We start from the raw sequence: 267004 nt of genomic DNA, 5'->3' as shown, positions 1-267004 counted from the left end.
TTCAAAGTATTTCCAGGGGTAGCGTGGGAAGGGTGGGGCTATGGGGGCTGCAGTTGTGTGGGGAATAGACACCCGAAAACTGTAATAAAAATCACCCAAAACCGATTAAAAACCGTAAAACTTCGGCGGCCTTTGGCCGTGCACTTTTTTTTTTAAATGCATGCCCAAAGGGCGTACAGTTCCAGCAAGACTTTTAAGCCACTTTCACCCCTTTGTGGCTCGCAGACTTTCGGACTATGCTGTGTCATTTTGATTTGAATCGTGGTGTATAAAGTGCTAGCTTACTAAAATATTTTTGTTTTGTATTTTACAAATCGAGAAAGGAGTCCTAAAACCTAGACGTAAGTCAGTTGTCTCAAAAGGCAATGGAATTTTCAGTTCAACACCTGAAATGAAGTCTGACTTTAACATTTTTTCAGATAGAACAAGATATTTTGATATTTTGTTTAATAAAATACAGTAAACCACACTCAAGAATGTTGAAACTACTCTTGTGCTTCAAAAGGTAGTCGCTTATGCAGTGGTTGCCTGCACCTAGCAATGTGTAGCTGGCTAACAGCCAGCAACTTAAGATGTGCACTGGCAACTGATGCTAACGCCTGTAGGACTGAGCTCTTTTGCTGCCGCGCCTGCCTCACGTACCGATGGCGCAGTCTTCTGGTCCAGTGGCGGGCGATGCTAACACAATGCAGGTTACGCCAACAAGTGTCTAAAAGAGACGTCATCACCGAACAGAAGAAGCATAAAACTACTTGTTGGGATGTTGACTTCAAGCCTCTGTAGAGGGGCTGTGCGTTTGTAAAGATTATTTTAATGAACAAAACATGTAAGTCTCATAAACTTTCATTACCATTCATTGCTTATTTACATTTTGATTTTAGCTAAAGGCATAACATGTAGTGCTTGGCTTTAGTATTATAAAACCATTGGTCAAATATAAGCCCAGGGGACAATTTAGGGAAGACATAATACACACAGACAGGAACACACGCTCACTATCTCACAAACACACACGCACATCGGGGACAAGGATAGAATCTTTTTTTTGACATGAATCAATGTTGACATATTCTTATTTCCAGAGCTGAAGGTTTTTTTTTTTCCCCAAACTGAGATGAACAGAATAGAAATTCTACGGCATCGGCTTCTGTGGGAGGCACAGCTGCCTTGGTCAATAGGCCAGAGCTGCTCACGGACTCCTCAGCACAACACAGGAGCAGACGGCAGAGCCAGATCAAACAGCTTGATCTGTAAAGACCCTGACGCTAGACGCAAATTGACTGGGGGAGTAGGAGAGAGCATCTCTTCCCCAGTCAGATAACTTTCACAGTTCATAGACGCAGAGAGGGACACATTTTTGGAACTGTGCCACAGTCATTAAATCTTGACTATTTCTGAATTCTGCACACGCATCTGCTGAAGATCTGTCGCTGTGGTTCTGATAACATGGGAGGTGGGATCACCTTTGCCTCCATCTCCCTCCCATGTTGGTGATGGAGGGACTTATGCGATGAGACACCACGGGAACGGATTTCACTCTTGTTACACTCTCGACTACTGATTGAACACCCCCACCACTATCTGTTACTATGAGAGCGGTCTGCTGCCAGAGGTGGTTCTTGTACTGGTAGATTATTTACTTCCACTCGGATGGATGTACTTTACATAATATTAAACAGAGGCAATAAGGAATCTGCCTGGTTGAAACCACCCCCTCCCTGTTATTTTTGAAGAGTGTGTGGGGGCTTTCATGTCCAACTAATCTTATAAATCTGATATCTTACAATCAGTATGATGTGAAATAAATGGTCACGTGCACTTAAGAGAACAAAGACAATGTTGTTTACAAGTGTACATTTAATTGAGGATCATGTAATTTGAAATGTAAATTGGACCCACTTCTAGTTTAGCATGTTGAAGCACGCATCAGGAAAGCAGGCACTCTGGGCCACAAAGTGTTTTCTAATATCTTGAGAGAGTAAATAAAGAGCCTAATGTGTTCTAGTGCACACATCCAAATAAAGCCTGTCAAGAGAACCTAATCTTTTCTTCACATGATGCCTTGGCTTTGTTTGTTTTGCATTGAACAGGCTGCTTTGAAAGATAGCCATATTGTCTTGTCAAATGTAATGACTCCTCATTTGGACATCTTAAAGTTTAGAGCACAAGGACGGCAGATAAGCATCAGGCTTGGGCATGGCGCCAGTCACTGGAGAGACCTACTGTACGGTATGTGTATATGTTCACATCACAAAATCAAACAAATAGACTGAAGCTGCAACATTGTGACATCTAAACTGATATATGATGTCAGTCTAATCATTAGAGATGAGTCAACCGTGTCTCCAAGATTGGCAAGATTTTGTAAAAATGAATACATTTTCTACAAGCTGATAAGTGAAGACATCGATCAATAAATGGTAACCAAAAGTTTTGCCGTTTGACTGACATCAGAAGAACATTAAATTGGTGGCTTACACCTAAAAAAAGAGGTGTGTCCTATTTATCCTGTCTATTCTGCAGTCATTTCGAGTCCCAAGGTCAAGGTCAAGGAAATGGATGCCACTGAAAAAAGATGCTAAGATACTTATCTATCTATCTATCTATCTATCTATCTATCTATCTATCTATCTATCTATCTATCTATCTATATCTATATCTATATCTATATCTATAGATATAGATATAGATAGATAGATATATGAATTTGGTTTGGGGCTGCACGGTGGTGCAGTGGTTAGCACTGTGGCCTCACAGCAAGAAGGTGCCGGGTTCGAGTCCCGGCTCGGGCACGGGATCTTTCTGTGTGGAGTCTCCATGTTCTCCCCGTGTCTGCGTGGGTTCTCTCCGGGTACTCCAGCTTTCTCCCACAGTCCAAAAACATGCAATTGGGGACTAGGTTGATTGGATTCTCTAAATTGACCGTAGGTGTGAGTGTGAATGGTTGTTCGTCTCTCTATGTTGGCCCTGCGATGGACTGGCGACCTGTCCAGGGTGAACCCCGCCTCTCGCCCGTTGACGCTGGGATAGGCTCCAGCCCCCCCGCGACCCTTAATGTGTAGGAATAAGTGGAAGATGACGATGGACGATGGAATTTGGTTTGAAAAAATTATAAAATATATGAGGGAATGGAAAGAAATTAAGAGTTTTTGAAAAATCATTGAATTTTGCAGTACATGAAGAAAAACAATGAAACAGTGAGAGTTTGTCATTTTAGATGAGACGTTCAAGGATTTTTTTAAAGTTTTGGATTGATTTGTTCATCTTTTTTGCATATATTCAAAGTGACAGTGGCCAGTAAGTTGTAACCCCCCCCCCCCCCCCCAAAAAAAAACAGTATATTCAGCGAGTTACAACAATTACATCTTCATTGGTCCCATTCTTCCCCAAATTGTCTGGGTATGTCAATGAGATGGCCAGGTTTGTCACAGCTACTGCGCATGAAAGGAGAAAATTCATTAAGTTAAATGGTGAGGCAATTATGAAATATGTATGTGGAGCACATTGCATCAGCGGGATGAAAGTCTGTTATTGTCCTGACTGCTGGTTTTAGCATTGACATTTTAATTGGTGATTTTCAGCTCATTCTGCAGCAAAATTACACAGACCGAAGAGAAAGTTTCTAGGACATCTCTGAGAGAATGTTCACTTCTAAGCTGCTCACATACACAACCACGCACACACACTCTTACACTCACAATCACAGACACAGGCACGTTTCCATCACTTCAGAGGACATTAAAATGACTTATATTCATGTCCCGGATGAGTAACCAAACTATAACTGTAATACATGCCAAACCTAAAACCTTAAAATAAGCTTACACCTGAAACTAATGTGATTTACTTTACGATGACTTGCTTTTTGTAACCAAAATGGAGGAGAATATTTACAATACAAGTGTGCAAACAGATTTATGTCCCCATAATGCGAGGAATACCTGGCGCACACACACTCACTGGAGTCATTGAAATGGAGTAGTCTGACTGAGCCTTGTGTGGGCTCAGCGACAGCGTTGATTAAACATTAAGGAAGAGATATAATGCCGTTTTACCACTGTGAGTTATCCAACCCCTTTGTACTATATCATTTCATCTTTGCCCTTGAACTCAAACACATTGCAGACTGACAGGATGGAGAGAGTAATGATACTGAATTATGCATAAATGAGAACTTGAAATCATCTTTATCCAACTTTGGAAAGTTGTACGTTGGAAGACTCCTGTGTGTTACTTGTCATGTAGCTGACAGGAAACACTGCGGTCGGTACTTGTAGAAACGGGCTGAGTGCCTATGATGAGCTGAAGCAGTTAAGCATAGTGTTGTGAACCCCGATCCTCCTCGTCTTTGGTGGGTAATAAAGCTTTTTAACAGATGAAAACAGACACTTTGTCCACTTTTATACTTTGTGTAAAACAGCTGGTTTGGTTCAATCCTGGAGATTTTTTTTTTTCACTCACTGTAAAAAATAATAATAATAATAATAATAATAATAATAAAAAAGGGACAAAACACTTAAAATGAAGCACAGGGACCTCACTCAAACCTTAGACAATGTTAGAAAAAGGTTGTTTCCTGTTGCTCACATGTCTGCCAGTCTGTCAGCAACATTATGCTAAAACTATACATTTGATCTTCGCCAAGCTTGGTGAAGGGGTTTATTACAGGACAAGGCAGAACCAATTTAAATCTTTAAAGCAGATTAATCATAGCACCGCTATAAAAATTGTCTTTTTGTTGTTGTTTTCTTTCCGTTTTAATGTACTCTTTCTAACGGGTTGACCGGGTCCTTCTAAGATGTGGTCAGAAATATCCTAAGCACTCGGCACTAGGTTACTGTGAAGACTTTGTGAGATGTCATAAGATGGTGTTTTACTGTAATGAGGCAGCCAATTTGGCCGTAGAACAGGAAAGTCGACATGGTCGGCTCGTTTCTAAACTTCATGCATTTGATGAGAATCTCAGCCTGAGGACATCTACAAAATGAAATTAAGTCATAATTATGGCGACACCTACCAGTCTAATCCCAAATTACATTGGCTCTTCACTGGCCCATGGTACACCCCTACACCGATTTCCAGAAAATCTGCCTCAAAGTTGTTTTGTTTTTTTTAAATAATCCTGTTGAAAGGCAAGTTGAAAAATGAATACTCAAACCTTTTGAACGCTTTTTACAACAACATGTCTGTAGCGAGCAATCTGATCCTCCGGGTTGCAGCTGAAGATGGATTTTCATTTCTGCACAACAGTAAAGAGACCACACAGCTTATGATACCGGATAAAGTGTTTACTATGACACAGAGGACAAGCAGACATTCAGAGGAGGACCAGCTTTGCTCACTTAAACGCTATAATGCTGCTGTCTTACACAGTGGTCATACATGTCGTTCTCTCGTCTATATCAATGAAGTCTAAAGCAGCAGCTTAGGCTCCAATTGAACAATCAGAAAAATAACACACCCTAAAACATTAAAATATTCATAGCTTTATTTCCATTTAGTTTACACACGTATCCATTTCATTTTGGCCAAGATATTGCCGTTGGGAATATGTGTAATTTTCTCCCCAAGGCTTTGAATTTCCTGGATATCTTATCACGAGCCAGTGCCCTTTGATATTATGAACTTTACAGCGTGATATGAAAGGTGGTTTGGTGTGCTTCCCGTTGATGTGAAGCACACAAACACACATAATTTATAATGTTTTCTGTTGGTTTTCAGGGAATATGCAGACTACAAATTGTTTCTACAGAATGTTTGCATAACTTTTTATGTTTGGTCACTGCTGGTGAGTGTGTACGGACTAGGAGTTGATTGACTCTGACTAATTCGGATCTTTCACACAGATCCTTCAACTAACCCAGGATTGGCGAGTCTGTCGTCTGCATTCACCCGGATCCCTTTCGTCCCACACCTGCTGGCGCTACTAGGCTACGTTAACAAATAGCATCAGTAACTTTCCTCATAACCTGTATATTGGAGGATCAACCATCTGTCTACCTTTTAGCAAGTAGCCTAACTGCCATTACTTGCAAGTGTGGAAACATAGCTGCCACTCACAGATCTAGACTCATCCTGCATGTAGTACTTCCATGATAGCAGACTCAGACTCACAAACCTGAGTGGAACAGTGGCACTTCCACTGATCCGAGTGATTCCATTGCACTTCCATGGTAGCAGACCTGGACTCATTAACCCAAATGGGTTAGAAGAACTTCCTAAATATCATACTCAGATAGGCAAACCTAAATGGATCAGTATTTCCTTAATAGCAAGAAACAGCAGATTTCACTGAGCTTCGGAGCTTTCAGTAGCACAAAACATCGCTCAGTTCCGTCGATAATGGGAAAGTGGGTTAGACCTGGAGCGAAATTTTTAGAATTCCGACTGTCGCTACAAATTAAGCAGCTTTTTCACCTCCGAATTAACACAGGAAAACTGTGTGTTCACGTTAGTTTGCGATGTCATTGAACGCGTGTGGACATGTTTCACAACATGACAGACTTTTTCTTTGAATCAATCCAAAAATAAAACATAGAAGTAAATCCCTTCATTTCTGCCGAAATTTTGTTCCTGTCCTGCGACGCACTCATCGACGAGTCCCCTTGTTCCTGGGGGCAGGTGACATCAGCGGGCGTTCGGGCTGTGTGTCATCTTGGATTATGGTCTTGGTGATACTGACTCAAGTGACTCAAAAGACTCAGTGAGTAAACATGACATCATATTTAAGAACTGATATATATATATTTTTTTTAATATTAGAACTGTGCTGGTGATGTTTGATCATGTTTGATTGACAGCACCTAGGACAACAGGGCAAACTGTTTCATCCAAGAATTGCTGAATCCTTATTGTTTTAAATAATGTGAGTTCCCACCCACTTCCAAACATGGATGTTTCAATACTTCACTCAAGAACAAGCCGTAATACTTCATAAATATGAAATTGAAATGTCTCATTAAGGTTTTATGCCTCCCAAAATCCAAAATTTAAATCCATAATACAGTCAGAAAAATGACACCCATGAACAATGAGGTCACTTGATTAGTCAGTAATAGGTGCTCTATTATACTCTTAGCTTATTCCAGAGCAAGTTAAATTTCTACCATATGTTGCCATGGTGATGTCGAACAGACAAGAGATGATATTGAAGATCCTGGATTGAATTTGAAGTAAGCTGCTCTCACACTAATCCTACTATATGATATACAGGCCCCAAACAAACATATTAATCACAAAGAAAAATTAAATACAAATTAAAGACTAAAACTGTGTTCCTGTAGGAGCTCAGAAACTGACTGATAAAAGAGATTTCCATTGCCTTTAATAGATATTACACATCCACTTATAGCTGGTGAGTAGAGGAAATAAAAAAGCTGACTAATCCAACAAAACAAACAGAAGTTTGCTGAAAAGGCAGCAAAACTTATTCCTGCTGACACTGAATAAACTTCCACTGTTGACCTTCACAACATAAAACTGTGCTATTATGTATTACCCCTCCACCTGACCAGGGGGGTAGCCCGGCCCACGGCACCGCTTGGGAAATAACTGAGCCAAACAGTTGGTGAATATATAGGAGAAGTATTTAAGAGTAATTATTAGTGCAAGCATAAGTATACATTTTTTAAACATGACAGAGGGCTTCAGTATCACATATATACTTGACAAAATTATACTTAGCTCACACTGAAAAGTATATTACATCTTTTGGCCAAGATATACTTAAGGAAACTGTTATTCTTGCCTTTTACAGAAGTTTTTGTATAATGTACTTTAAGTCTTCTTGACAGGATTGAGAGGTGAAAGTGAGGTCCAAAGATTTGTTTACTGCCATTATAAAGTACATTTTCTGAATTTAAAAAGTTCATAGGATTTTTTTCTCGATAAAATTAACCGTGGATGTAAGTTTAATTACTGTTACTTATGTTTACCACACTTTCCCTGAAAGAAAACTTAAATGATACTTTTATGGCCTCTTAGACCAATACTACACAACTTTTAACCAGATATTTTGACTCATCACCGTACACGCAAGTTTATGAGTTCAGGGTGTAGTTTCAGTTCAAAACCGCACAAGATTTATGAGTTTAAAAGTCAAGTAATACTTTGGTGGACTAGAAGTACGACAATATGTATGACCTATGACTTGTAAGTGTACCCATTAGATAATTTGTTGTATAGTTAATAGCATAGCTTCAGTATACTAGGAAACATATACTGCATACCTGAAACCCAAGTGACCCAGATGCACAGGACACGAGTATAAACGTCCCCCACAGCGAGCAAGTCCAGGTTTGATTCCTGGAGGACATGCAGCTTGCAAATCTTTCCTCTACTCAGCATTTTTCTCAACTGGCTCTCAAATAAAATGTCACAAAAAAGCTTGTTCTTTAGCGTAGCTCACTACTGTAGAACTAGATTTAGTCAGAGTAGCGTAGACTCGCTGTATATCTGTATGGGTACTGCGTTATACCAATGAACATGAACCAGAAAGGTGATGAATAGTATTAACGGCATACTTCTTAAGTCGGGTGTGGTAAAGCTGCTGTACAAAATTAAATGAAATTGTAAAATATTGCTTCTTTGCAATTAAAGGTTTAATTTGTCTCAGCCCGCGACTTCATATTTCACACACCAAGGCAATAGGGAGCAGCTTTGGACAGGAACATTGGGGCTGTCTGGTTCTATTGTAAGAAAGAAGGAAATTATTTAGCATAAACTTCCCGAGAATGACATCACTGAATTTCCCCTCCGTTCCCAGGTGAAGAGCTTGGCGAGATCAAAGTGGAATCGCGGATCTTTACTGCTTCAGCGTTGCCTCTTGAGGAACAAAGTGGCATTACAAGTGCAGAATGTTCCTCTTTCCAAAGGGTACAATTATTACCCCCTCATAAATAATACTTTTAAAGTATGCTTAGAATGAACTTAACAGGGTACAAGTATAATAGATTCCATTTATTTTTGGGAAATTATACTTGAACTTTACTTCCATAAAGAAATGAACTTGAAGTGTTCTTGATTGTAAAGGCAGTACATGACAGGGGTGTTTGCGGAGCTGTTTCGGTTTTAGCTTGTGCATACAGGGGAGGGCCTCTGGAGCCAGACCGCGCTTGATGAAGGTGCTATCATCCTCAAGGAGAGGAATAATCATCACAACAATACATACATAAGTCTTCTATTGGATTAAAGCCTAGTTTAATAGACTCCCAGCAAGAGTGGGAGTGGTGGCTTAATGTAATTGGTTACAAGGCGACATGCAGAGGAACACGGAAAATGAAGCAGATTTATACGACCTACTCTATCTCAGCTTTCCCTTTTTCTTCATCCCCTGCTGAAACGTTATTTGACCATTCTAATCGCCCCTGTCGTGTGATCTTACAAGTGTGTCATATAAATGGCTGGCACATTCTGTTTATTTTTTTCCATCCATAATACATAGGGTATCTAAATCCTGCTGGCGTGAGCAGGAAACAGAGTAGCAGAGAGAGACACAGAGAGAGGGAACGAGGGGGAGAGAGAGAGAGAGAGAGAGAGAGAGAGAGAGAGAGAGAGAGAGAGAGAGGTGACTTGTTAATGGTGTGAGGAATAAAGGCTCAGAACTAAGCAGACACACGCACGCACACACATACGAATCAAGGAGAGCAGAGAAGGCTGTGCACTGTGGGCTGCTGGTTGAGAAGTGGTGATTTGAGAGTTTGAAGCTTAGGGAGGCTTAGGGCAGAGTTTGATCTGCCCCTGCTCGACAGTATTTAGAATCAGCTGCCTAAGTATTGCTTCATGCTCACCTGACTGCAAGGTCACCCAGAAACACACTTTCATTTGGTCGAACGGTACGCTCTCCTGTCCTGCAGAATTAAGTTCACGGGAATAATAAGTCCACAAGTACAGGTGATTTCCACTGTCGGAAAAAAAAGGATAAAAACATGTCAACTTTTCTTATTCGTTTTTTGTACTTACACCTGAAAAGTATAAATGAGGTATTTTCAGCAAAATTTGGGGACATTTGCAGTCACAGTTTTGGTGATGAATTTGTGTGTTTTTAGAACGACATTTGTGGATTAGAAGCTGTTGCACAAAGCTTAAGGACATTTGTAGGAGTTACTATGGTGACAAAACCGCTCGGTCTCAGCAAGATTTTCGGACTTATGGAGCAGTTCTCCCACTGACGATATCATGGGTTTTTAAAGGAAAGTACTTGTGACTGGGGCGGCACGTGGTGCAGTGGTTAGCGCTATAGTTTTGCAGCAAGAAGGGTCCGGGTTCGAGCCCCGGCGTCTTTCTGTGTGAGTCTCCGTGTTCTCCCTGTTCCTGTGTGGGTTCTCTCTGGTACTCCAGCTTCCTCCCACAGTTCAAAGACATCAAGAGGGGACGAGGCTGATTGATACTCTAAATTGACTGTAGGTGTGGCTGTGAGTGTGAATGGTTGTCTGTCTCTATGTGTTGGCCCTGCGATGGACTGGTGACCTGTCCAGCCCCCCTGCGACCCTTAACATGGTAAGCAGTAGAAAATGGATGGACGGTTTGTAACTGTGGTTTTTGTGATGAATGTGGATGTTCGGAAATTCCAAGGTGTTATTTTGGTGACATTGCTAGGTGTATTCAGCAAGATTTCAAGACACAGACTGTACTGTATAGCTGTTGCTCTTGGTGACAAAATTGGACGTTTTGACAATTTATGACAAGAAAACCTTTTTTTTTTCCTACCGAGACTGAATGGAATTTCCAGGATTTTGTTCACACTGAAGGGGTTTGCGCTAGAACCCCAAACGCTCGTGGTACTGTGCAGGAACGGCCTTCACACGTGTCGGTGAAAACATGGAAACTTGTGCACAACTTTCACGAGACATAAGAAACTCTCTTGACAATATGACAAAATATGCCACAAGACCAATTCAACAAACCCAATGAATGCATGTGACTAATTCTCGTACATTATCATTGCCTTACATTTGTACTACTGGCTGCCACATTAACCGTCTGATCCAAATAATTAGTAATTTTGAATTTTATTTATTTATTTTTACACGAATGAAACCAAATCCCTTTAGCTCTGAGCCCGCCTGCCGGACGACTCAATGGCTGACTATGACTCCCTCATCTGCACGCATATATGCATACTTAGCCTGATATCACACAGAATTGTCAACGTGTTGCATTTCGGCTTGACAGGCTTAAAATATTCATTTTAAGCCTTTTTACCCATAGCCAGACAATATCAGCGGAACATGAACCTCATCTGTTTCAGAGAGATTATCAAAGGAAATAATAATTAGCACTGTACCCTCAGAATAACTAACAGCAAACATATACAAAACCTGTTCTATAGTTTATATCATTGGGTGTGTGTGTGTGTGTGTGTGTGTGCGTGTGTCTTTGAGGGAGAGGTATTCCGAGTTTTACTTGCAGCAGTTTTATGCATAAGCTGCTCCTCAGAAGTCACATCTCCTCCTGGTCTCTTGCTGGTATTCCACAGCAAAGCCAGGATAAACAGGTGCCCGTTTTGAGATTATTCCATGTAAATGAAACATTTGTTATTGAACTGCAAATTCATCTGCCTTTCTGCTGAGTTGACAGGACAAAAAAAAAGAGGTGTTTTTAAACCTCCATATCACCTTTAAATACTGTACAATAGAATAAAGAAACAAGGGCGCACGCATGTTTTGTTCTGCTTTTCTTGTCTCCTGATCCTAGATTTGTCCAAAAGACTTTAGCTCTGATTTTGATAAAGCTCTCAAAAATCACATGAAAGGATGTTTCAAGATCAAAGGGTGTCTTTTTTTTTCCCTAAAACTTGTCAGTAAGTAGCGCAAGGAGTTCTGTTTCCTGATATTTTATGAAGTTTTCACAGAGCTAAGTAATTGGACCTGCCAAGCGTTATTCATAATAGCTGCTTTCTACTTTTCTAGCCTCCGTAAACCCAATCTAGGTTGCCAGAATGACAGAATAGCAAAAAAAAAAAAAGAAAAAATGGAAGGGGGGGGGGGGGGAATGAGAGTGACTGAACTGGAATAGAAGTGTCGTGGAGAGAAGATGGATTCCTGCGCTCTCAGTGGAGAGCTGTCATAGCCGTCCTCAGCAGCTGTTCTGGGAGCAGCTAGGAGTCGCTGGAAATATGTCAGACATACCTTCACTCCTCAGTGCAGGCCCAAGCAGGAGTCCAACCTAACTGTGTCACATTTCCATCTCATTGTTGTGAAAGCCATCCAGCAGAGATGGAGAGGAGCTCAGAGGAGCCGGGGCACAGGGGGGGAGAGCCTTTAATTTAGTCTCAAAAGGAAAAGATTTAAGCCTCTGTCTTACCCGGGGAGGGGAGAGTACGGCGTGAAACACCTTACGGTGGCCCCTCACATCGTTCACCTGCATCGCATCACCTCCATCAAACCTACTTTGATGAGAAGTGACTGTGTAATAGATCTGAAGATATTCACTTTCCGCTAGTATCCTTGCTCTGTAGTCATTGTGCAGCTTAACTGGTGAGTGAAAAAAAGAGTAAAGCATTAACAACAGTGAGTAGTTGGGGGATCCAGAGAGTAAAAGTCATGTCATCCCTGATAAGACTCAGCCTCTGGCTCGACAGGAGGCAGTTTAAACTGTGGAAATTATGAATGCCCACAAGACTTTTTCCATGTTTGTACCCCCAGCTTCCGCAGCTCCTTACTAAGAATCCTTTTTGCTTCAGTAACTTGCGATGACAATGTTGGCACTTTGCTAAAACACCAAATTAAATGTGATCCTTCATTTATTCATGACTTTTTTTTCCCCTCTCCCTCTATTTTCTTTTCTTTTTTTCTTTTTTTTTATAAATCTCTCACTGTTTGAGGGCGGGTTTCAAATTCCACCAAGCACATTAAAAGCATTGATCCTAACAGGTCTCTAATGAAGTCGTCTTGGATGCCACGGGCAAATGAACTGAAGATGAAAAAGTGTTTTAGATATGATTGTTTCACACATGTACAGGAACTAATGAGGGCCTCCAATCACTTAATAATTTAAAGGCACACAACACAATGTAACAAAACTTCACCAGCGAGTATCCATTAGTGTCGCCTGTTCGAACTTGATTTCAATCAACGGACTGTTTAATGCAATTAAACAGACAGCTAAATATATGATTAGTGTTTTCCTTCATCCGAAGAGGTTGTTAAGCAATCTCCAGGAACATTTGTTTTATTTGTTGACAATTCTTCACAAGTTATTAAAAAAAAAAAAAAAAAAAAGAACCTACAAAGTGGCAGAGAGTTCTTAAATCCTCGACCCTGCATTAATGGATTTTTCTGTGGCCACTTGACAGAAAAGGCTGTAAACGCAGCAACAACAAATTATCACCAAGTCTCAACACAAACAGATTTATTTATTCAGATGTCTTGTAGACAGGGAGCGATAGATCTGTTTGTCTGGCACTAAAACTGATTGACAATAAGTGTATTTCCCTATAAAATTAGTGTTACGTCAAAATGCAGTAAATGAGAGTGGGGGTACTGACTCAAAACTGTAATCTTGCAGATCGCAAATCCATAATAGAGATTTAAAGGAAGCACCACTGTGGAGGTGGATTGCAGAGAAGACGACAGGCTTTGGTAATTTAAGATATTGCAGATGGTTTTAAGCACAGTATAACTTTCTGTTGCAGTTTTACACACTTCAAGGCCATTTTGTAACTCTGAATGAGTTTAGTAGTTGGGTATTGCTACTGTTTTTGTTATGTTTTTTCTTTTTTGACTTTTTTATAGCGTATATTCCCTGTTTCTTGTTTTATTTTGAAACCGCTTCCTTTCGTGTCGTTGCTTCCTTTCGTGTCGTTGCTTCCTTTACTTCCTGCTGCATGTTTTTTTTCCCACACCTGAGGCTCGTTGGTTCATCAGTCCGGCCTGTTTCCTGTCGTCTGTCAGCCGATCAGCTCTGTCGGCCCTCACGTTTTATCACCTGTTGCTCTGGTCTAATCAGTCCTTTATGTTTCAGCCCTGTTGTTTGTCAGATCCTTGCTCAGTTTCCTGGTGTTTCTAGTTCGTTGAGTAAGTCTGCTCTGCCTCTCTGCGTTTTTTTAATTCTTAGTTTTGTTAGTTTGGTCATTTCCTGGATTATCTTGTATTTATACATTTAGTTTATTCTAATAAATGCAATGCCAGTTGTTTTTTTTTAATTCCTACTGATTTCTACTACTGATTTTTGCCACATGAAGCTTCTTCGCAAGCCCTTCACAAAACAGATTGACTTTGTTTTTCGTTTTCAAAATAAATATTCAATGAATATGCTGCACCCACCATAATTGGAATTTTCATCCGATTTTTGGGTGAGGATTTGTCATCAAGCAAAGCCAGCGATGGCGCAGGTATTGAGCCAGACTAGACTGATGTAATTATTGCTGTAGGATGTAACTGTTGACATGTCACTACTTTAATATATTTTCAGGTGTCAACTTGTCTGAATGTGAAGCTTCACAATTTTCCTAAACAGCGTTGCTTCTGGGGCTGCTGAGAGGAGGAGGAGGAGGAGAGGGTTCCATCTTATCTCTTTATAAACATATTATTTTGATCTATGGATGCTTCATATCCGGGTCATTTCACACAGGAACGAATATAAACGGCAAACTTTGGGCTTCCACGATAATGTCAGTGCACACAGGAGACTAGAAGGTAGAACAGCCAGACATTGTACTATAAGTGCCGTAAGAGCAAATAATATAACGCATACAAACACCGTAAATGTGAAAGTCTATCTTGATACAAGGATAGTCAGTATTCCACATCTACTGATCGTGCTCCACTTCCTTGAGGCGGACTTTCCTGTTATATACTTCATTTATGAAGCTTGATAACCATTTGGGTTTTATTATAGCTTCATTACAGACTGAATGACATAATTTACATCATCTTTCTGTCAATGAGTTTTTGGAGTTGACATTATTAGGTCAGGCTGCAAGTACGCCTCAGAAAGTTGCAATCGCGCAATAAAAGCATACAGTATATGCTGGGGTAGTAAGGTGTTACTTCATTTAGGGATTTTTCGACATATTTTTGAGGTTATGTTTGAGCATTCTTTATTTTATGCTGTGAATGCATACATGTAAATGATAGATCCATTTAGTCTTAATATTGGAATGTTATATAATGGGAATGTTATCTATACATCCCTCGGTATCATGTCCTCCTCCCAGTTCTCACATCCCTCTCTTATTTCATTCGTCTCCATATTCTGCCCTAAATTGACCCCGGTTTTATAATTAACTGTCTGCTCTTGTCCGCTCTCTCCTAGGATCCTGAACACTTTAACTTTGAGAATTGCTGTGAGAACGGAGAAACTTTATTAGCCTTCATCCTTCTCACTGTCTTTATCTGCACACTTTTACTGTGAGATTTATAGCCGAGCCTGTAAATGTGGCAGCTTGGTATTCTAAATGAAAAGTAAGAAATTCTCAAGTGTGACTATTAAGTGTGTCTCAAGGCGAGCAATTCATCGCCATCAGTCTACTTACCCCTCAGCGTGATTGTGGAAGCTGGTGGGACCACACTGGATAGCGTAATAATGAGGTTAGCTACAACAAGTAAAGTGGCGGCAAGATGAACACTGACACCTTAAATTAGTATTGATTGAGGCAAAACAATTGTTTCTTTTTTAATTTTCCCATCGATTTCTTTATGGTGCATTATTTTTATTTGAAAGTGTTATCTAACGTTCCCATCCTGATTCTAGAGGCTGCAGTAATTCAGATGAGTTATAGCTGTTAATTCGAACATATTTCTGTTTCGTTGTGTGCCTGTTGGTTAAAGAGTGTGTGTACACAGCGCTAATAGCTTTTAGCAAATTAAATTACCAGAGCAATGCCGCCATCTAACAGGGATCAGCTTATTGAGAGCAGTGTGTGTGCAGTATTTGGTTCTGTATGATGATGTGTTCTGTAAAAAGACGACATGAGGGGCCTGTCACCGATATTGATGGATGTTTAGAGTAGGCCGGGGTGGGTTATTAAAGTGAGGGGCTTCTAGGGATTAAACATGAGCACTGCCCCCCCCCCCCCACACACACACACACACCTGAAATACAGCTTTACATATACAGCATCAGAAGGCAAACCTTGAAGCTAATTTCTTGTACCTGCTCACCTGCATCCTCTGTCACACAAATGTATCCTTAACAACCAGCACACAGCAAGGATGACCTGATGTAAGGGAAATGTGTGTTTGTATATATGTGTAAAGCTTGTTCACACTAAACTTTATACTAATTTGTTACTCAAATTCCTGTAATTTCGGCACACGTACAAAATGCATTGCTGTGAAACTGTTTTTTTTTTTTCTTTTCGCACACTACCAGCGCTAAAGGCTAAGCTAATGTTAGTTGACACATCACATAGCAATTGAGCTTTTGTTTCATTTAATTCCTTATAGGTTCTTTTCCACACCAGCGATTGTGACAGGTAAACACAGGAGTAATTATTGTCTGTGACACACTAAACAGAACACAAGTAATTACCGTCATGAATTACACCTGTGTATACCCTATGACAAATTAAGGATGGGGCAGGGGCTTTGATCATGTGTGTGTGTATGTGATGTCTGTGCAGCAGCCAGTAAACGATGATTGAAGCACCCATATGGAATTAAAGTTGGAGGTCCGGTGTGTAGAATTTGGATGGACTCATTTTTCAAAAATGTTAATTACCTCAAATTAAAAACCAATACGTACATCTGAGAGCTTACAATGAGCCCTTTAGATCAACATGCTAGCGGGTCCTCTTCCTCTTGACCAAGACTGATGGAAAGAAGCAGATTTAAACCTTTCTGTATGTCCTCTTATAGTACTCTGGGCAACGTTAGACCACTGGATGATGGATGAGATGGTGAGGAATCTCAGGGACTTGAGCGTTATGAGTTTCACAGGGGAGCTATAGGAAGATACTTAGTCAGTGTTGACGAGTCATGTGATGCTTTTCATGTAGTCAGCTTTTGCACCGCATCCTCAGACGGTTCTTGCTGCTCCCATGGGAGCTGGGTGGGATTGTTTCAACTGTTTATCCACAAATAAGGCAACGTATTTGGTGCTAAACTGCCTTAGTTTTACAATCCAGGAGGAACTGAACATATATGATGCCTCTGACTGGTTTGTACTTGGCACCTTAAATATAAAACACTCACTTATTTTTTACAGAGGATTTTGACAGTATACTACAGATACTTGTAACTGTGCATACCACTGGCGGTTAATGTATCCTAGTTTGGGAATCCATCCATCCATTTTCTACAACTTACCCTTAAGGTTGTGGGGGGGGGGGGGGGGGGGGGTGGAGTCTCTCCCAGCAGCCTTTGGGCAAGAGGCAGGGTTCACCCTGGACGGGTCACCAGTCCATCACAGGTCCAACACATTGAGACAGACAACCATTCACACTCACAGCCACACCTACAGTCAATTTAGAGTATCAATCAGCCTCGTCCCCTCTTGATGTCTTTGGACTGTGGGAGGAAGCTGGAGTACCAGAGAGAACCCACACAGGAACAGGGAGAACATGGAGACTCCACATAGAAAGATCCCAATGCCCGAGCAGGGACTCAAACCCAGAACCTTCTTGCTAACATTGCTAACCACTGCACCACCAGTTTGGGAATCATGGGTAAAAGAATCTGGAGTTCAAGGGCATATACGACAGAGCTGAGCTGAATTACAAAACAAGAAATATTGACCCATGATTTGTGCTGTTGAGGAAATACTGATATTATCCTTTTTAAACTTAACTGAAACTATTTGTGGACTACTTATGTTTGCTGCCCTCTGCTGCCAGCAAAAAAAGACAGTGGCAAACAGCAATGGATGATCCTGCCAGGATTTATGTTGAAACCAATATCATGTTTTGAAAGATGCTATCATTGCATAAAATTTAACTCTGTAAATGTTTCTATCCCACTGCGAATGAATGGTCAATAACATTGACACACCTTGTAGGGGGTTTGCAGAAACATATTAGACCTCCACCAGTGAAGATACAGTCGCCAGAGTGTGAAATATCCGTGGTGGCGCATTTGTTCATTTTCATTTGTCCATTGTTGCATATCCGTCCAGGTGTGTGTTCTGTTTTCTGTGTTCAAATTCCACCCAGAGAGTAACAGTGTGCTGCTCTACCATACATCCTCGTATAGATCTGTGTATCTAACACACAGCTGTCCTGACATATTGAAACAAAAATCATTACTCACATCACGACATTCTGGGTGGTGCAGATTTTTGATTAACAGCTGTAATTGAACTTGAGCCCCCGCCCTCCCACTCCCCCCTCCCCTTTCTGAACCATATCCCTTCGGCTGTCCAAAAGAGAACCATGTTGAAGTTTGAGCTGTCTCTCGACTTCAAAAGGGGGCGAGATGGGAAAGTAGAGAGAGAGTGCAAGTGGAGACACACTGGCAGAGGGAGGATGGGATCGGGTAAAGGGGGTGGGAGTGGACTTGAAAGGAAGATAGAGAGGGAGACAAAAGCTGTGTGTGTGTGTGTGTGTGTGTGTGTGTGTGTGTGTGTGTGTGTGTGTGTGTGTGTGTGAGTGAGTGTGTGGGCAGACATGGGTTATTGGTGGTAAGCAATAGCCTGCCAATAGTTCTAAAAAAGTCGGGGCAGAGAGAACACATAACCTTTGGCCAAGTTCTGAAGTCCTCATTTTAAAAATCTCAGAAAAGTTGCGGAGGGTTTTTAAGCAGTATTGACTTTCCTTTCAGCGTGTGAGGAAAGCTTAAAGAAAACCCAGTGAAAGTCCGAGGCTGCATGATGAGGGACAAAATCTATAATGGGGAAGACATTTCTTTCCTCTGGCTTCTCTCTTGTCAGCATAAAATATAACAGGACAGTAAACTGATACAACCATTACTTGTTTATGGTGTTGGGGAGAGGAGGGATGCTCACCAGTTCTCATTCTAAACACGTACTGGTGCCTTTTAATTTGCTATGTTACACCGTAATAAATCTGCCCGACATCATGCTAAAGCAAACGAGGAGTGAAAAGATTCGGATCACTTTTCTAATCTAATCTTCTCCTGTTGTTGTTTGCCATCTAATCTTAAAAAACAAAAAAAAATCTTAATAGTGGTACTTTTTTTTTAACCACTATGCATGTACGCAGTATATTAACTCCCACTATAGAATATTTGTGAGCATTTATGCCTTAAAGCTATAAACCAGAGATGATTGTAACCATATGTTTCACTGATAGACGGCTAATAGCAAAAAACAACAACAACAACAACAAAAACCGGAGGTGACATTGTCGATTTAGGGGATGTTTGTCATGAAAACATGAGTTATACATTATATTCTTTAAGTGCAGAGAGCTGCACGGGCTCTGTGTTTCCTCAATTCCCCAGAAAAGTCATCTTTATAGTTGAAGTGCTGCCACCTAATTACCATAGTTACTTTGTTTCTCCTCACCAATTTCCTCTTAATTCCTCTCTTCAATATACTGTAATGCAATTATGCATAAGTATGGCTGCACGCTCTCTGGATGGTTACATTATACATAAGTACGGCTTCTCAGAATTGAACTGATTTCGTCTTCCTTTGTCTGCCTAACAATGACAGACATTAAATATAAGCTCCATTCAGCGGCTGTCTCCCTCGAGGAGAAAAAAAAAAAAAAAAAGGTTACTCCAGCCACAGTTAGTGGCATTATAATAACAAATTGGATAAAGTTAAAGAGAGATGAAATGTTCATTTATACGAGTCAAACTGCCCTTCAACGGAAAATTGCTGGTATTCCCCTTTAAGAGCCAGATGGTTTTCAAAGTGGGTCACAGAATTTCTGTTTGATAACAAATGGTGTTTGTTCTCCTGTGGCGGTAACAATCATACTCATTAGATATTAAGAGAACAGCTTTATATATTACCCTTCGTTTTGCAGGTGGGTTTTTTTTTGTTGTTGTTGTTTTTTTGTCATCGTCCTCATCTCGCTTTGATGCAGTCGAGTTGTTGTTGTCGAAAAGGTTTTCAGTCTTCGTAAAGAAACTATCATCCATGTCAGTCCTGGTTTTATTCAATGAAAATTGAACTTCTTTTATTTATGGTGAAGCGTATTGTGTCCCTGCAGCTGATTTGGGTTTGGGTTTTTGGGTTTGACAAAAATGCCTCTCAGAGTTACATGGTGATTGCTCACATCAGGCTAGTTTTACCCAATAAATCGGGTCGGTCCGATGCTTGCGACTGGAATGGCGGTCACCGAGGTCATTCATTATTCGTCCCGCTCAATGAAGGTCCTCAGTGTTTGTCGATGTATCTCTGATTTTCTGCGGCGGGTCTGTTTTCTGTCCTCATTGTATGACGATAGGGTGACAAACGTAAAAACTGTGAAAGTCAATTGATTGTCAATGTAAATACTATATCTGAATCAAAATTTCAAATCTAAATGTCAAATGTAAATCTGTACCTAAATATCCATCCATCGTCATCTTCCACTTATTCCTTACTAGTAAGGGGATTCTACCATTCACTATTAAGATTGGGAGCCTATCCCAGCATCTTCAGGCGAGAGGCGGGGTTCACCGGTCGCAGGGCCAACATACAGAACCACGAACCACCATTCACACTCACATTCATACCTACGGTCAATTTAGAGTATCAATCAGCCTCGTCCCCAATTGCATGTCTTTGGACGGTGGGAGGAAGCTGGAGTACCAGAGAGAACCCACACAGGAACAGGGAGAACATGGAGACTCCACACAGAAAGATCCAGCGCCTGAGCCGGGACTCGAACCCGGAACCTTCTTGCTGTGAGGCCACAGTGCTAACCACTGCACCACCGTGCAGCCCACCTAAATATCTAAAAAAGAAATATTAAACATCTGGAAATATTAAATATAAAATCCCAATCTTAATATTGAATGGTAAATTAAGGTTTACCATATAGATTTAGATATATTGTTTAATATCTAACTCTATATGTTGATCTAAATTTAAATGTAAATCTAAATGTCAAATCTAAATCTAGATGTTAAATGTTAAATCTAAATGTTAAATCTAAATCTAAACGCTAAAAACAGATATCAAACATTAAATCTAAATATTAAATGAGAACATTTGGATTTAAATTTAATATTTAGATTTAGAATTTAATTTCCTTCTCAGATGAAAGTATTTTTATTTATTCTATCTATTTTTATGTATGTCTTAACTATGTGGAAAGTTCGCTTAGTATGAAGAACATGAATTTTTTTTTAATATACAATTTTGAAAAGTGCAATCTTTTTACTTTCCTCACCTCATACATGACGATGCAGATTTCCAGGCATATTCATAGCATCCTAAATATTGACATGAGAGAATCTCCATGGAAACGGCTTGGTTTGTATTGCAGGCACAGCAGTCAACACCAAGGTTGTCAGCATCACTCAGGTATGGCCCATGTATCTGCAGCCCCTTTCACACTGCACCAAAAACGCAGGTTAACACGGGTTTTTGAGCACTCTGACAGGGTCGACACAGCATTTTGACCCAAATCGACCGACTTGCCAAGCGACCCGGGTGTTTACCGGCTTGGCTTGGCTGCAGTGTGAAAAAGGCAGCCCGCGTCGTCTCAGGTTTCACGCGAACCTCCTGTTGCATCATGATTTTGTCACTGTGTCGTCTGTCAGGCTTCGCCAAAAACTCCATCCTCCTTCGCTGCATTAGCACTCGGACATTTTCCAATCTGCGCCGAGTTTGTATGCTTTGCAAAAGAGACAACATCGCAATGCACGCAACGACAACGCTAACGTTCGACTCTACGACGTCCACGTTGTCATTTGTTTACCTCTCAGTGTTCCGGTGCACGTTTATGTGTAGTGATGACGTTGTCAGCGCGATGACGTACTTGAGAGAAAAACACAGGCACGCAGCCCTCACAGCGGGAGTTCAGACCCGGGTCTTCTGGAAGCTTGAATGCGCTCTGATGCCGAGCAAACACGGGTCCAAAAACCCCAATTGACCCGCGTTTTTCAATGTGAAAGGGGTATAAGGTGTTTCAGCTGTCACACTCTCTTTCAGTTATTCTGATTATGATTAGTTTTAGTCTCATTTCAGATGTCGAAATCTGAAATATTGTTGCTGAGAAACATCTTTAGCGGATAAATCAACACAGTCGGGATACATCACAGCAAAAATGTTCTTGATAGCTTTTACTGCCAGATGTTTATACAAATATCCAGAGAAGTGTTTTAGACTTCATTTCTCCATGGGGGTATCGGAGGACTCTATGAGCTCACACCTAGGACAGGAAGCCAGGTTGTCAGTCCATCACTTGGTTGACAGTCACACTCAATCCTGGTTTAAGGTATGTCAAGTTTGAGTTTGCACGTCAAACTCACATGTTGGAGTTGCACTGAGAGAACATGCCGAGCTCTGCTGAGAAACAAACTTGACAACCCTGAGGGAGAGGTGATGGTGCTGTTCGCCGTGCCCCGGTGTTAATTATGTTTCGGTACTACACTGACCTTATTGTGGGTTTTGCAATCTATCCCGGCGATAACAACTCTACTCTCACTGAGTCAATTGAGGTCTGCAATGAATCTTCTCAAAATTTAATTGCTGCTTGGATTATGCACCCTGGCAGCTTTTTTTTTTTTTTTTTACTGTTGCAGAAAATGCTTTGTTGTGGAGTTCTGAAGCCTACTTGTGAACTTGTTATAGGTAGGAGGTGGGTGCACAAAGACATACGCACTGCACCCAGTCATCACGGTCTAGAGTCAGTATCATGATTCCATTAAGCTAATACCATCTCATTTCCCTCCTAAACCCAACACTATGAGTGTCTAATCATAAATAACACCCATGATGCTTTTGCCATCATTCTACATTAATTTACAGTTTTATCTTTACGTCAATATTAACAAAAGGAAAATGCCAGGGCCTCGCAACCCCAATTATCATGATATGACATGTTCTGAGTACAGTTAAAGCATACAAGTCGAGACAAGTCCAACCCAGATACACGCAGGGGGATACAGGTGTGAAAGTACTGTCTGTGTAGCATATTGCTGATGCAGCTGTGCCATTGATAAACCCTTCAACCCTGTAACACCTTGAGAATCATCTCAAGTTTCTTCTGAGACCTCTCCCTCCCCATCCTTGAGCAAGAGACTGAGCCCCTCCTTGCTCCCGATGACCCCTGCGATAGAGCGGCACAGTGGTGCAGTGGTCAGCACTGTCACCTCACAAGAATAAGGTTCTGGGTTCGAGTCCCTGCTCGGGCACGGAGCTGTGTGTTCTGTGTGGAGTCTCCATGTTCTCCCTGTGCCGGTGTGGATTCTCTCTGGGTACTCCGGCTTCCTTCCACAGTCCAAAGACATTAAATGGAGATTAGGCGTGGCTGTGAGTGTGAATGGTTGTCTGTCTCTCTGTGTTGGCCCAGTGATCCAGGGTGAACCCCGCCTCTCACTGAAGGCCGCTGGGAAACATCCCCCCCCCCCCCCCCCCATGACCTGTAATGGATAAGTTCAGAAAGGAAAATGTTATTGATTTTATTTTATGGTTCTTAGATTATTTTGAGAGTTTAAATTCATATTTTTTACTCAGGATTTACCCATCGGACTCCTGGTAATGGATGGACCTACATCCAGCTGGAGCTGACTGTTTCATATTGTACAGTCCAACGAGAAATAAGATTACGAAAACCTAAATGCTGAAATATTAGTTGACAAAGCTGTAGGACATGTAGCGGTCACATTGTTGTGATCATGTTTGTGAAAATAGTAACAGGTTTTTACAGCAATGGTTTTATGTCATGAAGGCTGTTGGCATTTCGTTATCAGAAAAAAAACTCACTGCTGTGCCGATGAAATGACTTACTGCTGCTGCTCAACGGTCACGCATGAGAGTCTCAACGATGGGGAGTCAGTCAGTTCTCAGATCAACCCCCGAGGAGTTTCCACACTGGCACCCAATTTCCAGATCTGGCAAAAAAGATATTTCTAAAACTTTTTTTGTTAGGATCAGAGGACCAGCCCTTTTACAACACGTGAATCTCACCAGGTGATTATAGCTCCCGAGACCATAGATGGTGATAGCGGTCAGTGGTCAAGCTGTGGTGTTTCTCACTGGCTGAAAAGAATCAGCGTAAAGTACTGTGCAGTGGATCAAACATGGCTGCTAAGAAACATGCTTATTTTCTGGAGAAAAGTTTGTTTTTTGACATCATCTTGACACATCTTTTCTTAGCACTGACTAGTTACAGCCATTTAGATTATTTGACTGGAGTTTCATCACCGTGTTGAAGTCATAATGCACCACAGGAGCTGAAGATGCAAGAACAAGATGGAAATACTGATCTTTTGTGTTGTTTGTTTTTTAGAACAGCGCCACGATGAATTTAAAATATCAGCTGAAACGGCACGAAATAATCTCCGCAGAGGAGTTTACCTGCAGACAACTGCGCCTCTCTACCTTTAAGCGAAAAACACTAAACACGGAGGACATTGACAACCTTGCAGTAGACTACGCAACTGAGTATCATCTCATTTTACAGCTACACAGTCAATCAAGTTGTCCAGTGATTAACAAGAGAACACATTACACACGCCATAAACTCTTTTTACGGCACTAATTCAAGGGCCAATGGCACACTTAAACAACAGCAAGCCCTCAAAAACTACCGATGAGCAACATGCTCAACCAGTGCCAACACACCTGATTTACTTAGTCTTGTTATATTTAATCTGGAAATAATTTTGCGACACCCTGCCCACCACCACCATCACCACCACCCACGTGTCTCCCGACCTGCACTTTTAGCACCCCTTGTGTATAGGATTTCTAGCCTGTGGCGTAACACTTAGGGCTGATTACATTCTGGCACTTAGTTTTCATGTCTCAAACATATAGATTAAATAGTGACTCAGCCAACAGCGCCGGCATTACAACCCGACTCACTGTGAGTGTAAACTCTGTCACATTTCACATTGTTACGTAAAATGATGCGCCGCATTTCCAAATCACAGCAGTTACTTCGGTAGGTATGATGGCCAAACTATAAAAACTTACATCCAAGCTGTAATAAACACCTCGGGGAAAAAAAAACGAATTAGAAAAAAAAAAGAGAGCAAACATTATACAGAATATGAGTGAGGGAATACAAACTATAATTGACACTGCACATCTGAGAATGTCTCGCAAAACGCTACATTACAACTGAAAGACGAGCTGCAGCTATAGGAGATCAACTAAATTGTATTGATATCTTGACAGCCTCGTCTCTCTGTTCATCGTGTGCGGGAAAATGCTGCAGAACAAAGACATCAGGCAGATCATAGTGATACACACTGATTCACCAATGACGACGGCTGTATTTTCAGTGACAGGGGCAGTTTATTGCAGTGGCTAACTGTCTTACACTCCTCCCACTGTGATTTTAAAATGCCTTTCTTTTATCTCAACCATGAAGGAGGTACAAAATAAGTGTTTTGCCATTTGCAATAAAAGAAAGTTTCTCTTTTTAATGGCATGGGTATAGCTGTGTAGGGAGTGCACCTTGCTGTTCATCTCCCGTATGCGAGTGTGAGCTGTCTGGGTGATGGCCATTATGGTTCGTGCTACTGCCTGTGCGTCCGCTCCACCGGGATCACTGAAGTGTTGGAACTAACAAGCTAGGGATGCAGACAGCGGATGCACAAATGGGATTTGGTCCTGAAAGCTTTAGAGCTTGTTCCCTGTATTCAGTAGAAACAGAGGCGTGGATATTGCAGGGACTGACTGACTGAGTTATGCGCCACCAGGATGAGATGATTACATCTGATAATCTTGCTAATGATCTACGCCGGTGAGGAGAGCACATAAAATTGAACGAGCTACACTCCTATACGGAGTTTCCAGCCTCACCCTCTCATCTCTTTTTCTCTTATTCTCTTTTACTGGAGCTCAGATTTATGCAGAATGATCTTCTCCACCCAGGAAGATATGCAATATTCCTTGTCATAGTTAAGCACACCCAAGATGTGGGACACAGACACTCACACAACGACACATTAAACACTCCCTTACCCCGAGATATTTCCTCGCACATAAACAGACGTTCATCTCTTTCTTTCTCTTGCTCTCTCTCTCTCTCTCTCTCTCTGTTTCTCACACACACTCACACATGCACAAAGCCACAAATACACTAAAATCCTTACAATGTTCTCCTGGCCCAAGGTTAGTACAAATTAAAAGATGTGACACTGATGGAGGAGGCTCCTCCTCCCTCCTCGGCATGTCAGAGTGTGTTTGGGTGCAACCTACTTCATTTTAGCAGCATAATGGGTAAACAGAGTGTGATCAGTCCAATTACCCCCTCATTGCAGAGGCGTTCTAGTGGGGATGGCCTGTAGAGAGAGTGAGCTGGCATGCAGTGGAGTTGCAACAGTAGCACCTGCTGCCCAGAGCCCTCCCTCGTATGAATCTCAATTTGTTTGTACAGCCGTGCCAGAAATGGTGACCAAGATATGAGCCCTCTGAGGAGGACGGCACGGGCCAGCCTTCTGCTGCGGTTCGTGTGCGCGCGTGTGTGTTTGTGTGTGCGAGATCACAAGTTGCTGTTCTCTGCAATGAACTCGTGTCAATGTCAGTCCTTCCCCGGGATTGTTTTGTGCTCTGTTCTTGCAGCTTTCAAGGACGGTGAATCTTCTTTTTCGCACTCAAAACAGTGTTTTACAGCTGAGCTGATGCACGATGCTGCAGCTGAGAGTTCACCCGCACAACAGTTACAAGCTCAAACCTGTACATGTTCTGGGTTTTTAGTCGTTTTCAGGTGTTCGCTGTCAAATTGCATCAAGATAGAAGAGTGTGTAGCCTTTTAACAGTTTGTCTCATAACTTACAGTCACTGCATGACACTTTCCAGGGAACCACAGATTGGTTTCCTTGACACAAAAAAGAGTAATCGTACTCACTTGATCTCAGAACATATGTAACCTGCGCTCACATTACGAGGACGTAACTGTTACATTCTTCATCCAGAACTATGCTGTCATCCTTGACACAGCTGGAAATTCTTCCCTTGATGGCTCTCCTTTGGCCACCATGTATTTTAAGTGTATCCAGCTTGCATCTTGTCCTACACACAGTTTCTGCAACATAGAAAGTACCGTATTGATTTGGAGCGTGCTTTCTATTTCAAATGTGTATACTCTAAAAATGACTGAATAACTTGAATTGCGCCTGTTCTAAGATTAAAAGAGAATTGCTGGAGGCTACGTGGCACCGCAAGTCACTAAGATGACTGATACATCACAGCGTTTCTTCAAAGCTTCACTTGTTTCCAGGGCAGAGGGGCCCGAGGCATGTTGTATTGGTGGTTTAATTAAAAAAAAAACCTAACAGTGTCACCAAAAATGTAGAGAAGAAAAAAAAAATCCTGCAGCTCTGCACATCACGACCACACACTGTCAGGAAGTCCAACTGAAATGCATCTTCACACGCAGTTTGCAGGTGAATTTGATGTTGATTGATGCGAGCAAATTATGTTTTTATTCATGTCGTTTCAAAGGAGAAAATCTTGCCAGAGCATTAACTGTTGAGGAAAAAAAAAACCAACCCAAAAAACAAACAACGAAATTACTTTTGTTGCCAACCGCTCCGAGTCAATCAGGTGCTGCTTTGGATAACTTTTATGGATTTGCATAAACAGCCTTTCTGAATAAAAACCATCCCAGAGGAGAATAAAATCGTGGAATAATTTCGAAATGATTACGGGTGATATCAGCATTTTAAAGATGTTTTCCCCAAACATCCCCATGAACAATGAGCTTTAACGGTTCCTCTCTCCGTCGGCGCGTTCTGCTGGCGCGCAGCTGCACCTCCCCAACTGCTCCCTCACACTTTGACAAATTCCTGGACGTGAGCGGGTCTACTGAGTGGCTTCTTGCTTACACGGCTGAATATTTCACAACTTCTCTGTCGCACCATCTTTTTTTTCCCCTCCCCACCGGCAGTTTACAAGAACACAATGGTACTGTGGTCATTTGGGAATTTTTCGCTTTTGTCTTTTTTGTTGCTGTACTCCCGTCACCCCAAGTTTATGGCTCGGGCGGAAATAAGTTCTCCCACATCAGACAACAGATTTTATCGGCTGGAGTTAATGCTGGAGCCACGCGCTACCCGGAAATCAACGGAAGTCCACAATAGCGCAAAAGTTTTTAGCGCTTTGGAGACAGAATTAGCCAGTGTCGATGCAAAGCTTGAGATTAATGATGCACAGAACGGAAAGAAGACACCAGTTGGCGTCAAACCGGTTACCAACTATCTCAAAATACCTGATAAAAAGTACCTTAGTGAGTCTGGGGACAAACAAAGGCAACCTGCTACGAGTTTGTCAGTTAGAAACACAGAAAATAGGGTAAAACGGAGCGTGGAGACAGCATTTTCTGAAAATGTGGATAGGGGTAAAAGTGGAGAATCGCAGACCAGAGAAATGCTTATGGAGACCGTGCAAGGTGTTCCCAACTACAGAGCCGAGTACCGGCGCACCGGGGAGGAAGCCAAAGGCTCTAACCCGAGGCAAAGTGAGCCGCACCTGGACACTTCTACTTTTGCTCTGTCGGGAGACTCGGCACACAACCAGGCGATGGTGCACTGGTCCGGACATAACAGCAGCGTGAGTTTTGCTGAAACACTTGCATCTCATCAGACGACAAATAAATACGCTATTATTATTATGCAAATTATATCTTCACGTCTTAAACGCTAATATTGTTTATTCATGCATCTGCCACATTTTTACGCACAGCTGTCACAACGTGTAAAAGCAGATTTTTTTTTTCCTTCCTGCAAATGAACGATTCCTTCCGTATACAGTGTTGAATTAATCAATGAATGACCAGAGTTTACAAATGCATGATTACGTTCTCTGTCCTTGCCTGTAAAGGTTACGACTACGAGCGCATTTAGCTGCTGTGGCTGGGGGTGGATGCGACTGTGCACTTGCACAATCCCTCTTTTTGAAAGTAGAAAATGTATTATAACAAACGGTAGGTCACCTGAACTTTAAATGAACACTTTACCCTGCAGGTAAATGGATTTTAACAGTGAGCTATAGGAGATACAGCAGCAATTACTGTACATTAATTATTAATGAAATCATCAAGTAAGCATGGTGCAGTAGCTACAATGAAAAGGGATTTTTGTCCAACCGTGATGCTAATGAGACAAAGGCTGACCTTTTGGTGAATGTAGCAGACTTTGGTTATTGATATTTGACTTACATATAGTTAGTAGTTGTTTTAATCCCGTGGAGAAATGCAGCATTGCAATATGCAGGTATTTTTTTGGTGTAAATGGTGCAGAAAGAGCTACAAAACAGGTTGACAGGAACTTGATAATGATAAGACATTGCAGCAACCACACACACGCGCGCGCACACGCACGCGCACGCACGCACGCACGCACAAGCACACCCTTTTGTTATTGCACAGTACTTTACAATCACGGAGACAGACATATGGAGATCGTATCTCTTACTTTGCATGTACAGGATGCAGACTGTTCAGGAGCCCCAGTAAGATATCAGACGCTAAGATCTTTAAATTGCAAACATAAGAGGGAGCATCTCTTGCTTTTTTTTCCCCCACTTAATTCAAATCACCTCAGCGTGCTGGGTTCAAGGGTGTGTAGCAACATTAATCAGGGCTCATATCTGAAGATTTTTTCAGAACCAGCGTGAAGGTACATCATCAACAGATGCAGATATACGTCGCTGGGTTGTGATATCCTTTAACCTCGACCTGTTGTTTTATTTCTCTTTGGCAATTTATGCCAGGAAGGGGCGTCATGGTGATTGCTGTGGACAGTTTCTTACATGAATAATGCACCTGATATACTGTGATTTGTGGGATGTGTCTCGAAATATGTTGTTGTTTAAGATGTCTCTACTAAATATGGCCTTTTGTACTGTGGGACTCTGCTCAGTGGATCGTCACTGATGGGCTTGTCACCGTGTCCAGGCAACATTGGAGATTTATTCAGTCTGAACCCTCACTGCAGTCCCAAAAGAACGATTGAAACTGCAGAGGGAAAATTGATGGCATTTTATGACTAGATGTTAGAGCTCAGGCTATATTACATGTAAATGACTAATAATGAATCTAAAAGGGACATTTGAGGGAAAATTACTTCATTCCTGTGGTCAAGGGGTAGTACTATCAAATATTCACTTCAAGACTTTTCCCTGTGATCTGACCAAGATGTAAAATCCCACAGGGTGTGAAATGAGAAAGATGTAGAAGGTGGTGATGAAAGCGCCAAAGGGGATCTTCGGAGTTCAGATTTGATGCGAGGAAAAAAAAAATCAAAGTTTAAAAAAAAAAAACATCAAATCTTTTCACAAATCAATCTTGGGCTATTATTCAATTTCTGTGATTGTCTGAGACATCAAAAGCTCGGAGTCATGACTCTCTGGTCGCTGACTTTGGGAGAGATAACATTGATTGGATGTAATCATGAGAATAAAACATACACCGCATGAATTCCCTTTGAAATTCATGCTTGGTAACTACACGTAGTATTGATTGGACGTACGTTTTTCTTGCCTATTAAATCTGTCTTGAATGAGCTAAAGATATAAAGAGCCCTGATTTATAATGATGTGTGGCATGGACATCGGCAAAAATAGAGATAAAGCCAATTAAAAATAAGCTACACGCACACACACACACACACACACTTACACACACTTGGCTTCAGATGTCTTGTTTGGTAAATCAATATTCAGTCTTTTGCGTCACATGGGTGTTCAAGCTGCGATGTGACTGTATGGGTAATCTTTTTTTAAAAAGCGCAAGCAGCACGTCCCACACTCCTGGGAGTCATCTCCCTTCCCCCTGAAGGCAAAAGTCTTAGTGTGCAAGCCAGTTGTCTGTTGGCTGATTATTGGCAGTTAAATGGTTTGAGATTCCTGATTGACCACTTGTGCTTCTCAAACACGGTTGACTCGGCGCAGGAGTTAGTGTGTGTGTGTGTGTGTGTGTGTGTGTGTGTGTCGTTGCTCCTGAAATTATCCTTCATGATGTAAATAATGTCCATGTACCTTGAGAATAAGGGTAAACGTTGTCATTCCCAATCTCCTGCTGAAACTTGCTCTCTGAGGTACCAGACATTGATGAGGCCAGCTGTTATTCTTGGCCGAGGAGTGAAATCTCTGGTTTTTGTTATGTTTTTCTTCTTCTTTTTTTTTTTCCTCTAAGGTGGTAAGAGTCAAACCAATCTGCCAGCTCTGTAACATCGTCTTTTTCTGCCATGACAGACTGGGAATCAGACAGGCCTCCCGGGCCGCGTTGTCCGCATACTTAATCAGAATGAGGCAGTTATTGTTGCACATAATCTCATTGGTATAAATAGACAATAAAAAAGGGGGGAAATGGCATGGCGCTGGGGGACACCTGTGTTAAAACTGGTTCATTAGATAGACAGCCGTTCCATTTAACACACCAGAGCTGGTTGCATAGAAACTCTTTGATCCATAAAATTAAATGCAATGGCTTCCCAATGCACAGAGGTGTTTGACCCATTTGTGGGTGTCACAGAAAAATACCACCGTTGATGTGCTCACTTACAGCAGAGAGAAAATTTCCATTGAGTTTTTTTTTTTTTTCCCCTGGCATTTTTCTTTCATATCAGACGCATTTAGCTGCCACTAATGCTTTTATCTAATAAACCCGCTGATGTTCAGTCAAATGACCTTGGAAAAATTTGTATTGTTGCGCTTTTTTTGTCATCCTCTGTTGACCAAAATCAAAAGCGGATCAGGTGTTAATATTTCAGTACCAATTGTATCCCTCCTGGAGAACTGTAGGTTAGAATATTTGATCACCACAGCTGTTGGGCACGTTTCAAATTCATACAGGAAACTTCCTAGTTTTGTGTCATTACGAAACGTGCAGTGTCTCAGTATCGAGGGAAACGTGTGTGTCACAGCGCGGTCTAAAAAAGTAAAGGTTGACAAATCAGTTAGATGCCAAAAGTCACGCCTTGATTGGGCGGTAGACTGCAGCGTGAAGTCGGGAAACAGCCGTAAATAAAATATAAACTGACAAAAAAGTCACCAATCAACTAAATTTCCAAGTCACCCATGGGTGTAGCACAAATACAAAAGCAACACACTGTGTTTGAAACCGTACCGGTGGGTTTATGAGCAAGGTTCATTGGTGATGTCATTGAGATGTTAATCGAGTAGTTACTTCCTGTATGGGGATAATTTAAGCATGAAGCACGAGTCTGCCTTCTCTTGTAATACCACTTCTGCCCAAAAGAGGTGAAAGTGAGTCAGGGTAGCAGGAAGGAGCATTTTAGTAGCTACCTGTCTTTCGCTGAGGTTCCGCTACCCAGTCAGAGTCAGACAAACGTGGGGTGAGCGGTCAGTTCTGGCTTCCTGGAGGAAACTAATCTCACCTTGCTTGTATCAGAGCCCTCATTCTTCGGTAAATTGACTTTCACCCTCAGCTCATGCTAAGGAAGCTAGCATGTCCTTGTTTCTTAACCATAGAGGTGGACATTCTAACGTCCCAACTGGTAATGTGCTGCCCCCTCTGGAGTTGGAGTGTGAAACTCTCTAAATCGAAAATTGTAGAAACAGTTGCTTCATTCGGCAGTTTGGCTACAGACCAGCATTATCCATCAGCTGGAGTCAGGCTGTCCACCTGATGAATAGAAGTCCAATATTCCCCCTCTTTTTGCTCAATCTTTGGCTCCTATCAACTCCTGAGGGAAATATCTGGCTCTTTACTTGCTAAATGCTCCATTCTATTCAACAGTTGCAGCAAGCCTCTGCTAACTGCAGCTGTAAATGACACAGTGAGAGCAGTGAGAGTCAACCAAATCAGTCTACCTGGGGCAATTTCTTGATTTTAAGACGCAGATGCTCATGTTCATGCGTTCAATTTTATGACAAATGCCCAAAATTGAATTTCTGAATATTTAATTAACAGAGTGATGGGCCTGGACCGTCGACAGCGTTATCCTGCAATTCATCTTCAAACAAGGCAGCATTTGCTGATGTTTTTTTTTTAAATTTTTAAAAAAAAAATTTAATTTTTTTTTTAATTAAATGACTGACCTGTAACCTTTTTTGAGAGGAACATGAAGTAGATTTGACACAGCAGTTCTTGATCCAGAGAATCATATTGTCATTTTTCATTGCCGTCTTCCGTATTCAGAGTGGAACTGGAAACTGTGTCAGACGAGATCGGGTGAAGAACAAACACCGCTCACGTAAGAAGAAAGTTCAGATGTATCTGAGGGACCTGTATTAATTGATGCAGAAAGCATAAAAGTGCCGTTACATAGGAAATTGAGAACGCGGGATGTGACATTACAAGGAGCATTGATGCGACGTGTAATCAGATGGTGAAAGATGTTGGAACTGACACAACTATCTGTGAAACGGTCGCAGGTCCGGACAGCGAAGCAAGAAGCTGAAACTATCACTGTAAAGCACCATAAAGCCGAGAGCGGAGACAGAATCGGGTGATAATTCCCTGCAGGCTCATCATTATGAGCGATGCCTTTGACATTACACACTGTCATTGGTGTTATTATCAGAGATATTGATTATAGCTGCATGTTTTAGATTTTCAAGTCGTAGCCAACGGGAAATATTAAGATGTTTTTTTGGCTACCAGACATATTCATCTTCTACCTGCTTGTTCCTCAGTGTGTCAGCACCATGCAGCTGTTCATTAATCCAGCTGTTCTCCAGCCTTTAGGGGGGCACTGTCCTCTGATGTGATTGTAAGATGCTGATAGAAAGTGCAGCAAACCTCAGGAGACCAAGAGGTAGACTGCTTACTACAGCCAATTGCTCAGGAGCCAGGATATACAATTTTTTGAAACCATTTTGCTGTGAATTTTTTTTTTTGGTCTTTGCTTCAGTTTTATACGATGGTGAACGAGGCAGAAGTTTCACCCTCTGTAGTAATAATTCAGTGAAATCCCAGTTTTTACTCCTCAAAGCACATGCGTGTGTGCCCTTTTTTTCATGAATCATTTGTGCTGTGGGACCATAATGCATTACATCAACTCAGCATCTCAGAACATCTCCAGCACTTAAACTGTAGTTTTGCCCCACAAAGTGCATTTTAAGTTGCAAATAAAGGTCTGACTTGAGTTTTATGTTCAACCAACACAGACATTGCTTGATTTCCTTCTGCCTCTCAATCTGTCTCTGCCTTTTTAACACTCGTATACCTCACACACACTTTAGTGTTTCAATTTTAATCAAAGTGACAAAGCGGGTGTCCAATCATATTTGACAAGTTTGCATGTGATTAATTAGTTCAATAAATGCCACCCTGTGGAAGACGCATAGCATGGCTGTGATTAGTTTATGAAAACAAATTTATGCATTTTCTGATTGGTAAAATCAGGAAATTGAATTTCAAATTGGGAGATGACTTCATTAATTGTCATTCCTACAGAGTTAACACAAATTGATGAAAGAACTACAAAAAAAACGGCAGCTTCAATAGCCTTATTGGACTGAGGTCATTAATTAGTCTGATATCGTACCTGGTGTGGGGGTAGAGCATCAGGGAAGGCTTTATTAGAATTATTGAAACTCCACACATCTCTGGAAAACATCCGGGTCTGATTTTAGTCTGCGGTCCAATTTTCTTCTCAGAAAACCAAGCTATGATATATTAAGGCCAAAGAAATGCACCATCCTCTGAGCTTTCAGTGTTTTCTTTAAACAAAAAAGCAATTATTTTTTTTATCTGTTTTTTTTTTTAAATATTGCACTTGTCTAACAACACACAGGTCTGTTAATTATGTTTAATTAGAGCATGATTTGTCTGTGAGGGTAAAATCATGTCTGTGGCATATTTTGGAACTGAAGTAATTGTATTGGATTTTTAATATGTTCTATAAAAGGGTGCCTAGTGGGTACTGATGTCTCTTTTTTGGTTTGTATTCGGAGTATTTGGCATAATGGTATGGTACATTTTGTGTCTAATATGGTACTATATGCAGTAGAGCTGGGCGCTGTGACATGAGTATGAATGCCCTGATATGCAGTAGGACTGGTATTGGCAAGGACCCAGCGGTACAGAGTATTATATGATGCAATACGTATTATGATACTCCACTTTACTGAAAATAGAGCTGCAAATATAACCAGGTGTGTACCTGTTCTGATAACTCAGCAACAAATTGAGTGAATATAATTCATTTGAATATTTCACTTTATTAGAATGATATTTGAAAAGTTGCAGTTGTGTGTACTGAACATTGTAAATGTAGCTGCCGTAACATGATTGAAGAACTGCCGTAGCATCATTTGAATTTTAGCTGCTGTGCCTCTAACATACCAGGGTCACGATAGGATTTTATCACAGCGTATTGCGATACGATATTAGTACCTGATTATTGATACAGCAAACTAATAACACACACTATAAATTGCTGTATTGATTTATTATTCAGCCATAAAAATCAGAAGCCCTCCCCCAAGCATCTTCTAAGTATGGCAGATGATGTCAGAGAATCCAATCCATAGTCGTCCCCTTCTATGATCTGGTTACTTGCTTTGAAGCACATATGGCAGGAAAACGGTGTGTTACACTCCTCAAAAATGAAGAATATATGTATAAAAATCAATAAGACATTATCAGAGTTGGACAGAATTTGATCTATATTAACATATTGCCTGGACCTTTTTTTATCGCTTCTTAATTCTTTTCTAACGAGAGGATGATTTAGGTCTTTGCTGTCTTAATTATGGGTGTAACTGTGTGTGTTGATTGTCTCATTAAGAGCATGTTATGTCTAGTTTTTTGTCTAATTGGATACAAGTTTTTTTTTTTTTTAATTAGTTTACCATGAAATAAACTGTGACCAAAGTAATTAATTCATAAATTCATCATTTTCATTATCAGACAAACCAAGTGATGGTGGTTGGGTTACATGTTGAGACTCCCCAGGTTTTGAAGCTGCATATTGCATGAAGCAACACTATCATGTTTAAAGATGACTTGGATTGCAGCAGCGCACTAACACACATGGACTCACGCGCGCACACACACACACAACACACACACACACACACACACACACACACACACACACACACACACACACACACACACACACACTAAACTATGAAAATGATGGAAAACTTCCAAACACAAAATGACACATTTCGAAAATTCAATACTCACTTGATGGTTTTCCTGGAACGAATCCTTTTAAAATGGCCGTTTGATGAGTTGTTGTCAAAACCAAAGGTTATATAGAGGAGCAAGTAAATATAGATCCAGATGAAGTATTCATTAAAATCTTTGCAGAGGCGCAAGACATGACAGTAACTACATATCATTTACGCAACGTAATGATTTTATTGGTTCCAACGGGAATCCTCATCAGTAAGACGGCAGCAGGACGATAAAATCCCAGTTGGAGTCAGCGGGCCTCCCCTCGGACCGAGCTTGAATAAACCCCGCCCTCCCCGCTTTGTTTACCTCCCTGGTTTTGCAGAGCTCCTGCATGTCTGCAATCATGAATGTTATTTGATCCCAGAGATGCTCAGCAATTGAGCCAAGACAGCTTAATATCGCTGTTTTACATAAGTTCAGACTCAAAGAATAAGGTCCATATGAAGGCATTTATTGGTTTCTCACTCTGGTAAAGTTGGAGGACAACAAAATTCCCTGAAGCTACTGGATCTGTAAAGTATCTTTTTAACCAAATGACATCTATTGAGGCTATTCTGGGAGGGCTTTTTCTGATAAATAATGTAGTTTTGTTTCATCTGAACTCACTTAGCCCCCCCCCCCTCCCCCCCGAATAGTTTAGAGCCCTTGTTGAAAACCTCTGAATCACCTAAATAACTTAACTTTGAATTTGAAATATCATCACTTTGTATTCAAGCCTTATTGCTTCTACAGCTTCATACACCATCAAATATCCAAGCCAGCAAGTTTTATTCCTTAACTTTTCTTGCTTTATACTGTAGTCATGTCTTAAAAGTCTTGGTTTTCCACTTTGAAATTCCATCTCATCAAATTCTATGTTTGAGTCCAAAAATGACTTGAAACTAGGTGTTACATAACTGATCCCTGGGAATCTAGTCTACAAGTTAGTGCCACCATTGAACAGCCTTCGATTTGAATTTGTGCTCTGCCTGTCTTTGTGTCATGATGTTGCACAGAGCACACGGGGTGGGACAAAATATACGTAGTGCAATGTATCACATGACCTCCTCTTGCACAATTGACATTTTTGACGCTAAATATTTAAGTTTTAACTCCAGCAGCTGGTGTTCTTAACTCTGTTTTCATCTCAATTGTCAATTTCTCTCAAATGCACCACAATGTGGTGTAGAAGTAGATAAAAAAAAAAACTCCTTTTTTTGAAAGATTTATTTCTTTTTTGGTTGCACCGATAATGTAAAGTAGGGGTATCCAATTAAAATTCTAATGGGTCCTGTTAAAAAAAAAAAAAAAAAAAAGGCTTCAAGCTTGGGTCCGGAGGCCTATCACATTTTTTTTATGACTGTTGATTTCACTGATAGGCCTACGCCTGCATGTTAGCCAGCAGTCAAGGTGTGCATCATGATTCAGTGGCACATTTAGCCAAGGTTGGTAGACGTCAAGCTAGTTGTGTCAGTGTCTGTTTGGTCAACAATGAACTTTCAGATCAAATGTCGTAGCCTGCATTTCAATAATAGTTCAACGGTATTTATTGTCTGTTTTTCCCCACATTAACCTTAAACATATTGTCCAGCAGGGGGCCACATAGGTCTTAAAGTGCATTCAATAATATCTCAACAACCATCAGTCATTTCTACATTAACGTTAAACATGTGACAATATCCTTTTCTGTTTGAAGTAAGCATTTTGCTATTCCGCTGCACATAACAATACAAAATAAGAACCTGAGAGCTTGATGGAAGACCTATGCTCCTTTAAAATAAAATGCAGAACTACTTTTGACAAGAGCCACCATCTCGGAGCGCATCAGGCACACGGACTTTGTGCTGCGTGGAGGCAGAGTAAACATGCGAGTCCATCCACTCATCTTGAAATGTTTGGTTCTCACTGTCTACCTTTCTCCTCTTCCAGCACGCCACCCTTCTTTTGAACCACATTTCCTTTCCTTCCCCCTCTCAACTAACGCGCGGTTTTTCCCTCTGTCAATTGCAGTGTTGAGTCTGCAGTGCGAGCGCGCACCAGTCCAACAGAGCTCGCAGCTTTGACAGCTCGCACTGCACGGCGCATGCGTCAGTTAACGTTACTTCCATTATAATATTGAAACAAAAACATAGCCTACCATAAATGTACAGTTTATTTAATGTGTTTAACGTATTTAGAAACATAAGCTGTTAAAATCGCTTGGTCACAACTTTTTATTCATTATTATTATTATTATTATTATTATGATTGTTATTTATTTATTTATCACAATTTGTCTGGGTCCGGAGGTTACGTCTGTTGGGTCTGGATCCGGACCGCGATCCGCTTATTGGCCACCGATGACGTAAAGGCTCGAAAATGAATCGTCTTGCAATATATCTGTTCTTGCAGAATATTGTGAAATTACAGTTACTCTGTGTTTTCCGCCACTGCAGAGCTACGTGTTCACAAGTGAGAGCTAAACAAAAGAAGTGGTGAGAGGACCACAAAGGGAGATGTTGATGATGCCATTAATGATATGATTGGACAATTCCAACTGTTTTGAATTATTCATTTTAAGGGACATCATGTACTGTCTGCAAAGTTGTGTGATGTTGCAACAGCCTTCAGCCTTCAGGCAGGGATATGAGTTGCATTTGCTGAGCCGTTGTTGTTAAGCACTGTGATTGGTTCCGGGTGGTTCCAGGGTTGCAGTTTCACACCTGTATGAAAGTGGATGGTTCTTGTTTTCTCACGAATAGTTTCTGATTCAGAGGGCCGTGATTCTCCGAAAAAACAATTACTGATGCATCTTAACGCGTGTGAATTTTTGGATTTACAATTGATTAGTTTTTTTCCTGTGCTACTTTTAGTGTATTTGTAATGATCCACGATTAGATTAAATTAATTTATAAGATATCTCTTAGTAAACTGTGTTTAATCCGAATCAAATCCCCCTCCTTAGCTGAGGTCTGCACCCTTTCTAGCACATTTTCTTGTAATTGAAGTAATATACATGTCATGATTACCATTACCAGCACTGATAGGATATAAATGGACCATTTATAACTGGTGGTATGGATCTATAGACGTGTGAATGCTTGATTGTTAGCAGCTTGCACATAAAGTTACCAGTGTGAACTTGACATTTGCAGATTTAATCAAAGAGTTATCGTTGCCCTTAAGTACCTCATCAAACTGCCATCACTGGTTTGACTCGAGGGCATGATGGCACGATGTTATCTATCACGTTTGCTAGCCCGACACACTTTTTTAGTCCTTTAGTAATTCGACGTGTCGGTCTTTGCCAAGGTGGATGATTTGGATCGTTTCAAGTTCTGGTTTAGGTTCTGCTTTAGGTTTAAAGCTTTTTTTTTTATAGGACTTTGGTGTCCCTGACATTGAATTTACTACATTATACATGTAGTTAATTCAATGTCAGGCTGTTGGGCTGTTAGAACAAAATAAGACACTTGATTAGCCATGACACAATGACGCTCTGGCATCTCCACTGGAGCCTTATGCCTTACAAATCAAACGATTGATCAAAATATTGAGAAGATAATGGCAAAAAGAACGATTTTAGTCTCCACTCGTAGTTTTAATACTGTATTTGATTACAGTATGTTTAAGTACGCTGCAGAATTTAGTTAAATCTTACCCTTCTTCATGGTAACGGTGTTAAGGTTGGGAAAGCATCGTGGTATTTGCTAAATATATTTCGAAAAAGCCAACCTTGACATTTAAGTACAAGGTTTGTGTGTGTGTGTGTGTGTGTGTGTGTGTGTGTGTGTGTGTGTGTGTGTGTGCGCGCGTTCACCTATTTAACATTTAACTAAACCTTTAACAGAAGCGCTTTTGTTGTCCAACACGCAGGAATTCACGCCGAGCAGCCCCGTTGGCTCGCTTGTCAGGAGTCCACTAGATTTGCAAGACAACAGTAAACATTTTCTGTACCATCACAAGAACACCCTTATCTCCAACAGACAGTGTCTAGGGGGGATTTTGGCCTCTAACAGTAATCTTTTGTTTTGTGAGTGAAAACAAATGCAAATTGGGGGGGAAAAAAATGGTTGGACACGCCTTTAGTTGTGTTAGTATAATAAGGCAAATGAAAAACCATAGTAATCGCCTCCACCAAGTCTCTAAGATTGGTGGTCCCATTTATTTATTTTTTTTGGTTCTCTTCCCCTGAAACATTCAACCTCATTGTCCCATTCTCCTCCATGGACAGCCAACTCCAGGATGTTACAATATGCTGAATTTCCAAGCTCCCCTGCTTTGACCATTTTGCATTAAAATCTCCAACTTAAAGGAATTGAATTAGAAATAATTCTCAGACTGGTGGCACTGAACTGAATTTTTTTTTTGTCACTGCTGCGTGTTGGCGTCAGTGTCCTGTCAGCCAACGCATAATCATAATCGTACAGAATAAGAAACAGTTTTTGTAGGGCAAAACTGTAATAATTGTAGGAAAAGTACTGTAGCCCTAAATACCACAAGACACCCGAAACAATTGTTACGCACTCAATAAAATGTAAAGTAGGACAGAACATCGGCCAATCTGGTAACACTGACGCCTACGCTTCGACCTCTTCGCCATGAACTCTGGGAAAAAATAAACTTAACCCTCCCACTGCACATCATCCTTAAAGTCCCCCTCCAGTGTTTTTCTTCTTGTTCCCACAGTTGAATGTTGGAGCTTCAACAGTGTAGAATGAAGTGCATACACAGTTAGACAATAGAAGACAGGGCTCACGTACGTTGGTGAAATATTGTCTGATTTTAAAAGGTGATCCTACGATCAGGATTTGTGACATCACAAATTTTTGGGAAGCTGATCCTGGTCCGAAATCCACCAGACACAAATATATAATGTGGAAATTTGACGCCTCCAGGTTGGCCATAGTGAGAATTGACATGTGGGAAACATTCTCTGTCCAGTAATTACACCTAAAATGAAAGATACTTGTATCTGGAGAAGATTGGGATGCGTTAATTGGAGTTGTTTTTGAGCAAAAAATAATTTTAATGATATATTTTCTATTAGGGATTTCCAATAAATAAATAGATATGCTGACCTCATACACTGATAACTGGATAATGGTGCCCATCCATATTCCATTCCATAGCTTGCGCTGGACCGTCAACCGGCCTTAGCGTCATGGGACGTGCCACCGTCTCAAGTTTCACATACAATTCTGTTGAATCCATATAAAGGGTTTGGTGGTGTTTTAACCATAAACATGACAACAACAATAATGATGATACTGACTAAGAAAAACAGCTCTGGTATTGGAATTGACTGATGCCAATACATTTAAAAAATACCGATATCATTGTGCACCCCCAGTTTATATACAAATAATGTAGTAAACAAGTTGAAAAATGTCAGCGTATCAGATATTTCTGCATCTCTAATTTTTGTACAAATGTGTTCAAGTGTTCATTACCTTCGAAACATCATTTCTATGAGCCATGGCCAACATCATACACTTCCAGGTATTTTATTAATCGTAACATAACCTTAACGCATAGCCAACCACTTCCTCTACACTTAATGAAAAATGCTGAAAAAAAGAGAAATGTCCTGGCTTGGTTTTAGCTCATGATCATGAGTTTCACAGCACTTTTGGCAGTAAAAGGGGTCATTTTAGCTGGAGGACTTTTCTTTTCCAAAATCACAATTTGGACCCTGTGCTGCCTTTGGCTTCAGCTCAGAGCCCCCCCAGGCAGGAGCCGAGCCTCTCGGAGCCAAAGCTGAGAAGTATCAGAAGAAAGTCGAAGAAATGTCTGGATTCTTATTTCTCCAACTAGTTTGAAAACGTATCAAAAAAACTATTCGCTTAAAAAAGAAAAAGAAAAATTATTTCACCCTGGTAAATTTTCCAATCTGTGTTGTAGACGACAGCTTTGTGAATTACACACTTAAATTACTAGTGCAACAAGAATAAATGTGCTCATGCTAATGTACCTTCAACCCCTGAACAATAAATATGAGCAAATGAGAAAAAAAACCTGTGAATGCTTTTTTGGGGGGTGGGTTCTTCGCACTACTTACAATGCAGAACATTGATTTGTAGATTGCTCAAGATGTGAGTAAAACTCCTGATGTGTCAGAACATTCAAATGGGTTGCCATTAAATTTGTCCTTGTGCCTTTTTTTGGGGGGGGGGGGGGGGGTGGGAGGGTGTGCGCAAAACAAATGCATTTTTCTGAAACATCCTTTTTTCTTTAACACAGTCCATTAAACACATTTCTGTGAGTGTTGACCTCAAGCTTTCCTTTAAGAAGCGAAGCGGACCAATCACGATGTTATATCCCACTAATGGCAACCAGCACACTTTATTGTGTATTGTTGTTAGCAGCAGAGAGACGTAGCATGCCCACAAAAGCTATATTTGAAGTGAAACCCTTTTACATGCAGCCCATTTCATTAATTTCCCCCCATAATGGACTGAATTGATTGCTGAAACCTCTCAAGCTCAAAGCATCAAGGCTTTATGACCACAGCTTAGAAGTCAGGAGGATAAGCAAACATACAGACAGCAGATTAATGCGCAAGGGACATTTTGCTGGGGTTTATTTGATGAAAGCTGCATCCCTGGAGTATGTTTTCACCCACAAAAGTACAAACAATCAATTTTGTCCACAGATGAGGACGGAGTAAGGCCTTTCTTCGACCGCACCATTTCTCTTAAAAGATGCTTGTCTGTACTGCCAAGTGCCCTACATCTGCGACGTCTTCACAGAGTCACAATCAGGGTGTCGTTGCCTTCACCCGCTTTGCAGTGCATCTTCTTCCTTATTTTTCTTTTGTCTGCCCCTGTTGTCTCTCTCATGCCTTAAGGAAATGTATGCAAATTTGAACCCTATACTGCGTTTCTTTTCTCTGCAGGTGTTTGTGTCAGGTGATTTCTAATAAATGCACGAGCACATGAATCCTCATTTGTTTGAGAAAAGGAGAAAAAGAAGTTGCAGTACATACAGACGGCTGTTAGATGTTCTGTGGCACTTTGTCATCTTGAGCTATTTTCATCATTTTGTCACGCATGTCATACTTTCTACATGTATTTAACTCAAAAGGAGATAAAAATCCTTTTTTCGGGAGGAGAAAATTGAAAGTCTACAAAAACCTGTCATGTTCTACCAGGTGGGTATGATATGAACAACATTAATTAGCCAGTTGACTTAAAATAAGTCCGTATTTGTTAAATGACTCTTGCTCTCCGCTCCTGTCTTCCTTAATGAATTTGAGATTGTAATGAACTTCGCAACAAACGGAACAGGTTTTATTTTCATTTCCTCACCATTGCGTGTGTGGACAGGCCAGTGAAAGGTACTATAATGAGAGGAGCAATGAAGTCCTGCTCGCTCTCCTTATATTAGTGTGCCAGCTTTTCCTGTCTGATGATGGCCGGGATGCATTAGAGGCCACTGGGGATCTGCATTATTTGGTAGAACTGGCTCCTAACATCCTTTTTTTTTCTCGCAGATTTCCATGTCCTTCTCCTCCTCCCCCTCTTCTGCTTCCGATTCACAACAGTTTTGGTTGTGTGTCAATTATTTTGGTCTTCTACTCTGACGCAAGGATGAGGAGTGATAGAAAAGCTTGGCACGATCTGAGCCCTTTTTTTTATGTTTAACTTTTATTTCTGCAGGAATAAAATAAAAACTAGTTGTGGCATGAAATTCATTTATAACAGTGCAGATTGTTGTTATTTTCTGTCCGGTCTCTCATTCTAATCAAATTTCAGTGGTTGCTTTTTAATTTTTATCTTGTATTATTTCCTGTTTTCTGCTACGTTTGTGTTAAGTCATTAACGTTACGCCCAGGTGTATTTCAGGGCTCCTATTTGACGGAAGCAGCAAGTGATTTACACTTTGTTAAAATAAATGTTGAGTAGCACACGCGCTATTATGTGCATTCTTACTCTTAGCAAAGCACTTTTTCTTGCTCAGTTCAAATTCAACCTCCTTACTGTCATTACTGCTTTATTTGAAAGCACATAAAAAGTGCATAAAATATATACATACAGGCAACAAAAAGGCAAAAATAGTACTGAATGTACTAACTACTTGTAATATCACAGATACCCAAAATTGTACAAAAAGAATTTCCAATATTGCACATATTGAGGTGAAATAATTCTGGTCATTATTTATTTCATAGTACTTGACCGGAAACAGCCTAACGTCTGAGCGCATAGCTTGTCAGATTAAGTCAATCCTTTTGAAGGATTAAAAATCCAACATCTACCATGTTTATCAAATCTGATAAGGTCAAGAATTCTGACCTCTAGAAAGCTGACTTTGAAAAACGAGCGTATTTTCCAGCTTGTATTGAAGAAACTAATTAGTGGTGACAGGTATTAACTTGCTGTCAGAAATGAGGAGGTAAATAGGCGAGGGTTGGTCCCTGGAGAAAGCCCTCTGCGTGGATGTGTTTGTCCTCTACTACAATATTCAAAAGCTTATGTGTATTCATGAGAACGTAAAGGCATATCATCTGAGCCGCCAACTTCTCAGACAACACGAAAGGTAAATGAAATAGAGATATGCGTCAGTGTCTCTTTGAGTATGAGCCGTTAGCTGTGTTATTACAAAGAACCTCACATCATTCACTGTTATCAACTCCGGGGTCCCTTGGAAATTAATTTAGATCCTTCAGTTGTCCCCTCCGGTTCAGTTCAAAGACAGAGCTGAATCTACATGAAAGTGGCTGTATTTTCCACATTTCTAAAGATTTTTCCCTCCTTCTCATGATGTGTTCCTCCTGAGCAGAGGGAAAACCTGCATTCAGAAGGTGTGTTGTTTAGAGTAAGGGTCGCTTTTTCCCTCGACTACCCAATTAAACCGAAATAATATTTGAGGGGTGCCATATTAATGATGTTTTACTGGGGGGCTGAAAAAGCAACAGGTCTCTTTGAAGCGAGGTTTCCAAAAGCACAATAAAACTGTGTTGATCTGTTGCAACATTCTATTTCATTTTATTAATAGCCATATTGCAGTACAGTATGATTCATACCTAAATTGCGAGCTGTGTGGAAAATCTTCTGCCCACAAATGTGGCGTTGAGATGCCTCTCACGTCCCACTGAAGCACTTTAAAAATCGGAACATTTCTCTTTAAAAAAATAGATTGATATGGAATCCTAAAGATTTAATTTGGTCCAACTGTCTGTCAATGCACGGTGGCTGCATGCACTAATGAATGCTTGTGGATGTAAAGGGTTTAGATCTATGGATGAGGCATTTACTGATACGTGATCACAATGACATTATGGCTGCTTGATGCTATGTTATCAGCCAGATCTTTATGTCGTCAACAGCGGACTTTGACATGCTTTTAATGCTACTTTTTTTCTTGTTTTGCATCTTCGTACATTATATAGACTCAAAACTCGACAGTGAGACTCGCGCAAACCAGAAACTCTGATTTGCAGCAGTTTCCTTGCTTGAATTTTACTTTTAACTTTTATTCACCCCTTCAAGCAAGGGAATCTATGTGTATTCTTTTTCAGAAAAGAGGAGAAGACTACTGCTGTTGTAGTACTGCTACTGTTTATCAAGATTTTATGTACCTCTTGTTGAAAACACACCTTGAATGTGTGCTCGTATTATTTAGAAAAAGCTTAGTATTTGTCAAGTTAATCTGGTGTGACCTTGGACTGTGAGAGCAGTCAATAGCTGTCCCCACCTCACATCATTGGCAACTATCGCCTGGTTGCGGGAAGCATCAAGTCCCTGCTAGTATGGCCAGTACCCCAGCATGCTAGCTGTGGTTTGCGCCGCCAGTGCCAACACCCCCAATATTTCCATATCTTCCAGAAATTTGCCACCGTTTAGGATTTAGGATTATAATTTATACATTTACACATGTGCAAGGATATGCTTCAATTTTCACATGAGCCTTTAATGGAAAATCTCCCATTAGAAGCTTTGCTTTAATCTCCCGAAAGTACACCCTACCCAGTACTTCTGCATTGCGTGTGGATACGGATAAGATCATTTTTGTCATTAGGGTGGCTGTTCGGGGTGGTGTACATGTGTGGAGTGTTGTAGGATGTCTGCAGTTGTGGTTAAACATCAGATATAATGTTATTCTTTTCTGAGAAACCAGTGAGCTAACATTAGCATTTCAGCTAGCAGAGCCCGCTAATATGAGTTCGCCCTGCCGCTACTAGCTTGCTGCAGCCCTGTGTTTCCCCGTGTTTACTGTTATTATGACCATCAATAACATAATAGTCTATTTTGATTTCATTAAACTGAAGTTCCAAAGTGGAGCCAAAGAAGTTATAGTCATTCAGAGAGAAAAAGACATAGAAGCAGCATTGTGAGAATACAAATCTCTCTGATGTCCTTTATTGATTTTCTTGGAAGGGGGCACACATAGTCGAACTGTGGTATTGAACAGCCAAATCCGAGTCGCCTCTGAAATTTCTGAGTTGGATACAGCCCTTCATGAAATCACAGGCTGTCAACAAAAAAAAAACCCTCCACAAAAAGTCAGATAGACAGAGAGGAAAAAGTAAGCAAAGAAAAGACAGAAAAATAAAAAGAATAAAAGGATGACTAAACCCAACTCCTCAGAGGGTGGGAGCCAATCTGAGAAATGATTGGTTGACTTTCCCGGGGCAAAGCTCTCTTTGCTCACATCAATAAAACATAAACATGAATAAATGCACTGCTTTTGGCCTTCTAGGGTCCTTACTTATTTTCATGTATGCAAGTGAGCAATGATATGCATGGAAAATTGTATTTACCTAGAAGGCTTAAAATCACTCTGGAAGCCATTTTGTGTTTGTTTGTTTGTTCCTCCGTTTTTTTCAATAATGTGGAGCTGAACCACAAACCCATAGAATTTTGTGTTTAACGTAGCTTCATTTGTCGATTTTTGTTGTTGTTGTTGTGTAAGTCACTCATGTAGTGTGACCGTCATGTATTCTCTCACCCAGTCACATAATTTGCATATATAGTAGTTGCTCCCTTTTGACTTGAGCTGCAGATGTGAAGCCCATACTGTATCAATAATGTTAAAGACGTGGGAACACATGCGATGTACTCTTGATGTATCCACTTAGGGACGAATCATCCAGTCATCTGCCTTGCTAGTCTGACTGTCCCTGAGGTAGATCGCCACTGACCCAATTCGATGGGTCAGCTTTTGTTAATGAGCCAACAGCACAAACACGAAGACAATTGAAAAGACAAGAAGAGCTCCTAATGGCAATCATCCCCACAGGGCTCGGGAAGTTTCTTCCCGTGAATTTTTGTCATTCGGGGGCTAGTTTTAGAGATATCCTTAGAGTTTGATTAAACTGGTTCCTCATGCGAGTGGCACACATGATTGAAACCCATAAAAGTGAACATTATCCATTTGTTCACTCAATTAATTTGCAGTATTGGAGATTTGAACCCCATCGGTTGACAATGAACTGTTCTACTTTGACACGGATAAAATCAATTCCAGAATCAATTTACCTTGTAATATTTATAATATCCCAGGACGCATAGTCATTGCTGCTAGCGAAAGGGAACTGTGGTGACAAACGATCAACAGTTTGGCAGAGTTTTCTTTTTTCCCTGGTATCTATTTTTCAAAGAAGGCAATTAGACCTAACATCACAGCCATTTAACTAAGTCTATACACCAAATTGATTCCGACTCCAGCTTTGGACCTCGCAGACATGGTGCATTTAGTTATGCAAATGCTTATCTCTCTGTGTGATTGGTTAATTAACCTGTAATGCAGATAGTCGCAGTCATGCACAGTGGCCGTTTGATGGCTGAATTGTGGGTCAATTGGGTTTTTAACATCTTCAAAGCAGCCTTAAAGGAACGTCTTTGTTCCTGCAGGCCTTGTGTGGCTTTTCCCGGTTTAATGGCTCGTTTTGTGGGTCCCGTAAGGTTAATGTGTTTAAACTGACTGTAATTGAGCTTTTGACCCATCTTTCAGGCTTTATAATAAATTCGTCATAATATGCCATGTTTCTGCTCCTTCATTGTTATTCCTTCTCCCCCTCCCTGCAAGTCCTGCCCAATGCGCCCCCCCCCCACCACCACCACCAACCCCCCCCCCCCCTCCCTCCCCCAGCCTGAGTTATGAGCATCCCCATGGGAAGTCATTTATAATACCATTGGAGTGACAATAATGTGTTTGCGCACCATTTCACTGTGCCCTCTGCGCCTTGGCAGGATTTTATGGACAACATTTTTGTTTCTCCCTAGAAACACACTGTCCAACCGTTTTCAGAGAACATGTAAAAATCCTGTAGTTCCCAATGAGTTAAAAAAAAAACGTGTTTAATCGATGTTTGAAATCAATATTTGCTTGTACTTTTGGATCTAACTTACTTAGCTGTATTAAATGTTAAAGCAAACCGAAGGTAAAATAAAAGGAAATTAGAGAGAAAGAGCGGTGCAGTGCAGCCATTTCCTTTTCATTGTTCAGTGAACAATTATGTTCAGATTTTGCTGTCATGTAGGTATCATTCCACATGAGATACAGACGCAACTCTTGACAGGCCACATGAATGTTTTTCAAAGCTCTGCCTCTAGCAGACTGACATCTCTTCACAACACGAGGATCACTTGTCATTGGGATAACGTACTGTATATCACCGACACTTATTAGTAAAGGGGTGTAGCAGACATGCTGTATTCATTCCACGCCATTAGCTGTAGACAGGTAATTGTATGCTGGTGAGGGACTGGCTTTTTAGTGCATATCTTGGCATGTAATGAAATATGTCTGTTGTGTTGTAGGTGATCCTGATCCTGACTAAGCTGTATGACTTCAATCTGGGGGCTGTTACTGAGAGCTCTCTCTGGAGGTAAGGTGTTGTTGTTGTTTTTTTTTTATTTTTTATCATCAACTAAATAGAAAGCTAATGACATCACTGCAAGAATTGTATAAAAATGCAAAAGCACAGCTCAACAAACAATAAGAATAATATATTCATAGAGGGTGCTGTAAGCTGTAAGTATGATTTATAGTGCACTCCCTCGCCGGAATATGAACAATCAAGTTACACTGGAAGTCAATATGAAGTATGTTTTAATAAACCAGTCTGAAGTGGTTCACAATGAAGAATGCTCTGCTCTGCTTCCTGGAACCCCCTAAATAACAGGGCAAAGTCAGCAACAGCCTTTAGCAAAAAGACAGATTTTTTTCTCCATCAACTGAAAATAACATTTTTAAATTCTAGATTGGAACAACTGAATGTTGCTGTCTTTGAATTTGTGTTACTTCCTTTAACCTTGAAACCTCCTTATGGACAATTTATTTAATGGTCAGGTTTAAATTTTATTTCAGAAGCCAGGGTGGATCTGCCGGGGCGGCAATTTGGACGGTCTAAATCTAAAATATATGTACTGGTAAAAATCAATCAGAAATTTATCAGAGACAAAATTACATGTCCAAATGAAAGTTCATGCAGCAAGAGAATTCTCCCAGGTTCTACCAAAGACCTCCATGACATTGACGTTTTGGGGGTGGGTGGCAGATCTGTTCTTCTAGCCTAGTAAAGATCACTTCTTCCTTTTAAACTGTAAAGACTGCTCTTTCATGGCCACGACTGCTAGCGTTAGCATTGGTAATCAGCTAGCATTTGTGTTCTCCGAGGTACCACGGGCTCTTCATGAGCAACGGGACTCATTCATGTAGTGTGATCATGGCTGTATATAAATGTAAACTTGTACAGGTCCTCCAGTAGGGTCCAACTGTTTGGTGAATCTGTGGAGTAACAGGAGAGAGATACAGGATAGACGGATTATACCCATATCCTCATAAGATAAGGGTATAATCCTCTTAAGATAAGAATTAAACAAACATACTTGTCACTGCTCCTGGGACTACAGAGGCTTCAAAAGGACAAAAGGGTTGGTAGGAGACCAGTGTCATCTGGCTCCTGTGACGGCCAGGATCTTCTCCCCATTTCCCCCCGGCCGCTACCTGGCACCCACACAATGACCCCTCTTATTTTCCTGATAAGGTGTGTAGGGTTGCTAGTGTGCACTTGTAGAAATACAGAAAGCCACTGATGGATAGTGGCAGATTTGTTGAAGCGTGTTCTGTTTAGTATCAGAACCCGGTGTGTGATTGTGGAGGACGGATTAAACTGTTCTCAAATATTCCCCGGTGCCTATGAGTGTGTTTGAACCGTCTGCAGATATCAACAGATCTACTCATTCTGCAGAAAATGATGTCCAAATTGATTCAAGTTATACAGGAACATAAATAAAATCTGAGTTACATTTATAATTAGTTTGACTCAGTTAGAAAGCAGATCAAATAAAACATGTTTTTTCAGTTGCTTCAGAGGAGAGGACTGAAATGGAGTAAATACCCTGGTATAAGTGACTTTGATTAATGGTTGCAGGTGTGTCTTTCCATCACTCAATGCTTTTTGCCCATTTGAAGTACGTTAAAGAGGACATTTCTCTCATGTGACATAGGATCCAATCCCAGGTTTTGCTATATTTGCGGAAGATTTATAAGATCAACAGGGATGACGTTCGATACGCTGATATTTCACAACTGATTTTCCCCAATAGCTACAGATGATATTATCTGTGTAATGCAAGTTTATATGATATTTTAAATTGTGTACCGAAAAAGCAACGACGTGTAAACATTGTGAATTTTAAAATTTGTCTTTATTTTCAAAACATGCGGTGAAAAATGTTAGCATATCTTATGTGGAGGTGACAATTGGCCTCTTTTTAGGCCGCAATTTAAATTTAACCATTTAAAGTTAAAATATCTACATACTGGTATGTAAGTGAACGTCTGAGATTAAATCAGCATATGGATACCCCCCCCCCCCCCCCACACACACACACACACACACACACTTGCAAGTTCATGAATATTTTTCTGGATCCGCCCCTGTTCAGAAGCAATTGACATGCAATTGCGACAGTATAGCCGTAGTACTTGCATCGAGAATGTATTGAGGGGTGAGTTACCGTGCCCTGTTAGGTCATAAATAAGAATGGAATTCATCAAGGATTATACCATAGAGCCAATCCTGCCTCTCATAGGCCTTTTTTTCTCACCTCTCACATAGCCTGCAGAGAACTCATTTCATTTTGAAATACATGTGAAAAAGAGACCATCAGTCCACCTAGCATAGAGTTTCAAATTAATATGTTTCACCAGAGGCGCCGCTAAGATTTACACCCGACTTGACACGTTTTGAAATCCCATATTGTGTACAGGAGGTCTTCCATCATCAAGGTGTCTGCTTAACAACGGTACCATAAGTAAATTAGTGTACCTCAGGGGGTGCATGAAGGCTCTTAGTATGGGTATTAGAAAAACTGAGATTTCAATGTTATGAAAAGAAGCAGGAAGAAAAGGAAAAAAAAAAAGATTTCTGGGATAACACAATAAATGATTTATGACTAAAGCTCCAAGCCACTGTTGGTGGCAATGAGCAGATCAATGTGTTACTTGCAGAAGCCATCTAAACTCCCATCAAGTCCCTTTATGTTATGAGATGACTGCCTTTTTATACTAAATAAACTTCAAAAATGTAATTTGGGAGCGCACCCCCCCCTCCCCCCGCGATCTAAGACCGATATGCCAACTGAAAGGAGTACTAAAGCACAGATACAAATGCGTTTAGGGGTAAGTCTTTGAAACAATGTCAACAGCAAATGGGACAATTCAGATTAATGCACAGACAATGATAGCAGACACTGGGTATCTATCCAATTATGGAGTGAAATTACATTTGGAGGCACTCAGGTAGAACTGAGAACGTGGATGGGCTTTGTGGCTCATAGAAATGTGAAGATTGCAATGACTAACACATCTACCCTTGTCATGGGATGTGGACATAGAAGGGACAGGCATCTTTACATGTTTGGTGCTTATTGTTACATCTAAATGTCTCGTTTTATTGAAATTAAAAGCTAATTAATTTGTTGGACCCATGAATTTAGTTGTCTTGAGTAAAATATTTTGTGTACCCAGGTAGTGCAGCAGTCCACTCTTGCAGTTCCCTGTGTTGCCTTTGGGGTGGTGTGTACAAATATAAATTTGCTGCGTCTGCGTGTGGGGAGCCAAATGAGGGGTTGTGTCCTGGTCGCTGCGCTAGTGTTTGTTTGGGGGGGGGGGGGTCCTGGTGAAAAGATGCTGCTCACAGCTACAGGCGACATACATGTGGTAGTCTGTGGTTCTCCCCAGAGCAGCAGTGGAGCAGCGACCAGGACAGCTTGGTAGTAGAGGTCCTCACAGGTCCAAAAACTCCTGGACACCTGGAAGTGTAGTACTCAGAACTCAACCGGGGCACTTGTTGTTTGAAAACGGAGACCTCAACAGGACCAAGAAGTGTCGGTCCTCAACCCGGTCATCCCTGAGAGACTCAGACACGAAGAGCACTGATTTCAAAGTTGCACACAAATCACTACAACTTTCCATGCATTTCGGGCATTAATCAAAATGATAAACAGCCCCGAGACCCGAAGTAATAGAACAGGAAGCGACCCGACCCAATTTCATGGGAGACCAATCCTAAAGATTTGTGTCCGACCCTTACATTTACCCGCAAGTAGTGGCATTCAACTTACCAAATGTTTTGTTGCTTTTGTCCTGATGAAAATAGGTCTGTTTATTTGATAGATACACTTGAAAATAAGAGAGCAGCTTAACCCATATTGGCACATGCAGCCGAACCACTGTGGGTCTGGGATGGGTCTTGGAACTTCAGATCTTGGTGGATCTGTAAAGAACTCCACAGGTTATGGTGAATTATAAATGTACAATTGGGAAGAAAAATGCAACAACAAAAAAGAAACACAGCAAATATTTCACCTTTTAAGTCTTCCATATGTGAATTTTTGGTTCTGTTTTTTTAATGATGTAAAGTAAACAAAATATCTTGGAATATTAATTCAAAACCTGAACGGTACAGTCAGATGTACCAATAATTAAGGAGCTGAAACATGTTGTACTGCTGATACGGAGCTTGAAATGTGTTGCAGTTTCCAAATCAGTCACAGTAGCTTCAGTTTGTGTTTTGTTTGTGTGTCCAGATCCACTGATTATGGAAGCACCTACACTAAACTCAATGACAAAGTGGGCTCGCGGACGGTTTTAAGCTACCTGTATGTGTGCCCCACCAACAAACAGAAGGTCAGCTCTTCCTGCTTGCTTGTGTCTCTCTTGTCTGATCTCTTTCAAGCTCTGCTCTCATATCGAATTAGGTTTTTAAATTGCTGTGAAATTACTGTATCCCTGTCCCTCTCTAATGCCACATATCTGTCGTCTGGCCCCTCCACTTAGATAATGATGCTTAGCGACCCAGAGGTAGAGAGCGCTGTTCTCATCAGTTCTGATGAAGGGGCGAGCTTTGAGAAGCATCCCATTAACTTCAACATCCTGAGCCTGCTCTTCCACCCTGCACAGGAGAACTGGATCCTTGCTTACAGCCACGACAGCAAGGTAGAGTCAATCAAGCGTTCACTTTGAGGTTGAAATTAATGCTCCCACTAATAATCCCTATAGGTCTGACTGAAGAAAGAACATTTGTTTTCATCTGAGGTTTGAGCTTTAACCATGATGTTTATCTTTTCAAATAATCTTCTTGTCAGGTTTAACATTTACTAATTCAAGCCATTTATACTGGCACCTTGTGAGGATGTTTGTTCTTACGTTTTTTTGATGCAATGAAAACATTATATATCCTCAGAGTTTAGTGGATTAAAGTGAAGATTTAACCTTGAATCACAATGATACATGTCTGTGGTCATTCCTGCTATTTATGAGTCATAATGTTCTTTTTGATTAAAATTTTGCTGTGGAACTTTTGCATGTTTTGTTTTGCATGTTTTTAAAGCATATGTCCTTATTTTAAAATGATAATACTGAGAAAAACAAAATTTGCTGCTGGAAAAAAAAAAAAAAAAATATATATATATATATATATATATATATATATATATATATATATATATATATATATATATATATATATATATACACACACAGTATAAATTGTCCCTCTCACCCTTATATCTGTGTCATCTTCTAGCTCCGGGTCTTCTACCAGAGGCCTGGGAGCTTGAGGGTTCTATGTCGTACCTTAGCTGTTCAGAGGACTGCGCTCTTCTGGACTGAGGTTTCAGGTGTAGTTCCTGGAATCAGGTGGAGTCACTCTCCCAGTTTGGGAGTCAGTGCCTCAAGTGCTCCTACTACCACAGGGACCATGTCAGCCTTGACCTTCCACATGTCTCCTAGCTGTTCTTGTAACCCCTCTTACTTCTCAACGTTCCCGTGTACCCTCTTCCTGATGTTGGCGTCAGCTGGTATCACCACATCTATCACCACTGCCCTCTTCTGCTGTCTGTCCATCACTGCGATGTCTGGTTGGTTCACCAGGAGCTGTTTGTCAGTCTGGAAGCTGAAATCCCACAGCATCTTAGCCTTGTTTTCTCAACCACTTTTGGTGATATGTCCCATTGGGATTTGGATAGTTCTAGTCCATACTGGGTAAAGATGTTTCTGTACAGTATCACCGCCTCTACATGTATGTCTTTGCGGCTAGCATCTTATACCACGCCACTATGTGTTGGGACTGTCTCCGGTGCATCCTCACCCAGCCTGCACCTTTGGTCTGATCTGGTATGGTAGACCAGGCCTGTGCTGCCTGATGAGTGGTCCATGTCCACTTCTCTCCCTTCTCACTTCCACCAGGTTTCAGCTGTCTGAGGTACAGTATTCATGGAGCAGCTCGTCCTGAGGGGCCATCTTCTTGATGTTCTCTTGGGTTTTTGATGTTTCATCCTGGACAATGGCTCTGATGCTCACTAGTCCTCAACCTTCCTCTTTCCACCTTGTGTACAGCCTCAGGATGCTTGACCATGCATGGCAAGGATTTTTCTGGTCTTGACATCTGGGTTCTGTCTCCTTCTTTGGCCAACTTATGATCCCAGCGGGGTATCTGATGACCGGCAGTGTGTACATGTTGATGGCTCTGACCTCCTTACTGTTCAGCTGACTTGTCAATACATGTTTTACTCTGGAGGTATTTGGCAGTGGTTGACTTCCTTGCTGCCTCCTTGTGGTTTCCATTAAATTGTGGGATCCCACAATTGCCTCTCCCTGATACCTACCGGCCACATTTGTCCAATCCGAATGACAGCCCTATGTCCTTGCTGTAGATCTTGGTGGTGTGAATCAGTGAGTCAATTTCTTGCTCATTCCTGCTTGATGTCATCTGTATAGAGCAGGTGGCTGATTGTTGCCACACTCCGGTATCGGTATCTGTAACCACTTCTTGTGATGATCTGACTGAGGGGGTTCAGGCCCATTCAGAACAGGAATGGTGACAGTGCGTCTCCTTGGTATGTGCCGCACTTGATGTTTACTGGGCTACTGGCTTTGAGTTTGAGCCTCAAGGGTCGTCTTCCACATCCCTATTGAGTTTCTGACAAAGGCATTAAGTTTATTGTTGATGTTGTACAGTTCCAGACATTCTAGTAGTATCCGTGTGTGGCATTGAGGTGTAGGATATATATATGTGTGTGTTTGTGTGTGTGCATGCAGTTATCTCTGGTTTGACTCCTGGCCTTAAGCCATAGATCCTCTTTTAATAAACCCTTAAAAAAAAAAAAATACTATATAAAAAATAAACGTTAATTGAATGTTATCCTACCTTCAAGATGAACTTTTCAGCTGAAAACAGAACGAAGCACTGCATTGTAACATTCTCAGAAAATAAATTGTCTGACGTCTATAACCTGTTCATGTTGACTTTTTTTTCTTGTGATTTTGACGTGGACGTGATAAAAGATGCGGAGCTCACTATTTCCACTCCTAAAATTTTAAGTGTGATGAAGATTGGCTGAATTTTTTATCTTGCAGCTGTACAGTTCAATGGACTTCGGGAGGAGGTGGCAGCTTGTTCATGATGCTGTGATGCCAGGACGATTCTACTGGTATGATTATGATGGAATCCTATTTTTGAGCCGTTTTGTACAGTGATTGATTGTAATTTGCATAATGATAGTGTATGACTCGGAAGGATCCGGTGACCTCTCGTCAAAAAAACAGACCCCCCCCCAACCCCCCTTCCTCCCTCATGTAGTCAAGCATGAAACTGATTATATCCATGTCACGTAGACCTCAAGGAATATTGTCCTATTTTTCTATAGCACAAACATGACATGCTGCTTTTGTTGTTGCTGTTATTTAGTAATCTCAACTGTTCGGGCACAAGGTAGTGAATATTGATGTGAGCCTGTTTATCCCTGTTCGTCTTGGTATGTGTCAAACCCCAAGTGTTTGTTTTTTTTTTCTGAAAAAGAGGACAGATTTGGAGGACGTCCTCTCTATGTGAAAAGCAACAAATTTGATAAATAATAGCGCAGTAGGTACAGTGGCACCTGAAACAATGTGATTTTTGTGCCTTAGAAAGTCATTTCTTCACGCACATTATGTCGAAAACTCAAAGTGCTATTGCAGCTACCCACCATTTTATAACAACACACATTTGCTATGGTACATATTTATGGGAATAACTGCTGTTTTGTTACCCCTCCCCCTTGTTGTTTCCTCTGTTGATGCTTTTGTGAATTGAGATTAATTGCCCCCGGTGGCGCAGATTCTACACTGACTAATTTAGAGGAGATAAAAACATGTTGTTATGGGTTTAAGAAAATAAGGCTCTCCATCACAGCTGCGATGCTCAACCAAGCCTTCCTCTTCACCCCCCCCCCCCCACATCTTCCTCCACCTCGTTCGGCTCCTCTCCATCTTCTCCTCCTCTCACTCTCTCTAGGGCGGTAATGGGGCTGGACAGAGAATCAGATGTGGTCCACATTGAGACGCGCATCGCAAAAGGCCGTGAGTGCTGCACACCAGTCCGCCGTAGTAGCAAGACCCACAGGGAACCTTTTGGCTCTCATTTAGAGCGAGGTCACGGGAAGATTACACCAGTTTGACTGTTCAGATTGGTCTCTGAAGTCTAGTAAAGTAGAATAGGTGTCTCCTGACAAAAACGGAGAGTTTTAGCGGGTTGATGGATGTTTCTTCGCCTTAATCTATCCCCTGTGTCTCATAAGTAAACCTCAGCCCTCCTAAACAGCATGTTGGATACTGTCAAACGAATTATAGGTTTTTGCTTCACTGGAAAAAAAATGATCTTACTACTCCTGCGGTGGACCAACCTGGATCTTGACAAGTGAACAACAGAGATACACAGATTGTGAAGTCTTGGACTGATATTGATACCAATGTTTAAAATGATAGTTAAGCGAGTGTCTTTTGGTTGATGTTCATAGTGATAATTTTTTGTTTAAGACATTTCCAACTTGCACCAGTTTTTCAGCCCTCTACTTCACAGTATTTGAATGAGGACATATTTAAGGGCACATAATCAAAACAAGGTTTAATTTTACCTGTCACTTGAACAGATAAACATCAGCTTCTTCTTTTGGTGAACGCCATCTTGTTCGCCGATAGGCCGCTGTTAGTGAAGGCAAATATCGGCTGATGTGTTCCTTAATCTTGCATGAATATATGTTCATCCTTTGTACTGTGCCATCACAGGAGGCTCAACCTGTGATAATTATACAATAGGACTCACTGGCTTGATTGTATTTCTGTGAATCAATCATGATTGTCATGGACAGCACTAACCCTAGGATGCAAGAGGGGAAGGGGGCCACATTCTGTGCTGGTTATATATTTTAAAATTACCCGGGGACATAACCAAGCCAACCTGCCTTGTCGTACAGTTGAAATCTTGGTGAAAACGCTCCATTTTCAGCATGTAAGTTGCTACGACTGTAGCTTGCTCGCTCAGAGATGTTGTTTCACGCAGCAATGGGTACTTAGACGATGGCAGCAAGAAGTTGTGGAGAATGAACGACTGACATAATCCCACAGTGGCAAGTTTACACCTGCATCACTGTGTCGGTGAGCTAGACGAAGTGCATCCTCTAACAAACAGGATTTTTTTAACAGTAGTGCGTTCTGATGCACATTTGTAGTATTACGTTAGATTGATGGAAACAGCACAACTTGAAAAAAAACTCACTCTGTTTTGTGCAGTTTTTATTTGGGCTTTTTCAAAAAAGAATAGAAGTCCAAAACAGTCAATGGAATCCTCTTTATTGAATATGCTCTGATGTAGTGCATCCATTTCTGTTGTCATTCCTCCAACTTTTTCTTCATCCCTGGAAAGCAGCAACATCTCAAGATCAATACTACCTGGTACTTCAGAATAATTTCAACTAGTCCAACCGAAGATAATTACTCATGACCTGTCTCCATATTTTTTCCTGATTGACAGGTTTTCCTCTTGTACTCTCTTCTTCTTAAACCACCATCTTCTGGTGGCATAGTTTATTTGCACCAAACCAGTTTACGTGTCGAACACAGCAACAGCTTCCTATATTTTCAGTCTTAAGCGTCAGCTGGTTTTGCTCGTCTGCGCTCGTAGCGTTTGTGGTACGATATTTTCAGCTGTATTGATGAAACTTAGATTGAACTACTTTAGCATGTACAGTGGATAGCGGCCCCAGTGCATACAAATACTGTTCGGTGGTAAACGATTGTAATTTACTCTATCGATCTCTTCCCCCCCAGGTGCTCAGTATGTGAAGTGCAGAGCCCAACGATGCACAGAAGCCAACAGACAGTACCTCTTCCCGGGACATGTGGACACCAACTCACTGGTGGTGCAGGATGAATATGTTTTCACACAGGTCTGCAAAGTAATGGATTACTCGGTCCTTTTTGCACTACTTCATTAATTTAGACCAGTTAATCTTTTCTCAGAGCCTTCTACTCCTGAGAACTTTTAATCTAGGTCCTTTTTTTTTTCTTTCTTTCTTTTTAGGGCTGTAGATCCAATTCATGTTTTTCCATCAAAACCCACATAATGGCTTTTCCAAACACACCTGTACCCCAATGTGTGTTTTGATTATGTTTTTTCTCGTTCATGTCAAGGCACGCTCGGTGTTTTGAGTTCCCACACTAACACACTCCCATGCTTGAAAAATGTGTTAGCTAGGTGGGAGCCCAGCAAAGGAACTGTGAATAGAGAAGATGGTGTCCTTATTACCATTCACTCTTAGTTTGACTCCAATTAGACAGCGGCAGTCAGGGCCGTTATTAAAAATTTAATTTTCAAATGCCCTCCACTGTCACTGATTTCCATCCACAGCTGAGCAATTTTCTGTCCGTGGTCAGCCTTGATGTATTTGTTCATGTCTCAGTCGACTTGAATTCCAGCAAAACAAGAATTCAATGACTACTTTTTCTGCGGCTCAGTTTGTAGTAAATCACTCTGCAGTCTTTCATTTTGAATAATGCCCCCAGACGTTTGCTGCTGTTTGTTTTTAATTTATTTATCCATACTTGTAATCTTCCCTATATGATGTGATGCTGCTGCAGCAATACTTTAGCGGTGACCCAGTTTCACTTTCACCACATTTAATCCACAAACTTGATTGGAATGGTTGCAAAATAAGAATGAAAATGCATGAAAAAATATATATATATATTTATCACAGCACAATATTTTTTTAGAAATGGTGATTCAATAAAATGCACAAATTGCATTTAGCTGAGATGAGATTGACCGTCGAGGCAGAGGCAGACATGAGGAAGATGTTGGTGAAAATAACTGGACACCAGAGTGACTGTGTGCCGCTGTGGTGGCACAGATGACTTTCTTGTGACTTTCATTGCTTGGGGCACTTGGATCTAACTTGACAAAGAGTAATGAGGTTATTGATTGGGCTACAACGAAATAAGCAGTCTTCAACACCTCCAAAGTCTCTTGGGAAAGAAGGAACAGCCAAGTGCAACATCCTCAAAAATGTGGCCTGGGAAAATGCAACTCATTGATTTTCGATAGATTATTCCATTAGAGCCCTAATGTAGTGTGTTGGGGGACAAACACCATCCTTCTAGTTGATTAGAAAATAAGCAACCAGGTAGTGTTGGCTTGCCTTCTAAGTGGATGGGAAAGTGGTAGTGCATTAAGATCTTCAAGACACTCTGTAGATAAAGCTGACGCAATTTTCTGTGCCTCTTAGCTTTAGAGTAATTGAGATAATGACAATAATTTGGGTTGTGTTTGTATTTTTAGTCTGCGTTTGACACTGCCAAAGGTTTTATCAGTCACTCGTGAATTGTGGATTAATATCTCTCCTTCAGGAGATGTTCCATCTTCGCACATGGCGAAATGGACCTGGCCCAGTGACAGCACACTTTCTCTGCTTTAATAAAGTAATTGGTTATAGTCCACATGTCGTTCAGATCCGCCTGATAAATATTTGTTTATAAATGGAAAGTTGAAACAGGGCTGGTGCTGCGTTGTATGGTGAAAGAGTGAGGAGGGTAAATTTAGCTGAGAGATGGACAGATGCGACGTATACGGACACCGCCTGAGGACCAGCATTCACCGCCACGTGTGGCTGGACCAGTTCTTTCAAAGCTACGGGGTTTAGTTTGGTTGATCCAGACTGGGGTTTGTTTTTCCCTTTTGGTGTGTGTCTTTTGGGCAGATGTGAACACAGCATTTGCGCTCATGTTTGTTCCAAAGATTGGAGCAAACAAGTGGACTCAGACCTTTTTGCAAAGGTGGTCTTGAGTTTTTGTGCTTGGTTTCAAGTTCAGTTTACTTTACTGTCGTAGTTTAAAAACAACTAGACTGCGAGACAATTCCCTGAGCAACAAACAATAAACAGATATTGCAACACACACACACACACACACACACATTGACGGTTGCAATACATTTTATAATCTGTGTGGTGGGAATGTGATCTGACCTCAAGTCCAACCCAACAACCAATGTACTCAGCAGCTTGGAGCCTAAACCATTCCTAAAACCAGATGTACTTTGCATTTTTTGGGATGTGTCAGAGCATCCGAACTGTAGGAGTATGTGCCGAAGAACAATTTTAAGATATATAGTATATGCAAAAAAACAAACAAAACAAGACAAAGTAGAAATATACAGCAATCCAAACAGAGCATTCTTCCTGGATTTACTCTCTCGCTCCTGCCTCAGACCAGTCTGACCAATAAACATAATGAAGTCTTTTGCAGGTGGCAAACCAGTTAATACTACAAGTGCATTATGACCACTTTAAGTTGTTTGTAGCATTTTGGTTCATGTGGATTTTTCTCTTTCTCTGTGTGAAAACAAAAAAATATTTCAAGGTGATTGACTAATTAACTGACCTGGACCAGAAGAAAGGAACTATAGACCATGGAAACACTCTGAGCTGACCAATTGCATGAAGATGTAGCGACACAGAAATATATGTCTATGCTGGATCTACTTTCAAAAGTGACAAAACTTTTCTTGTTCCGTTCTAAAGGTAACCAAATCAGGACGAGCCAGCTACTTTGTGTCTTACATGAGAGAATCATTCAAGCAAATGCAACTGCCTAAATATTGTCTCCCAAAGGTAAGAATAAAAAAAAACTTTCTGAGTTGTTTTGTGTTGTGTCTCTTTATCACAAATGTCACAAATTATTCTTCTCTCACCCCCGTTTCCCTGCAGGACATGCACATCATCAGTACGGACGAGAAGCAGGTATTTGCCGCCGTCCAGGAGTGGAATCAGAACAACACGTACAGCTTGTATATCTCCGACTCCCCCGGGGTCTACTTTACCCTTTCATTAGAGAACCTGAGAACCAGCAGAGGACCCACCGGTAACCTACTGGTTGACTTTTATAAGGTGCATAGTTAATCCTGTTCATTGGCTGCTGCCAGATTATACAACCCCAGTTTCTGTCCTTACACCTCTCACAGTTGGTTAAACTGATTCCTAGCCTGCAGATTGTTATCTCAGTTAATTCTTAGTTCTTTTTGTTGTTGTTGTTGTTTCGAGGTGGAATGAAAAATGGCTATCACGTTCTTTAGAGGCCAAGTTGATACTGCAATTTTTTTTTCTTCCGACAAACAGTCCAAGATCCTAAGATTTTCATTTTAAAAATAAAAAAAAAAAATTACAAGCACCGAAAATTCTCACATTTAAGAAGCTGAGTGTCAGTGTTATGCGGCTTACCTGGCATGATAATTTACTCAGGAAATTTCCCCGTTTCACTGTATTGCAACAAATGGCGCTACGCAATTGTTATTAGCTCTTCCAAGGAAGTACTGTGTTTAAATGTGTCGTGTTAGATTACTGGATATCTCAAAAATCAGTCGGCAGATATTTGATGAAATTTGAATTAAAGATACGTTTGATTATGAGGAACAAGTGATTAACTTTTGGAGGCGGACTGAATGAAATGTTGGATCCTAGATCCTGAGGACTGCCGGGATACAGCTCTCAGTGGTGTTGAGATCAAGTTAAATTGTTGAAAGATGAATATTTCAGCCTCTGGAAAATCCTCTTGAATGTACTGTATTCTTGATCTGTGATGTAGAAGACTTATTTTTAATGGTTGGGGATAAAAATGTATGAATGGACTTTGATGATACTCTGTACATATTCTGTATCCTCGTGCCATCCCTGGGAGAGGTTTGCCCACTCTGAGTGCTTTCTAGTTACCATTTACAATGATGGCTACTATTTCATTATTCAGTCCTGAAATTGGAATGAAAATAAAGATATTCAACTTTTTTTTTTTTCAAACTGAGGTGTATGTGTTACTTTACTAGTTTGAAATAATGGATGAGTAGGAAACCTCCAGAATAATGGCCAAGGTACACATCCATAAATATGAACCAGGCGCTTCACCAAAAGAGGCAGCTTAGGAAATCAGACATGCACGCTCAGGTGAACTCCTCAGTCCAGCTGTATTTTATTCATTACCGTAGGAAAGCTAATGTAAACAGTATGAGAACTGTCGATGTTGATACCTAATCCTCGCAAACCTTGTAAGGAGCTGTCAGTAGCAGAAAGGAAAGCGGGAGGAACAAGAACGCTGCCTTGGCTAAATATAGCAGTGAAAACAGAAAGGTGCTCATTGAAAGGTGAGGTTGAAGTCCATTTATTAAAAAAAAAAAAAAAAAGGATTTACTGAGCTACTGAAAAAAAATATGGCACTCAATCTCCGATGTTCTAAAGGCTCAGCAGTTTTGCTTGAGAAGCAGAGCAGTTTATCAACTAATCAGCTATGGTTGGTCCACCTTGAAAGTAAATAGAATGTATATATTTCCATCAAACAAAAAAAAAACAATACAAATTTTACTTTTTCTCTTTCTAGGTGGAAGGAATAAACGGCATGTATCTAGCCAACAAACTGGTGGATCATCGCATTAAGACTTTCCTCACATACAACAAAGGACAGTCGTGGGCCTTGCTGCCAGCTCCTCCCACTGATGTAGCTGGAAATAATATTCACTGCATTCTGGTGAGCTGCAGCCGTCGGGCAAGAGTGAATAAATGTGCTTATTCATGGGAAATGAAGCTTCTGACACGTATCATGCATCAAATGTTTCGACCTCATCAGCCACGCTTTAGATGTTCTTTGATTTACAGCCATATTTGCACAAGGCCAGGTGCCAGCTTTAGCATCAGTTTGCCTTTTTAACCTCCTAAATGGCCAAGGAGATGCTCAGTTGGGATATTCTTATTACCCGTGTACGACACACTGTGCCATTACATTTAGTTTCAGGGGTCCAGACTTTCCATTAACCTCTGTGACTTCAATTCACTAAATGTAGTCACACTGGACTAATGAATGTTAGATTACACTGCATTACATTATGCGTCTGTGTTGTTATTCCGTAGGTATGATACTCACCTAATCCAGTCAGTATGTTTTTTTTTTTAAGGAGACAGCATATTGAGTTTAGCCACAGTGTAATGTGCTATTGCTCTGTGAGTCAAAATCTTTCACTGTCTTATACAAATGACCACTATGCTCTCATCTCCTCTCTGACCCCCCTGCAACCTCCTCTGTCTGAAAAGCTTTATTGATGTTTTTCAATGCGCTTTAGTCTGAGAGATGAGTGAAAATGATTTGAATCAATTTTCCGTGTTTTATCAGTGCATCTTGGGGAATTTTAATTACATGCCTTGTTTGCTTTAGAATGAAACAATTCAGATGCCCTCCATGTCCTCTCAGCCATTTTCCTTTCTTTTCTGGCAGAGGAGATGAAGGCAACACGGGATCTTTGTTATATAAATAGCCTGTGAAAATGTGAGCACTTTTCTCTCAATGGGAAGGCAGAGCCAATTATAATTGCTCCTATAAAGATCTGTCTGATACATATTGTCTCTATCTGAGTTGTATTGGAATCCATTTTGTTGACAGCCATTTTGCTCGCTGCATCTTCATCTGGAGATGTCAGAGAATCCTTACACATCTGGACCAGTCACAAGCAAAAAGTCCGTACCAGGAATCATTGTTGCTACAGGTACAGTAACTGGAAGATTAACCTTGGGAGGGGTTGGGGAACCTTTTCTCATTTTAATCACCAGAAGCATCCCTAGTTACTCGGGTAAACATATTAAAACAGTGCAACCAAAATATACACAATCAGTCAATCAATAATCTTATTTGTCCCCTGTGAGGCAATTAGTTGTGCAACACTGGATGTATTCATAGAGTACAAGAACAAAAAACACTTCACCTGAATCCCAGTCTTCCCAGCCTGGGGACTCATAAAGGATTATCTTATTTTATATTGATGATACTAAATCAGACAAATTATCTAAACAAGAAACTTGACAAATGGACGGACACTTCTCACCGCTGCCGTTTCACAGGCACCCAAAATGGAGCACAAAACTAATCACACAGTGCCCTCTTTCTGTTCTTAAAGTCAGCAATTTCAATCCTTAATGAAACGTGCAGCTTTCTGGGAAACACACTTATCTACCATCCTCCCCAGAGCCTGACAAGAAGTCTAATCTGTGTGTGTATTAGGCAGCTGAGATGGCTAACTGCTGTTCAGCATAGCACACTGAATGTTAGTGAATGGTAATCGTTAGTATACCTTTATCAAAAGAAATCAAATATACAACTTAAAGTGATGTGTAACATCCTTAATGTAACAACAATTTAAACTGACACAACATTGTCATTTTGGAATCAGACACGCCCTGAGTGGGTGCAGTGATTAGGCCCTGCACCTCGAATCAACAACACAAAAGGTTTGTTTACAACTAGAGGAGGAGTGACTGTTGCTACTTGTCATTGCTGACTTTCCAGTGTTCACTCAATACAATTTTTCACAATAAAAAGTATAAAACCATCTTCATTTTTCAGCCGCAGCAAATATCCTGCAATCTTTTGTCATATTTATTTTAACCTTGTTCTTCATTGTCTAACTTGGAGGCGTCTGATGATTAAGGTCAAATACATAGACAATACTGTATAATATATTCAGGATTATGAAGATGAGGAAATCAAGATCCTAAACCTTATCTATTTTTTAATTTTTTTTACATTTTTGACAAAGATATGCTAACGCTGCCCATCTATTACCATTCAGTGTGCTAGACAAATTAGCAGTCAGCTGTTTTCTAGCTCCCCAGTACACCCACAGAGGAGAAAGGGGTACCTATCCTCATGTCTGGCTCTCTGGAGGATGGACAATAGCCATATTTCCCCAAAATGTTGGCATGTTCCTTTAAGTGTACTATTTTTGGTAAGATTAGAAGGTTACAGGAAGTCATAAATATGTCCTCTGGTGGGGAACGAGGACACACAGATTCTCAAAATAACACATTTATCGGTTGGTTGTGCATTTAGGTGCATTATGTCTTATGCAGAGGCTTTGCTATGTAAATACTCATGAAATTATTCATGTTTTTCTTTTGCACTCAGGGAATATCGGAACAGAGCTGTCCTCCACCAACCTTGGCATGTTTATAACGTCTGATGCAGGAAATAGCTGGAGACAGGTGAGATCCATCTGTGTCTCTGCACCGCACTTGTTAATTCCGAGTGTTCTGTTTTTAATGGAGCTAATGGGTTCTTTCAATTTGCAGATTTTTGATGAAGAGCACAACATTTGGTTTCTTGACAATGGAGGAGCTCTACTGGCAGTCTTACACGCAGCTGCGCCGATTCGACACTTATGGTAGGTGGCTATCGCTCCACAATTGTTGTGGGGGCATGATTACTTTTTTTTCTTTCTTTTTTTTCAGAAATGCTGATGGTCTGAGTTTGCATGATTATTTTATCAACGCTGCAGCTTTAGAATGGTCAGAATCATCTCCAGCAGAGGAGAGTCTGTTACAGCTTTGTACTCTTGGTTGGATATGATGGTTTGAGTGCTTTTATGTAAATCAGAAGTAGAGCCGGGTGGAAATACGAGACTGAGAATGCCCTCATAAGTCCCTCATGTTGTGGGGGCTTTGTAACACTATCTACTTTAATGTGTCTGCACACTACAACCCTGTCACAAGTGATTAAGCTCTGAGAAAGGTGATTTTTAAACCCCAAATGTATTTCTATTGCTGCAACTGGAGTCATATCTCTCTTTTCTGTTGTTTTGTCACCTTCAAACATTTACCTAGGCTTGGAAACATTTGTTCTTATTGTTCAGTCAAGATGATTTTTCACATTGAAGAATATCCAAGGTTCTTCGTTTGTCAGCAGCAGTCTTTTATCATATTCCTTCCAACCTTGTTCTTCGTTGTCTGCCTTGTATATGCCTGATGTTTAATGTCATATACATAGACATCATCATATATTCAGCTCCAGCAGATAGATGAACATGGAGCACCAGCTGGTTTAGCTATTTCTGTCTTTTATATGCAGGATCAGTTTAGATGAAGGGAAGAAATGGGACCGCCACAGTTTCTCCTTGGCACCTCTGTATGTGGACGGAGTTCTAATGGAGCACGAATCTGACAATCATATTGTTACGTAAGTGGAAGTGTCCAGTTCATTATCTGACTGAGAAAATTAGTCCTGCGCTTAGCTAAAACTAGCTCCGTCTGTCAGAAACCAGTATGCAGTATAAGGAAGGCACGATATTGGATTTTCTTGCTGATATTTTTACACTATGGATAAATGTGATATTTAGAGTTTTTATATATTGAAAAACAGTTTGTTTAGTATTGTGAATATGAAAACATTTATTTAATAAAAAAAAAAAAACTTTTTTTGAAAAATAAATCATGTAGATAGAAGTAGGACTGATACTAATACCGATAACGTGCCGATATCCTCACGGATCCCCGCCATATAAATGTATCTCAAATTAACATTTTTCATGATTTTTCATTTTGACGAATCCTTCTCCAGATTCTTTGGACACTTCAGCCATCGGTCAGAGTGGCAACTGATCAAGATTGACTATAAGGGCCTGTTCAGTCGCAGATGCATGGATGGAGATTATCAGATGTGGCACCTGCATAACAAGGTAACATGGATATTAAACATTATTGATTCATTGTCAACGACGAGAGATGCATGTTCGGTCAACAGAACGCTCCTGTATCAATCAAGGGCAAAACAAATTATTCCTATCACTCTAGTGTTTCTATGTATTTTGCGTGTATTTCTTTTTCCTTCATTTGACAGGGAGAGCTGTGTGTGATGGGGGAGAAGCAGGTTTATATGAAGCGCAGGCCAGGCAACCGTTGCATGCTGGCCCAGGACTATTCCAGGATCTATTCCTCAGAGCCATGCCCCTGCACATCCCTTGACTTTGAATGGTAATACCTTCTCCTTAGCGTTCCCTACTGGGATTTTACCGTACCGATATATTCGCGCTAACACCCTGCAGGATCCTTAATTTCTTTCATTGCATGTTTACCAAACAGAACCTCTCCTTCTCCTTCTATTGCAGTCATGGCTACATGTATCATCTTGCAGGATTTCATATGCTTGAATATCCATCTTATATTGCGTATTTTCATAACCAAAATGACTTTCAGCGAATGTAATTATAGGTTGGAAATTGTAGATAGGAGTAAGAACTTTTCATCATACTTCTGTAATTTGCATAACGCCAAGTGAGTTATTATAATTCAATTAATAATGAATCTGTAATTGAATTTTAAATATCTTTTATCCGTCTGTCTGAAATTCTGTTTGATCCTGCTTGTCTGACAATCATGTCTCTAGTTATGGTCTTAAAATATGCAATGGCGCTCCAACCGCGAAGCATTTGCCCCACTACAAAAGCTTTCAGAGGTCTCGGATTATTTGAGTCGCAGTCTTTTACCATTTTATGAACTGTTTTGTTTTTGGCAGTGATTATGGGTGGGAACGCCAGGCAAATGGGAAGTGCTCCCCTGCTTTTTGGTTTAATCCAAATGGTGCGGCGAAAAGCTGCAGCACCAGCCAAAGCTTCTTTAACAGCACAGGGTAAGTGGCCCATGATGTTCAATCCATCTCAGAACAATGTTACTCCATTCAAGCTTGTTTGTTGTGTTGTTTAGAGCACACAATGATAATCCTTATGGTTCAGACGAACATAGTCTGAAAGTAGCAACATAGACTGGGCAGCTGAGGCTTTGGAACAGCATTCTCCTTCCTCTTGACAGTCTTGATATTCAATAAAACTTCTCAAATTTTTGTTGATTCTTCAAAGGTATCGGAAGGTTCTGTCCAATAACTGTAAGGAAGGAGGGAGGAACGTGTACTCGCCCAGAAGGCAGGCGTGTCATCCCAGACCACCCCGAGGTCTTCGATTGTCTACAAGTCAAGGAGAACTACGGGCTACCGTTGGAAGCAACGTTACTTTCATGGTCTACCTTGATGACGTGAGTCGTACCACCGCAAACTGTTGCTGAACTGCTAACATACACGAGGCTCAGTCATTTTCTTTTAAAACAACTCAGTGTAGAATTTTGTACTTCATGAACAAACTCTCTTGGTCTGGGCGACATGGGATATCAATGAGAGAAAATATGAGCCTGATTGGCCTATCTGCCTCTGGAGGCGGGTCTTTCAAATAATCCAAAACTGAACTGACATGTTTTCAGCTAAGCGTGTAAAACTAATGGCGAGTATTGGTAAAATGGAAATGTCTACGTACAGTATGTAAAGAGTATCCACATTGTTTTGACAGTTTGACAACTTCTGATGTGGCGAATGATGCCTCTGTTATTCCTGAGCTCCGAACATCTGTTCCTGCTCTATGAAGGTTAGATTGATTGGACACTACTCATGTGTACCCTGTGCTAGCTCGAAATGCTAAGTTTGGGTATTATAAACTATAGCTCAGCACAAACATTCTAGCAGAGGGGGAAAAAACAAAAAGGATTTTTACAGACAAAGCTAAAAACTGAAAAAGATCAGAGCAAGGCCCTTCTTCTGCTCTCTAAACAGTTAGCCGTTAGCAACTGCATTTTAACATGTACACAACTGCTGGGGGTCCAGTTCGAGGGTCACAGTAATGAATAAACCATTGTAAGAATTTAGCAGACGTCTTTTTGCCTTATAATAAAACATGACAACTGACCACTTCTAGTCATGTCATTATAGTATGGTAGTTTGGCAAATGCTTGAATCATGCTAACACTAAGCAGCAAAAACTAAAAACTACATAATGGAGCTTTAAAACATGACAAGTCTACTGCCAAGGCGTCTGTGAGTACTTTCAGCTACAATGCTAGTGACAGCATGTAAACGTGTGTATGTTTGGCAGGTTCTTCACTGTCACTGTATTAGCATGCTAACATTTTCTAATTACCAGATCAGCTAATTAGCATGACTAATTACCACTAAACACACTGCGCAGCTCAAGTTGATGGGAATGTTATTGTCGGTATTTAATCACACCGAGCCAGAGAAACACCTTCACCAGTTAAATTCATCCTGAAGGGACTTCTGTTACCATTTCAAAACAACAGAGGTGTAATCAACAAACAAATTAAAATAAAGATGGAAAAAAATCGGAAAATGGCTGGAATGAGCTTGGTTTGAAGTAGTTCAAACCACCATGTTCTTGTACACTTTTAAATATCATCCTTTCTGCTATTTTTGGACTTTTGCTGTGATAAATATTGTGGTGGGTGCAAAATGAGATGAAACAACCAGAAACAGACAAACAGAAAGTAATGTACATTATACAGCATAGAAAGAATGAATGAGTCTCTGAAGCTCTGTGATATTGGAAGACATACCCATAGGAATACTTAACACTGATGTAGAGAAGAGTGAATTTCAAAAATGGTGTCATATTTGAATGCTTTAAAGGATGACACACAACATTTAGGCAACAACATGAGATTAATTAATAGAAAACCTTGAAAGCTATTGCAGCAAATAGGCCATGGATGTAAAAGAGACTAAAACAACAGTTGGTAATTATGTTCTCCGTTTAAAGGTCGACATCAAATCAATATCGTTTCTTTTCGGCATTGAGGGAGGAATCTCGTATTTTCTGTTAGATTCACATCCGATGCCCTGACTTCATTGATATTAAGAGGAATTTGTTTCTAATGAAGCTCCAGATTCAGTGAATGAAGAATTTGATGCTTTTTTTCCCTGTTCTCTTTTCAATTTACTTCTTTTTGTATAGATATGAAGTTTGGTGTTCAGTGCTGCGACTCGACATGGCTGGTTGTTACATGGTACCGCCCAGAGAATTATATAACTGCAAAAAAAAAACAAACCCATCATTCTGAATACTGTAGTACTGCACAGATGTTGCAGGAATGCCTTGTTTTTGTAAAAAATAGTTTTTTTCTCGCCGTTTTTTATTGAAATGTCGGAAACGCTATGATTTGAAAACAAAGCTGCAAAAAGATTCGTTTTTGATTTTTTTTATGTTCATTCTGTTTCAGGCATTTATGTTTATTTTATAACCTAGCGAGTAGACTAATGACGCTATTTCTATATTGCAAACCAAAATATTATAAACGATAATCCCTGCTTGAGTTTTTACCAAATCACGCGGCACTGCTCCTAAGTTTTGTTTTGTTCTGCAAATTCTGTAAACCTGCGGGCAGACTGCTGGTTCGGTGAATGAAAGTAACTTATTATGGCAACAGAGAAGGTTTGGGGGGGGTTTTTGTTTGTTTTTTTGGGGGGGGTGGTTGCTTTTAAATGTTGATTGCACAGTGTTGTAATGGCTAGAATAATGGCACCATCTGTGTGTAGATTGGTTCCCTTTTGAGTCTCACTACAACTGTGCAATTCTGTCAAACTACAATACGACTTTACGTATGTTTATGGCAAGGAAACTTTGGGAAGTGTATCTCCTCTAGAAGGCCTTTGTTTATGCTAAGGCACGTTTAATGATTTTGTTGAGTGCGTGTTAGGGATGCAGTTCTGTGTTCACCCTTTTATAGTAGCTTGGAGAATGTGCCTGTGTTCTGCCTGCTAGATCGTTGTATTCACAGCTTCAAGTACTTCAACACTTAAGTGAATACTACGAACAAACCCAAGTTTACATTGTCAAATGCTTGGAGAGAAAATGCAAAATGCAATTTTGGAATGTGCTTTTCAATCATTAAACCCTCTTTCTATCAGAAAAAGAAAGACTGAGACTCCCTAAACTCCTAGTGTTAGTGCATCACTTAAAATGGAGATGTTTGCAACTTGAATACATCATCACCTGTGTTAAAATAACTTTTGCTTTTACGGCTATGAACCTCATAAATAGATAATAAATTGTAAAAACATTGGATATTAAACCTGCTTTGTTTAAACATTTGAATAAAACCCTTAGAATCTGTAATTGTATTTCTTCTGTCTTTAATCAAGGCTGCTGCAAAATCTCATATTAGAGACCTGAACTAATTAAAGAAAATGGGTAATAATAATGTTTTTAGGGGTTATGCGAGATTAATCTGATATCGCTGATGGACGTGCCGATTTTGAAATTCCGTCTCCTTACCGATGGGAGATATCTGCACAGAGACATTTTTTATTTGGTGGATGATTCACTCAATAAATAAATAAGTAAACAACCACAAATGTCACCCTCACGGTAGCTTTAGAGGAAAATAACATAAATCATCAGAGGATCTGGTTAGAAACACATTTTCCCACTTACCTCTGGCTGTAACCTGATTAAATAAATAACCCGTTCTGATTTTTATTTAATCAGGAAATATCTCCCAGACATTGGAATCTCCCCCAGCACAATAGTGGTGCATTTGCTTTTTGGATTTTTTTTTCTTTTTTAAATTCTCTTTTTAACTTTAGATAATCAACAAACTTCACAATGAGCATTTTTTATAGGAACTACTTTTTACTGAGGAAAGTGTCTCTAGAAACACTATTGATAGGACGTTCTGTGAATAATCCAGAATAACTGGGACACTGCCTTGGGAAAAAGAAGTTGCTGTTCACTTTTTTTTTTTTTAATGCAAGTTTTCAATGCTTTGAGCTCCACAAATGAAATCCCCTTGACCTGTTGTATTAGTGTGGAAACAGGAGGAACAGACATTTCAAAGCCTGGGTAAATAAAACCAAAACAATCTTCTGCGCTGCAAGATATCACCAAGGTACTGGGAGTTTTATTTTTGGAACTTGGCTGAAATATTTCCTTGTTTGTGGTATTTTTATTTATTTATTTATTTATTTTACCAGGTTTTACTTTGAAGACCTCTTTTGCCTCTCAGATGAGTTCCTGTCCTCCTCGATTTATATTCACCTACAAAATATTTGTGACACAACTTCTAGGACATCTCATCCCAAGCAATTTGGTAGTGGACTAAGTGGATATGGTCTAATGGAAGTTTCCTGACCTAAGCTGTCCTGACAGATGCCATGTTTTACCGTCTGTCCCCAGGGAGACTCTCTGAGGACCAGCATCCAGCTCGACTTTGGGGACGGCATCAAGATCACATACTCTAACCTGAGCCGTACTGATGACGGCATCAAGCACATCTACAGAACGACTGGGATTTACCGAGTGACAGCCTCTGCTGAAAACAGCCAGGGTTCTGACAGCAGCACACTGTTTTTACACATCACCAGTATGTGAATATGAAACATCACTAGTCGTCCTGCGGCAGTGCACGAAGCATGAACCTTCTCTCTTTCATGGATAGTCACGTCTCCCGCTCGGCGCTGAATTTCATTTCAGTCATGCTTGTATTCATTTTATGCATTTTAGCTTTGTACAATGCAAACACCTGGAGCTAAATCAGCTGTGATTATTGTAATGCTGTATATGTGTTTGCGTGTGCGTGCATTGGATATATGGATATGTATGGATATGTGGTGTGTGTGTGTGTGTGTTGCCACCTCAGGTCCAGTGGAGCGTATATATCTCTCGGCTCCTATTGTAGCCATCCGGGGGAAGGAGGCTAATCTGACCGTGATAGTTTGGCCAAGCCATACTAGAACACTGACCTTCTTCTGGTGGTTTGACAACAGCTCCGAGGTGAGAAGCTTCTCCTCGTCCTTGTCTCACTACCACAGCCACATGTTGTCCTGTTTGCAGCAGCTTTTCCCCGTTCTTCCACATGCATCCTGACCCTGACCAGATGATCACACTCAGGGTGCAGTGGGATCTATGGTGGACGGCTGGGCCACGTGTGACCACATTCTTACGGCAATGTGAATGCAAACGTGTCCTGCACTGCCACATCAGCTGATGTCCTGTTACCCACTTCTTCTGCATGTGACTTTTGACTGATAGTTAAAAGAAAAGTGTCGAAATCCAGCTCACCCAGCAGCTGACATCCCTCTGTCTCTCTCTAGGCGAGGTGAACTCAGTCAAACTCAATGTAGAAAAAAAGCCATATTTTTTTGCACTGCTAAATGTATATTCCTCAAAATGGAAATTGCACTTGCTTGTCTATGCTCTCATGATATTTGTGGGATTGTGCTGACTGTCAAATTAAAAGACAGACCACACCAAAAACAGGTAAAAAAAACCAGTTTAAACTAGGGCCGTGCCATATTAGGATATACTGTATATAACAGTATGATATAAAACTGTCTATCAAAAGATATAAACCTCTGTCATTTATATTGTAACTATCGCATTGAAACTGCGGGACTGCTGCACGGCAGTATTTTCTGTTAATGAGAAAGTTGTTTACTTTTTTGAATTTTATATTTTGTATTCATATAACCTGTTTATTGGCTGCACTATTTCCATCGTTCGGAATTACATCGTGTCTTTCACAGGTTCTTCTCGATTGCGACAGCTCTGCTGCTCAACATCAAAAATAAAAGTGCCTTTTATCATTGTTTTGTTCACAGGATTATCGTATCGTAAAGTATTCAAATGAGACTTTGTTTATTAGTAAAGTTTATTTCATAGAATTGTCAGAAAACTTTCTGGGGCAGGATATCGTTATCAAATATGAGGTTATTAGGTATATTGGGGTACAAGATTTTGGCCATATCGCACAGCCCTGATTTTAAAAAGTTTCAGTGTTGCACGATTTGAGCAACATAACTGTGTGTGGCTTGTAAAAAAAATAGAATTAAATAAAGAAAATAAATCTTTTCAAACAGAAATATAGTGGATAGTAATTTACATAGAGAGGAGGAAGTGAGATCCACTCTCAAGTGGTCACTAGAGGCTCACGCTGAGACAAAGGTACTTAGAGCTGTCCACTTGCCACTCAGGACACATCTCAATTAATGCAGCTCTGAACAGAGCCTTGATGCCTGTGTGGCAGCCTTGAGTTTTTTCTAGATCTTGCAGGATGGATGGATGGCTGGTTGTATTTATTTATCATGTTGATTGTGTTCCCTGCAGCAAACAGCTCATTATACATTATGCAGCTTTTTTTCTTTTCTTTTTTTTTTTCTTCCTATGCAATTCTCTGTGTCTTCACCTTTGAAATCCAGCCCATTATCACCTTGGACGGAAGCATCTCACACACATTTCACAGAGAAGGCAAAAACAAGGTCACGGTCCAGGTGGCTTCTGGGAGCAATGTAATGCAGGATTCAAAAGATATAACTGTTAAAGGTGAGTAGAAGAGACAGTCTTCAAAGGACTTTAATTGGTGTGATGCACATAAGATGAATATGCAATATGCTATCTCTGGCGTGCTTGGTCCACGCTGCTGGTGGTGCCATGCTGATGTCAACGTTACACTCATCTAATGAATAAAATGTCAGGGTAAACGGAACATGAAAACTTGTGGAGCAATTAACTTCCAGCTGCATGTTTCCAAATGAAAAAAGACAAAATTGCACATCAGATTAATCAAAAAAGAAACAAGAAGTAGCAGTCATATTTCAACAGACATCCGCTTTATTTATTTATTTTTTTTACTCTCTTTTTCTCCCCTCCAGAGTTCTTCAGGTCGCTGCTGTTGTCGTTCTCGCCAGCTCTTGACGAGCACAATCCTGACATCCCTGAGTGGAGAGAGGATATAGGCCATGTGGTGCAGACAGCTCTGTCACAGGTACATCAAGTCCTTACTGCTGAACATCGGCCACTAGTGACTTTCAGGGTCATGACTATTTGATACCTGATGCAGCAGTCATGATGTTTTATGGCTCCTGTTGGAAATTTGTGAAGATTTTTTGTTGTTGTGTTGTTTCTTTGATGACTAGCCAATCACAGTTATCTGGTGTGAAAATGTCTTTGCTAAGTAACAGCCGAAATCCAGAATTCTACCTGCTAATCGGTTCATTTTGCTCCTGCAGGTGTCTGGCGTTCCTCAGGGTCAGCTGCTGGTGTCTCTGTACCCTGGACTCCCAACCACAGCTGAGCTCTTCATCCTGCCTAATGTACAAACAGTAAATGAGCACAAGAGAAGAAGTGAGGAAGCTCTGGAGGCGGTAAGAACACTAACGTCTGAAAATATAAAGTTCACATTACTGTGTCACCGGAACGGATAATTGCTAAAGTAGTTATGCTCATGCTAGCTGCTGTGTAGACAAGTCACCTCAGCGTTAATTAGTTAGATCAAAAGATCACCAATTAAACAGGTTAGGTTTGGTGGAAAGATTCTCTAAGTTTCACAGAGAAAATCTATTCCAACCATCCATCCATTTTCTTTCGCTTATCCTGTTAAGGGTCGCGGGGGGGCTGGAGCCTATCCCAGCAGCCTTTGGGCGAGAGGCGGGGTTCACCCTCGGCAGGTCACCAGTCCATCACAGGACCAACACATAGACAGACAACCATTCACACTCACAGCCTCACCTACGGTCAATTTAGAGTATCAATCAGCCTCGTCCCCTCTTGACGTCTTTGGACTGTGGGAGGAAGCTGGAGTACCAGAGAGAACCCACACAGGAACAGGGAGAACATGGAGACTCCACACCGAGCTGGGGCTTGAACCCGGAACCTTCTTGTTGTGAGGTGACAGTGCTAACCACTGCACAACCGTGCTGCTGACAATTTATTAATTTTAGTAAAAAAAAAAACCCAACAATTCTATTTTTAAACCTGCATGGGTTCTCTGTTTAATGGAACAATGGTTCCTCTGTTTCATGGAACTTCCACTATTTTTCAACCTGGACCTTGTTTTTTGTTTTTATTTTTTGTGGTCAAAATGATTGATCGAGACCAAAATCCATCCACTTAAAGTGTTTGTTTTGGCAACCGACAGCTCAGATTGGTATTATTATTGCCTGACAACATTGCTTGTCAGGCAAGTTTCTGTACCAGTTTTCTTTTTTGGGGGGGGGGGGGCTGAGTCTACACACGAGAAGTCATGCTGAGACTGCACAGATTTGTCGCCTACGACAAAGAGGAACTGCTACAAATAATTGATCCAAAGTCATGGAAGAACATTTCGGTAATTTCAGTGTGGTGTCCATATTTATTTGAGCAAGGGTTACCAGAGCAGAAAGAGAAGGAGTGAGAGAGTAGAAACAGACAGAAGAGTTTGATTGAACGGCAGCTGCGAGGACACAGAGCTCAGGAAAGCTGGTGGTGGGTGCTGTGATCTCACAGAGGAAGAAGGCCTGTGTTGTTGTGAAGAGCATCTGAGTCCAGCAGGGATGAGAACTCAATCATCAGTGGAGTTTCAGATTTTGTGCACAAATTAAAAAAATGTAAAAAAAAAAAAAAAAAAAAGATCTTTCAGAACAAATCCTGAACCTGTCCTGGGTACCAAATCATGTGACTTAGGGACTCCAAATCAGTGCTGGATATTAGCACTCACCTCATTTTATTGCATTTCATTATCTCCTCTATTTTATATCACTATTTCAGTTTATAATTAATTTTTCATGTTTTGCATACTGCAAAATGATTGCATACCCCAAATAAGTACCAGAAAATATAGGACACATCTCTTGCCTCCTGTGTTTTATAGGAATATTTTGATGTTTTAAATGCATAATGTCCATCTTCTCATTTTGACTCAAATACATGGGAAAGTTGTGGATAAATAATCAAATCTCCCTTTATAAGAAAAGACCAGTTTTTACTGACATCATGACAGTTTAGTCTTTGGAGAGGTTTGTGTTTCCTTTGTGTCATTTAGTCTCATCTTATTTTCTGTACGTTTTTCTGTTTTTTTCTAAATACTTACAGATATCAGATATCTTTGTCACTGCCCTGAACCAAGGCCTGATCCAGTTCGATCTGAAAGCCGATACTCGCGTCACTGTGTACATCACTCAGCAAACTCTTGGTAAGTTTCTAATTTTTCTTCTCACCTGGACCATTGCAGTCGTTACATTTAAAAACCTTTTTTTTTTGCAGGTACGTCAAATCGAAACATTCAAATAGGCCTAAGGCTCATCTCACGCTAGATTAAGACAGAATTCCTAAACATCCACAGCATGTTTGCTCTCCTGGCTTGTGCTTGCTGATGTGCACAAGATAAGCCACGTGTCTTCCTTGGGATGATATGACATTGAGTTCTGCCCAACACTGAAAAAAACAAAGGCAGCTTCATCCCCTGAGTGAGATGTTTATGATACTGTATATCACAGGATACAAATACCTTTCAAAGAGCTCCAGTTTTTCACCCCAGGCAGCGAGACAGTGCTTCTCTTTGAAATTAGCCGATCAATGACATGATTGACAAAGCAGGCTTTTGGTATGCACTGAGGTAATCGGCAGGGTCACTGCGTCATTAGCATATTGCAAAAACGTGTCGATCAAGCCCGCGTGGCTTTACCCTTTTCATCCACCAACGGATCTGTCTTCATTTGTGTCGGCACACAAAGGTCTGGGTTGCCTTTAAAATGATGCAGAAAGGTCATAGACTTCATAGGTTTCTCTCTGAAGGAGAGAAAGATGGACGGCAAGGGGAAATACTTTGAATATTGCATTTCAGCATTTAAAAAGCCATGACTATGCAAAAGGTACCTGCATGACGGACGCCAGAGAGAGCCAGCGAACCTCCTAAAGGTTCTCTTTAATACCCTGAGGGGATAACATACATAGAGCAGATCTTTAAACATGACATCAAGTAATGAAAGTGATCTTGAAATAAAGCGTGGCCTAAGAAAACGGAGAATAACTAAGCGGCACATTTGTCTTTCTGACTTTCGACTATATTTCTACTCTGTAAAATTGTGTCATTTATTTGATGTGTTTGTCTTCCAGCTCCGCTTGTGGATTCCAACTCCATCCACAGCGGTTCAGCCATGCTGATGCTGCTCTCCGTGGTATTCGTTGGTTTAGCTGCATTTTTCATCTACAAGTTCAAAAGGTGTGTTTACAAAAATTTAAAAAAGCAACTTCAGTGCGCCAGTAAATTTATCTTTGTTTTTTTTGACATCCTCACATAGTTGCTCTGCTATCTTGTCATTAGGAAAATCCCTTGGATTCATGTTCAGACTGAGGACAGCCACGAGAAGGAACCTGAGGTGATCAGTACTGTCGGTCAGAATGACACCATGTCAAAGGTCAAGCTCAGTGAATTTCCCTCTCAGAAGGAACTCATGGAAAAGGACCTGGAGGCCAGGAACAGAGGTAACACGTTCGCCGTTTCCCAGTTATGATGTGTTAACAGCATTTGAACTGATTTAGAAATCAGTTGTACGATTGCAGCAAAACTGTGATAGAAATTTTTAGACCTGTGGGTTCACAAAAGGATTTTAAGTCACTGACACTGCAAGAGACTGAATATTAACATTTTGTAACCCTAAAAATCGCAACGCCTCACTGCTGATTCCAATCATTTTTTTATTATTTTTAGGGGAATAGTGCTGGTATAGCTCTTCAAAACAGCGCTGACACAGGGCAGTTCTTTGATAAGGGTGTTTAAGGCTCTGGCGTGCTTTTGGTATTTCCTCGGAATACTGAAAAGTTTCACAGTAAATGTTAAGCACAACCTTAGTTCTATCAATGCAGGCAAGCATCTCATTGGAGAAAAGTGTATTTGATGACTCTTTAGAAGACTTTTTCTAATGCTCCACTGCTAGTGAGCATTGCAGCTAAGCTAACTAGCAGTTATCTGTCGGGTGCGGGTCTAGAGCTCCGTAACACAGAGAGGAGAGAAGGTAATCTACCTGTATTTCTGGCAATAAAAATGAGGACAGTAAGTGTAGTACAGTCCAGTGCTAAGCTAAAGTTAGCGGGCGACCCTGCGGACTTGTTGTCAACAAGTTCCTTTAACAAAGTTGCCATTGAACCTGAACTACTTCCACCTGAACTACTTCCACACTGTGCTTCTCGGATGTTTCGGTGACGTGACTGTTTGCTCAGAATGACTAATCAGCATTGTCCTCCGTTTGCGGAATGAATCTTTCCCGATGGGTCAAAGGACATGCAGCAGGTCAAGCCGCTGGAAGATTTAGAGCGCCCTCTGCCGAACAAGAAGGGGACTACTTTAAAATGATGAATAAGCTCATAAAGACTTAAATTTAGAAGGGGGACTGTTCACACCACCTTTGCATGAACATTCAAACTACAAATAAAAAGTAGAACCCAAACAATAGAGGAATTTTGAGCCTGTTACTGATTTTAGAGAAAAGAAAAAAAATCACTGATTACTGGCACATACAAGCGATATGATGAATTTATACTGAAAGTCTTCTGTGTAAAGGTACTCAGAAGACTAATATCTTAAACAATTAACTTTATTTAGCTGAATTTCTGCATTTAATGTGATCCAAAAAAATATCTGATTTATCAGAAAACATATACACCAATGAGATATATCTGTGATCGGTTGGTATATCGCACCGGCCGATGTTTCAGTCGGGCCCAAATAAAAAGTGGACACAGGAGGAGCGCCATCTAGTTTCACATGGTGAATAAACTGCATTCCTTCATGTACGGCGCCTCAGATATTTGCATCAAACTAACAGTTTACTTACTTAGATGTATCTAATTATATATTTACAAATTTAAGTGCATGAATTCATGACCTCCCTTAAGGATCAATTTAGTGATGTACGACAGACGCGGAGGATTTGTGGGACTTGATTCACTACAACCAAACTGCTTTACTTTGTAATGCAGAACACAAATCTGAGCTGCTGAAATGTTGTCAGTTCAGTGTCGCATTTTGACGCCACAAACATAACCGCAGCATCTGTACGGGACATCCCGGTGATTGCTCGGGCTGATGCTATTAAGACCGTTGAACAGAAGCCACATCGCAGGGGTTCTGACTCAGACATGTGGGCTGCAGGCCTGTTTTCTGGTCACTCAGCACTTGGGTTCTTCCTCATCTCTCAGCTGTTTCTACCTTCCCAAGTTCTTCCTGATGGGAAATGAATTAACTCCTTTATGGGGGTTTGTGAGCCTGTTTATCTATCAAAGGGGAGAGCAGCGTGGGACCTTTGATTTCATTCGCGCTAGATTAATGGAGTTTGCACCCTGCCGGTTTAAGATTTCATTAATACTTACGATATTGTTTTCATTGTAATGCAGGCTTATTTTGGCAGGAATAGATGTGTTTCTAATCCATGTGACTAGAATAGCGTATGGTCTATTATCTGTTGGTTTTTCTTTCTTTCTTTTACTGTCCAGCTCACTTTGCCTGTGTTGATTTATCCACAATTATCCAAAAACATTTGATTTGTGACTCATTTATAACAAATTTACTATGAATAGGATTTTCTCACTGAAATATGCAGCTTTTTAAGAACGGGGAGGAATCTGCTTGTCATTCATAGTGGTCACCTTCGCAAGTCAAATCAGAGAATTCATAAAGGTTAAGATGCAGATTAAAAAGTCTAAAACTGAATTTGACGGATTTATTTCTTAATTTAATTCATGTGAATACCAATCAGCTCTGAGTGATTAGCATGATTGCTCAAATGAGCTCATGTTTCATAATAAGTAGAAATCTGAAGTTCATTTGGAAATAAGAATTAATGAAGCTGTAAAAGATATTCAGAATTCTCCCGTATGAGATGGTGGTGGGGGTGGGGTGGGGGGTGGGGGGGTCTCCTGAACAGGCCCGCTCAGTAATCAAGTGACTGTTTCTCACGTTTCAAGTCAATCAGTTTAACTGACGACACAAAATGAATACACACATGATAATCACTCCTTCATATATTCCAGGCTCATGAGTTCAAGTGAACCTTTTTTTCTTGTTTTTTTTTTTTAGACTTGATGCAACGGTTCGACTAGACGCGATGTCCTTGATGTCCGTTTTAGCTGTCTTTTATTAATATTCCTGATCATATTTTTTTTGAAAAGTATGAAATGAAGAGAGAGACAAAGACAAGAGGCTAAAGGTCTAAACTATTTCTGGAGTTTATTTTGTGCTTTCAACTGCAACAGAATCTTTCAGAAAACCCTCAGGTTCTTATGTGGTTATTAACAAAAATTGGCAGAGTTTTTTTGTTTTTGTTTTTTTCAAGCATTTTCAGCACAAAACGTTTAATTTGGTCCAGTGTCTCCCGAGTTTGCAGACGGCTGTCATCTTCCCTCCTTGACAATCAACACTTTTGATTCTTGCTGACATGGAGTGATAGCTAAGGCTCATGACACATCCGCATCCTAGATTTAATCTCACTGATCTTAATTTTCAACTTTAACTTATCTGCTACCTTGTCTACCGTGATTTTATTCCAAGCGGAATTCTAAAAGTACCACGAGAACCTTGAATTTCATAGAGGCTGCAGTGAGTGACTGCTAGTTCTGATTTTTATCCGCTCATATTATGAGTCATATCAGCAAATTTTTATACAGCTAGCTGAATTTAACACATTTAATAGACCAAGATGTTTCACCTTTGAGCGCGCCTGCACCATCTGAAGGCATCGGATGCTTCTTATCGGCAGCTCAGGCCTCCTTGGATAATTCATGTCTTGACAGCAAATGAATAAATCAAATACATAGATGATAAATTAATGTTTCTTTGATCTGCAAGTAAAGAGATTAGAGATGACTAGACTGAACTTTGACTTTAGGTTAAGATTATTTATTACTTTGCCCCGAAATCAGTGTCGAACACATAAAGCAAACATATCACATATACGGGCTCAAAGGAAACCAAAAGAATGTTATCTTTTCTTCAAAGCCGAGCAAATAACTTTTGATGTGAATAAAATCAAAGCAGGTGAGCATCCCTGTATTAAGTCTTTTTCATTTTTTTTTCCAGGAGGAATTGGAAGAAATATGGAAAGAATTGTAACAAGGGAATTTCCAAACTGTACTAATGTCTAAGACATCGAGTAAGTACAGATTGTTGTGTTTCAATTGTGCTGAAATTTGTTTTGTCTGCGGTTCTTTTTCTTTCTTTTTTTTCTTTTAATGTCATTCAGATAGTTGTTCAAAGTTTTTAACACATATGGACAAAGTATCTATTTCACAATACTTTCTAGGGAGTAGTCCACCGAGCCAGACTCGAGGGCCTCTAATTTGAGGGCGGTGAAATACTACAATCAGATGATAGCTGCGGTACCCAGCAGCGTTTTTGATGATAATGGATCTTATCATACTTTGTGAGTAGATGTTTCTATACCAGTGCCATAGATGAGGCATTTCTGATATGGGTGTGTTACAAACGCTCAACTGACATTGTGCAATTTGAACCTTTACTGCCTGAGACATATTGTTTTTCATTTGGATAATGTCTCCATAGGAAGCACAGAGGGAGTCACTCAAATACCCCCTCCAGAAATGTTTCAGGACATGTAAAAAGCATCTGCCTGGAATATTAAATTGTGTCTGACAGGGTTTCCCCCCCCACACCAAAATGTTTAGCTACCTTATTAAAATGCCTTAAAACGATCTCCTTCTCCCACCATGGAAAAGAATCTATGAATATGCATATATATTTCATATTCATAGATATATATATATATATATATATATATATATATATCTTTTCAGACATTTAACTGCTAGACATGAAATGTCTCCTCGTTCATTTAAAAGTCAATTCTCCGTGTACGTGCGCTGCAGGCTTCAGATACCCTCATCACACTTGTCTGCGTTGTTTACTGGCCCTTCACTGGCTCTAAATCTTCACCGAGGTAACTATTACATCTCTTAAACTCTAAATTTCTGGTGAGTTTCCACTCTTCAGAAGATAAATGTGGAACCTGGCTGATTATTATCAAACGTTCACATACATCATCCTGCACAGTGGAGCTCCAGCATCCAACTGTCGGAGCGAGAAGACCTTTTTTGAGTGGAGGTTAGATAAAACACGTCATGACCCTGAGCCGCTAAAAAATGTTGTTGTTGTTGTTTTTTTTGTAAACCAATCAAATCTCTGGCAAGTAAAATAAATGGTATGCTTTTTTTTTTTTTTTTTTTTTTTTTACTGTATATCTATATATTTATTTTAGATAACGTTTGACAGAGTCATTATAATTGAAGAATTATCATGACTTACTAAAGTAAATGAGCATTAAAGAATAGTATTATATTCAGGACCTACTCAAACTGAAGGAATGGCTTTTTTAATATCCCTTGAAATGAATCGAATTTTAAACACAATGTAAATCCAACAAATTTCCTTCTTGCATGGATTTGTCAAATACCTTGACAACCAAAATCTTTTCACTTCCTTTAGTAGTCCCAGTGGACAAGTGTGGCAAATCTGAAGCAATTCTTTCAATTCGTTCCTAAAATATCACATAATCCAAAAACCTAATAACCAATGACTGTTGCCAGTGTGGAGACTTACTAAAAATTAGTATGTTATTAGTTCCGTGACCCCAACTCAACAGGATATACACCATTATTTACTTTTATTTCACATTTTTGTTAGAGTTGGCAGTTAACAGACGTACTTTATGAACTCCTCCCAGTTTATTGCTGATATTTCCCCCAAAATTTTTTCAGTCTTTGGTAACTTATTCAGAGTTTTTATTGGGGGATGGTTCCAATTTGACTGCACATGTTCAAAATTTGGGCTGCACGGTGGTGCAGTGGTTAGCACTGTGGCCTCACAGCAAGAAGGTTCCTGGTTCGAGTCCCGGCCCGGTCACGGGATCTTTCTGTGTGGAGTTTGCATGTTCTCCCCGTGCCTGCGTGGGTTCTCTCCAGGTACTCCGGCTTCCTCCCACAGTCCAAAAACATGCAATTGGGGACTAGGCTGATTGAATACTCTAAATTGACCGTGAATGTGAGTGTGAATGGTTGTTCGTCTCTCTATGTTGGCCCTGCGATGGACTGGCGACCTGTCCAGGGTGTACCCCGCCTCTCGCCCGTTGACGCTGGGATAGGCTCCAGCCCCCCCGCGACCCTTAATGTGTAGGAATAAGCGGAAGATGACGATGGATGGATGGATGTTCAAAATTTCCCAAATGTCAAGTCAGATTAGATTAGCAGTAATAGCACCACCTAGTGGTAACAGGAAATGACATGTTCGATACCTCGGTGTGGCCCTTCGTTCATTTGGAGTAAAAAGTCTTCCCATGATTTATTGTAAAGATAGTGATTTGTTTTGTTTCTCAAATCGCACATTGCTGTTAATGTCATAGAACAGATATATGACATATTAGTATAAAATATATACTTATAAGTCAAGTTGATCACATTTAGACCTTTTGTTTTCATTTCCTTTGTCTGTTAAATTTGTGTGATGTTGTTCCGTCCCTTCACGACCCAAATAAACAACACGTTTTACTTATATTTGTGTTCATTGGACAAAAAACATGAATAGATTTCAATTACTGTTTCATTGCTACGAGCAAATGTGATTGTACCTCAAACTTTACTCCCTGTAGAAACGTTATCATTTACCGCCCTGTAACTAGAGGCCTCTTAGGTGTTATTATGATGATAAACTATCCAAATTTGACTGCTGTGAATGCTCTTATGACTGAAACAGTTGGATTTCTGTAAGATTACACGCTGCCCTGTCAGATAAAGAATGTGACGACGCTATAGTTTGGAAGGCTATGAGGCTGAGGGTGTACATAGGATGAGATGGAATGTAAATTTATACAGTAGCATCATCTCACGTCATTGTAAAGTCGACCCAATGTTACCATGACTATAAACAGATTGTTCTATCTTTATTTGACTTATTTATTTATTTATTTATTTCCCACAGTGGCATGCCCTAACCATCTGTAATAAATGACTACATTAGGGTGTGCTGGTACTGTATACGTCATGGTGATTTTCAAACTTTACTTGACACATTAAAACGAATGATTAAACACCTTCTTCTAATAGTCTAGTTGTGCAATTACCAAAAGTTGTGCATGCATCTATAATACTGTTCATTTTTGTCAACTATATACAATTGTCTTGTTTCAAATCATTTTTCTTACTGTGAACAAATTGCCATTTTGAAAATTGTTTAAAATAAATGTATTTTTATATGGAATTCAGTTTTTTTTTTGTTTTTTGGGTTTTTTTTTTTTTTTGGTGCGCCTGAAATGTGTAAATTGACAAAAGGGATGTCAAGACAGACTTGGCAGTAATAACTGTCAGTGAATATGAAATCTCTTTGTTGTCTTGACATAAATCTATTCCTGAAGGTTTCTTCTTTTTTCTTTCTTTCTTCCTTTTTTTTTTTTTTTTTTAACCGCTTTGCCATTGTCTTATCTGAAATACACTTGTCCTGTAGCATCAGTCTCAACACACCACTTTTAATGAACCTTCAAAGAATCTGAAGTCAGCTTTAATGGGTAGAGGTGTGTTAACATTCCCATCTGACACTTCAGCTGAGCTTCATCTTACCTCGATCACACCATCACTCAAGCTGCCTGTTACAGATGGTTTCCATTTAATGGGAACAATTACTGAGGCTGCAGTTGAATGATGAGAAATAGATGATTTGGTAAAGAACTTGCAGTATTACAATTGCTTCCTCTCCATCCTCAGACTTGCATTGAAATGGCAGCAGAGGTTTGAGGACAGTTGATTGGCTGAAGCAACTCTCCTCGTACAAATCTGCAAGAACGAGCCTCTTGTTCCCTCTGTTTTGCATTTTGTTTGCCACTTCAACAGCTACATATCACACACACACACACACACCAACACCAACCTTCATCACTCCAACAGCCATCAGCGCTCCGGGAGTCTTATTCTCGCTCCTGCTCTCAGTCTGAATTAACACCAAGGCCTTTCCCTAACTGCCCTGGGATGTTCGGCGGAGCACAATCAAATTGAACGCTGACAATCACTAATGGATATTTCGCTGCAGCCAAGGCGCTATAATGTGGCACTCAATGAAAGGAAACATGCTCATCAATTTCACATTGTGGCTAACACAATATTGCTATAGGTTATTGTTGTGGGACATTTTTCATTCAAGGTGCTGCTCAGTCTGGGGGAAAATCTTCCTTGATTGTGTGTGTACATGTGTTTTTTCTGGAGATGGGATAATTAATTTGTTGCACAGGGGTAGAGCTCAGTACCTCGCACATTAGAATCGCTCCAGGCTACTTGTGCTTTTCATTGTCCTCCCATGCTCCCGCCCCCACCGCCGCCACCTCATCACTGCAACGTGCCAAATAGCCACAGTCAAAGGTTGAGTATGCTAAGAAGCACTTGTTAAAGCAGACAAAGCAACAATTGTGACAAAGCCAAAGTCCTCGTCAAACCGAACGCTTCATTTCTGTGACAGACACTGACGTGAAGCAGTAGGTTTGCCCTTCATTAAGTCTGTTAATTGACTAAATCAAAGGTCAAATAAATAAAACCTGCAGTCACTTACAAGAATTCCAACCGATCGAAGTTTAATGTTGTGTTTCTGCTTTATTCTGCAACCATGGTTACTTCTGCAAGATCCAAAAAAAACAAAACACTAACAACCCACGTATAATCACGTCACTTTAAATAAACAAGTCTGAGAAAATACTGCAGTTAACATTTCCAACATATTTTTCCCTAATTAGGACATTTTTAAATATCTTGAAAGAGAAAAAAAAACATCATGCAAATATGATCACAACTGTAGTCACGGATTGATTATTGGGATTTTGTTGAACAAGCACAAAATAAAAGTTGATAGCATTTAGAGGGACAGCGTTCATCTGATGATGAGTAGAAGTTTATTTATGCTCCCAGCTCCAGCCGAAGACTGGAGGGAGGAAGTCTTGAGAAGTCAATTTGTCTTCCTGACATATGATGCTGACAACACTTAAAAAGAAAAGTTTTACGAAGAAGAACTTCAGTACTCGTTCCAAAGAGACAGTAGCTGACCAAAGCTCCGCGCGTAGGCTGAGCCTTGTTGACAGGAGATACGTCTTCTCTATCTCCGTGTCCCTCGCAGTGAAGGAGATGAACGAATCCGACGCCTTTTGTCCGCTGAGTCCTTGAGGACGAACCTAGAATAGACTGCAAGTTCCTCTGCATTACTGTAAATGGGGGAAAGGCCATGTTTTGATGCTGGTATCATCACAAAAATGACAGAATGAACCAAAAGTTATTCCAACACAACCTGAGTCAACAGTGAGAGCAAAGAAATGTACACAAAACTCAATATTGGGTTAATAAATCCTGCATCTGCTTCAAAAACATCTGCTAAATCATGAACCCTTCATGTATTAACCAAACTGCATTATGGCAACTTTAGCATCTTTGTCCTAGCAGGACTGATTCCGAAAATATTACTCGTAATACACTGCAAAAAAACGGCCTTGTTCAGTGCTTAAGAGGGACAGAATATTTAGGGGGAGTTTCCAGGTGAATGTGCGTCCCAGTTGTGGATGACTTCATCTGAAAACAGGGATTAATCCCTGAAATTGGTTTGATATTTGAGGTTTTCCTGTCATAAACATGAAATAAATATCGCTTTCCATAGGCGTCTGTTCAAATTTTGAAGGTTCAGCGTACAACCGCTCAGCAAGGATTATGATGGATGTATGTGGTGGTCATTCCTATGCACAATTAAATCTCATAAATTGAGAATCTGGGGGATGTTGCACAGATTTTGTGCAAGATTCTTACATTTTTCACCACTTGAGAATTGATGAATCGCTCCAAAATACTAGATTAGGACACCAAGGCCTTGAAGAGCACAATAGGAAAAAAAAAATCATATTATTATTATATATTATATTTTAAAAAGTGCTTGAATTTGGTGTGACAGTAAGTGTAGGAACCCAGCTGGAATGAGTACAATCATCGGCCAGTGCAGTAAGTAAACTTTACTGAAGATCTTTCTAAATTTTATCTTAAAATCTAGATGGCCACATGCCAGAGCGCATACCTCTGCCAAGGCTATATATGATGTCATCAAGTCCTAAATCTAACCAATTGTTTCTCAACCTAACCTCTATCATCCTAAAAAAAAGAATTCCACCAAAATCCACCAACCACTTCTTAAGATATCCTGTTAATCCTTCAAAGGTCGCATGACCTCCTTGGAGGTTGTAGCAAGCCACTTAATCTGACTGGAATACTATTTGTTACGTGAATCTCATCTTTAAAGTCTCAGAAGACGTTTTGACTAGAAATGTGTTAAAAACAAACAAACAAACAAACAAAAACATGATGTTTAGCAGTGTAGAAACCAAAGTGTGTTGGTCAGCAATCAACAGAAAGAAGTGAGGGTGTCTTTTACATTGCACACTCAAAAATAAAGGTACCACTGTTTACCTCGAGGGGGACAAATGCTTGGTTCAGTTCAATTTGTACCCTTTCTGTTTGTCAAAGTCTGTGTTTCTTCCCTCTTGAAGATCAATCATAAACTATTTTAACATACCACATACTAGCTAGCTACATTTGAGTGTCCCTTCTTCGATAGCGTACCTGTAAGAACACAACTTGTACCTCCATTTTTGAATGTGTGGGGCAGGGGCTGGTGTACATGACTTATTTAAATCCACTAACAGCCCGCTCAGCTGCTCATCCCTATATAAACCTTCCGTATACCAACTTTAATCTTCCCCCCTTGTGTTTGTTGTGACATATATAACATTTTGAGCGACAAGAAGGCTCGATGGCATACACAGATCTGGAACTAGGACTTATCCTCCATCTCCAGTCACTCATAGCCAGCTTTCATTTGATGATAATCTTGTGATAAGATTTACTGATTGTACAGAGCTTAATGAATCCGGTTCCCTCACTGTCTTACTCAGATAAGCTATTTCCACACAGTTAAACCAAGTAAACTTCACAAACACAATCGTAAAGAACAGAAATAGGGGCACATTTTAGAGATATTTTTATACATCACTTCTGTTCCACTGTTTTGATATTTTCATTTGAGCAGGCGCAGCTGTAACCAGCTGAGACAAATAACTTTTACTTCTTCCATTATGGATGTACATTATTTACATAAAAAGATCAATGTCCTTGCAAAAATACAAGTATTTTCAGTCAAAAAGTGTCCCATTTCAAGAAGCGAGTAGAAATCTGTACAGTCTCCTCAGAGGGATTAGGCAGCACAGTGTGAACTGGTCCATCCATGCATGGGTAGCAAAACACTCGAGACCATTCATTGTGACCGTGGTTTCATAGCTTGCTGGAAGTAACTGCCAAAGAAGATGTATTGCTTTCGAGTCGGTCATAGACTCTCAACATTAAAACACATGGGGCGCTTCATCAGAGAGCTTGATGTCTGTGTGAGATGGCAGGTAGCCTGGCGAGGGAGAAGAAAGGAACGAGACAGAGAGGGAATTTTATGTACCTATTTGCATATGGGTGTATTTTTGCAGGCAAACACATTTATCTTGGAGGGGTCAATTGTTTAGCTACGGCAGGAAGGTAAATCAACTGAAACTTTCAACTGAATACTTCTTGATGAAAATGCTTTCACCCCTCAGCTACTTTCCTGATGCACTAATTATTTTATTGCATCAAATAATTCACCAAGACATTCTCATCACTTTAGCTCACGCTCAAATGTGTTTCACTTACCTGTGAATTCCGCGCTATGACAATTTCAGACAGGCAAATACATAAATATGCGGCACATAATGGTGGTTACTCATGATAATACAGAGGGGAGGAAGAAACTGTGTCAGCACTAAGGAAGAAGTGAATATCAAGTAGAGAAATGTGTCATGATCAATGTTACTTTATACATTTCCGGTGATTGATCAGACCGGGAACGTGACTGAGCGACTGACTTATTTGACACGTGTTCCATGTCAAGAGTGAAAGCCGAAATCAAAGATCTCTTTTAAATTTTATTGTTCTCCAAAATAGATCGCTGCAGGGATACTTCTGGTAGTTAGCATTGGGTCCCTCGACTTACAGGGCAGGGGGAGTTTCACATTGGATTTTTTTGGCAAACAAAAGTTTATAAAACTTACACATTCGATTTTGTTTGGTAATCTCCACATATTAATGTCAATTTACGATCGTTGAAGTGTGAATGCGATCGTTAGAACAACAAAGCTAAGGTTGGCTTCGCGCTTCTGCTTCCTTTGTTGTGGTTACGTCCGCAGCCTAGCTTAGCCACTTGTTAGCAAAAATTTAACATAGACACATTAAAAATAAACGCTTCGAAATTCATAAGTGAGGTATTTACTGGTGTATTTTATTCCGTAGAACAAAACATTAAACTGCAGACCTTATTTCAGGCTCAATCATTCTAAAAACTCACAATTTGAGCCCAGTTGTTCAAAAATGCTAACATTCTTCTGGGTTTTAAGACTAATTTCTACACCAATGTTTAGCCTGTTCAAAAGTTTATACAAACTAACATCCAGTGCAGTGATGTTGCCTTCAGAACAAATGCAGAAAACACTTTGATATTATGGTTTTTGCCAGAGCTGGTTTTTAAGAGCCTCATTCTAAAAAAAAAAATCTAACAGGAAGCCAAGCGATTCCATTGTGAGCTTGTTGTTAGCATGGATGTGTAAAGTTTTTACATGGATGGATCATTTCTTTTTACCTCCATGGTTGTTACGAGGCAAAAGCAAAAACGTGTCTTGTTCATATTCCCAGTTTGGAACAAATAAACCGGGTGATGCAATGCATAGTTTTGCCATAAGTTGATGCTGACAGTTGTTTGTGCAGAAATAAATCCAGTTACTTTGTCCAACTATGAGAAAACAATGAAGAGGTCTTCATTTTTTTTTTTAATTGGCCACCCTGTCTGGAGACGAAGACAGCAGAAACTGCTTCTTCTTGTCTCTGAACTGAAAAGGCTGTCATGTGACAAATGATCACTACATCAGAACATTACTCTTTGTTGAGAATGGCAAAAAAAAAAAAAAAAAATCCCATCAAGTGAGCATAAATGAGAAATTGAGGATGGCCCCCTCCCCCCAAAAAAATTCTATTCCCGTCAACCTTTTCATTTATGATACCACAGATTGATGATGGAGACATGTCTGAATGGCAAGCAACCACAAGGTAAGTGAGAAAATGTGTTTTTGGAGAGGGTGGGGGGTGGTGTAATGTTAGTGAAGTGACCCTCTAAGTTATTCTACAGTTTTAATTACGAGCTCTGAGGGGCTATTTTTCTACCTGTTCGCTGTTTTAAAATTTTATCTGTTCAGGTCAGATAGTGATTATGTGACATCTAAAACCATCAACCACCAACTGAGTGATTTGATTAGTAACAGGAGACTGCATGAAGAAACCCAACATAAACCGAAAACAATCTGAACCACTGCAACGCTTACTTTTTGAATCCAGCTGTACATCCACGTGTTCCAGCGCGGTCAGCTTACCTCCCTCAGGGTTTGGGACCGCTATGGAGGTCACCGTCGGGATGACCTCTTGTTCTTTGTCAGGCTGCTCTGCTGTGTATGTGTTGATTCCTGGAATCTTCCTGGAGGTTGTGCGGAGGGTAAGAAAAAAGAAGAATTTGTGGGGGGGTGGGGTGGGGGGGAGTGAATGGAGACCTGCCATCAAGTCTGTTTCACTAATGCTTTCACTAAACATAATGTGTCACAGTCTATTTTTAACTGTTAAGGATGGGAGAGGATTGCTTGAAAGCTGGGAACTGGGGCACTTTGCGTTCCACTGGGCATTGCACTCTCACTTTCATATTGTTCACCTCAGTTCAATCAATTTTTCATCCCCTCAGATGCACCCCCAATTCTGCGTAAAACTAACATCTTGCATTTCTAATTTCTCCCCCCTTGTGAGTTTGCTCTGCGGCTGTTGCCGTGACTTTTGAAGCAGATTTTTGTTGTGCAGCTGATTTCTTAATATAGTCGTCAGGATTGCTGGAAATTAAACTCCAGTCATGTTTTACTTCATGAGTCAAATTGGACTGAAGAGCTCGAGCGTTTCTTACTGTATGACTGGCGTGGGTAAGCTGCAGTCGAGGATGCTATTTACTGTATGTCCCTCACTGTATAATATATGTTGTCTCAGGACTTATCTCCTCAACCTTTCCTGCCATTCTGCAAAGTATGCCTCACCTTGAATGGCTGTGTTTAGCATTTCCAAAAGGTCAACTCTCACATTGTCAGACAGATGAATATTGATAACTGCGGGACTCTGACACCCATTTCAGCACTCTGGGAGAATTGATTAGACTGTCATTGCCTGTAATATTCTGCAGATTGAGACAGAGGGGAACTGTCTTATTCCTCCAGCTATTATTGTGTCACCATTGTCCATAACTCAGATATATGGCACCTAAATACTTCTGGAAAGTTTTAGGAGTTCAGCAGTGAGGTGCTTACTTGTAGATAATGGGGCCGACTTTAAAAATGCACACGCAAATAAAACATCTGTCTTTTATGATCTGAAAAACAGCTCTACATGCAGTTGTGATATATTACACCCAGTATACTGTACCGTTTAAATTTGTATATCAAAAAGACAGCCAAGCCCATCAGCACGACTGACACCAGCATTATAACCGCAGTGCTGCTGTGGCTGCTGTCACTGCTGTCCACCAGAGGAGCTGTGAAAGACAGACGGTAAATCGATGACAAATGAAGACAAAAGCGCATTTTGTCTCATATCTTCATAAATATAATACAAGATTAAAGCTGTAATTGTCATCTGAAAGAGCTAATCAGCACTTCCTCCTCTTCATTTTCATCTCTAACCTGGATCACGCAGCTGTGTCTCATATTATTACTATTCAAAGTGTTTATTCGTTGAACCATAAGATGTTTGCAGACAGACTACTGTGGCCGTCAGTTATTTTATGAGTGATAAAAGTTTTTTTCCTTTCATTTTCAGGACAAAATAAAGGCCTCTGTATCACAGAGACCACACAAATACACAATAAAAACAAGTAGGATATAATTAAAGGAAAAAGAAAAAGAAAAACACAGAAGTGTTTGGGAAGAACATGAAAAGGCTCATGGCTCCGTCTACTTTTTGGGTAAAAGTAAGGGGCTCCAATTTGACGTGTGACATCACCTCTTCTCCCTAGCATTTATCCAAACTGAGCAGTATTGGACGCCAGGCTAGAAGTGAGGAAAAGGCTATTACCTCTCTTTGGTTCGGCTGTGCTTCTTCTGGTGGCCATAAAACGCTTGCTTCTATGTCCTTGTTACAAATGGATGAAGAGGTTTTTAAAGATTCGATCCATTAATCTTTTCATTCTGTCCAGAACATGTGGACAAGTTTAGCTGGTTCACATCTCCAACATGTTGCCTTGGTATATTTCCATTTCCTGCTCTTTCTCCCATTTTTTCTTTTATGTGACTAAGCAATTCAGATGCAGAATCCAGAATATTCTGATATTCTCTGAACACCTGAATCATGCATCTTTACCTAAAAATGGACCAGACAGCCGTTTAGTTCCAGCAGGTGTTCAGCCGACTCACCCGGAGACAGACGTGCGGCGTAGACGTTCACCTGCACTCCTGGCTTGAGTGTGAACTGGATGAGTTCCTGGTTCAGAGCACTTTGCAGAACCTGAGAAAGCTATGAGGAAGAGGAGTGACAGAGCAGAGAGAGGACTGTTAGCGGCGGCTGCACGGCAATATTCCACCATCATCAATATTTCAACTGCAGTCATTTCATCCAACCGTTTGAATTATGAATCAGAATTTTCTGCTCTCGTCTAAAGAGGAGCAAATGTTGATATGGCATGGAAAAACAAACGCCAGAGCCAGCGGGCTTTTGATGCTGATGGAACCCCTATCAGGTAAAGGGCGCTCTGCTGTTGGTGTTGCAGTGACATTTAAAAAAATGAGGTTTTGCTCCTTCTTTTGGGACAATTTCACTTGAGATTCTTTGATATAGCTGGGTTATTTTTTTTTTAAAGCCCTGATTTAAAAGTTCAGTGAGGCAAAGCTATTGGAAATCAAAGTATGTTCTAATATCGTAAAATTGCCGTTTTAATTTGTCTTCCTGAAGTGCCTGGAGTGTGGCTGCTTTTCACACCTAGATGAGGCAGTCATTTAACAAGAGACCAAAATGCCTTCCCAGAGCCCATTTGAGTCCTTAGCCACGCCTCAATAATTCCATCTCGCTCTTTCTAAAATCTTCCCACTGGTTAAAATTAGACTGCTACACACAGTATGAATAATTACTTTTTGTTCTAGTGGCATATCAGGGTCAGTAAATCTATTACACATTTTAATAAGCTGTGTCCACACATACACTCCAAACATGCTCCTGTGTGTGGGCATTCGCACTGCTCAACTCATTCACTGGAGAGGAGAAGAGTGAACTGAAGATTTATTACCCTACTGTCTGTGTGCTTCTGCCAGGTAATCAGACAGGCTTTAGATAAATACGTCTCTTTAATTCCCAATTCAGGCCTCCTGGCCCAGTTTGTCTCCTTTCTTGATGGCACCAATTATATGATGCATCAATGTAATCAAATACCTATTAACTTAGTTCACGACTGAGTGTGAGCCAGCACAATAACGTTTGCTTGGGATACATCAAGGTCTTCCCGCACAGATGAGCTTGACTTGCCAGTTTTTTTTTTTTAAAACAGCCCTGTTTTATTGGTTTGTTTACATATTTTACAGCTATAAACAGAGAGATCATGATGAGATATTGCTGAGGAAGACGCAGAAATCTTAGTAAACATGATGCATGGTGGCTAGAGATGGGTTTGGTATGAAAGTGTAAATCTCCAAAAAGATGGCATGTACATATATTCTTTATTTCAGCAGGTAAATGTGGGGAGATGCTTCAGAATATTGCAATATGCTGACGGAGGCAGGTGTAGTGATTTTGGGTGAGAGGACATTGCCCTCTAGTGGTAACATGATACATTACCCTTCAGGTGGGATTGACATGAATGTGCATGTGCGATAACTTCAGTTGATAGGAGAGAAAATAATTGGTCAGTGAATAACTCTGTGTTTGAAAAATAATGAGGAAATGATCCAAAATGTATATAAATACTATGAATAAAGGACAAGGCATGAAATCAAACTAGTTTATACTTCCTTTTTCCTCTTTCTCAGGTATGCAAGTCATTTGTTGATGCACTGATTAAACTGTATGTTATGCATTTCGGTTATTTGTTCTTTAATTTTTTTTTCAAATCTCTCATTGTTTCTTGTTTTCAACATTTCAATTAACAAAAAAAAAAAAAAAAAACCTTCAGAAAAAGGTGAAAAACTTTAACACATCTTGAACCACTATGACACAACAGGGGAAAATGACCGGGTAGTTTAACAAAGATAAATCAGCTTATATTTTGAGTTTTGAGTTACTAATGTTACTATTAAATAACTATATTTCATTTGACATAATGAAACCATTATAAAACAATGAATCCAGCAAAATTAAGGTGATAAACTGACTCAAGAGGAAGTAAACTTAGAGGATGGGTGTCTAGGGAGCTTACATGCTATTAACAGTGTAGCAACATTCCTCTTGTTCCCTTGTTCATTTAAAATACCACAGCAGAGTTTAACATGCTTTCACCCAATTACCACAGAAAACTGCAGTCTTCGTTCCTGCTGACCTTTTCCGTGGCGTAACATAGTGATTTCCTCTCCTAGCGTGCAGCCAGTTTTATTGCAGGATGAAAATACATTTGCAAAGACTTTAAACTTGGTTGACTTTCAATTCCAAAGCCTGTCTACTTTCATTTACATCAAATTAACCTCAATATTTTGTGGTGATGGGGTGTAGACTGTTACAGTAATATAACATTAACAAGAATGAATGCAGACATGAAGCTTGTTGTGATGTACTGCTTCACCAAAGTGTTGATTTTCCTATTGTACTGAAAGTACGGCTAGATGGAAACAAAAACTACGAAAATGTGTGTAAAATTTGAAACACCCCACAAAACAGAAAGAAATGAATATATTTGACTTTGTATCCTCTTACAGAACAGTTTTTTGTATTTAAAAGACATGAGTTATATACCTTATATACCTTATACACATTTACAGTATATACAGTAGTTGTGTGACTTGAGTAAGGCTTGAAATGAGAACAGGAGTAGCAACTTTCACCAAAAGTCAGGGGAAAGAGAGGGACTGTGTGTATTTGTTCTCCGTTTTCAATTACAGCGCACAAACAGAGTGATTGTGCAGTCAAGATATCATCTTCTGGTGGGGGAAAAACGTCCAAACATCATTAAATATCTTCTCCCCTTAAAACAACAATAAAGTTAAAACAGTTGAGCTTTATGACAAAGTAACAGACATATTCTCCAAGGACATTATCTCTAGAGACACTTAAAAGTCAGCTAAATTTAGGCACTTGGCTGTAGTTTGCAGTTGGGGGCCTACTGAGAAGTTCATTAAAAGTAGGGTTTCCTCATTTTGAGAAGAGATTATGTTATAGGCCATAGGTGTCGTTTTTGTGTGTGTGTGTGGGAGGGGTTAACATCACCTGCACTTTTTCAGAGGGCAACTTTTGTTTTTCGCACTTGAAAGCTAAAGTTACATTAAAAATACTGACAAACATGCAGTGGGACAACGCAGAAACAGCAACCACTCAAGCTACTGCGATTAATTTCACCCCCCCCCCCATGTGGATCATACCATTTCCGAGCCCCTTGACCCTTACTTGACCCTGATCATGTTACCATGGCAAGCTAGCGGAGACCAGTGACGCAACGACGTTGTTTGATGTAAGTGAACAAAATACAGGATTCTATTTTACTTTCTGATCCTGAATATTAGTTTTCAAGTGAGAAGTGATGAACAACATTATGACGTTTGCCTCGAGTTAAATTTTGCAGCTTTTCACGAGTGTTGGTTTAAGCTAACATTACCTGCCACTGATTAGCTAAGTAATGTAAACCAGCTGAGAGCCCGCATGGCGACCCTTTCATTTCCGATATGGAGTTGTGGAGATATGCGTCACTTATATGCTGCTTAAAGAATGAACGTTTTAGTTTAAATGATGATAATACAGTCTACTTTCCAGTTGTTTTCATGCAGGCTTCATACTCAGCAGGAAAGTATAGGTGATTAATTAATGAGTTGTTGAGTCTGCTGACGGTTTTATGAAGCAGAAGCAAAGGACAGTGAGCTGGCAAGACGAGTGAGTAAGAAGAGATTGAAGCTGAAGATGTATCATGACACCATACCAGATATTTAGGCAAATAAAAGATTGAGAAACTGCTCAAGACACTCAAAAACCCCAAATTTATCTACTGCACTATTTTCGAAGTAAGAAAATAGGTGACAAACAGATGAATAGTCCTGTGTGTATAACTTGTTCGGCCTTGATGCCGTGCAGTAGTAGAACACCTGTCAATGGTCTTGATGTGTGTGTGTGTGGGTGTGTGTGTGTGTGTGGGGGGGGGGTGCTGGCAGTGTTTCTCTGTAATACTTTGATGATCACTACAAAAGTTGAGCAGTATGTGAGCTGCCGTCATGGATTTGTTTTCTACAGGCTGTAGACATAAAGCCCTGGTAAAGGCCTTTTTTTAATCTCATGAATTACTTTGACTAGAGTTGCATGAGGTACAAATATAATACTGTATGATGTTGATTTCTATACTGATTCCAGTGTCACGCTGTTGCATTTATCCACTTGCATTGGCAGTTCACAGTTGAATATCTCCTTACTATGAGGGAAAGTGAAGATGCAGGTCAGAGTTTGTGAACAGAAATTCTTTGGTAGTTATGCTGCTGTTTTGTGTGCTGTAGCTGTTGCAAGCTGTCAGTCACCTTTAACTTTAGGCTAAAAAAATGTGGCTGGCTGATTCTGCATTCCTGTGTCACAAAGAAGTGATGGATGAAGGCCAAAACATTGTTTGAGTGAAAATACCTATTTTTGAGTACTAAAAAGTCAAAATACACTTTTTCACTGTGTACAGTACTACTTTTACAGTCATAGGTGTAAAAGTGAGTAATTTGACTTTCACTAAAGCTGAGCACTGTAAAAAAAACATGTCATGATATTCAGAAGCCGTTTTCATGTCAATACATATCATGGTATGTTCTTATATAAGGGAAATCACTCAAATCAAGATAATGTAGTTGATGTGGTTATTATATAAGTCCTCCATGTTAATGAGAAATGCAATGCAATGAGATGGAACTAAGTTTTGAATTCAAACATCAGAAATTTATTTTATTGTGATTTACACATCAAAATTGTTATAAAGTATGTGTGTATACATGTATATTTTTTCTAGAAGTTTTTTTGGAAAAAAATACAATACCACATTTAGATGATATTTAATATTGCCCAGCCTTAGTGTTTTTGTTTGTGTGTATCTGCAGCTACAGGCTTGTACTTGTTGACAAAGGGCACGTTTCCACTGGCTCACTTCGGCTCAGGTCGCGTTGGTTTGACCCCGTTTCCACTGGTCCCAACACGGAACTAACGGTTACCATTTTGGTCCCCGCTCCGCTAGGGTTCCAAGCAAGCCGAGCGGGGGCACATAGTGGGATGCTGATTGGGTTTCCAACCCGCTTACATCGTCTACTTAGTATCATGTTAGCCTCGGCGAAATACTGGTCAATCACTTGGTTAAGACTTTTATTCTTTTCTTGGGTGTTCTGTTTCACCGCTTGAAGCCTTGCCTGTCTGTTACTTTTAGTTTAAGCAAAAACTGCTGACTGAGCAACAGGCAAAACGCTGCCTCCATGTTGTCCATTGTTGTTGTGTCACACACAAATTATGCCAGGGAACTCTCAGCCGGTGAGTCCACCCACATTGACGTGGTACCCAGTGCTCGTGGAAACACACCCTTACCGAGCCGTATTGACCCAACCCCACCCGACCCGAGCTGAAGTGAGCCAGTGGAAACGCGCCCTAAGTGTGTCAGAAAGACCCCAACTAGGGGCGTGCGATATGACAATAGTAGATCGTGAAGGATTAGAACGTGTAGACGATCTGCCAAAGTGAGGAGATCGTATGGATCGTTCGCGCGCCTCGTGCACTCCGCGACTCTGCTGTTTGAGCGGGGTGTCGAAACGGGATCTACTACTGTGCGCAGGCTTTACGTGGGGTGGCAGACGGTGCGCGGCGCCGCCGGCAAGTTTCAAAACAGAGCGGCACCCAATGTCACATTCTATAAATTGCAGTTCTATGCTGATGCGCCGACGCACCAGATACACCGTCAACCTGACCGACCAATCATAGCGAACTACAGGCAGTGACGCAATTTCTTACCTTCCTCCTTGTTTGTGGAGCGGTAGCCACATGGAGAGCCATGGCTGAAAGCCAGACGGAGGAGTTGGTCGCAAAGAAAAACTCCACTTCCATTATATGGAATTGGTTTGGCTTTTCCCCAAATGACAAAGCGCAAACTAAGGTAATTTGCAAAGTTTGCACAAAGACGGTTCGCATGTCGGATAGCAACACGACGAATTTGTTTAACCACTTTTAGTATGTGTACGTCCTTTGCACATGTTGGCAAAACTGCAACATTTTGAATTAAAATCTGTTCAGAAAGGTTCTTTGGCCTAAATTTTTTTTTTTTTCTTGAAGGACTGTTTTACATACAGAAATGGTTTGGTTGCACTGACCAGAAACTTGCAAATTAGTCACAAAAATCAATGTAAAAAGAATCGGGATAAAATCAAGATCGTGATTTTTTTTTTATTGAAAAATCATGATATGATATTTATGCCATATCGCCCACCCCTAACCCCAACCCTATCAAACATCTACCATTGACCCTTGGAGTGATTTCACCAGATAGTACCTGATCCAGGTGTGCCATTTTCTCCTCCATGGTTCCATCTCTCTGCCTCTTCTCGGGCACTATGAAGATCTCCCCTGTAGTTGGTAACCCAGGAAGCACTGTGACCAGGAGCTGATCCTCACTGATTCCTGTGACCTTTGATAATAATAGTAAAACCTTATTAAAATCCATTTTAATTGTAGGTGATATTCACTGCTTTGTCCCTTAAATATCATTCTGATGGTTGGCCTGTAAAATTGAGTAAATGTGTTGGCTTTCTGCATTATACTACCTCCGCCTAAGTACAATTCACTGTCAAGATATAATGCACAAATCACCTGAAACATGCAAGTTTAATTTGACAGTCTTCAGTAAAGGCCCGGGCTTTTAGTGCATGTATGCCATAACCAGAGGTCTCCTGTCAGTTTCCAAGTGTAAACTGGGGTAATATCTGACAAGACAGAAGGTCAAAGTGAATGTTTCATACTGCGGGTTACTGTAGGATACTCAGTATCCAGGTCCATTATGTAACCTGCCGCTGTCTGACATCCCCACTGTGTCTGTGAGGGCAAACCAAACACTCAACCACAGTTGGGATCCTTTTACTTGAGGTTTTTGTGCTCTTTTATGGCAAAATAGCAACTGTCATGACAGAACGTTCAGTGTTTTGACAATCTCAGTCAAAAAAGACCACATGTATATATTAGCAATGAAGAATAACTAAGAATAAAAATATTACTGACACTCAAATGTGATTTCTTTTCTCAGTAGTAGTACTGGCTTGTTAAGTTCCAGAATCTGAATGATCCTGGTCATGAATATTGTGAAGGACTGACCTGTACGATGGAGAGTTTCACCACTCTGCCGATGTCCATTCGCCACTCAAACACCCCAGGGTTCAACTCATCCAAATTCGAAGAAAAACCCAAAACATGCGACTGGAAATAATCTGAAAATCAGACAGAACTGTGACTTGGACCTGATGACCTCCTTTGTTTTTGCATCATGATGTAAGATGCCTCAGATCAGCTATCATGCATCCAATACAATATTTTCATCATGACATTAAGAAAGACTTCACCGCCAACAAATTCTGTTAAAGTCAGCTCAAGTCAGTTTTATTTGTATAGCGCCAAATCACAACAAAAGTTATCTCTTGACACTTGAACAAGTAGAGCAGGTCTAGTACTACACTCCCTCAATGAATTTACACCCAACAATTCTCCATGAGCAAGCACATCCTGCAACAGCGACAATGAAAACCTTCCTTTTACCAGGCAGGAACGTGGAGCAGATCCAGGCTCAATGGGGACGGCCTTCTGCTTTGACCGGTTGGGGGGAAAGAAAGCAGGAGGGCGGGGCAGAGACAAAGACAGATAATGGAAGAAGACAGATATTCAGAAGGAAAGAGAGGGACTGAGATAAAGAGAGAGAGAAAGGGAAGAGACTGATGGGCAGACGGGGACGTGAACAGGTGGTGCTACGGGTTTAAAATGCTTTAAGGTATATAGTATAGAACTATGCACTATAGTATAGAACTAGAAGCTTTCAGGGACTCAAACCGCTTTGGGACAAAAGTCAACACTCCCAATTGGTTTTGGGGTCAGTAAGGATAAAAAGGGAATTAAGTATAGCTCTGTGTGTATCTTGCCTGAACTCATATTTACTCTTGCTTAAGCAGCTGTAGAAGATTTAAAAAAAAAAATTGAACCGAAAACACACGTATTTTACCATAAACTGCCACAGTCATCTGGTCCTGATGGACAGTATTTCCAACCGAAGCCTGCACTGTGACTGTGTGACTTCCCTCCTTGGAGAAGATGAAGGACATTCCTCCATCTAGGGTCACCACAGGCTGAGAGGGCAAAGAGAGAGAGTGGGTGATGCAATAGTTCAGATAACAGAGCGACTGGTAGAGAAGGAAAGAGAAGCTCACCTCTGTTCTGTTGTCAAACCACCAGTAGTAGGTGACAGTTCCCACATTACTGGGCCGCAGCACTGTCGTCAGGTTTACTGCTTTGTTCTTGACAGCCACTGACGGAGCTGAGAGCTGAACCTGCTCAAGTTGACCTTTAAATCATAAAATAAACAGCAATACAAACTCATACTTCCTCTATTTTCCCACTGTTATGGTCATATTTCAGCTCATCGATGACTGAGCATAAAGATGAATAGCAAAAAAAAAAAAAAAAAAGAGAGCTGATTTCACTGCAGATCTCATGAGTCTGTTTGGATGTTTTGTTGCTTTTTGCTGCCCTGAAAATGTCAACATTGGAATCCATTCTAATGAGCAGAATTCACGCTGACCAGCATTGCTCTTCCCTGTTAACAAGGAAACAACAAACAACCAGGTGTTATGGGCTGATCGATACTCAAGCCTCTGTGATAGAGATATTGGATGGAGTCTAGTTTTGATGAGACACTTTAAAGATACAGAGGAATGGTGAATGTGAGTGTTATTTTATGTGTATTTTCTCTCCTTTTAGGGGCTCTCAATTGTTTAGTTGAAGGCTGTTGGGGCTTGTGCTCAGCTGTGGCAAAGACTCAAGACCACAGCACATAATACATTTACGGCATAAACCGCAATGAGGTTAATAAAAGTCATGGCAGGAAACAAGAAGTGGTGATAGAAAAGCATTTTAAAGTGATACTTCAATCAAAAAAATATTTTAAAAAAGAAGACATTTTCCCCTCCCTGCATCACTTTTTGTGACTCCAGAATTCAGACAGCCAGCCGTGTTTATTTATCTTTACGCTAATAAGACTGACAGCCAAAAACAGCAGCACAACTGCCGAAAAAGGTAGTTAACAAACTCTCAAGTGCATTGTCTAGCATAATTCATGTGTTTTATGTGCAATAATCCGCAAAAATTTTGATTTGAGCTAAAAAACAAACAAACTCAAACCCCTGCAGTTCAGTCGTTCTCAGTAGCACCCCTGCACTAGAACTGGAAAAAAGAAGTCATGTATTGAATTTGTAAACACCTTTTGTTATTTTTTTGACAGATTTCCTTTTTTTTGTAGTTGTTGTTGACAGTCTGCTGCCATTAGCTTCAAGCTAAGCTATTAGCTTCAATCTGTATATTTGTGGATTAAGTATTGCTTTAAACTAAGTCCACTCTTAGAAATCCCCAACTTTTATGGAGGTAAAAGGGACGGTCTCAAATGTAAATGTTTTAGCAGCATCTGTTGACTAATGTTCTTTTTTTGGACTTACATGAGACGTGAAGGTAGAGGACGACCCTGTCAAAGCCCAGAATGTTGCTTGCTGTAGCAGAAACCTGGTAGATGCCAACTTTATTGTAGATATGCTTAACCCCGTCCTCGATGGAGCTTATGTTAACGTAGGATATAGCAGTCCCGTCACCGAAGTCCACTGTTATACTGGTCGTAGAACCAAGACCCTTCAAAAAGAAACCAAAATATTTCCTCTAGTAAAGTGCTCTCTGTTGTCTCCATCATGTAAATGAACAAGTTCAAAAGATAAATCACACGGCTGTATTTTTGTTTAACATGCCAGAGCTCTGTTCAAGTTTTCTGACTACATCTCAATACACAGACAGAATGCTGAACCCAACAGAACTGGTGTTTCATCTATTAGTTCTATTACACCCTGCTGTGGTGTTGTGTAAGTGAAGTCAGCACCTCTTCCAGAAAGACCAAGAAGGTGACATTCTTCCCCAGCGCTGCTACCATTGTTCCCTCACTGGTGAAAAGCTGGAGGCCCCTTGGGACCTGACTGGGACACTTCTGTCGCCTGGGGCTGTACTTCAACAGAGTTCCCTCAGTGCAGTTGTTGGATAGAGCCCTGCGGTATCTGGAATTCACCCCAAAAAAAGGGCATCAATGAGGTCTATATGAGTGTAGAAGCAGACATATTGCATATCACACACAAATTCATGTGTAAGGGAGAGAAAGTATTCAAGACTGTCACACAAAACAGACGAAGGGTGTGGGCACATTGTCATGTACTGTTTGTCATCTATTTTAGAGGTTAAAGTCCAACTAAAACGGTATTGTGATTGTCTAGCTACTGCATTGTGATATTAATCTGAGTGAAACAGAACAGAAAGCCTGTATTAAAAAAAACAACAACAACAACTTTGGGGAGGAATTTGATTTGAATGCTGAAAACTAGTAGACAGGGTGTGGCATAATGCTGAGGTCCCAAGGGTATACGTTGATGGGATGGCAGGGAGATGAAGCCCATCTTTTGTGCTCAGTTGAGATGCTGAAGCAGTTTGGGGTCATAATCTGGAGCTGCCACAGATTCCACTGTCCTTAATATAAATATATCTGACTCAGCAGGCCTGCAATTACAGTATTTAGGGAACTGAAACAGTTTGATTTGGAAAACAGCCAGAGACACACAAACACATCATTTTTGTTAGCGACCCTGTGTATCATATTCGTTGACTTACAGAGTGGTGCAGGAATCAGTTCTAAAACACAGAAATAAGTTTGAATTGTTGAATGTCCAATTCCCTTGATTCCAAGTCAGTGTGTTTCTTGAATTGGTTTTCATTGAAATTCCTGAAATAAGTTCTGTGGTTTATACAATGTTAACGTTTTGTTCTTTGGTGCAAAATACATCAGTAAATAGCACACTTATGAATTCTTAAGTGCTTTTGCAAATGCGGTTGCTAACAACTGGCTGAATTAAACAGAAGGGGTGTGAAGCTAGTTACGGTATGTGTCTGTAGTTAGTTCATGACACAATGCCAGCTTTGTCATTTCTAGCATTTCATCAAAGTGGTCTTCAATATCTTACTGAACAACATGATTAATTATCCCGAGCTTCAGGAAAGCTTACTTTCAGCAAAGACTCTAAAAACCCCTATTCATTTTGGTCAAGGGAGCCCATAGTGATGCAAACGTCCAGGTTAGCCTCCAAAAATACATCATCTGCGGCAAAGTTAATGATCGATTGATAGGTGGATGCCAGGATATTGTCTGAAATTGGTTGGTACAGGCTGATGGAATATATTTTGTTTTAGAAGAGCAGGCAGTTTGATTTTGATAAAGCAATACAAAGAAATAGATTTTTGTGTCATTTTGTTGGTTTATAAGAGAAAAATGAGACCAAGAGCTAAACTACAGGTGTTAAAAAAAAAAGCCTTTTCCATTTTCAGTTTGACTTTAAAACACCCTCAGAATAAGTTAGTATCATTTTGTGTGCGGAATAGCTTGTGGATTTCCTATACAGTTGAAGTCAGAGGCACCCACAACTCCCTTTGTTCTTGACAAATGAAGTGTTGTACCCGGTGGTATTGAGGAAGCTGTCCCCTGTGAGACAATCTCTTGATGTGGCTGAAGGAACAAACCAGAAAGCCGGCGTGCAGCTCCCATCAACCTGCCTCTCAAATCCATAGTCACTGTTTCATTTGGAACACAGAAAAAGACAAAAACATAGTGTTAGAAAGTTTTGGTTAAGCTAACACACAAGTGAATGTGCATACGACAGGTATTTTAGGCTGTTCAAGGTTTTTATAGCACCTCAGACCACTGGATGTTTTATGTGAGAAAAAAAAAAACCTTCAGAAGCAGAAAAGGGCATTCTTTATGTTTACACAGACTCTAATTATACCTTGGCGAAGTCAGAGGGATCTGTCAGATTCCTTTCATCATTATCAGGGACACACACACTCAGAAGCCAGAGTTAGAGAGACTAATAAGCCTTTCAGTTGTAAAGTGGTGTTAAGCTCGCTAAATATGAGTCGCCGCTGCTCGAGTAGTGCTCGATCAGAGAGATAAAAGAAGGAGTGAGACAGTGAAGGGCTCAAGTGATGTTCATGAGGCAATATTTGTCAGATAGAGTGGGCCCTTACTGTTGGTCCATATGCAGAATAAATCAAGAGTTCTTCATAGGAGTGGAAACATGCATCTGTGAGATTTGGAAAATGTTATAAATTGTCTCATTCTGTGGTGATGAAATGATCATAAAGGATTATCATCACCCACGTATTTGTTTGATGTCAAAGCAAGATGGGTAATAATACACGGAACAAGTGATTAACTTTTGGCATTGATCTGTGTCAAATTGTAGATCTTGAAGACTTTCCTAGGTCTTTGGCAGGGTATAGCTGTTAGTGATAATAAGCTAATTTCCATCAAACTCCTTGAAAAAGTTCAGGGGAAATGGTTGAAAGAACATCATTTTGGCATCTGAAAATAACCTTCATCATATTCTGGATCTGTTTGAGATATAATGGTTGATACTTCTTAACGATGTTAGTATATTTCAACAACATTCATTCAGTCCATGTATTTTATCTCGAGAGATAAGCTCCTGGAGATGGGATTGATTGTATGTTCTGGATCGGTGATCTGGAAAACCTATTTTTGGTGGTAGGGGGAAAAAAATTGATGAACGGATTTTTATGATGTATTTATATTCCATATCCATCAAGCCCCTTCGGTGGAGATATGTGCTCTCTGAGTGCTCTGTAATTGTTTTATCAAATTTTGTACAAATTAATGACTCCATGAAATATGTTGCAGAAATAGTCACCCGGTATTTGTTTATTATTCAGATTTAATTTTGGATTAAATTGCCAGATTATATAAAAATCTGATCTTTTAAAAATTTTTTTTTACTAATGTTGGAAAACTGATTTGAAACTACAATCTCCCATTACAGTGATTTTATTACAAAGTTGCTCAAATGTCACATTACAGTCGCATTACTCCGCATTGTGTGGCGGCTTTGACCACCAAAATCTGTTCAGTTCATCCTCAAGTCCCAGTGGACATTTTCTACTTTGTTTGAAAAATTTCCCTCCAGGCACACTATTACATATCACAGATGGATGAACGCCCCGATCCTCCCGCGAGGTTGGAGGCGTAACAAGAACTGGCATGTTTTTGCAATGGTATTGGCTAATTTACATGCTTAATTGACAAAAAAAGATGATAGAAATAAGTATAGCGAGCTGTTATCAAAACTTCAAACATTCTTCCTTTTGTGCCTTTGCTTTCTTGATGGACTCTGTCTCTGGAGACTGATCAAATGTTATGCACTGTACTTAATGATGTGAAAAGATTTAGCTGCTGTGTGCAGAACTCACCACTCAAAATCAGCCTCTGTGCACGGGCAGGAGTCTGACATCTGGGAAATATACTGATCTCTGGCCTTGACACATCGAACATTTACTTTCAGTTTTTGGAAGATTCTTTTCATTCCCATGATGCACACTTCACCCTGTAATGAATAATGCATCATAAACATTTAAGAGGCTTTTCATTTTTCTTTTTACCAGCTTGCCTTTATTATGTGACTAAATCAAAGAAATTCCCTGGAGTTCAATTGACGACTGAATGTGTAAGTTATTAGTGGTTCACTAGCATTAAATTCAACTTACCTCATTGTGTAACTGCCACGTCTGATAATCCTCAGATGTGCAACGATGTCGAAAAATCGACCGAAAGTCAATTTTGACAAGTTGCCACTCTGATCTGTGACTGAAATGTCCAAATATTCTGCAAAAACAAGTCAGAAAATGAGGTCAAAAGATTTTTTTTTAATCTGCGTCTGTCGTACAAAAAGCCTGCAACTCCACATTGGGCAATTTCAATGCTCTGACTTTGATCAATGTTCTTCTGTGGGAAGAGAAAATCCTCTCTATCTTGGGCAAATGAACCACTTTCATAAACCACATTAAACAAACTGTATGCACACTTCTAAGTCTACATCAGGGTAAAATAGTATCACTCAAGACCGTAATTAACAAAGTAGAAACACATCAGCTCTTTACGTGTCCTTCATATCTTACGTCATAATGAGGGTGTCCTCTCCCGGCTCCCCCAGCACCCCATCAACATAGAGTGGAGAGGAGGTGAAGCTATATTTGTCCCAGTTTCCACCCTCATCAAAACTCAGCCTGGGGGAGAGAACAAGGGTAAGATCACAAACAGATCAGCCACAAATAGAGCTGAGTTCTGTAAGAAAGCCTCAGCAGGAATACAGTCTCACTCCCTCTTTTGAAGATTGAGTATAGTCTCAAAAAAGATGAGGCGCATCCTCCGAGATGCTTACCAAATGTGTCTAATAGGCAGAGGTGTGTGTCGGATGGCCACCAGAGATCCTCCTTGATTCAGGAAAAACACACTATACTCTTCCTGAAAAACCTGCAGATGCAACCAGATGAATTCAAGTCAATATAAGGAGCATGAATGCTTGAACCTAAAACACTGAAAGGATAGAAACCACAGCTGCTCTTTGCACAAGAGGCGCAGTTTGTGTGAACAAACAAAAGCATCAAGCAAGTGTTGCTCTCCTCGTTGATTTGCCAAGTCCTAAGCCGATGGCGAAAATCTGTATGCTCCCTGTGGTTTATTTGTTTTACAGATCAGAGATGCGCATGTTTTGAGAAAGGCTGCATGTCAAAGCGCCTTTTTTGGGAGAGGAAGGAGAAAGGGAGACAAACTATTTTTGTGGCTCCAACAATTGAAAAGTATGAAATGAAAGCTCTCATTGAATGTTCAGCCAGATTCTTTAATCATATGAAGTCAGATTCTTACCTCTGCCAAGGACAGTTTAACTGCTGCGTTGGGTTGTCTGACTGTTGGCAGGATGAGAGGAAAAACTACCACACTGGCTTTTACAAGATCTGGTGGATCGGTGGAGTATTTGCCAAGGATGTTAGTTACATTTATATAAAACATATTGAAAGTGTATTCGACTGATTGTTTTTACCTGCAGTGTGCCGGTTGGTTGGCTCTAAGTAGCATGATGGCAAAATACTTTTCCTGAAACTTGGTGGGAGATGGAGCGTGGCTCAAAGAAGAAGCCATTACATTTTGAAGAATATGACTTGGACCTTGGTGGAGGGTCAAGGCAAGCACGACAGGCTTTTACTTAGAAACAACAGTGTAACTTTGGAAGCTATTTTTTTTATTTTAACTTTCCAGTCCTGTGTCAAATGTCCTTGTTAGTTTTCATCATATTGAGTCATCCTCACACTGTTGTAGCTGACAGAAAGGCTGAGTTTTTTCGTTCTGTCCTAGCCAAAGAAAACTGTTATTTTAAATCTAATTTATTCAAAGAAATTTGACCTCAAATACTTTGTGGTAACCTTTTATGTGCCTATCCTTGTTTTTTTTGTTTTGTTTGTGTGTTTGTTTCATTTTTTTGGCAATATCAGTCTCAGATACACTGGTTTATCAGTATTGTTACAGTTCCGTAATTTGATTTTCATCAATTTTGGTCTACTAAATCTTAATCAGTGTAGTCTAACATTTTTGCCTTATTTACAATGGTGACATTTAAATCATTATGTAAATTAACCTTTATAACACACTGAAATGTAGTTGTAAGTAAATATTAAGTGAAATTAGTGTTAAATAACGTGGGATGATAATGGGGCGATAATAGTCAGACTCCTCCTGCTGTACCTCCTTCCATGTGTTTCCAGCGTCAGATGTGATGAAAATGCTGACGTTTGTGCTGGTCAGTTCAGGTCCGACGACACCTGAATCCAAAAAGTGGCACATTTTTTTAACTTAATACTCAAATCAAGTCACGTACTGTAACAAGCAGACAAAATTGCATCAGTATATTTACTCTAGAAAGGTGAAGAACTTATTTTCTTTCAAGCAACATGTAACAGATGTGCGGGTGAGATTAATTTAAGTACAGAATTACTGAGCGTGCTGAAAGACATGAGCAAGGATCACCGGCACTAAGATTCAGAGTAAACAACAGAACGGACGTGCCAATCTAATAATCTCCTCACCTGATGCTATTATAATTCCAGGTGCTGAGTCTTTGCTGACAATGTTTCCCGAGGTGTAAGGATTCTCAGACACGTGAAGGTGTAGATGTAACGAACAGTAAGGCTGAGAAACACACAGGAGATTAGTCTGCTTTTGCCGAAATGTGAAAATTAAAACTCCACAGCGAACATAAAACGTGCTAATATAATAGAGATAAAACTAAGAGGACTTTCTAACTTGTTTGTCTATTGTGAATCAGATTTATTTGCACCCATTGGTGCAATTCACTGTGGCATGATTTTGAGTAGACAATACAAATCCAAATAACCAGTGGCCCACTTACCTGTTCACAATAGATATGGTTTCCTTGGAGATCGGTTGCCGGAGCCTGCAGAAGACGCCAGTCTCTGCCTTTGTTGTATGTGATATAAGTTTTCACTTGGTTCTCAACAACTTTATTTGACAGGAACACCCCTTTAATCCCAGCAACCTGCAAACATGACAGACGGAGAGCGGTAGGGGGAAAATAACAAAAAAGGGTGGGAAAAAAAACAACCATAAATTATTCAAACTTAAGGAAAGCTGAAGACCTAGTTGGGGGTGGAAGAGATGTCAGAAAGTGATAGTTGCTTTGACAGGGAGCACTATTTTAGACCATCTGTAGGACAGAATCAAAACAACATATGGTGCAGCCTCAAGAAAAGCCTTCTCCTTTGTTTCTATGTGCACAGAGATGCAGATTCTGATGAACTATTGCTTGAATTCACATTTCTCTTCTACCTATAGAGCACAAATCATCCCTAAAGCAAAAATATAACCTTTATGTCCTATCATTGCAGCTGAATATTTCTGGACAAGGAGTGGGGAAAAAAACGCTGATGGCCAGCTCAGGTGTATATTCATAGAAATGTGACGCTTTTACAGCCTGCTGCAGATGAAGATAATCTAGAGTGATGCTTACATGCGCAGTCACTGCAACCTCATAGCACATCTGTCAACACACATATAACACGTTGAGAACACAAGTTAAAGCTGCTACTTTAGCTGCCTTGAGACTACAAGCTGTAAGTGAGACCCCCCCACCCCCAAAGCTGTGTGTGGATGGTGGCTTACATAAACTCACTAACAATTTTTTTTTTCCTGATCAAATTGTCACATGTAAGAGTGAAGGAATGCAGCCAGAATGTGAAAGTGACAGTTCCTCAGATGCTGCAGAATAAAATGCAGTACATCGGCATCTGTTCCATTAAAGCCAGGACATCTGAGAACGCTTGAGTCGAACACAGCAGAAAAATGGAGGAAAACGTATGTTCTGTCTGTTAGCATTCTACCTGCCAAAGCTAGACCCCATGGTGTGCCCTCCTTTCTTTTTTTTCTTCAGTCATACCAACAGCAGGATCTAAATTACCCCTTTAGCGAACTACAGGTGTTTGCCCAGATTGATGCTGCATTCATGGAACGAAGCTAAGAGCTACATTAAGTTTAGATAGCATTGTCATTATTATTAAATATTTTAAGATTAAACATTTAATCCTTACAAAAATATTGAGGAAAAAAGGCATTTGGTAATAAGAGCACAAGTGGCAGCTTTCTTGTTCAACCTAAAATTGAAAACCCGAGTTTAGATGGTAAATAATAAATCATTAATGATATAAAACAAAGAAAAATAGCAAAACCTCACATTTTAGATGCTTCGCCCAGAAAATATTTTGCATGTTTACTTGATAAATGATTTAAATGATTACTTGATTTGAACTGTAACTGGCTGATTTTCAGGCAAGTAGTTGAATAATTTCGAACTCACAACAGTCACGGTTTTGTGCACTAATTAAATTTAAAATTAAATAACCCTCATGGAAGAATAGGAAGTATTATACATAATATGCTGACATGAATACAGGACTGAGAGAGTAAATAATTCTGTGTGTTTACATGCATTAGTGCAGAAAATATTCATAGCATGCTTAAGGGACAAACAGAAGATGATTGGTTAGCTGTAAACAACAACTGTAATATAAATAAATAACTGTTTTGCACATATGTATGTCTGTGCATATGTGCACTTACTGTTCTTGACTTATTTATAGTCATATCATTCTGCCTGCTGTTTTTTCATACCTTTGTTTTTATTTCTGTGCAATCTCATCCTTGTCTTTACTGATTCTTTGCAACATTCCTGTGTTTTTTCCTTATCTCTGTTTCTGCTCAGACACCTAAATGTTCCACTGAGTATCAGTAAAGGTTTATCTTGAATAACTTGAATTTTAATTACAAGCCTGTAGAACATGAGAACATCTCTGGAGCCTACCTCGTAGAGGTCAATCATGATGTTCCCCTCCGGTCCTCCGCTGCTCACCACGTTCTCCAGCATCAGGGTGAAGAACAACCCTCTGGACTCAGACATGTACAGGTTGTAGGAGTCATTCTGATGCCAGTCTTGAATCGCTGCTACAACCTGGTTATCATCTGTGCTGATTATCTGCAAATCCTAAATGATACCCAGAAGAGCAGGTTGCTCAGAAGCAGGCCTCGGGTCACCTTGTCATGTAAACAGATCCAATAAAGCTCTAGATGCCATTAAAGAGTTTGATTCTGCATGGTAGGTTATGATGTAGATTTTAGCTAGATTATGATATTTCACTGAATTGCTGGTTTTGCAGCCAAAATATTTGTGATATAAAAACATTACAGTGTAGGCTTAAGAGCTATCCATGAGTCCATCCATCCATTTTCCACCGCTTATCCTGTTAAGTTTTCAGGCGAGAGGCGGGTTTCACCCTGGACGGGTCGCCAGTCCATTGCAAGGCCAACACATATAGACAGACAACCATTCACACTCACAGCCACACCTTCGGTCAATTTAGAGTATCTGAATAGCTTAGTCCCCTTTTGCATGTCTTTGGACTGTGGGAGGAAGCCAGAGTACCCGAAGAGAACCCACACAGGCACAGGGAGAACATGCAGACTCTACACAGAAAGATGGCACGCACTCACTCAACTGGCAGCTCAGATCATCTTCCTGTGTATTCTCAGTATTCTCAAAAAAAAAGATTTATTTCCATACTGCGATATTAGCTAACTGGTAAGGGTCCAGTTTCAGGGGCGCTGAACTATGTGGTATGGGAGCGGTGCACCCAGGATATCCAGTGTCAGAAGTATTTCTGTTTCTGGTATCAGAGCAACTCTACTGCACAGCAGAAAGCACAACATTTGCTAGAGTTAGAGCAGCAGGCGAGTGATTTGTCATTCATGACAATTTTCAGTCAGGATCGACAGTGATTAGATCTCAGATGACATTAAAGGATGTGTGTCCTTCTCAAGGAAATGTTGACAGTCTACATGGATGGATGGATGTATAGATTGATCGAAGTGACGCTTGGGGTTATAAATCTCTCTTGTTGCTGTGTATGACATGCTTTTTCAAACTGCTATGAAAGTCTGCAGTGAGGGAATTCAGTACACAACACTGTTTTATGCAAATGATTTTTCAGTTTTCAAAAATCTCTTTTTGGCATTCTGGGGAACAGTGACACCGGCTCTGGAGTTGCAAGAGGGCTCTGGCAGCTGATCTAAACAAAAAACAAATGATCTACACGTATGATTAACGCATAGCTGAATCAATTTTGAGGAGGATATTAATGTTGGGATGTTTAGAAAACCATTTACTGGATCTGTCAGCAAACATCATGAGTAACAGAGAGCAGGCCTGCATAAAATAGTGTGTACAGTCATCCACAGTAAGTCTTTGTGACACTGCATCCTGAAGGAATAAATAGAGTGTGAAACACTTGTTGTGCTACTTGTTAATCTGCATATGCTCAAACACTGTACCCTTTCCTACCTTTGGTAAAGTATACTTGGGAAGCTTCATGGGGTAGAAAGAATTCCTCTTGTAGGACACATAATGGACAGACTGGCTTCCTACTGGCACCTGGAGAAGCAATACAGTGATATTTCAGGTAAATTTAGACACTTTTAAACCAAGATTAAAACTCTGCAACTAATTAGGACGTTGTGCATCATAGCAGAGATGAGCTGCAGTAATACACAATGCTGTGATTTCAATTTCATGCCATCCTTTCCCAGGATAATGGCCCCCTTTTTAGTTAATGAAAAACATGACTGTACATTAAGATGCAGTGGTTTTTACGGCTTTTAATTGTCTTTTAATGAAGTCAGACCTTGCAATAAAAACCCACCTGGATGAAAACGTATTCATCCTGAACCACCAGGGAATCGGGGATGATAAATCCAGGGAAAGGTTTGCCCTTGTTTCCATCAGAGCAATTCTGCAGTTTACAAGTTATGTACTGTGACCCTGTGGGTAAGAAAGGCATGAGTGCTAAAAATACAAACAGGAGAAAAACAAAAAAACCTTCTGTAGTCTACGATCAAGGTTTTAGCATTGCTTATGCTGATGGTATTAAGTGAAGCATAGAAGCAAAAATTTTGGAGGCCAGTCCTTTTTTCTCACGAATAGATAAAGTAGAGAGAGCTGTCCCAGTGTGTTAGCATCAGCCAAATGAGGCGGTCTCCCCAGGGACAGGGCATTAACACACAGGGCTTTATGGAAGTGCCCCCCCGTCCCTGCACAGCAGCCAAAAAAAGAGCCAAGTCACAGCCTGGCCCCTGAAAAATGAATTAGCTTAATCATATGAGGAGTTTTCGTGCAGCCATTCCAGACAGGGAGGAGAATTTTAGTACGTGGAGGGAAAAAAATAGCTGAAATCTCTCAGTGAATTGGGAAATGAAGGTTCCTGATTTACAACAAAGATTGGTGATTCAATGTGATGTGTGTTCACAGAATAATATTCACAAACACATTAGAGAGAAAAAGGTCTGACCCTCATGCGATTCAGTTATTCAGAGGTTTCTGACGTTTACATTTGTGTGTCGCCATGGTAACATCGTTTCATTACTCACGTCCTTCTGAGACGCTGGTCTCCAAATGGATCATCCCTTGTTCTTTGTCTAAACCCAATCTGGACCTGTAAGATCATGGCAAACATCTAAGAAATGTTAGATTTCTAAGACATGTTTTTTTTTTCCCTTTCTGTGCATTAAAAAAGACATCATGTACATTTGGGATTTATCAGATAGCATCAGCTTTTCTAAAATATTTCATAGATACACGAGTCAGGCACAGTGGATTTTCCAAAGTTAAACCTAACATACACACTACAACATTTTTTAAACATTAGATGTCAGGTATGACTGTTACAGAACCTACCGGAAGTATTATTTTATATATAATACAGAAAAATGTGTATATATTTTATATAGTATGTGACGATAGAATGTTGTCTTTTCGAGCATAATGATATCATACGGTGATTCTGCAATAATCAATATAGCAAGACAAGATGCGTCATGATATTTGTGTTGCCAAGTTAGAAGAAACCCTTAAAATGCAGTAATCGTGATCGTTTTCTGGATCTGGGATTTTGGTGATGCCGTGGTCCTGTTCGGCACTCTCAGGGCTTTCTAATTTTCTTTTTGATTTTGTGGAGGAGCTTGGTAATTAAAAGATGTAGCTGTGATCTTCACAGTACCCTCAGGAGCAATAATACTACATCCTTATCTAGAAACCTGATGGACATCTGACCTGAGGGGCACTTAATGGCTAAGGTGTATTTGGCCATTTCATTCACTTTCAATAGAGATTCTCCATGATAGCTGTTAAGTGCCGAGTGGCAGGAGTGACCGCTCGCTGTATTAACGGTGGCTGTTGTGACTGAAGATGGGTTTCGTCTCATTTTCCATACCATGTCTGAAGTATAATATAAAAAGCCCCCGCGGTGCTTCCCTCAGCACTCCGTAATTGCCTCACAGCTCCATCTCTTTTAATGGACTTTCTGTCAAATACTTCATCCAATTCTATCAGCAAACAGCAGCCCTTGCTCTTAAATAAAGCCCCTGCAATGTTATACTGTGTTCCCCCATCACGTATCACTATGTATGCCTTGCAACTCTGCCTGTTAACATGTTTTGGTAAATCATCTCTGTCAGGTTTTTAAGATGAGCAGTGCAAGACGCCATGGAAATAACTCTTACATAAGGTTGTCTGGAGCAGATTTACGAGCGAGTTTCACTTGATTTATTCCGTAAGGAGGTAACATATTGTAGCATCAACAATGAGGTTTTCCTCTTACCAGGCTTGAGGATGCAAAAATTCCAGAACAATACATCCTGTTTCTTTTTGAGCTTTATTAATTAAGAGATGGCCACTGTGCTTTCTTTTTGTTGTTGTTTTAACATCACTCAATTTTCAAGTCCTCCATAACGTGATTTTTTTTTAAATTAATTGATTAACAACATCATTCATCATTCATTCATTTTATTTCCCGGGCCACTGAAGTAGCTCCAAAAAAAACCCCAAAACAGATAAATAGAAAAAAAGAACAAAATAAATCCCCACTGTGTGTTCCTGACATAATGTTGACAAGAATGGTACAGATATCATGTTTGTGTTTTGACGGTAACCTTGGCCTTTAACGTTTGACCACTATGTTTTAGGTTCATCCTTGCGTCCCAGTGTAAATTTTTGGCATATTTGGGGATATTCTGTCAAGGCGTTCTGGATATATTGCTTTTATGGCAGGTGACCTTGACCTTTGACCACCAAAGTTTTGTCAGGTTATCTTTGACTCTCGGTGGGTGTTTGCACTACGCTTGAAGAAATTACCTCATGGCATTCCTGCGATATGGTGTTCATGAAGAAAAAAGTAACCTTTGACTACCAAAATACTTTTGGTTCATCCTTGAGTCCCAGTGGACATTTGTGGCAAATTTGAAGGAATTCTCTCCAGGCATTCCTGAGATATTAAAACAAGCATAGGCCAGATATTCTACCTGTGTGAGGTGACTAACTTTGCTCTTTTATCTTTTAACAACCAAAAATATTCAGGGCATCCTTGAGTTCCAGTGTATGGTTGAAGCAAATTTGGAGAAATTGGGATAAGGGATAGAAAGACGGACCGATAACCCAGCACGTAACGCCTCCGGCTTTCACCATTGCAGAGGCATAAAAGTTAGTTATTAAAAATGTATGTGAATATATGTATGCGCATGCAACAATTAATAAAAGCTAAAACACAGGGATAATGAAGCTAAACCCTCCGACTGTGATTTAAAAATACAACTGTCGACCAAAATAGATTAAAGATTGATGGGTAAGGTTTGGATATGAATACTTTTGTGGTACACAGTAGTATCCCAGCACTCTCCTAACAATATTTTATGAGCTGAATGCCTTCAATATATCAAATATTGATAAGTATGTGTAAACTACACGCTTAGTACATTATGTAAAAAAAGGGGAAAAGGAAAACATCCATAATTTACCGATACAAGATGTGCCTCCCTAAAAACCCGACTCATTCCTTGCATTCAATAATAAAAGCGATGGGTCTAATTTGGGCAATTACCTACTTTAGCTTGGATGGCATTTCATTTATTCAACTCTGATAACAAATGTCATTAATCTGAGGAATTATAGTATACTTGGCACGCCACTCTGGCTCCAGCACGAGTGTTTTTGGTGAATTTAAATGAGCTGCCGACTGATCATGTAACATTACTGCAGTATGCGTCAGTGACTGTTTTCTCTCTCCTGAAGAATCTGCATCATCCAACAGTTTATGGAGCATGTAAATATGTACATTGAAAACATTTCCCCTCTGAGTTAATATTGTGTATGCAAACAGAATGGAAAAATCCATTCAAATTAGTTTCTAAATGTACGCTTGTTCGCTTGTCTATAGTCATTGTATTTTTACATGAAACATCACAGTGTTGCAGTATTTCTCTCCCAGAAAAGCGAAACCCGCTGCGAGTGACTGGTATTTGAACTCACCAGTAGAATCTGTTGGGGACAACTTTGTCGTGCACGAGCTGCCATCTCCTCCCGAATTCAACAGAGACGTAGAGCTGAAAAGTGACAGGCAGCATTAACCGAGTTACAGTAGAGAGTAAGTTTCAGGATGAGACACTGATTAGCTGATTGATATCCAACTGTATTGTTAGCGGCTGTCATATTAGAATATGGTGCGTCAATTCTGAGAAGGTTCATCAATTCCATTGAAACCCAGTGAGTCTAAATAACTATAGTCTATATTTTAAAGGATCTTCATTAAAGGTTTTAAGCATCTGTTTTGTCATACTGGACATTTATGATTAGAGTGAATAATCTGTTTGTGAGAATTGTGCTGTCTTCATTTGATGAACCTGTTATGACAGCAGATGACTAGCAGAGCTTTGTCACCTGGTGTGTGTCAATCACTTGAGGCTCATTATTAGTAAAACCAATGAGCTTGTGGTGTGTGTGACTGGAGAAACTGGCGACTGTTACTGAGAGGAGTCAGATCTTCTATTGGTCTGTAATTCAAAACAGTTGGGGTATTTTGATTAAAAAAACATGCTATTAGAATTATTTTTGTTAGAATTAGTGCTTAATTTTTTGACTTATGCCCAATTAAAAAACTGCATCATGGCTGTTGCTTCAGTGTGCAAGATATAATGAAATTCCCTTCAGGCATTCCTTCGATAACACGTTCACGAGAATGAGAAAAACGTAAGGTCATAGTGACCCTGAACCACCAAAATCTTGACAGTTCACCTTCATGTTTGAAGAAATTTCCTCAAGAAATACCTGAAATATCACATTAAAGAGAATTGGACAAACGTGAGGGTCACAGTGACCTTTGACCACCAAAAATCTTTTGATTGAATGAAAGAAAACATTTGTGCCAAATTTGAAGAAATTCCCTCAAAGCTTTCCTGAGTTATTGTGTTAACGGGCAACCTTACAACACAAATGCATCCAAGCTAAACATTAGTGCTGCTTGAGAAAGAAAAACAGGGTGCCTCTGTAATAGAAGTGTCACGTTCTGGGAGTAGCTCAGCTGGATTCCAGCCTAATTGGCATGATAAAATAAATAATTTTACTGTCATTGTACTGTCTAGTTTTTTGTTTTTTTGCCACAAAGCCATTAGGCAGATTTATAGTAAACTGGACTTTTGTGTAAGCATTCAGAGGCTCTGTCATCTTAACGTAACAACTGAGCAGCAAGCATCTAAATCTCTGGGCTTTAAAAGGATGTGCTACACTATTTTGACTTATCTAAGTGCTTGCAACTTTTAAGAGACATGTCAGATAATCGATGAATGGAAAATGAAACCCTGGCTATGATTATTTTCATTCTAGGAGTGATAAAAGAAAGAGAGATGAAATTTAGCTTTGCAAAGACGTAGTGAATGACCTGAGGGCAAACCTCTCCAGAGCATCTTTATTTTGACCGTCCATTGCTCTCAAGCCCGCTTTCATCTTCCTCCCTGCACCATTTATCTCACTTCTCAGACCTTGACTGTTTTTCGCTCTGAAAATCAAGTCTTCCAATAGCAGGCTGGGGAGGCTTGATGTCTGCAGTGTTGAGCTGAGCAGACAGCAGGGTTCTCACACACAGTAATGAAGGGTGTGTGTGTGCAAGCAGGCTTGCCGCGGTTTTGTGTGTGTGTGTGTGTGTGTGTGTGTGTGTGTGTGTGTGTGTGTGTGTGTGTGTGTGTGTGTATATGCCAGTATGACTTAAGCCACCACAGAGGACAGAAACCAGGCCTAAGAACAGGTAATTTAGGACAATTAAGTACGATTGGGGACAAAAGTCTGGAAGTAAAGGTAGGGCAAAGTCTCAATCGCTTCACAAGGTCACACTGAGGAGACTTTTCTACCTTCTGGTGACAGCAGAAAGTCCAGATGATGTAGATAGGTACATGTTAGGATTGGTTTAATGGTGGCCATAGTGGTTTTTTCCCCAGCCACTCTCCTGAAAGCACCCACCTCGGAACATATGGCAACATTAAGAGGTGCAGCTTTAGGTAGCTATTGTACAGAACGTCCTCTGAAATAAAAATGTCCATAAAAATCCTTCCTTCCGTCATTGTTCCGGGTGGATTGAGGAAGGAAGATGATCTACTGGTGTGTTTAGGTTTTGTGGGTGAGGAAATATCTTGATGAGTAGATCTGGGTCAAGGGCGTCTTTGCTGTTGGTTACGTGTGAAGGCAGCTGATCCTTTTCCTTTGTTCTTTGTCGTCACAAAACCTTGAAAACTGCTATTAATGTCTTTTTATAAGACCCTGAGCAATAAAATGTCACTCATCTTGGCTGTAGCATCCTTGTTATTCCTACATTACAACTTAAATGCTCATGAACACAACGAAGTGGGAAGAACAACTTCCTGTCACATAAATGCAGCCTTAAGCCTCTGAAAAGATGCAACCATGACTCAGTGTGTGTTTGTGTACTGATAGAGCTACGTCTGTGGGGATGTATGTGTGTGGACGTGGTTTTTGTTACCTATTAGATACCTCTCATGGTATAAATGCTATCCTTATCATGGCCCCTACTTGTCATGGGGACCAAAGAGCGGCCTTAATGCAGCACAGTATCATTTATGAGTTCCTGGTTATAGTGAGAGTGAAATGAGGTCAGTTTATAGTTAGGATTAGGATTAGGGTTTGGGTTATGCTATCCGTGTGAGTGGAAGTCAATGGAATGTTGCAATAACGGTGTGTGTGTGTGAGAGAGAGAGAGAGAGAGAGAGAGATTGTTAGGCCATGTCTCATTTTCTCCACCTGTTCTAGCCAGCAGTCTGTAGCCTTACGTCTTGTTTAGGGGAGCAGGTGAGCTGCCTTTGTTTTGGCAACTGGCGGACGTCTCTGTTCATGAAGCCCATGGAAACCAGCCGCTATAATCAAAATTAATGCTTTCAACCGTGGCCAGCTGTGGTTATATATTAATTCTGTTGTAATCCACCCTGCTCCAGATATACAGGAGCAAGCTGAGCTGACAAGTGCATGATCAGCAAATAAACCTCTTCTTATTCCCACCCACAGGTTTCTTGTCACATTTAAGGTTTTTATATCTTCTGACAGCTATGTTACCTTTTGGTCGTGGCTATAAGCAAGGATCCAGTCCTCCTGCTCTGGGTGAAAAAGCAGGCTGAGGATATCAAAGGCTAAGCTGTGTTTCTGATAGGACGCCCCCTCGTCAAGGCTAATGAGCAGGCTGCTCTCCACCTCCGGGTCGGTCAGTAACATGATCTGAGACGAGACAAGAAAGCAGACGGGGAATCAGCAGCCCAAATTGACAGCAACCGTGCCACAGGGCTTCAGTGTGCTTGTGCAACACGCCGCTCCCACCGGACCGCTTCATCACGAAAATGAGTGTAACTCCCACATGATTATGACAAGTCAGCGCCAGGGCCTGACAGGAAATGGTTAAAATAATAAAAATGTAAAAAAAAAAAAAAAAAAGACTCATAATGGCCTCAAACATTTGTGAAAATAAGGTTTAAAATATACACACCGAGTTGTATTTAATTTTCAGGACATCATAAAAGTGAGAGGCTCCAGCCACCCTGTGACCCTTAACAGGATAAGTGGTAGAAAATGGATGGATGGATGGATGGAATTTTTTTTTTTTTTAGAAATGCACACATCACATCCTAAACATGAATACTTTACATATAGCTTTTTAAATTTGATTTCACACCTGACAGGCCTGGATTGGGTTGAGCATGCATGTAAAATATGTGTAATTTATCGGTGAGAAAGTAAAGGAATGTGCATTTGTATGAAAAGGAACCTTTTTAACTGTCATATTTAGTGGTATGGAAGTAGGACCTAAACGCTGAGGCAGTGGGGGCAGCCAAAATGGATATGAAAAACTAATATTTATTAACGAAACTAAACTTAAACTGAAGTACAAACTCAGTTAATCGCACAAAAAAACAGCAGGTGAGAGCAGGAAAGGAGCTGATTGGATAAGAAACACCAGAAGCATGGCTGTACTGATCAATTAAAAAGATATAGGTGAATTGCTGAAAAAAGGCGGGAAACAAACGCAGACAGGAAGTAAAACAAGAAACATTAGGGAAGTGCATTTAAATTAAAATACAAATTACTGTAAGTACAACGGACAAAGTACCCTCAAAAGCAAAATACCAAAAACATAAAATAAAGGTCGAGAACTGAGTCAATGATACAGTTCAGACCGGATCATGAAAGTAAATTTGTGAAGTTAAATTTAAGATTCTTACCTCAAATGATGGTGTGTGCATTGGTAAAACAGTTTTACACACGTTCCAGTTGCTTATAGTTCCCAAAATCTTGTACAAATCCTTGCACACGTTTTTCAGTCTATTTTTTCTTTTACTTTAGGATGTTTTATTTGTATTTGTGATGAGCTATGAGTCTGTTTCCAATCAGACCTACATAGCATAATACCAGGAGCAAATGAAATAAGGGAAAATATATCTGATACATTAGTGTTAGAGATCAAAGCGCTGCGGTGAGAGCTGGAAAGCAGGATTTTTCACAACACGCATCAAGAAACTCACCTTCCTCTTGTTGTTTGGACTCACATACAAGTAGCTCAATATAGTTTTTGGTCCAACTTTCTCATTAAGTTTCTCATATGTGGTCCCGTAATCCGTTGACCTGGAAATCAATTATAGGACAAAGTAAATAGGAGAATAGAGTAACACCTACTAGTTAAGATGCTGATAGTATCATTAAGCATATCAGGCAGGCGGAAAATTGCAACAGCAGAATTCATGAAGCAATTTGCTAGATGAATGAAGATTTCACTCATTATCAAAATAAACTGGAATATCCTGTGTAGCATGCATGGTGAGGAGATGAGATATTAGTATTATATATGCTCTTGGGTTCAAACATTGTTATTTTGATGTTTGTGTTTTGTAATACAAGGTATATTCCTGCAAGGACTTAAAACATGTAAGACTGTGAATGATGCCAAAAACAAAAAGATAATTTTTTCTTTTTTCTTTTTTTTGCTCATTCTGAATTCAAAACAGTTATTAGTCTCGGTTGCCCGGTGATAATTTTGAAACATGACAGCATGAAATGGTTCATATTAGAAAACACATGTTTGTGGATGTCTGTATTTGGTCAAAAAGCTGTAGGGAAATATAGAGCCGCTTGTCACGAGTCATTATGGATGTAAGTCATTATGTTACAAATGCAACAACCTTTTTCTTTTTTCCTCCCCAATTGTACATCGCCACTTCACCCAACAAAGCTGTCCCAGTTGTTGGGTGCTGATACTGACATTATTCACCGGACCTTCTGACCTTCACGGACCTTCACCTGGAGGACACTGCACCTATGACGATGACTCTGTCCCTTCCATTGCCCTTCCCAGCTAAAATAGGCACGCTGACCGCCTTTGACACCCTCATCTGGCTTCCCACCCACAGAACAAGTCCAACTGTCTCTGTAGGGACGCCCAACAAGCCACGGTGGCAACACGGGGACTCGAACCAGCGTCCCGCCGCGTTGGGAGGCAACGCATCTGTTTCTCTCTATTTATTTTGCTGTTGCTACAATATTTCAAAGACAATCTTACCTCCACAAGGAACTCTCCGTCACTCTGCCAGAGCTGAAGTCGTAGTATTTTGTCAACATGAGGATCACCTAGGAAACAAATCACACAGATTACTATCTTTGAATGAGCTGATGTTTCGGTGACACAAAGGATGGTGACTGTCACGTCTGTTAAAATCCCTGACAGACACGGCTTTATTAAAACCCCAAACAACCTGTCATGCTTTACCAGTTCCCTGTCGTCGTGCATATTCTCAGAGGAAAAGAGTATCATATATATACGCTACAGTGTCACCATCAGATGCGTCACTATCATTCACTGCTGGCACGGAGAGGCAGGCCTCGTAAATATATATTTTTAGGGCATCATAAAAGCTGTAATAGTGTGTTTTACAATACACGTGTGGGAAGCTGAGGTCTAACACACAATATTAATAATAAACTCACAGTGGACGAGTAAATTAAAGTCTGTATGTTTATTTAAAATGAAGCAGGTGAAATAGCTTATTTCATTTACACATGATTTAAAATGATCTTTTTTCCTCTGAGTCGCTTGTGCCCGGAACCCTCCACACATATTAATCACTCCAGCAATACCCTGCCTGCACCGTGCAATCATCAAATCTGCTGATCACATAGCTCTCTTGTGTAGTCTTTCAAGGCTTCTTGTTCAGCTTTTTTATGCCTATCTTCTAATTATCAAGTCTTATGAGTGTTGTGGTTGGGTGGGATGGGATGAGGGGGTGGTGTGGTGGAGACAATGTTCCCACAACAAAGCAAGGACTCCATCATGTGAGCAAAACATGTTAACGTCCTTTTTAACAAACTGCTCTGGTTCTCCAGCATTCCAAAGACATTTTCATTAAAATGAAAGGAGTCTGTGCTGTGTGAGATAAAAGCCTGCCCCCTCGTGAAAATAATTGCATCAGTGAACCAGAACTGTAACCGTCCCATGTCGGGGACTTCCAAGTTACTCGTGTACTCTTAACTCCATTATGTGGCTCTAAAATCAGATTCAGTTCTATAGTGAATCTTTTAAGAAGTTAATTGTTTTTAACAGTAATATGAATTTTTGATAGCTTCTTTGATGCTATGTTTGCTTTGGTATTATTAAGGCTTGAAGACAGAGGAAAGAAAAAATTCTCCAGCTTTAGGAAATTTAATTAATCTTTAAAGGTTCAGAACTCTGGAGTGGCCACAGGATAAAAGTTGTACCTACACTAAGATGAATTTGTGGTCACCAGATAATCACATAAATTGCTCCTGCATTTTGATTAATTGGCAGCTGCAAGATGCATGTGGTGTCTCCGTTATAAAAATGAATGCAATTCTTCAAAGTTTTTTCTTGTGGCCAAAAAATAATCAAACTGTCAGACCAAGTTACTGCTAGATGCCACAGATGAGTTAAAATTTTTTGTTTTTTTTTAATCTCGTGACTGTGAAGGAAAAAAAAATCAGATTTTGGGAACAAGTTGATCTACAGTTTATTAAAATAGACACTTTAGGAAAATAACTGCAGTTCTGTATAACTTTCCTCATATTGAAATGCAACTTAATCACGAATTCCAGCTTGACTACGTATTGAATATTTCAAAGTTAGATATGATTGTGTCAACCTTTAAACATCCACACCACGTGAGCTCTTGTCAGCAGCGCCATTGTGCACAATACAAGGTCTATATGTTTTAAATATTAGATGAACTGCATCTCAATATAACATCACATTAGTTTTTACCTCTTAATAATTCATTTTAGGTTTTTACAGTCGCTTCCTAAATATTTGCCTTCCCTCCGGATGAGCTGACTAAGGGAACCCCAGTTCTGCTCTTCTTTTGTGCTGAATGTATAGAATACTTCATCGCTCTATCCACACATCCTCTTACAAGAGCACTACCGAGTGTCTCTCCAAGATTTATGGTCGTCTGATAAAAACAGCCTCTGTAGCGTCCAAAAAGTCATACACCTCTTGGACCCTGTCATCTGAAACTGCAGCAGCCTGAAAATTAGGACAAATTATACTCTCCTTCTTTATTGCTATTAAGTGTGTGCCTTTACTTGGGTGGGATCCAGATTCACAGTGAGATGTCATTTACTGAGGAAGGTGGCGTACCGACGGCTGCAGTTACCACATCAATACACTGATCCGATATTCACTTTGTAGATAGGTTCCGTGTTCGGCAGGTGTTTGAAGTTCAAACACGTCACTTGAGCCATTAACTGATTCTTGTAATGATCATGCTACCTGAATTCATATATAAAGCCATATACGTGACGCCTGCTGCCATGCTGTGCCATTAAACTGTAGTAACGCCGACATATCCGCTAGATTACCTGACATCAAGAACTGGAAAATTGATTTTTTTTTTTTTCACCCAGTAATCCTTTGTAAATCTTGGAGGTAAATGGACTGGGATGAATTCGATCATTATGTAAGAATGAATGGAGGCGTAATGGTGACTTAAAGGGCTTAGGTTGAAGAGATTACTGGTGTGAAATGAAGGTGTCGTATAAGTGGAGTACCAAGAAAGAAGGAGGGGAGGGGTGGGGGGCTGGATTCTGTTAGAGAGGCATGAACACCTAAGATAAATGAAAGAAATGCGCATACCAAGTCTCGCCATCCTCCTCTTGATCCAGTCTAATCAGATGTTGGAATTGCATTGCCTCATCAATAAAACTGTCATCACATTTAGCCACAGCAATTAAACAGATGGATGATTCCAGAAAAGCAATTGTTGCAGGAATTACTGACTGGAATGTTAATAATAAAGATAAATATGACACATTAAACACTGGCCATGCGCCTTTTCCTCACAGCATACTGGGATAGTTTGGTTCCACCTCCCTGACCCTGAACTGGAATAAGCAACAGGGAATAAATACAATTACCTTGGCTGGTTTTACATGTGGGAATAGATGATTTGGTCCATACTTACAAGGTCAGTCTCATCCAAATCATGTAGACAAATTTGATTTTATTGAGCAGGTTTTGATGTGTTTACAAAAACACACACACCAGAGACTTTTTCTGAAGGTAAGAGTGAACAATATATAACCTTGAACCCTAAACTTGCTTTTTTTTCTTACGAAAGGAAGCAAGTCACTACAATGTAACCTTATAAACAAATATACATTCCTGTGCATGAACATCAAAACCATTATCATACAGTACCTTAAACCAACGCTAAGAAGTACCAGTTTTCATCATAAAATCACTTTGTGTCTCTAAAAGGGAGGACAGTCCCTTCAATGAGACATTGTAAAAACATATTTATATCCCCACACATAAAGAATATGTAGAAACACATATATGTATTCACGTAATAACTTGAATTAATATAAAACCCCTTATATTTAACAATTTACGTAATAGAAATGCAGTTTTTGTCTGATCCTGACCTTAATCAAACCAGAACCTACCAACCTTCCAACCCTGACACTAAAACCAGGTCTTGACCATCTAAAGCCCTTTGAAAATTTGAGGTCCTCACTTTCCCAAAATGTCCTCACATTGTGGGTTAAAAACAGGCTGTGATCTGCACTCTGTATAAAAACACACACACACACATACACAAACACACACATTGCCCTGAATCCTCTGGTCCTCTTCACAGAAGGCAAAGGAACACAGGCATGGAAGTGGTTACCTGTTTTCCATCCATCCATCCAATTTCTTCCGCTTATTCCTGTTAAGGGTGGTGGGGGGGCTGGAGCCTCTCCCAGCGGCTACAGGCGAGAGGCAGGGTTCACCCTGGACAGGTCTCCACTCCATCGCAGGGCCAACACATAGAGACAGACAACCATTCACACTCACATCAGTCAATTTAGAGTATCAATCAGCCTCGTCCCCTCTTGATGTCTTTGGACTGTGGGAGGAAGCTGGAGTACCAGAGAGAACCCACACAGGAACAGGGAGAACATGGAGACTCCACACAGAAAGATCCTGTGCCCGAGCCGGGGCTCGAATCCAGAACCTTCTTGCTGTGAGGCGACAGTGCTGACCACTGCACCACTGTGCTGCTGGTTACATGTTTTCCTGTTTTCCTCTCATGAATTTTTCATATTTTCAAACATGTCTTGTTTGTTTTTGGTTTATTTTGGTTTTTTTCTTGATTTTTTTTTTACCCTGAACCTGCCCGCACCACTACATCCATGCCACTTAGGTCTACTCCGTAACTTTTCAATATCTCAACTTTACACTTCTTTTCAATCTGGTCTGAGCTCCATCTTTATTATTTTTGGTGACTGTTGCCAAAAGCCACATGGGATTATTGATCATCTATAAATCTCTTATACGCTGTGATAGATTTACTTCATATTTCAGTCAATTGCTCAACAAGATGGGACGCTTCATTTGTGAAATGTACGATCTGAAACTCTTACCTCCTCTGGCAGCCATATTGGATTATTGATTTTTTTTACAAAACCTAATATCTCTTACGTGCTTGATGGATTTTGGATGCTGTGACATTTTACTGTTTCCCAGGCAAGGGGGTGGTGGGGGGGGGGGGATGAGGGATGAGTAATGGTGTGAGAGTGAGTGTGCTACATCCTCCATCACCACCAGATTGCGGTCACTATGCGTGTTTTCTGTCTCCATTTTAGTTTGCATGATAATATGATTTTAACAAGCTGTGGATGGATTTAGATGAGGTGGGCTTAGATTTGGTAGGATGATTGTTCTTAAATTCAGGAACAATCGATTTGATTTAGGATTAACATAATCTTTCCAATCATTTGTTGGCTTGCGGTAATATTAAGACTAGACTTTTAAGGTCCTACCCAGCTTTGCATTTTCTCCCAGCTACATTTGTTTTAATGCACTCTGTAATTTTAAAAAGGATGGTGATTGGCCCAAATAATTGTTGGATATGACACAAATGCATAGTTTACTGTCCCATAATTTCAGTTTTTAGAGCAGCCCGAATTATGACGATGCTATGGACAAGTTAAATTTCCAACTTACTGGGATTGTCAACATCAGCCTACGAGACACTAACGCCATTACAATATTAGCAAAGTGGCAGCAAATAATTTCTGAGGAATAAAGAAATTCCTGTTTTAAAATTTTATTTTTTTTTAAAAGCTTAGCAAGCAAAATGAAAGACCCCAGGGCAAGTTTCGAATTAAGTACCAAACTTCACCTGATAAAATTACCACATTAAAGAGCATCATTTAACAGTCGGTAAAGAAAGACTTGTCTGTTTCTATTACATTGTTCATAGCCCTGTAAAGCAACAAAAGCCAGCAGGAAAGCGCGTCCTACTGTAGTTGGGTTCCCGCCTCCCCCCCCTCAGTCAGACGTGAAATGTACAGAGGCTTTTGTCTGCCACATCAGTTTATATCACTTCGTCAACAAAGGCAACATTTCCTCGTAGACCAGATGTTGCGCTGAAGCGAGGTTGTTTGAAGTCAGAGCTGTTGGCTCTCTTGCGGAGTTCAGGTCACTGCAATCATGAATAATAAAGCGACATCATAATAACAATTTGTTGAAAATAAACTATTGGTATTCCTGTGATATAAGAGTAGATTTTTCTGAGAAATGGATATTAAGATTAAAACATCCCTGTCCATTGGTTGTGTGCAATGTACTGAAATGATTCTCCGGTTTTTTAAGTGGGATTTACTGTGTTGGCGGTGGCAAGAGTCTGTTATCTTGTGTGAGTGAAAGCTAATTGATCGGTGATCAAATAGCATTGTAAATGGACATGGAGCGGATCCTCTGAGCTGTAGCTACATCTTCCAAGTAGAACAGCAGGTGTCTGACTTTATTGGGAGACCCATGTCGAGACAACAGCCCAGCGTGGAAACCGCGGCTCGCTTGATAAGCCATCTGAAACACTTCTTTCCTCTCTGGGCTTATACTCACATCATTTGCCTCTTCACCTTAAATGAAAGCAGAGTTGAGTTCAGCAGCCAGGCTGGAGCGACAACCTGCTGAGCGTGGAAACTTCAGCCAGCACAAATATGAGGGATGGTGGGGGGGCTTGATCGATGCTGGTGATATTAGACAGCGAGTGGGTTGTGTTTTTCAGCCCAACCACAATGTTGTACCCACTGCGCAAGGATGTTTTTTGTTTTTTTTCTCCTTAAGTATTTTGAACTCTTCAGCACTCTGTCTGAAAGTTTGAAGTGCTCAGTGAAGTGAGAGAAGATTAGCTGCATGTTGACAAACTCCCGACTCTTTAATGAGGTACTTTTACTCTGACATGAGTGAATAAGACGACTGGATGAGTATCATGAAGACGGGTTATTCATCTACATGGAGTGAGGCCGGGTAAGGTATTAACATATGAACTTGGGCTTTGGATGTAACTATATTGTGATATAGCATGAACGATGAGTTTTCCTGGTTTTAAAGATCACATGACTTCCTTTTAAAGGCTATATTACAACAAAGCGATGTCATTTTTCAAAAATCTAAATCGATTTTATTATTTGCGTTTAGCCTTAATATCCACACACGATGGCTACTTATGATAATCTATTTTTGCTCATGTTTAGTAAAAGCACCATTAGTCATCTGTACAGCACAACACTGATCCAAAGTATCTATATCGAGGTATTTCGTTAAAAAACCCCAAAGCTATTTGGTTTTGTCCATGACACCCGGCCTTAGCTTGAAACTTGTCATGATGCATCATTAAAAGTCCAAGCAGAGAAGCTCACTGAGAGAATTTTAAGGTGCTTGATTGACTGAATTATGTAATAAACAAACAAATAGAATAACTGTGTTATGTGGCTTTAAAAATGTGCTGCCATGTTCTGCTGGAAGGATGTTCAACATTCAAAGATGAACCATGAGGAAATAACTGTATTTTCTATTTAAAAGAAATGATAGCTCTTTTCTTACCAATTGTTACAACAACCATTCTGTGGATTTGAAGATTTGCTGAAGGTCATGAAACAACTCACAGCAGTGCTAAAATCTATCAACTGCAAAAGGAAAAAGAAAAAGTTCATTATGCAGCCAAATCATCTTTACTTCTCTCAAATAATGAAATCTTAGCCTGGTTTTATTGCATTTGAGCTCTATTAGACAACACTCAGTGGAGACGAAATGAAACCCAGGAGGGGAACATAGCTAGATGGGGAAAAAAACAACAAAAAAGGCACACTAGAGGATTTCAAGGTGTTTGAGGACTTCACGGCAGCAATGCCGAACTCAGCCTGCCGGCAGATCCAGCACAGAGCCAAGCTTTAAACCCAGGCAATGCAAAGACAAAAATATACAGTATATTCTTTTGTTTCATGTTTGCAGAGCCATGGTGTCAGATGACGAAGTTCACTCCCTGAAACAACCAACAACCCCCACCCCCCACGCCGCCACCCCCACCACACACACCCCCACGGCTTGTCCATCACACAGAGAGCAGGCGGTGGTCCAGTATGACAAGCTTGTCAAACACATCAGCATACAACTGTAGAAGAGAAAACACAGCAGAGTCCAAAGCAGGTCAGTGGTGGTGCTCTGTGGGTTACTCTCACGGTGGAGAAAGAGGGAGGTATATAGTCATAAAGAAGTGTTTAATACTTCATTGAATAAACCTACGGATCACCCTCAGCTTCTGCCATGCCTTAAAGGTGCACCATGGAGAGCATAACGACTGAATATTGCACTTAATGTAGTGTACCATGTTCTTCATATTCTTAGAGTTGGAACACATGATTGAACAGCCTTGAAAAAAGTGCATGTGAGTTTTCTGTGGCGTCGGAAGAAATGCAGTTTGGGCGCAGATTCCTTTAACATAGCGTTGTATTTTTTTATACATTCTTTGCAATTTGAATTTCCTGCTTTCCACATTTTCCTTTCATAGACATTTGCATATATTTTCATTTGTGCATAATGACACGATTTAAATCAGCCTGTCTCGTTTTTATATTCCATTCTTGCGCAACTTTGAATCGTATTTGTTACCTCAATCTACTCTATTGTGCTTATATTCCATATTTTAGACATTTTTCTTTGAATATACCATATAACTCCAAAACCTTATGTTCAACAGTGTTTCTGGCAGACAAAAGACACCTGCAGGTAACAAAGGGAGCGGATGAAACTTTCAAGCTGCAGAAAGCACTGTGAGTTCCTTCCAACATTTTCTTTTAATTCTTAAATTCTATTTTATATGACGGTGTCAGGAAACCAGTTCGGAACATATCTCACATTTGTGTTTATATTCTACCCCCTGCTGTTGTAATGACCTAATTTCCCTCAACTCTTGTCGCATCTGAAAGATAGTTTAAAGTTGAATTAACATGGATTGATTTAACAAGATGCTTTCTGACATCTATTGAGCCGTTGTACAGGGACTACAGATCGCACAGAGATTTTACTACTTTTTTCCCTTCCCCTTACGCTTTCATTCAAGCACTGACAGTCAAAGTAAATTCTTCTATCATCTTTTCCTTAATCCCGAAATAACCCTCGCTCAGTTTGATCTCTCGTTGATCACTTAGCCCTGTTTGCCTCAGACTGATAACATTAGTGTTCGCAAACTTGAACGCCTTTGAATAGTCAGAATAACATGACATCTGTTGTTGTTGTTGCGAAAATTGCTTCTTCTTTTTCCTCCCCTTTTTTTGCTCAGTTATGTGTTGTGATGGAATGACAGCCTTTTTTCATGGGACAGTGGAGATGAATCGCTGTATACAGTCAAATGACTTCAGTGCAACAGAACGGAGGAGCTGCACCAACACTGAGGCTATACCACACTATACCTCACAGAACACTAAAACATCAAACACAGACATCTTGAGCTCTTATGTGATTGTGATTATGTGATAAGATTGTCAGTAGAATTGGAGAATACAGAATAGTAACTGTGTATTTGGATGGAACTATTGATGGCCAGTCACCTACATGCAGAGATGAGTAAAGTAATAAAGTAGAAGGAGTGAAAAAGGTCCACTAAATCTGAGAATGTACCAAAGTATGGATTTCAGTGCTGAAGAACTCGGCTGGTAAATGTTTAGGGATGTGAGATGGTAGATTTCAAGAAGTCAGCAGCTGATTCATGCGGTTTGTCACATTTTTTTTAATTCCTAAAGAAAAGAAAAGTTTCATTAGTTTGTCTGTGTGTGTGTGCGTGTGTGTGCGTGTGTGTGTGTGTGTGTGTGTGTGTGTGTGTGTGATTGCTCATGGGTTCTGCTCTCATAAGTAAGTGCAGGGAGCTCAGGCACAAGCACAATTGTGAAGCTAAATGACAACAAAAGCAGCAGCATCTATTATTTTATATGGCTCCATGACGGTGAGAGCCATAAGTTGGAGGTCATGTGTTTGCGGGTTGTCTGTCTGTAAACACAATTATCTATTGAAGCACTTGAGGGAATCTCTTCAAATTTGGACGGAATGTCCACTGGGACTTAAGGATGAAATATTTTGGTGGTCAGAGGTCAAGGTTGCCTCACACAAACACAATATCTCTGGGACATACTGAGGGAATTTCTTCAAATTGGACATAAACTCCCACTGGAGCGAAGGATGAACTGAAAGGATTTTGTTGGTCAAAGGTCAAGGGCACTTTTACTTCACATAAAAGCCATTTCAAAGCAATTCCTTAAGGAAAATACTTCAAATATACAAGCATCCACTGAGGCTCAAGAATGTCAAAGGTCAAGGTCATTGTGACAGGAACACATCTTAGTACTCTGTCAGACATACCAGCCACTAATAAGTATCCTCTCACCAGCATTCACCGGAACGTCTGCTTAGCTACAGTGGTAGTGTGACACCCCCCCCCCCCCCCCCCCCCAAAACACCTAAAGGCTTTGGGAAGTTTTTTGAATCTTGTACTAGCATTTGCTTCTCTGTGCCTCGGGATCATCACCATCTGCCTGCCCGTCTCCACTGAGTCAAGCCACCTCAGTCCACACTCCTCCTCCTCACCCAAGCTTCCTCCTGCCAACTTAGACTGGAATCACAGTAAAACCTTGTATCATTCACCCAACAACCTGCCTGAGTCCTGTGTTTGGGTCCAGCTTTGTATTGAAATCTAACAGGAAACTAATGTTAAACTGGATTTCTGACGCAAACATTCAAATAAATCTTCTCAATAATACTGCGGGCTTATTATAATATTTATTCATATTTCTTTCGTTATAATTAAATCCTTGACGCATACTGATTAATCGCCGCAGATAATCTAGGCAAATCCAGTAAGAGGACACTTGAAATTGTAATGTCCCATGTGACAGACAACCAACATGAATCAGAGGATGCTTTTGCATTTTTCATGTTGATTGACAAGCCAAAATGAAACAGTGGCTTAGTATTCAAACTGCCATAATTGGACAAATGACAAAAGAACAGTATCCTCCACCAAATAGAATTCAGACCGTCAAAATAAAAACTTTAATAGCTCACGAAAGCTAAACACCAAGATAAAGCTGGGACACCATGTCTGATAAACTACAAATTGCAAAGACCAAATAGCGGAAGTAGAATAAACAGCAGGCTATGCAAGAACACGTCTGTTGTTGAAAAGTTTCAGCCAGCTTGAATTCCATGTATGACATACAGTAGTCAACGTGTGAAAAAGGCTGTGGAAACATAACTTGGAAGCTGCACTTTCCCACACAGTCACATTAACAAGCCAAGAGGAGAAGTCATGATTACAATCATCATGAACTGCAACTGTTGGGACAAGGTTTTACTTAAAAAGGGGATATTAGTTGTTTTTTTTTCATTTTAAAAATAGATCTAGACAGCTGTAAAAACTGTGAGCTTCATTATCAACCACCTGGCATGTAATTACATGAAGAGAGAGAGGATGTAGCATGTGGAAGTGGGAACATGCACAGATTTGACTGAGTGGGTGGGATGAAACTCTGTGCTATCAGTGGGAATCTTCACAAAACAAACTAAATTATTAGAATATCCATCCATTTTCTACCGCTTTTCCTGTTAAGAATGGGGGGGGGGGGCTGGAGCCTATCCCAGCTGCCTTCAGGCAAGAGGCGGGGTTCACCCTGCATGGGTCACCAGTCCATCACAGGGCCAACACATACAGAAAAACAACCATTCTCACTCACAGCCACACCTACAGTCAATTTAGAGTATCAATCAGCCTCGTCCCCTCTTGATGTCTTTGAACTGTGGGAGGAAGCTGGAGTACCAGAGAGATGAGTGTTACTTTGGGAAGCGCCTTTTTGTAAATATGTTTACAATATTTTATACTCAAGGACCACTCCAATATAATTGAAAAGATACCTTTTTCTCCTCTGTGTGTGCAGTAGTGAGCTGAGACCCACAGAGATCAGCTGACTACTGCTTAGTTTTGCACTGTAGATAAAAGTCTACGGGTAGGTTAGCATACCTATGTCATAAGTCATTAAATACACTTTTGTCCATGCGTGCACTATAGGGTCATGCGTAACATTTGCTATGAAATCATTTAAAAGACCAGATTCTATAATTTTAGAATCGCAAATATAGCCGGAACTACTTTCCTGACTGGGTGCAGCGATTTGACCTCAAAAGCCTCATTGAAACTTGAGCCCACACTACCAAATTTTTGTTGGCAACTACAAGAGCATCTGGTGCTACTAATCATGGCCGACTGTATAAGAGAGGATGAGTTGTATTACTTTAGGATAAACCGAGATCCTGGACCTTATCTATTTGATGACTTTGACAGAGGTATGCTAAGGTTTCCCTTCCACTACCATTCATTTTGGTAAGCTAACTAGCAGTCAGCGATAGGTTTCACCTCCCTGAGAGAGCACAGTGGAAAGAGAGGTGTCCATCTTTTTGTCATGCTCTGGGGAGGATGACAAAATATCTTTTCACAAATAAACATTTTAAGCTATGATTGGGTGAAAAGTCAACACATTTTTTTAAAAAATGTCATCATATTTGAGTGGTGGCTCTGCGATGGACTGGTGACCTGTCCAGGGTGTACCCCGCCTCTCGCACGAAAAGCCACTGGGATAGACTCCAGCCCCCAGCCCCCCCCCCCCCCCCCCCCGTGATCCTCAACAGGATAAGTGGAGGAATATGGATAGATGGATGGATATTTGAGTGGTGATTCAAGTCCGTCATTCCTTGTAACCACTGAGAGTCTGGAGCTGCGTTTACCTTCCACATAACGGAAAAAATCGTTTACTACCATCTTTTAGCTTACAGTTTTATTTCGAGAAAGAGTTTCATCACTTTTTGCTGATCAGTGTCGCTGAGATGTTGTCTAGTAACATTTACCAGTCTGCATGTCGTGGAGTGGTTGCTGCTGATAGGGTGACATGATTGACACACCCACAAACAGGAAGAAACGAACCTCAAAGCCCATTGCACACCAATGTGAGGGGAAAAAATGTCATTCAACCTGAAAAACCTGCGCATGGTTTGCCCAAAAACAAAGGCAATACGAAGAGTGCTGACAAGTTGTGAGACTTGCCTGGAAGGACTGTGCTTTTTAATTGTTAGAATATGACAGAATATTGGTGGCACGGTGGTGCAGTGGTCAGCACTGTCGCCTCACAGCAAGAAGTTTCCTGGTTCGAGTCCTGGCTCGGGCACGGGATCTTTCTGTGTGGAGTCTGCATGTTCTCCCTGTTCCTGTGTGGGTTCTCTCTGGTACTCCAGCTTCCTCCCACAGTCCAAAGACATGCAATTGGGGACGAGGCTGATTGATACTCTAAATTGACCGTAGGTGTGGCTGTGAGTGTGAATGGTTGTCTGTCTCTATGTGTTGGTCCTGTGATGGACTGGTGACTGGTGACCTGTCCAGGCTGAACCCCGCCTCTTGCCAGAAAGCCACTGGGATAGGCTCCAGCCCCCCCCCCCCCCCCCCCCCCGCAACCCTTAACAGGATAAGCAGAAGAAAATGGTTTGATGGATGGATGGATGACAGAATATTCTGAGACAAATGAGTTACAAAGAAGGAGGAAAAAAAACATGAAAACACTGTCAAAAGTTTCTGTTTAACTTGCCCTGCTGTCTATTCCCACATAAAGTTTGCAAATTTCTTCTTCTTTCAGATTATTTGTAATGCAAAAAAAGACACTCTTTGCTGCGTGATCCTCCAGTTGAGTGGGATAACCTTCAACTGGCTCATAGTAAGATTTTTAGTGGGGGAGCATTTTAAGTTTCTTAACTTGTTTCTTCCACATTATGTTGACCTTGAACGGATCGTCTCTTTTACTGCGTCCAGCAGAGTCTCCTGCCTGCCGCTAGCTATTACCGTCTTTGAGTGATAGTCAAAGTTCAAGAGGTGTCTCTCGGCTGAATCCTTATCTCAGTCACTATCACCATGGCAAACTCTAATTGCAGTTCAGGCCTCCCAGCTGATTCAGATCAGCTGATTAAACTGATGCCTGAGGTGTTTAGTGACTATTTGACACATCTGTCAATCTAATATCCGTTTCAGTTCAGTTATACATTCAACTTTGTGGAAAAGAGACCTTAAACATTGTCAGCACGTAGATGAGAAATAACCTGATAAACTTTGTCTTTCCATAGAAAACATAAGTCTTGCCTGAGACCCTCTAATCTCTCGTCCCTTAAATCATCCAGTTATGAGCCTGGGATGCAGCTCCAGTGTGTTATATCCCAACTCCATGTTTAAATCGCACTCATCTTGCAGAGATTTTGCGAGGGTACAGTTCTTCAGCCGGCACGATATCAAAAATAAATTCATGCATCTTTAAGCAGGCTATTACCCACTGCCCTTTTCGCTGGTCTTCCTGAAAAGTCTATTTAGGGGTTACGATGACTTGTACATTCCTCTCCAAAAGAAAAAGAGAGAATCTTGTAGGTGAATCTTGTATCTTTCCGAATTAATTTTAAAAGCTTTCGCAAAACCTCTAACGGTTCACTTCCTTTTGTTTTATGTGTCATCATTCACTAGGATCTTGCAGTGAGGGATCATTGATACCGACACAATAAAAATTACCTCATAAAAACTTCCAATATAGTAAAGCCCTTTTTATTCCTTGAATTTCCACTCAGTGCATAGAGTATCAATGAGTGCTATTTACACTGTAATTACGAACATTACTATAACTGTAATCAGTACTTTTAGTCTGCTTGAAGACATTCTACTGCTCTACTGAGAGTACAGGGTGTGTTCTCCATTAAGAGAGAGTCTAGGTGTTAGGTTGTACTTCATGAAGGACAAAAAAGAATCCCATGAGCTTAAAAAAAATACATACTATTTGTGAAAAATAAATGCCTTTGGGTCATGAAAATGGCTATTTCTGTTCGTTCATTCATTCGTTCCTTTATGTGTTTTCTGAGTTTTTTATTTATGCATTTCCATATTTCTGTATTCTGGTCTCTATTTCTGCATTTATTTGAGTGGGAATTTCTACATTCATGTATTGATGTATTTATTTATTCATTGATTTATTTATTAATGCTCATGTCGATTTTTTTTTTTTTTGCTCTCCTCAGTACATCTCTGCAACCTCACCTGCCATGGCCTATATTTTTGATAAGGGTGTGAAGCTTAGACCTGAATTCTAAGACCTGTATTCTTTAGACCTTATTTGTTTCAGCCCACCTGCCAAGTCAGCTAATCAATAAAAGAGAGAGAGAGAGAGAGAGAGAGAGAGATTCCCTCAAAATCTGCAACCTCTCAGCAGTCTCATCTTTAATCTCTATTATCTCTATTTTGTCCAGTCTGTCGGGTTGTTCTCAGTGAAAAACGCCAACTCGACTGACCACCAGACTCAGGAGTGCGCACCGACCACACTGCGTCAAAACACATCCGTGCGTGCGTATATTTGGAACACTACTTACGCTACTGTTCTGTCCGGACCAATGCACCATCGCCTGGTTGTGAGCGGTGTCCCCGGTGAGGGCAAATGTCGAACTTGTCAGTTGAAACTCCATTTGGTCCGAAGCGTCCTCCCCGCCCTCTTCGGGGCTGAAGCCGGACAAAGTCTCTGCGCTCCTCGCACTTCGTCTCCATGCGTTGCCGGCTTCGCTCGCCGTCACATCGCTCTGCGCCCAATTTCCTCCGTTAAAAACGGTATTTTTATCATCACCGGTGCCATTTTCGCTGAAGTTACTAGGAGAAGGTGCAGCTAAATGTGGAGGACTTTCAGAAAGCACTTTCGGGTGGGAAAGTTTTGGCTGGCCGTTATGGTGACAAGTTGTATTCTCCCCGAAATGCTGCGCTATTTTGGACGAACTTTCTTCGTTTGCGTTAACGTCCTTGCCGGTAGTGTCGCCCGGTGACTGCTCGGTAAATCCATCCAAGTGTCCAGATGCTGTTTCTTCAAAATCCACCAAATCCTGCTCCGAGAGTTCCCGGGAGGATGCTCTGACGAGGGGCAAATGACAGGAGGGAACGCACCTCACCTCCGCCTGTGATCCGCCCAGGATGGAAGTTAGGCTGAAGACGCAAATCCACTCGAAGAAGATGACTAAAAGGCAGTGAGCGAGGCGCGTCTCCATTCTATGTGAATTTCGACTTCAAACGTGTTAAAAGCACATCATTTTCACTCCTGAGCGGGTGTCTGTCATCAACTGGTGAGGTGAGGTCCTTGAATGCGCTGTGGGGAGGTGCGCAGCGCGCGGACAAGTGCTCCCAACTAGTAGTGATGCAGACGATGCATCAGAGGAGGAGCTGGAGGCTGAATCCTGCACGAGAGGGGAGAGAGGGGCACATATCCCCGCATCCTCACACCAGCCTGACTGGAGGGGGAAAGATAGCCTCTCATTTACTTCATCTTGTTGTGGTCCACCAGGGGTCTGGTGTGCTATGAAATGTTTGACCTCCTCATCATCCATTAAGTAATTGCTCATTAAAAGATGTTGGGGACTCTGGAGGGATCCTGGATCTGCACCTGCCTCTGGTAGTCTTTGTTTGAAAACGTCAGTGACAGGGGCTTTATACATGATACAATGAGGCTCTGCTTTCCCATTAGCTGGGTCTAGGCAATCAATTAACAGGATTGTCTATGCTTGCTGTCAATTATGCCATGCAGGTAATGACTCTGTTGTGGGCAAATGGCTTGGAAATAGTTGCCCTGGCTGCCCTCATCCATTTATCACCACTGAATGGAGAAAAAGCCCAAATTGTACCTTCTATCCTTCTTTTTTGTGCTGATGTGGGTAAATGAAGTGTTGAGTGTGGAGCCCTGGACTAACCAGGAAAAAAAAATATATATATGTATATGTTTGTGTGAGTGTTTATGTATATATATGTGTGTGTGTGTGTGTGTGTATATATGTGTGTGTATATATATATATATATACTGTATATATACACTGTATATATATATATACTGTATATATACACTGTGTATATATATATACTGTATATATACACTGTGTATATATATATATACTGTATATATACACTGTGTATATATATATATATATACTGTATATATACACTGTATATATATACTGTATATATACACTGTATATATACACTGTATATATATATACTGTATATATACACTGTATATATATATACTGTATATATACACTGTATATATATATATACTGTATATATATATACTGTATATATATATATATATACTGTATATATATATATATATATATATATATATACTGTATATATGGCAGTTTTAAGTTGTTACCTCAATTTAGTTGCTCCAAAAGATATAACTTGTTCCCTCAGTTAAGTGACTTTGAAGCCAAAAGATAACTTGTTCCTTCAATTTAATTATCTTGAGGCCACAAGATAACTTACTTCTACAGCTTAATTATCTCGTGGCCACAAGTTATAACTAGTTTCCCTCCATTTAGTTACTTTGAGACCACAAGATATAACTTATTTTCTAATTTAATTGACCCGTAGCATGAGATATAACTGATTTATTCAATTTAGTTCTTTTTTGGGGGGGCCAGATGCAACTCGCTTTCAGGTCGCAACAACTTGTTCCGTCAGTTAATTTATTTTACTTTTTTTTTTTAACAGGTTATATCTTTTGGTCAGATCACGTTCCCTCAAAATAACTATCAGAGGGAAAGATTATATCTCTTGGGTCCAAATGCGATAATTATTTTTCCTCTGACCGACCACAAGTTTTTTGTTTGTTTTTTTTTGTCTCTCTACGGCCACTCTAGGAAAGGATTAAAAGTGGCGATGAGTGTGTTTTTTCCTCTTGTAGTTGGCAGGTGACTGCTACACTCCCATAGAAATAATTGAGAAGCCATTATTACCAGCTCCCTGGAATATATTGTTTTATTTTTTATTTTTTTTTGTTCACTGGGCTTTGTTCCAGCAGGATAACAGTAAACCATTAGGAGAACTAGAGCCTGTCCAAACCTGGTGATTAGATTCTATTCCTGGACAACATTTAGTCAATAAGATGAGGATGCTGTTGACTGGTGACTGATGCCGGAGAGACTCCCTGTATTGAGCTGTGTTCTCCTCATCGCTCTGAGCTGTGACGTGATTCTGTTGCACATACGGGTCAACTGCACAGAGATGCCTTTCATTGGCAGCCATTAGTGATGCAGTGAGCAAGAGCTGTCTCAATCTGTTTCAGTTAGCCCCCACCAGACAAGGGGAAACCAGTCTATAATGCAGATTGATGGCTGACTTAGAAATTCAATCATGGGGAACATTGGCTAAAAAGCTCAAGTCGCGACTGTAATGCAAACCTAAAGCATAACTCAAGTATTAGAATGCAGACGAGTGCGTGCAGAAAGTAATGAGGCACCAATATGACTTTTTACATATTTTTACTTGCTGTGACTTTGTCAGGGATACGTCTGTAATGATATTGGGGAGTGGTCATAATGGATTTTTGTCTGACTTGTCGGTTTCATTTAGACATGCATGGTTGTGCACATGCTTCTTGGTTTGCGTCTAACTGGTTTTGGCCTGTTTTGCTCCGAATATTTCTGTGATTCACAAAAGAAAGCACAGAAAGCAACAATTACTTCCATTTTTTTTTTATATAATAGCTGCTGATTGTTATTGTCTTGACCTATTAATCATTTCAGAAAATAGTGAACATGAACCATGACAATTCCCCAAGGACAGAACAGACGTCTTCAACTTACTTTGTCTGCAAAACAAAACAAAACCCAGAGATTTTCAATTTCGAGAAGAAGAAGCCCTTTTAGACTGAAAGTAGATAATCCCTTTTTTTTGCTCAAATAAAACGAACCCATTATTAAATTATCTGCACAGTTATTTTCTTTTGGTCAATCAATCAAGCACTCAATTGTCACTAGAACTGATACCTTGACACTGAGTGCAGTATTTCAGTTTAAAAAACAAACAAAACAAAAAAAACCACCGCTGTTTCCAAGCATCAGATGGGACAGTTTTTTGCGTCTTTTCTGACCAAAAGAATCCTCTGAAGCTGTCCGTGGTTGAAGGCTCTCATGTTTTCCGTGTGGCTCTCAACCTCTCGCAGGCATTCGGCGCTGTAACAGCAGTAACGATACTGTTACACAGTCAGATCTTTTTCTTTTTTTTTTTTTAGGCTTTACTGGTTTGACTTACAGACAGTTTGAAAGCTTGCACAAAATAAATAAATAAATAAGAAGACTGTGAGTTCTGCAGAGCCTGTACCCAGCCTGAACCTCCATATGTGAGCTCCTCCACTCTGAACTTATTCACATCACGGTGGTTTTACACATATAAATGTTCAATCGAATGCCCGACTGAGTGCTTGCTATTTACACATCAATCAAGGGATGGTGTATAGGTTTACTCCTGTATACTGACAGAAAAACTTTTTTATACATAAGATATATGCTTATTTTATTATAGAATCACTGTTATACAACAAGAATATTCAACAGTGTCATGTATTGAAACTGATTCTACTCTGGCAACGGTACAGTGCCGCTCTCTTGTACATAAATTAAATAATTAAATACAGTATATGATACATAGAACTTAAGTAGAAGTTTTACTTTTGTTACTATCACATACTTACGTATATAAAGGACATTGTCAGATATTTTGGTATTGCAAGTTTTTAATACTCAAATTTCAGTTTTAGCTTCAGCCCCGAAAATCCGTTATCAGTCAAGAGGCTACAGAGGTCGTTATTTCAACTGAGTTTCCATTTGAAAATGAGAAACGCAATTTTTAGCTTTCATAAGGAAACAAAATTATTAGCTCATATGCCGTTATGCTTTTGTCAGTACTTAATTCTCGTTTTGCATTACCTCGATATCTCTCCAGGGTATTTCTCCAAATTTACCACAAAAGTTCACTTGAACTTCAGGATAAGCTCAGCAGTAGTCCACCATATCTATTCAAGTTATTTCAGCTCAGCGGGAGCGTCTCCACATTTGAAGGAGATGTTTTCTTTTCCTTGCACAAAACAGCCAAAGTGGAACCCAAAAAGTATCTTGCTCAACCTTTGCAGTTCTACTTCAACCACCTTTAAACATCACTCGACCATATATAAACCATGAAGGCAACGAGCAAGCGGACATTAGGAGGAGCAAAGTGTGCATTTAAAAAAAACCAAACAAATATTCTTTTCTCCTCCACTTTGAATTTCACTTAAGGAGGTGGCAGATTTCTGGACTGATGCAGTAGTCCCACAGATATAACTACATTTGTGTGCACAAGATGGCAGCTGAGTGGAATCATTGTCTCTTGACAGACAAGATTGCTGCTTTGCCGCCTGTCACACAGACTGAATACAAACTGCGTTATGCTCTCAGAGCTCAGTCCTGTGATGGAAACTTACTGTATGAGCAGAGAGCACACAAAGGAAGCAGACAGGAACGCTCCATATTGTTGAATTGTTCAGTATTTGTATTTATTTATTTTAATCAGGGAGAATTCAGTGTGTATGAAAGTGAGTCGTATATTTCTGAAACTAGACCTTTTTTTTTCTTTTTTTTTTTACACAAAGATGTCTGCTTCACTTTCACAACTGATTATTCTGATGTCTATAACAGCACAAAAGCATCAAACCCACTCAGGACATTAGTCATGCACCCTACATTGTCTCACCCTTGTGCTCAAACTAAAAAGCCGTCGTCTGCCTTTAGTGCGGTAGCTTCGTAAAGCAGAACTCGGAATAACAAAAGCCACACTGTTGCCATAGCTCTCTTTAGTCCATCTGTACCTAATTCTTTTCTTTTCCTTGAGAAAAACCAAGAATAAAGATGTGTAACTTCTTTGCCAAGCTCGTGAAGTTTCATGCGGATGTGTTAATGAACCCTCGGTGTGAATTTAAGGTGTTGAGTTAGCGATGGTTCGGTTTAATGACGGACACCTGAGACACCTAACTTCCATTAGCGCTAAAACACACTTCTGGGAGATTAAATTGCCTTTTTCAAAAAATGTTTTACAATTCTATTATTCAGAGATACAGAGAAATGCGGCACAGGCAGCAGGTCAAGTCCTGCAGACCTTAGTGAAATGCTGCAGGCTGTATCCATTTGATACCACAAATCCTGAAGTGGCTCCTTTGAATGTATGATGTAAGGCTTGTAAGTCTGCTGTGTTGCCAGCGAAGCTAAGTGGTAAAACGCTTCTCCTACAACAGTATGAAATCTAAAAAGCTCAACCCCTAGTCATATCAAATCAAAATCATAAATATTTCAATTATCTCCTGACTGATATCGTTCTATACTTTTGTCCATGCGGCTTTACTTGACTGAGCTTCAGCTTCTGAGGTCTGATCATTTATGCAGTGCGGATTCAGTCGTCAGCAAGGTGGATTTCTCCATTCAGCTACATCTTTGCCATCATCTTCATCTTTTTTTTTTTTTTTAATTTTTTTTTACACCTTTCGAATTTTCCTCAGGTCTTCTCAGTTCAACAACATCTGAATGTAACCGCGAAATCATATTAATCCCGATTTTAAACTCTTCAGAAATTACAGTGGAGGGACGGAAAAAGTTGAGTAGTTGAGTAACAAGGTCTTAAATGTTTACCTCATTTGACTCCTGCTAATTGGACCAAATGAGCTGTTGTTGCATGACCGTGGCGCTACGACGAATAAGTGCTAAAGATCTAAAGCCCATTACTGCGCTGCCCTGCTTTTCAAATCAGAAGAAATTAAATAAAGCATGAGTCACCTGCTATGACATTGTTTTTACGACGTGCAGCACAATGGTGAAATACACTGTAGAATTTATTTTCAACCTGATTTTTAAGTTCATTTTCAGTATTACTTTACAAAACACGCACAAGTTACCCAGTCAAGTAGCAAAGTACAGAAGTTTGCAAACAATAAACATACTTCTATGTAGTTTTTTTTTTTTTTTTTTAAATCCGCAGAAGCTAAGAAAAGACGTGCTCATCGTGACTTTTTTGTTGTTTCGCAGCAATTATCTTGAGATGGCAAGTTAATTATGAAACGCGTCTTCTGTCAATATTCTCTATTGAACAGGATTTTAATGTTCTTCTCTTTTTGTTGTCAAGTACTTTGAGTTGCAATTTTTTTATGAAATGTGCAACACAATTAAAATGTTCTTCTTCCTCCTCTTATTACTTTTTTAATTATTGATAATAATATTTTCATCTTCCTAGAGAAAACTGAGGGTTTCCAGTGATAACTGCTTAATCCGGATAAAATGAGAATCTTGAGAGGACAAATGGGCTATTTTTAAAATAATTATAAGCGTAGGCGTTTCCACACTGTCTAACCTTGTTTATCATTGCATTATTTCTTTTTTTCTGCCACAATATAGTTATATAATGCATGAGAAATGCCGCTCGATGTATCTGTATGTCTTCTATGTTTTGAAAAAAACGTAACGGGGCCAATGATCGTTCCTGATTGAAGTTATTCATTATTCACATTTTATTCATTTTCCGTCAGCAGTACCAACAAATTCACTCAGATCCTCTTAGAGCACCGTCTTTTTTTTTTAGCCGAGCTATGGACACACATTTTTTTTTTTGGTGTGTTGCTTGGTGTGTGTGTGTGTGTGTGTGCGTGTGCATGTGCGTGTGCGTGTGCGTGTGTTTGTGACCGACTGCCAGGACCTATTTTACAAAACAGTTCTTAGTAGGGAATGAAGTCACGATCCTGCCCTGATACAGTCACAAAATATGATATAATGGATAATTCTATTAAGCATGTTTTTATGACCCGCCCCCCTCCCCGCTTCTACCCTCTCCCAAAAAAAGAGTTGGAGTACATAATTAAACACATGCTGTGTAAAACTTGATTACATTTCTCAAGAGTGAATTAAATATTTTCTATTAAATAAAAAATAATCCATGCCATAAAATTAACAGATTTTATTGAAAAACTAAATGTCATTACACATTCTGTTAAAAGAGTAATTAATATCCCACTGGCTGGCCCATTTGGACTCATTTGTCTGATACCTTGCTTTAAAACATCAATTTAAAAAAAACAACAACAACTACTTTGTGGAGCTGCACACTACAACTATGGAGGTGTTGCCGTTGATAGCGTTCTCTGTGTGATTGAAAGCGGCTGCTATCGAAACGGTTGAGGTGATTCAGACCTTTATTAGATCACCGAATTTGATTCCTTTGGGGTGATTTTATTTGGAGCTCCCTGAATATGAACCTGAACCTGTAATTGAGGACACCTTGGCTGTAAATATTAATATCCATGAGACATTTCTAAATGTTGGCAGAGCTGGCCTGAAGTTGCCCTGTTACTCATATTTTTTTTAGAAGAATTTTACATGCACTTAAAGGCTGTGTATTAACCTCTTTGATTGTACCTCACATTTTTCTTTTGATCTGTTCATTTTATGACATAACAGAAATCAATGAAATATCAAAATATTGCATATAAAAATTAGAAATGACCTGGATGAGTGTGCGGGAAAAAAAAGAAAAATAACAGGCCAAAAATAACCTTCGCGTCCTTTTGCTGGATGAGAGTTACAGTCCGTATGAACTTTCAGCTCACAGCTTTAGCACCACAAATATGATGTAATAATCAATTATACATGCCCTCATGCAAATGGCTCTCTCTAATTTTCAAACAGAAAGGGTCATAAACCTCAATTAGTCCTGGTAATAAACTTATGATAGGATATCATTACAATATTTGCCCCACAATAAAATGTATCTCGATACATCAAAAATCTGAAAAAAAAACTAGAGTTCAACTCTTCAAGTTCAACTTGGTATGTGGTTCGTCTGTGTGTGGCAGCGGGTGACACTTAGTCACATACACTCTTAAAGCTTGTTCCTTGTCTTATAATGAAGCAAAAGACACTAATAGTTTGACACAATTTTCACATAGAAATCCATCCAGTATAGTTAGTTTTACTTTGAGCTATACTACTGCTTACCACACATTAATCAAGATCTATCTCTCTATCTATCCATCTCTCTCTCTCTCTATCTATCTATCTATCTAGAGGATCAGTGTGGAGGAACAGTTACATTTTTAAGGATATGCTTATATTCGTATCGTCTTGTCACCGGCTCTGTTTAAATGTCATTTTCACGCCTGGGTTTACGTAGCAATTAAACAAATGACTATTCGTGCCACCGCGTGTTAATTAGAGAGCAGAAGAAGGCGCTGTTAAATGGATTTTGTTACCTCTGGGCAGGCCAGCTGTTTCCTCCTCCTTCCAGTCTTTATGCTAAGCTAAGCATTTAGAGCTGCCATTGGCTTAAATTGTTGGATTATTCCTGTAAACTATTTTACACACCCCTAAAGGTAGCATCTTATAGCTTTGGCTGCAACATGCGGTTTTCACGATGCAATGCAGTTGAATTCTGGTCTTCTTTCTTCTTATTTAATAAGTCATCGAGGGATGCTCGAGACAAAGAGAAGGTCATTTATGTGATTTAGCATACAGAGAAACTTCCAAGACATGGATTAGCTTCAAATGCTAGCCAGTAACCACTAATGAGGTCAACAATTGCCCTTCCTTACAAGTCTAAAGGCCATGGCAAACTTAAAAACACAGAACTTTCCAAAATAACAAGGATGCCAGAAGGGGGTAGGAACTCCCACACAGTGCATCAGTAATTCACAAAGCGAAATATTTCATCCAGCAGAAGACCCCTCTTATTTTCAGGAATGTCATTTTTGAGTCGTATGAAGGGGTTGGAGAGAGAGACATCCTTCCAGACATCAATTATTAACCAAAGCTTATATCACAACCTCATAGATCAAAACAGAACGCCAGTAAGATACTAGAGGGCATCTCATATATTTAGTGCTGCCAGAGACACACAAACCTAAGACAGAAAGGTTAGGCATTTGAAATCTGACGTGAGCTCACAAGTCTCTGTAATTTCACTGACAGGTACACGATATGGCAGCCGAACACTGTAGGGTATGTGAGTCTATCTTTGTACTTCTCCATCAGAGGCAGAGGATTTTGCACCACCACAGAATAGGGTTCCTGTGAAAATGAATATTTTATGATATTGCTACCAGGCTATGATTGGTAGCATAAGAGCAGATTTGCATTCCAAACTGCCTGTTGTGCAGAAAAAAAAAACATCATTACCAAACTTGTGAGGTTTTTAATGTACTCACTCGTCCAAAAACATTTAGTGTAGTGTATACTATTATCTTACATGAGGTTAAAAAAGCACAAGGCGGGTAAAGATATTTACCCTGGGTTAATAGCCTGCAATTCCCTGACTCATTATTTAGCACTCGAAAGACAAAAATAATCATAATCAGGATCCGATATGGTTAGGGTGGCACTTTTTAATGTATATTTCCAGCAGACAAAGTGTAAATCTATTTTTAGTGACTGCATCTGATGTTTTGGCTGCTCCCTTAGGTAGACAGGCATCATTCTCTTCTTCTGCTTTAAGCACTATTGCACACGAAGGCTGTAGAGGTGAAATGAATAATGTAGTCATTTCTCAATACCGAGACTGGACACTTGCCTCAAAGAGGTCTGTGTCACTCTCAAAGCCCCCGGAACATGTGTTGTTTGCATTGATTTGAACCAGCCAGGTCTAGCAGAGATACATGAACTAACCACGACCTCGACCTCTTCGCGCTGCATCACATGGCGGTGGCGTGCGGTGTGTAACCGATAGTACCACGGTTGCAAGGCCAATGAAGAAGTCACTTTGGGTTCAAAATAGACAATCTAATGTTATACGTAGTAGTTAATGTTGTTTGAAACTTTATTTTAGCACAATCTTCAAAGGAATTAGTCCGCCACGGCTTCTTGGGGTGAAGTTCAGTCCCAAAAAAATAATGTTTAATGTTGTCTCAGGATGATTCTGGGATTTTTATTTTTTTTTTTTAAAAAGACACAATCTTAATTTTTTTAAGCTCAAAAAACTGCTTTGCCTAAATGCATGTGTTGTACTCCGTATCCATGTTTGTTGGACACCTCCACCTCCCTAAAGCGATCCTCAATCCAGGACTCTCACAAAGGTGGTGAGATCATTTCTGGTGTTCTCTGGAAACTGTTTCTTTTTTCTTTTTTTACATTCTGCCGCCTCTAGCAATGGCACAGTTTTTCTTGGCAAAGATTTTATTGTGTCAGAGTCGAGGTGTGCCTGTGCATGAAACCTATGAAAACTAGTTTAAAACTATGTAAACAGTTCTTTAACTGTAGCTCGAAAGACAAACTCTATATAGTTTCATGTTTACATGTTAACAGGCCTAGGGATCTATGTGATAGGAGAATGTTTTTCTATCTATTATTTATTTTTAAGGCCAAAGTACATATATTGACTGTGATGATGCAGTTATTTCAATAAATGTAAATTATTAAACCCAAAATGGAATTTATTTCTGTTTTTTGTTGTAGGGCAAAGCAAATAAATGTTATTATTCTGAGGGGTTGCAACTCAAAAAGGCCCCAAACTCTGATTTGTTGTTGTGCGTCAGCCCAAAAGGGAGCCTACTCCGTGGACTAAATTTAAAATCGTTTGCTGGTGGCTGCTTCCTTCCGCTATCACGCCTTTCTTTTTGTACTATAAGCAACAGCGTCCACTGATCCTCTCCTGCTTTCACTCACAGATAAAAACATGCAGGTTCAGTGAAGACAGTTGGTTGTACATGTCAGTGCTGTGATTGACACGGCTGACATGTACCCATGTTTACATACCTCCCTGGATGTCAGGTGGGATTGGCTCCAGCTCCCCGCGACCTTGTGCGGTACATAGCATTACAGCTAATAAATTAACTGCAAGGCAATCTAAGAGGAGAAGATTGTAAAAATGTGAAACGATGTCATGAGAACTGTGACGCCACACATAGTCCAGCCACACCTTTTCCAGTTTCTATCACTTGAATATGTATTTACATTTTCAGAGAGGTGCCGTATTACCACCACTTATTGTAAGATATTGTTAAACCAGGAAATGTTATATTCCTTGTCTTGCTTACATGTCATTCAGTGAATGTATTCTTCTATTGTTTCATGATGGTAGTGGAACTTTATACAAACCCTTATGGCTTTGGTCACTGCTGAAACTGTTATTACAGTATGTGCTACATATGCTTAACCACGCTGTGTGCCCACCATGGCAAAGGAACCCTGACATTCTTCTGGTGTTGTTTCCATGGTTCCTGCCTCTGTGTTACTTCATGGTAACAAATTAGTTCCTTTTCATTGTTGAAAGGTTAACGGTCATCAGACTATTCTGTAGTCGAGTTTTTCAGTTCAACCGGCTTGTATGTTGATCCGCAAAACATCCTTCTGTAGTTATTTCAAAAATGCTTGGCATATTTTAAGTCACAGTCACAGATACTGACTGTGCTAGCTAGAAGTTAGCCTGCGACTCTGTTTAGAAGTCAAAAGCAAAAATAACTGTGCTGTCTCTGCATTCCCAAGCCCGCACCGACCAGATCCAGAGAACTTGTCACTCTCCACCTTGTGACACAAACAAACTGGAACCACCTCAGGTACTCGATGCTGATTTGCATTTTGTATCAAGTTCCTTGGTCCGGTGCCAGAAAAAGCATAAAAAGCTCAGCTCTCCAGATATGGCGGCCCTGATTGAACCTGTAGGCTGAGTGGCGGGTCTTTCTCTCTCTTTCTCCCTGTACTCTCTATAAAGAGAGCTCATTAATTGGAGACCTGTGTGCATTGTTCCAAGTCTGCAGAGTCAGCGAGGGAGCCACTCATCACTCTGCACATTCCAGACTTCTGCACATCTGGTCTGGCAGCTTCAGGGTGACCTGCACGCACACACAAAGATGTACACATGCAAATCTTGGCGTAGAAGCAAACATAAAACATTCACCAGTGAGCACGATACCCTGATACCAGGATGCAGATAATCTCCTGGCTGATTATGCATGCAGTGTGTCGACAGAGCTCTGAGGATGAACAGCATTGAAATGTAAAAGATTGTACACATATTCTGGTGCATGCACACATACTCAAGCGCCAGCGTGTTTCACCTGTGATTTACTGGCCATTTTAAACCCAGCTGAGGTGGCTACCTCAAGACAGCGCTGACCCCGCAATGCAGCTCAGGGACGTAAGGTACAGCATTTGGCAGCAATTCCTCAAGAATACCCAAGCACAGAAGGCAACTCTGCTGTCAATCTTCACTTATGACGGCTTTTATATACTGGCTCGAAGGTCTGAAATGCACATCTCCCGTCATATAGCTCAGCAACTTCGCTGCCGCTCTCTGATGAAAGCAGGTCTGCACTGCAGCATGCTTTAAACTCTAGCCACATCTGTGTGTGCCTACATCTGTAGGAGGACTTCAGCATTATGCAGGTGACTGTCATGAATGGCATATAGAGCAAGAGAAAATGAAACAAATCTATTCCACAGTGAGGCAGAGGGCATGCCTCTATTGAGAACATGTCAGCGTGCATTCTCTTGACAGACCTGCTTTATCTGGCGACGTCATTTCCAAGCAGACCGAGCTGTGAATGGAGAAAAAAAAGGGGGGGGGGGTGAGAACAATAGCACAGAAAGACATGTATCGACTCTATATATTGATAGCAATATAAAAGAAATATACTTCGTTAAGCCACAGCTGCCATTTCAGAAGACAAAGTTAATCAGTTGAGCTAATTGGAGTGGCGCTCGCAGAGAGCTGGCATTTAAGATTAAAGCCACCAAAATCAATACTTTGATTTCCTCTGTACTATTTTGCTTCAGACGCAACTGGCGAGATGTGATGGGCTGCCTCTTAACAAGGCTCGGTGGTATGATTAGATCACCTACATGTTTGTGCAGTGTGCTTTCCTTTCTATAGATTAATGCGGAATATGACGTCACAAACACTGTTGTAAGCTACTCCTTCAGTACTGTTTTAGCTGTAAAAACTGTGGTTGAACCGTGTTGATGATCACACAGCATCCATGAAAGTATTTGACCCATTTGGTATACAATATTAGTAAAGTTGTAAGAACTGCACGATTAAGTTATTCACCCACGTTCTAGTTAGCAGAAGGCTAACCACAAGTCGCCGTCCTGACCGTGGCCTACGCCGCTGTTATGTTACAGGAAAACTGACATTCTTCTGAGCATCACAAAACCTGTGCATAATGACTTTTCGACCATCACGATTTGACAAAGTAGCTCGTGAAATACTTTGGGAAGTCTCGTCTCTGTTACTTAAACTTGTCATCTGAAATGCTGAGGCATTACCTGTCAGTGATGAGCTTAGTGAGCACGTGTGCGTTCGGAAATATGATGCACTGCAGCTTTAAGAAGCTGCCACTAAAAATATCCGCAAACATTTTACAATCAGCCTCATATGAAGCTACAATACTGCATCTTTTCATCTACGCGGCGCTCATTGACACCTGTCAGATAATAATTAATGGAGCCACAGCACTTCTAGGAAACAACGGCATCAATCTCTTGGTTTTTTTTTTCTTACTGTCTCTATTGTAAACTTGCTGCTTTCATCTAAGCCGCGTGGGTCTCACAGCAGCTTAGGCAAGTGTGATTTGTGACTGGTCTACATTATCTGGCAGCAAACAGCAATCTCAAGACGGGTGTTTAAGCAGCTTGGACGGATGTGCTGCAAGGATTAGATCACCTTTGATCCAAACATGTCCAATCAATCATCACAACCCTTTACTTTATATGTTTTTCTGAAACATTATCAAGCTTAATATTGTCTTTTTTTTCAACACTGACAATGACTTCGGATAACGACTGTAAATTGTATTCCCCGACTGTCACAACACCTCTACAGAAAACTGCTAATTGGGAAGACTCAGCCAATTCTCAGAAGCTGAGGAAAGAGAGAGAGAGAGAGTGAGAGAGAGGGAGGAAAAAAAGACAGATAAAGAAAAGAGTGCGAGACTTCAGCGTCCCAGGCTCGACTGTCATAGCAAAACTTACCGCTGCTCCTCTGAGATTTGCCTCTGTGAAAAGCACACACAAAGGCTTGCAGACTCCTCAGTTGAGTTTTATCAGAGGTGTGAAAGAAGAAGGAGTTGTCAAGGCCATCAGAAATGTATTCACAAACCTTATTTAGGTTCAAATTAATCTGTGTGAGGAGTCGCACCGTGACGTCAATGGACTATTTATGGAAGCATCAGTATTCAGTGTTCGGGTGATGACACTCATACTTGATTTAACTGCATGATCTCATCATTATACAGCTTCTCTCCTTTACTTTGTTGTGAAAGACTGAGATAAAAAACAAGTCATAAATGAGGTACAAGCATCTCACACGGGAGACCATCAGTGGCTGCTCAGATCATTCTTGATGTGACAGCATTGGAAATATCACTGGCATCAAAGCAACACATTTTGGGTCAAACGGTTCATAACAAAGGGCTTCAGGGTTATATTTTTGCTTCAACACATCCAATCAATCGCGGGCAGCAGAGGCGTAATGAAGCCTTTGTGTCCTAACGTTGTACCTAATGTCATTCTAAACAATTTCACAAAGATGAGTCGATTTGCTTTTCAACTCACCTGAAAGAATTCACTTGAAATCCAGACATGAATCTTCAGAGACTTATTAGCTGTTTTGAAAAGGAAGGCTGTACAGAATGTAAATCTGAATGGGTTGTTCTTTACAACTTCAGTGCTTTTTTTCTTTTTTGTATGTATAAATTGACACCCTTCATTTTCAAGTAATTGCCGAACATATCCAGACGATGCTCACGATGGTCAATCTCTTCTTCAGATTATATGTACTTTTTACATTTTGTGTCTGCGGTGACAACACTTCACCAGCGCAGTGATGCGCTTTACCTAGCAGTGTTTGGCTGGGGGGGGGGGGGGGGGGGGGGGGGCTTGTAACTTGAGGACTATGGTGGAAAACTAAAGAAAAACATAGCATTCAAATAATGTATTAAAGATAGAGACAGAGCGAGAGAGAGAGGGTGACAACAAGGGAAAAAAGTGGTGCAGTTTTTCCATGTTGGAGAATTCTAAAAGAAAAGATGCAGGTTGGAAAGTTTTCTTTTTTTTATGAAGTCCAAAGTGCAACTATCTATAAGAACACCGATATAGATATAGACGTACAGAGTCTGTAGGCAAGGGAGAAAATGTCAAGACGGGGATGTGTCTGACTTTGACCAATCACGTATGAGCAGGCCTTGGTTGAATTCACCTTAGCAGTCTGTTAGAACGCAAACGAGACGGATTCATCGGCTGAAATGCAAAGTCTGAAAAACGGCTGTTGTCTGACGTTTTAGGCCAGCCACCATAGTGGTTTTACACTTTTAACTGAAGTGGCAACTTTCAGAACAATGTGCTGGTATCCATCGATTTTCAGCTCCATGCAAACAGCTGAAGTTGCTATACAGGCTGTAAACAATGAGCGCCGGAGGAAACAAGGAAGTCTTGAACTAAATATCAGAATAGTTGATTTTTCTGAGCGATAGGGATGTGACAGATTAAAATTCCAGAATTTTTTTTTTTTAATCAGTGACATCACTAACAAGGAACACTTTCTCATCTCCTGACCTCACCTGACAGAGCGAAAGAGAGAGAGAGTGAGTGAGGGATGAAGAGAGAGAGAGGGAGTAGCAAGATTTCCTTCTCATGTAAATCACTCTTGACATTGATTCTTAAAAATATGGAAGAAAGTGCATCCCTCATTAAGTCTTCCGGTGTCCAAATACGGGACGATTATGTATTTAAAGGGACAGTTGGCAACACCAGACACAGCGTACATAATTGCAGCTTCCATCTGTGTTGTTGCAAAAGTTTGACATTTGAGGAATGTATGTGACACAAACAAAAATCCAAATTCAGAGAAAAACCCGATGAACTTCATATCATTTGAATGAAGATAGAAGGTCAACATGGGGATAGACTCAGAATACACCGCAAAATATTCCAATTTTTTTTTTTTTAACATTAAGAGTATATTCTCAAACTTTTAATTTGAAATAAAATAATTAAAGACAAATGTCTGAACCCTCCGTTCTGAGGGGAGGTGAAACTTTTATGAGCACCATCCAGTTTCTTGAAGCCTGACGTAGGAAGCCGAGCCTTCTCCGTGGCACACTTTTCAGACATTATAAATAAAATATGATGTTCACATGGGCGTGCTTAAGCAACAAAAAGAAATGCTGTCTGGATTGTTCTACAATGATTTCAAACAGATCTTTTGAGAGGAAGGGAAAAAGAACAACACTCACACTGTCGCTTTCAAAGTATCTCCTTTTGATGATTAGAGCATCTCGGTATAATGCCCTGATGTAAAGAAATCAATCAAAAGTAAAGTTTCTGAAGTCTCTGATTTAATCATTTTTTAATGTGATGGTTCAATTGCATTGTGGAGCAGTCAAAAACGATTCATTTGCATTCAAGACTCACTGAGGATTTGATTAAGGGCAGGTAAACCATTAATTCTGGTCATAAAAGTATCAGTAACAGCAGCTGCCACGCGCTGTAAGTCATGACGGATAATAACAATGTTTATATGAAGCAAATTCAACGGCCATTAAAGATGAAATTACAAAGTCAAGGTGAGTTTGCTTTTCGGCGTGTGACTACGCTTCACACAAGCATCAGAATGACTGCATCATCATCATCTTCATAATTACCTAGATTGCATTCACACAGTAATACTGCTCGGGTTGTTTATGACCAGTCAGGCGTTCTCCTCCGCTCAAGGCCATATGTTAGGTTCTCCTTTCACGCATTACATGTACAATAGACAAAAAAAAATCCTAAAAGTATATATAATTGGCAACAGTATATGTATTTTGTGAGGAATTTGAATTCCTTGGGACAGCAATGAGGATCAGTTCATCACTTGGATCTAGAGTGAAGTATTTCATCAAATATAAGATGGATTGTTGTGACATTCAATCCCCAATGAATAACTCCCTAACATATTGAGATCGTTTATTTATTTATTTGCTGATTTATATGGAGACCGTGCGTGTAAATGGACATCTGTTAAAACTGTGTACACTGTAAACATGCCAGATTATAACTCTGCTGCTCGTTCTCATCTGTACTCCCTCAGCAGGTCGTGGTAGCGGCGAAGAAAGAAAAAAGGGGGTGGGGGGGATGACAAATATAAAGTACATGCGAATTAAAAATGACTGAAAATACACAAACAACTGCAAGGTACAAAAATGCATATCAAGCGCAACTGCAAGGTATAATGTGAGATGTCTGTATAGATTGCCATACATACGACATACGTACTCTTTCATTGAATTAACGCCACAATATTTCAAGTGCATTTGTTGCTAATGCTTTTGGTTTCAAAATTGTACACCCATCATACATCCACCACAGTATAATATTCATATAGCTGTTCTGCACTAAAAAATATGTTGCCTTTGAACATATTTCATAAAGCATCTAGAGCAGTACTTACCTCCACCGAGGACCATGAAATATTTCCTGTGAACATGTCCAGAGATGAGAATCATTAGGTTTTTCATGAAAATTAACACAACCCTGCCAAAGTTTTATTGACACATCTATGTTTTAGAGAAGGATGTTTGAAATGAGAGCAGCAGCGACGTGTTTATTTACAGGGTCGACTCATCGGGGTGAACACGCGAGGCAGAACTGCAGCTCGTTACTCAAAATAATAAATGATGAAACGATAATGGGATTTAAAACAGATGCCAGATTGGCAGAAATGACAGTCAAGTGTTGGGTAAACACCACAAACAAAGGAGAAGACTAATTAGCTGCTCTAAAGCATTCGGGATGCTGCGACTGCAGTTGATTTCGATAACTGCCTAGTTTAACTGAGTGAAACAAGGACTCTGCTGGGGAGTCCACTCAGTCTCTGGCTTATTACTCAAAGAACTCTTCTTCATAATGTGGAATGAATTCTTAATTCTGATAAACTCTTAAAATAAATCTCCTTCTTCCTCCTAAAAAAAAAATCCTGATCGCACATCTAATTAGAATCTTGGGGGCCCTGTAAGCCCTGTCAAAAAAATGTGTGATTCTTTCAGCTTAGATCATTAGTGGGGGAACAAATTTGCCTTGTTCAGTCCAAAAAAACCAAACAAACATAAAAACAAAAGTGAAAATTTGAATTACATTTTTGAGTACACTTCAACATCTTCTCCCACTCTGGATGTGAAGTCCCATAAGTTCCAATTAAATGTTAATGAAAGAACAAAATAATTTGTGTATCTGCCCCATGATTTGTGTCTGATTCAAAAATATTATATGTTCTTCCTTGGAAGTGCTCCAACTCTCTGCCGAGTTTAATGAATATCGGTACATTAGTTTTTTTGTGTAATTTTTTGTGTTTTTTTGGGAACATCCAGGGAGGCGTAGGGGAAAACATAACTTCCATGGTGGAGATAATTAAGTGCCTGTGACAGACTCCACATATGATGATTATCTCCTTGTGAACAGAGCATTGTTTTGGAGATGTAAGATAGGAAGTCTGCCTGGTTCTTTGGGCTTCTTCTAAATGGATTCTCTTCACCTTTCACCTATAGCTGTTTTATGTTTGAGCAGCATGGGGCATTGGGGTATGTGTGAGTTTTTCTGATTGTCTCTGTGAAACGAGGCGACCAACCTCATTAAAAAAAGGATGTATCAGAGGGGGGGGGGGGAAATCAATGGTTACAACAATGGAATATATTTAGGTTGCACCCTTTAGTGACTTCAGGGACATCTCCGTCAGCAGAGATATGATGTACTCATTAAAATGATTGAAGTTGGTCTTCAAAAAGCTACAGTTCAAGTCCCAGGACAGCAATATAACATGAATCAAAGCCAAGATACTAAAGTCATGACCTTAATTCTTTCATTCATCCATGTTCCTCTCTGATAATGACAATGACAGCCAAGAACACCAGGTATGGAGCCCCGCCCTGGGCTATATTTCATGTGCCAACAGGGCATCGATTACATTCATTGATGTGAATTATGGGTAAAGATCCCTATCAAATTTCTGTACAATTTTTTTTTAATGTCTGTCCTTTTCCCAGTGAATATAAAAAAAAGGGTACATTTATATGCCATGGTGCACTTGTAGTAACATGTTAGCGTCTGATTTAGGAGTAATTTCATCAAAATGTTTGCCTAAAACCACCTATACTGCATGCACATTTCTAAAACTGCATTCTCTCTCCGCAGGGATGAAGGAAATGCATGAAACTTTGCTTTTCATGTCTCAGCTCTCCTCAGGTACGAACATTCTCAAGGAAAGATTGCTCCAGTATTGCATTTATTGGTCATTGCTGCACTTTTACTTGTGGGTGAAGATTTACAGTTTATAGTTTTCCTCTGTCTTACACAAATCATAAGGTCAATAGCTTCCATGTCAGGTAACCTACAAACTCCAAATTGGTAGCAGATATAAGTACTAGACTGTAATTGTAGCACTTTTTTTTTTAAATTTTATTGAATTCAATATTTTATGTGACTATTGTGTGAAAAGCATTTTTTTGGTGTTCTGCAGGATTTAGTTATTTTATAGTTTTAGTTATTACATGGTTATTTACATGTTAACTTCATTCAGTGTGTATATATACATACATGTATGTATATATACACAAATACATGTATGTATATATATACATACATGTATGTATATATATACATACATATATATGTGTGTGTATATATATGTGTGTGTGTGTATATATGTGTGTGTGTATATATATATATATATGTGTGTATATATAAATGTGTGTATATATAAATGTGTGTATATATATACATAAATGTATATATATACACATTTATGTATATATATATATAAATGTGTATATATATATACATAAATGTGTATATATATATACATTTATGTATATATATATAAATGTGTATATATATACATAAATGTGTATATATATACACATTTATGTATATATATAAATGTATATATATATACATAAATGTGTATATATAATGTATATGTGTGTGTGTGAGTGACTCCATATATCATAGCTAAATTAAATATGAGGTGTGCCATTTTACCAACATTTTTCTATGTCAGAGGCATCCCAAATTCTTTGCAAGTTAATGAAAAATACAGCAGAGTAGCAGTGTCAACGATCCCCATCCTGTAAATGTCAAGCCTATCGACATATTCACTGCACTAAAGCTAAGAGGGTATATATTTTATAAGAATATGTGAAATTGTTGTCACGATATGAAAAATGATCTGAGGATTTGGAATTGCAGGTGAACTTAAAAGAAAAAAACCTCTAGAAACAGCAGGTTTTGGACAACAACGTTAATGTAGTATAATACGTCAACACCGTTACAAATCCCCCCTTCACGGGGATTGAAAACCTGTTTATAGACTGTAATTTGTGCTGGTGTTATCTGTAGGTTACTGATTTATGCTGAGAGAAATAATATTTGCACATCCCATTAATATTGACAAAGAGCATTACGATTATCTCCCTAATAAAATGGCAAATAAATGCATTTTGCCACAGTAATTTTTTTTTTTTTCTGTTGTCCTGCATGAAACAACAATTCCGTGGCTAATCCAGCTGCATCTACAATTTCCTTGTAAATAATGAAAACCTCACACTTGGTTTAACAATCCTTTCAACATAAGACAAAAATCATTAAGGCCTTTTCTGTCATTTTCTCTGGAGTGTGTGCAACACTGTGTTACCAGAGATGACTTGTATCCGGCAATCTAAACTGTCAGCTGCGGACAAAGTTAAGTGAAGTTTGAACTCAGCAGGCTGTATTTAGTGCATTCTGCTTTGATGGTCCGATTCTCTACCCTTATGTGACTTTCATCTTTAAAGTGGCCCTGGCAACAGCCATACACAAGTCAGCCTGAATTTAATTATAAAGCCTTTAGTTGCAGCTCTTCTCCACCAGTGGAGCTGCTGCAGCTCAGCAGGAGAGAACACCAACTGGTCTCAAAATGACTCTTAGACCACAAGAGGCTCCACAAATAAAGATTCAAGTGATCAGAGTACTGATTTTGTTGTTGTTGGTTTTTGTTTTGTTTTTTGGCCACACTAGCAGCCCCGGGTTTCTTGGTCGAATTCAGGCGTTGCACATCTGCACCGTTCTCTATCGTCTTCAGAATATTAACTACTTTGGAGATAAGAGAGCTTTAGAGAGAAGTTGATGGCAAAAGTAAAGAAAGAGATGAGGGACTGAGTCCTTAAATGTATCATACATTTCTAAAGCTGACAAACACTCAGTAATGTGCAGGTCACTGTCATGTGAAATATTTATTTGCAGTTTACAAGTGCTTAAGGAAGAACCTTTTAAATTTGGGGGGCAGATGAGTAATAGAGCCACCTTGTGGCAACAGGAAATTACATCTTTTGTCACGCTTTGCCACACTCCTCCTCGTGGGTTGACCAGATCCATGTCAGTTTTGCTCAGGAAATCCTTAAGAACTTGATGATGGATGACTGAGAAGATTGAAAGATATCATTAAATTGTTTTACCGTGGCAGCGCAGCTGATTTTGATATTTGACTTAAAGATAATTGGACTCATTTTTATGCAGGACCTTTCTGCTTTCGCGGAACTCAAAGTGCTTTACAGTGTCGTCTCATTCACACACACTCACACACTGATGCCGATGGCTGCCATGAAAGGTACCACACTACTCATTTGGAGCAATTATCAGTTTAGTTCGAGGACACTTCAACATGGTCACCGGGGGAAGACAGTCACTCTACCACTGAGCCGTGAAACCCACTACATCAAAAACTTCAGTGGATGCAGGACATGATATTTTCACCGTAATGCACTTATTTATCTGCTCCCTTGTGCAAAATCCAAAAATCAGGTTTCCCATCCGTCTCACTCATGAACCACACACTCCGATATGTGTACTCGTCTCTTGACTCAGCTCGGTGGAGGTATAGTGACACTTGTTGCACATCATCACTCAGCATTTTCAATTTGAGCCTTTTAGCATGCTGACATTAGCATTTAGCACAAAGCCTGTCTCAGTATGTGTAAGTGCAGCCTGTAAACCAGCAGCAAGGTTCTGGTTTTCAATACCATGGTAAGATATGATGGAAAAGAAGTAAAAATTCAGCAAAACTCACCCAAAAGACTTAGTAGTCCCTGCATAGCACCACCAACAGATGTTAGACTTGCCATCTTGATTATCAGTTTGATGAGGTGTGACAAAACATGGCAGCTTGGATCAGCCATTTTCATCTCAGCACCCTTCACTAAATGCGAACCAGAGATTAATGCTTCTGGTACAAATACGCTTCTGTCACAGAGAAAAAGTGACTTACTCGCTAATAATCACATCAAGGACGGCCCAGAGGTCAAGGTCACAGAAGTTGAGCTGTCAACGCACGTGTGTGGATGACAAAGCTGAATGCTGCCCCAAGGATCTTAGAGAGAAAATAACTGCAGGGTTTTTTTGGGTGGGGGGGGGGGGGGTGTCATTTTCTGGTAATTGTAGAAACACCTCATCTTTGAAGGGCGCACTGGGAGAAATTTTGGCTGACAAGACAATGCTGTGCTGCAAAACAAATCTAAAATAGCCTATTATTTTTCAACCAACTGAAACCTGATAAAAGAAGAGTTTTTGATCTTACAAATACCAAATGACCGTGCCTATGAATAACACCGAGTTATATTTCAGATCACAAATATTCTCACAAGTTTGAGGAACAGACAAAATAAAAATGTGATCCTACAAATAATTTTGCTTTCTAGGGATAATAAAAACAAATTACTGTCTTAGAGGGGAGGAATCATGCCAAACATTAAATTCTCTCTCAAAATTTTTGTACATTAGAAAGTTCTTGTATCGCTCTTACAGCCAAATTATGTGGCATATCAAAGTATTACAGCTCTCAGAGGAGGGATCATCCACATCATCATCGCAGTCATTAAAAGTCAGCCAAAGCAACTTTTAATGACACTTTCCCTTGTTATTCTACTAGAAATAAATAGGATATACTTACACTTTTAAAACCCAATCTCAGAAACCATCCTCTGACCTAAATACAAAAAGTTTCCATGCATGACTTAAACATCTCAAATACAAGGTTTTGTATTTTTCCTCCTTGACATTATCTTTCAAATCTCCAATGTTTTAGTCACTAAACAGGTAGACCTTCAGCCAAGAAATAATTGCTTTTATTTTGGTAACCATTCAGATCTATTAGTTATTCTAGATAATCCATTATTGTGAATTGTGGGAGCTAGAGGCTTGGCTCAAAACCCTAAAGCTATGTTTGCCGAGTCAAGAAATCATTGTATATATTATAAATGATGTGATGTGAATTAATTCTGAGAGACATTGTTGTCAGGCAGGTTTGGAGCTTTGCAATCCTCCCAGAGCCTCTATGAATCTGGACTGCAGGTTTAGAGAAAAAGAAAGTAATGATCACAGGAGGGGATATGCATTAATGCCTTTCATTTTATAATGAAATTTGCTTTCCTTTTTTACTCCTGCCTCATGATTCCTGACAGGAGGTTTTTTTTGGTTGTTTTTGTTTGAGGCAGTGCGACACTCCGTGAAATCTTTGCCTCTGTTCCTGAGGTAATTAAGGTTTGGAGACACCTCAGGGGATATTGTGGTACCCCAAAGTGGCTGGCTCCTCAATCTGTGGTGCCGTGTGGAGGCTAATATACATATAAGACCGTGTTTGTGTGATTCCGTGTGTGTGCGCGCGCGTGCATTCATTGTGAAGGTCTTCCATTAGATAAAGGGTCTTATGTGAAGTGGGTGATGAAATGAAGAGCTTTTTACAGAGTTCAACATCAGGCTAGGCCAGAGTGCCAGAGTTATGGAAAAGTGCCTCGTGTCCTCCTGAGTGAACCTGTCCAAGTCCATTGGTATTGTTAGGAATGATTGAGGCATAATTGTTTCAAGAAAGAGGGACTATTTTTGTCTTTATTACAGCGCCGCAGAAGGAAATTACTCTATATCTGCGACAGCTCTTAAGCTATCTTGTGTCATTGTAGCTGTGAGGGAGGCCTCTGTCATACACACTACCTGGAACACACAAGTAATGGATCTCTTTATATTTTTGAATAGTTTTTTTTTTTCACCAAAAACATTGTGAGGAGGAGAAAAAAAAAGCTAAACATAATGTTCATAACAAAATCATAGACAGCAATTTGACATGATATAAGCTAACAGAGTTTAAGAACGAGTAGACACCTTTTTAACTTCAAACGTACTGAAGATATAAAGAACAGTCCTCCGAGCTGAACCGTAAGCCAATATAAAACTCGATGGTACTAGAGAACACACGCTTACTATACATGAAAGTATAGTATAATATAGTATTTTTAGAAAAAAAAACATTTAAAAAATGAGAATTAAGATTTACTCTAAAATCACTCTTCAAACAAAATCAGTCTGAGGCTAATGGAAAAAAAAGCTCTTGAAGCATAACACCATACATTTTTAAAGAACTTAGATGTTTTTGTTGAACTTATTCAACTCCAGTGATAATTCATAGTGTTTTCAGATTTTATTTATAAATTTCAAATAGATTATTAGATGAGAACATGAGACAAAATATTTAGTCTTCTTTTCTTTATGGGCTTTGGCTGATTAGAATTGTGAATAGGTGGGCCTTGAAGTTGTTCTTGATGATGACTATTGATACACCAAGGGAACATCTTTTGTGATGTCATCTATTTTGAATGATGTCGTGAGAGTGCCCAGTAATGCCAAATGAAATAATGATTCTACTAAAGTGCATGAAAACAAAAGCCAGGAGCCTGTTTTCTTGAGTTAAAAAGTCAATAGCAAATTAAATAACCAAAGTACACATACATTAAGATCCTACAGAAACTAAGTACTTGCAAATCCTCATTTCCCACCTCTCATTGGCCATCGGTAATGATAATATCAGTTAAATAACTAAGTCGGTCCATATTGAAAGGTACCAGTACCTCCCAGTTAATTACTTTGTGCCTGAAACAGCCTCTTTATGTTCTTGTGAACGGGGCCTGACAGGACCCCGCTCCTCTCCAAGCACAAAATGAAGCTCCAGTTTGCTCCATTCTTTTGTTACTGTGGCAAAGGGGTGGGGTGGGGGGGGGGGGGTGCTAAGAGCAATCAGCGAGGGGTTTGCTCTGATTAGCATTTTTATTCAATCTCTATGTCTCTGCAGGTGCTGGCTAAGAAGCTTCTAGTGTAAATGACCAAAACAAATGTCTTGGCAAGTTCTTGATAGACAAGAACACAAGGCGAGAATGGCACGCTGCAAAGACTCCTGAATACAAAGACTGCAGCCATGTCGCCCTGAGGGAGAGGCTTTGTTTTATTTACCAACTCTTGGGCTCTGTGCTAAGTAACAGCAGCAGCAGCAGTAGCAGCAGAGTCAAACGCAGATGCTGCTCACTTGTGTTGTTGCTGAATGAAAGAAGCTCGAAAAAGAAGAAGAAGAAGCAGAACTCTCATCTCCAGCATGTCTTCCTGACAAGGCTGCTCATTTGTCCCAGACTGTCTCCGTCACCGCCGTTAGCTATTAGATGATCATTCTCCCACTGCTAGATTAAGATGATGCTGTACATGTAGCAGACTATCAGAGGTGTGTGTGTGCGTGTGTGTGTGTGTGTGTGTGTGCACGCGTGTGATTGGTTACACGTTCTGAAGTGGTGCTCAAGGTTTGACGCCTCTGACAAATAACTGTCACTTAAAAAACTCAAGACCTGCGCCGCATCTCCTCATAGCATCTGCACGCTGGATGTGGTTGTCAGTGCTGAATACCTCATTGAAACACCGCTTACTCCATTTTCCCCTCAAAAGGCTTTTATAGAACCAAGCAAAGGGGATTAGACCTACATCTCTGCAGGAGAATAATTTCAGTCTAATCTTAATTACTTCTTCAAGCTCGTCGATGCTCATTAATTGAATTTATGCTTACCAAGGTCATTCAAGGAGTTTTCTTTTTTTTTTTAATATGTCAGATGAATCCGCAGCGAAGCTCTTTAGTCATTCTTGTCAGATCTACTACATCATACCTGACATGTTCCCTGATTCGCTGCCTCTTATCTTCTTCTTGTAGCCAATTTTTGTGATCATGTCACCAGTTCTGCCTGTGACTGGAAGGAGATCCTTCATCTTCAGAAAACCTTGTTTTTATTTAAATTCATGAATCCGATGTCTAAAGGTTAAGGGGGGGGGCGACAACATTTTTTTCAGGTATTACGTAATGCAATGAAAGGAAATACTTTTTAAAAACACGTGGAAATATTTTCTCTGCGCACACAGTCGAGGGAGTCGCTTCTTGAGCGTTCAGTCATTTTTTGATGAATTCTTAAGTTGATAACGAAGGTTCGCGTTACTTTTGAAAAGTTCATTTGCAAAAAAGAATAACTGAATGAAAGTATTTTTAAAATAACTTTCAAAGTTTCAGGACAAGTAACAAAGTGTTTCACAAAATGTACGATGTGTAAACGATCTATAAATCAGTAAGTACAAAAGGTCAAATGTATGTAGAATCATAGAACACACAGACAATAAACAAGTACATACTCAAAGTTTTAGTTGAAAAAAAGAAGTAAACAAAAATACATACTCCTGACTCTTCCCTTATTCCTTTACTTGTTTACTTAATAATCTATTTGTGAATGGATATTTTCTGTCTTTGCCAACAGAATAAAAACACTTATATTGTCAGGAATTCTGGATTTTTCATGGTTGTCATTTTTGTTTGTTTTGTGTGTAATTTCCCATCTCACTCTTACAGGAATCAGTTCAGTAGTATTGATCGAGCCATTACATAACCTGTAATTCTAATCTCCCCCCAGGATGAAAAAGAAGAAGAAGTCTGTTGTGTCCCAACCTGAAGTACGAAATCTCAGGTTTGGATCTGCCAGTCACACGATGACATTCCCTGAAGCACCCTGGTCTCTTATTTTCTTGATTTTCCAGATAGATGCTTCAGCCTGTCCCGTAAAGACATGAGAGAGAGAGAGAGAGAGAGAGAGAGAGAGAGAGAGAGAGAGAGCTTGTCACAGAAGCTGGAGAGGAAGAAGCAACATCTTTTACTGTCATTATGTTTGCAGAGTCGTCACTAGATGGCAGTATAGTGTAGGAATATTGTTTGAAAAGTTTTTGGGGATTTTTTTTTTTTTTTTTTTTTGGACCAGTTATGGCATCATTTCAGAAACTTTCTCAGGCTTGTGTGTGCATGTTTATGTGTGTGTATGTGTGGCTCAAACCAATTTCAGTGACACCAGACAGATTTCGGAACAGTTAATTGGGGGTGAGATACGCAAAAAAGAATGTCTCAAATTGTTGAATGTTGATTTTTTTTTTAAGGTCAGTGCTTTGGAGGGGAGACAGCTGAGATGAGGTTAGTCCCCAGGAAATTATTTTAAGTCTAGGTAAATACCTCAAAAGGGACTTCAGTGTGTGTGTGTGTTCTACGTATAAGAACTCCAACTCCTCAATGTCACTATGATGATGGTGTTTATTTTAAATAACATGTCCTCACCTGACCGTGACCTTTGACCTGGCTGGGTGGAGCTCCTCTATCAAGGACTTCCTGTGGGTGTGGTTACTTGACTTTAGAGAAGTCAGGAAATTAATGTTTTATCAGCCTGTGCAAAGACAACAAGAGCAGCTACAGCTGAAGCATACCAGACAGGAAGAGAGAAATGTCTAAATTTAACCTCATCAAGTTGCTGCCAAATCAAATAAAATCACCCGGGAACATTTTCCGTGACGGTATTTCTTTCCCAAACAAAATTAGAATTTTTCACTAAATGTGTAATATATAGCTATAAATCATCATCCTTTTTTTTTTTCCAAAATCGTTTGTCATCATTTGTTTGCGTGCATTTATCTATAACAGCGGTAGTTTGCGTTGTGTCTGGTGTATTCAGGTGGGAGAGCTGCAGCATATCCCACTCATAGAAGAGAATGTGGGAGGAGGTGATAGCAGGCAAGCATTCGCTGTGTGCAATGTCCTCCTCGCCTGCACTATTTAGAACATGAGCCATGATCAATATGCAGAGGAAGAAAATGCCTCACAGAGCAAAACACGGCTGCATTTCTTCCATTAATACATCCATGTCTGCTTAGTAAAACCTTTAGTATGACCTCAGACAATCCCATGTGAGTTAGTGACAATAGATATTGTATTTCCACCTCTGACATCTTGTATATATAAGTTGGGGGGGTGGAAACTTGTCCCTCCCATTTATTTATTTATTAAAAAAAAAAATGTCTTTCCTGGTCCAGTCCTCCCATCTGCAAGGCTGGTCTCCAGAACCTCTTCTGACAAGTTTGCTTGCCTTCATGTGAGAGGAGGCTGCGGCTGTCACCGAGGAGCTGAGGGACTTGGGGAGATCACAGGCAGAGCATCAATTGCCGTTCTTCGGTGGGGGTTGTGGTGGCGGTGGCGGGGGGAGGGGGTGGCGGCGGTGGTGGTGGTGGTGGTGGTGGTGGTGGTGGGAGGGGGAGGACGAGATGACCCTCTCTTCAAAGTGATAACGTAAACACAGCGTTCTAGCAACTGGTGGAACCGTGGGAGTTTGAAGTAAAACGTGAAGGATTCTCCTGCAGGATAAGTGGAAAAAAAACAGCAACAAGGTAAGTTTTTCACTTTTTTATCCATTGAATGTTATAATATTGGCTTTTGGAATTTAAGATGTTATTTTCAGTATTGACACTTTATGCTGTAGGAAAAGGAATTTCTGTGTTTTCTGCATGTAACAGGAAAAGCCTGTATGTTGTCTCACCAGGACTTGATGTCTCTGTTGAAGTATTTTACTTACAACATCATGGTAGATCCTCATTGCTTAACTGGCCTCTCTGCAGCTGCACGCCAACTCCAGCTGCATAGACTTCTAACAGCTGCTTTCCATTAATGTCAGCCTCCAGAAACATTACTCTGAACAAGCATTTGTTGACTTTAGATGTGGGGCTGGGGCCATGCGGGATTTCATAATATGTGTGCTTGGTGATGTGAGTTATGGACAGCTATTACACGGGAAAGGTAGGTCACGACCCAGACACCTTCACCCATGCAGAGGATTGTTCCTGTTCTAGTTGGCACTTTTATACCGTTTTCATTTTATGATTCTTATATTAAATTTGAACATTAGCCAATCATCACCTCCTCACTACATGAATTTCATAATAACTGGTGCTTTTTTTATTGCAATCAACAGGTGAATTTTGTCGCATTTTTTATTGCATTTGTGAGTGCTTTATGGGGATTTTACAGCATTCCAACATTTGAAAACCAACCCTTCTTTTTCCCATAGACTTGATTTGAACGTGACAGCATACAGGATGTGTTAGCCAGACCTCTACCACAGCCTAATTACAGTCAACCACATGCTAACCGCTACATCTCCAAAATGGAGGCCATCCAAAGACAACCACAGCAGAGACTACAGCCAACTCCCCTGCTTAAATAAACAAAGTCTGTCTCTTTCCACACCATTGCAAAAGTGTGTGTGTGTGTGTGTGTGTGTGTGTGTGTGTGTGTGTGTGTGTGTGTGTGTGTGTGTGTTTGTGAGGAGGCATGATTAGGTGCATGTGTGTGTTAGTGCGGTTCTACACCCAAAAGCTCTGAAGGCACCAATCCAACTGTAACAATGTCAATTTTCTCAGGTTCAAAGCGTTGTTGCCACCCACCCTGCTGTGGGAGTGTAGGAGAACCCATTTATAGCATGTTTGGGGAGGGGAAACATTCTGTGTGAAGTTGTCAAAACGATAGCATCGGTTTTGTAGCAAAAATTTAAAAAAAACAACAACTATATGCTTCAAATTTTCTTTTCAATTCTTCGCCAATGAAAGTTTTGTATTTGGCTTCATGCTAAAGTGTGTTTTATCAGAATTCCTGGAAAACCACAGCAGGGAAGTTTTTGTTTTCAGTCAAGCAGCTACAGCCTGTCTGTTTTCATTTTGGAAATGGACCATTGTGAAGACTTGGACAATGTGTACATTTATATCAATTATATTGTCTCTATTTCAAAGTGACTGGAGAATATCTGAGATAATAGTCCCAAGGATAACACGGTCAAGAACATTTACACTCTGCGAATGTTTGAAAGGATGTGAAATGTGGTCTGAAAGCTTTTGGGGTCTTTGATCACATCCAGGTTTTGGGGGACTAAAATGTGCATAACTGATTAAATTTATCTAAAACATCCAAATATTTAGACATTTCATATTCCACAGAATGAAATGAAGGTCGGCGTGTTGCTCTCATACCATTTAGCTTGTTCTCAGGGTTAGGAGTCGTTGAGTTGATTAAAAAGTGTAATTACATGGAATGGATATTTCAGAGGGCTGGTGAAACTCTAGTGGTGATTATGGCTAATATTTCACTGTTGGAAAACAGTGATTTCAGTCTTCTAGGAATCAACACAGAAGGGTTCTGGGTGATTAGGAAGGGCAATGACCCTTTAACTTGTGCTCCATTTACAAGAAGGAAGCATCAGTCAGACTAACCATTCACTCATGAGAGCATAAGTTGGGGGCTTTTCTTTTTCATAAACTATGCGGATAAAATCCTCTGGCTTGCAGAAGTAGACACGATCTGCCACCTGTTCATTTGTCTCCGTTTTGTTTTTGGTTTTTTTTTTGCGCCCCCAAGAAAAGAGACGAGAGCATTACAGTCGGTTTCCTTGGCAACCCTGCTGGTAGAGACCTCCGACAAAGATGTCATGTTTTTGCTGCAAATGAATCATCACCAAAAAAAAAAAATGTAAATCTTTAGATGTGAATGTTACTGCCTGGTTAGTCACTGTGATGAAGCTGAAGCGGAGATGAGACTCATTTCTGTCACTGTCTCTTAGCAGGATTACCATCATCACAGCGTTAGCAGTTTTATTATCATAAACCACAAGAAAACACCTCTTTTACCAGTTTAACAGAGACACAACAGAGAACAAAGCTCCTTGTGTGTTCAGCTCCTCTGTGACTCGCTGCTAAAATTACCTGGATGATAACATGGCAGCTAGTTCATGGGAGCTGAGCGTAACGTTCACTGAGGAGAAGAAAATGGTCGGGGCATTAAATTCGGAACGTGTGAAAACAAAATTCCACAGACAGAAAGTCTGTGGACAAAAACTTAAAAGGCCCCCTCTCGTAAAAAAGTGTTTTTCTTCCTCTTACATGTGAATGTACGATACGATATAATACAATACGATGCGATATATGATGGGATATACGATGGGATATGACGCAACACAATACGAAATAACATGGTATGATATATGATGTAACACAATGTGATAAGGTATAGAAAACAACATGATACTTTAAGACATGATACAATACTGCGCAATATACCATGATATTCAATATACTTTATTTTTTATCACAATCTGATTTTAAAAGGGGGGCCTACCAGAAGGATTCGGGTATGGAAAGTAAGGAAACCTGACTTTTTTCCCCAAAAGAAACATCCAGCTGTTCAAATTTGAAATTCATTTTTAAAAAGTGATCAGTGTGGCACTCATATGCTTTCTCTGTGCATTCTGTAAATTTTCATACATTTAAAACGAAGAACAGATTGACACTGTGCTGGATTTAACCCAATACGAGTCAAGACATGCACTAATATTAGTCGTCAGTCATTTTGGAAATGGTATGATTATGATGAGGATGTCATATCCCATGATATTTTTGGGCCACAATCATGTCAACCAGTCAATTTTGAAATGATGCACCCCTTTTTTTTCAGCCTATTAAAAAGTTATAAAGATATTCAACGTTAATAAACTATTTCTCAACTGTTATAGCATCTCTTATGTTTAAATAGCATTTATGAGCTTAGCGATAACTTCAGATATACAGCACATTTATTACGAAATTGTGCAGTGCAAGTTTTTTGCTTAAAGACTTGTAAGCGAGGCGCTTTCTCAGCTCTGCTCCGTGGGCAGCGTTTGAGCTAAATGCAGCATCACTGCAGGCTTTTATCCCGGACTGAGGAAGAGATCATGTGAGAGAATCAGCAGAATACAGTGATTCTTCAGGAACACTGTGAGGAGGTCTGGAGCATATAGAATATTATATGCTGTTAGAACAACACTGTTTCATGCACTCATTTTGACGCATTATGCTGCTAAATGTTGAGCACGGGTCATCGTGTAAAGACCTCTCTGTTTGTGACGCTCTAACAGGAGAGTCTACAGATTTCAAGTAAATGAGACAAGATGAATCATTTTATTCTGAATAATTTCCCAGTTTTTAAAGCAGATGTAGTCCATTTGATTGCCTTACTTTAAGATAGCAGCTTTTAAGTAGAACAGTAAGCAATAAACCAAAGTACTATCTCCTAAAACCTCCTTTGTTATAGTCCAATTACGATCATATATATAAATATATCATTGCATGATTCTAAATTTAAACATTTTATTGTGATTAAAAGAGGGGGAGAAAAAAGTCAAATCTACATTGTCAACCCTGAATATTACATGCATTAAACATGGTGCCATTTGTAGGATTAGTGGGCTACAGTTGTGTCAGGAAAAACTGCACAGCAACATCACAAATCGATGTTGGAGCGGTACGGATAGAATCGCAATTCTGATGTTAAGTGTTGTGGGGTTTTTTTGTAAACTTGGAAATTTAAAATAAAAGTACCAAATACGGTAAAGCTGTTTTAAACCATTCCTTGATTGAATGTACAATAACAACTACTGTATCATGACTTATAATACTACCCTGATATGTAAAACGACCATGATCGGAGAGTTTGTCCATTTCACATCCAGAAAGTTTGCTCTCCCACATTGGTGAGCCAATGCCAGGCTACGACGTACCAGGAGAGGAAGGTCTTGATGCACCATCATGTTCATGATTCTAAAATGCCAGGTACTGCATCGATATCTAGATCAGCGAGTGTGTCGTTTGTCACGTGTGTATTCAGGCAGCATTTGCATGTCTGCGTTAGTTGGATTTTTCCAGCTTTGAGACAAAACAAAACAAAACTAAAAAAACCCAAAGTGTGATTTAATCGGTGGATATCAATACTCTCAGCAGTAATCTGTATGAATGAGATGCTGGCTAATAACAGTTGACATTTGGTCAATGCTTCCAAGACAGACTGCCCTATCTGAAAACCTGATAGAGTCAGCAAGAAAGCAGGGGCGGGCTCGGTGGGAGGATGTTGTACGTGTGTGTGTGTGTGTGAGAGACATTCAAACTTGTATGTGGTTTCTGTGGGAAAACTGCCAGAGTGAGAGGGAGGTGAGCTATCAGTTTGAGGAGGTCACACAGCTCTGGAGTGAGAAAGTTCTGCTTTTCATTACATCAACCTATCTACTCCAGTGCCTCCGCCCACTAGACTCCACTCTGTTTCCTGGAATTGTTGTGTCCAGCCCCTCTCTCTCTCTCTCTCTCTCTCTCTCCCTCCCTCTCTCCCTCTCTCTCTCCTACTCCTCCAAAGAAGAGATATTTGTGTGTCAGATTATGTGTGATTAAAAGGGTAATAACTCTGCGTGCTGGCTTGGGTAGCTGTGCTGAGAAAATGATAGATTACAGATTTGCATTCACTTGATGTGAATTTAAATATTACAAAATTCTCTGGAGAGACTGACCAGCAAAGCAGAAAAGAGCTGAGAGGTGGCTGGAGGAGCCGAGGGATCCCGGCACTCCTAGACAGGATAAACATGCGCGGCTTCGACTTTAATCTCCATCTATTTTCCATTTACAGTAAGCGAGCCAAATTAATTCACTTGAAGAAAAACAGCATCAAGTGTCTTCCTGAGTAACCAAACACAAAGCTCCATTAAGTGGCGTTATTATCACTGTATTATCATTAGGTGACCTTGAGTGGCTTTGTATAAATTCCTTTATCACCAAGAAAAGTGAACAAACATTGTATAGTGTTAGAATATGTCAGCCCTTCATAAATGTTCTGCCTTCTTTGGAAGTTGCGCCCCATCACTACATGACCAACTTTTGCTTTTGTGTCACTTCAGTTTGAATTAAGGACCTTTTTTTGCGCACGTCAATAAAAAAGAAAAGAAGTCGAGAAGCACAGAGGAGAGCTGGGTGGGAGGGTGTTAGGGGAGGAACCTGACGCTGTACTTTTACTTTTTCCAATCATCTAAATGTCTTGTGTCTTTATGTTAATCTTTTTTTTTTAACCATCTGTAGACTATTTTTCACTTTCTTCTTGTGTCATAACAGCTTCACATGTGCCATCACCACTGTCATACTAGTATGCAGTATATGTGTGTATTAGTATATTTACATTTGGCTTACATTATATTGTTAAATTTTTAGATATATTATTATATATTGTCATTATTATATTAATGATATTTTTCTCATAGTCAAGAATGCAGTGAGTTGTTCATTTCTAAATTTCTTGCAATGAAAGCTACTGAATAGCCAAAATTCCCTTTTGGATCTATTTATCTATCTATCCATCTATCTATCTATCTATCCATCTATCTATCTATCCATCTGTCTATCTATCCATCTATCCATCTATCTATCTATTTATCTATCCATCCATCTGTCTATCTATCTATCTATCTATCTGTTATATGCCTTTACACACATGAACCTCTCCGTTCCTTGTAATTTCTTCGTGCACAAGTAGAAACACATTTTATATCTTGCAATAAACAAATCTTAACAAAAAAGTAGCGAGCCACAGATGAATGAGGCACATAAAACATTACCTAAAATAATTGGATGTGTTTGCAAGAACGCCCAACACTGTCACAGAGGGGTGAATAATCAGAAATAGGGTTGTATCTCCTCTTCGAGAGAACATCTGTGCTGCATTGCTTTCTGGGGAAAAAAAAACAACAACAACAAAAAACATCCTCTGTTTTTAGAAAACTTTTCAAGTAAGGGGGAAAACTTTTCTGGTAGGGGGGACTCACATTTTGAGGAGAGCACTTTGAAGTGCTCTGCTCTGCTATGGCTGGGCTTTATAGCTTTGAAGAACAACACAATCTTCAGAGGCTGTGGGGAAGGAAGGAACACAGACTTGGTTATTTATGAAATGAAGGAGGTAAATGAACCACGCATACAAGAGGATTAATAAAGATTCCAGGCACTATGACCAGCTCCTTCAGGGATATTTCACAGGAGCTGAAATCGAGAGCCCATGCATGCAGGAATTATTAGAGCCCGAGCCATTCTTTTGTCCCGCTGAATACTAAAGGCCTAGCTGGTGGGTGGATAAGTGAAGTCACATGGTCACTTTTCCTTTTTCCCACACAAACACACCCACATCCTCCTCCATGCTGCCTCTCTTCTCCAACTCACCCACAGCGGGCAGTCGGCTCGCTCTGGGTACTGTAGCAGCATCAAGTTGCGCACCGCAAGACCTTTTCTTTTTTTTTTCCCCCCTTACAATGTTTGCGGAATAATATCTTTCCACATCTCTGGAGGCTCTTCCGTGGAAATTCGACATCACGACGTCGGGAGGTAGTTAAGCCACTAACTTTTTGTTTTTAGGTAACTTTTAGTGCAGCTCTCGTGGTTTTACTAGTTTTCTACTCAGGGAGTAACGCTATCAACTAGTACCGATTAGCTTCGGGGGGGAAATAAGACCCCATTCCCGCGCTTGTTTTTACTCTATAAAGTTGTAATATTATGCCATGCGGGGTGTTTTGAGTTAAAGGTGGCTGCCTAAACAGCATTTATGATGACTAAATGAGTCGAAATGGTTTAATTTGTAGGTCAATTGCAATGTAGTCCTGGCTGAATCTCATGTACTCCCCCCCCCCCCCACACACTCAGGTAGTGAAGGTGCTAACTGCTATTCAAACTAGCTGATTTACATAAGGCCAGCTTTCGGTGCCTGCTGCTGGCTTCCCTGACTTTATGGGGTGGTCTTTATTTGTTTAGAGAGATAAAGTGGTCATTTGTGCTGTAACCCACTTGAGACTTCATCGTGGACTTGTTTGGTTATTAAACTGTACTTAATGTAGAGTACCATTATTTTCCCAAGGGCTCTGATTTAATATGCACAGAAAAAAAAGCTTAAAAAAAACACATCAATCATATGACATTGTTCTATGTTGTTTCCATCCCTGTAATTACATGAGTCACCCTTATCTTTTCTGTGGAAATAATACCCGTTGCCTTGACTGCCTGACTGTGACGGTTTTATCTTTTGCAGAATCGAGGCATTTGCAGTGAAGGAACATGAGTTTAGTGGATGTGAGGCCAGCAGCGGGGTCGCTCACCTTGCCCCTCTTGAGCAGCAACTCCAAGGAGCGCTTCATTGACCGCGTTGCCGAGAGCGACCCCGAGTACCTCCGTAGCAGGAACATGTCACCAGACCTAAGGCAGGACTTCAACATGATGGAGCAGAAGAAGAGGGTCACTCAAATCCTGCAGAGTCCAGTATGTATTCTGGAGCTGCGTAGAAATGCCCTCCCACGCGTGCGCACACTCTCTCACACACACACACGCTTTTACCATGTGTGAGTAGTGAGCAGGGATTTTACAGCTGGAACCACACTCTGTAACTGCACCTGAGATGTACTGAAATGTGTTGGTCATTTCATTACAATAAGTAAAGTTTATAAAAAAAGAGAGAGAGAGAGAGCTTTAACTGGAAGGGTAAACAGATCATATTTTGTGCTCATAATATCTGTGTTGTTGCAGTTTCCATATCTAATCATTGATATCTCTAAACCAGAAGGATAAACTGTTATCTGGTAATTCGAAGTACAAGGAGGTGCAACAAACGCATGCCAGCGAAGTGCATAGAAATAAGACGAGGAGCCCACACTCATCTGTGATTGCATAACAGGCCCAACAAGTGGAACTTATCTCATCACCATGGGAACGGTGGTCGGATGAAGCAGAATGCTGGAGCCTAGCTGCAGCACTGACAAATATAGTGTGGTTTTGAGATTCACAGGCTACCCCTGAAGGCAAGAAATTGATAGTCAGGTTTAATACAACACACACACGCGCGCGCACACACACGGTTCATTGGTACAAAGAAGGTCTTCAGGGGTCCGTTGTGATTTGTGACTTGTAATAAGAGGGGTCTGAAAGCTGTGCTGGCTGACGCGTCCCGAGGTGTGGAGTGAGATTAAGGTCAAGCTGTGTATATATGAGTTGTTTCATTAATGGGGCTTTAACTCACTGTTGGTGTGAGAAAATAAATCTTACCTTTTATTATTTTTGTCTACAGGTGTTTAAAGATGAACTTGAAGGCCTGATTCAGGATCAGCTGACAAAGGGAAACACTCCCACTGGTCTCCTGGCTCTGAGACAGATCGCTGACCTGGTCATGGCGAGCACTTTGGGAGGAGCTGGCCCCTTGACTTCCCCCATAAGTGAGTGGTTGTGTGCGTGTGTGTGTTTGTGTGACTCCATCGATTCCCCTGTTGGTCTGATTGACATTCTGTGTGTACACCGCGTGTCTGTATGCAACCTGAATATCTTCATTGTCAGAGGCTGAGCTCTCAGACTCTTGTGACACCAAATAACCCTGAAACAGCAGAAAAGTTAGAGATGGTTGTTGACAGAATTCTTCATCGTCAGGCTTTTTTATTCAGCAGTCCTCATGACCAGTCTTGGTAATGAATTACAGCGTTTTGCAATGCTAATTGTGTTATATTAACCTCTGTTCCTTGTGTTTCTGAGGAGGCCACACTTTACAGCTGAATAGATCAATTACAAAAAGTTTGACTATCAAAAGTGTTCAGGGTTCAGATGGTCAGGAAAAGCCTGGGAAAGTCATTGTCATGGAATTTGAAAATAGCAATTTCCACACTTTAAAATCTTTTTGAAAAATAAAAAGTTATGGAAAATTGCTTCACAAAATGCCTGAATATTAGAGTATAAGTGGGATGGATGAGGACTCGAGTCTGCGACTTGGACTCGCTCCCCCACCACTGCTAACTGCCCAACATAAACCTGAGAGGATTAGAGAGACCTGACTTTGACTTCCCGCTCAAAGATTTCAAGCTGAACTTACAATTGGCCCTCAAACATTTTACTTGGACTTTAGCCAAAGATGGATGACTTGAACCTGCTCTTCTAGTTACAAACTTGACATGGTCTGGTGTCCATACACTTGACATTTGACTTAGACTTTAGACTAAAGAATAGAGAGTTGACTCAAACATTTGTCAAATGACTAGGAAGTTGAGTTGAACTTAACCCTTAAAAACTACAGAATTGAATTGGACTTGCAAGGAAAAGATGCGTTAGCATCTCAAAATTGCCTATGAAAAGTCACTTTAGTTCATCTTAACTTATGTTTGTACATGCTTATTTTATTTAATACATTTTATTCATGTGTACGCTGCTATGTTTGATGTGGATATCTTTGTTTATTTTTTACAAATGAAACATAAGTGATTTTGCGGTCGTAAAGGTGCGGCAGAGTCATGGGAATGTATTTGTAAGAACATGTATGAACCCTGAGTCTAAATGTTTGGAACATAAATGTCCCATCAGTGGCAAATGAAATCAGAGTCCACTTTTACAAAGTGGCTGTAAAAGAGGGTCCTGTGCCATTAGATGTCCTTAAATGGTCCCACGGTCCAAAAATATCCTAGAGGTTCTTGTTTGGGATTCTGAGAAAGCCTTTTTTTAAGCTCCAGCTGTACACACTTCCTGAGCCGCGGGAAAGCAAACCATGTAAACATCAAGTTGAATGTATTCAGTGCATAGCCAAGTCACTGATGATGTGATGACTTGTGTCAGGTTTCGGGATGGTGACTCCAGTCAACGACTTGTTCGGCATTGAGTCTCCATCCTTCGCCAAAGGGGAGAAACTGAGTCGCTGCAGGCTGGCCAGCCTCTACCGGCTGATTGACCTCTTCAGCTGGGCTCGCTTTACAAGCTCCTACATCACTGTGAGTACAACTTCCTGATCACGCGCCGGTGCACATCTGCTTATGTATGCCACGCACAGTTTGTGTGGCTTCATGTGATGTGATTCTGGAGCCTCTGGAAGGCTTAAAGAGAAATAGTGCAGCATTTTCAGAACCAATATATTATTAATGCTTTAGAAAAGTCAGTTTTGTGAATATGAACGGATTCCCAATAGCAGGAATCGAGACTGAAATGTGTGATGAACACCTGAGATATGAAGATGTAAAATAGACATTTTCCCCAAAGACAAAGCTTAGAAATTAAGAAAGTCACAGTTACATCAACCCACACAGCGGTTTTTGAGTTTTTCAGAGGAAAGAGAGCTCCTCAGTGGCTCAGAGTTTCTTAGACCATTGAACAGTTAAACTGAATCTCTCAGCTCTAAGCTAACCCACTTTTCAGGTGGATGTGTCTGGTCCTCTATGGACTCTGGGCTTTTGAAGGGACTTTTTCCATCCTGCTTAGAATTAAAATGTGAGAATAATAGTCACAATTGCAACCACATCGGCAATATAGCTCATATATTTGTATCCCTGGGATCACAAATGTCCTTGAATGTTTAGCCCCTTTTACACTGCCCACAGAACACACTAACACCTGCTGACATCCGCCTGGGAACTTTCACTCCCTGGTCAAAGGGCTCTGCAGTGGCCACGGTGCTTGGCTGGGCTAGGCATGCTGCCTCATTCAAGCAGCAGTCTAATGTTGTTCAGTTGGTGTGGAGTTTGAAAAACAGACTGGACTGAAGTATATGAAACAGTAACTACAGAAGCACCGTCACTGTTTGTTTACGTGGATTTGTTTACTAGAAGACAAACAAAGGGCAACATGTCCACTCGCAATAAGGAAGGGGTCAACTGTCTTTAAGGAAAACACAGATTTTTAAAACTTGCATAAATGCAGCTGTGTGCAGTGGAAAAAGGGTATTGGAGTTTTACTGATGTCCACATCATCTTTACATTTATAAGTATTACATTTCTAAAACATGTTCCTGTTGTCCCAGGTGCGTGTCAACAAAGAGCAGGACCATGTGCTTATTTGTCCAAGAGGTCTATCATTCGCCGAGGTGACAGCAGCTAATTTGGTAAGCGCTGTGTGTGTGTGTGTGTGTGTGTGTGTGTGTGTGTGTGTGTGTGTGTGTGTGTGTGTGTGTGTGTGTGTTGCAATTTCTTAATTGTGTCAGAATTTAAGTCCTTGTATTTTTCTACCTCATAATTTTTGTTGAAAGTTCAGGCTCTGTCATTGTAAATCCATTAATGGATTACATTTCCTTTTCAAAATAAAAGTAAGGAAGAGGTAGAGAGAAAGGTTTGAGATAATTTTATTTTATTTTAAATGATACTTTTTGATAGCACAGTGCATTGCAACATGACTCTTTTCTTTGAGATTACTGCATTTCATATGATATGATATTTTGGCAGGGTGTATTAAATCAGCCCACTTTTTTATCGAGAGCTGTCTTTCCTCTTTCTTGTCATTTTGCCTCCATTAATTTCTTATTATGGTAATAAAATAAAGCTCTAATTTGACTGTGGCTCAGTCTCAGTGGTGCATTACTGGCAGCAACCGCTAAAATGTAAACAGACCAGGATGGGTTTCACTATTAATTCACTGTTAAACAAATCTACAGGCTCATTCCATGTATTTCTCCTTGGCAATTTTAACTTTCCTCCACCTAATTTGGTGGAAATCTCCCCAGGAGCTTAAGTGAAATCCAATTTTAGGATATTTAAACTTTTCATTGATTACGCCTGTGAGAAAATTGGAATGAGGACGTTCAGTGATGAAAACTGGAACAGGTTTGTAGATAGAGCGATGTGCTCCCCATTCGGCAATTTTCCCATTTAAGACTTTTTATAACAGTCTGCTCTCAGTATCATTACTCTGGATGCAGTCTAAATTTACTGGTCTGTTGAGTTGCTGAGTTACAGCTGTTGCAGTATTACTATATTTCCCAAAGCGCGTGACATCAACATCATGTCATTGAAGGTGTATGTTAATGTCATTTTGTTGTATTATATTATTATTTATTGTCATCGGTGTTAAACAGTTGGAATTTGTGATTCTTCTCTAGGTGAAAGCAAACATGATCGGTGATGTTGTGGACCAGGGTTCCACTGATCTGGTTATTGACCACTTTGGGTTTTCTCCTCATGCCGCCATCTACTCCATGCGCCCTGATGTGAGATGCATCATCCACATACATACCCCTGCTACAGCTGCTGTGAGTACGCTCCAGGCCAATATTAAGGAAGCTCTGTCTTAATCGAAGCATGAAAGCTGCTGCTAAATGCTTATTTTGCACCAGAGGAAGAAAAGCAGTGCCCTGCATGCTAAGTTATTTTAGATGCAGACTCCCTGTAATGCATTTTTACCATTTCCTTTGAAGCTGGGCTGTAAAATGCTCAGCATGTGATGCACATTGCTGTGGAGGGTTTATTTGTGCCTGACAGCAGAAATGTGTCTCTGTTTAGATATTGGTGCGTCACAGTCTCAGTTGCTTTTATCCCGTGTTAACAGGTGTCCTCGATGAAGTGTGGAATCCTGCCCATTTCCCAGGAGGCTTTGCTTCTGGGAGACGTGAGCTGCTTCGGTTACCATGGCAGCCTGGATAATAAAGAGGAGAAGGTGGAGTTTCAAAAGGCTCTGGGCCCTACTGCCAAGGTACTGTCAAACCAAGGGACTCCATTAGTGGAAGGCTCATTTTCACAACATTAATAAATGTGTCTGTGTTGACCTAAGGTATGGAAACTACAGGTTTGGAGTGAGTAATTAAAAGATGTAGGCCTTTATATGTAAGAGATATTCTACTGAATGATGTTGTGAGGAAATATAGTGTTTTATTACTTCATCCAATAAGGAAATCTCTCTCTCTCTGACTGTGAAAGAGCACAACTACATTAGGGTATAGATGAAGCAAAAAGAATAGCTGACATTATCACACAGTCCAACACCACTTTAATTTTAAATAATTATACCTCTTTGTTATGTTTTGCGGTTGCTGTATCTCAGCAACTCCTCGAGAGAATATCAATCATTTCAACTTTCAAATCTGACACAAATGTCCCACGGGACTGGACTCAGAAATGAACTGAAAACATTTGTTGGCCAAAGGTCAGGGTCACAGTTTCCACTGGTAGCACTGGTGCTGCTGGCTTTCTCAGTTGGTCTCACAAGCACGTGGTTTGGTCACATCCCCTTTTTTGGGTTACAGCATGGTATTAATCGATCTCCTAACATGATGATAAATAGTCTTATTCTTGATAGCATGGACAGTGCCATGAAATTTGATATTTGCCTGTTTTATTTGATGACCATGTGCACCTTGCACGGTTACGACGGCATATTAGGGTAAGGATGAACTGCAAAGGTCAAGGTCACTGTGACTTTGACCAAGCATACAGCTGCAAGTTTTTGGTTCTCGATTGTCATATTTGTATTGCAGAACAACAAATGCCCACAGTCACAGTCCAGAATAATAGAAGTGTGTAACAAAAGCTGGTGGGTACAGTGCTGTGCAGTCAATAAGACTCACCCCCTGACACTTAAGAAATGTGCTGCTGGCAAGTCCTCCCACCCCCCGGGTTTTAGGCTTCTTCCTGTCATTTAATTTGAGTCTATGTGGGACTAAGAAAAGAGCAATGAACAATACATCAGATTTGAAGCTTGATATTTGTCTTGAGATTGGAGGTTGAATTCCATATATAACTCTCCGCATTAGAATGTCTCAAAACAACTACTCTTAAGTTATGTCACTTGTTGAGCTGTGTACTTGCAGTATACCCAATATTTTGAACAATATTCAAACCCCAGAGAGATCCTAACTTGAGTCACATGTGTTATCATTTGTGGTGTGGTCGACCACCATTGGCATCTTGACCCATTGACCCCCTCAAGTTTCAACAACTGTGTGCAACACGCTATAAAGTTGTTTTAGGATATTTCTCTCCAGAGGTCTGATAAAGTTGCTTCCTGCAACAACAATGGCACCTCATTGGATTATTCACTTCCTCTAAACCTCCTCAATTTACATACTTGGTTATTGTTTTGAGAGAGACCCCTAGTGGAAGAAATTACATACTGTGTTTAATTCTTCATCAGTGTTATGCAGAGGGAACGTCTATTGATGAATGTGGATATGATTAATGGCACACAAGTGTACTCTAATGCATTAGCTGAACTGGATATTGATTTTAAATTTAAGTGGTTTGGTTTTTTTTTCTTATCAAGTTTTCTTTTGTTCTTTCAGGTGATGATCTTGAGGAATCATGGGCTTCTTGCTTTAGGAGAAACAGTAGAAGAAGCTTTTCACTATGTCTACCACTCACAGCAAGCTTGTGAAATTCAGGTATGAAAATTTGGATTTCCTTTGGGATTAATAAAGTATCATCTATCGGTCTATCTAATCTCAGTTTGTGATAATATCTCTGCTTTGCTCATTAAAAAAATCTAATAACAGTTCAGGTTAAAGCCACATTTTTACTTGTTTCGATACATTAATGAGAATAAATGAGTTTTAAATTTGAGAATGTTTTTGCTCCCCTGAAATGGAAGTGAAGCCAATGTCTAACATGCTGGCTCTTTGAACCAAACTATATCAAACTGTAATGTTCACTGTCAGAATCAGGCGGAACCCTGCCGTGTTACTGCGTCACTCCTGTTTTGTCAGGGAGGATCTGTTGGCGTGTCCTGTTTTGTTTGGATTTTATTCATGTTTTCATAGTTTTTGACACTCATTGACTTCTCATTTTCCACATTATTGTAATTCTTTTTAGGTGTGAAAATATGGACATTATAGCAATGTTTGTTTTTTCAATTAAGTTTTATAGAATGCACGTCTAGTATCTCGGCCACGGGATCTTTCTGTGTGGAGTTTGCATGTTCTCCCCGTGCCTTGATGGGTACTCCAGCTTCCTCCCACAGTCGAAATACATCAAGAGGGGACGAGGCTAATTGGATACTTTGAATTGACTGGAGGTATGAATGTGAGTGTGAATGGTTGTCTGTCTCTATGTGTTGGCCCTGCGATGGACTGGCGACCCAACCCACCGCAGCAACCCTTAACAGGATAAGCAGTAGAAAATGGATGGATGAATGCATGTCTAGTATCTTCAGAAATACGACCCAAATAGTCATGATTTTGAATTCTTTTGTGTAGGTGAATTCTTTGAGGTGTTCGGGCGGCGTGGACAACCTTGTGCTTTTGGACAGAGAGAAGTTTAAACCCTTGACCCAGGGAGTGGCTGCTTCCGGGGTGGTCATGGACAACGAGTTCAAGTGGAAAGTAGGAGAAGCAGAGTTCGAGTCCCTGATGAGGATGCTGGACAACCTGGTAAATGAACCCTGACCTTTGCTCCTTATTTCGCTACTTCCTGGGGAAATGTCTGATTAGGGAACACAATGAAACTAAACATGAGTGTTTAAACTTCTTTCAAAATTATTTGTGTAATTTAATCATTTGGTTTGTATGTTCTAAGTGTCTGTGTGAAGATTTTTCCCACTGCAATAACAAACTGGTGTAGTTATTGGGATTATTGTTCTGCATCTGTGGCTCGCATGCTGTCCACTGGTGTTATTATACCCTCAAGGTTTCTGTGCTGCTGTTCGCTGCTGTCAGTTTAAAGCCTGCTACTCCCACCACACCACTAATGACCAGGGCTGGACGTGCTCTGCGGACACGCAGATGTCAGACTCGATCTGTATGAGTGTGATTCTAGTTACAACTGCGGCCTGAGTGGGCTGCAGCTGTTTTAGCTTTGTGTGATCACAGCCTGCCCGGCCTGTCAATCATAACCTCCAGATGGTGCTGCACACTGTGGGCAGTTACAGTCACACCGACCACACACTCACTTAGTAGAGGGACCCAAGGGTACCCAGTGTCTACTTTGAATTTGTTGGGTGCAAAGGCTTGTTGCGGTAAATACAACAATGTGTCGATTTCACTAACAAAAACATTGAAAGCCTTGGATGCACTCAGAGTCACCACTAATAGTATAGTAGGAAAAAGATTGTTTGCAAGTGGCCCTGTAGGGTTTGTATAGCAACACAAATATGAAGAACATGGAGGTGGAACAGAGCAAAGATGGCATGCGAAGAAAAAGTGTGTTGTCAGATTTATGACTTTTCAAAAATAACTACTTACTATAGCCCCATTCCCACTGGCCCAAAAAACCCTACCATCCCCTTTAATCAGCAAATGACCCTCTGTGCCAAACAAAATATTTAACATTTTGTTCGGCAAAATAACCTTCATAAGTGAACACAGCTTAAATGATTTTTTTTTCAAGCATAAATACCATCTTTAGCAGTTCAAAGCTAACACCCGGCCAGCGATGGCAAATGACACCGCAGACGCGCGACTTCATCACTAGCCTTTTGCCTCACCTCACTTTGGTGCGATGACGTCAACTGTCCTCGACACAAGCTCGGTATTTACTGACCTTTTTAATGCTGTGGAACAAAAGATTGAAGTATCTTAAAAGTTGTGTGAGCTACAGACTTTATTTCAGGCGTTTCAACGGAAAAACATCATGTGACCAAAAAAAAAAAAGCGATTTTGATACCAGGACACCAGATGTGCATCAATGCTAATATATTATCTGCATACAAAGACTCATTCTTGCACCACTTTTTGATGCATAAAATTTTTTATTTAAATGTATCTGTGTGTGTTCTGTATTTTATGAATAGATTAAGATGTAGATTATACATGAGCCATGAGTCCGATGCAAATAAATACCTGCTTTTACATTATATTGTTATTAAATGCAAATCATGAGTTGAGCCTCCCACCCCCTAAGTCCAACTAGTCACATGCTATTGGTAACCAGTCAGTGACTGTGTATTTGGGACAGTGAATGTGGTATATTTTTCCAAAAGAACTAACAGTGACTCAGAGTGAAACCTCAGTGGAGGGATTTTTCATCAAGAAAGTTGTCATATTGCCTTTGAGAAAATTCTTCCAGAGTTGGACTCCCAGCTTCAGACTTCAAGTTCCCATCAGTGGTTTTCTTGTTGTCTCTCTTCATCTTAGATGTTGTTAACAGCGCACTTATTCTTACCAAAGCTGAACTTTTCCCTGTGAAACTGGGCAAGTCTGCAGACATGCTGTTTATGTGTAAAGCATTTAAATATTTGGGAAACACAGGATCTTGGATGGCTGTGCAGTCCTTTACATTTGCTGGTTTATTGTTGAATCCCTTGTGAGGGGAATACTGGGTAACCCTGCAGAATGAATACTTTTACCTCTGTTAAGTTAGAATAATGTTTCCTTTTCGGTGTGACCTTCTAGGGATACAGAACCGGCTATTCTTACAGGAACCCCATTGTCCGTGAAAAACCACGTTCCAAGAATGACGTGGAGATCCCTGCCACGGTGTCAACTGTATCATCAGAGGACGGTGAGCCGGGTCTGCGTAGCCCCTTCAGGTTTATGGTGCAGAAACAGCAGCGAGAGAGAACCCGGTGGCTCAACTCACCCAACAGCTATTTGAGGGTCAATGTACCTGAACAGTCACCCAGCGGGGATGTCAGCCCCCGGACCAAGACAATGGTGCGTGGAATTTCTGTAACACTGTGAAATTAAATTTAATGATCTAACCCTTAGTGTTTTGGCCTCCAAAGGAAATTGTGAAACTACAGGCTGCTGTTCCTTTATATTAGTCTGCCCTCTTGTGGCCGGATCCATAAATGTGCTCTTGTGTTTGTCGCTCCTCAGTGGATGAAGTCCTCACAACCAGGCAACAGCATTGGCACCCCAATAAAGATCGAGGACCCGAACCAGTTTGTCCCGCTTAACACCGATCCCACAGAGGTGTTGGATAAAAGGAACAGGGTAAGTAGCAGCAGCACTTGGTAGAAAATCAACCGCTCATCCATTCATGAACAATAATTCATCATGATCAGAGCTGATATTGAATACACTTTATGAACTGCACCTTTTTTTGTCCTGGTTTCATACACGTGATATCAAATGTGTTTTGTTGCACTGATTTGTTCAGATAAAAGAGCAGCACAGAGGTGACTTGATGACTTCAGGGCCAAAGTCTCAACTCCTTGCAGGCATTGTTGTGGACACCATACCAGGACCAGTGAGTAACCACATTCAAGCTGTCAATATTTGAGTGTTTTGAACACGACCACCTTCGCGTTTCGCCGGATGTATCAGATCCGATCTGTTTATGCTCTTTCCACCAGGCGTTCATCATTGAGGATGAAGAACAGACACGTTCTCTTCCTCCCAACCCTTTCAACCAGCTCACGGAGAAGGAACTGGAGGAGTACAAGAACATGGTCGAACGGAAGCAGCAGGGCCAAGAGGGTACTCATTTCTATCAGCATTACAGCTTCCTTAGAGCCACATAAAACCTCGACTTAATGTAATCCTGCCTTGGTTTACACTGGTTCATATCTGGCAGTATCTTGGGTACATCATGAGCGTGTATGATGTTTTATGGTCATATATGGTCATTAAATAAATCGAGATGCTAATCTCAAGGGATAACAGGGATCCACCATGAAATCAAGCAAGAGAGGAACAAAGATGAGGGCTTATGACCCATTAAAAGCAGATTTCACGAGAAATTTAATGAGTTGGATGTTAACATGAAGAAAGTCCAGAGGTGAATGGCGATGTCATGGACTTCAGGACTGATGCTAATATTTCCCGTCTGCTTTCTCACACTATGCAGTTTTTAATGTTTTGCTTGTATTTATTTTGTCTCTTAGATTGTATTAAAATCCAGAAAGACCTTTCACATTGGCTTGACTGAAACCTTCATTTCTGCTCACAGCCAGCAGGAGGCGATTCCACTCATTACAAACAGAAAGAGTGATAGTTGGAACTTTTGCTGACTGTTTGTTAGTTTGCCTCTCTGTTTGTGGAATTGTGCAAAACGTAAAGTACAAAAGATTGACCAGTGATGCATACCTGCCCAGGAAAGAACCCGTTAAAATGTGGTGCAGATCCAGGAATTACGAGATAGGGCTTCTGTCACATTTGAAATGAAATGAATTTATCAGAATATATTACATAGACCTTTACATGATATATTTCCAATACCCGTAGAAGTATTTCCAGACATGCAGTATGTGAGGGCTTCAGTAATGGATTTGCATTTAATAGAAAGGTGAACTCGTGCTCATGTCTGACCTAAAGACTTCTATAACCTTTTTACAGAAGATGACGACGCCACTGATGCAGATGAGATGACCACGTTTGATGGCTCTACCATCTCCCTCTCCCTTTCTCCCATAATGACTCCAGCCAAGCAAGGTAATAAGCTAGTATTTAAAGCAGAACAAGTTTTTTTCTGTGTGTGTAACTCCTAATAAGAGAGAGAAATGTTTTATTATCTAGATGATGCAGTATTCAGTGACAGGCATATCAGCGTGACCTGTTCTCGTCTGCATCCCTCTCTGCTGACTTGGTTTCATCCGTTGACAGACACAATACCCAATGGGAAAGACCACTTGGAAGACTTGGAGGAGGATCTGAGCCTGGAGGTTTCTAAGCTTAGCGTGAGCACTTCGGAAACAGTGGAAATCTCCATAACAACCAGGGAGAAGAAGACGGGGGAGGCTCAGACTCCCGAGAGCCAAACCAAATCACCCAAGAAAAAGAAAAAGAAGTTCCGCACACCTTCGTTCTTAAAAAAGAGCAAAAAGGAGAAAAAGGAGAAGGAGAAAACAGAAGCCTAAGCGCATTCACTGTAGAAACTAAATACTTGGGTAAGAAAACAGCTGAATTGCCTTCTTTATTTTCAGCTTGTTGAGGGGAAGTGAAATAAAAGCAATGACTATCATTTATTTAGACATCCTCCCTTATTAACAGCCATTATTTCAAGCTTTTCCATTATATGCCAGCAGATGGTAACGCTGAGAGTATTCCCTGTGAGTATTTGGAGTTGACCACCTGTGAGGGCTCCCAAAGTCAAATTGGAAGGGAAAGACCAAGAAAAGAAATGGCATATACTTTGTTTTACCCATATTTTAATGGGGTATGAAGAATTGGAAGTTCAAAAATACAGCAAAATCCACAGAAGACTTAAAGGCCAGGCAGAAGAAAGATTTTGTTTAAAACATAGTTTGTATGTCAAGAATTGTCAAAATGACGAGAATTAAATCATAATACGATTTGAAGATTTAAGTTGAATAGAATAAATACAACCACCTTTCCTAAGATTTATTTTCCTGCCAAGATCTCCATGGAAATATGTACTGAAATCGCTGTCGGCTGTTTTCAGTTTCAGGAGTTCTCACAATCGTCAGGGAGACACCTGGATGCAGAAACACGAGTTACCTTTTTTCGAGAGAAATATGTGGAATATTTTTGATATTACTTGTTTACTGACATCAGTGATAAGTTTGCAACAACAAAAGGGTCCGTTGGTTGTGAAATGTAGTTATTTTAAAGAACTCTGGACTCGGAAGTATCCACACTGCGTCATGGGATGAGTAGTTCCTTATTTCTTAAAAGTATTTACACAGTCTTGTTCTTTGGGCTTTTAGTTGGTCCTGTTATATCTTTGCACCCTATCACTCAGTTTGACCCATTTCTCTCCATGTAGATGCAGCTATTGTAGCTATGCTAGTAGTTTGACATTCATTTTATGTCTTCTCTCACATTTTTGACTTAATCTTTTACTTTTTACCTTTTTTTTTCTCTCAACATTTGAACTATATTCTTGACATACAACACAAATTATCCTCAGATAGTTTTTTTTTTCTCCTCCCTGGCCCCAAATCATCTGTTGATTTTTACCTTTTTTTTTTTTTTTTGCTGTTTTTTTTTTTTTATTGTGATTTCCATTTCTTTTTGCACAAATTCCTATTTTTGAATGTATTCTTTTACTGTCTCTAATCATGGCTGAGTATAACTGAGATTACAGAATGTTTAGCCTTAGTCAGAAGTACGAATTGCATTTAAACACATTCATAGTTCTACTATCTTGTAATAATATGTTTGTTTATAATATAGGTATTACATTGTAGTGTTTGATAGTTCAATGAGTCTTTACATATAACTGATACTTAATATACTGTGATTGATAATACAGTAATAATCCATGTTTCTACATCTACGTCGGTGGTATCGTTTCCATGGTTGCTGCTTTACTGTAGTTGTAACACAGAAGTAACTAGAAGCTCAGCTAAGTGATGATTAACGTTGCGTAAAAGTTTTTTTGAGCGAGACGGTTTGACAGAATGGACAACCGCTTGTTTGGATGTGATTTGGCGAGGAAACAGGAAGTTGATGGACTGATAAAAGCGTATATTAGAGGACCGTATGTTTTCATCCCAGTCTAAAATGTGAATGTGTCAACCTGAAGGGAGCGATGTCTTTGCCTTTGTACATAGTTTTTGTGTGTGTGTGTGTTATTTTATTACGCTAAACCAAATGTTAAACATAGAAACGTGACAGTACAATCTAATATTTTAACACGTTTAATATTTTTTATTCCCTCTACTTAAAGCTCCTTATTTACCGAACGGGCGCAGCACGTCGTGTTTACAAATTGTATCACTTGTGTGATTTGTTTTTTTTTGTTGTTGTCGTGCTTGTATTTCCTCTTTTGTTGTTTACATTTCTATTCAAGGGGCCTCTGCGTTAGTCACCTTGCCTCAAAGTCAGTACATTTAAAATTGCCTTCCTCCTGATGTAATAAAAGCTGGGATATGTTTCCATAACACTTTTATTGCTCTCTTGCTTCTCAGTTGAGAGATATTTTTATGTTTAAACATGAACATTTAATGTGATCATTTATTTCATGTGGTGCGAAAGACCAAGGAACTAACACCTTGAGTATGAAATAAAGATTTCTTTAAAACTATTTACACAGCTTCCCTGGTAAGCTGCCCCCCCCCCCCCCAAAAAAAAGAACAGAAAGAGAATCAGCACCCCCCCCCTAAAACAAAGCGCTGTGTTCAGTTATAATTGAGCGTGTGAAGCTGTATAATCAGTGTGCAGCCATGATATGAATGGCTGTTGTCATGGTAATCCACTGAGTGGGGCTGCAGAGACAAAGAGGGGATTTGGTGTCTCCAACAGGTGTTCATGTTGGGGGAGTGACAGGATCTCTACCTACACCACCCGCCCACCCACCCTGTGAGGTGACAGGACGAGGAGCAGGTTAAAGGTTGCGCATCTTAGTACATATTAATAGAACAAATTCTACCGGGATCTTGTATTCCACTGTTGGAGGAATAACAGCAAAACACTTGACATTTGTGTTCTACACTTGCCTTTTTATTTTTAGAGTTTCTCGTCCCACAAAGTAATCAAACCATGGGAATATGCTCCTGCTCTCTACTGCCATGCTCAGGCTCCCTTCTTTGCTCCTTGTCAGGCTCCAAACTTGTTATCAGGACAATCCCTTCCATTGTGTGGAGGACAATAACTTAAAGGGCTGAGCCGGTCCAGGTCCTGACAGAGCTAAGAAGAGGACGGAGAGGTGACACGTCTGGCCGGCATGCTGCTGCTGGAGTGTGTCCTTCTGCTCTGACCTCAGGGCAAAGGGCAGCCATTGTTTTGGGGGGGGGGGGGGGGGGGGGCTTCTGCTGCTGCTGCACGTCTGACACCTCAGATTCAACATCATTCCTTATATTTCCAGCTGACCCGCTGTTGGATGTTTGGCACATTCTTTCACCCACACACACACACACTCTATGACTTTGCCTCCTCTGTGACAGCCGAGCCACTGGTGTAATCCTCAGGCTTTTCAGATTACTCCAGTTGGGGTCACATTCTACACCAACCTACTGCAGGTCAGCTTTCCACGCCGGCGTTATCAGCGCGCCCGACTGTGTGTGTGGTTGTGCACACAAGCCTCAAAGCACAGATGAGCCTTTTCCTGGTGAAATACTGTCCTTCTCCATCCCCCACTCAACTCTCTGTCCATCTCTAACTGTTTATTTGTCTGTTCGAGCACGTGGCTCTCGACGGCAGGGGATGATCTCTGCGTTTATGTATGAGATGCTCCTGTTTGAGTTAACAGGAAATTGCACACAAGACAAGAAACACTCATATATTATGTTTGTTTTTTCAAAAAATCAACTTGTATGTTTTACATCTGTTCATTGACTATCTGGACGGTGTATCTGTGTGTGTGTGTGTGTGTGTGTGTGTGTGTGTGTCTGTAATAGACTCCATAGGAGGGTGTCCTCTCTCACAGGCGTCCGTTACAGGCCGGGCCACATCTGCAGCAGGCCGGCCATCTGCACCCATTGTCTCAGAGACACAGCACAGTCCCGCACGCATGGCTGGCCTTGTAAAGACGAGGCCCTTTCCCCTCTGTCCTCCTCCAGCCGTCACAGTCCCCAGGAAAAAAAAATTACTTCTTAATCAGCCAGGAGACAACAGAAGTGGAGCACTGTGCATCTACGGGAGTGAATTCAATTTCAAGGTTAATGTTTTTCTAATGGAGAGATAAATTTCAAGGTTAGCTGTGGTTGGAGATCACTGGCACTAGCATGGATGTTCCGTTGTCCCTTTAATTATAGCAGTCCCTGAACACAGAATCTTATTATGTTCTTAGTTATTTGATTTGAACATGTTTTGGAGGAGGGAAAACATACCGGTGTGAAAACACTTGAAGATAAATGTATTCACTCAATTTTTACCCTTAAATGATCTGAATGAAGTATTCCTGAGAGCTTGTAAATCTAAAAAGAAAGTAAAAGTACCACATGGGACCCCTGGATACGCGCTTTTATTGTTTTATTGTTCATTGAATTTTTATGTATCCTTAAATTATCCACTGAGATACAATATCTCCTCAGCTAGAGAGTAGAAAATAAAGATAAAATAGAGAGTACAGAGACAACAGTATGAATAAAACCCTCACTCCATCACAAAGCTTTGTTCCAAGAGTTTGAGGGGTCATTGCGACAAACGAAGTACATATTTTTGGCTGATATCAGAACTCAACATCCAGCCATTAAATCTTCTAAATATCACAAAACGATATAAAGTAACATAATTGAGATACAAGATTCAAAATAAAAATAAAATAATCTCAATGACCTTGTTTTTTTAGATATTTTTGAATCAGCTTTCAATCCTGATGGTGTTTTGTGGGCAAAAAGCAATTAAAATTTAATTTTAAAACAATAATGACAATAAAATTAAATGTAAGAGAATGAATGCTCGCTTCAGATCATAAAAAAACATAGCGCCGTTTCGAATCAAAGCACCCGGAGCTCCGTAGCAACATAACACCCTAGTGATTACATATTTATAACTGAGACTGATATCCTGGTTGCGGTATTGATCAGACCTGATACTGTCTGCTGCCATTAATGACTTTTTAACAGAGATGGGGGGGAAAAAACAGCTCATTTAACGCAGTTATTCCAAAATAAAGTAGCACGAATGTCACAAATGAAAACAGACGTCCTCTCAGAATGCATAGAAATTTATTTCAGCGTATTCTTCTCCTGCGGTATTGATGGTGAGGATTTATTATGGCACAGTTGACAATGAATGCAATGTGCATGCGTTAGTGGGAGGGATTATCCACCAAGTAGGGCAAGTGGCTGAGGCTAAGAACTGCAATTCCATCCAGCCTGCTTCATTTCAGTCATCCGCTCTGTGCATAGACGGGACGTACACACATACACACACATACATATACACACACGCACACACACATATATTTATATACACTCACATACACTCACTCACACACACACACACACACACACACACACACACCGTAAACGCTGCTGCTCATTTTGTTCAAAAGATTCAATCCAACATGGTAAAGTACATGCGACAGCTCAGCGAGCTGAAGGCAGACGACGAGCTCCTGTCCGAGTCTGATGCGTCCACCGACCAGCAGGATTTTGGGGAGATGTCCGAATTTTCTTTCAGCAGCGTTTTCTACTCCAAATGTTCCGCAATGGACCATATCGACACTTTTATGAAGAACGTACAAGTGCTGCTCGATGCGGCGAATTATATAGAAAATATCGAGAAGAGCAACGGAAGTAAGTAAACACGGTGCTGTTGGAGGGGGATATTAATGCGCCTGGCGAGCAGACAACAATAGAGGCGACAACAAGACACGCACCACCAGGAGCGGACACACTATCGCACCTGCCTCTAACATTCATGTGGGTTAGATAGAGCCAGGAGCTAAAACGTGAGGCAAAGACACACACACAAAAAAAAAAACAGCAGTTTTTGTTGAGTATGAAAAAGCTAAATTTGGAAACCAGGAAGCAGTTGCATGGCCTGAGAGGTTTTTTTTTTTTTTCTTTCTTTGCAACAATAGCCAGCTAATGATCTGCTACTGTGTAAACTGCAGCCCGCAGGACACTTGCAATGCACTATTTATCTTTTTCAAAACTGCATATTTATGTGTACCCAAGTGTGTACATTTATGATATCTGGGGATTTGAAACTCCAAATCCTCCGCCTTGATTTCAAATAGCTCTCGACCGGCTCTGGTAGTTGACCTGCCGGATGCCTCACTCAGCTCATATCGCATATCGGGGCTGCATTGCGCATAGAAACGTTGATTTAATGTCATGTTTTCTTTCTAGGTTAAACGTTCTGGTTTAAAAGCCCTGTCTTCACTTTCGGTGAAGCTTCCTTGTATGTGTTATTCACATGGTTTCCACATGGAACCAATTGGGAAGTTTTCATTGGTCCCAGCGCGAGAGTCACGGCAGAGAGCCAATCAGACGTAGCTTCTGGCATGACGTCGTATGTTACTGGGAAGGAGGGTTCATGGGAGATGTAGGCTTTTAGGGTCAGAATAATGTGGCGCTTCGGGCTGCCGAAAGCTTTATATTAAGGTGCCTGTAAGTAGCATGAATTAAAATGTAATAGGGCCACTATAGGATGCTAATTACGTGTTAATAAGCCTGTGTGGTTATCAGTAATGGCTTCATGAACACATTTAATATGTTTAATGTGAAAAGTAACTTACATAATATGGCATTCTTAAACATTGCTAACCACTTTTTGTTGCTTGTACGTGAAGACATTGTCATAGCTCGTGATCTGATTGCTGAAAAATGAATTAATTGCCAACTAAATGCATAATTCCTATTTTATCATGCATTTATGAATCTTTTAGTTAATAATTACATCCTACTCAAGTTTGCACTGGCTTATAACCGAACAATACATGTGTTTATGATGCTTATCAGAGGGACGTTTATAGTCTGATCAACACATAAAGGCATTATTTCTTATAAATTATTGTCTATTCCAAGCACCTTGACATGAATTATGACCACATTTTACTGTTAAAGGTTAAAATTGAATGTGCACTTTTGTATACTTAGAGTGATATCCTGAACGTTAATTATTGATAAAACTGTGTAGAGGTGCTGATATTAATGTATTCAGAGAAGGGTTATCTGACTGTCACGCTGAGTTTTAGCTCTCTTATCTCCACGGACGCGTGATGATGTCATTTACAATTCAGGTCAAATGAGGTCGCACTCTTCATGCAAAATTCAAGTGTGCATGAGGCGTTTTACTTGAAGCGTATTCCTGCAAAAAGAAAAAAAAAGTGTTGCCTTGTTTTTTTTTTCATTTTTTGTTGTTGTTGTCACCACACAGAATGTGAGCACGGCTACGCTTCCATGTATCCCGCCGCCCAGACGGCACATCAACAGAAACAACGTAAATTCAAGAACAGGAAAATGGATAATATTCACCACAGGTAACTTTATGGTGCAGCATGTTCTATAGCGGTTATTTTCATTTGAATCACCACGCCTGTGATTATTAGTCCGCTCATCATTAACATAGTTCTGTTTTTTGTTTTTTTTTATTGTGCCATATCAGCACTAGTTAACTGTCAGAGCTGTAGATAACATAATGCTTGCTTTATTAACATTTATGTTTGTGTCTTTGCATTCTCAACAGGTCTGCGCACAATGAACTGGAAAAAAATAGGTGAGTCATGCAAGATTGAAAAGGTCACGTGTATCCATGTTGACTGGCAAAAAACAAACAAACAGTCAGTGCTAAAATGTGATGACATCATAAAAGATATGATTATGAATCAAGGCTTTAAAAAAGGCACAAGTTGAAAATAGGGAACTATGCTCCTTTTCATAAACTTGCTGTGCTTGCATGGAGTTCAAATGTTATTCAGGGCTGGAGATAAACTCAATTTTTTTTCCAAAGTAGCATCTGTCTGAAAATGGTGCTCCGAACCGATGTACTAAAGGGTTTTTTTTCTATTCTGCCACGTTTGGAAATCTTGCTTTTCTGCTAAATATATCAATTATACCCGTGAGATGTACCAAGGGCCTGTGAATTGCTCTATTTCTTCTTTTTTTTTTTTTTAAAAATAAGCATTTCCTTCAGCGATTGTGAAGGATAGCGGTTTGTGTTGTCTGCGAGGGATGTGTGATGCAGCCTCAGGAGCAGCTCCACCGGCATTTCCCCAGTCAGCAAATGTGGACCGTCTGTTTCCAGTCAACGGGACTCCTTCCTCTCCTCAGCTGCAAGTCCAACAGCAGCTTCCTTCTATCGCTGCAGGACTAGGCGGCATAACACAAATGTCAGGATGCATGTATCCTCAAATTAACCGGCCAGTTAATCATCGCACCAAAATTGAAAAAAAAAAAAAGTGTTTAAGACCGTAGAGATGGAATGATAGGAGGAACGCTTATTTCACAGGGGACAAAATGGAGGCTGATGCAGAGATGAGATGACATCACAGCTTGACCTATATTTTACTCCGTTCTTTGATAGCGTAGTAAGTGTTCTTGGCCAGTTTCTGCTTTCATTCAGACGGAACCAGAGAGGGGCCTCGGGAGGATCAAGCTGACATCAGCAGATATTGAATTCTGGTCTCGGACGGATCCACGTGTACTTGGAAAGTTCGTTGGAGTTGGTTGGACAATAAATCAAGTGCCTGAACGCTTTGGCTGTTGCGTCGCTCCTCTTATCATTAGACATTAGCCAAGTCAATAGTCCTCTCCCTTTATTACAGGACTGATCAGTTTGGAATTCTAATCAGACTAAATCAGGATCAGCGCAGCAGGCAAGTGGAAGTGTTTTATTTTGTGTAACAGAATTGATTTCTGGGTTTGTGTCTCCTCCTCCAGACGAGCACATCTCCGCCTGTGTTTGGAGAGGTTGAAGTCCCTCATCCCTCTGGGACCAGACTGCAGTCGACACACCACACTGGGACTTCTCAACAAGGCCAAAGCACATATCAAGGTGCGGGAGTCTAAATGAGCCCCCGCAGCGAGCCGTCGTCATGGGATTCAGGGATGCGTTCCGCTCGTCCGTGTGTTCTACAGTCAGCCTTCCTTCAGCGCGTCATTTATGAGTCTGAGTGCTTGAAGAATATGAAACCTGATCGTAAATGGTCTTCCTAACTGCCCTGTTTTTGTTTTTTTCTGGATCATCAATCCAGAAATCCACCATCCATCCATACAATCGCTGGGACATTAAATTTCACTCAGACTTAAGGATTTTGTTGGAGACGTTTCATTGACATGCCCAGAGATATCAAGCAGAAGAGAATCCAGGATGTAGATGTAGACATTCCCTATATTTCCACTGACTTCAGCTGTTAGGTTTGGACATCGTGTGTCTTTTGTCTCTGGCGCTCAGTGAAAGTCTGATTTTCAGAGACAATCTGATAAAGGGATTTTTTTTTTTTTTACATCACCAATATTTTTTTAGAGGTTGACCCCGGTCTAAAATTATGATGTTGATTTTGGAATCCTCCACTGCACAAACAATGAAAACAAACACAAAAAAAAAAACCCCATCGTTCTGAAATGAAAAATATTTGTAAGGAATCTGGAATGAAGCATTTTGACTTTTCACAATTGTCCTTTACAAACGCCGTCAGACGCGTATGACATTTGTTTTTTTACTTGTTAGGGTCCAGTTTTCACAGCGCCATCAGTTGAGAGCATCAGTCTGTCTGAGATTACCACAGGAGGGATGAATGAGGACAAACTTAACTTAAAAGTCCAGGAAATGTGTTTGCTGCATGCTGCTCTGTTGTAGTTACGGACCCAGGCAGGTGGAAGCAGGTGCAGCCGGTGTCGCACTCACGAGCGCAGGAAGTCGAGACGAAGCCGCTTTGTGCTGAACTGCAGGACGCGCTCGATTACGTGCTGCTCTCACTTAACCGACGCGGCGATCACCAAACTCCATTCAGGAAATGTCCGTGTCATTTTGAACACATGAAAGACATCAATTTCCAATATTTAGAATTTATTGCTGGTTACAAAAACCTTTTATGTTTTTGCAAGAGCTTAACAGTTAAAATCCCTTCTAAAATTTAGCAACTGCGTGTCATTGTAAAATCAAGGTTGGCTCCTTTAAAAGAAAGTAATATTTAATTCAGATTTCATCTTTGTTGTAGTATTTTGCTGCATATACATCCCAAATATCCTTATCTTCCCCCTGTAGTAGTTCCTTTCCAGTTGGATGAAAACGAAACGATCAGAATGATTATCATCGTTTATGGCTGTGCAGGTCGGTGGGAGGTGACGTCATTGTTTTATGATTATTGAGGTTCACAGTGCATCTCCCGGACTTCTGGACATCCTTAAGTGCGTGGTGGATGTTTTCGGTACGCGAGCCTTAAGAAGGAACCTGAATTCTAGAAGTGGAGATGTTTAAATAAAAACATAGAGGGAATAAATGTTTATGGGCATTGTGACTGTTGTATTAAAATATGTTCTTCGTTTCCGACATTTCAGAAACTTGAAGAGGCGGACAAGAAGAGCCAGCACCAGCTGGACACCCTGGAGAGGGAGCAGAGGCACCTGCAGAGGCAGCTCGCCCAGCTCCAGACCCTTGGAGATAGAGACCGGGTCCGTATGGACAGCCTAGGCTCCCCCATGGACTCGGACCGCTCAGAGTCTGATAGAGGTGAGATCTGATCTCTGAATCCTTCCTCAAACAGCAAACGTGTATGTAGAAGAGCACGAGAATGTCTATGCTATTGAATTGGTACCGTCTTCACGCTCATTAGACCTTCAAGTAGATATATGTACCTTTTTGATGGCTAAACATTTTCTACGGACTTAGGAAAACATCATTGCTCAATAGATCCTCACAACTATCCCAAGATTAGCATTTTAATGGGCTTTTCAATGAAAAATGTCAATGGTGATGTAAAAGTTCACATTTTCTCGAATATCACAAGATATTTTTTTCAAAATCGTGCGGCCGTGCGGGAAAGTTGATGAATGTTCCAGAGGGACAGAAGTTATAGGTCAGACGGCACTCGCCCGGGGACAAGCCGTCGTACCCCGAAAGATGTACTTTCCTGCGAGTGAACCCAGACCTGCTAATGAAGTGTTTCCATGGTTGCTTTGTTCTTGTGTTTGAGCAGAAGAGATCGAGGTAGACGTGGAAACCACTGAGTTCTCCCATGGAGAAATGGACAGTGTAAGCACCAGTGGTGCGAGTGACCTGGACGACCACAGCAGCCGGCAGAGCACGGCCAGCGACGAGGGCTACTCCACTTGCAGTCTAAAACTGGCCTTCTCAGCTTGAAAGCACCAGCCTATATTTTCACTTCAGCTGCAGTCTTTATGGCTTTAACCTCTCAAAGTACCAGCCTACAGCTCAATTTCCCTCGCAGTTTAGGTCCTCTGAACAGACGAATCAATCCCACGATTTCCTGACGAATGATGCCGTACAACAAGTTCCAATTAAACTACTTCTCTGAAAGCTTCTCCGGCAATATAAAGTCCCAACTAGAACCTGAATGTCCCCTTTCCTGTTACTGGTTGGACTCAACCAGACCTGCACTGATCCTCTAGAATCATACCAACCCTGAAGGGGCAACACTACCTTTAATCCAATTGATCCTCTGAAACCAGCAAACATGTACACACACACACACACACAAAAATACCAGCGTGAAGCTCACCATTGGTCCAGTTTGCTCCATTTGCCTTGTGAAAACTTTGCCCTTCTTCTTTGGATCACATAAATATGAAACTCCAGATGGCACTTCTTGTCTGTGTTACAAGCCAGTGGCAAGGGCTATGATGTCTGCATTCCAAAACTTTTAGTACCGTGATAGAACCTCTGCTTTAGGACGCTTCCACGACCATCAATCCACGTGGCGTCCCTCTCCTTGACTGACATTGCAGTCGTATCCAAACAGGTGGTGTAGTCCACCCTCTAATTTATTTTGCATATGATTATAGTATTTATTTTTTTGGTATATTTAATTATACTCTAGCTAGGTTTTGGTCATGCTTGAATTTAAAAGTAAAACTTTGCTGTTAATTTTGTCTCTCACGATATGGATATAGTCTTATTCCCCCGCTGAAGTAAACGCAGCGCAGTGAGAAATGCATTCACCGACGTTTAGTTTCTTTTGGCACTGTGTGCAAATCCACTTTGATTTGGTTTGAACAGTAATAAGTTGTCCCGCACTTGTCTAAGCACAAGGCTAAAAGCAATAACACATCTAGTTTGATCATATCTTTAATATCCGTCCAATACCAAATTGCAGTTTGCTAGTTTTCCTCTTGCTACAGTAGTGGTGAGTTCTTAAAAATCAACGGTGAAATGATTGTAATTGATTTTTTTTTTCCTTTAAAAAAAAAAACACACAAAAAAAAACAAGCTATGGTGCATGTGTATTGAATGTAGCCTTTCCAATCATGTCGTAATGTGCTTTGGATTGACAAGTCTTAAAAATGTTTGTAGCATGAACAAGATACAGAATATTGGTTGAATACTTCAATGTTTAATATCTTTTGTATTGTAAAAGTAGACATTCAAAGCCTTAAAGTGATACTTTCCACAGAGAGGGTTTTTTTAGGGTTTTGGTTTTATTTGCCTTTCAATAACTCACGAATAAGTGTCTGGATCTCACATTTATTTTTTTCCTCTTTGTGCTTTAAGAATTCAGAGTAAGCCACGTATAGTTAGCTTGGAGCTAACAGCTACCAACAGCTAACTACAGCTACAACAGCAAAACAACAGTAAAACGGTCAAGCGCATCATCTGCTGTAATCCAGGTCAGCTTTATTCTTTATCCAACATGCTCGTGGACAAGCCCGGATGATTGCTAGCAAGTTGTGCTGAATGCACTAGCCGATTGTGCTCGGCACTACAATGAATGAGGACCAAACCAGAAGAGTTTGTTTTTAGCCTAAATCAAGATGTTTGGGTACACAAGACGTAGATCATGAGGAACGATGTGTTTGGGAGTTTGTAAATGGACATTTTTGAACAGTTGCTGTAAGCCGCAAGTTACTATAAACTTTGTGCTAAATATAAGCCGCTGGCTCTTTCTGCGTTCTGGAGTAACAGAGGTGATGCAGCTGTGGAAAAACCTCTGAGATCTAAACACCTATTTGCAAGAAAGGCAAAAAAAAAGAAAAAAGAAAACCTAACAAAACACTTTTTTGGGTCAAGTATGGCTTTAAATTTGAAGACTCCATTATTAACTTTGACTCAGTATTGCACTGCTGACCTGTCAACCATGACACCAAATTTAAACATCCCAATACGACCATTTATCTGCGTTTTACTGGTACTGACTAAATCACCACCAAATTGTGTCTTAACATGGTTAAAATGACTCTTGCACAAGAACCTCGTCTCCCCTCAACCCACCCAACATGTTTGGGGAAATGATAAAATGCACTATGAAAAAAACAAAACGACAACAGGCATTTGTAAAGGAAGTTATGTCCAAGCACACCCCAGAATGTTTCCTCTTGTGCTTAATCAGGCATCCAAGGTGACTTTTTTGCAAAACACATGCTGCTGGTGCCCTGCTAATACTTTGTAACAGTTCCTGATAACTGTCCCTGGAATCTTAATAAACCTCTACCACCAAGAAGAAACCTGCCTCGTCTTTACTTAAGTCGTCTCACCATGATTTCAGCGTTTTAAGCTGGTAACTGCCAGTGTGTTATCATAGTATTGAGAATCTAAACTTCATCTTCCCTTTATCCTCTCGTGACAGAGATCAACTCAATTTCGTTACAGAATCCATTCAAGTCAAAGCGTTCAGTTCAGTAGGGACTTACTACATGTTTACCTTTTATTGAAAATATTCAGCTTATTTTTACAACAAAAGTAAATGGAGAAATACAATTTAATTTCTCAGCGCTAATATCACTCGATGAGAAAGCCTTGCAACTTTAAACCACACACTCCCTAACCATCTCTACATATTAGGTTCAAACCTGTACAGACATTTACTGTATGGAAGTAAAGGTTTGTCTTCATGACAGAACTGCTGCCAGTTCTTTAATCAGCTTTCTACATCTGTCAGCTTATTTGCAGCAAATTCTCTTTCAGGTTTGTTCATTAAAAATCCTGAACAATTCATGACCGGAACTCAGGAGATCAATGGCAGCACAGCTGCACTGCTCTGTCTAATGGTACAAGACTTCACCGCCACCTAGAGGTGATGATAGCCATGACAGGAGGACAATTTACAACGAGTCAAAATGAGATGCGAAATATTATTTATAAAACTTAAAACGACGTTTATTTTACCGTTTATATATATGTACACATAGAAACTAAAATGGAAATTCAGCCATCTCAAATCAACACAATTATTAATGTTTAGACTCCCAAAGAACTGGCCAGCTTTTTAAAAATACAGCCTCACGTTTACACCAAATAGTTTTACACATTTGAGCCGGTATTTGGCCTCCGTGGAATCTGGACACAAACATCAAAACCTTTGCTAAGGATCACTTCCTGTTCATATATATATAGCAGGTGACCTAATTTCAAAGTAGGACACAACCCTCTCTATTGGGGTGTGTTTTGTTCTACCTACATAATATATAAGAAAAGTACGTCGCAAACAATAGTGTGCAAGCAATTCCTCTCCAATCTTTCTTGACAAACTTGAATCATGTATAAACACAATGGAAAACACTGATACAGCCAGTATACAGTCAGATTATTATATACAGAATATATTAGGTCACTGTGGCATTAGGTGTCTGACATTGTATTTTGATGTGTCGTTGTACTGGGTCATAGGCTTGTCTGCAATACCACACGTACCGACTCCTACTTTTCCGTTTACGCTTTCTGGAGATGCAAATATGCTCCTCTTCACCTGGAAAAACAAAAACAGACACGACATTCGTGAGCAGGCTTGGAATCAGATCTGTTTGAACATCTCATCACACAGAGAGAAGGAAGCAGATCAGTGGGAAGAATGAAATGGTACAAATCCTGGCGATGGAACTGGACGCTTAATTTCGAAAGCGAAGCTTGATTTGATTTATTTTGGATCCCCATTAGCCTTGGCAAAGCCATTCTTCCTGGGGCCCTTAAGCCAACTTACAATGTATTAAAGCAAATATATCACACACAATACGCTCCATGTTCAAAATACAATAAACACAAAAAAATAAACAACAGAATACATACAAATACACAACACAACAATTCATAAACAATAACAGCTGGTGCATCAATTCATTCGTGGAACTTTGCACACTTTAGATTGACTGAGGAGTGCAACTTTGAACCTAGAAAATGTTGCTTTGTAAACATCATTGTTGAAACTTGATGCCATTAAAATTCAGTTGAAATGAAACCAGGAGAACTTGATTTTAAGATGCACTGCACAAGAGGAACTTTCCAACTCAGGTCTAGGAAAACAACTCACCTGTCCTTTCTTGTTCTTGGAGTACGCTTTGTTATTGAACTGTTGCCACTTGGACTTTTGTTCCTCCCGCTCCTGCTCCAATTCCTTCATCCTCTGTACTTTCTTCTGAGCTTTCTTCTTCTTATATTCTCGTTGTTCTGCTATCTGCTCTTTCCTACAGTGTCAAACCAGAGACAGAGACATCAAAATCCTGCCCCTGATGTACAATCTGTCACACTTTTCGCAGGGTTCCTCATTAGCACTTCAGACCAATGCAAGGGGAAGGGGAAAAAAAAAAAAAAAAAAGATTTCTGTGGATATTGTGGAGCACAAGTTTTGCCTGGTTGGAAATGTACAAATTCTGCACTCTCTTCTGGATTTCTCTTATCAGTTGGTTGTCCGTCTTGAATGAGCCTCTCTCTCTGCATGTTGTGATTGCTGTGCTGACATCAGACACTTGTCTATTCATAACGTGGCAGAATGCCCGCAACCACTAGTGATCACGGCTTGCACAAGAGAAAGGTACACATTAATAGTCGGGAAGGGTTTTGTCAATCACGTGAAATATTGATTGCTCTAATGTTTGTAGCGATGTGGTTGTGTTTGTCTTGACTCACATATCAGCCTGTTACTATTTCAAACGGCACTCTAACACTTGGCCAGGTTGACCTGTTCTGCTCAAGTTGGCTTAGAACTTTTTTTTTTTCTTCATTCCCACAGAAACATTATAATTTATAGATTAAAAAAAAAAATCAGTATGCACACTGAAAAGTGATGACAAATACATCACACATGAATGCCAAAATTGTCCATAAAAAGTTAATCAACAGGAAGAGAATTGTGTGTGTATTCATATTTAGTGAGTGAGAAAGTTCTTGTCCGTACCTTGATTTGGGCTTTATGCCTCCAACCTCCTCCGAGCGCTTCCCCTCCTCTACTGCTTTGAGGTTCTGTAGAGGGATCACTTCAGCATTCCCATAGCCAGTGAAGGTAACGGCTGCAGTGCTGTTGTCGTGGTCTATCTCCTCAATCTCAGCCTCATACACCCTGCAAAAGAATCAAGTCTGTAAGCAGGTGAGTACGAGTCAAAAGACTCAGGCTGAACTTCATAAACTTAACATTAATAAATGATGTAAAGAGTACTTATTGACTTGTATACATCACAACTTGCCATATTTATCTATAAGACACCTTATATCTTTACAACTTACCCTAGGAAACTGCTATGACATCAACTTAAGTTTACAGTTAGGTGAAACGGGAAATCAAAAATCACAGATGTTCAACTCCACAATCTTAGTTATTTAGAGAAAAACAAATGCATATTGCTCTTTAATAGTCCATAGAAATTCCTACCTCATTTAAGTTTGACTTACCAAACAGATAGCAAAGTTACTTCACTACACAAGTGTGTACACAAGTTACCGTTGTTGCTGCCCTCACGACAATTGTATTGATTGTTGTTTTTACTGATTGTTTTTCTTATTTTTATTTGACTGTTTTATCGATCGATGATTTCTTCTTAAGCACTATGTGATGCACTTTGGTGCGGCTTAGCCGTTTTGTAAATGTGCTATATAAATAAATCTGACTTGACTGGACTACAGCATAAGGCAATGGGCTTCCAAAGTTGCCCAATAATTAATTAACTATTTGTTCCCCATGGATCTACAGTCATGACTTGGAGCCCAAACTAAAACACATAAAGGAAGAATCTTGATCAATTGTGATCGATCGTGATCTAATTTGGATGTTTCCAATGAGATAAAATCTAAAACTCTAACACCGACTTCATTTCAGGGAGGAGTGCTTCCCTTAACGTTTACAAAACACATCATAAAACAAACCTAATTCATAACAACACTATGGTAATTTAAAGACAGAAATGCAAACGATATTTTCATAAAACTGTTGATACTCACTGTCCGTCCTGACTCCACACAGCCAAACATCTGTCTCCAACTTTCCAGATGTGCTTGACGGGAGCTGTGTTTGTGCCATTGGTAGTGGAAGCACTTTCAGCAGGCTGAGAGCTCAAGAGGTCTTTTGTCAAATCGATGACTTCCTGTGGAAAAATGCAATCAACGGGGAGTCAAAATACTGCTGAGAGGCAAAATGATTAATAATTTTGTATTTTAATCCCAGTTTAACTTTGATTCCAAAATATCAGTATCAGCCAAATATTGAGTTCACAACAATGGTAATGGTTAAAGAAAAAAGTAAGGGTTCTTTTGAGTATGGTAATTACCTTAGTTTGAAATGCCTCTACGATTTTAACACACACTAAGCACACTTGAAACTAGATCGAATTCAAGATAGCTTCATGTAGATTACTCCCGGGTAGAATATAACAGCACTCTGACTCTTCCACAAATGTATTCATCTTTCTAAACTATCAATTATTATAGTCTTGCTACGCTGTTGATAAAAATGTACAATGAGCTCATTTTGATCTGAAACATATTCGCTTAAAGAATATCGTTGACTCATTTAATAACACAAACCTGTAAATCTTTTTGAAGTTTAAGGAGATCTTCATTTTCTTGGTCAGTAGACAAAGCGACTTCTACTTGCTGTAGCTGGGCTTTGTAGCTGCTTAGCTGTTTCACCAAGTCCTCCGACATCTGCATGATAGCAGACATCATACATCTTCATTTAGCATCCTAGCTTCATTAACTTGGACCTTATTATGTATATTAAATGAATAGCATATAATGGCACAAATTATAAAATCAACTTCCAACACGTTCGGTTATATTAAGTCCAAACATTGACGCTAGCTTCAGTGGGTTAGCTACATTCCGCGGCCCTCTTTCCACGACGTAAATTTTACGCATGACGGCTAATGCTAACCACTTAGCAGCCCAAGAACAAACAAAAAAATTGAATGGACTACAGTTTGAATACCACAAGGCTCGTGTTTTAACTTACCTTAGGAAAAATGTGTTTAACCAATAAATACAGTGGGCATTCAAGACTTAACTCGACACGGTAAATTACGGTTACGAAGAACAACAGCGACGTCGTTTGACACGGACTCCCGTACTTCCCGTCCCGAAAGCCCGTCGAAGAAAATCTCGCGATAACACGCCGGCTCAGCCATTCGAATTCGTGAGCATCCCTAGTGTCTATTCTCGCAATTGCCAGCAGTTTATTTTCCCACAGGGGGCGGATGCTTCATGATACAACTTTTTTTTTTTTTTTTTTTTTTGCGATTTGCTTGATCGCTACTTTTCGTGATTTTGCTGTTTCTCGTGAGATGATAAGCCGACGTTAAAATTTATTGGCATTTAAACACGATACCAACCCTTTCAATTGTCGGATTTAAGGAAATGTAATTAAGTAATTAAATGGTTGGTTCTTATGTTTGTAACTACTTCTACTTTAATTCATCGTTAGAAAACATATGCACATTTTTAGATGCATGTAAAATCGCAAAATTTAATGGAAAATACCAGTAATCAGAACATTAAAGAAACAGGCTTTCAGGCATCTTATTTATTCCAGAAGAAAACTGTATTAAACTTTTTATATGTGGCATTAAAAATAACCTAGGGTCCCTCCAAATAAGTTGCTTATTCTTTCACAATCTTTTGCCTTTATCTTCCCTGTAAATTATTTTGATTTTTCTTTTCTCTTTCAGGATATAGCCAAACATTTGTTCATAAAATTAAATTACAAAAGAATACAGGGTCTACATTTCACTTCTTATAATTCAATAGAGTACAGATATTACTTCTACAAATATTTTTTTTTATTTTGTTTTGTTAATGTCATGACCAGGTTTCTGGCTCTGAGAGCAACTGCAGAAAGAGTCCCCTCCCATTCCCTTTTCATCACTTCAAGCCTGCTATAAAAGACTCTCCCCTCCAGCCACGGCAGCTGAAAAGCCCTACTCCTCGTGTGCAATGCAAGTCTGTTTTGTGAAATGAATCCCACCGGATTTAACTTCAAGTTTTATTCTGAAAGATTGATGGATGAACTATTTTTGAAGAACATATCTGTTTTTAATATATCCGATGTGGGAAACTGAATTTTTATTTTGTGTCTTAGAAACTGCTGTATTTTTTCCGGTCTATTTTCGTCCCGAACAAAGAAGGGAAGACGAATTTTTTTTAAATTTTTATTTTACAATGAACAATTTCACTGTTTTTCAGTGGGTGCGTTTAATAAATTGACAGTAATCCAAACTTCTGGACACGTCCCATCATATCATCGCCACCACAGCTCATCCTGATGGGTTGTCTTAATCTCACCAGCGGAAATGAGACTGTGTCTGGCAGCAACTATTATACTGTCCTCCAGACCTCTGTGCCTCTAATGATCCTGGTGGGTATCCTCATTCTGTTAACAGTGTTTGGCAACGCTCTGGTAGTAATTGCTGTCATCACATGCCGAGCCTTGAGAGCACCTCAGAACTTGTTTTTAGTCTCTTTGGCATGTGCAGACATATTGGTTGCCACTTTAGTGATGCCCTTCTCTTTAGCTAATGAACTGATGGATTACTGGTACTTTGGGAAAGTGTGGTGCGAAATCCACTTGGCTTTGGATGTGCTTTTCTGTACCTCATCTATTGTTCACCTGTGTGCCATAAGCCTGGATAGATATTGGTCCGTCACTCAAGCCATTGAGTACAACCTGAGAAGGACGCCACGCAGGATTAAATGTACACTTGTCATTGTTTGGCTTCTGGCAGCTATCATTTCATTCCCTCCTCTTATCACCATGAAAAAGGAGGAGGGTGAGGAGGACAGCCCGAAATGTAAAATTAATGAGGAGAAGTGGTACATTATATTCTCCAGCACTGCCTCTTTCTTTGCTCCTTGTGTCATCATGATTATGGTGTATGTTAGAATTTATCAGATAGCCAAAAAGAGAACAAGAGCTCCACCAGGTCAAAGGCAAAATGGAAACATCGAGGACATGAAGTGTAATTTGGACCCTTTGGAGAGGAAAGGTAGAGAAGGGAGAAGGTTGGAAGAGGGGGTCAATGAAGAGGATGAAGAGCCCTCCTCATCTGATGGGAATGAAATCAGCCTCTGTTCCCTGAAGAAGAGGAGGGGTACGCCAACGACCAAAGTGACTCAGGTGAAGCCTGGAGAACCCTCCCCAGGTGCACAGCCGGCAGTGAGCAGGTGGAGGGGGAGGCAGTACAGAGAGAGGCGCTTCACCTTTGTTCTGGCGGTGGTCATGGGAGTGTTTGTTTTCTGCTGGTTCCCCTTTTTTTTCACTTACACACTCACTGCAGTGTGTGACCATTGTGTGCCAGAGATAATGTTCAAAATGTTCTTCTGGTTTGGTTACTGCAATAGCTCACTGAACCCTGTTATATACACGATATTCAATAAAGATTTCAGGAGGTCTTTTAAAAAGATTCTGTGTAGAAAAGACAGACGAGGGTTATAAGTACGATTTTTGTGTGCGGTAGATTTCTGATTTCCACATTAAAATTCCCACATGTGTAATTAACCCACAATCTGTGGATGTTTATCATACATTTGAAACATGCCAACTGTTGGATTTTTTTTTTTATACGTATCTATTTCCATGTCTGTTTTGAAATATTAAATCATTCAAAAAGATCCAATTTGCAAGTTTATTTTCTAACTATTACACCATTACACTCTATGAGTTTAGACACGTGCAACTGAGGCAGCATGGACGATAACATTTTCTACGTGTGCTCATGTATGTAAGAGTCTATGAAATTGTCAGGAATATCATCAGTCATGGTGTGGAAGGGCTGATTGTAACACACAACAGAAAAATCTCTGCTGCACAGCACAGGAAGAAACCGAGATGAGGAAAATATTAATGTTAATTACATAGAGGCAGATGTTTAAGGTGGAAATTCTCCAAATTGTTATGAATTAATGCCTAAACATCATAAGAAATGCTTGAATGGGTTTTTGCAACTTAAAATTATCTACCCTAAAGGAAATATTTGAAAAAAAAGTAATATGTTTTGAAATGGGGAGTTCGTCGGTTGTTGCCATATGACAACGATTCTCAATAAAGGAAAGTGAACGTATCCGACAAATGTACTCAAACAAATGTATGTATGCATGCTTGTGACTCGAGCTTCTCTCTTCTTAAGTGTAATAAAAAAAAAGTTGTAAATGTAATCTCGGAATAGGAAAGTCCTATAAGAGCTGATCACTTTCCAAAAGATTGAATACACACAGATAACTTCAATATTCATGTTACTTTCCATATGTAAAAAATCCATTTTACCATCTTACAAAAAGGTAATACATCTAAAACAGAAACGTTTTTTTCCCCAAGAATGTTGCCCTTGCTGTTCATGAGGTGTCTTCAATTGCATAACATTTAAGTATAAAAGACCTGTTTTTACAACTGAACGGTAAAATATGGTCTTGTTTGTTGCTGCCTTTACTAAAATTAAGAAAAAAAAAACTGCTGCCACATGGCAACACCATGCGATGCAGGATAAATACCAATCATTTAATTTGGACTGAAAATTTAATTCAAGGCAACAATTAGCCTGAAGAGAATGTCTCTGCCTCCGTAATTGGCCTCAGAATAAAAGATGTACTGATTTAGACGAGCTAAAGCTGCTCGCCAACAACACCAAGAGAACATGAAAGTGAATAAGGCCCAATAATACGCAATCCCTGTACCACCGACTATCTCCTCTCATTATTGCAAGCAACAAGAACAAGACAATTATATGAAAAGAAAATTATGCCTGGGAGGTGTGTGTGTGGCACACAAATGCAGTTTTACCATACAGAACACAGATATCATTAAATCCTCCCCTGGAGTCAAACGGAAATCATAAAGCCATACAAATACGAGCGGCTGCTACAAATTACTCGTCCAGTTTAATATCCACACAAGATTCTGTTCCTATAATCTGTTATCAACATTCCAGTCGAGTGCTCTCGCTCTCGTGATTCTACATACTACATAACAGTATTACAGTATCGGCCTGTGAACCAGAAATCATATAAAAATACTTTAAATACTTGCTTTTCTCTATCCCCAAACATTTCCACCCAGCAGCAGTAAATAACAAGCTGATTCCCATGGCTTCCTCTTAGGATCTGTGGTGTTTTGAGATTCCTGTGGTACACATGTTTGGGTTCATTCATGGTCTCTGAGTCTTAAAATACAACATCTATTACTTACCACAACAGGATTTGTGATTTCCCATGAACATTCTGACATGAGAAGGATTAGAAAACATTGATATTGAAGGCTCTGTTGGAACAGGGCGCTCACTTATGGTATCGATATGTATCACAAAAACAGCCCCCCGCCGACAGCACATGCAAGGAGTATAATTGCTATAATTAAAAGAAAACAAACTGAAGAGTATATTTCAGTTCCTGGAATATTTTAGGAGCTTGTCGAACTATTTGGTTGGGAACTATGGGATATTTTCAAAATAATCCTTCAAATTTTTGGGCCAAGATCCAGAGCTTACTGATGTGCCTTGAACTGCAGTAATTTATATATATATATATATATATATATATATATATATATATATATATATATATATATTTTCATGGTTTTCATATGTGTGCTTGAGCAGCAGGATACCTGTTTTTTTCCATATTAAAGCACACCATGCAACAGAAATATTAAAAGCCACATAACAGAGAAAAATGACAGTAAAAATCATTTAATATCTCAAATAAACAAAAGTCAGCAGCAACTTGTTTGTTTAACTGAATATTTTCAAATGCGTAATATTCCAGTTAATTTAGGTCTTCCGTGTCATTCACGGAAGCTAATGCGTTCCACTACTGTGAATTCATTCACACTTTGATTACCTGCTAAGACGATGATTTATTTCCCTCTCTAAAGATCATTTGAAGGCGAGAAGATTTATACCCGTAACACCGCAGCTTATAAAACCATGCTTCATAAGCTGCTCCTGGCAGCTGTTCCCACACCTTTCACACAGCTCCCTGTTCTGTCATCTCCATTTTCTTCTCATTTCTCCTACCGACAGCTCAATGAGAGCTTCTTGAAGCTGCTAGTCATGCTTCTCCTAAAAGGGGGGGGGGGGGGGGGGGGACTTAAAGGCAACTAAAGATCAAAGACAACAGACCGCAGCCCAGACATATCCAGAGTGTTACGGCAGGATTGCAGCGAGTCAGATGGAGAGCTCCAGACCATACTAATAAGTTTAAATCATAACTGATGAATACTGTGAATATAATTGAATGTTGAGTCATTCATTATGGATCCCGAACAATACATCAGTCACACAGGGGTATAGGGTACTTCCTCTTGAAATGAATAAATATGCAAGATAATACAATAATACTGACATGGCTGTAAGTTTCATATACTTCATTCTGTCTCTCCTCTCTGCTTTACTTCATCAGTCATTTAGGTTTTTTTTTGTTTTTTTTAATGTGTTGTTGTATTTTATGACAAAATTTCAAGCAAAGTTTTGCAGAGGATATCTGCATGTTTGCAAGACAAATAATGCCATAATTAAAGCTGCTGCTCGGCAGTGAGTCAAGACATTTACTGTGGTTTTTTTTTGTACTGTGAACATGAAGTTGTTGTACCAGGCTGAGCCGAGAACTGAACAAGAGACCTTCTCCTGCCATTAATCTTCATCAAGCCTGAGTGCTCTGTAAGCGGCACACTGACTTATTCACGACATTTTGTAAATATCTGTTTTTGGGGTAAAATTTTGAAATTTTCTGCACTTCATCTACAATGCTTCTTTTTTTGTCATCAACATCCAAGAGTAAATTTGCTGTAATGTTTACGTTTCTTTTTACGCGAAAGAATTCCAAGGCACTGGGAGCTCAAAATTTTTTTATTTTTTTTTTAATGAATTAAAAACTCTGTTAGGATCTCGTATGGAGATGCGTTCACGTAAATCTCAGCGAAAAAATAATGTAAGAGGAGATAGGAATTACAGATATCAAGAAAAATGGACTTCAGAGTTTCACCTCACTTCAGGGTCGGCCTATGCTATTTGAGGAGGTTTGGCAGAGGACTGGACCTCTGTGCAGGGGCTAGTTTATTTTCATACATGGGAAGGTAGACTTCCGAGTTAGAAAAAGAAGAGAAAAAAAATTGAAAATCAAAAGCAGTTGGCTGCCCCACCAAACCATCACTACGAGAGTATGATTAGGTCCTTGGCCAGCACATTTTCCTGCTTGTTAACATGTGACCTAAAAGAGAGCGAGGAGATGTACAACCCTGAGAAATTATTTTTATGATCTGTTGGTGAAAAAAAAAGAACAGCGTGCTGGCAGATAATTTTCTCCCATCAAAAAAATAGAACACGCTCTCCTGAAAGGTACTCAAGGACCCAGGGGGACGAAGACCCCCACAGGGAATTGAGAAACCAAAGCACATGGATATGTGGAATTTACCAAAGATAACAAATGTTTCTTAAAAATGGAATTTCATTCTCTGGGGATTACCAGAACAGTCTCTACCCATTCATGCTCCCCTTTAATTATATCTTTGAGCTCTCTTGTTCTACATACAACAGAATATGACTGATAAATTATTTATAGCAAATGCTTTCTGGGAGCAATTTTTAAGAGAAATCATACTTAAAGACAATAATCAGAATAAACTAAGATTACCGTGTTTCACAGTTGCTACGGAATAAACATAATTGATCAAGAATTCACTCCAAGCTGTGTTTTATCGAAGACTGTGGAACTTAAACCCGTCCCCTCTTCCAAAAGTACAAAAAAGAACGCGTGTGAGTGTCTTAAATGATACCTGGTTTATTGATTATTTCTCTGAGTATATCTTTGTCATTTTTTTAAATATATATATCACCTTTTGTTATTTCAATTTACAAGTGAGATATCTGGTAATCTACCCTGAACAATGCAGAATAATCATGATCATTCCTCATTTAAGCCTCGGCTTTAATTCCAGTTTATATTTTAGTGAGAAGGAAAAGTGCAATCAGGCTGCCAGGAAGAGGAACACATCCTAGAATAATAACCCCCTAAATTAAGAAATAATTTAATTTCGTAAGTATAATCAGTCGTGCTAATCTCTATGATAGAAAACATAATTGAATTTTTCTGCTTTAAACTTGGAATTGCCTCTTTGAGCACGAACAGGACAAACTAACCGTTTGTTTTACCTCCTCAAAATACAGAACATGTTGTGTCACTAAATTGTGGAGGAGTTTTAGCACATTTTTCTCTTGGCTCATTCCCCTCTGACAAGCAACTGAGTAATTTATTTGTATTTGGAGAGAAGCCCTTTGAAACAGGTTAATTCAGGACAGACAAACAAAGACGCAGCAAAAAGGGTTAGAGATCATTTTCTGCGAGCACAAACGTAAGATATAACATGGAAATGTGTTCTTCTCTACTCTAATAAGCCTTTACACGATAGCAAATGATAACAATGTCCTCCACAGGGTCACTTTCAGATTTCTGAGAATATACTGAACTTTTACTCAGCCAAAGTCGTCGACTCAATTCGAATTTTATCCAAGTCTTTTTCTTTCTTTCACAAGTAGCTGTAGCCTGACTACTTCCACTAAACAACGTGCTCTTGCCATCTCTGGCACTCGGCACCTGAAAGATGGAGGACTATAAGTTATGACTGCCACCTGCAGAATAGCATACAGAACTGCTTCAATTGAATAAGGTTCAACCGTTTTCTATAACAAGGGTTGATAATGACAGCCAGTCGGGGGATACCTCGCTCACACTGACTGAGATGACAGCATGAAAGACTTAGATTACTACACTGCTAATGCAATAAATCTTTATGACTCAAATTTTATTGTTGATTCTGCATAACTTTGATGCTGTCAAGTCTGTTTTTAAGGCGCATTTTGATTGGATGGAATCTTCAATGGCAGTCAGGATAGCTTTGATGTTCAAATTAAGCAGAGATTGGAGTCAGATCAAAGTGAGAACTCAGAGATAAAAGTCAGTGATTACAGTAAGAACACAAGGCATAAAAGTTAGCAGTTAACGTCAGAACCCTTAAGGACAGTTTGTACCATAGATTCTTTATGTGATAAAATAGTTGGAGCATCGTAAACTGACCCGTCTCAGCTCGACTCAATCTGATAAACTGCCTGCAACTCAGTTTGTCAAATCCACGGTGGCTAGCGAGACATTTTTGCTGTCTTATCCAGCTGCAGCGGTGTAAACTAGCAAGTTTAAGTCCGCTTCATTGAAAGTTGTAAGTTCAAATTGTCTGTTTGTTAATCTTTGGTGGTCTTAAGATCAAAGTCAGATGCCCAAAGATTAAAATCATAACTTTAAGACCAAAAAGAGAGACATTGGTCAGAGAGGTTTTGTGACATCCACAATCCATGATCCCTAAATTTCCGCTACACATGGATTAGACTTCCCAGAGCTGCTTGCTCCATCTTCTCTCTATCAGTAAACATGTGAAAACCACATGACACTGTGTTGTCCACAGGGGGTTTTCACAGCACTTAATCACAACTTGCACCACATTATGTCATTTCTTGTGTTCAGAATTAACCTAAATCACAGAAAACTAATTTGGTAAAAGTAATTTTGCATAAACTAAGGCCAAATTTGGTCCATCGTAAGGTTCGATTTGGCTTGCCATGTGAAATAAATAACTATAATAACAGGCCTAACGATTAAAAAGTACCAAATCATTAAAAATAATTATTCTGTAAATCATTATGCTGTTTCTGTCACTGTGAGAATATATAAATACTGTAAATATGAAGAAACCCACTAATAATTCAATATTTTTGATAAGAGACAATGATACTTGATATTAACCCTGTGAAGGATGTTATCGTGACACAGGTGAAGCACGTCCAAAAAAACCAAAAGAACCAACAAAAACAAGAAGCCGCACACAAGTGGAAAACTTTTAACAAACAATTCACATTTGGCTCACCAAGGCAAAAAGTTTGGGCACTCCTTGAATCAAACAAAGATAATGACTTAACAAATCTACCATGAGACCTGACCACTAAAAAAAACATAAACTGCTGATACATAAATAAGCCATGTGAGTTCTGTTTATGCTGTATGAGGAGCAGATGCGAGCATGCGCAGTGTGTTGGGGGGCTGAAGGCTCAGCTCGGAGCCAATCGCCTTCTAGATAAACACATAATTGCGTCATTGTTATTGTGGTAGTTAACTGCCAACAGACATTTCGCCACCATTTCCCTTAGTATTAGTACTACAAAGGTGTGTCAACAACGGTAGCTTCAAGACTATCCAAACACAATGTCACTGCAGAAGGACGTTTCATCAGACGAGAGTTTACAAGGTAAATCATGACGAGCTTCATCCGCCAGTGTTCATGTCATCGCTAGCAAATTGTGAGAACGCGGTGTCTTTTAATCCCCAGTTATTGTATCATATATTGCTGATTAATTGTATTTAATCCTCGGCTGTGTAACTTAATCGATTTATATAATTTAAAAGAACCCAGTTAACGAGTGTTAACCTGTTTTTCAAGCTAAATAACGTCAGTTTGTTTGTTTGTTGTAGCAGCCCCACTTGCGTGGCAGTCTCTCTTTATCAAAGGCCATCGACACACTCTCAGTGTGTGTTCATGGTTTTAGGTTCTTGGGTCGAGCTGCACTACAGTAACACAGGTTCTCAGAGTACCAGTCATCATGGAAGCCAGGAGCTGGCCGGTCCCTCGTCCACACTAGAGGCTGACGTGGAGAAAATGCTACTGGAGGCTCAGCGTGAGTCGGGAAGGAGCAGCTCCAGAGGAAGCTCCCAGTGCAACAGGTTCGTGTTGTAGTGGTAGTGGTGGCGGGGGGGGGGTGGAGGAGCAGCAAGCAAGCAGTTGTGAAACACAGTTAATCAAGAAGTTGTTTTCTTAGATCGTTCAAGCCCTGTCTCAAGTGGCCGTACTTTCATAAACGTTTTTGATGCCTTGTTGCTCCTGACAGCCCGCTCAGAGCCCAGACCCCGCTTCTTCTGTGGAGAAGCTCAGAGGGAAACAGCTCACAGGTACTTTTTTGAAACCTTACACCTTCTTTTTTTCCCCCCAAATGATACTTCACCCCCAGAATTGTATTTTTTCTTTCGCATTACAAGTACTAACAAAATGGTTGTTTGAGCTTACATATGTTTTTTCCCCTCCTGCAGTTGCTCTTTGTTACTCCAGAATGCAGAAGGAGTCAGCCACTTATATTGAGCTAATAATGATTGACGGCTAACAACAGCTGTAGCAACAAAACAGCAAAACTGCCCAAAAATGCACATTAACAAACTCTAAAGTGCATCATCTGGTATAATCCAGGGCTTCTTAGTCCAACTGTATGATTATTAACCCACAAATACTTTGATTTGAGTCTAAAACATGCAGACTAGCAGACTTCAGAACAGCTGTGAAGAAGCACAGAATCAGAAGGGTAGTTTGTCTATTACTGAGCATACAGCTGCATTAAGAAGATGTGGATTATATGGGATGATAGTTTTGAAAAGATGTGTTGTTGTTTTGTTTCCGCAGCTGTTGTTTACTGTCAGTCACTAATTATTTCGAGCGAAATATACATGGTTGGCTCTGTCTGACTTAGCTTAGCACATCTATTTGTGAGGCTACCTCCATTTAGCCCTCTGCTAACTTGAATGTGGATAAATACGTGTTGTACGTCTGCCAAAAGAAATTGTTGAATCGTAGAAACAACTTAATCGGCTTTCTACACTTTCAGAATGTTAGCAGGTTAAATGGACCGAGCCTGACAGTGAAACGATTCATTTCAAAGAGCTTGTTTGAAGCTCAAAACGATGAATCCTCTCTTTTGCAGCCAGTAACTGTAATGTTGACATAAGCGCGTGTTGACAGATGTTTGTAATAACTGTCACCGCCAGAAGATGGAGACAAATGTTCCACACTGTAGCTTTGAGATGAATGTGTCACATCACCAAAGGCCTATTATTGATCATCTTATCAGACTGAACATTAATCAAGGTCTATCAGGCAGAATTTGAATTGTGTGTGTGTGTCTCAGTCCTTATTATCCAAGGAAAAGACACTCCAGTCTGCAACTTGTTGTATGTCATTTCTGAATTATTAAAGGATGAAATCAGGTGACCAAATTGCAATATTAACTTGAGAAAAAAAAGTATTTTTGTTGTGATCTTGAGCTAGCGTAATAACTTAATAATGGTAACGCTCAATGATGACACAGTTGACTCTGGGTGTGGGCTTTTTTTGTCAATATTGTTTATCCACAATTGATGTTTTTCAGTCGGAGGAAGACTTCCAAGAAAGAAGACGAGAGGTTGAAACCATGATGAAGAAAAATGTTGACTGGATCTGGGACTGGTCTAGCCGACCTGAAAACAATCCTCCAAAGTATGTATGACCCCCCCCGGTAGTATCGTAGAAACTTGAAATATGCTGTTAGATTTGTTTGTCTTATTGCAGCATGTTGCTATACACATTTTATGCCGCACAGTTTATCATAACCAGAGGAGACAAGCAATTTCTTACTTCTACATTTATTTTTTTTTACTGTCATTAGTATGGTTCCTCATGTAATTTGTAGGTCTGTGTGAGCACCTGTGTCAGGATGACCTTAGACTTGCTGGCATTCATTGATTTTCATGTATTCAGAACAATGAAAATTTAATGTGCTCCTCTGTAGGGAGTTCCTGCTGAAGTACCCTAAGCGCTCGACCTCTCTCAGCATTAGGAACACCAGCGTCATGAAGAAGGGAGGTGTTCTCTCTGCTGAATTTCTGAAACTCTTCCTTCCCTCGTTGATCATTTCTCACATAGTTGCTGTTGGGTTAGGGTAAGCAACACAAGTTCATCTCTTGTTACAAGCTCCTCAAATGTTAGGAGCATCTTGCTGACGGAGCCATCAAGAATGCTTTCATGCTATATCAATCAAAGTCATTCCTGAAATAGTTTTGTTTATTTTAAACCAACACAACACGAGGACTTGAACTTTTCATGCTTTAAACACACACCAGTGTACAGTAGTAGGCAAAAATATGAACAGAGAAGTCATTTTGAATCTTTTTAGTGTCCCATTGATTCCGGGTCAGCCTGGACTTTTGAACGACATCAAGTTGGCTAAATTAAACAAGATTGCGTCATGAATGAGTCCCTCTTTCATATGAGAACATCAGAAAGAACGAAAAACCGTTCTAGTTAGTCAGATTTCTGTATCTGTAATCTCATATTGAGCTTTTGTAGTGTACAATACATACAAGAAGGATGCAGAATCATAGCATTAGAAATAGTAATAGTATTAGAAAAAGTTCTTTTGTCAATATTTATTATGATTAAAACAACCAAAATACTGAGGAACTAATGTGAGGAATCAGTCTTCCCATGACTGGTGTATAATGCAAGTGTCTGCAAGCTTGGCTTCACAATTACATTTTTGTTGTATGCATTTCAATGTATTTTACACGTGTGTATGTATTTTTTGTTTAACTTGGCACCATCTTCTTTGACGCGTTTGTCTCTGTATGTAGGATCTACATCGGTAAGCGGCTGACCTCCCACAACACCTACTGACAAGATGGTGCCTTAAAAAATGGAACTCTTTGAAGATCAAGGGAACACGTAGCCACGTGACACAGTCTAATTCGTTGCACCCAGGTGGCGTGGAGTGATGTCACCGTCTACTCTTGAACAAAGCAGTGACCCATCACCCTGTGCGTTGCGCTGTAGTCCCCACCCCAGCTTGGCGACGACTGTTATGCTGCTTCCAGCTCCTTAAAATCTGCACGTTTTGGGAACTGATTTATTTCTTTGCCTTTTATCTTGTTTTTTTTTTTTTTTGCAATGAAACCGCTTTTGATTTTAGATCAAAATTGTTTCAACTTGTATTTTAAATGAGATGTTCAAGGGATCATGCTTTAAGACCACTCAGTCTGTAACTGTAAAATGTGATATGGAAATCAAAATATTATCTAATGACGCACAGATACGGTCCATTTTATTCATCTAAAATAAAAACTGGAAAACATGTGGCCTCCATTTATTTGCTTGTAATTAAGCACAGTAAACTATTAAGGGAAGGGACCAAATGCAGATGAACACAATTCAAATTTTATTGAACTTTGGTCAAAATAATAAACAAGTGAATACATTGCCACCATGTTAGGAATTAATGGACAAAGACAATGCATTATGTGTTTGTTTTAATGTCAGTAATATGTTTTCGTGTAGCCAACCTTCATTTCTGCATTCACAACTACGGAGATAAGATCCACATTTGCCATACGTGGTTAAAATTTGGGGTCTCGTCCCTAATAAAGGAGTTAAGGTCACATGTATGAGGCCTGTCTGGAGTTTCTATCGATTACATGACCTGGAGGCACTATCACAAACTGTACGGTGTGCAATTTTCCTCCTTAAGTGTGTTTTTTCATAGACAGCCACATATAGCAGCAGTATATGAGGACATAACTCTATAAAATAGGATTTACAAATAATGCACATGAGGTTTGTAGAACGTTTGGGGACATAACTTGTAGCTGTCACTGATAGAAGTAGGTATTAAGGCTGCAGATTCCCTTTTGTCCTGGGTTGTATCTTGTGCCATGTGGTTTCCAGCCTGCGTTCTTAAACATGTTCAAAAAAGCTTATGACATTAGCGGTTGTTTCTAACGGCGCTTCTGGAACTGGTAGCCCCAAATATTATTTCAAATAAAACAAGTTTGCTTGAGATCTGCTCAAAACACAGTGGTGTGACTGGACATTTCTCCACCTCTCTACAACATAAAAACATGCAAAGCAATAAACATGTTTTAATACATACTTCTAAATTTAAAAAGACATCTGTAGTTTTAGTTTATTTTATTATGTGGATGACAAGGTGTACTTGAGTAGATACAGTCAGTGAAATTATGTCACCGTATTGACTGGGAGAAAGTAATAGAAGGGAGGGGGAAGAAAAGAAACAAGTCCACTTTCCAAATTCATGGCCTCTTCCACCTGTAGTCTGGCCTGAATACACGCACGGCCGACGGGGAATGTTACAGTTAGGCTTTGTGGCCATTACTCCGTGCTTCAGAGGGCCCAAAATCTTTCCAAAATGGTGTTACAACTTTGACAAGACGTCATTTTTGGGGCTTCCAAGAGAGTTCTGCCGTTAAATCATGAAATGAAGGCTTAAAATGTCAACACAAACACCAACGTTCAAGAGTTTGACCTCTAGGGAGTGCCATTCCGTCAATTAGACCCAGTTTGGGCTTTCTGGGTCAGGGGTTGATTGCCCTGATGCCAAAGGCAAAAACAACCTAAGCTCAGACTCAAAATAAAACAGGCCTATGGATCAACCTCCTGTGGCAAAAAAAGTAGACACGTGCTTTCGAATTCTTCACCAGGAGGACAACAAGGCTGTTTCTTCTTATACAGATAGACAAGTAGTAGGCTTAACTACACAAGTACGGTAAAAGCCCTATCCTCTGGAGCCCCAAATCTTCTAGTTGATTTTGTCCTGGAAAATGTACAAGTTGTTGGTGGCTGCCACAGCTATCACGTTATCTTTGGGGTGCCAGGCAGTGTGGAGGATCTTCTTGTTGAAGTCCAGGCTGTCCACGCTGATTTCATCTTTCTTCCTTTTGCCACCAGTGGACACTTTGCGTGGTTTGAGGGTGGCCCGTGGTTTGCTGCTCTCCCGGGATGCCTCGAGTGTGATGTCCCGCCTGGTGTTACGGTCAAACATTCGGAAGAAGTTGTTGTAGGAGCCGGTCATGATGGCACTGTAGGAGAGAGGAGTGTTCAGTTCTTGGTCTGCATGGATTTACTGTGAATGGGTGATGGATTGGATCTATAAATCACTCGAAACCGGCAGCAGAAACTTACCTGTCACTTCCATTCCAGCAGCACTCAAACTTGTCAAAGATGCAGTCGTTTTCATACAGAGAGCAGAGTTTGCTGCGAAGGTATTCATGGACCTGAGAGCAAACAAATGACGACTTAAAAATCAATGTGACCTGGATATCATAAAAAACGGAGCTCATCCAACCAAACATGGCCTCAGGAGGCTTACAGATTTGCTGCACACAGACACAAGATACCTTCCTTAATTCCTGCATGACATTTATTAAGTAAGACGAGCTGATTACCATTGGCTGATGATGACGGCTGAGGTTGATATTCTTCTATTGGTGTGACAGTTAAAAGTTGTTTCACGAGTTTGAATGGTTGTATTTTATCTCAAAGTTTTGAAGGGGGGCTGACAGACTTAGGACAGCTGATATTTTTAAATGATGAAGATGTCAAATATTCCATGACATTTGAGGGGCAGTAAATAACTGTTGAAACAAACGAACAAACAGACAAACAAAAAACCCCCAACGGTTTCAGCATCAGCCAAATTATTATTCCAAAAAGGCCGGATGTGTGCACATTGGTAGTGACCCAGAATTTCACCGACCGTTGTACCTTGTGCAATACATTTACAAGCCTGATGTGTCCATCAATACAAAAAGTAAAATATGCTACGTCAACTTAAGAACTACAGAAAGTTTTGAGAGTCCATGAATGGATACAAAATTGATAATTACAAATACAAATATAGAGCAAGTGCGATATTCCATAGGTCAGTGTGTGAAATCACAAACGGTACCATCTACAAACACACAAACGTTGCATTTTTTTCAAACTTAAAGCATGTGATTCCATGTATAAGGTCATTGTAGATGGGCTTGGGGCAAGTGGTGGTATCTATTTGCTCATACTTTCTGGATATTTTACCAGAGTAAAGAGTAAAAGGTAAAATCTGAGCTAGAGGGGTTCTCTTAGATGATGTCTTGACATTTAAAGCTGATGGTGAAGGTGTACCCTCTTAAAATAGTGCACACGGCGTTGTCCATGTCGGCTGGTTCAACTTAACTGAGACTAATTCATAAATATGCCAAACTGGGTCAGTGGCATGTTCCTTTTTTAAAATAGTCTTGTAACTTTACTACCACTTGAAGTTGGATTCTGTCTCAGTGTAGACAGATTTCCAGCGGTGCCTGCTGTGCATCTCGTCACCTCAACATTGCATCTCTGCATCACTTTACTGAAACGGAAAACCCTTAAACCGCCAAGTCTATTCAGAGCTTTCACCCACGGTTCATGCCTGTACCATCTGTAGTCACCAGAAAATTGGTGTATGTTTATGCACCTGATACGTCTCCACTGGCCTGTTCTCCATATTGAGGTCCCAAACTTTGACAGAGAGGTAGTCACGTGTCATCATATAGCGTCCGCTGTGACTGAACTTCACATCCGAGATGGAGGAGATGATTTCAGAGAAAAAGGATCGGCTGCTCGGATCTTCCGGCTCCTCAAAGACTAAGAAGGAAACATTTCCAGAAATATCATCAGTCATAATGCTTGATATTTGTATATTTCTTTGTTCATAGTTATGTATTAAGCATATATCAGTAAATAAAACCAGTTCCAGGTTTTAAAAAATAAATACATCTGTATTTAACTTTTGACATTATTATATGAATACAATAACAAGCAAAATTTACCAGGATTGCATGTGAAGTTAAAAAAACCCCAAACCCTACTAGTATTCAATTTAAAATGATAAAAAATGGAGATCTCAACATTGACGGAAAAACAATAAAAACTTCAAAATAGTAAATAACTTATGAATCAAAGCGTTAATTCTGCACTTGAAGATGAGATCACATGCTTATGCAACATCAAAATGGAGATACTCACACTTTGAGTGCCTATCACAGAGTGCAGCTGCTCGCATGTCACACAGGCGGATGGTGCCTTTGCTACTGCTGTATACAAATACATTGCATTGGTGTGGATGGCACTCTGCAGCTGTGATTACTTCTGTCAGCTCCTCCATGTTGGCCGGCTTGATGTCTACAATATCTGGGAAAACAATCTTAAGGAACTAGCAGTTGTCTTGTGCTTCATGATGATACACTGAAGATGACAGCTTATTCAGCACATCAAAGATTTGTTTTCTCGTGAAGAAAAGGATACTAAAACTTCTGTCTGTAATTTCCAAGTGCCATAGATTTATTCTTAGGTCATCTGCGGAGAGGTACGTTTCATGATCACTATTTACAGAAATGGAATTAATGTGATAGGTGTGCGCATTTGCAAAGATCCTCCGTGGGCTTGCTTCTACCATGAGATCCATTGGCATCAGTACTGGTACCTAAAATACACAATATGCGAAATTTAGAGATCTTAAACGCTGAGTTGAAAAAAAATGAAAGAGTTTTAACATACCCGTAAAGAGGTGATTCTAAAAGGGTCTCTGAGTCGTCCATCTTCATCTTTCAGGTTGTAACCTTCTGCTCGTTTATCCCTTTCACTTATTTTCCACAATTTGATAGTTTTATCTGAACAACAACAACAATTGAGAAATTATCCCATGAGCCATGCATGCAGTACCACATAAAACTGATTTAAAAAGAGCGAGCCCTTACCATTTGTCGAAAGTAGAAAGTGAGCAGCATTTTGTTGGGGTAGCCATCTTATTTTATTTATTTTTTCCTCAATTTCTAAACTTTTCAAATAGTCAAATTCTGGCTCGTGACTCTGAAAAGTGCTATAGACATTGTACTCCCCACGCAGGTGTGGACGATTCTTAGACTGGAATAACAACAAAAGAAACGAAATGTCAATCGTAACATACAAACAGCTTCTTACATTGCACCGTTCATGAAGGTGCTATTCTGTCTCAACATATGATCCTTACCTCCTGTTCATGTTGAAATATCACTACTCTTCCTCCTTTATCTCCTGTTGCAAGCAGTTCTCCAGAATAGTTGAATTCAACTGTTGAGATTATGTCAGCTAAAAACAGAAACACCATTCAGTGAATCAGTCCCAAAGGTTTAGCTCACACTATGCTAGCTCTGGTGATAGCTAGCATGCTAAACTACACTAAGGACTCAATCTGATGCTAATAAAGCAGCAGTTACAGGGACAGCTACACACATTTCTGTATGAATGGATGAAAACAAGCATGATGTCACTGGACAATTTATGGGCGCAGCACATTGACGTCATACACACAGTCGCTCCCCTTTAATAGCTTAGCAACCACCTAGCATACAGTTAGCTAGCAACACAGACTGGTTGTGGAGCAAGAGGACGCTGGAGACATTAATCTATTGATAGACATTCTCCAATTAGAATATCTGTCCCGTACTGACCCACTAGCTATCGTGCATCTCATGCGAAGCCAACAGGGCATCATCATTAACCAGCTAGCTACCCACTGCTATAGCCTAGCGGCCAAGCTAACGTTAGCAACATACCTTCCGCAACATCTTCATCTATCGCTCCTTTCACTTGAGAGAAACACCACTGGAAATCATTTCCTCCTGCAACTCCTGGAAAATAAAGACCAAAGAGTCAGTTTGTTTTCGATACGTGTTTGGTCTCTTGATAAAATGACCCGATAGTGACACAGTTTGACAACTAGCAGTTTAGCTAGCAAGCGCTACCGCTGGCCAGCTAACTTACAGATTCAGGCCATCACACACACCAAGTGAGGTGGATCCTTTTCCTCCCTTCAAAAGTAGCTTACCCGCCATTGCTTCATTTAGCAGCTCTTGCTGTACACAGCTTCCAATACCTAATCAACCAATTCGGCTTGCTCGGAGAAATAGATAACATCCACAATCAGTGTGAAGACTCGGGTCCAGATCTGTCAGGACCACGGAAATTATCCGTGATTTTTTTCTTCCAAAATGGCGCACAGTACATGGAGCAATGACGTCATGCACACATGCCACACTCGAGCTCCATCCATCCTCCAGTGCATCATAATATTACATGTGTCTGTGTAGCTTATCTGCATCCAACTTTACTTCATGGTATTACATATTAATAGCTGCCTACTCTGTCTGTCAAAATCAACAAGCTGGGACATATGACACTAACCCACCAATAAATGTCTATTAGAATTACAAACAAACGAAATCAAATAAACAAAGAACAACTCCTCATCTTTAAAATTTTTCAGTTTCAGAATAAATGTGATTTGCATATGAATTACTGCGAGGGTTCTTGAAAGGTGTGACTGAAATAAAAACAAACCTCTTTTTAAAAATCATTCTATTCATAATACAGAAGTTTTTTCCCCCCTGATTATCTGGTGGTTGTTTATGTTATTGGAGGGATTCTGAGTACAAAAATGTGACACCTTGAGCTTATTGGACACCTGACAAATGTTCCTGTATGTAGGCTATTGTATGGTCAGTGGGTGACATCTAGTGGAGAAACGATGAACATCCAGTTCAATTGGTGTTGACATGTAAATTACACCATCTTTTGCAGTTTTTTGTTGTCCCCCCCAGAATTCAGAGTTGATCTCAGAGCGTGGTTTGTGACATCACAGCTGGTTTGGAGTCAGTTATGTCCAGCTGTACAGCAAATTAACTTGGTATAGAATCTTAAGGGGCAGCATGGCTCGGAGGTAGATCGAAGCGAAGTAAAATCTGGTCAACTGGACGTAAGTTTATCTTGAAGACGTTTCACCTCTCATCCGAGAGGCTTCTTCAGTTCTAGTGAAGAGTGTGGAAACTCCAGCTTATAAACCTATGTGGGAGTGGTCAGTGCTATTGTGGTGGAAACGACCCTCCCGAGACTCACCTGGCCTCTCCAAACGACAGTCGTTGTGCGGTGTCAGGGAGTTTCAGGGGTGGTCGTTAGGGGGTTTCACCCCCTACTTTTTCTACTCGGAGGTAGAGTGGCCGTCTGGCAACCGAAGGGTTGCTGGTTCGATCCTCACTTCCCCCGGTGACCATGTTGAAGTATCTTTGAGCAAGTTACCGAAGCCCTTATTGCTCCTGATGGACTGGTGACCTCTCCAGGGTGAACCCTACCTCTCACCCATTGTCATCTGGGATAGGTTCCAGCCCCCCACCCCCACCCCCCACCCCACCCTGAGGCCCTAATCGGATGAGCGGTATAGAAAATGGATGAATAGAAACTTGGACAATTACATTAGACTTAAAATTATCATCTGTCCAACAATTCAACTCATAGAATTAGCAATATTTGCATATTCATGTCCCAAAATTCCCCAATTACTCTTAATGAGTAGGTTGGCATCTTGCATGGCAGCCTCCACTGCACTTCAGAGAAAAGAGCTCTATATATTCAGTCCTACAATTGTCATCTGAAATAAAGTGTTTTTTTATATAAATGTAAAGTTATAGAGTCATTGAGAGTCATTGTGACTTACAGTAATCCAAAATAACTTATTGAAAAGGCCATTACTTTTCTATTCTGGATCTCTTGAGTATACAATTCCTGCTCTCTGTTGGTTTTAAGTCTACCACAGAGATTTTGCATGTGCCTTTTCTATCAATTATTGTATTTTTGTATGATTTGGTTATCAATTTCCATATTCTGTGACTCCCAGCTTTTAGAAATAACAGCAGGGTGTCATGAGGCCCATAGCTTCGATTCCCTAATGGGCATTTAGCTGTTCAAGTGTTATTTATATTTGTCTCCACATCTGCATTTGTTCTTTTGTTTATTTGGCAGGGACCCAGCACAACTTCTTAGCTGTTCCAGAATTAGCTATAAGCTAATTAAAATCTGTAGTCCCTGGACAGGAGACAGAGAGAATGTCAGGAAAATCCACACAACGGGGTAAAAATACAACTAAAAGACAAAACATATTAAACAATGGTGGAAAGTATTTTTTACTCAGTACTGTAGTTGTGTAGAATGTTGAGGTATCTGCAGTTCACTTGGGTATTTTCATTTTAGGGGGCAACATTGATTTGAAGTCATAAATTAATAGAATGAAGAAGAAAGGATTTGAATAGAAAACAAGGTGAAACCTGATGAAGGTGATGAATGTGAGGCTTGACATGAACACAACAGGAACACACACCCCTTTTCAACATGACCTTTAGAGGTCAGAGGTACTATGGTGGAGTCACATAAACAAGATCTATTACTTTTGATACTACTGAGGTCAGTTTCTAATCCATATACTTTTACTGATGTAGAATGGAGGCTGTACCAGAGTGCTAAGTTATTTTTTCTATTTGTACTCTTACTTAAGTAAAGGGACTGCGTACTTCTTCCATCACCGATACGACAATCGTATCGTAAATATCAGATTATTCAGGCAGAAATCCGATCACATCGAAACATCAAGACGCATCCGGAATTTGTGAGTTTTTGGGAACAAGATTGTGTTGACTTTAGCCATGATTTAATTTCAGATTTAAACTCAGCAAAGCTGCAGCCCTTTTTTTTTTGTTTTGTTTATATCATTTGCTGAAACAGAGGGAGCTGATTTACCAAATTCAAAAGATCTGTGCTTTATTACACATGATTAGTTCACCATCTGATCCTCTGATAATACAAATGTTTGTGTGTTTCAGGGGCAAAGAGACATAGAAACATTTGTATCATTAGATCCACATTGCACTGTCTAAATAACAGTTTTCTACTTGGTTTAACTTTATTATGCGAAATTTTGTATTCTGACAGTAAAAACCTGTTTTCGTCTTCATCGGCTGAAGTGGGAACGTTAGTCTTTTCTCACATTTTCTCTGGGTCGAGGGTGTGTGTCTTCAACGTGATTTGTAACGTCACAAGTTTACAGAGGAATTGTGATTTAATGCGTTTAATACGTCAACCCAAGCACAAACTTGAAGAGTGAACATCTTGTATCCAGTAGGTACACTTCTAAGATAAGACATAAACGCATATATTGTGACATTTCCAACAGGATTTAAAAAAAAAAAAAAAAGATGGATAATTTTAAGACATTCCTACATGGACAGTAAGTTTTTTTTGCTTTATGTTTTTGCAAAGAAAAACACAAAAAAATTATATATCAGGGACAAGATCTTAGTCAAAGTAAAATATGTTCTGTGTCTAGAGGGGATCTTTAAACCATCTGTCAGCTTTTCAATTTCATGTCAGGACCATCAGTCATTTGTCTTAGATGGCCTTGTTTTCTTCACATTAGGGAACTAACTTTCCGAATGTTCTCGTTCAGAGGCAGTCAAAAAGTATGCCATATCTGTTTTTGTAAGAAAAAAAACTCAAAATCATGGGGCTAAAAATATATATACGCACAAAAATATGTATCTGGTGTTTGTTTTTCCTGCTTGTTTTTTTTGTCTCTTAAGGGTTTGAGAAGCTCATAGGGGCTGACTGTGCATAAAAAAAACCTTCCCACAAATAAAGCAAAATCTGATGAAGTGTGTAAATTTGCAATATCTGGACAAAAACCGAGTGGATAAAAAGAATACATTTAAATAAATGTTATTATATTTCTAATTCTTTCTGTTAACGTGCCCCCCTGAAATTGTTATTTTTAGCTGCTACTCACAAATCAGTTTGAAACAAACTATGCAATCGCTTAATTAAACTGACTTCAATTTAACTGCATAGTGATAATATTGTCTGCATTTGATTGTCTTCTGTGTCTGCAGATTGTCCAGGAAGTGTGGAGTGAATAAATAGGGATGTACCTGGGATGATCTGGACCAAATCTTGCCCAAACCACCTCTCCATACGCTGGACCTCCACATCCGTATCATCACTCACAGAGTCCTCTGGGAAGAAGAAGCTGAGCAAAGGCCTAAAGGTTAGTGTTTGTGTGTGTGTGTGTGTGTGTGTGTGTGTGTGTGTGTGTGTGTGTGTGTGTGTGTGTCTGTTTCTGTGTGCAACAACGAAACCCTTATTTTGTGGGAACATATGTGTATCTACGCAGTGACACTGTGGTAACCATAGCCTCCGTGATATAACTCGTTGCATTTTAAGGTAAAAATGTAAAGTGAAGTTGAATTAAGTTTAAGTTAAGCTATGGTTGGACTAAGTCTCCCACAAATAATGTAAGTCAATGCAATATGGCCTTTGAAAAATCAATTTTTGTTGTGGTATTAAGTAAAAAAAAAATGGAAGTAGACAGTGGAATAGTTTCACTTGTATTGCTTCTGACTAAACAAACAAAAACACTGAGTTTATATAAATGTCATATGCCTCCCCCTATCTTTTGTAAAAGCCAAATTGTAACTTTCTTTTACTGAGTATTGCAATTATTAATTAGTGTGAATAAAACTGCTTCCTTGACTAACAGCGCACGCATTAAAATTCAAAAGAACCTGTTTGTATTCACCGGGAGAAACATTTGACTTAAGCCTAATTTGTGATTTAATGAACGATACAACTTAATTGCTGTGTATATTAGATTGTTCACATTTTTACAAGTGTTGTGACTGTGTGTGTGTGTGTGTATGTGTGTGTGTGTTGCCGTACCGTAGCTTCATCAGGTATAAGGAGAGGTGTTGACTTTATTCCGAGCCTCCAGTAACACCACTGACTCTGATAGTTCCCCATCCCTCTGGGAATTCATTATAAGACAGCTAGAGGCTGCTTGTGGATGGTTACTGTGCTGCCCGTATGTTAACTTGTCGCTATCGTGCAAGGCAAACATGTGGTGCAGCTGCTTTCTCTGGCTGTGGGCAACCTGGAGAGATTGATTGGTGAGCCTTCTGTTTTATCCAGGATCAGGGCCACATTCAGTAGACATGGTGCCTCCGGAGAAGCAGCCATTTTCCTCAAAAATATGGCTCATTACCAGCGCAGATAAAATGAAGGTATATTGACTTTTTAACATCTTACAACATACCTATATGGGTCTGTTATCTGGGAAATCGTTTTATACTCATGTAAGCCAATAAAAAACACGTTATGATCATCATCTTTGAAAAAAAATCAAACACTGCTACTTTTCTCATCTAGTTTGTATTTACGCGTATAAATACCCATACACATGCATTTGCAACCTGTGCGCGCGCACGCGCACACACACACACACACACACACACACACACACACACACGCACATACCCATCCCCCCCCCACATGTGGTCCATCAGGCAGTTTTTAACACTAAGCATCGGCCAGTGGATGTGTCTGCTCCGCTCAGGGGCATAAGCTCTGTCCAGACTCTCCGTCTTAACACTCTCACACACTCTCACACACACAAACAGCAAAGACAAACACAATCAATTATTCAAGACTCTTGTTTTGGCGCATGTGTGTATTTTTTTTTCTTATTATTTCTGTTCTGTTGTTTCTATAGCATCCTCTGGCAAGTTAACAGCCAGGAGGCCCGATAAGTGAAAGATGAGGACTGATGAGGACTTCAGGTCTGCGAGGTGTCTTGAAATTTAGATGACACAATTTGATTTGCATCCTTCATTGGCTGCAGGACCTCCAGAACTTGTACCGGCTCGGAGGATCAACCTTCGTCTCCTCGTTTATCTCCCTTAAATAAAAAGAAAAGCATTCATTGTCCTTTGTGTTCTTTTAATGAGGAACAGTTGGAACCGGTTTCAGTCGTCTGCCTTCATCAGCGTTGTGTTAAACAGACAAAGAATGTGACGCGCTGAATTTGGAAATACTTGCACCCCCAGAAAGAGAGTTTCCATAAAATACATTCATAATACAGGATAACTCCGTTACATACTGTCTGTATATTGTATAAAATTACACAGTATACAAAAGCCCCGGGATTGTAGTATAATTACTTAAAACTGTGCCAGGATGCACATAAACATAGATATTGGACCGAATTTCCATGAGTCCCTGATGTGAAAATAAGGAAACTCATTGTCTTTATATGTATTTACAGAGAGAGAAACACTGTTTTTTGTTTTTTTTTAATCTCACAGGAATACTTCATCAGTTTCTTAGAAATGTGTTCAAATGCATGTACAGCATGTGTATGTGATGATGCTAGTGGTGTTTTTCGGGGTTACTGGGTGCTGTTATGGGGTGTGTATGTTCGTGGAAGGAGAGGCTGGCCGGAATCATCACAGCACACCGCAAACTGAACTACTAAACTGGATTGAGTCAGACTAATTTTGTTATAATACAGTAAAACTAGATTATAAAGAGATTTACTTCTATTTGAAGGATAGTTATGTACCTGCGTACCATAAAAGAGATTCATACGGTTCTCCTCACACTGTTTGACTCTTTCTCATGTATTTCCCACATGAATAGACATTCTCCAGTGTTGTCAAACCTCAAACAGAGGTAAACAATCAATTTATAATAGTACATCTAATCTACTTTTTAAAATACTATTGCTTCATCGGTTCTCTTTATAACCAATGCGCAGGAGCTACTACAGCATTTGTGGAGTGTATATTGTCATGCAGTGACTGTCAGTCTTCAGTGTGAATATTTGTGCACTAGATGGCACTATGGCACTTAGTATTCAAAGCCAATAGATAATTTCCACTTTGGAGGATAAGTGTGTGTGATGCTGACACAAGTGATGATCACACACTGCTTGTTTTCTCCACTACTGAACCCCCTGTTATTAGTAACACCAAGAATTTCAAAAATTACTCACATGAATTACTGTTTCTACCTTTCATTGAAAAGCTATTATTTTGATTAAATTAAAGGTGAAATGTATACGAAAATGAGGATTCTTTTTTTTTTTTTCTCCAATTTTTAAACACTCAATGAGCATCAAACTAAAAAAAAAAAGAATCATATCGAGGTAGAAATATTAGATGTGAATCCTTTGCAGCGATGATGCCCTTGTAACAGATCATATTGTAAATAAGATGGGTTAAATTGCACTTGTAGTTTCCCTTCAAACAGTCAGGCTATTCTCTCGGGGGGACAAGACAGTGCTGCCGACTCTTCCTCTAATAACGCTAGACAATGAGATCCCAGCTCATAACATAGGCCTCCACTATATAGAACAAGTATTGGGGGCTTAGCAGCTAATAAAGTGGCAAGTCTTCAAATCCATGTCAGAAGAGCAGAGTGCCACAGGGACCTTTCATAACACTTGTATGTGCAGGTTCAACTGCAGTGTAAAGGTTACACATCCACATTGTACTGATCTAACCTGATGAGTTGCCTTAAGCCCCACAAATTTCAAGGCTGAGTTTCTTATTTACAGAAGGAGAACTGAATAATTCTCCCACTTTCTAAAAAGATGACAGCTGAAGACAGGGAGTGTGCGATGAATGTTTTAGATGCAATACAAAATTGACTGTATCCTCTATATTAAATGTGCATTCATAAGGGGAATTTTTTTAGGGGTTGTTATATCTGTCATGCTTGGTTTGGAAATTTTATTTCATTTTTTTTTAAATGAAAAAAATTGTGATAAACATGAATTTTGTTAATTGAGTCACGTTGCCCTTTGCGTTGGTAAAGCGCAGTCTCAGTAATTAGCCTTGATTGCCTTGTCTGTGTTTCACAAATGGTCTCTCCCGCTTTCTCTCTAGTGAACCTGTCCTTCACTTGAGCGCAGACACTCCTCCAGCATTTCCACCCACTTTGTTTGTGAGTCTTTGATCCACAGTATTCCAGTTAAAGTTACACCCATGTGCTGCAAGTTGAAACTTTCAGCATTGTTGCTCAGGGGAACCTTATACCCGTGGCGCCTTCTGCTTTTGTCCTTCCCTTTAGCAACAGAAATCTCCTATGGTCCTGGACAAAAGACTACTCACGACACCATTTTATGATCTCTGTGATGATACCGGTTCCTTCCCCTTCTGCTCACATGTTACATCGGTCTGCTCATCTAAACCCAAATGTCAGAAAAACGTCATTCAGTGTAGACTCTGGAGTAAAAGGAACGAAAAAAAAAACAAACCAAAAAAAAAAGATTAAATAGGTTTATCCTGAAACGCAATTTGATACAACCAGGAAAAACTAATTCAGATCAGTTCTTGTGCTGTTTGTGTGACACAAGTAAGAAATTGGATGTGTTTTATCCTGAAATGCATTGAAAGCCAATTAAAATCAGTTCCTGTGCAGTCCTCCAAATCAAAAACTCAACAAGAAGACAAAATTCTATTGTTTTAATTCATATTGATCAGCTACACTAATTTGCAAAGCAGATTTGAGCACATATAAGTGCCATGCGAATTTGTTTGTGTCTACTAAAATTAAACATGCATGCATGTCTAATTGAAACAACATAGAAAATGATTTTCGACAACAACAATATAATCTGGTGTGTAAAACACTTAAAGACAAGAACAACAAATAGAGTGTATAAAGTGCTGCAATGTCTTGCCTCTCCAGTCTTTCTAATCACTACGTGAGTGAAACATTCATGGTACACTAGATCAGTTCAATATTTAATTTCTCAACAAAGACTACATGATGGAACAGATGCTCAAACTTTTTTTTCATGTTTCTCCGGAGAGTAAAACTCACTTTCAGGGAGTACAGAGAATCGTATTGTGTACAAGATATGTGTTGACGTCTTTGGGGCTCTTCACCTATGCACTAACTGTACTGTATCATGGATAAAAAAGATGTTCAAACATACAATGTGTGCATAGTGAGTCAGTGCTCAAAGCATGGGCTGAATACATCAATTGTTTACATCCAGAGGCAGTAAAAACTCAAGCGTGGAACCATATTAGTGATGCACCAAGGTTGCCCTTTGCCTCCATGTCACATTTCAAGTGAAAATCTGACTTGGCATGTTTACATAGGATTTCTTCATCTCCCTTTTAAACCCCTATGGGCAAGCTGAAGGTGAGGGGAACTAAGATTATTATCCCCCGTTTCTCTGAGGAGATTTTCTTTATGCACACCCTCACAGATGTCGACATTTGGTTAGGCGGTGTACATGAAGCCCCAGATTATCTAGCGCTTCAGGAAGTCTGTTTAGCTAAAGTTAGGAGTGGTTACTTTCCTACACCTTCTTAATGTGCTCTTGTGTTTTGCAACCTGAAGACCCCCCCCCCCCCCAACATGCTTAGTCATACATCTGTGTTAAAGACTGTGTATGATTGGTGATTGATTCCAGAGGCCCTGTAGTTGTAATGATCCCATCAATAGGCACTTCTTGTGCCGATGCAAACCAAGTCACAGGACGCCTAGCAGATGGTGTACTATATGTCATAATGCTGTAAAATCCAACAGGAATTGACAATTGAAATCCCACCCTGGAGTTTGCCTCTTTTAGCTTTGGCATAATCTTCTCAGGATTTCAATTGCAAAGTCAAAGAGAATAGTCTAGCACAAGGGGACTAGTTATCTGGGGCAAATGTGGTCTAAGGTTGACAATGCAAAGGCTATGTTTATGTGCATCGCGCTTGCTATACCGAATGTTTCCCAGAGTGCAAGAACATCCTCCCCTGAATTCTATTCCTCTTCCCACGTCCCAGCGCTGCCGTGGAAAGTAGGCCAAGTGAGCACCAGGGCGTTGCTTTTTTAAGATGATCAGTTTGTCAGTGTGTTTTTTGTGTGTGTGGATGGCTATTCATGTGGCTCAACTCTTGTAGAACAAAGACCAGCATTATACAATTTAGCAGCACTTCCAACAGTAAGGAAAAGGGAGAGGTTGGAAAATAGGGACAGGACAAGTGTGGATGAAACAAAAGACAAAATCTGGCTTGTACTCTAATTCATTTACTTCCTCTTTTCCACCTCTTTGTTGCAGCAAAAAGGTCCCTTGCCAGTAGCACTCCTCTGCAGGATCATACTGTACTCTGGCTGGCTTGGATTATTTTTAGCTATTGCTGTGCAGCTTTCACCTTGACTCCGAGTCTTGACATCATAATTAACACTTCTGTTAATAGTAACACAGTTTAGTATTAACAAGAACGTCTGAAAAAAAATACAATTTCAATACGTACGTGACACCTTACAGTCATTTAAGTGTCCCTGCATACAGAAAGATATTCACCATGTAGAAAACGTGCATTTGAATATGAGAAACTATTTAGAGGATATTTGGATTCAAGCAGGTGAGGCAGCATTACTTTAGGCTGGCAAAAGCTCCATCGCAGGGGTCAAGAGGCAAATTAAAGTTCTCTGGAGGACTGACTCTCTCTCCCTCTCTCTCCCCCCCCCCTCTCTCTCTTTCTCAAAAAAAAAACACCACAAGGTTAAAGCTGATTCCTCTCGATTTGGAGGCCACATCGCCTGATGCAACATGTGCCCACATCATGATTAGATTCTAAAATGACCTTTACAGTCAGATTTTTCCACGTTTTTTTTTTCTTCTTCTGAGTGGCACTTATTACAAGTTAATATGTTCTGATTTAAAGCTGAATAATCACATTTTCTTCACTGCCATCGAGAGAAATATGATGGTGATAGGTTTTTTTTTTTTTTTTTTAAATAAAGGATTTTAGATAGGTCTACAAAACAGTGATGGACACCAGGAAGACGGGGCTGCATATAAGAGCGATGGTATCCTGGGTATTTGGTCATGTGTATTTTGGTCTAAATTTCCAGGGGATATTTTAGATGTTAATAGCCCTGAAGTGGTCTCGGTTTCTTATTTAATTTCTCTCGCCTTCTTTAAATGTAATTCGCCCACAGACTGCGCCGCGAGGCTCTAAACCGCGCAGAAACTCTCTCATCATTTCCACAGCAGAATGGAAATGCAAATTGTGCGCACGGGTAATGCCCTTGACAGAACTCACCACTGCACACAATTAACATGAGCACTCTGACAGAAGTTAGTGACGAAATGTGAGGTCACACACACACACACACACACACACACACACACTCACCAGCTGAGTAGCGGTGTTGACTTCAGTCCTGTAAACGCATGAAAAAAAATACACTCGCAAACCGCGCGTTATGATTATAAATATAACGTTATCACTAGTAGGCCTGATGAATTTTGCCCCGCGTGGAGAACAACACTCTCCGTTCTTCAATCTTTTAATTCTACAATGACGTACTTTAAAAAAAACAAAAATCTTTTTCTCCCCATTCCTTCCTGCAACTGTTTAAATCATTTCTCGTGGAATATTGTTGAAAAACTGGCTTGAGATAATTTGGCTTGCATGAAAACAGCATTTTTTGGGACCCTCGGGGGTTGTTAGAGAAACCTATGTAGGGATCTAGTTGTCAATGAAGAAGCCAGCTGCCTCATATCGACACAATGATCTCAAGTGTAACCAACGAGGGGCGCTGTCCGTCTATCAGCTCTGCTTGACACCAATATCCATGATTGATCTCTTAGCGATTTGTTTTGTCTGTTTGAATCCCCCCCCCCCATCTTCTTCTCCTTAACAAATAAAAAACGCGTTTGTAAATAATATTTCATTGTGGTCGTATCGAATTCCCGAAGTGCTTTTCCGTTAAACTTGATGAAAATTCTAATTTTAAAATAAATAAATAAATAAATAAAAGGAGGATTTACATTTTTAAGTTCGGATATCAAATGAAAGTTAAATCTTTTTTTTTTTTGAAATCAAAATAGAAAACAAACGTTGCTGATTTTGATTTGGTTATTCGTTTCATTTCCCCAGTTACGCTTAAAAAAACTTACTTAAGTAGCAAGAATGTTGAAATGCAAACTTCAGATTTATCTGGAATTGCTGCCACATGTTCATTAATAACCCTACAACGCCCCCTCAAAAAACAAACAAACATTGAAGTTCCTCACGTGATACTGTAGTTTAATATGAGATAAGTAAATAAGCATCATGTGGATTTCCTGCTTGTCTATTAGGGGCATAAAGAATTTGGACTGATGCGTAACTGTAGGCGTGATTAATATTTAATATACGAAAGATCACTTTAAAACAACCTCTGTATTAAAGCAGTGGTGAACTTGCTTGCTGGCTGCTAATAAGATTCTTCTTCTTCCCCCCCCCCCTTCTCTCTCTTCCTTTTGCCAATCAATCCATTAGCAAACAATGCAGGTGAGCATAATGAAAGTGTTGTCCCAATAAAGTGCATCGATGGACAGCTGGGCAGCGGCCGGCTGATTGACTTTGCCTTGACATCTGGGAGGCCCGCTGGCCCCTGGCACGCGTATAGGCTGATGTCGCCATTTACATGCAAATTTCAGGAGATCATGAGGGCCTCGCCCCGTAAATTCACACAAAAAAGAGGACGTCACCCTCAATACGGAGGAGGCTCGTCCCGTGGAGACGGGTGGTCCCTGCAAGTGTACGGTTTTTTTTATTTTTTTTATTGGGAGCCACGCGTCCCGAGGAGTTTGGTTTTTTATATCCGAGTCTTTAGGGATTCCGTCATGGTGGAATAGAAGAATTAACCATCAGGATCGCGTCATCACAATTTAGGCGAGAACCTGCTCGAGACACTTGTCACCAACTTACCTTCCACGTGCTGCTGAGAAACTAAGACGCTTTAATCCCGCGCCAAAGTTTTCATGCATGCAACACTACAACAAGCGGGGATCAGCATTGTCTTTATTTTAACATTTCACCTAATGATGGAGAGCGCATTTTCCATGGTGTAAGCCCATGCAGCACACAGATGATCCCAGTGAATGAGCTGAGACGGATTCAGCCTCCGCGCCTCGGTGTGTGTGCAGCAGCTGACTCCCTCTCTCCACGTCCAGATGGCTCCTGCACACAGATTTGCATTCATTTTCCCTCTAATATCTTCTGAAATAGCGGGGCAGCTGCATTTGTTGTCAAATACGGTTTAAAACTCCCTTTCAGGACAGCATCGTTACCTACGTGACGGGTGTGGAGATCCATTTTCCCTCTCCAGTCAACAGTATCAGATCTAAGAGGATTTGTCTCAAAGTCTCCTAATTTGATAATCAGATTTAAATCGCCTTGGTGCGTGTAATCAGGGGTTAAGTTCTAATAAGCAATTTGAAAATGTGCAACAACAACACACACGAAAAAAGCACTGAGTTCTGTGCAAAAAAAGAGAGATATTTGCAATCTCTGCAGAACAGGCAAAACATTTTATGTCATGAAAAAAAGCTTTGATTATGCTTGATTCCCCCCCCCCTCCATATTCCTACAAATTAGAAGTGTCTCTTAAATAATATAAAAATGGAAACAACAACAAAAAAATCCGCACTCTCATTTTGTGACTGGGCAATTTGGCAATAGATTGTGTGGAGGTGAATGCAACAGCTTATAATTCACTTATCTTTGGCAGCAGCTATTAACCCTCAGCACCAGCTAGATAGATTGCTCAGGATATAGCACACATCTCTCTTCCTCGCTCCCTCCCTCCCTCCCTCCCTGCCTCCCTCTCTCGCTCCCTCCATCCTCTCCTCCTTTTCACCACTAATGAACCGAATTGCTTGCCCCCTCTCGGACTGAGCCGGGCAGCGTAGAGGCAGTTGGCTCTTTAAAAAAATGATTAAGATGTTTCTTATTATTACTGATTTTCCGGGATGTGCATGAAATAAAGAAGACACGGAATCATGGATTTCCTGAAGTTTGTTTAATATCATGAGACACTCTGGCTCTGATTTTTGTTTTCTTTTTAAAGTCCATTAAAAAACGACAAGAGAGTTGATATCCCGTAGATGTGATTGTTTGACGTTAGTGATTCTTTCAACTTTGCCCATACTTCTAGTTTACCGAAATTAAGAAAATCAACTGCAACACACAGCCAAGGCAGAAAAGCAGTACAAATGAATGCAAATTAATAGATTTATAATCAAGTCTGATTCTAATAAATCTGCTATATTGATAACATTTTAATTACAATAAAATAATCTGAAGCGCGGAGATAAAAATGCACGGTAAAATATGAAGAAACATGATCTGCCATGATTGAAATATGATTTATGGCCTGTATTCACACAGCTATTAATATTCTACCGCTACGTAACTGAACAAACTCATCAAGTCCAGAAATAATAATGATGAAATTTAAACCAGCAGGCTAAATATATCAAATCTTTTTTTAAATAATTAAAACAGAGATTGCAATTATCAGGCGGGCTAAAATTAATCAGCTCTGATAAAAATCGGAATTATTAATATCATTATGTCTTATTTTTATTTTTTATTCCCCCCCCTCATCATGTGTGATGGTTACACCCGGATGAATGTTCCATATTAAAATAAATCAAACTCACCACATATAGGGCCTAAGCAAGAGGAAAAGTGGAGCGAGTGAGTGTTCTCAGGCTGCTGCACTACGGGGCTGTACCCGTACAGTGGAGCGCCACTGCCTGACAGGAACCGTCAGAGCTCCATATATGGTCAAAACCACGCCCCTTCAGCGTCATATTCTGACAGCGCCTCTCCCGTGGGTTTAGAGTTTTGGCTCCCGGGAAAGATTTCAGTCCTCGGGGAAAGAGGGCTTAGTTTTGCATGTTCCCATCCATCCTGCACGACGCGAAAGGGCCCCTTATCCACCTCTCCTGTGTACTAGGAACACCTCCACTGGTGATCAGCCTTTGCCTGTGTTTGTCTTGTGGAGAAGCAGCAGCACCTTTTCAGGAGTGGGTTTTTTATTCAACAAGAAGTCCTGAAGGTTTTGGATGCGGTGCTTCAGGGATGTGGGCACTTTGAGAGCAGCATCACCCACAAACACAAACAACTGCCATCGATTTTTCTGTGAATAGCACAAAAAAAAAAAAACAAGAAAGAAAAAAAAAAACAAAGAGGAACAATAGCAACACAAAAAAAATTCTTGTCTATTGAACAATTCACTTTTCCAGTGTGTGGATATCGCTCTAACTAAGTACAGCACTTTGAGAATTGTTCACATCGGACGGACTGAAGAGGGAGGCAAGACCTGTGGACCGGGTTTTCCCTCGCAAGTCGGCTCTCGCTGCTTATCCCGAGAAAAAAAAAACCCTGAAGGATAACACGCTTGGACGTTTATTTCCCTAATTTCACAGGAGGCTCTTTTTCGCAAATTGTCCTCAATGTTTGGGATTCAGGAAACTATACCGCGGGGTGGGACGACGATGAAGGAGGAACCGCTCGGTGGACTGAACTCGGTCCGGTCCTGGATGCACACAGCTGGGGTGGTGGATGCAAACACAGCCGCCCAAAGGTACGCATGCCAAAAGCATCTGATTTTTCTCACGCATTCCCTCCTCATCATATCGACCCCTCAATCCCCTGAATACTCTGTATCAATTACGGTCTCCCAATAAATGCCCCCCCTTCGGCTTTCCCTTCTTTCATTACATCAGATTAGCCATTATTGTGACAAATCAAGAAATCTCCCCCGCACTCAAGCGTGCGTCTGCATCTTTTCCATCTCCATCATCTAGCATCCCCGGTGTCCGGTGCTTAACCGAGATGGTCTCTTGTTTTCTCCCCGCAGCGGTGTCGGCTTGGCACGGGCACATTATGAAAAGCAGCCCCCTTCCAACCTCAGAAAATCCAATTTTTTCCATTTCGTCCTGGCGCTGTATGACAGACAGGGTCAGCCCGTGGAGATCGAAAGGACAGCTTTTGTGGACTTTGTGGAGAAAGAAAAAGTAAGCAGTGTGTTTGAGACCCTCCGTACATATAATCAGCACATGTATCGAAATTATGTTGTGTGAAATGGCAATAGGTTACTAAGGGGACGTCACGTGTAATATTGATTTTTTTTGGGGGGAGAGGAAAAAAAAACCTCAATTCGTTGATGACAGAGAGTCGTTTTTTACAAAAAAAAGAAGCTGTGTCTCATCTCTTACGCATAAAAAGAAGAAGGAAGATTCATATTTACAGACACACGTGGTGATTGTTGATATCTCACAAACTTGTTGTCTCCTGCAGGAACCAACCAGTGAAAAAACTAACAATGGGATACATTACAAACTACAGTTATTGTACAGCAATGGTGAGTTCGTATTCTTCTGCAGACGAATAATAATAATATTAAGCTTTAAAAATACATATCAGAAAAGCCCTGACAAGTCAGTCAACTTAAAACCCAAATACGCAAAAAAGAAGAAGAAGATGAAGAAGAAGAAGAAGAAGGAGGAGGAGAAATAACTGTGCATGTTCTCTTCTCACGCAGGCGTCAGAACAGAACAGGATCTTTACATACGTTTAATCGATTCCATGACGAAGCAGGTAAGCTGCTGTTACACTTGTTTCTACGCTCCACTCACATCCACGCTCCACTCCTGCAAAAAAGCAACAACAACAACAACAAAAAAAACCCAAAAACAAAACCAAAAAAAAAAAAAAAACCCAACAAAAAACAAAAACCTTAACACGCCGTGCAAATTGTCACCCCTGAGATGCACTACACGCTACTGGATGAAAGAATGGGGGGAAAAAAGAAAGGAAAAAAAGAGAGAAAGAAAGAATAAATCTGCCTGCAAATAAAAACAAAACCAAAAAAACAAAACCAAAACCCGTTGCTTGCTCGCTTGCTCGCTTGCTGCTGCTGCTGCTGCTGCTGCTGTGGCACAAAAATAAAAATCACATTAGCGGTATAACAAGAAGAGACAGCTTCCATCTTGACTGTTTGGCCACATCAGACTGTAAAGTCAATTTTATTCTGGCTTCACTTTGTCGTACATTAAAGTTTAAACACTCTTCCATATGATCTGCTTTCTTACAAAGATTGAAGAATGGGGCACATTTAAAAAAAAAAAAAAGAAAAGAAAAAGAAAAATTGGATCAAGTATTTTATTTATAAATATTAATATTTCCTGCCTACACACATTTCAATTCAATCCCAGCGCGTAAAATGAAATGATATTTCATCCTGACACGTATTTGTAAATGTAAATATAATCAGGATAATACAATCCTGCAGCTTTATTTGAGTTCTACATCTTTTTGTTTTGTTTTTCAACGTGGGTTTGAGAGCAGCGCCGTGGAGGCAGACGTGGGGCCACCGGTCACAGACAACATTCCTGCGCGAATGATCCGAGTCAATGACGCAGAACAAGCAATTTATGGATTTCTGTTTCTACAGCTGCAAATAGCGACATAAATCAAAGCGATATAGATAATCGTCCTGTTCCTCTGCAAAAAAAAGGAAGAAAAAAAGAAAAGATAGAAAGAAAACAGCAGGTCAAGTAGCTTTTAAAAGCCAAAGAGTGATGCGACCTGGTTCAGATATGTCACTTTTCAAAGACTCGTTTTTAGCCTGAAGCGTGCAAGGGGGGGGGGGGGGGGGGGGGGGTATAAAAATAAGAAATAAAGAAATATACTGCTGATAGAAAAAATAAAGAAATAACATGCAGGATTGTTTAATTCTAATTTATTGTTTTTATTCCATTTTGAAAAAAATATATGTATATTTTGTCAATAATTGCGTTTCCACTTGAGTGTGAGGGAGGAAAGTGTCTATCCTTAGACATGGGAGAAGGAGGGAGGGTTCGAGGGAGGGAGAGAAGAGCGGCAGAACTGATAGCTCCACGCCATCTGTTTCAGCCAATGCTCAAAAATTACTCAACCGTACCGCCAGACACCGCTTTTTATCCACAGAAAGATCATTGTTAGCGGCTCAAAATAAACAACAGATTGCCCATTAACACTTTTCCCCCAAATATCCCCAGATTATAAGCATATTGATGACACTTCTATTGGATCTCTCTGTATGAAAATGTCTGTCTGAGCCCCAGGATTTTATCTAGATTAATTAGAAAAATACAATTTATTATTACAGATCTGAAAAAAAAGAAAAAAAAGAAATTATATTATATGATTTTAATTATTGGGGCTACAATATCCTTGTTGGTATAAGTAGATATTGTCATTTTTTTTTTTTTTTTTTGCTGTTGTTGTTTCATGACGTTAATATTAATCAATATAATTTGGAACACATGGGAATTGCTGATTATTCTCCTTACTTAGCCTTTGAACTCCACCAATATATTCTGCTGCCCGGATGTTATAGAGCTTATTTACCAAGTGCAAAAGAAGACGACTGTTTTTGTGACTATATATATATATATATATATACATGATATGAGTGTGTTTTCACTTTTTCCCCCCCCCTCCCTCCATCTCATTCACTTTTTAAAGGCCATAGTTTATGAGGGCCAAGACAAGAATCCAGAAATGTGCAGAGTTCTTCTTACTCATGAAATTATGTGCAGGTAAGCATTGTTATTATTATTATCATGATTACTATTGTTATTGCTATTTCCATTCTGCTGATCCCCCCCCACCCACCCACCCACCCTTTCGATAACTTTTGACAATGCTGATGTGATGTAGCAGTCCAGCTTGTCATGTGGTCCTTCAGCAAGCACAGAGCGCTGCTGTCATTTCCAGCTTTGATATGATGGGATTCAACTTTGAATGTGAATATGACAGTGAAAATGCTCTGACTGTCTGTTCCAGTGAAGGGAGACTGACTGTAGTATAAACAGACTTTGACACAATACATAAGTTGTGTTTCTTTTTTAGTTTTTAATGTACTTATTTTTATATTCTACGCCATCATTTAAGCCTGCCAGGGACGATGTGCCTCTACTAAGTTATGCTATGCATCATTTTTTTCTCCCCCCCCCCCCTTTCAGCACATAGTCACTTCTCAGTTGATCCCACCTGTCAACAATGATCAGCGAGCCTTTTAGCGTCATTTAACCACATAAATCTCAACCTCTCATATTGCGCTGCTATTCAGCGTTGTCATTGATACTAAAAGGAAAAAACGCCTTTTGTTGTTATTGTTGAGCTCAGCATGAGCTTTGTGAACATTGAATTCGGATACTGTCGGTTAACCTCTCCTTTGTTGCACCCGAGCATTGTTCAAGTTACTTGGTTGGGAGCAAAGTGTGTGAGTGCTGAGAATGATTTGTCTTTTTCCATGCATAAACTCATCACTCACGCTCAATTTATACGAGCATCCATCACTTATTTGTGACACATTGAATATGCTTCTGCTCTAGAGGTAATTCTTTTTTTTTTTTGTCAAGCTGCTGAATAAAGAGTGCCTGCTATCAGATAAGAAAACAAACATAATAATAAGAATAATGCTTTAATATCTTATATCTTTTACACTTGCAATTTTTTTTAAAAATAGCTTATTGCTCCTTTCAGCGCCTTAGCTATAATTCAACTCTTTATTATTGCTGCTGGAAATAAAAAAAAAAATCATGTAAATCAGGCATATTTAAATGACTGATAGAAGCTTTGCACAAATCCTTTGCTTTCTGCACCATATGGCGTAAATCAATCTTATATGTTTATATGGTTTCATTTCAAAATAAAGCCGGGATGATGTATTTGTTTATTTTTGCAGCTATTTTTTTTCCCTTTTTGGATTCAAGTCCCAATCAAAGAGCTGAAAGGCAGGCTAGCTATACAGCTCAGGGAGGAGATGGTTGAAACATGTGCTGGAAGATAGATTAGTGCTTTTGAGGCCATAATTGATAAATGCCCCGCAGAAATATTGGTTGAGGGTGGCACCTTGCATCTCCCTCAGAAATAGCAGCTTGGCAATTAGAGGTAAACAAAAGCTGAAGCTGTGAAAAGTGACTCCCCTGCCTCCTGGCCCAATCCCCACTCCCCTCCCCTCCATCACTAAGCCAAACAACACAACATGTTGTTTTCACCATTTTTTATCAGCCATCAGCATCAATGGAATGGATAGATTGAGTGAAGGTAATCTCATGGCTACCCCCTCATCCCCCTCCTCCTCCTGATATCAGAACCCCTCCTAAGCATTCAATAAATGCAGTTATTTTTATTTATTTGGCAAATTTGTCCTATGTCCCCCCCAAATATAGCCGATGCTGCGACAAGAAAAGCTGTGGAAACAGGAACGAGACTCCATCAGACCCTGTGATCATTGACAGGTAGGCTGCTTGCTGTTTTTTTGTTGTTGTTTTTTTCAAGCGAATGAATAAGTGAATGAGTGTGTGAGTGACTAAATGGATGAGCAGACACATGGAGGAAGATAGTGAACAAATGAGTTCCCTCCCGGTGCGCCAGACGGCTCAGTTGGGTTGACTTGCATCTTAAAGCCCACAGTGTGGGAACTGTGGGTGATCCTGTGTGAGTGGCTGAGGGGCGTCTTTCCCAGGTACCTGTGCACCGAGGGGCGGTCACCACCTGGATAGGGTTTGTTCAATCACAGGTGGTTCAATCACTAGAGGATCATGCTGGGAATACACCTAATTAGCTTCGGCAACTTCATATTTATTTGGCTGGCATTCCCTCTTTGTTTACGACGGTGATGCTCACACTGTCAATAGTTGTTTTTCATTGACTGTTTCCTTCGCTGGAGTTAACTGTGAGCTACATGCTATTAAAGTTTTGTTTTAGAGCGGATAAACACTTTATGTCTGCACCTTTGGGAAAGTTATATTACCTAAAGAGGGAGAATAAATGCTCCTCTATCAGGCATTGACAATTTTTTTCCTCCTTCCTCACAAGTCAATCTTGTTTAGGTGTGTGTGTGCGCTGCATATAGGAGGTGTCGTCGATCTCAATGTAACTCTCGCCACGTAGTAGGGAGAGACAGCAATGCTAATGTTTGACTAGCCAGAATCACTGTTTGCTTAGTGGTGAATGCCTGGTATCTGACAGAGGGGACAACTCTCTTATTAGTAATCAAATAGGGCTGAGCAGTTGTTGCTGCCACTCCACTCCAGCAGCTTCTCATGCATCAGGAAGTAGGAGCTGGCTGCCCTGGGAGCCTGGATGGATTACCAGAGCTACTGCTGTCTGAACTCAAACTCACACAGACACACACACAGATGCACACACAGATGCACACACAGACAACGACACAAACAGACACCTACATGCGCGTGTCCCCCACCACCCTACCAGTGTGTGTGTGTGTGTGTGTGTGTGAGTGTGAGTGTGTGTTTCTTGTTCATGCTGGTGCTTTGGAATATTCTTTTTCACCAGATTTTATTAATCAGGTGCTAATATTAAACTTGAGACGCTTTGTTTCCGCTGCTTTGCTTTGTGTCACTTTTGCTATTGTTCCTCAATCGGCGGGACAAAAAAACACATGTAACATAAGTACAATAAGTAAAATGGAGATTTAAAGTCAAGAAGAGGGGTGGGAAAAAAAAGAACAGGAGGTGGTGGTGGTGGTGGTGGCGGTGGGGGTAAAAAGGGAGCGGATGGATATTGTAAGCTCAACCGGCTCAGGGAGGGCTCGGATTTTCATTGTGACGAGTCTGAATAGGAGTAGAGTATCCCTTTCCTTGCACAATGAGCGGCTCTGTTGAAACACAAAAGCATATGTTCCTCATTAGACCCTCCCATTGTCTCCATGTCGTAACTATGAGCCTGTCAGCTCACCCCAACAGACCCACACAGGTTCCCAGTGACTGAGGGAGGCTTGTAAAAGGTTGCAGCAGCAGCAACAGCAGCTAAGAGTTACCGACATGACCAGAGCACACTGTAAGCTTTCTACGTAAAATTATTTACTTGGACTATTCCCGCTGTGCATCAGCTTTTAGTTAAAGCCTCCGTGTTTTACAGCCATTTCTGTTACATCTGTCATTTCCTCATGCACATCATTACAGGCACCTGTGCTGCGGTTGCTGCTGGCAGAAACTGATTATTTCCAATTGAGTAGAACATAGTTGAGTGACATAAAGCTAGGGGAGAGGTTTGATTGTTGAATCAGGCACGTCTCATCTGTGCACAATTACAGCATGAAAACCAAGCTAGCACTGCCACATTTCCGAGAGAAACAGTAGCATGGGCCGAAAAACCTTAAGAAACAGATTTGGAGTGAATCATTGATGGCGTTCATTCGCTGTAACATTTTCCCAGATGGTAAGAGGAGGTGGGGGTAGGGGTTTGGGAGGGAGTCGGGGGTGTGTGTGTGTGTGTGTGTGTGGGGGGGGGGGGGGGGCGCACAGCTAGCTGGCATCTAGCAAGACATTAACTGGCGTTCCCATGGATCTGGCATATCCAACGGAGTTTGGGAAACTTATCATTCCAAATGTGTCCTATTTTCCTGCGGTCAAGCCAGACATCTGTTTACCCTATTTTCTCTCAGAGTTTTGATACAGATTTTCACTTAGATTTTTGAAGAGGAAGGATTCTCTTTAAAAAAAAAAAAAAGAAAAGAAAGAAAGAAAGTTGGTTAGATATAGGCCCAACAGCTGTCACATAGTTTCAGCACTGCTTGGTCTTTAAATATTTCAACACTTAAATTTGATGCCCTTGTTTTATTCATACTTGGTTTTTTTTGGGGGGTGGGTGGGGGGTATTGAAGAAAGGTTTTGTTTTTTTTGTGGCGTTTGAGTGACTCAATTTTCAGTCAGCGTATATTATGATGTGCTATTGTCTTTCAGTTGTGTGCACATTATTTTCTCTCTCTCTCTCTCTCTCTCTCTCTCTCTCTCTCCCACTTTCCACGTAAAGATGAGAGAACGCAGTTGCTGTTTACATTGAATAAAAGAAGCAGTGATTTTTATTTCGTAACTAATTGCGGCGCTGTTGCTGTGACCGCAGCACTTGGTATAATCATTCCTTCTCCCTTATAAATCCAGCAGTGCTACAGATGTCACATTTATAAGTTAATGGTGCTTTAAAGTAAGTGGGGGTGTAGGTTTATTCAGGCGGTAATTTGAGTCTTTAGAATTATAGTGATGAGGTACCCAATATCTGATTAGATGCTTTCCCCATTTACAGTGTATGTAGTGTACAGCCAAACATAACTCAATTTGCGATGACTCTCGTGCTCTGGTATCTGTCTTCACTCTCTTGCATATTGACTTTGTCTTCTCTTGTGTGAAAGATTAGATACATTGTTCAGGCTTATGCATGGATTTTGTAATAAGACAGCACATGTTGTTGAAAGAGGAGAGAAAATGACTCATTCTGCATGTCAAGGGTTCAAAGGTCACATTTTTTATTCTCTGAGGTGGCGGCAATTTATGCAAGTATAGACCAGACAGAGGGAGCGAGAGAGACAGAGAGAGAGAGGGAGAAAGTTCATGTGTATTCTACTCGTATATGAATTTTTTTGAATTTAATGTACATCCTGTGTCAATTTACGCCTGCCATTCAGAAACAAATTCTGGAGTAGATCTAAACATGTCAGCTTTGTTTATTTCAGCGGCTACGGCACTCCCTTTCACTTCCTGTCACAAAGGTCAAAGAGCAACGACCTTTGGAGTACAGCCCAGCCACTGAATAATTCATGACATTGACTTGTTTTTTTTTTTTTCCGTTATTTTTTCCCCTTGCCTCTTTTTTTTTGTTTTTTTTTGGTCAGCACACATGATTGTGCTGTGGGAGGCTTTTATTCATTTAGCTCATTTATAAAAGGCCTCGCCGCACCTGTTCGTCTGTTAATGCGATTAAATTTTGGCCTAATGTAAATTTTGCTTAGCTTTCCGTTATGTCCCTCATTAGTGTGCACCGTATTTTCTAAATGACTTTGCGTTATCGTTCATTTGTGGAACACCTACGAGGTCATTTCCCGGAGTACACTTGACTTGTTGTCAAGTTGTTTACCAGAAACAAAAGCCGGCAGACTTAGAACGTCTCACATGTGGTTCCCTCGGCCTTCTAAGAAACAAATCGGAAAATTTGCGTGCTCCCATCTGGTTTTTGCAAAAGCGTGATTACCTCCAAAAGCTGAACAAATGCCAGTATTTATAAGGTCAGCCCTTTATGTGGAAATGTGATGTAAATGAGAATCAGCGAAAGGGGACATTAAACAAAATTAAATTCATTGTCTCCTTTAATGTCATTTACATTTTTGGCTAAGCCCTGGACTGTCAAAGAGGATTTCTAAAACCATTTTAATTGCACATCAGCATTGGAAAAGAGGGTGTGTTTTCACTGAGCGGCTGTCTTGATAACCTGCAGAAGAGAAGTCTGTTTATGAAGTACCTAAATGACATTTTTTTCTCCCCCCCCCCCCCCCCCACACACACACACACACCGCATATGCAGCGGGGCAATTAAGATGGCACTCGGTAGGTAGTGTTAATCTGGTATTGTGCTCACACCCTCCTCCATAATGAAACTCATAAAATGAAAGGGTCACTGTTGTTGTGATAGTGAGCTGATTGCTGCAGGTGTTCCTCTAGGATATTTTACTGCTACAGTAAGTGGTAGGACCTGAACTGTAATGTTGTTTTTTTTTTTTCCAAAAGTCAATTAAAGCTGTTAATTTGTGTAGGAAATGGCCTCTTTCTGTATTTACACACACACGTACACGCAAACACCTGCACACACCTTTTATTTATGGCTTAACAAAATCCCCTCTCTCTCGCTCTCTCTTTTTTTTAATGGGTTTTTTGTTAGTGTAATTCATATGACGGATTTTGGACACCCATTGAGAAATATGAGGCTAAACTAGCCAACGCTGTCGAAGTTGAAGCGATGTTTGAGTGAAGCCTGTCTCTTCCTGAGCCAGAGTAGGAAGAGCAGGAAGTGTTGAGAGCGAAAGCTGTAGTTGGCAGAACTCCTTTGGCTTGCACTTGCCGAAAAATGAAACCCAGACCCTCTCTGCAGCCCCAGAGCCAGAACCTCCTTCCCAGCGCTCCAACATCCAGGATTGGGTAATACTGTTCACTAAGCAAAACATTACCTCAAATTATTCTCGCCCTGTTTTCTATTCCCTCCTCCCTCATGTCGGTTTTATCGCAGTTTGTAAATGTCAAGACACGTACAAAGACGCACAGTATAAAGGATATTTTCCAAATTATGCTCACATGTTTGGGTTCACATGAGTGGCGGCTGAACGTAACGTGGTGCCTGACGTTCCCGAGGGAGACCCACCTCACTAGGGTAGGATTCCCCAGTGGCATCAGCTAATGGCAAGACTTGACAACAGCAGAGAAGCCGGGGTGTTGTGTTTTACTAGCGCTGAGCAGGGGTGATGACTTTAACATGTGTGCAGAGAAAGAAGGAGATGTTTGTGTGGTGTGTGTATGTGTATGTGTGCGTGTGTGTATGCGTGTGTGTGTGCTGTGCTAAAGAGAGAGGTGTGCAGTACGAAAGACTGGCGCGGGCCAACAGAGCGACGGATTCGGCTCCAGCTTGACGGCAGTGAAAGACGAAACATGGTTCCACATGTGTTGAGAAAGAGCAGTCCATCTGTCCATGGAGACAACCCCTCCCCCCTTCACCACCCACTTCTCTCTCTCACTCTCTCTCTTTCCTTTGCGTCCTTTCCTTTCCTTCCCCTGCTCTCTCTCTCTCTCTCTCTCTCTCTCTCTCCCCACACTCCCCTGGTTCACTGCTGACAGAAACAAGGCCAGAGCTGGGGTGATGGGATGAATGTTGGGCCAAGAGCAACACCGGACCTTGCATACACACACACACACACACACACACACACACACACACACACACACACACACACACACACACACACACACATACACACACAGTGAAGTGAAATATGAAAAAGGTTATCTTATTCTGTTTTTTCCCTTTCAGTTTTTTATGTACTGTTAAAGTTGCATTCGCTGACTTGCTGCAGCGTTGTGTGTTTTTGTGATTCAAACCCGACTGCGGAGCGATGTTAGTGATTTATTTGATTATTATGAAAGAAAACAATCTATAAAGATTTATTCCCTTTTCCCCGACACATAGCTGTGATAACTCACCACACTGAAAATCTTACATTATTGACATTAAATCCGAAGTAAATAAAATATGCCACTCTGTCAAATATTTAGCAGCACTCCTTTATAATTAACTTAGTTGCTGTTTTGAGGATGTTGTTTGGTTTCCTGAAGCATTAATGAGGCATCACTTCATCAGACAGCTCCCGAATCACATGTCGGTCACTATGATCGGCGTTGTTATTATTATTATTATTATTGTTATTATTATTTTTACCAGTTCACTCCGTTTTCTTTCTTTCTCTTGGCATGTTCTCAGTCCAATTCAATCCTTATTAGGTTTCCCCTAATTGTCAAACAAACTGTTGGGTCAACCTCAGTCGTATCTGGCCGTAAAACAGCACATTAGGCCCTGGTGAGGGATATATGTGGTATTTCATCGGAGACGGAGTAATGCTGGGGTTTTATGGTTAAGTACCAGTTCACGCCCACGCCATTTGTTTCGCATTAGAGTGGAGGTTTTGTAAATCAGATCAATATGTTCGCTGAGATGTGATTCCTTGTCGGGATCTCCCGAGTCGTTCTTTCCTCAAGTATTTTTCTTAAGGGACTGGTTGTCGATGTACACTCCCCTCTTACCCCCCCCCTCACATCCTCCTCTACCTCTGTCAGTCCCTCCCCTCCATCTCCACCTCAATCTATTTCCATTTTCTGAATGTAGCAATTTGTAGTGTGACACGGGCAAGATTAGGATGGGAAGCAGTCTGAAGATTTCATCGGACATGGTCCTGCTCCCGCTGGTGTGAGGTCACAGGACAAAAATGGGGGAATTCAGGGAGAGGGTCATCAGTTACCTTGGGGAAACGAGCTGGTCTGCTGGCTGCTCTGTTGGCCCCAGGGGTGCCTGGGATGTATCGGAGGAGAAGTCCCAGAGAAAGAGCCCTGAACCAGTGTCATTTATTAAAAGTGACAAGTTATTTCTAACTATAGCTCTGTTTTTATTGTTTTACAATGCTGTCATTTGGAACAGTGCCCCTCTGTTCAGGAACCACAAACAAGTGATGAATGAACGAGGTGACCTGCTTTTTTTCCCTTTTAATGCACGATACATGTGCGCACTTAAATTCTATTATATATTTTTTTTGGTGCTGCTTACATTAAACAAATGTGCAGGTTTAATAAAGATGGACTGTATGATAAGTATAATGAAAATATTTCACCATTCACCAGTTTTCTCCGGGACATTTGTTCAGTAAATTAATAACAGCTTTACAGTATGAATCTCAGGCTGACCTCCACATAATCAGAACCAGAAGTTTCACAGAACATGACCACACTACGGTTGAGCGTAGAGAATAGAGCTCTATTTCAGTTGGTTATCTTACTCTGGAGTTTCTTTGTGAAATAACATACAATTCATTATTTATTCAATGTTTGACCATTGCTCCTCACTGAGGGTCAGTGAGGTACTCAGCTCCCCCTCATTTCTTTTTTTTTTTTTTTTTTTTACTGCCTGCCCCAACTGCGTTAATGATATATGACAGAAATTTCCTTGTGCTGGTTCAGTGGCAAGAAAGGTCCTGGCTAGTCTATATCAATCCATCTGACTTATGTTCCCATGTCTTGAATTACCGCTTGATGGAAACCTGCTGCGGGCTTCTCTTGCCAATTGAAATCAGATCTCCTCCACAGCCTGGTGTGATATTGATCCATATTCAACACCCAGGCTGCTAATCGATCAGTATTGATTTACAATAAAAAACACTCCTCTGCTTGTTCAGCACTGCAATCGATACTTTAAAGCGAAAGGAGGGGAAAAAAAGAGGAAAAACAGGATTGTGCTTTTTTAGCATGCAGTGACCAGAAGGAAAAAAACAACAACATATATATAGATATCTATATCTATATCTATATCTATATGTATAGATATATTTATCCCCCCAAAAAAGTAAGGAGATGTTTCATTCTAGTTTAAGTGACCAAACCTTGACCAGCAGCAACACTGAGCAATGATCCTCTCCAGCCATGTGAGACAAACCAATAAAAATGGTTTAACAGGATGACACTTCTATAAGGACTCATTTATTGAAGGAGGTGTGTCTGTTTGTGAATTAGTGGCGCATCTGCACGGCAACGGGGAGTGCTAAAGCTGTCATATCAAATCTATCTGGAAATTGAAATGGAATGCTAAAAAGTGGTGGATCAAGCCTGAGTGCTTTAGCTTGATTTTGGCATGTTAACACAATGACATGATTTCCTGTGGTTTTGATATTAATTAGTGTCTCATTTTCTATCACGCCTGTGCACACATGCAGGGCCCCCGCCTCCCAGACGGTCATCATTAGAAGGCTGGTGCAATGCTGAACACACTGGAACCGACTAAAGCGACCCACTCAGTTCCAGTCCAGATCCACTTTTATTCCTGTCACATCTTAGTCCTAATCTCTCGGACTTCCTCTCTTCTGCCAAATAACTGTTCCCATCCAGCAGGTCCCAGAACTGGCCCGGCCTGCCAACATCTGAAAGTTATTATCCCCAATCTCTGACATCCAGGAGTTTACAGTTATATAATGATGGGGAAAACCACATGTCCCCAGAGGCAGAGAACATTTTTGAGATGCCTCCCCATCTGTTTTGGGGGAGCTGCCCTTTTTGGGCCAAACTCAGTATGGCAGGGAAGGCTTTTTTTTTTTTTGGTAATCTTTTATTTCTACCACTGGAACTGGCCAGCCTGGGAGTCATTATATGGGGTGATAAAGCAAATCCAATTGGGTCAGGTTCCCCTCCATGCAGCGCTGGTGGCACCAGCTCTCCCTGCCTCGCTGCTTGTCCCTGACTGTGTAAGTGGTGGTTGTTTGTTTGTCCTAGAGAGGCTGGGCTGGGGGACTAATGCAAGCCCGGGGGCCAACCAGGTCGGAGGCGACGGTAAACCCGAGCTGCCTGGTGTAGCAGTGTTCTCTTGCTGCTGGCTCGGCCTTGTTTGGACTGCAGCTCCGGTTTGCTTTCTTAGAGGGAAGCTGAGCCTCCGTAATCATTGAACCTTTCGCTCGGGTGGGGAGCACAACTGAGACCAGAGGGAGTGATGACATAGGTCTGCAGTGGCCTGGCCCGGTCCACCCCTGCTGCTCTTAGCATATTTATTTTCTCTTCTCATTGTAAGGTTTAAGTCACACCATATTATGTTCGGACCTTATGCACATGCATAGGCACTCAGATGTGATGAGGTGCATGGCGTAAGCTGTAGGCTTTGTTTTTACTAATAACGCCAGGGATTAGTGACTTGCTGACCTCAGTGTAATCTTTATTAGTCTGTTAACCATATACTCTGGTTACGAAGCAGCTGTACTGATGTCGGAGCGACACAGACATGCAGCTCACAATAACACCAAATCACTTTCTTTTATTGAATAACATTAAATTGAAAACACAGATGATTTTTTTTTTTATTGTTATGTCTCAATGTTTCTGCTAAATTGTTCCAAAAATCTCACAGATGTAGATAATTCAAGACCCCCATCTTACCCCCTAGGGCAGTCCTCAAAAATGTTTTATTCAACATCACTACTCTGTTCTGTTTTGTTACGTTATTGAAATGGGTTGTCGATTCGAATAGAGTCAACCTGGTGGGCCAATCTCATTGTAGCCAGTGGAGAGTGAAAGCCATCTCGGCAGCATAGACTCACCAAAACACACAGAGAGATTGGACGAGGGGGGCAGTGAGTGCGAGAGTGCCTTCTCGAGATGGAGATCCCAGATATGGGGGAAAATGTCCGGGCCATTTTCCAGGGTTTCCATAATGGGAATCTACCCCTTGCTTGCTTATTAAGTTGTGCACACAAGAAAGACTGAGGAGAGAGATGGCGAGCAGAGGAGATAAGGGCAGGCGAGGCGAGAGATGGACAACCTGCACGCCGTCACCTCTCTGTTGTAAGTGTCAAGCAGACCCTGTCGGAAAAATCACAGGTCATGTGGATAGATGATTGTCAAAGCACCGTATTGATATAAGGGGCATCTTTTTTCCCCCCTTTGAGCCGCGGAGGCGCATGATAAGATTTGTTTTTGTTTTGTGTTGGAGCGGGAGAAAGTATGACATTCGGGTCAGGAAGGTCGACTCTGAGGGGTCAAGGGGTCACAGCCTTTTTGGTACCTGAGTAACCTCACATGGCTAAGCCATTTCTCAGGCTCCCTGAAATGATGTTGGGGTGTAGAAGGGAGGGCTGGGTTGAAGGGGTGGGCAGGAAAGTGATCTATCAGCAGCAGCAGCAGCAGACATGCAGACAGCATGGCAGCTACTGCAGCTAAACAGAGTGAGACAGATGGGCAGAAGTCTCTCATACGTAACACTAGGAGCTTTAAGAAGACAACGTTGAGTGTTATGGATGCTTGACATTGACCTGTTATACAGAAGCGGTGTATTTATCACAGGTGTAGGACAATAGTGTATTTGTAAATTTAGTTCACTGGGTAAAACGCTCCTTTCCTCATATAACATTTGTCACCTTTGGAAGATAAGAACGATGCGTTACCAGTCTCCTTTTTTGCTTCTTGTCAGCTGTTTTCTACAAGGTTTCGAATTTAGGTGATCGTATTTTCAACACTGTCAGTTCTATCAAGCCTCATCCACTTTAGAAAGAGAAGAGGAAAAATCTCTGAAGCTTACATTTTTCTCGAAGTGAAATATTTGTTTACAGATAGGCCTGTCATTCTGTGAAACAACATTCATGATTCTTTTATTGGTGCTCAGCCATCACCCCCTTCTCTTCTTCTGTGGGAAAAAAGGATAGTCTACAAAGTGGCTTTTTGTCGTTTGAGAGAAGTAAACTTCATCAGGTCGACGGCGAGGTGTGCTTCACATGTCACTCAGTTGAGCTCTCTCCTAATGAAATGCTGCATACAGATTTCTGCCTGCGGGCTCAGGGGGATAAGACCGTGGTAACAGAATGAAACAAACCCCTTCCCATTCCCTTCACTCGCACACAAACACATGCAAAAACATACACACACACACACACACACACACAAACACATTCATACAACCACACACACACACACACACACACACACTCACTCACTCTTGCTGGAGAGCATCCATGTAAGGAGATCCAAATCTGCAATTTATTCAAATATTGATATTTCTACTTGTCAGGAGAAAGGTGCCTTGAAATTTCCTCTGAGTACTCCTGTCAAAAAAATAGCAGGAAATATGTCAGATAATTCATAAATGGAGTTCAGCGCTGCAAAGTCAGTTGGGAACAGCAAAAATATATATATGCTTGTCAATGAAGAATAGGAGCAATATTACAGAGGCTGCTGCTCATTCTTCCATCATGTCAAGCAAACAGCTTTCGCAGGCCCATAAGTGTATGTTTCACCGTCTGTGTGTGTATTTGTTCATATGCATGTATATTTGTCTATGTCTGCGTGTATATACATGTATGTGTATATTTACGCATGTGAATATGTGTGTGTGTGTGTGTGTGTGTGTGTGTGCTTTGGTCATGTTGTGTCTCCTACTTAGATGTGTTTGTTATCTTTTTCCATCAAGACACCCCATTTCCCATCTCGCAGCAGCCAATGGAAATGTGTCCTTTTTTTTTTTTTTTTGCAGAGGTCCGTAACCGGACGTTGGTCTCCATGTGGTTTGAATTAGGGCCCCCGAAACTGTGAAGGACGGCTGGAATGACGTGAGGCACTCACAGAGCAAATTCCATTCTGCTGAATGGTGGAGAAAAGAGCTCTCCGGAATCCTTCGAGATTTTTTGGCTCAGACCCTCCAGCGATTAAAATAGGGCGGAAACCAATAACTCAATGAATCATGGGGCAACGTCCCATGAAATCTCTCATTGCTCTGTCACACCCTCATGCAAACCCAAATCAACTCAAACTCTGCCGATTAGTCTTTCCAAATTGAAAAAAAACCCCCCAAAAACAGAGGGACGTTGGACAAAAGTCTCTCCTGGCTTGAGCAGAACTTTTAACGGTTTGAGCAAAAATAAGACTCCTCTCTGGTGCCGCCATTTTGACAAAGTATGTGCTTCCTGATGATGCATAGCTTGATCATATGGTGCCAAGGCAAGACAGAATAGGACCTCACATATCTCCAGCGGTCATGTGATGCCATAGTTCATAGCAGTTGATGAGATGCAGTTTGGCACAGCTTGGGACCCATCTGGGAGATGCAGATACGCAGACAGGAGAAGTATTTTACAGCAATGCATCTGCACGCTTGAAGAGCTATTTAGCATATGCTGCTATACGAGAGAATTTCGCCTTGCTGTTGCCAGCTGCAGATTAGTCTTCATTTCTTAAAAAAATCTGACGGAGCAGCTGACCTGTTGTTTAATATAACAGGCGCTGACCAGAAATGTTAATAGCACATATTTTCTTAATTGCTGACGGATTAAATTGTTTTGTTAAATGGAGCTGAAGTGAATCTTTTTCTCCTGTGTCAACAATAACAAGGCGGACGGAGCAGTAATGCTGCTGCCAACACTGGCCAGTTTGTTTCTGTTAGCTCGAGCACAAGTCAAAGCCCATGCTGCTGCTCTAACTCAAGTGGCTGATATGTTCGGCCATCTAGGGCATGGCAGGCGGTTGACAGTCCATGCAGCCTGTCTACCCACAGGACATCTCCACATAGTGTGTCCACAGCGGGGCCAGTGCTGTCATCTGGGCCCACTATGGACCAGTGCTCTGCTGACAGTGAGAGGGTAAACGTTTACCACCTCAATCCCCCATTAACTCGGTGAAGGCGCTTCGATTCTCTGTGAAAATAATGATATTGATTGGAGCTTGGCTCTACAAACAAAACGGTTGCAACTAAAAGAGGGATGGGCCTTTGCATTAGAATATGGGATTTTCAAGGATAAAAGAGTGTTTGGATCTTGTTATATTTTTCCTCTCCTCCATCTCCCTCTAGCTTTTCCCCCACCTCCGTGTCTCCTCTTCCTTCTGCATTTTTATGTGTGTGCATGTAGTGTGAGAGCCTGCGCGTCTCCTAAGATTACCCTCCGCTCTCCCTGCAATCAAACAACAAATGACAACATCATTGCTCAGGCCTTTCAAAATACGACACAAAAAAGTCTGTTGTAGCTACATTAACTTGCAACAACCCCCTAATAGACCCTTGTGGGTTTTGTATCCCCCCCACCACCTCTCTCTTCTCTCTGCTAGGCTGTCACATACCCCCCCCACCCCCACCCCCACCGCCCACCCCTGCGTCCCCCCCCCTCCCCCCCCCCCCTCACAGTACGAGCCTCCGAGCCTCGGTGGAGATCAGGAGCTCCCTGTCGGAGGTGCTTTGTCACGTAGCCCAGGGAGCGTGGAACTCACCCAGAGCTGTTGAACAAACACAAGCACAGGGGCTGTCAATAGCAGCTCCGCAAACTAATTGCCTGTCAAATGAACCACCCTCGTTAAGCTGCCCTCACACACACACACACACACACACACACGCGTGCACTGTGACATTCATACGCTCACACACACGTGCACACACACACACACACACACATAGAACCGATTTGATTCAAAGCGTAGTGATACCTTGTTAGAAGAAAAGACACACGAGTGGCACTTCTCTGTTTGCCATCTTGTTTCTGCAATCGTTACCGGCGTGTATAGTGCAGTCACCGTGAGATTGCCTTTTTGTTATTATTAAGGGGAACATAGCATGGTATAGTATAGCTGATGTAATCCAAACACATCCCACACTCTATATATCAGCTGGTGTAATATTTCAGCTTTTAAAACCTCTCATTAGATGGTAGCAGAGCTCCATACGCCAAATGTTATTGTTTTTGTGTTTGTTTTGCTTTTTTTTTTTTTTTCTGTAGTCATTAGGCGGTAGCAGTGGAGTGCCCAGTGCCTTGTCTGGGTGCCTGTAACAGTGCTGTCGGATTGACACAGCTGGGGAGAGCAGCTTGAGGCTGCACGCTCAGGAATACACAGGGGTGTTCAAAGCCCCTCTCTGAATCCTGATCAGAGCACTGCCCCGGCCAACTGATGGCCTATTAAATATACATGCGCAGAGGTCAGAGCTGGAGGTCCCAGCTTCCTCCCAGCCATGTGCACTTAAGCGGAAGGGCTGGGCAACAATAAAACCTCCTCTCGCTCCAGCGAGCTCTCCCCTGACACCCTCACCTCCAGTGTGTACGTCAAGTACAGTGCTCACCTAGCGCTATATTACAACTGCCTTTGTGAAAAGGCCAAATGATGCATTTTTTACATGGCTATTATATATTTATATTCAATAACACCAAGGACCACTCTTGTGTCTGTCCGTCTCCTGTTTTTTTCCCATTGTCACTGATAAATAGCCTTGCTGGACACACAAGCCTGCAGAGTTAGAAGTCCCCGCATCTTTGTAGTTAACTGTAGATTGAGACAAGGAGGTTGAGGGGAGAGCCCCATAATGGCCAGTCATGATTAACATATTCAGAGTGACACTCTCTCTGTGTTCGTTCGTTAAGCCCGGTCTGTCTGACTAATGAAGTGGAGCGGCAGTTTATCAATTAACCCAGCACTGAGCCATTTGTACTGGGGATATCGCTCGCTCTGGATGTCACAGTGATCCAGTTTGGTGCCCTTTAACCTCTTTGAGTGTCCAACAAGGCGAGACTGTGTGACAATGACAGCAAAACACACACAGTCCACAAACGGAGAGCCACCAAACAGGATTTGTGTCTGCTGTTCGCCCCGCAAAGTGCAGACAAAAAGGGTGTGGATTGATTGGGTAATAGGATCATGAAAAAAGATCTCTACAAACTAACATTGGGGGTTTTCAGCATTCTCAGACTCGGCATAGATCATAGCAAACAACTTTGTGCTGTCTCTATTAAAACAAGCCCTCCCCTGCCATTATCTTTCCCCCCACTGCTCCTTCCTCCATTTCACATTGTTTGTGTTCATTAAGACATGGGCGACCTGCCTTATCCACACATCAGACCCGGCTCTCAAGAGTAATTGCGATGGTCTCGCAGAGGATAATGTGGTTTAAACTCAGTATAGCCTGTCTATTAGGAGAGACATGATGGCAACCACAAATAATAAAGAACTATTTATTCCTCTCTCTGTGACGCTAACTAGGTAACATATCAAGGCAGCACCACTAAGGGTCTCTCTTACTGTCAGATATGGCACCCTTCATCCATTCCCTATGGCCCTTGCCTCGACATCTCTGCTCTTCATTTTCTACATGAGCTTGGTCATAAATGCACACGCACCTCATATATATTTGATAGTTAATATTTATCCTCGGCAGGGAAGTGCACTTTACATGTGGTAACATACGATTACCTGCAATTCTTATAGCAAAGAAACAAAATCGATATGGATATATAATTCATGACGGAGGGGCTATCAGTTTTTATGGCTCTCTATCCAGGCTCATTAAAGTTTTATCATAATTGACTGCAAGCAAGAGTTTTTAAGGCATGTTTCTCCCTCACTTTCTACCTTAAATAATTAAATATAGTTTAATTGGTTGTATTTTGAAGCACCTAGTGGATGATAGGAGTCTCCCAAATTCAGAAGCATGAATTATAGAGTGATATGTTATGCATTAACCTGTCAGTTTGTTCATTTGTTAAGGCAGAAAAATACAGTCCCCAACCCCACACCCCCACTCAAAAATCACATCCAAAAATCGAAATAACTGGCCGGGGCCCTTCAAAAAAATTCTCTCTTATGTCTTTCATTGCTGTGTTAATGTAGTGACATGACGCTGTCACTCAGAATGCTCCCATCAACCGACAGCTCCGAATCGACTCCGCTGATTGGTGGTCAACTTGTTCTCTTGAAGGGAGATTGACAGACGGAAAATTGCACTCTCAGATTTCACCCTTCATTCGTTGCAGTTGTTCTTCCACTCGTCAACTCTCCGCCATGCCTGAGACAGACAGAGGCTTTATCCATTAGCTGCTGGCTTGGCGGGTGGGTGGGCAGATTGAGGTGGGATGGACGAGGAGATGGGGGTAGGAAGACAATCCTACATTTGAGCACTCTGAGGGAAAATCAATCATGTCATCATAAGTGAGAAGTATGGATGAATTTCATCAGCTGGCTCCTGTCCTGTTCACGGTGCTGCCTTTCTGACTGGGCCTGTCCCTCTGATTGGCTTCCTCCATGACCCTTAAATCCGCTAAAAAAAAAGGACGATTTTGAAAACACTTTAACAAGAGAAATCGGACAGTACTTTCAGGGTTACAGTTTCCCACTTTGCTGCTGCTACACTGTGGAAAACCTCAAGTGGTTTCTCTTGACAAAGTGGTAATAGATTTACCATATGATTGTGTGCCAAACCGGCATTTAGGCCGTTTTGTAAGAAAATGTTTCTCAACTATCTTCTGTCCACAGCAGATATGATGAAGTGTTATAAAGGGCAGTAGCACCCCGCCACAGAAATGTAGTTTAGAATTTTCCCATCATCTCACAAGGTCACAGATGAGCACTAAAAGCATGGTAGGTAAAGGGTGTGAAGCAATCAAAAAATGGATGAAAAGTGAAGACATGGAAATCACAGATGAGAAATTGTCAGCCGTTTACAGCCTTGTTGTGGATGTGAGTGACAGCGTGAGGGAGAGAGAGAGAGAGAGGGAGAGCGAGAGAGAGAGAAAGACAGAGGGAGGAGGGAGGAGGAGAAAGTAAGAGGGGAACAAGTGAGAAGGAGGGAGAGTTAAAGTGGTGATAAATTTAATGGAAAAATCAAATACAAAACAAATTCATTCCTCTAAACTTGATGCTTCACTCGTTCTTTTCTTGGCCCGTGCTAAGCCTTAGAATAAACTGTCACTCCTTATCGATCGCATCTGAATTGTTACCGAGATTTCTGAAAAGTAGTCTTGACACACACCCTGCGAATAGTAATCTTGGGAGATGAGAACATCCAGACTGAACGGCTAACACCCCTGACTTAAAATAAGAGGCTTTTCGTTTCTACCCCCTTTTTTTTCTCTCCCTCTCTCAAATCCGAGCTAATACACTGGTGAATTACAAATTCAGCGATAAATATGTTGTTGGATTTTATTGTCTTTGCTTATACCTGGGAATGCAGAAGGAGGAAGAGGTGGGGTGGGTGTTTATAAACTGAGCATGAAATGTTTGTACATGATTTGTTTGCCATTTGTGATGGAGATGGCATGATCAAAAAATCAATTCACTTCACATTTGATTTCCAGCAAGTGCTTAAATGACTGCTGTCGACAGAAATTCATGTATCATGGTATGGTTCATTATATTCCGATGGTGTATTAATTATGGCTATAGATAGCGAGCTGGGCTGTGAGCGGTAGCCTAGCTGCGGTGTGCCAGGGGGAGCTAGCCTGAGGAGGAAAGCTCTGCTTGTATCCACTCATCTCTCAGCTGACAGGCCTGCTCCAGGAGAAAAGGATTTCTCTGGATTGAGTGCCATTTTCTCTTCTTTAACAAGGAAATTAGTGTGTAAAGGAGATCTGTCAGGATAAAGTGCAGCTTGACTGCTGCCGCCCTCCCCTCCTCTCTGTCTGTCTTTCCCGCCCTTCCCTCCCTTCCCGATCCTGTAACCTGCTCTCCACCTCTCCCTTGCTTTCTCTCCTTCCTCTCTCGTTCCCTTTCCACTCAATGGCTCCCTCAGGGGATCTTCCTTGAGCATTAGCAGAACACATCCAATGTCCCAGCTACATGATTTCATGATATGATTTGTACCGGGGATTTGCAATAATCCGCAAATAAAGTTGAAAGTGAATGACTCTCAATAAGAGACGCATACAAGCAAAACCAAAACCTTTTTAAGATTTTCTTTATCTTTAATGGCACGAAAAATGAATTTGTTTTGCATTTTATCGCAACAATTTAGCCGGAGTATATTGTTTTGTCTTTTATGATCATGATTAATCCCTGCTCGGGAACCTCGATGATATACATAATGCATCATTCGCTCATTTAAATGTTCAGTTCCTCTGCAGAGAGCTTGGTAGCTCATTACCCATGTGTGCTTGGGAGTTGGAGCGACTCACTTGTAGTCATAGATACGATATCTGCTGCTGTAGCACTATGTCAGGGATTGACAATGTGATTAAACTCAGGTGCCACTCCAGCTTCACTCCCCTCATGTTAGTCTCTTTATTTTTTGCTTCGACATTAGTGAGAAGTAACTTTTCACCTTGAGTAGATGGACAGCGATGGGCCCCACTGGCACATTTTAATAAGTCAGCTTCAAAGGTGTAGGGTGAGGAGGAAAAAAAAAAATCAAAACATCCTGGGTTAATTTGAAATGTACTCTGCATCTGTGATGGGAAACAGCCTCACAGGTAAGTAAGGGAGACAATTAGGGAATATCCGTAAGTTCAGGAGCTGCATACTAAAAAACGCAAATCACTATTTCCCCATCTGGCCCCTACTGTGCCGAGAACTGCAGCTGAGGTCCGATTTCACCCGTCAATCACAGCCGCCTCGCTGTGGGGTGTGTGTCCTGGTGAGAGAGCCTACCCCCAAGTCATTAGCACACACAGTCAAACTGTACTGAGAACTGCCCCGCATCGCTCTGCTCTGCGCCTCGGTTTAAATATCCCCAGCCTGTGACAGGATCAGTTTAGCGATCTGTAGGATTGATCTCCTCTTTAAAGTTTTGCCTGAGGCGACTCTAATTGGGAACGAGGCTGCCTCCGACTCCCCTCACTCCCTTAACTGTCAGTCTTGGCTTTGTTTACTGAGGACATGCCCAAACCTATTTACTCAATAATGAGGAGACGTGGTGGGGATGCTGCTGATCACATTGAGGCTCCCAGCGGGACTCCTGCATGCTGGGAAGGGCGGAAACATCATTTTAGACTTTTTGAGCTGGTGAAAGTTAGCCCTACGACGCCGTAGCTGTAATGTGAAGTACTGGCCCCCCCCCCCCCCCCTTTGTTTTCTCACATGGCTCTCATTCCTTGATTTGCGGAGTACTTGTCTACCTCTGGGAATGTATTGTTTTTCCTCTGTCATGGCGAGCAGTTAGCTAAAATAGAACGGCATTTAAAAGACAAAGCACATAAGTGGTACCATTCTACACTTCTAAAATATCCTCCATATGTTATATGCCACTTAGAAAGAATTAAAACATGTGAGGTATTGACAGTGACTGTGGATGTAGAGTGGACTGGAGCGCTCCGGTCATTTTCCTTGTCACTTGTAGGGAATTCCTCAGATTCTCCCTCTCATTTAGCTTGTTTTCATTTGCACGGAATGACAAAGCCTTTGGTGTGGATGGGGAAGCTAAGGAGTCCATTGATGCCTTTTGGGATTATGGATGATGAAGTGGAGAAGCTGCTGCTATCAGAGGGACACAACACTGCTCTTAATAGAAAAGCATTTAGAAAGGCAGCGGAGAGGCAGCGGAGAGGCAGCGGAGAGGCAGCGGCGGCGGAGCTGGGGGGCTTTCTGACACTCGACTGATAAGAGGCAGCTCTTCAGAGGTGGTTGTGTGTACAATGAAACACGCTGATGGGGATACAATGACACACATGTTGCGTCTGACAGGTGGTGATTTAGACGTGGAGTTAAAAGAAAAAAAAGGAAAGGGGGGGGGGGAGCTGGACCGTAGAACAGAGAGTTTCATGATGCGATAGCCTTGATAGAGAAAGATTCTTGTGCAGTCTGTCTGTGTATATTTCTACCTATTTAGTTTGATTTGAGGAGAAAATGCATTGTCATTACTCATATCCGGTCCTGACAGGTTGAGGAGGGACAGAGAGGAGTTAGCGGAGTAGTGGTGGAGGACTGAAAAGAGAGATATGCAGAGAGGGAGAGCTGTCAGTTTGAAGAATGAGCCTGATAAGAGGAAGGGACTCGGCAGATGGGCAGAAGAAACCGGCAGCACACTTCTCAATTAAACATGTAAATACCAAAAGCAGGCAGCGATGGAGATGAGGAAGTTAAATAAACACTGCATCGTGCTGTGATTACAAGCTCAAAACACTCCCACCTTTGCCACTTTTATTTCCTGCAACTCGGAGGAACCCTTTTAATCTGGCTAAACATCTGCTTTATCATACATTTCTTTTTGTTTTTCAATCATTTCCTGTGGCGAAATCGATTTATGCAGATTCTTTGACAAATTGCACGCCCCACCAGGAAATCTCGATAGATCTAAATGAGCTGCTCATCCGTTCACGTCGTCTTAATATTTTTCCTCTAATAATTGTTGTCCATCATTTTTACATACGTGCCTCCCCAACTGCACCCTGATGTGAACGACGGGGAGTATCTTAAATACTTCTGTAGGCAGTGTCCCTGACATTAATAACAATGAGATTGGCATAACCACAGAACATTCTTAGGGAAGATTCACAGTTTGACATTCAGCCCAGATGCTATCTAAGAGCCTCAGTGTATAAAAACCACAGAGAAGACAGACATCTGTCACTTGTTACCTTTGAAGTGAATAAGAGAGGGACGCCGAAAAAACACAGTGGACAAAAGGCCATTCTGACCACAGACCCTCAGTGTTTACAAACGGAAAGGGAGAGTGACAGGAGAAACTGAAGATGAATGGATCGCTGCTGTTGATCTCCCCTCCTCATTCCATGTGCTAAGTTATTCCGTGGCTGCTACCCCGGTGGGGGGTGTAGGGAAACAGGAAGTTGAGAGAGGCAGGCAGAGGCAGACAGAATGCCTCAAGGACTCTGGAGGAGTAGAGCACTGCAGCCTGCATGGGAAAATAAAACTCCCTAACAACTTACTGTACACTTCTCTAACCTGAGGTAGCAAACATTACAAATGTGAACATAATCCACATTTTAATGAGTAGATGATGCTATATTAAAGCAATATTTGCAATAGTGTCATGTACGGCATCTATTGCAATCATTTGTGTGGGGGGATTGTATTAGAGATAAGATTTTGATTAATTATTAGAACAATGGCCGCATGCATTCATCTCCTGTCATGCCTCTTCAGACCTGTTTCTATTTCAGTTGCACGTCAAGTGAGAGCAGCTATATCTGGCTGGCAATTAAGCTGGTCCTGCCTCCCCTTGATGCTTGATTAGTCCGATTGATGGAGGAGGCCATATGTGGCGGTGTCAAAACTTGGCAGCCCGGCTCCATCCTCTCAAATGAGAGGCAGGCAATAAAGAGGCAGGCTGCCCAGAGTGGGTGCACGTATGCGAGGCCTGCAGCACCATGATTCGGGGGCCCCCCCTGATATGTTTTCTCCAGGGGTCTTCGGGGCACTGACCACTCAAGCCAAGTTCTCATCAGGGCAGAGGTGGCGACTGGCTGAGGGTGTCACTGAACAGAGCCCTCTGGGCCACAAGCTCCAGGCAAGGTGTGGGGAGAGGGTGTGTTTGTGTGGTGATGGTGGTTTGGGGGGGGGGGGGGGGGGGGGGGCGTGGTGGTAGTTGGGAGTGTTGGTGGTGGGGGTTTAGAAAGCAGAAAAATATGGCCCCCTTCCCAATCTCGCTCGGAGACAACAAAAAGGGAATGCTTGAGAAGGGGAAGCAGCGGGAGGAGAGCACAAAGACAAAGGCGCGGGCAAGGTCAGTCTAGCTAATGGGCCTGAGCCGTAGGCTGCCTGGGGCTAGGCACACTTCTGTTCTCTCTCACACACTGGGCCTTCAAAGACCCTTCAGTCCACCCCGCTCCTTCTCTCCTCTCTTCCTCCATCTCTTCCACTCCTCTTTCATTCTTTCCCCCACTTCCATTTGTGACACTTCCTCCCTTCAAAGCTTCCGCACAGGTGCCTTTAAAACACATTTTCCACGAGACGCCTCCCAAGTACTCACTTGTATCAACAATTGTGATGTTAATGAATGACATTTCTCCAAACAGAAGTCATTACACAAATTTACTGAAGCTGAGAGAGAGGGTTCCTCAGGTTTATCTGCTGTCACTGGCGTCGTTAGGTCCAAAGGTGGGTTCCTGGAAGAAGGAAGCTGTTGGGGATGAGGAGGAGGTGGAGTGTTGTTGTCAGGTTGGCTGGCTGGCATTGCTTGGCTCCACTCGAGGGCTCCTTTAATGTGCAGCGGAGTAGAATAAGTGAGTGGCTGTGGGCACCAGCTGAGCTCACTCTCGTCTTCGCCTGGTAGCTGAGGGGTGAGCCGCTGCCACCTGACACTGGGCACACGGCTCAGGGCTCCTCTTGGCAACGTGGCACTGCACACATGTCCCCTCATTTGGATGGAGATTCAGACACAACACACAAAAGCTTTACCCCCCCCCCCCCCGGTCCTCCTCCTCCTCCTCCTCCTCCTCCACCTCTTTTCCCCTCACTCACTCAGTCTCCTTCCCCTCCTGCCCCCCCTCCTCCCTTCCTTTAGTTTTTGATGGCATCATAATAATCTGGGTATCTTCTTGATCATGCCCCATGTTTTTTTTTCTTCTTTTCTTCCTCATCTTCTCAGAGACGAGTTTGAAATTGCCTGCGTCAGGACTTTGCTAATTAAAGTCATACTTTCAAAAATGCCATAATAACTGTTAATTAGCTTGATGCTATTTTCAGCATAATTTGCTAATTAGTGGAAAACCTGTACAGCGTTTCTCTCTAATTACAGTATGGCTCCGCACGGCGCATCTGTGCCTTGACTCCAAATGATACCCTTACAAAGTCCCGTATTACGCATTCTCTCAAAACAGTTAATTGCCTCCACAGATAGTGAGATACTTCAGTCAGCTGATTTTTATGGTAATAAATGGACAGGCACAGACACAAACCTCCCTGGTTCATATTTATGAAATATGAAAAAGGAAAACAAGCTCTTTATGAGATGCATGGAGTTAGTTTGGAATATAATCTGGTTGGTTCTGTGATGATTTTGTGTGCTCATGCGTTGAGTTGCGGCGACTTTTAATGAAGTTTGATTTATCTAATGTTATAACCTTGTAGGCAAGAACGCCATAACGTTATAATTAAAACGATAGATAGCCCTCGAATCAACCTTGTGTGAGGCTGGGGTTGCCATGTAAATACAAATAGCAACATAATGCAGAACCATGTTGCCCCCGCCGGTTATTTTTCATGTAGCGAGCAGAGAGAGAAAATACGGACATGACCACAGGTTGACCCTCATACATGTGTGTACTAGACACAAATTATGACTCATTAAGTATGGCGAGGTGGTGTGATTGGCATGACCTCTGACCTCAGGATGTCAGCTGTGCCCATCCTCCACTTTTGCCCTGCTTTTGACAGCCACCAGTCTGACAGGGCTAGCATCGGTGCCGGCTAATTAATGCACCACTTCAGAGACCCTTTCATTTATGGCTTCTGAAAGGCATTATTAAATTAATTAAACCACCAAGAGTTAGTCATTATGAAATCAGGAGGTTTACATGGATGACAGCGTTTATGAATTAAACATCCCCAAAGTTCCTCGCAGGAGATACCCCGAGCTGCGTGTGGGTACCTAGCGCGACAGATGTTTGCCCCCCCCCTTCCTCAAGCTAACCTGTATTGCAAGCGATTTAGGTCTCATTTGGGGGTTTGAAAACTGAAAGCAGGAGAGAAAGAGGTTCAGGATAGCTAATGAGCAGAGAAAGAGAGGGGAAAAGGAGGTCACTAGCTCTGTTCATCTGTAGACGGTACAGATGGTTGTGTTTTATACAATACAACAATGGCGTACATCAATTTGTTGTTCGTTCTATCGTTAATAGATAGCTACTCTCAGATGAATTGCAAGCTGGGATCAGTTGTCTGTGGGTTTTAGCTGAGAACTCTACATTTATAGCCTCGAAACATTTATAAAAGCTGTGCTGTTTTTAACTCATCATGTGATATGAAAACTACAAATGGTCCATGAGAGAAATCCCATAAACTCGGGCTTAGCTGGAGAGCAGAGGGCAGAGATGAGTAGCTCACTCAGGAGCCTCGACGATAGACTCTTTTTCATCTGCGGACTGAGATTCACAGATTATCTCAAGAGGCTCTCTATCTCTGTCCTCATCTCTATATTTCTCTTTTTCTGTTTTCTCCGCCCTCCCTTTTCTCGCCCCTCGATTCAGGAAGTTTGCCAGCTCCTGTCTTTGTTTACAATGCCAAGGGAAAATGTCAGAGCCGTTGAGAAAAATATCCTTAGAATCTTTTTTTTTTTTCATCTTCTTAATCTAACAGTTTACTGAACTTGATAAGTGTCCTATCAACATGCTAATCAAATT

General features: G+C 40.5%; 9 protein-coding genes across 30 annotated transcripts in view; 6 read left to right on the top strand and 3 right to left on the bottom strand.

Annotated features, from left to right (window-relative positions):
- Positions 1-27787: 27787 nt before the first annotated feature.
- Positions 27788-86078, top strand: LOC147247408 (VPS10 domain-containing receptor SorCS3-like). 3 transcript variants are annotated; one of them, XM_086179594.1, is made up of 28 exons: positions 27788-28566; positions 48838-48905; positions 53116-53215; positions 53366-53524; positions 55946-56019; positions 56862-56926; positions 58673-58791; positions 61423-61512; positions 61609-61788; positions 63266-63412; positions 64319-64421; positions 65837-65913; positions 66001-66092; positions 66776-66883; positions 67265-67382; positions 67544-67677; positions 68219-68332; positions 68559-68730; positions 72714-72900; positions 73177-73310; positions 74669-74858; positions 75188-75300; positions 75545-75679; positions 77385-77484; positions 78408-78513; positions 78616-78776; positions 82366-82438; positions 82589-86078. In XM_086179594.1, exons 1-27 carry the CDS (start codon positions 27919-27921, stop codon positions 82428-82430), a joined length of 3759 nt encoding a protein of 1252 aa, XP_086035720.1. In that variant the 5' UTR covers positions 27788-27918; the 3' UTR covers positions 82431-82438; positions 82589-86078. The 3 variants fall into 3 exon arrangements, with proteins under 3 accessions (XP_086035720.1, XP_086035721.1, XP_086035719.1); XM_086179595.1 differs by having other exon boundaries at positions 74735-74858; positions 82366-86078; XM_086179593.1 differs by having other exon boundaries at positions 82366-86078.
- Positions 86079-87377: 1299 nt separating this feature from the next.
- LOC147247407 (VPS10 domain-containing receptor SorCS1-like) lies at positions 87378-138813 on the bottom strand. 3 transcript variants are annotated; one of them, XM_086180799.1, is made up of 28 exons: positions 137973-138813; positions 123261-123328; positions 122230-122329; positions 120773-120931; positions 117689-117762; positions 114757-114821; positions 114033-114151; positions 113675-113764; positions 112142-112321; positions 110177-110323; positions 109854-109956; positions 109513-109589; positions 108155-108246; positions 107892-107999; positions 107481-107598; positions 107187-107320; positions 105381-105494; positions 103765-103936; positions 103337-103523; positions 102056-102189; positions 101851-101974; positions 100956-101068; positions 100141-100275; positions 93875-93974; positions 93537-93593; positions 92889-92997; positions 91760-91908; positions 87378-89763 (listed from the first exon to the last, which is right to left on the bottom strand). In XM_086180799.1, exons 1-28 carry the CDS (start codon positions 138630-138632, stop codon positions 89705-89707), a joined length of 3747 nt encoding a protein of 1248 aa, XP_086036925.1. In that variant the 5' UTR covers positions 138633-138813; the 3' UTR covers positions 87378-89704. The 3 variants fall into 3 exon arrangements, with proteins under 3 accessions (XP_086036925.1, XP_086036926.1, XP_086036927.1); XM_086180800.1 differs by having other exon boundaries at positions 91808-91908; XM_086180801.1 differs by lacking the exon at positions 93537-93593 and having other exon boundaries at positions 137973-138811.
- LOC147247406 (gamma-adducin-like) lies at positions 130528-188897 on the top strand. Of its 4 annotated transcripts, XM_086180804.1 has the most exons (18): positions 130528-130691; positions 131242-131314; positions 157584-157634; positions 165182-165235; positions 174487-174713; positions 175516-175660; positions 177039-177190; positions 178213-178293; positions 179284-179433; positions 179730-179873; positions 181459-181557; positions 182368-182541; positions 184501-184761; positions 184927-185043; positions 185210-185299; positions 185406-185529; positions 186388-186483; positions 186655-188897. In XM_086180804.1, exons 5-18 carry the CDS (start codon positions 174513-174515, stop codon positions 186906-186908), a joined length of 2088 nt encoding a protein of 695 aa, XP_086036930.1. In that variant the 5' UTR covers positions 130528-130691; positions 131242-131314; positions 157584-157634; positions 165182-165235; positions 174487-174512; the 3' UTR covers positions 186909-188897. The 4 variants fall into 4 exon arrangements, with proteins under 4 accessions (XP_086036930.1, XP_086036932.1, XP_086036928.1 ...); XM_086180806.1 differs by lacking the exons at positions 130528-130691; positions 131242-131314; positions 157584-157634; positions 165182-165235 and adding an exon at positions 166950-166970; XM_086180802.1 differs by lacking the exons at positions 130528-130691; positions 131242-131314; positions 157584-157634; positions 165182-165235 and adding an exon at positions 173568-173789.
- Positions 188898-191776: 2879 nt separating this feature from the next.
- LOC147247405 (max-interacting protein 1-like) lies at positions 191777-199566 on the top strand. Its single transcript, XM_086179792.1, has 6 exons — positions 191777-192197; positions 193786-193888; positions 194095-194124; positions 195288-195402; positions 196908-197079; positions 197546-199566. Exons 1-6 carry the CDS (start codon positions 191966-191968, stop codon positions 197707-197709), a joined length of 816 nt encoding a protein of 271 aa, XP_086035918.1. The 5' UTR covers positions 191777-191965; the 3' UTR covers positions 197710-199566.
- smndc1 (survival motor neuron domain containing 1) lies at positions 198928-204905 on the bottom strand. 2 transcript variants are annotated; one of them, XM_086179791.1, is made up of 6 exons: positions 204737-204905; positions 204310-204429; positions 203728-203870; positions 202691-202852; positions 201827-201980; positions 198931-201268 (listed from the first exon to the last, which is right to left on the bottom strand). In XM_086179791.1, the coding sequence occupies exons 2-6, from the start codon at positions 204427-204429 to the stop codon at positions 201131-201133; spliced, it is 717 nt and encodes a 238-aa protein (XP_086035917.1). In that variant the 5' UTR covers positions 204737-204905; the 3' UTR covers positions 198931-201130. The 2 variants fall into 2 exon arrangements, with proteins under 2 accessions (XP_086035915.1, XP_086035917.1); XM_086179789.1 differs by lacking the exon at positions 204737-204905 and having other exon boundaries at positions 198928-201268; positions 204310-204448.
- Positions 204906-205700: 795 nt separating this feature from the next.
- On the top strand, positions 205701-207374 carry LOC147247403 (alpha-2A adrenergic receptor-like). The gene has a single exon (XM_086179788.1). It carries the CDS (start codon positions 206042-206044, stop codon positions 207209-207211), a length of 1170 nt encoding a protein of 389 aa, XP_086035914.1. The 5' UTR covers positions 205701-206041; the 3' UTR covers positions 207212-207374.
- A 6526-nt stretch (positions 207375-213900) lies between these two features.
- Positions 213901-217545, top strand: LOC147247402 (BCL2/adenovirus E1B 19 kDa protein-interacting protein 3-like). 2 transcript variants are annotated; one of them, XM_086179968.1, is made up of 6 exons: positions 213901-214057; positions 214356-214530; positions 214695-214755; positions 216000-216106; positions 216399-216548; positions 217240-217545. In XM_086179968.1, the coding sequence occupies exons 1-6, from the start codon at positions 214015-214017 to the stop codon at positions 217280-217282; spliced, it is 579 nt and encodes a 192-aa protein (XP_086036094.1). In that variant the 5' UTR covers positions 213901-214014; the 3' UTR covers positions 217283-217545. The 2 variants fall into 2 exon arrangements, with proteins under 2 accessions (XP_086036094.1, XP_086036096.1); XM_086179970.1 differs by having other exon boundaries at positions 213953-214057; positions 214282-214530.
- A 252-nt stretch (positions 217546-217797) lies between these two features.
- Positions 217798-223465, bottom strand: LOC147247401 (serine/threonine-protein phosphatase 2A 55 kDa regulatory subunit B delta isoform). The gene is made up of 10 exons (XM_086179967.1): positions 223281-223465; positions 223009-223083; positions 222444-222541; positions 222172-222337; positions 221972-222084; positions 221720-221897; positions 221441-221605; positions 220890-221059; positions 219581-219672; positions 217798-219477 (listed from the first exon to the last, which is right to left on the bottom strand). The coding sequence occupies exons 1-10, from the start codon at positions 223285-223287 to the stop codon at positions 219198-219200; spliced, it is 1344 nt and encodes a 447-aa protein (XP_086036093.1). The 5' UTR covers positions 223288-223465; the 3' UTR covers positions 217798-219197.
- Positions 223466-237746: 14281 nt separating this feature from the next.
- The window catches only part of LOC147247400 (transcription factor COE3), a 66888-nt gene continuing 37630 nt past the window's right edge, over positions 237747-267004 (top strand). For 4 of the 13 annotated variants that reach the window (XM_086181360.1, XM_086181366.1, XM_086181359.1 and 1 more), the window contains exons 1-6: positions 237750-238483; positions 238760-238916; positions 239200-239263; positions 239444-239499; positions 241411-241484; positions 243123-243191. In XM_086181360.1, the coding sequence (XP_086037486.1) occupies positions 238353-238483; positions 238760-238916; positions 239200-239263; positions 239444-239499; positions 241411-241484; positions 243123-243191 (551 nt within the window). In that variant the 5' untranslated portion in view covers positions 237750-238352. Of the gene's footprint in view, positions 238484-238759; positions 238917-239199; positions 239264-239443; positions 239500-241410; positions 241485-243122; positions 243192-267004 lie in introns of all 13 variants that reach the window. The other 9 variants (XM_086181367.1, XM_086181356.1, XM_086181355.1 and 6 more) reach the window with 5 other exon arrangements.

This window comes from Aulostomus chinensis, chromosome 16, assembly GCF_037954235.1.
Source record: "Aulostomus chinensis isolate RoL2024-O1b breed Wild chromosome 16, RoL_Achi_v1.0, whole genome shotgun sequence".
NCBI classification, from domain to species: domain Eukaryota; kingdom Metazoa; phylum Chordata; class Actinopteri; order Syngnathiformes; family Aulostomidae; genus Aulostomus; species Aulostomus chinensis.
The sequence above is the reverse complement of the archived record's forward strand: the minus strand, read 5'-3'. Positions and strand labels throughout refer to the sequence as shown.

Excerpts from the sequence above, each read along its gene's own strand:
- LOC147247408 (XM_086179594.1), top strand. The coding sequence starts at position 27,919 with ATGGTACTGTGGTCATTTGGGAATTTTTCGCTTTTGTCTTTTTTGTTG. Across the intron at positions 53,525-55,945 it reads CTTACAGCCACGACAGCAAG|CTGTACAGTTCAATGGACTT; the intron begins GTAGAGTCAATC and ends TTTATCTTGCAG. Across the intron at positions 65,914-66,000 it reads CAGGAAATAGCTGGAGACAG|ATTTTTGATGAAGAGCACAA; the intron begins GTGAGATCCATC and ends TTCAATTTGCAG.
- LOC147247407 (XM_086180799.1), bottom strand. The coding sequence starts at position 138,632 with ATGGAGACGCGCCTCGCTCACTGCCTTTTAGTCATCTTCTTCGAGTGG. Across the intron at positions 114,152-114,756 it reads GACCAGCGTCTCAGAAGGAC|GGTCACAGTACATAACTTGT; the intron begins GTGAGTAATGAA and ends TCTTACCCACAG. Across the intron at positions 100,276-100,955 it reads TGAAACTCTCCATCGTACAG|GTCACAGGAATCAGTGAGGA; the intron begins GTCAGTCCTTCA and ends TTATTATCAAAG.
- LOC147247406 (XM_086180804.1), top strand. The coding sequence starts at position 174,513 with ATGAGTTTAGTGGATGTGAGGCCAGCAGCGGGGTCGCTCACCTTGCCC. Across the intron at positions 178,294-179,283 it reads AGGTGACAGCAGCTAATTTG|GTGAAAGCAAACATGATCGG; the intron begins GTAAGCGCTGTG and ends ATTCTTCTCTAG. Across the intron at positions 186,484-186,654 it reads AATGACTCCAGCCAAGCAAG|ACACAATACCCAATGGGAAA; the intron begins GTAATAAGCTAG and ends ATCCGTTGACAG.
- LOC147247405 (XM_086179792.1), top strand. The coding sequence starts at position 191,966 with ATGGTAAAGTACATGCGACAGCTCAGCGAGCTGAAGGCAGACGACGAG. Across the intron at positions 194,125-195,287 it reads AATGAACTGGAAAAAAATAG|ACGAGCACATCTCCGCCTGT; the intron begins GTGAGTCATGCA and ends CTCCTCCTCCAG. Across the intron at positions 195,403-196,907 it reads AGGCCAAAGCACATATCAAG|AAACTTGAAGAGGCGGACAA; the intron begins GTGCGGGAGTCT and ends CCGACATTTCAG.
- smndc1 (XM_086179789.1), bottom strand. The coding sequence starts at position 204,447 with ATGTCTGCTATCATGCAGATGTCGGAGGACTTGGTGAAACAGCTAAGC. Across the intron at positions 201,981-202,690 it reads GGCATAAAGCCCAAATCAAG|GAAAGAGCAGATAGCAGAAC; the intron begins GTACGGACAAGA and ends TTGACACTGTAG. Across the intron at positions 201,269-201,826 it reads CCAAGAACAAGAAAGGACAG|GTGAAGAGGAGCATATTTGC; the intron begins GTGAGTTGTTTT and ends TTGTTTTTCCAG.
- LOC147247403 (XM_086179788.1), top strand. The coding sequence starts at position 206,042 with ATGGGTTGTCTTAATCTCACCAGCGGAAATGAGACTGTGTCTGGCAGC.
- LOC147247402 (XM_086179968.1), top strand. The coding sequence starts at position 214,015 with ATGTCACTGCAGAAGGACGTTTCATCAGACGAGAGTTTACAAG. Across the intron at positions 214,756-215,999 it reads CAGAGGGAAACAGCTCACAG|TCGGAGGAAGACTTCCAAGA; the intron begins GTACTTTTTTGA and ends GATGTTTTTCAG. Across the intron at positions 216,107-216,398 it reads CCTGAAAACAATCCTCCAAA|GGAGTTCCTGCTGAAGTACC; the intron begins GTATGTATGACC and ends GCTCCTCTGTAG.
- LOC147247401 (XM_086179967.1), bottom strand. Across the intron at positions 222,085-222,171 it reads CTTTCTACTTTCGACAAATG|ATAAAACTATCAAATTGTGG; the intron begins GTAAGGGCTCGC and ends GTTGTTGTTCAG. Across the intron at positions 221,060-221,440 it reads CTGTGATAGGCACTCAAAGT|TCTTTGAGGAGCCGGAAGAT; the intron begins GTGAGTATCTCC and ends TTTCCTTCTTAG.